Source organism: Lepidochelys olivacea (genome assembly GCF_965140295.1).
Source record: "Lepidochelys olivacea isolate rLepOli2 genome assembly, chromosome: 18".
NCBI classification, from domain to species: Eukaryota; Metazoa; Chordata; order Testudines; family Cheloniidae; genus Lepidochelys; species Lepidochelys olivacea.
The window spans coordinates 18,699,488-18,985,424 of NC_140428.1; the positions used below are offsets into that span (position 1 = coordinate 18,699,488).

The 285,937-nt window shown below is 46.0% G+C and overlaps 8 protein-coding genes across 11 annotated transcripts; 5 read left to right on the forward strand and 3 right to left on the reverse strand.

Annotated features, from left to right (window-relative positions):
• Positions 1–14,350: 14,350 nt before the first annotated feature.
• On the reverse strand, positions 14,351–22,723 carry UBIAD1 (UbiA prenyltransferase domain containing 1). Of its 2 annotated transcripts, none has more exons than XM_084651771.1 (3): positions 22,608–22,723; positions 20,842–21,407; positions 14,351–18,929 (listed from the first exon to the last, which is right to left on the reverse strand). In XM_084651771.1, the coding sequence occupies exons 2-3, from the start codon at positions 21,362–21,364 to the stop codon at positions 18,442–18,444; spliced, it is 1,011 nt and encodes a 336-aa protein (XP_084507897.1). In that variant the 5' UTR covers positions 21,365–21,407; positions 22,608–22,723; the 3' UTR covers positions 14,351–18,441. The 2 variants fall into 2 exon arrangements, with proteins under 2 accessions (XP_084507897.1, XP_084507896.1); XM_084651770.1 differs by lacking the exon at positions 22,608–22,723 and adding an exon at positions 21,792–21,886.
• Positions 22,724–23,098: 375 nt separating this feature from the next.
• On the forward strand, positions 23,099–128,898 carry MTOR (mechanistic target of rapamycin kinase). Of its 2 annotated transcripts, XM_084651695.1 has the most exons (59): positions 23,099–23,162; positions 24,675–24,837; positions 25,184–25,292; positions 26,610–26,842; positions 27,202–27,402; positions 28,204–28,338; positions 29,655–29,930; positions 30,275–30,383; positions 31,179–31,365; positions 31,543–31,671; positions 33,281–33,525; positions 34,032–34,247; positions 34,938–35,143; positions 35,794–35,916; positions 36,327–36,416; positions 36,510–36,602; positions 37,154–37,288; positions 37,668–37,797; positions 41,470–41,720; positions 42,518–42,559; positions 43,572–43,658; positions 44,259–44,426; positions 44,690–44,802; positions 45,229–45,391; positions 45,729–45,821; positions 46,641–46,787; positions 48,076–48,218; positions 50,929–51,091; positions 51,197–51,342; positions 86,282–86,357; positions 91,787–91,926; positions 96,651–96,751; positions 98,726–98,841; positions 100,864–100,941; positions 101,530–101,637; positions 104,508–104,633; positions 106,045–106,176; positions 109,619–109,734; positions 111,214–111,331; positions 111,997–112,203; positions 112,563–112,663; positions 112,901–112,997; positions 113,701–113,799; positions 114,579–114,701; positions 115,407–115,589; positions 116,603–116,737; positions 117,016–117,190; positions 118,271–118,406; positions 119,216–119,363; positions 120,102–120,224; positions 120,591–120,673; positions 122,277–122,349; positions 123,398–123,472; positions 124,012–124,147; positions 124,576–124,641; positions 126,066–126,146; positions 126,437–126,517; positions 127,231–127,336; positions 127,908–128,898. In XM_084651695.1, exons 2-59 carry the CDS (start codon positions 24,718–24,720, stop codon positions 127,921–127,923), a joined length of 7,608 nt encoding a protein of 2,535 aa, XP_084507821.1. In that variant the 5' UTR covers positions 23,099–23,162; positions 24,675–24,717; the 3' UTR covers positions 127,924–128,898. The 2 variants fall into 2 exon arrangements, with proteins under 2 accessions (XP_084507821.1, XP_084507822.1); XM_084651696.1 differs by lacking the exon at positions 42,518–42,559.
• Positions 59,017–64,996, reverse strand: ANGPTL7 (angiopoietin like 7; the record flags this gene model as incomplete). The annotated part of the gene is made up of 5 exons (XM_084651409.1): positions 59,017–59,186; positions 60,379–60,577; positions 61,537–61,731; positions 62,098–62,198; positions 64,618–64,996. The coding sequence occupies 5 exons, from the start codon at positions 64,994–64,996 to the stop codon at positions 59,017–59,019; spliced, it is 1,044 nt and encodes a 347-aa protein (XP_084507535.1).
• A 2,889-nt stretch (positions 128,899–131,787) lies between the features above and the next one.
• Positions 131,788–158,187, forward strand: EXOSC10 (exosome component 10). Of its 2 annotated transcripts, none has more exons than XM_084651958.1 (25): positions 131,788–131,963; positions 135,984–136,120; positions 136,639–136,762; positions 138,238–138,342; positions 138,705–138,867; positions 143,861–143,972; positions 144,295–144,370; positions 144,590–144,700; positions 145,212–145,355; positions 146,214–146,404; positions 147,291–147,447; positions 148,562–148,710; positions 149,153–149,203; positions 150,027–150,138; positions 150,949–150,999; positions 151,613–151,691; positions 151,898–152,019; positions 152,619–152,714; positions 153,431–153,505; positions 153,965–154,052; positions 155,296–155,369; positions 155,922–156,090; positions 156,595–156,656; positions 157,316–157,392; positions 158,007–158,187. In XM_084651958.1, exons 1-25 carry the CDS (start codon positions 131,805–131,807, stop codon positions 158,035–158,037), a joined length of 2,715 nt encoding a protein of 904 aa, XP_084508084.1. In that variant the 5' UTR covers positions 131,788–131,804; the 3' UTR covers positions 158,038–158,187. The 2 variants fall into 2 exon arrangements, with proteins under 2 accessions (XP_084508084.1, XP_084508085.1); XM_084651959.1 differs by lacking the exon at positions 131,788–131,963 and adding an exon at positions 132,204–132,686.
• A 4,425-nt stretch (positions 158,188–162,612) lies between these two features.
• SRM (spermidine synthase) lies at positions 162,613–171,021 on the forward strand. Its single transcript, XM_084651450.1, has 8 exons — positions 162,613–162,821; positions 163,449–163,569; positions 163,937–164,029; positions 165,236–165,389; positions 167,396–167,479; positions 168,096–168,241; positions 169,110–169,232; positions 170,061–171,021. The coding sequence occupies exons 1-8, from the start codon at positions 162,673–162,675 to the stop codon at positions 170,076–170,078; spliced, it is 888 nt and encodes a 295-aa protein (XP_084507576.1). The 5' UTR covers positions 162,613–162,672; the 3' UTR covers positions 170,079–171,021.
• A 9,905-nt stretch (positions 171,022–180,926) lies between these two features.
• CORT (cortistatin) lies at positions 180,927–184,960 on the forward strand. The gene is made up of 2 exons (XM_084652011.1): positions 180,927–181,116; positions 184,562–184,960. The coding sequence occupies exons 1-2, from the start codon at positions 181,015–181,017 to the stop codon at positions 184,772–184,774; spliced, it is 315 nt and encodes a 104-aa protein (XP_084508137.1). The 5' UTR covers positions 180,927–181,014; the 3' UTR covers positions 184,775–184,960.
• Positions 184,961–212,106: 27,146 nt separating this feature from the next.
• Positions 212,107–235,750, forward strand: MASP2 (MBL associated serine protease 2). The gene is made up of 11 exons (XM_084651854.1): positions 212,107–212,251; positions 212,515–212,734; positions 215,278–215,455; positions 216,434–216,565; positions 224,740–224,936; positions 225,503–225,650; positions 226,667–226,785; positions 228,022–228,100; positions 229,341–229,478; positions 230,215–230,289; positions 232,330–235,750. Exons 1-11 carry the CDS (start codon positions 212,247–212,249, stop codon positions 233,097–233,099), a joined length of 2,061 nt encoding a protein of 686 aa, XP_084507980.1. The 5' UTR covers positions 212,107–212,246; the 3' UTR covers positions 233,100–235,750.
• Positions 235,751–235,870: 120 nt separating this feature from the next.
• On the reverse strand, positions 235,871–242,521 carry TARDBP (TAR DNA binding protein). The gene is made up of 6 exons (XM_084651855.1): positions 242,436–242,521; positions 241,340–241,592; positions 240,391–240,554; positions 239,443–239,583; positions 238,236–238,406; positions 235,871–237,776 (listed from the first exon to the last, which is right to left on the reverse strand). The coding sequence occupies exons 2-6, from the start codon at positions 241,575–241,577 to the stop codon at positions 237,246–237,248; spliced, it is 1,245 nt and encodes a 414-aa protein (XP_084507981.1). The 5' UTR covers positions 241,578–241,592; positions 242,436–242,521; the 3' UTR covers positions 235,871–237,245.
• Positions 242,522–285,937: the final 43,416 nt, after the last annotated feature.

Below are 285,937 nucleotides of genomic sequence, written 5' to 3' on the forward strand. Positions count from 1 at the left end.
CTCTGTTATTGGGGCAGGAAGAATAAATTGTTATTACCCTGATTATGGGAACTGTGCTTGGAACTGTACGTGGCCTTTTGTTACGATGGAGGGATTCACCATCATCTAAGTAGCACTCGCTAGGCAAGGGTCATGGGTTCCAAAACTGTGTGAATGGAGAGAGGCTGGGGACAAGTATTAATACTTGGTGGCATGGGCCCCTTGGTGAGGGCCTTACATGCTGATTGCACTTCCTCCTCTCTCCACTGTAGAATATCAGAGCTAATTTTCATTTCATTAGAAGTCTAGTTATAGGCTGCTGAGCTCACTTTGGGCTGACAGTGCACCAGCACTGGGGCTCCCCTACTATAAGCTGAATTCACCTAAGAGCTGAAATCACTGAGTGTTGTGTTAAGTAGTGGGGGAGCCTGAAGATATATTGTGGAGCAGTTTGCGGGACGGCTGGTGAAGCAGTTCGACGCGGAGCAGTGTGTGGATGGCAGGAGCTGCTTGTGGGCCGTGGAGCTGAGTGAAGGAGTTCGTGGGGCGGCTGGCGGAGCGGAGGACAGCTGAGCGAAGGAGTTCGTGGGGCGGCTGGCGGAGCGGAGCGCAGCTGAGCGAAGGAGTTCGTGGGGCGGCTGGCGGAGCGGAGCGCAGCTGAGCGAAGGAGTTCGTGGGGCGGCTGGCGGAGCGGAGCGCAGCTGAGCGAAGGAGTTCGTGGGGCGGCTGGCGGAGCGGAGCGCAGCTGAGCGAAGGAGTTCGTGGGGCGGCTGGCGGAGCGGAGCGCAGCTGAGCGAAGGAGTTCGTGGGGCGGCTGGCGGAGCGGAGCGCAGCTGAGCGAAGGAGTTCGTGGGGCGGCTGGCGGAGCGGAGGACAGCTGAGCGAAGGAGTTCGTGGGGCGGCTGGCGGAGCGGAGTGCAGCTGCGCGAAGGAGTTTTGTGGGGCGGCTGGCGGAGCGGAGCGGAGCGCCGCTATGGAGCTATGGGGCGGTCAGCTTCAGATCACATAAGGTGCCTCTTACCCCCGTCCCATTTCCACCCAGGTTGGGAGGTAAAGCTCCGTCGATAAACTTTCGAACTCTGGGGCTGCCCTGACCAGGGACAGAGACTTTGGGGGCATTGGACTTTTGGGGTTGCTGGACTCAAGAACCAAAGGGAAAAGGGCATGCCCCAATTTGCCTGGGGTGGGGTTGTTTTTGCTCATGGGTTGTGTTATGAATCCGGTTGGTGGTGTTTCCCCAACATAATGCCACATTGTTTCTCTCGGTTATTAAAAGACTTTTGCTACACTCAGACTATGTGCTTGCGAGAGGGGAAGTATTGCCTCTTGGAGGCGCCCAGAGGGGGTGGTATATATTTGTCCCAGGTCACTGGGTGGGGGCTCGAGCCGGTTTGCATTGTGTTATTGGAATGGAACCCCTAGATATTGAACCCGGCCCTTGTTGCTGCCAACTCTGACGGGCAGAAGGGTTACATAAGCTCTAAATTGTAAAGTCGGTAGCTCTGTGAAACTTTAGGATGAATGCAAATGGAGCAACTGATTGTTACCCAGGCATACAGCCCTGCTGACTCCACATAAGCCATCCTGCAACACTGCTCCAGCCACATTGCTGATGAAGTCAGGATCAGAAATAGCCCCAGCTCTCCCTCAAAGTTCTTGGGCTCTCATTTATTTACTACAGGCTCCTTCACTCTTGGCAAAGAGGAGGATGGCAGTTTCCCTCCTAGCAATTTGCCAGCGGACAGCTCAGAAGCAGAGACCAGGTAGCCCCGTGGGCAAGTACAAAGAGCAGGTTAAGAGGGGGGTTCGATTCCTTTTGCTGGTGTACATCACTTCCCATCTCTGATCCAGAGATTTTTCACCTGTAAAATGGAGATAATATTGAGCCTCCTTTGTAGAGCACGCTGATATCTCTGGATGAGGCAGCTGTGTGAAATGCTGGCTGCTCCCCATGCCCATGGGAGTGGAGATATTCCTTGCAGAGGGAAAAGCACTCTTCTCTAAAACAGTAGGACTCAACCGCAGCTACCGCTTCTGGGTTTTTTTTTTGGTTGATACAGAGCCAAACCAACAGAGAAAGGCTAAGCTGGAACCTCCCCAAAATTTGGGGGGTAGTTTAGCTTTGGATCCAAGCTTCCCAAGTGTTCCCCTCTCTGCAGTGGAATGAGCCAAACCAAGACCCAATGACCCCTTAAATGGGGGCAATGTGGATATAGATTGATTCCAACTTTCCAGCTCAGGTCTGTTGCTGACGAAGAGAAAACTGAGCCATGGAGGTACAGCACTGATCCCTTTATTGCTGATGGAGCAACCTGAGATTCCTGCCTTGTCACTGCATGAAAAGAAACACGAGGACACATCTTCAGACAGAAAGAAATAAAACAGAATTCCAGCCTCTGAAGTTCAGTGGCACAGACCTCTCCTCCCCACCCCTCTTCTTCATCAATCACCATCATCATCATGATGATCTTTCCTCTTAATCCTCCTGATCTCCTCCCAGGCACCCACTTCTGGCCTCGGGGCAGCCCTGGACATGGTACATCACTTCAATTTCCCTTTCGGGTTCCCAGTAAATCCATATGAGCTTATTCTCCATTCCATCAACAGTTGATTAACAAAAGCACAGTGCAAACAACCCAGTGCAAAAATCCCCACAACATAGTTCACGTCAACCCCATGCAAGGAATCTTTAAAAGCCCAGCTCCATGCTTGCCATCCTGGACTTTCACCAACCTGGACCCTTTCAGTCCTCTGTCTTTCTACCAAGACGGCCACTCCAGACCTTCCTTCTAAGGTGCAACCTTGCTCTTCCCAGTGGGAGCTTCCAAAAACACTCTGCTGGTTCCTCTGGGAGCCAGTTAGACGCGAGTGGGCAAGCCCCTCCACTGCTTTCCTTCCTTCTGCCCTCTCTGGCCCTTGGCTCCGGCTCAAAACCAGCAGTCATCAGCCTCGGCAAACCCTTTGCTGCTCTGCTGCTTTCAGCCCCCTCCCAGGAACCATCTTTCCTGTGCGACAGCTCTCACCTCCCAGTCTTCCTGATTAAACCAGTCTGCTCTGACTCCCCAGCAGCCTCTTCTCACCAGGCCTGTGATAGCCCTCAGGTCCGGCCACACCCTCTTAATTAGCCCAACTGGCCACCCCTGGACTGGATCAGGAGAGCTGAGCCCTGGTTCATTAAATGGGCCAGCTGCCCTGTAACATCTCCTCCCACTGCTCCTGCCAGAATAGCTCCCCCTCTTCCTGTAACCCTGACCTGCAAAGTTCCAAAGGAGCAGGGCAAAGAAAACAGTCTAGGTAGGAGATTCTAGCACTGTGGGGTGATTAATCCTTTGGAGAGCCCAGGGCAGATCACATGGGGAGAAATCAACTCAGCCTTGCCTTAATTTTCATTGTGGGTAATTAACGGCTGAGTTAAAAACTAATTTAAGGGAGGAGAAAGGTCAGCTGGAGAAAAGTATGGCTTTTTTAGGGCTTTATTGAGCTCCATAACATAAAACAGCCAGTGAATCTATAGCAGGGTCATTCCCAGCCTCTGCTTTATTTATACTGAATAGAGCTGAAGTTTATCCAGTATTAGAAATCTACTGCCCATGGGTTGAAATATGACTTCACTGTGGCATAAAATGGCTAAAGTGCCATAGTGAGGGTAATTTATTATCCACTGGAAGTCACTACATCAGCCATAGGGACAATAGCTAACCGTGTTCAGGGACATGGTTTATTAGACCCTCTTCCTGATCAGCCTGAATTTGAAAAACCTCCTATTAGCGTCGAGCGCGACGGTGCCTCGTGGCCTTATTGGCAAACAGAGACCACCGAGCATGCAGTTAATTGGCTGTTTGCCTGCTCCACAAAATAGGCAGTAAGTTTGTCTGTTTTACAAATACGTTAACAAGTTTTTGGGCAAATATAGCTTGTACAAACCTAAATAAACACGTACAGTTTATTTCAGAAACAGGCCATTACCCATGGCACAGATCAAGCTGCTGGCAGGAAGATTTCTCCCTTTCTTGGGAGATGGCTTTGCAGATTTACCAGCATCAGGATTGCAAAACCGGCTGGGTTATTTGGCTTTTCCTGGCAAATGCACAAAGGACCAGATTTCCCAGTGCTCCACAGCAAGAGGTTTCCCCAAGAGCTCTGGATCCAGCATGAGGAGTGCTTTTGCACAGCTAGCCTCTTTTAGTGCCTAAAGAAGAACTGAGCTCTGGTATCTAAAGCAAGTAGCATTAGCAGATTTATGAATGGCAGCCAATCTTATGAGAGAGGCAAAAAGACTGAAATAGGGTAAAATTCTGCCTTCCCCCAAAAGCCTGAGCAAATGGGCTTTGTGCACGAATCAATCATTTGGGGTGACAGAGGAGAAAGAATTCTTCCCACTCCCCAAGCCCAGCCAAGAAGCAGGACACCTAAGCAGTCCCGAGCTGCCACTACTGCCTATAATATCAGCTATGGTCCACTACAAACTTCCCTGTCTCTTCTACATAGGGTTGTGGCCACTGGGTTTTCACTTGCACACTAGTTAACCCTCTCACTCCCCTTGGGCAGTTTGCTTTCAACTGTAACTGTTTAAGCCCCTTTGCCTAGAAGATTTGCAACCTTCCCCCTTCTGCCAGCCCTGCCAAAAACGTTTTCCTTAGTCATATGCCCTGGTCAATTCACATGCCGGGTGATAGCTTCTTTGCTATTTAAGCAGTGAATCACCATTTTGCTGTACAAAGCAGGCAATCAGTGCTGTTGGCTATAACCTATATGAAGTATTATTTCTCTTCTCCATTTTCTGCCACCAAAACAAAGGCACTGCTTGCTCATTTGCTTTCAGCCAGGGCCTGTGTTAGGAGAAATATGGATTCCTGTGTCAAGACAGAATAACTGATTTGTAAGTTCACATGAAAGGGACTAGTCACTTTCCTTTGCTTGTTCTCAGGCACCAGCACAATGGTGCAATATCAGGCTGCAAACACTGCAGGGAAAGATTTAAGTCAAACTGTTTTCACTGATTTTTTTTTCAGTCTCATGACAACATTCCCTCCATACTATCTGATTTTAGACCCTTTTTGTGATAAAAAGAACAAAACCAAACCCATAGCTTTTCAACCTAAACTACCTGACAAAGTCAGTTCCATTAAGTGTCTAAGGAAGCGAGGCTGGGAAAGTGTTTCAAGGAATGCTGGAGAGAAGGAATAGAAACACATTGACATGGGGAGGGAGAAAGAGCGAGCGCAGTATACAACTGCGTTTTTTTTTTTTTTGGGGTGGGGTGTTTGTCTTATAGACTCAGGTTAGGAGTTCTGCCTTATTGGGAAACTAGCATGCAGCAAATCCAAATGCAGCATGACCCGCAGTGAGAGCACTTCACCCTCACACACCAACTTCATGGCAAGCCAAGTTCCACTTCAATAGGAAAGAGGCCTCGTCTACACTGGCGCCTCTCAGCATTACTGTGCTGGCAGACCTGCACCAGCCCTACCCTGCCAATGGAAGAGTTCTCAGTGGAAATACAGACTTCATGACAGACCCTCCTCGTCGCTTCAAACCTGATGCTGCTCTGGCCAGTCGCTAGGCTCTTGTCACTTTCAAACCCATGCAGGGTACCCGGCTCTTTTTCAGTTCTCAAGTTAAAGAAAAGCCTCTGCATTTTGCGAGGGCTTCAGCATTCACTTTCCTACTTGACAAACTGCCTGCCCAATGCGTTGCTCCGTCAGGGCATTCATCTTTATTCATTATCAGCAAGTCCATCTGATTAACAAGCAACACAGGGGGAAGCAACACAATGGTGTTGTGGATTTTTAACTTTTCAAACCACTTTGGCCTCAGCAGGAAGGACAGCATGTCTGGACAGAGCAGATGGGTGCCAGGATGGGTTTGGGGTTTTTTTTTTAAAAGTGAAAACATTTGGGTCTGAGCAAAGGCTGCAAACTTCCCTTCGGAAACCTCAGCTGATTTTTTGCCCCAGGGGCCAAGGACAGCGTGGAATCCGGGACAGATTGCCACATGCAGGGCTGTTTCCAAGGGAACAGATGAACTTGGTTTGTAACTGGCTTTGTGTTTGCTGTTTAACAATCCTTCAGTGCTGGAGGCCAGCCATGCTTCCTCGGAGGATTCCAGGTTCAGATTCAGAAGCTCTCTGTATCCAAAGGCTCAGAAGCCTTCTCTAGCCCCCTCTCAAGACCTGATCCAATGCCTTTTGAAGACAATGGGACCTTTTCAACAGACTTCAGTGGGGTGCTGGATCGCACCCCAGACACTCCTCCATCAGGGAGCACCCTGTTGGTTGCTGAAATGTCCGGATTTGGACATGGACAGTCATAGGATTCAGAAGGGGCAAGTATACACAAAGGAGATGCAGTGCCAGTTTTTAGAGATTGCACTGGAAGATTGGAAAGAAAACCCAATAAACAGGTTCACTTTGGATCTTACTCAGTTACACACAGGAGCAAAAGGCTTATTTCAGACAGTAAAGCACGGCTGTTACTCTAGGCAGAGCTGATCTCTATTTTTCCTTCAGACATACAGCTGCAATAAGCCAGCTGTACTAGAGTTTTATTAAGCCTTATGAATTTTTTAGCAGTTCTGGGAGCTATAGATTTTAACCTGGGTGGATATTTAGCTCCACCTTAAAATGAAAAATCTCAAAAAGTTAGAGCAGCATTTCATCCCTTAAATATGTAATTCCAGCTGGAGCAAAACTCCAAGAACAAAGCAGCCAAAGGTGAGTGAATTAAAAGTGATCTGAAGGCAAACTACCAGGAGAGGGGATAGGGTAGTGATTAAAACAACGGACTGGAGAGTAGGATTCTTGTGTTTTGATCCCCTATTGCACACATGCTCCTACGATGAAGGGACAGCAGCTCAGTTTACCCAACCACGAAATGGGGACAACACAGACTAAGCTCCTAGGAGCACTGTCAGAGTTAACTGATATTTGGAAGGGTGCTTTGAGATTGGAGGGTTAAGGCAGCTCTATAAACACAAACATTTTACAGCATCTACACAAAACCTGTGCAGACACTGCACAATTTTCCCCACACAGGCAGATAGTGCACATGATACACTGCTTGCCCACACTCCTTTGTGAGCTTATTCCTCAGAGTCTGACTAGAATAAGCTTATTAAGCCATCAGTGGTGAAAGATTTAAGAATGCAGGGTGGGGCTGGATGGCTCTCTTCAAAGGTAAATTTCCACCATCACCTGCCAGGGCATGAAAAGTCTGTCAATACTTAATCCTTACATTAGAAATTAATCCGCAGCCATTTAGCTGTGTCAATTGTTTACCCCAGAGGAGACTCATGGCTTTCTGCATTGAGACAAGGCTCAAATCAGCAGCTGTTTTCTGACCCCTCACTTTCAGGGCCTGAATTTCTTTGAAGAAAAAAAGCACAGCCATGCTAAAGCGCATGCACGGGTCTCCATCCACCGGGGCCCTGCATCCTCTGCAATCTGTCAGCTGCAGAACTGTGCTCCAGAATTCAAGCTTTTATTTTCTAGCTGCAAAGAGAATCTTCCCACTCTGAAGGGAGAGCTAACGGAGGCACTGAGCCGAGTCTGCAGACAGCCTGGAACAATGGCTCTGAGAGGGGTGAACCACCTCATTCATCTGACAATGATGCAGACCAGCTTTGCAAAGCACTGAGATCTATCGATGAAAAGTGCTGTATAAGTTAAGTCTGAAGACTGATGTGTCAGAACTGATAACTACAACATTGTTGGTCATTGAACACCCAACTAATATCCCTGTCCCACAAGCCCAAACTTCCTTCCACCCCTTCCCAGGGTCCCACAACCCTAGCTGTCCCCTCCTCAAAGGCCAAAGCCTCCAGCTCTCTCCTGGACAGCCTCTGCGATACAGCCCTGCATTTCCAACACCAAGGTCTGCAGCACACTGAAAATTAAATGCTATGGGGCCAGTTAAGATAAACTGAATAGAATATCATAAACGGGGGGGGGCGGGGGGGAGGGTACACAGTGCTGACTATTATTCATTCTAATATTTAATTTCATTAAAAATCAGTTAATTCAGCCAACGCTGCAACAGGATATCCAGCCCTCCTGTGCTGGGGTTGCCTCCGGATGCAGGAGTCTTGTTGTAGAATTTGTCTTGCATTTGCGGTGGAGTACTTAAGGCCTTGCCTTTCATGAATCCTCCCAATGGCACAGTCCTTGGAATTACATCCTCCACAAGGTACAGTCCATGCGTGCATTCTCACCTATTGTCCCACACTCAATGACACCAGTGGGGCGCCACTCAAGGTCCTCCCCATATGGGCCAGGGCATCCTGTAGTAAACATCTCGGAGCCAAGACCTCACCTTGCAGGGGTTCGCAAAGTGCTGTAAATTGGGTGACAACACTGTGTGAATGATGCATTGGAGGATTCTACAGAGACCTGCTGCTGTCCATGAGCACCCCTTCAAGGTGCATGACCCAGGGAGTCCCTTTGCACTTGCAGATCCACATTGCTGATTTGAAAATGATCCTCCTGCCATGCACAAGTTCAGCCTGGGAGCCTTAGTTGTGGATTAGCTGCTCTGTCATGTTCTCTCCACCTCCGGATGAAAGCAACGAGGCCCAGCAAGCCTTACAGTCAGTGGCTTCTACATAAGCGGCTTCCCTGCATCCAGCGTTGGTTTCCCAAGCCCCATAGCTCTCATCTGGATCCAGATCTCACATACAGCAAAACTGTGCAAGGTGTTTGGAGCTGGTATTCTGGGTCGGCCTGGGAAAAAGATATAGGGGGATTCTGAACCTTCCCAGCCTTCCTATTTTGGTCTGGGTCATCTCATCCCCTATACGTAACACCAGGCTACACTCCATCCCAGCTCCCCTGATTGTACTGGTGCAGGAGCAGCTCAGCCTGGTCTTCCAGCTTTTAGACTAGGAGGCCTACGTTCTGGTAAACTGGGGATGCCCCACTGGTCTGTATCCACTTCCTTTTCCCAAAGGGAGCTTGAGCAGATGGAGGAGGGGGTGGGTTCTGCTCTTGGCACTCCTGAGCCAGCAGTTTTCCCTCAAGACACTAATGTCATTAAGGCTTTTCAGTTACAGGCAACTTTACTACCGCTATCCAAGAATGGAGATTCCAAAGTGCAATGTACGTCCGATCCACTGAGCATTCTCACCTCTCTCCAACCTACAGAGAAATTCTCGCAATTAAGGAGACAAAAGTAGGTTCAGTTGGGTTAGGAGTCCAGGATGCCCTCTCAAGTGACCCTATTCTAGGCAGTGATGAACTGGCATGGTCAGTCCCGATCAAAAATTGCAGCCATTCTGGTGCTGAACGGAACCAGTTCACTAGGGAGAAGAGCAGCTTCTCCAGACATCCCCCTCTCTGCCCACTGTAGAAAGAGCTGTGACGAGTAATTCAGAGGGAACTCTGTCCGGTTCATTTTGTGCACGGAGATCGCAGCTGGCAGGATAACACCGTATCGTCTAGATTTCTTAGATGCTTATATGGCCCCATTACCGTAGAACAGTGATACTCAGACTGAGGCTTGCAAGCTGCAAGTGGCTCTTTGCAACACATGATATTAAAACACTGCGTGATGTAATTATTAACTATTCTAAGTTATTAATCAATCAGCATGCTTTTACTTTATTATCTAATTGTAGTTGATAAAAATACTTGGTCAGTCATTTTGCTGTGAGAATTTTTATTATACACACACACAAAATATTTCCCCTGCCATGCTGCTTAAATATGAATATATAGTACTATAGTAAATGAAACCATGGATTCACATTACTGAGACTCTTTTAGGTAATGCTGATCGCCAATTTGGCTCCTGAAGCATTGAGGTCTGAGTATCACTGAATACAGACTAACAGGGCTGTTACTCCGAAACCTGCCACAGAATATAGTTATTCCACCCTACCCCAGTGATGACAGTACACCTCTGCCATCTTCAGGCAATTTGCAGAAATGCAGCCCCTACTCAGCTGAAAACCTGAACACAAATGGCACAATCTAGAAAGAGGCTGAAGGGTCCCAAGATACTGGAGAGGAGGGGAAAAAGCTGGACCATGTGTCTCTCTCTGTTCCAGCTGCCAGGGCAGAAGCTGGAGTGGACCAGGAGTTGCTGAGTACATTTTGGAGGACAACACAAACTAATCTCAAATGTCTAAGATGAGGGGTTTGACTTAAGATATGCATCACAGAAAGGGTGGCAGGTATTTCCTATGCTTCACTAGCTCAGTAGTTTCCTGTCCTGGAGACATGTTACCCGAAACACTGCTGCAAGGACACGAAGCATCAGCTTCAGATCCAAGAGCCTTGGAGTTAAGGCTTAAATTCCTCCCTAAATTCATTGGAATAAGCCTAGCTCGTGTAGCTCATACAATGTGCTAAAGCATCCCCACCATCTCAGTGCAGAGGTGCTAACAGGAGTCAGTGCTGGTAGAGCTGGCAGCTTGGGCAGTTAGCACAGAGTTTGGGCGCAGGCATCAGACCCTTCAAATGAATTGAGATTTCTGTGATCTGCTTAAAATAAAGGGGAAAACATCTGACACCTGTTCAAACACACAGAGATGCATCTCTTCAAACCACCAGCCACTAACAGCTCCCAAAGATTTAGACTTTGACTAGATCTATACTGCAAACATTTGCTGGCACAGCTATGTAACTCGGGTGTGATGAGGCATGATCTGCTGTATCGGCAAAAGGCACAGTGAGTGTAGATGAGGTTATACCAGCAAGGATGTCCTTCTGCTTGCTGGAATAAGCTATACTACCAAAAGCTTAACTGCGTCTGCACTCTGAGCTCTTGACCAGTATAGCACACCAGTACTGCTAGATCAGCAAAGCCCTCCTTGTGAAGAGCTGGTCTGCATTAGAGTTGACTTCTACTCAATGCTCCTAAAGTAGAGTCCATCCACACTTCATTTGAACCTTATGGACACAGCAAATTCTAAGTAAAGGGTTTATCTATGCTAGAGGTTTTTAGTGCAAGTTAACTGATAGCCAATGGGTTTGTACATGCTAATCTGGACTCCACAAATGCGTGTGTCTGGGAACAAATGTTTGTGGAGTGCACAGACCTAGCACATACAAACGTGTTAGCACACTTGAGTTCACCAGCAATCAGTGAACTCAATTTAAAAAAGACTTTAGTGTAAATGAACCCCTAGTGGCAAAAGTAGTGCAAACCCTATTCCTGAATTCCTGTTCTCTTCAGCCATCTCCTTACAGCCATTGCATGGTTAGCCTGCCCGGTGGCACATTTGATTTTTCTGGCCCCTCCCAATACTTAAGTCATGCCTTTATGGGGGCTGTTTCTCCAGATGCCCATGAAATTAATGAGAAGATTCAAGCCACTAATATTGTTTTTTAAAAAATGCTTCCTATCTCCATTCCTTTCGCTTTGTATAGTTTAGTTGGCATCCATATTCACTTCTTGCATTCTGTAGCTGACCTAGTCATAACAGCAATGACCGGTGCAGAATCCAGCTACTGTGGGGATGGTGGCCATATAGTTACCTAGACAGTTCAAGGAAAAAGAAACCAAATATGCTCTCTGCTTGCTTCCCATCAGTCTTGGGCCTAGTAAGGTTCTGTTTTATAAGTCATTTAAACCTCTCCCAATAGGAATTATTGTATTGCACATACAGTGATTAATACACAGTAAGAAGATGTTCTGTAAATGGTATTACAGCAGAAGTTCTATTAAACTTGGTCTTTCACCAACCCTTCTCTGGAAAAAAGCAAAGTCATTGGTGAGAGACAGGAGCAGAAAGGTCCCGATCCTGACCCCAATGAAAGGGCTCATCTGTATGATGCAGTTAGATTGGTTTAACTTAAGGTGTGATCTTAAACCCTGTGCAAGAGGCTGTGTAGACAGTCTTCAGTTTAAACTAGGATTTTTTCAGTTTATCTTAAATCCATTAGGAATGGGTTTAAGCCCACTGTAGTAGTAGAATTGTAGCAAGCCCCCAGTTTAACTAAACCCATGCAAGTCGAATGTAGATGAGGCCTTAGTCCGTGACAAAACTCCCAGTAACTTTCAAGACAGCAGTATCAGGCCCATATTCACAAGCAGGTGGATGGACAGATAAGTAAGCTTGGACAAGTTAGATTTTTATCAGTAAATGTTGGTAAAAGTCGATTTCACCATACACAGACAAACCGACAATACGTATTTCCATAGATGATCACCTAAATTTACAGATAGGCAAAGAACGAAAAATACTGTTTGAGAATTTCTTAGAGAGTTATTTGAGGGTATATGTTTTGTATATTTTACATGTGATGTTGATAATGTGTGTTTTACTGGTTTTTGAATTTCAATGGCTGCTATCATTAAATAATTATTGTGCGGCTCCCTACCATTGTCTTACCCCCCATAATTTCCTGCAACCATGAACATTTAAATCAGTAAAAATTAAAGAGTGCTTAAAACCCATAATGTTGCACAACTGGATATCAGTCAAAATTATTAAAAAAAAATAGAAATCTGCCAAGCCTAATAGATAAGGTACGCACACATTTTTTGCTGTCTTAGGAGCAACGTGGACAAAAATCTAGCCCCCCATGCTTAGAAGCGTGTAAAATGTCACGGGCTCAGACTTTGCTAAGTTCAACCTCAGGCACACAGTCACATCTGCCTGAGGAGCAAAGACCTTCTAACGAAAAGGATGACAAGCCACCACTGATGGAGGAAGGTGCCTGACAGCTCTTTATTACAGAGCAGAGCAGTCTCATTTCAAGGCCATTAGAGGATTAAATAACCTTGCAGGGAGGCGGGGGGAGGAACTCAGTCAGCAATCTAGCTATTAAAAACAAAAGAATTAGGAAGAAGAGCCTTCTTCTACCTGCTTAGTGACTCCATAGGTCAGGCCTACACTACAGACCTATATCAGTTAGCTAAGTTGCTTAGAGGTGTGAAAATCCACACCTCTGAGCGACAGTTATACCAACCTAACCCCCCCATATAGACAGTGCTCTGTCAACGGGAGAGCTTTTCCTGTCGACATAGCTACTGCCTTTTGGGGAGGTGGATTAACTACACCAACCCATCTCCCATCGGCATAGGAGCATCTTCACTTAAGCGTTACAATGGTGCGGCTGCACTGATGCAGCGTTTTAAGTGTAGACCTGCCCACAGGGAGTACTATTTCCTCCAAGACAGAGCTGAGCTGCAAGCCCCAGCATGGGCTGAGAAGGATATGATGCCACAACCTTCTTGTAAAAAAATTAGGTTTGCCCACACATGATCATTAAAGACCCAGAAAGGGGTGAATTCACAATTCAGAGGCAGATCAAATGGTGTCAGAGATAAGTCAGTGTATGTGGGTGAAACTTTAACCGAGCTAGCGAAAGTGAGTGTGATACCATGGGGCTGTCACCAGGCTAAGAGGGCTGGAGATCAGGGGTGAAGTAGAGACAGTAGCCAACAGGAGAAAAAACAGTCTCCACCCCAGCTACAAATCTGCCTTCTGCCCCAGGCAGGTAAATTACACCCTGATCCCCACTGTTTAGAAACACCTTTTCATTTGGCCCAGCATCCACAAAGCACTTCATGATCCCTCACAATGACAGAGGCAATAGTAAAGCTTAGCATTAATAGTGCTTTGCATCTTCCTAGTGCTGTACACAGAGCAAGCCTCCAAACAGCCCTTTGAAAGACATCAGGCAGATTAGCCCCTTTTCATATCTAAGGGAAGCAACTGCAAAGAGTTGTGCCTAGAATTACACAGCAAATCAGCACCAGTATGCAGTTCTTACTCTTCGTCCCAAACTCCTTCTACACCATGCTGTCTCTTGAGGCCTAAATAAGGGATCAGCCCGCGCCTTTTATAATCTGCTAAAACAGTTATTTATAGGCTGCGAAGTCAGACTGTGAATCACTCCAAAGCATTTAACAGTGGCATTATGCTGCAGGTAAAAACGTTAGTCCCTTGGGGCAGTTTTCCCTGCCACAAGGGTTTATAGCTCCTGGGCTCTGCTGCAGATACATGTAACAAAGGATGGAACTTGGAGGCACTTTAAACCAGAATCCACAAAAGGAAAAATATAAAATATAAATGAACAAATTCCCCCTATCCCACAGACCTCCCATTCTGGCCATAGCCCTGCATCCCAATAGCTTCAGCCCTGTGTAAATGAGAGAGCAAGGCAACCAGGCAGGAGAAATATGATTTGAGTGGCAAAATAAGACTGAAGAGGCTCAAACTTTCCTGTGCACTAGGCAGGCATTAGTGACCACAGCTACTCCAGAAAGCTTCCCAATAATCCTTTACCCTGGTTTATGGCCCAGATGAAACACCGGTGGGGGCAGCATGCTGCCAAGGACCTGCGGCGCAAATGCAACCATCTAAAAAGTTGCAAGGAAGTCAGGAGTCTGGACTCTGACACAGGAAAAGCAGGAGAACACCCATGTATTGATAATCAAGTTTATCTTTATTAAAAAGACAAAGTTCAATTGAAGTATGTCTCAGAATTACAAATGCTCAGGCTCAACAGTGCCCTGCATAGAAAGGTGTATTCCAAAGAAGACTCTGATAGATTAGATCACCAAAACCTATTAACGTCTGCCCTAAAACATACGTTTGCCCTTTCAATTGAACGGATTATCCCTCGACATACAAGGACAGGGCTGCCTGGTTCACAAGAGGGCTCTTACGGTCAAAGGAGCCTACCGCATGCATACCTAGGGTGTGTGCTTTCCAGTGCTTCCACTCCAAAGCTGTGCAGAGGAGTGTCCATAGGAAACATGTTCTCCCAGAAGACCACTCTGATCCAAGCCCAGAAACACAACACGGAGCCATATAAAATGATTAACCATGGCTTGTTAAAAATGGAACGTTTATAGACACTTCACTGAACCACTACCTGGGCAAGAGGAGAGGTCAGGAGGCCATTTAATATATAAGATGGCCAGATGTGCTACAGGTCTGCTCAGCTCCCAGCAGAGACTCAGCATGCAGCAATACAGCTTATTGCAAGTGGCCTGATCAAAACTGAAAAGGCCTATGATCAGAAGAGGTGCTGGACACCCAATATCCTCAGCGCAGACCCTGTAACACAAGACAGGTTGCCTTAGGGTTTGTCTATATGGAAAGTTTTACCAGTGATGCTAGTATAAATCCCCATCTGGACATACAAGCATGGCTTTTGTTTAGCTTAGATCCTGTCCCAAGCAACATAAATAAAACCAAGAAGGGGCCTCTCATACCAGAATAAGATCATACACATGGTGCAATACTGGTATAACTTTACTGGTTTAAATTCACAACTTGTATTATACCAAAAAGATCTTCCCATATAAGTAAGGCCTGAGAAGCAGAATGCCTGAGAAAATACCCAGCACAGCACTTCTTACTTTCAAAGCTCTTTATCAAATGACATTAACCCCACAACACCCAGTGAGGTAGGCAACAGTAAGCACCATTTTATAGGTGGAAAAACCAAGGCACAGAGAAATTAAGTGGCTTGCCCAAGGCCACTGGGGGCAAACAAAGGAGATGGTTATGATTATAATCCAGGCGTTTCCAGCTCCCTTACCATCCACAGAGCACCCCACACCCCCAAGACTTCCAAAGTCTGCTGTGTATGCTTCTGGTTATGAATGGAAGCAGTCTGGACACGTTTTCTTCTAATCCCTGCATCTGTAAATCACTTCGAGCGCCCAAGGAAATTGTGCTACGAACGCATGAAACGGGTCACCTCTCACTCCAGCTCTGTAGCAATAGCACTGGTCTTTCCCACTAGCAGGCAGACTTTCTAACCAGGAGTCTTTTCCCTTTTTGTAAGGAAGGGATCAACCGTAGTGTTATGTGTTGCTGTTCCACTGAGGGCCATTTCCTAGACTCTTCACCCTCCTTCACCATAAGAGCTACAGCTCTCGAATTTCTTATTCACATTCTGCCTGTCAGAAGCAACATGGCTTAGGATACATGCATAAAAAATTGCCACATCAACCCCCATTAAACTATAGCTATGCAAGAGCTAGACATATTATCATAACAAACAAGAATAGGGCACAGGATGTATCTGCTGAGAGACCAACAAACAATACAACCCTGGGATTAATTGGATCAACCCATTCCATCTTGCAGAATGGGCTCTGTTAGGAAATAGTTCTCTCTACCACTGGGGTTGATTTCGCCATCACTTCCACTCCTCAGTCTCTGAGACAGCATGTGCTTGGCAGAAGACAGAGTTGGTTCTTTGACAAATGCTCATCACTAGCCCGCTGGAGCTCTAAGCCAGCAACCGAAAACAAGAAGTGTACATTCACCCAGAAAATCATTGCCAAGTATTGCTAGATGCTGCTCTCCCTCCAGCAGAGATCAACCTGTTCTGACTGGGTTTCTATCCAAAGCCAAGTTCTCTACTGTACAAAGCAGCAGACTGGCTGCTTAAATCAGTCTTGCCTTGTAGTTTTCCCTGGGCAGCCTGGAAAGACAGTCTAATCCAGGCATCGCCTTATTTTAATAACTGAACCTGAGCCTGGTGAAAGCTGTCACCTGCCTGCTGAGATTGCTTCTGAGTAACCGAGTACAGCTGTGAAGCAATCACAACGGGCAGCTAAGTCACCAGAAACCATTTGAACACTTTGTTGCCACCTAAATAACATCTCTGTGCCAGTTCCATTTTATAGTTGTCATAATCCCTCCATTACATGCAGCACTGAACAGCAGCCACCAGTCTCAGGTGAATAACCTCTCATTGTCACAACACGCCCAAGGTGGATATGCAGCACTGCACACCCTGCTGGACTTTACTGATCGTAACTAAAAGGCTCGTTGTGCCCTGGTTAACATCCTCCCCTCTGGCTCAGGAACACTGTGCTCCTGGCAGTTGGAGTTCTAGAACAAGGTCCAGATCAATTCAATCTGGACATTTCAAGGGAGTCCTGCAAAGAGCTTTTACATCAACACTTGCCATTTCACGCAGGGAACAAAAATATTTCCCAATGAAGAACAGGGTTCAGTGACCATGGGAAAATATGAGAGAGCCAAATTCACCCTGTTGTGCCCTAATGGAGTCAATGGAGTATCCCCATAGCTGTGTTTGGCTCTGCGTGTTTCACACCACTATCTGTTGTGAGGAACAGCACTCATCCAGAAGGCTATATTAGTATCCTTACAGGAGAGCAGGAATTGGAGTGGAAGGATATGCAGGAAGAATATCCAGTATCAATGAGGATATCATCCTGAGGAGTGATCTAGAACATCAAAACTGACCATTGCATCACAGGAGTCATCAAAACCTTGGTCCCCACTGGAAATGGGAATAGGAACCTATCAGCGAGAAGAAGAATTCACTATCCTGATGTCTGTGCAAAGTCATGGCAGAAATTCAGACTCCTTTTTACAATGCCCCCATCTTTCTCCCTTGCTGCCACCAGCTTTCCTTACAATAGGGTGACAAGTGACTTTAAGTAGACAACAGATATGGAGGATGACAATTAGAAAATGCTTCGCTATTAGAGACTTGGCTACCACAGCGTCTGTTAGTCAATATCCATCTGTCTACAGAGCTTTGTCACCCTGCCTGACAGCTTCTTTTAACACCAAGAGCCTTTCGTCTCAGGTAGACGGGTCTGGGCATGAGAAAATTTTAACAAGAACAGAACTTTTCATCCTACCAAGTCTTGTGAGCTTCTTAGCTGTACAACTTGCAGTTCTGGCCCCCAGCTACTTAAAGAGGGAGGAGTGGAAGTTCACTGTTTTTGGCTTAAAGCTCAGTGCAATGGACCAGCTGTGTTCCATTTCAGCACCTATATACCACTGCAATGGGTGCTTTAGAAATGCCTAGGTAGAGAGGAACTAGCAGTGGGAGCATCAGAAGCTGCTGTCTTCCATAACTCAGCAGTTCTTAATGGACACCCCATGCCCCATTTCATATAGCCAGGACATCTGGAAGTGTATACTCAAGATTTGGCAAAGGGGTGGGAGGGGGAGGAACCAGACCAGGTGGTGAAGATGAAGTTGAACAGGAGAGGAGGGAAGTAGCAGCATCTGTTTTACTGTGCTGCTGACAAAAATAAAGCATTCAGTGGTAACTTGCACATGCTACAGCATAGGAGTGGAGCTGCTGAATCCCCTTCATGTTGCGTGGGGATGATTCACAGATCAGGGGAAGGGAGAGTTCAAATTTAAGGTTCAACCCTACTCCTATTGAAGTTAATAGCGAAAGTCCCTTTGAATTCAATGGCAGTAGCATCAAGTCCTTGAAATGTCTGTCTGCTCACATGATGAATTGCAATAAGCACCGAGAGAACACCAGAGCCACATGGTCAATTCAACCCTCTTCCCAGAGAAGAGCTTCCTAAGACACCATCGGAAGTCTCTAGTACAAGAGAAACCGCTTATCTCAACAAGACCAAAGCCCATAAAATTCACATGGGGTCACTGGCTCGAGTCAGCCTTCTTGCTTTGGCCACCATCCATAACAAACCTCCCACTTGCACCCTGAGCTCAGGCACTAACACTCAAGTCATGGGGCTACAGCAGCTCTCGCCATTACAGTTTGGGCAGCGTGCCTGCTGGTGCCAGTATAATACCAAAAACATAGAAGAGCCCCAGCAGGAGGTTGAGCTTGGCTGTCCGCTGGGGAATTTTGCTGAAGCTCTGGCTCCGGAACTGCCTCTCCAGTGAAAAGGCCATAGGAATGGTGAGTAGTGGCAGCGCCATGCTGATGGTGTAACGTGTGGCCAAGACGCAGAAAATCAGGTAGGGCAGGAAGAGCAGTGTGTTGTAGAGCATGTAGGAAAACGTGGGGCCGATGAGGATAGCCAGGGTGACAATGCCTGCCTGCCGGTCAGACTCCATGTCCCGTGTGTTGTTGCTGTGCAGGATGGCCTCAGTGCTGAGGGCTAGTGGGACAGCATAGAGCAGGGGTGAGACAGACAGATAGCCAACCTGCACTGCATGGGCAAACATGACAGCCAGGGGCCCAAACGTGATGAGGATCACCAAGTCGCCAAGTGCAACATATTTAAATCCAATTCCTGTGGCAAGAAACAAGAGGAAAACAAGTGTTACCAAGTGAAATTCACTTTATGGAGGACAATAGATGTTACTCAAACAGATCAGCAGCACCTAAAAAATGCTGTAAAACAGCCAACACAAAACACAGCTAGGGCAGGGCTACACACATGCTCTTTTATTGCCCCAGAACTGATTATTATTCTCCCTTTCCAAAGATAATAAAGCAAACATGTCTGCAATTCTCCAGTCTCAACCAGTGAGCAAAGATTAAGGGGCAGATTCATTACCCATCTGGAATACCTTATTCCACAAGCAGTCACACTGAAGTCCATGGGATTACACATGCAGTAAAGTGCTACCCAATGGCAAAAAACAGTGAGGTGGCAAAATTTGCAGATGATACAAAATTACTAAAGATAGTTAAGACCCAGGCAGACTGTGAAGAGCTACAAAAGGATCTCTCAAAACTGGGTGATTGGGCAACAAAATGGCAGATTTCAGAGTAGCAGCCATGTTAGTCTGTATCCGCAAAAAGAAAAGGTGTACTTGTGGCACCTTAAAGACTAACAAATTTGAAATTTAATGTTGATAAATACAAAGTAATGCACACTGGAAAGCATAATCCCAACTATACATATAAAATGATGGGGTCTAAATTAGCTGTTACCACTCAAGAGAGAGATCTTGGAATCATTGGATAGTTGTCGGAAAACATCCACTCAATATGCAGCGGCAGTCAAAAAAGTGAACAGAATGCTGGGAATAATTAAGAAACGGACAGATAATAGGAAGAAAATATCATGTTGTCTCTATATAAATCCATGGTATGCTCACATCTTGAATACTGCATGCAGATGTGGTTGCCCCATCTCAAAAAAAGATATATTGGAATTAGAAAAGGTTCAGAAAAGGGCAACAAAAATGATTAGGGGTATGGAATGGCTTCCGTCTGAGGAGAGATTAATAAAACTGGGACTTTTCAGCTTGGAAAAGAGACAGCTAAAGGGAGATATGATTGAGGTCTATAAAAATCATGACTGGTGTGGAGAAAGTAGGTATGAGAAGTAGTAAACAACACTTCCTTAACACAAAAAGTAGGGTTCACCAAATGAAATTAATAGGCAGCAGGTTTAAAACAAATAAAAGGAAGTATTTCTTCACACAATGCACAGTCAACCTGTGGAACTCCTTGCCAGAGGATGTTGTGAAGGCCAAGACCCCATAACAGGGTTCAAAAAAGAACTAGATGAATTCATGGAGGATAGGCCCATCAATGGCTATTAACCAGGATGGGCAGGAATGGTGTCCCTAGCCTCTGTTTGCCAAGAAGCTGGGAATGAGCGACAGGGGATGGATCACTTGATGATTACCTGTTCTGTTCATTCCCTCTGGGACACCTGGCATTGGCCACTGTCGGAAGACAGGATACTGGGCTAGATGGACCTTTGGTCTGACCCAGTAGGCCCATTCTTATGTTCCTATGAGTACAGATGTTAGAATCTGGCCCTGAACAGATGCAACCATCAGGTTAAACTATCAGCTGCTACATCTTTCAAATGATATCCTCCAAGCCCTAGAAATTGCTTAATCTTATCTATAGCAACACACTGGGTGTTTCTTGAACCACCCAGCAGCAGAACTGAAGAAGCAAAACACATTTTATCTTCATAAGTCCCATAAAAAAATTTCACGTTCCTACTCTACATCAGTGTTACTCATTAATTTTGGGTGCATTTCTTAAAACACCTCTTTAGTTTACTTTTCAGTTTAAACTAGATCTGGCTAATAACAAATGAGGAACTGTTCAGATAATACAAACTCAGCTCCATCCATGGAGAAGAGAACACAGATAATGAACCAAAGCAGCTGACATACACCAGATGTACATTTCACACACAATTCCTGCCTCAGAGTATGAAGTACAGTCCTTACCTCCAGTATAAAGGAAGGAGCTGGAAAGTCCCCCAAAGTAGATCAGGGCCAGGTGCTCCAGCTTGAGAGTGGAGAGACAGTAGAGGCAGGCAGCACAGATACAGCCCAGGGTATAGAGGAAGACCCCAAACCGGACCACATCCTGAGGCTCCAAGATCTGGTCCACCAATGTCCGGTCATCACTCTTCTTGTGGTCAATGCCCTTGGAGAAGTCATAGTAGGTATTAACCAAGTTACCTGCTCCATGCACAGCCAGCACAGCCACTGCACTGCCCACTAGCAGCCCTGGGTCTAGGGATCCATGGGACCGATAGGCTAGGGCACTGCCCAGGGCTACTGGGGTCAGAGAGGCGCTGAAGCTCCAGGGCCGCAGGGCCAGAACGTAGGCGGCACATTTCTGCCTCCAGGTGCCTGGGCGGCTCTTGGCAGAGCTGGGCAGCCCGATGCCCAGCTCCCCCACGTCACCGCCTCTGGGGCTCTCAGCGCTGATGCTGATCTTCTCACTCCGAGCCTCAGACTCCATGCTCCTCACGCGGCTGACTCAGGAGAAGGCGCCGGTGGCAGACCTGGGAAAGGAGGGGGAGTTTGCATCAGGAAAGGGAAAGCCCCGGGGGCCTCGCCAGGGACACACCCAGCCCCGGGGAGAGCCGCCGGCGACACCCGCGACGCGATCCGCGGCAGCGGCGACCCCCCAGCGAAGGGGCCCCACGGCGCGGAGAGCGAGGGGCGGGTCCCCTCCCATGCCGGGCACCGGCGGAGAAGCGGGGTCCTTCCCCGGCTTCCTCCTCCCCGTGCGGCGCCTCAGCCCCCGCGACCTCCGCATCCCCTGATGGAGGGAAAGGCCCCCGGGTAGGGGGAGCACCCCGGGCGGGGCGCGGCGGCGGCTCCCAGCCCCGGGCGGGGCGGACTCTGCTCTCCCGTCGCATGGGGCGGCTCCGGGGCCCCCTCACCTGCTGCGGAGCCGGGTCCCGGGGAGGCCTCTCCGGCTCCGCTCACGAGCGAGCCGGCTCTCGCGGGACCCCGGCCGCCAGCCCGCGTGGGCCCCAGCCAGGGCCGGCCCCTCCGGAAACAAGGGCGCTGCTCGCCAAGGTTCCGCTTGCTGAGGGGAGCCCTGGGCCGGGGCGGGGGAGCAGCCGGGTGGGGCCCAGGGGGAAGGATAGGGAAGAGCCCCAGAATACGAGTAATACCCGGAGGGGGGGGGGTGCCTTCCCGTAGGGTCACTCAGCCAGTCCGTGGCAGAGCTGTGGATTGAACCCAGGAGTCCTGAGCCCCATCCCCCTTCTTCAACCCCAGAGAATAGACTCCCCTGTCCCCAGCCCTGCGACCCTGGCGTTCGGGGTGCTGCATGCACACGCCGCCCCATAGACTCCTGCAAACGGACGAGCCTATCCCTGCCACGGCTTGCAAGGTCAGAGCCTGACCCGCTCTGAGCCTCCGTTTCCCCAATCTGCAAAATGGGGATAACAATCCACAGGGATTAATATGTGGGGGCGACTCAGATCATCTGGTAAGAAGTGCCACAGGGAAAGCCTGGAAAGTTAATCTGAGCCACTGTTATTAAATTATCAATTAATATTTAACTATTAGTGAATATTAACATCTAATCATTAGTATCAATAACAAGTCTGCTTATATGAACCCTTAACCATTCATATTACCGGTAAATCATAGACGTTGAATGTTTTGTGTCGATTATCATCGCTAATAGCTATTTTCCACTGTTAGGCAAAGTAGGGGTCACAGAAGTGGCTAGCTTCTATACGTACCATTACGGTAACAGAGCCTTTCTTCTGCCCTTGGTGCTCTTCAGGACAGGCTGCACCCAGAGCAGTCGAGAAGCTGGAGGGGATAGAAGGACCAAGCGTTCACGCGGCGAAAAATTCCTACCGTCTTAATAGTTTTTTTTAAAAAAAAAAAAAATCAATTTCCGCATGCGCACAACGCCGTGCAGCTTCAGAGAGGGCGGAAGCAATGTGGCTTTCCAAAGGCGGGGCAAGCTCTGAATTCTAAGCAATCGTGCAGCGCCCAACTTCTCATTGGCGCAGCTATGTGTCAGTAAATCACCATATGTCCTTTGATTGGTCAATACCGACCGCACCCGCCCCCGGCAGTTATTTGGGGGTGGGGACACGCTCCTCTAGGAACCCCTCCTCACTCCTAAAGCTATTGGCTGCCCCACCCGCTGGTCACATTCCCCTCAGCGCCGATTGGTTAGCGCGTCTTCGCCGGCCCGGCGACAGCAGTGGGGGAGGGGAAACGCGGGGGCCCAAGCTGGGGAGCCGGTCGTAAGGGGGCCGGCGCGGCTGGGCCGGCCGGAGGCGGTGAGTGCTGGGGCCCCGATCCGGCGCCGGGAGGGGATCCCCCCCTCCCCCTCAGTAGGGACACCCCGGCCTGGCTCCCCAGTGCGGGGCCTATGGAGGCTGCGTCCCCTTCCCCGCGCCTTCGCCGGCCGGGCTGGCTCAGGCCCCCCGGCAGCCTCAGCCCCGGCAGCGGGGATGGGGGCTGCCCTGGGGGCTTGCCCGGTGAGCCGAGCCGCGCTGGCAGGGGGCCTCCCGCGGGTCCCTCCCCCGGCCACCCCCCCGGCCGCAGCACGGGAGGTGCCCGACTCCCCTCGGGCTAGCGCCCGCCGCTGCCCCCTCCCTTCCCGTGCCCCAGGCGGAGCGGTGCCCGGAGCTGTCAGCCAGGCCGGCGGCCGCCGCTCCACCCCCGGGGCCTCCCCGCCCTGGGCCGGGCAGTGGGTGGCGGGGACCCTGGCCTTGGGTCTGCCCCGGCTTTCCCAGCGCGGCTCGTTGAATCTGTGCCCCCCACTGATGCAGGCAAGGCCTCTGCCCTGGGCGGTGCGCGCAGGCCCTGCTTGCCCTGGATAGACAGGCTGCGATCGCCCCTTTGCCCGGCTCCTTGCGAACGCGTTTCCCTCACCAGGGCAGAAGAGGCCTGTTTAGGCTACTCTTCCAGCCTGGGGAGCTGATCCTGGCTTCTCCGGGAGATGCTGGTAGCAGGAAAGATCCCACACTATCTCCTGATTCCTCAGGGGCATCCGCTGTACCCCTGGATTTTAATGAGGCGGAGTAGTGGCAAGTGAGGAATAGGAACCCAGGACTCCTCGGGTTCTAGGCCTAGTTCCGCCCCTCACCTGCTGTTTGCCTTGCAGCAACGTACTTGAAGACCCCTGCGTCGGTTTCCTCCTTTCTAAAATGGTTATTTTTAAACTTTAAAAAAAAAAAGTGCACCCATCAAGATGGTCTCTACACATGTACAACATTAAATATCCCATTACAATGGCTGTTGCTGGCACAAATACGCATTGGAGGTTATAGCGCTTACCAGCCCCTAGGAGCGTTGAGGCTTGTAAAGAACTTTGAGGTTCTTGGATGAAAGGGGTTGTAGAGGAGCAAACTGAAGTAACGACATCGACATGCACACCAAGCGGTCCTTACCCTCCTTGTCACTTTGCTTGACTGGGAACGCCTCTGAAGCACAAGCCCGTCTTGGTATTTGGGCATGGATTTGATTTGGGCATGTCACATGTGCCCATGAACGCTTTGTGCTGAGAGTGCAGGAGTCAGGAGGCTGAGCTGGGGCTGGTTTGTTTAGGGTGCGCTGAAGGACCGTGCGAGCCAGAACTCTTGAAAGCTGCCTAGGTCTGTGGAATCCAAGGAGCCTGTACCCCTGTCATATATCTGATGGGGTTCTGTAGCTATTATGCCATCTGAAAGCCCTCTGTTTCTCATGAGATGTATATTTGGGAGCAGTAAATTGGAGCCATGTGGTGGATGGAGCTGTGATTGGCTTCTGTACTAGCTAAAAGCCATAAACAGGTTTTCTGTCTAAAGGATCCACTGGACTTGATGCCCCAAGTCCTGACTCGCCGCCATCATGTCCAGCACCGTGTCCATCCTTCAGCAATTTGCCAGCGGGCTGAAGAGCCGCAATGAAGAAATCAGGGCAAAAGCCGCCAAGGACTTGCAGCATTATGTCACCATGGAGCTCCGTGAGGTGAGTGCTGCAGATATGGGAGCAGCAGCTTTTAGCTGGGGAGACACGTTTGTGCCATTTGGCTAGGGAGTGAGGTGTGTCGCTAGGATGCTTGGGGCGGTAGAGATTTGGGATGCTGAGGTAGGTACTAGAGTGGGATGGGCACAAGCAGGCACCAGAAAGGGGCTGGGTTAACCGGGCAGGGGCACAGGCAGCAGATGTAATTGCTTCCTCTGGGTTTGGATCCCACAGTTAATTTACTGCCTTTGAGTTTGGGAGCCCTGAAAAGTGGTGTTGCCCTTCTTTATCTGGGGCATATGTAGTGGAGGAGAGGTGGTAAATTGATCTGAATTTGTTACCTGTGCAGATGAGCCAGGAGGAATCTACCCGCTTCTACGATCAGCTGAATCACCACATATTTGAACTGGTCTCTAGCTCTGATGCAAATGAGAGGAAAGGAGGCATTCTGGCTATAGGTGAGTGAAGGACTTCAGCCCCTCTGGTGAACTTCCCCTTCACATTGCTGTTCTATCGGGACAGATTGGCAAGAGAACTCTGTGCTCACAAGAGATGCGCGGTATATTTAAGAGAGTTCAGTGCACTGAGTGTGTATGGAATATAGAGCTCTTTTGAAATTCTGACCGTAGGTGTCATAATGGGAGCTGCTGGATGCTGAGCACTTCTGAAAATCTGGCCCTTTTGGTGCCTCCTTGGAAACTGAGCACTTGAAAATCTGACCCCAATGTGTGTGCTGAGCACTTGAAAATCTGGCCCTGAGCTCTTCTGAAAATACTTCTCATCGTGTCCAGTTTTACTGGTGGTCACAAGAGGCAAAGCCTCTGGACTCCCTGTTGCCTGAGAACATTCATTCTTTTTTGTTTAAAGTCACCTGGCTCAAGGGCAGCAGCCCCCATCCCTGTGGAGGGATCTAAATGGCTTTTGCCTTCATTTTGTTTAGCGTCTCCCTCATTTGCCCTGTTGTGCTTTCATTCTTACATGGCAAAGCTTCCCAAATGCTGTGACGCACAAGGATGCAGGTAACTTGTATAAAAACACACCCTTCCAACAAAATACCCCGTATCCTTAGCATTTGCCTTTTGTTAACGACGCAGAAACTGCTTGTGGGTTGATTTCACCAGCCATAACCAAACCAACCCCAAGGTGTCTGGAGGTGGTGGAAGTAACTTAGGAAAAGAAATCTTTGTTGACCGCATCTGATTTCGAAGCCGACAGTATCACTTTAAAATTGTTTCTGTGAATTTAGTGCTGTTGAAAGGTGCCGGATTGACAACCCTGGACACTGATGGCCTCTTTATCTACAGAGCAGGCACAACCCAGGCACCAGCAGGGCAAACTTCAGCCACACTGCCCTCTGTCAGTGTGCCTCAACTTTGACCTGGAGGGACAATCGCGAGGGGTGAAGGAGCATTCAGTCTCTTTAGTCCGTTCAGTCCTTGGCGCCTCTACTGAGACTCTCAAGAAGGGGGCCAGTTGTAGTGGTTGCATGTGGATGCCTGTCGATTGGGAATGGGCCCACGATCCCAGGGTGGAAAAGCTGTGACCTGTGGAAAGGACTTGATAAACTTCCCTGTTTACTAAACAAATTCTGACTTTAAAAGGCTGGTGACCCTTTCCTACTGCTTGATTTCTCTGGTGGATTTTTGGTTTAGGAAGAGAGAATGGGAGTCTCTAAAGAATGGATAGGGAATGCTAACTCTTCTCCAGGGACTACCCTACTGTCGGGTAAGCTGACTCAGTGGCAGAGCTTTCACTCCTGTTCTCCCTCTCCCCAGCGAGCCTTATCGGCGTTGAGGGAGGCAATGCCACCCGCATCGGCAGGTTTGCCAATTACCTTCGGAACCTCCTCCCCTCCAATGACCCTGTTGTCATGGAGATGGCGTCCAAGGCCATCGGGCGCCTTGCTCTGGCAGGTGATACCTTCACGGCGGAATATGTGGAGTTCGAGGTGAAACGGGCTCTGGAGTGGCTGGGAGCTGATAGGAATGAAGGTCGAAGACACGCGGCTGTACGTACTCCTCTTCAGCCTTCCTGGGAAAGGGCTGGCTGCTCATGAGTAGTGGTGATGGGAGCGATGTATATAGATGGGCAGATGCAGTGAATGAGAGCTGCCAGGGACTGGAATGGCTACAATTGTATATCTGAGAAGCTGTGATGCTGGCTAGCTGGTCTGCCATAAACCGTGTTCATTATGAAAGTCTTTTGGGACCAACCAAGAATGAGGCCCCATTATGCTAGGCATTGTACAAATGCAGAGCAGATAGTCCTTGCCCCCCAAACGCTTACAGTCTAAACAGACACAGGGAAGGGGTCAGTCTCTGAATTCCAATCTGTGCCTAACGCCACCATCTCTCTCCCTCTCTCCAGGTTCTGGTCCTACGTGAGCTGGCGATCAGCGTGCCCACCTTCTTCTTCCAGCAGGTGCAGCCGTTCTTCGATAACATCTTTGTTGCTGTGTGGGATCCCAAGCAGGCCATCCGAGAGGGAGCCGTGTCTGCCTTACGAGCCTGCCTTATCCTCACCACCCAGCGGGAGCCAAAAGAGATGCAGAAGCCACAGTGGTACAGAGTAAGGAAATAATCCCTTAATCTTGGAACAGCTTTCCTCCAGAGTTCAGAAAAGCTTCAGCGTCCACGCCAAAAGCCAAGAGACTGATCCCCATATGTCAGTAGGTGTTGGCCTCTCTCAATCAGGATTGAAAATGGTTTGGCCTCTAGAGCATGCTGAACCAAACTGTTTACACTACCCTCTACAAAAGTGTGTGAGACACTCCATTCCACCAGGGATCTACTGTACTTTCTGTAACTTGTTGCCAAGAGTAGAACAGAATGCTCAGTAGTTAGGACACATGCAGATTTTCTAGGTTCTGCTACCTCAAAGTATCTTCAGCATCAGTGATCAAAGAGCCCGTCAGCAATGGCAAGGTTACAACACTGCAGCCAGGGGTTGTTCTTATTTGACAGTGTGGAGTTCTAAATCCACAGGTGAGGCTTGAACAATGCGATCAAACTACTTTGACACAGTGAGACCTGAGCACACGTTATACTGGCAACATGACCAGGGTGCTAAGTACTGAAAGGCCTCAACACACATTTCACATAATCCCCATGTGCACTGGGGTAATGGTGTGCTTTTAAGAGAGGATGGAAGATGCAGGTCTCCTTGTCCACTCCTTCTGTTGAAAACAGGTTGGTTGCCAGAGTAGACTGGGTCAGAACTATCCAGCGCTCCATTCTAGTGTCGATCAGCTGAGGTTTTAGCCGTTCCTGGGACTTATGGGCTCCCAGTAACTACTGACTTGCTGTATTCCCTTGTTCTACATTGGTGGGGGACTTGGTCTCTGTTAAGGCTGCTATTATCTATCTTCAGCACACATACGAAGAGGCAGAGAGAGGTTTTGATGAGACTTTGGCCAAGGAGAAGGGTATGAATCGTGACGACCGAATCCATGGTGCCTTACTGATCCTCAATGAATTAGTGAGAATCAGCAGCATGGAGGGCGAGGTGAGTAACTTATCAAGATGGCAACCAGTCTGGTGCTATGGTTGGCTGAACGGAGGTGTCTCCTCATTCAGTTTAATAAAGTGGGGCAGATGCGACTAATCCACTTGGGTTGGAAATGGGTTGATCGAGCTGGAGAAGTTCACAAGCAACTGGGGTCTAGGGCATTTCATTGTCACAAACACAGTGGCAAAGTGAAGGGAATTAGTCGAACAGTAACAAATGTTTAGGGACAGGAGGGTTCATTCATGATGGAAAGTGACATTAAATAGCTTTAAGAGACAACTGGATGTGTGGGGCAGCAAGTACAGATATTTGTGGGATATAAGCACAAAGGAAAGAGAGGAATTGTGCAGGGTGTTATAGGAGGGTATAGCCAGAGAAAGTGGGAACACTTCCTGGCAGTAAATTAAATGAGAGGTTGGGCAGTCTCCCAAGGGAAAAGAAAGGGTGAAAACCCAATTGCTTGGGACTTTTAAAATTAGATTAGAAAAAGCACTAGAGAATGTCCTTCAGGGAACAATTCTGCCTCCGTCCCTTGGGATGGACAAGGTGCGTGAATAGGTCTCTCTCCCTCTTTAGTTTCAATTACTCCTCCACAATCTTTTCCCAGTTGTAGCTTCAAACCTTTCTTGCGTTATGCTGTGCCCTGTGACCGTATGTTGTAGGACAGATACCTCACTATCTGTTCTATGTGTGTGCTATAGGATGGTCGCCTGATAGGTTCTAACCTTATATGGAGTGTTTAATTTAAGCAGTAACTTGGCACCAATTAAATTTGAAATGAAGGTGTTTTTGTAGGGACTGGTGGGTTCATAGGAAGTGGTTGAATGTGTTGGAAGTGAGGGTCAGGTTAGTGCCCAGTACTGTTTAATCGTGTGAAACTCAGCACACTCCTGCTAGACTGTGAATTCACAGAATTACAGAACTGTAGGGCTAGAAGGGACCTCGAGACATCATCTAGGCTATCCCCACCACTTCCAACCCTGCATCCACTGTCTTCTCAACCAAAGGGAACAGCATTTCCCACGAGAGTTAGGGCCACTGCCATACCTAGCCTGCCTTGTTCAGTGACTTTCACTGCGTGACCCTGATTCTTTCCCACTCTGAAGCCAAAAAGAGAATTCTTTGCCCATGCTGCGTCACTGCTGGCCACTTGGCAGGAAAATCTATTGCATGGAAGGTCCCTGGATGTCACGTCTGGTTTGCAGTTCAGTCCGTGCTAGACAGCCCCCTTGGTGTGGGGTCCATGAGTTTGTTTGTTGTGTGTGTCCTCTTCTGTTTAACTGCCTTTGAAAGTGTTTTTTTTCTGTGCCCAGCGCCTTAGAGAGGAGATGGAGGAGATCACGCAGCAGCAGATGGTGCATGACAAATACTGCAAAGACCTGCTGGGCTTCGGTACAAAGCCTCGGCACATCACCCCTTTCACCAGCTTCCAGTCTGTACAGCCCCCACAGTCGAACGCCTTGGTGGGGCTCCTGGGGTACAGCCCCCATCAAGGAATCATGGGGTTTGGAGCCTCGCCTGTCCCAGCAAAGTCAACGTTGGTTGAGAGTCGATGTTGTCGGGATCTGATGGAGGAGAAGTTTGATCAGGTGAGCTGTGGGCTTTTCTCTAGCGGCCTCCCCAAATCCCCTGCAGAGAGGCCAGACTCTTAGTGTGACTTCCTTCCATTCCCTTTGCTGGGAGGCAATATGGCCCAATAGTTGGTTCATGGTTACAACCCATTAACTATATTCCTGGCTCTGATGCTGGTTTCCTGTGTGTCCTGGAGTGATCTACTTAACTTCTCTGTGCCTCAGTGTAGTCCTCTGTGGCACAGGTATAATTATAACCCTTCCTGAGGAGTGATGCAGCAGAATGACAGTGGAAAACCTTGCGATCTCCACATGGCAAGGATGACAGGGCACCCTTTAAAGCCCAACCCCTCTGGTTTCAGGTGTGCCTCTGGGTTTTGAAGTGCAGAACCAGCAAGAACTCTTTGATCCAGATGACAATCCTCAATTTACTGCCACGGCTGGCTGCTTTCCGGCCTTCTGCCTTCACAGGTGAGGGGTCTTGCAGCTGGGCTTTAGCTGGGGGTGCAGCTGAAGGTGAGTTGGGGAGGTTCTAGCTCACGTGGTCCCGTTGACCTATGTACAGGTAATGCAGCAGCAGAAATCCTGGTGTTTGGCATTGTACAGACAGGCACTTTGATTCCTACTTTAAGTAGTGAGAGTTACTGTCCTCTGGATAGTAGTCCTTGGTATCCGGTGGGAGCTTGCTGCTTTGTAAAGCTGGCAGAGTGAAAGCCCTTGCCTGGACTCCATGTTGAGGGCCTTAATCAAAACAGTACCTCATTTTCATGCACCCTCAGCATGCCATGTTCCGTGCTGATCTGTACCCTCTTCCTCCCTTCACTTATATCCCAGTTACCAGCCACGTCCAATCTGGATTTCCCATCTGTGGATGACAGAAAATCCCAGCTGGCCTTTCAAAAGTTGAATCACTCAAAGTGCTGAGAACAACCAAAGTAGTTGGAGTTGGAGGAGCACTGTCAATATGGCTCTAACTGGACTTACCTTAAAGCTTTATTAGTGTCTCTCTTCACCTCCAAATCCTAGTCGGTCACTGCAGTAACAAGTAATAAACTCCTTGGAATCTTGCTTACGGGAAGCGTCTTTTAATGACTATTGCCAGGTTCTCTCTTACACTGTTTCTGTAGTGGGGACCGTATGAAAGGGACGACTGAGCTTTTAGCCACACAGGCCACTAGGAATTTGGTTTCTCATAATCTCAAAGTTTGCTTCCCTCTATGAGGCCAAATGAACTCATTGATTGTCTTGTTCTGCTCCTGTGATCAGCTGATCAATACCTTCCGGACACAATGAACCACATCCTGAGCTGTGTGAAGAAGGAGAAGGAACGAACAGCAGCCTTCCAAGCCTTGGGATTGCTTTCTGTGGCCGTGAGGTCTGAGTTCCAGGCCTACTTGTCCAAGGTCCTTGAAATCATCAAAGCAGCACTCCCACCAAAAGATTTTGCCCACAAGTGAGTGTGTGAAGGTTAGAGAGGATCTTGGATAGACACCTGCTGATCATGCAATTTTGGGTGTGACAGCTTATTAAACTGATAGGTGTTCCCATGAGACTTTGATAAGTGAGAGGGTTGAAGAGATACGCAGGATTGCACTCTGAGATAAATAGCTCTTATGGTGTCTGTTTTCAGGAGGCAGAAGTCCATGCAGGTGGATGCTACAGTCTTCACCTGCATCAGCATGCTGGCACGAGCTATGGGACCCTGCATCCAGCAGGACATCAAAGAGCTTCTGGAACCCATGTTGGCCGTGGGACTGAGGTAGATATAAGATATGTTAGGGAGTTTTTCCATTAGCCACTGGGTGGCATTGTTGGCCATGAGCAACAGTGATCACTGTATGTATAAAAGTGAGTTATGAAACTCCAGCAGGCAGATTTCTTAATCAGCCTCAGAGAAAAGCCTGTCAAATGCTTTCCCTTAGCAAACACTATATTGTTGTCTGCCTTCCTGAGTTGCAGGAAATAGTTCCCTGAGTGTCCTGCTTTAGGGAAATTCCTAAGACATTCCACCCATGCCATTGAGAAGCCAAATACCAGGATGAAAATAACACTGGGGTGTTACTAATTTAATTCTTTTTGAGATAAGGGGTGAGAACTAATCTTTAGATCCAAGGAGCCAAAAAACCAACTTCTTATGGAGTATAAATACGCCAGAAGCTATTCCCTTTTCTTGAGAAGGAATCCTTCAGCTCTTGGGATGGCAGCTGGGGTGAGGGTGTGCATTCGAGTCAGCTAATTCGCACACTCCCCTCAAAAGTGAAACATACCAGAAAAGACACGATTTTCAAACACGGGTAATTTTATCCCGTGACCAAATCCAGCCATGGTTACACTTAGGTGTGTAAAATGGATATATGTGTCTTTCTGCTGCTCTGGTTATTCAAGCTCAGCACTTACCCATGTCTGGAAGTCAGGGCCAGCATTTGAAATTCAGCATGTGCGTGCATTGCTGTGCTGAGCTTCCCATGCCATGCCTGGAGCTGCCAGCTCGACTCCTCCACCACTGTCAGTGCGTACACATTCTGCTGGGAGGAGGTTACTCCTCTGAGAAGGCAACAAGCCACAATTTGTCTTCAGTGTGAGATGTCTCTTGGGTTCTGAGAACGTGTCATCATGTAAAGAATTGCTCTATAAAATAACTAGTCCAAGCAAAGTCAAGAGCAGACTCCCCTGCTTCCCAGCACTCACACTCCTTTTAGGCAAAAACGTGGGCAAACAGGAAAACCTTGAAGGCCAACGCATTCCAGCTGTGTCAGACCCACAGGGGAAGTGAATTCGACGTCTGACTATCCTACCTCTAGCCTTCCCCCACCTTCAGAGTTCATATCTGGGGACTCCTAACACAAGTGTCCCAGCTTATCTCCCCTCAGCCAGGATGGCGGATACGGATAAAAGCAGTCTTTCAAACAGCTAGCTCCCAGGTTGCACAGTGCTTCATAGACTAAAGTGAACTCCTGGACGTGAATTGGTAGCCTTTGCCTACAGAGTATAGGAATGAGGCACCCAACACAGCAGGTGCTACTAAAATAAACCTGCAGCTGCATTCTGCTCTCTGTGAAACATCAGAGCAGTGTTCAAAGGTAGCCCAATGCAGAGTGCCTTGCACGACTCTCCTCTAGAGTTTCACCATGCAGATAATTCCTGGTACCGCCTAACACAACAGTGTGGGCTAGAATCCAAGCAGTTGGTTTGTTAGCTCTGGTGTTAGCACGAAGGCAGCTGTGCTGCGATAGTTGGTGTTGCTGTGACATTATAAACACCCCAGGTGATGCTTTCATGGGCAAAGTTACAGTCATGAATGAGAAGCCAAAACATGAAACTATTCTTGTTCCTGTCCTAATGAGTGTCTGCCTGCTTATCACCCTCAGCCCTGCTCTGACCGCTGTGCTCTATGACTTGAGTCGCCAGATCCCCCAGCTGAAGAAGGACATCCAGGACGGACTGCTGAAAATGCTCTCTCTCGTTCTAATGCACAAACCTCTCCGGCACCCAGGCATGCCCAAGGGCCTTGCCCATCAGCTGGCCTCTCCCAGCCTCACCAACATCCCTGAGGCCAGCGACGTGGGCAGCATCACCCTCGCCCTGCGCACACTGGGCAGCTTCGAGTTTGAAGGTAAGGTGTGAAGCAAGCAGCAGGGTGGATGTGAGAGGCGTTAGGGCTCTCCCAGAAAGCGTGCATGTCAGTATTGTCGCTGCAGGCTACGGACGCTGTAATTAAGGTTGCAGAACAATATCCATGGCCTGCGTATGTTCCCACACCTGAATTCACTGCAGAGTTTTGGGAGTCTTCTGGAAAGCGTCACCTGTTGAGGGTGTGCAGTAACAAAAATATGTATATACTGTAATTAGAATTACAATCCAGAAATGGATTTAAAAGCATCTAAGGAAGGACTTGCCTTTTCCCTAGCTGGCACAGAAGAGAAGAGCTGACCTAGCTCATGCTCTGGCTGACTCCATCTACACAGCTGCTTCTGTTACAGGAGGAGAGACTTTAAACCCAACAGTAACTGTGTCCCTCACACTCAGTCTGCAGCTCCATGTTTGTATCCCTGGAAAGTCCAATCTCTGAGGTGTAAACCTGTGTGAGAACCAATCTCTCTTTTCCCCACTCCCATCCAGGCCATTCTCTGACCCAGTTTGTCCGGCACTGTGCGGATCACTTCCTGAACAGTGAGCACAAGGAGATCCGGATGGAGGCGGCCCGCACCTGCTCTCGCCTTCTCACGCCCTCCATCCACTTGATCAGTGGTCATGCCCATGTGGTCAGCCAGACTGCAGTGCAGGTGGTGGCAGACGTTCTCAGCAAACTGCTCGTGGTTGGGATAACAGACCCAGGTAATGTGTTGGGTTAGCCACTATACAGCTGTCTGAGCCTGGACAGAGGGTTGTGGTAGTGTTCAGGCTTGTTTTCCGATAACCCAGGCAATCGCTTTTTCTAAATAAAATGGATTCCAGACCTCTGAATCCATCCCCAGATTTGGGAGTATTAGCAGAGAGCAAGTGCAGAGTGATGTAACCCCAGAGATTCTCTGTTCTAGGTGGAGGCCTCAGAATTTCACTCCCGCCTCTTGCCTTGTTGTATGAGCCTGTCCCACATCACAGTCTCAATTGTTATTACTCAGGAGGGACCAGCTCCTTTTGTTGAACCTCACTCTCTTTTTCCCCTTTTACTGGGTGGATTCTGTTAATGGCTGAATGGTCACCTGAGTGGTCACCTGGGGCTGCTTTGCCCTTTCTCCATGGTGCTTCCAGTCACACTAGCTTTAGGAGCAACAGACTGTCTTGGACATGAAACCTGGGTGTCTTGTTTGGCAGCACAGAGTAATAGTGAGACACCATTGGGTAGATTCTTCAGGGGTCTCGCTCATTGGGGTCCTTGTACACATGCTCCAAGGTTTTGGCAGGATTGTTCATTAACAGTAGCTCTCCGGTGAAAGAAGGTGGTATGTAATTTAGTGTGTCTGTCAAGATTGTGTCAGAACAGCAGTTGAACATGAGCGAAGACAAGTGATCATGCTCTTGCAGACCCCGATATCCGTTACTGTGTGTTGGCCTCCTTGGATGAGAGGTTTGATGCCCATCTTGCCCAGGCAGAAAATCTGCAGGCTCTCTTTGTGGCCCTGAACGATCAGGTGTTTGAAATCCGAGAGCTGGCTATCTGCACCGTGGGCCGGCTGAGCAGCATGAACCCTGCCTTTGTCATGCCTTTCCTGCGCAAGATGTTAATACAGGTAACAGAGACAGGGAGCTAAGGATGGGGATGGAGTCCTTATTAACTGAGGTGGGGATGGTGGCATTAAAGAATTCAGACTGTCCAGCTCTAGAACAGCTGCAGTGCAGTGTCGGTCTCCCTTTCTGGAAGGCCATTAATAACCCAGCTTGATACTTCTAAGACAATGCTTTCCTAGTGAGTGTTGACATCTTCATTTTATTTATTTGCACCAGCGGCCCTCAGAATTCTATGCGGTTTGCAGTCACCAACTTCCATGTTAGGGTGGAGAGGACAGTAGTAACTTCAGGTCCCAGCATGGGCAACGCTTTTTGCCTTGAGTGGAGGGGCCTTCTGTTCGGACTGAGGTGTAGTATCACATGCCCAAGAGTATAATCCCACAGGCTTTCCCTCCCCATTAGGGTTGGGTCTGGTTGCACTCCATTCCATTTTATGCAAATTAGCCATGGCCTCATTTGGGCACCTTTGGCTGATCCCGTGTATACAGCTTCTGAGATTGCTTTCTCATTTGACACTTGAGTTGTGAGTTGCGGAGGAGGATGGGATCAGTCTTGTTATTTTGCTCTCTTCCGTTGTTTGCTGCCTTATGTGGAAACGCTGGCTCTCCAGCCTTCGCTCTGCTTGAATGCATCTGGTTTGTCCTTTGTGCAGATCCTGACGGAGCTGGAACACAGTGGTGTTGGCAGAATAAAGGAGCAGAGCGCCAGGATGTTGGGTCACTTGGTTTCCAATGCCCCACGACTCATTCGTCCGTATATGGAGCCCATCCTTAAGGTAGGGCCTTCTTCAAATTCCTGCTGACTTTAGGTGGAGGAGATCTTTTGGCACACAGGTGTATCACACAATAACTGTGACCATGAGCAGCACCATTTTCATTGCTCTGTAATGGCATAATAACCAGACTGGAGTGTGGTCCCTACTACAACCCGGAGTGTGGTCCCTACTACAATCCTGAGTGTGTGCAGCTGCTTGATCTGGATAGACATTGGATGTGCAGAAACCCGAAAGGTGTAATAGAAATATGTTGTAAATCTTTGAAACATACGTTGGCACCGATGAGCATCTGTTAAGGGCTTTGTCTTACTGGCATTTCCAGTGCAGGAGTCAGGGAAGAGATTGCTCAGTGCAGGGCAGGGGGGAGAAGTTTCTCAGAGGAGTCTAACTTTTTGTATGTCATCAAACAGGCATTGATTGTGAAACTGAAAGATCCTGACCCAGATCCAAATCCAGGGGTGATTAATAATGTCTTGGCCACCATAGGGGAGCTGGCACAGGTAAGGGTATTGCAGCTTTATGTGGAGGCATTATCATTGCTGCCTAATCCTGTAACCGTTCTAGATGAGAGCCCTTCCTTCCTCTGTCTACAGGTCAGTGGGCTGGAGATGAGGAAGTGGGTGGATGAGCTCTTCATCATAATCATGGACATGCTCCAGGACTCCTCCTTGCTGGCGAAAAGACAGGTGCGTATATGACACCTGCCCTAAGCCATGCTGTCCTCTGTGACCAGAAGCATACAGTAAAATGTCAGTGCGCGCAATGAGAGCTACTAAAAACCGTTCGCTCAGAATGTCAGTCTCTCATGGAGCGCCGAGTCCGTTCTTGATGGAAATTGTAGTGCCACTCTGTCTCGTGACCAGGGTGTTCTGCCCCATGGCTGGAGAACCCAGCGTAGGTCAGTAGTTTTTGTGGAAGACACTGGCATCAGGCTCAGTGCTGCAGAGACGTTTCCAACACTGACTGAAGGAGATGGAGAAAAACGTCATATCTCCAAGTGGTGTGGTGTGTGTTGTATAAGCCTGAGGTTTGTAGGTTGCCAGGTGTTAATTGACTTTTCACCTTCCCTTAACAAAGAGACCCTGTTTGTGGAGGCTTCCAGTGTCAAGGCCTATGGAAGGCAATCAGAAGTTGAGATGTTTTAAAAGAAGAAAAATGACTCTGGTGTGACAGGACAACTAGTAACTTGCTGCTTGGCCTGGTCATAACTAACCATTTGGGGCTATATTTGTTCCAGGTGGCTCTGTGGACGCTGGGACAACTGGTGGCCAGCACGGGTTATGTGGTGGAGCCGTACAGGAAATACCCAACCTTGCTGGATGTGCTGCTGAATTTCTTGAAGACCGAGCAGAACCAGGGCACTCGGAGAGAGGTAGGAACTCAAAGCTCACTTCCCAGTGGCAGCTTCTTCTGCATACTTCCATGAGAAGGCGAGGTCAGTCATGCTAACCTTCTGAACGAACGACTGATTTGTTGTTGGGGTTGATTGAGGAATAGTTTGGCATAATGGGCAGGACTCTAAAGGGGCTGTGAATGGAAGCTAGTTAAGTTGCTCACTTCAGTGGATGGGAAGAATCAGTACACTCTATTTGGAATATGATGGGACTGTCTCTCCCACCACCTGATCTTCTTCCCCTTCCCTCCTCCAGCTACCCAGAGCCCTGGGTTCAGGCTTCATTTAATGTTTTGATCTTAGCATGGGTGATATGCCTTGACATGCCTTCTCTTTTTTGATTTTTCTCCCTTGCTAGGCTATCCGTGTACTGGGACTGTTGGGGGCTTTGGACCCTTACAAGCACAAAGTGAATATTGGCATGATTGACCAGTCACGAGACGCTTCGGCTGTCAGCCTGTCGGAGTCTAAATCCAGCCAGGATTCTTGTAAGCAGAGGGAGACTGGGGAAAGAGTGTGCACCCTGCACTGTTTAGTTTGAAAGGGGCCTTGGTTTTTACATCCCGCACAGGAACTAAAGATGAAAGTGACGTAATACAGCATCTTGGTGGTTTCCTCAGTACTGAGAGGTGGGCTAGATGGATACTAACCAATAGTGTTTCCCAAAAACTCCATGGGCTTTACACATAACCAGGATTTTCACTCAAAAATGAAATGACTTAAGCTACGAAAAGGCAGCATTATCTGTAGCCAGGGCATAGGACAGAGTGTCAAGAGACCTTAGTTTTTTCCACAGCTCTGCCTTTGAGACTTCAGGTGAGTCACATCTCAATACCTCTTTCATCATTTGTTAAAAAAGAGCTAATGATACTGACCTGCATTTGTGACATGCGTAGAGATCTATGGATGGAAAGCACACAGTATTAGCATTCGTATGCATGAAACAGAAAATACTTTGAGGGTTCCATGCCAAGCTCCTTTTTTTAACTGTTGTTGATACTAGAGGGTTCCTGTTGACTAGAATTAGAGGTGAAAGTCAAATTCACCTGTCACATATCTCCCTGCCAATTTTTGAGGTTTTACAATTGCACCTTCCTGTCTTATAAAATGTCTTTCTCTTCCCTGTTGCTGTGTGAAAGGCTAACGGAAATGGGAGACTGCCTATATAGGGGAAATCTGAATACACATGATGTGGTCAAATGTGCAATAAAATGACCAATAGAGAAAAATCTCCTCTAATTTTTTATCTGTAATGATCTTGGGTGCTACTTGCAGCAATAGTCTATAAATTTCAGGCAAATGTGTGGGGAATTGTTTAAGCTGATGGTGTCCCCTTAAAAATGTTACATTTAGTTGACAGGGTTTACCTAGGACTGCTTGTCTACAAGGTCACAGCACCACTCCCCAAGAACTGTTTGACTCCTTTGAAAGTTCTCCCCGTTCCCCTTCTCTCCTTTTCATGGGAATGCAGAATACAGTGGTTTTATTCTGAGAATGAAGATCAACCAGAAAGACTTTTTAAACAATGACCAGCTTAAACCTAGTTTTTCTCTCTCAAAGTACCTTCTAACCTGTTCCATTACGTATTCTTGCACTAGAATGAGCTTTGTTTCAGGAGCACAGGCTTTACTGTCCATTGCACAGTTCAGTGCTTTAGGCCTTTATTTCTGTAACTCCCTGGGGGTGCATGGTGTCTGACAGACAAATTACACAGCCCTCTGCCCTGCGGAGCTTGCAATCAAAATAAAACGCTGAAACCATCTAACCAAAACACTTTCCAAGTAGGTGTCCATGGAGGATGTCAAACTCCTACAACTGAGGATATCAGTAGTTTTACCCCCTTACTTTTATCATTGAATTTTGGTGCTAACGTAAGTAGAAGTTCATGTGGTTGCTTCAGCACAAAGTTCTGCCCACGTCCCTCGCTCCCTGTCTGCAGTTACCCATGTTGTGTACCCATTTCCTGAACAGAGAGCAATTATCCTGAATTGCCTGGCGATGGTGCGGGGACATAGACAGGCAGCTGTTTGCCAGGTGTTTGCTTAAATGAAACCATCAAACTGGCGTCACAGTACTTTGGTTTTAGTAGGAATTTTTATTGGCACTTTCAACTGTTACAATAAAAAATATAATACCAGATGGAGCGTGATAAACTGTCCCTGAATTCAAATAGATTTCTAAGCACTTTCAATATAGCATCTTGTAAGGCAGTAAAAAGCTCCCTGGGTTCAGCTGTGAAACTGATTTGTGTGTGTGTGCATGAATTTCACTATAAACAAAATAAGAGAACAGAACAAAAATAAGTAGCCAGATTATGAGCATCTCCAGATGTGAAATTCACTATAACTGACTTTACATTAAGTTACAGGTAAAAAATAAACACCCGGGATGGAAATAGTTCTATTGACATGTCCACTCAGCCATTGGCAAGGTTTTCTTTTATGAAATCCAAAGAATTCAGTGGCGCTCTGCTGGATTTCCACTAGTGTGAATGAAGTCTAGGTATGGAATAAAAAATACCATTTAAATTCGTTTCCAAATACTAATACAAACAGAGAGGGATGAGAGTGCAAACGGAATGTGGTTTCTTTGTAGTAGAGCGATATATGGTGATACAGACGTTTGAGTAAATTTTCAAAAGGCCCTTAGGGTTTGTCTACACTTGGAAATTTACCAAAGTACTTATTCCAGAGTAACTCTGTGTGGATACGCTCATATTCCAGAATAGTTCTCTTGGTAAATTTCCAAGTGTAGACAAGTCCCAAATGACTTATGAGCCTAAATCCCTCTGAATGTTAATGCCACATTTGAAAATGGGACTGAGGCACTTGAGAAAATTTTACCCGATAGCTACAAATTAGCATACTGCTTACCATATTTTAAATACCTGATTAGATGGGAAAAGAAGGAAGGGAATGTTTCATCTTTAAAGAGAGAGAGGAAGAGGCAATCAATCAAATGTAGCTTATTCCCAGGAGAGGTTTGTATTGCAGAATATTATATAAATGGGATGTGAGAGCCAGTGTCTGTCATGCTCCAGCTATTTAAAAGTGATTTACAAAGTCAGACGGTCAGTCACTGCAGTGCATCCAGCCATGGAGGCAAACGTCTTAGGTGACATGTGCTAGGCTCTGGCGCACTCACACCTTTGGGCATGAGTAAGTGTGTCCCTAGGAGAGGAACGTTGGCCAAAATGGCAGAGTTGTCCCTTCATTTTTTTACAAAAGCAGAGTGGGATCATGAATTTTCCTCTTAGGTGGCCACCAGGGACGAGCAGTGGTGTAACGAGCAATCAAAGGGCAGATCGTGTTATTGTTGAGACACTAGTCTTAGCTCTTGTTGTTGTGTTGAAGAACTGCAGCTGAGAAAGATGACCGGTAGCTAGGCCAGAACCACGAGTGTTAAAGCTGTATGGTTAGTGATAGCTTTTAGTTTTCTGGGGGCAGACTCCCCTCTCCTGCACAAAGAGCATGGGAGGGGAGCAGGAAAACTCTGCTCATTTCACCTGTTTCCCCCAAGCTCTTGTGACAGAAGAAATTTTGGAGAGAGGGGACTGTTAATCTTGGAGCTGTGCCTCTACCCAACCCCATAAATCCTGGTGACCTGACAGAATCCTGGGGATTTCTTCTGCAGTGAGCCAAGTCGGTGTTGCTATACCGTTCTGTCTTCCTCAGTAGCACGTCTGCAATACCATTGCCTGGGTTCCCCTCTGACTGTTTAGCAACATTACCCCATGCATGGAAGAAGTGTCCAGGCTCTGTAGGGGCCAATACTCTGGAGATCATACCTCTCCTCTTCCACCTGTTCCTACCCTGAAAGCTTCTGGGCTCTTTCTATAAACAGAGTCTCAGCAAAGAAGCAAGTGCAGTGGGCAGATTGGGGCGCAATGTCTTAAAGATGCCCCTCCCCTTCTCTTATTCTTTTGGTGCAAAAATTGAGATATCCATGCAGCCAAGTTTTTTTCTGTCCTCTAAATTTAGGAATACAACTTTCAGGGTCTCAGGGCTTTGGTTTAAGTTCCCACGGACTGGTCATCTCCTCTGAGCATGTTGTTAATGTAAATTCCTCTTTTCCCCCCCATTAGCCAGCTGTGTCTGAAGTGCAGCATTGGTGTGTATTGTGTGTACACATGTAAGTGACTCTTCCTTACCTTTTCCCAGCTGATTACAGCACCAGTGAGATGTTAGTGAACATGGGAAACCTCCCTCTGGATGAGTTCTACCCTGCTGTCTCCATGGTAGCCCTGATGAGAATCTTCCGAGACCAGTCCTTGTCCCACCATCACACTATGGTCGTCCAAGCCATCACCTTTATTTTCAAATCCCTCGGGCTGAAGTGTGTGCAGTTCCTGCCCCAGGTCATGCCAACGTTTCTCAATGTAATTCGGGTTTGTGATGGTGCCATCCGAGAGGTGAGTGCTAGGAATTTGCTCCCCCTTCCCAAAACAAGAATCCATTGTAAAGAGAATGTGACTGGCTTTGGGTGCTCCTGCACTGAGTGTTGCTGCCAAGCATGCTGCGAAAGTGAGCTACCAGCTTTGCTTTCTCTCTCCTCTGGGCATTGATCAGAACATTCTCCCTCTCCATTGAAACATCTGCTACCAAACATTCCACCACCCCCCCAAAAATGGCCAGCTCTCAGTTCTGCTTCTTTCTTAAGCCATCCTGTGCAAGTCCCACAGCTTTCAGTGGCCTCTGCAGTTTTATGCCCTGCTGCATAGTGTGTCTTTACATGTTGCATGTAGCGTCTTAAACCTCTAGCAAAGCGGTGTGCTTTCATCCTCCTGTGCAGGGAATTTGACTTGCTGCAGTCACTTGACATTCACAGCTGAGTGGACAGTGATTCCACAGCACCTCACTTCTTTCTCATTTAACTAGCAATTTTCACTTAAATGTAAAATTGAATCAGAAGAATGGGCCTCAGCTGCATCTGACCTAAAATGGCTGGCTCCTCCTCAAGAGTGTATGTAATGGGGAACTTGCATGAGATACTGGAACTGTGTTTTACATGTGGGATGGGAGCAACAGAATTACCCCCATTCCTGCTACAGAACCACAGTCACCACTGGCAGTCCTCTACCAGACTGAATTACTGCTCAGATTGGAATGAAAAACCCTAGCGCTCTGGGGTTGCCGAGTGCCTAGACATGACTGACCTAACTTGCTTGAAAGCTCTGCAGTTTTGCACACTCTCTTTAAAAATTTTCAGGTAAAAGAAGATGGTGAAAGTGTACTGGGGAGAAGAGCTGAGGTGGGTACAAAGCACAAACAAGGCAGTTCCCTGCACTGTATGTAAACATCCTCTTGCAACTCTACAAGACCTCTGGGTTATTTTTCAGTAAACATGTATGTGTTGCCCTAGCCAAAGAGGCTGGTTTTTATCCCTTGTCCACTTACCTGATTTTCATTAAACCCCATAATCTATTCTTCTGAGCTCCACTTGTGATTTGGAGCACATTGACCTGTATTTGCTACGAACACCAATTACAATCTACGCCACAAGTTTTACGTTGTGAAACGTAATAGAAAATGATACAAATGTTATTGGTTTTTTTGTTTTGGTTTTAAATAAGCATTTGTGGACCAGGGGTGCTCACCCAAATTGTTACGTTATTTCACACCAAACTCAAAAGTAAAATCGTTACAGTGGATAGTTGCGCATGATTTTGTTTTGCTTGATCAAAGTGAATCATGAACCAGACACAGCAAATGTACCATAGAATGGTCTAGGTCACAATACTCCCAGGATACAATTAGCCATCTTTCTAATGAACTGTTAACCTGGCAAGTGCAGCAATCTGTCCTGTAATATTCCACCAATATGCCTCTGAGGGGAGAGAGAGAGAATATAGAGCAAAGTATCTTAAAATGTGGGTGAGTTTGGCCAGTAGTCAGGGGCAAGAGATTGGGGCTACATTTTCGGAAGCAGCCTCCAGATCTGAATGTATGAAGCGATGTGATATTTCAGACTCTGGGTTCAGACTTGCGAGTCTGTTGTTTAAACACCTAATCAATTTGCATGCGTAGAATCCCTTTGGTGCATGCGTATCCAAAGTTTTAAATACTCACAGCAGTGGATAAAAATACCAACTCTGGGTTGAGGCTGAGAGAGAGAATTTGGCCCCAGACTTCCAGCATTCATAGATGTGCATGTTGTTTAGTTTTTAAAGGTGCTTGCGATTAGCCTTTGAAATCAGATTTGCCCTGATTTGTGAGGGCATTTGGACAGCAGCATTGAGCACTTATCTGTCTCTTCCTTTCAGTTCCTGTTCCAGCAGCTAGGAATGTTGGTGTCTTTTGTGAGGAGCCATATTCGACCCTATATGGATGAAATTGTCACCCTTATGAGAGTGAGTACAACCCTTAGCCTGAACCCCAGTATCCTGGAAGGTGGTTAATTCTGCTTTCCTTTATTGAGCAGGTGGGGTCATTCTTGAGGGAATATCACAGTCACAATGTACCTATCCACCTAGAAAGAGAGATCAGGGGAGATTAACGAACCTTTGCAGCTGTGAAAGGCAGGGAAATTATTAATGAATGGAGAAAAATATTGATTAATAAAATCTCACTTAATATTACAATAATAGTTTCTTCTTCTAATCCAGCCTCAGAGGTGTTACTCCAGTGGAGGGTACGTGCCATCCTCTTCTTTGGTAGGATTGAGCCTGGGCTTTGCCAACTACTGCTGAACAGCGTGGGATGGAAGCTGGAGCATTGTGATTGTAACCAATGATTCGCCTGTTGCCCTAAAGCTGGTGTAATAACCAGTGTTAAATAGGTGGCTTGGGTGTTTAGTTTTTTATTAAGTTGCTTAAATCAGGGGGTTGCCTAATGGAGGAGAAATTCTCTCTGCAAGTTTCACTGTATCTAGCATTAGCCTTATGCTGTCTCCTGGTCCCGTACTGCATGCAGCTCAGCTATAGAGAACCTTTTTTATCTTTCTCCTCCAGGACTTCTGGGTCATGAACAATTCTATACAGAGCACAATTATCCTACTTATTGAGCAAATTGTGGTGGCTCTTGGGGGCGAGTTCAAGCTCTATCTGCCTCAGCTCATTCCTCACATGTTACGGGTCTTCATGCATGACAGTAGCCCAGGACGCAACGTCTCTGTCAAGGTGAGTGATCCAGCCTGTGAGGTGACATGTTGGGTACTGCCTGTCCAGGAGCATAGTCCCATGGGCACCACGTCTGGCTACACTGAAGCAGGAGGGGTGGAATAGCCCTACTGCAGTAATAGCGTGGGATAAAGTGGTTCAGTCAATGCTCAGGTGAATGCTCTGTGCCAGAGCAGCTTCTAACTGGAGATAGGGTTACTTTAAAATGTTGCTGTTTCATGACTTTATTAAGCTGGGTGGTATTGGATCATCTTTCCCTCCAGCTGTTGAATGCGATCCAGCTGTTTGGAGCTAACTTGGATGACTACCTGCATTTGTTACTACCTCCCATTGTAAAGCTGTTTGATGCCCCAGACGTCCCACTGGTGGCTCGCAAGTAAGTATCTGCCAACTCTGTCCTCTCTCCTCCACTCTGCCTCCATTCGTCTGTGTTCCTCAGTAGCTGCTGTGGTCCTACATGGCACAGATTGCTGATTAGTCCCTCTACAGGCTAGGTTTTCGATAATCAGATGCACGTAGTACTTGTTACTTTATTTAGTTGACTGCCTCAGTGCTAGTGCTCTGTTTCTCAGATGCACTGATAAATCCTAGCTTTCACCTGCCATTGTCTAAGTCGTTGCCATATTCAAGCAGTCTTGCAAGTGTTGTCACCAAAAGCCCACTAAACTGCCATGTCTATTTCTATTGTTGCTGATGGCTGAGACATATGTACATAGATCAGTTGTATCTTTATAATCAGCCTTCTCCTCCTATCCTGTGCCATCAATGAAACAGTCCTCCCCTCTTTCTGCTCTGGTTTCAGAGCTGCTTTGGAGACTGTGGACCGCCTGACAGAATCCCTGGATTTCACTGATTATGCTTCACGGATTATTCACCCCATCGTGCGGACCCTAGATCTAAGCCCTGAGCTACGGCCAACTGCCATGGATACATTGTCCTCTCTGGTCTTCCAGCTAGGGAAGAAGGTAATTTCCTTTTTAAGTGTGACAGCTCCCAGAGAGGAGGGAATTTCTTTCATGGCTTTAAAATGGGAGAGTTTAACATGTAGTCAACCTCGATTTTAGAGAGACAATGCCCAGTTTTGCAGTCTTTCCAGTCAACAATTGTGTATTGCAGTGGGTTTGCCCCTTACAGTGTCTCCCCTTCCTGCCCCACCAATAGCTTTTGGTAGCATGTGTTTTTCAAATCAAGCTCTTTCAGATTCTGCTTCTAGCTGCTCAATGAATTGAAGATGAAATCAGTGGGTATATTTTAGTCTTGGTGAGACTGACTAACTGGCTTTTGACTCCTTCTCCCATATAGTACCAGATTTTTATCCCAATGGTGAACAAGGTCCTGGTGCGTCATCGAATAAATCACCAGCGGTATGATGTTCTCATCTGCAGGATTGTGAAGGTGAGCTGGCTTGTATGAATGCAGCCATGTGTGTAGAGTTGGATTCAGGTGGGTTCTGTACTGAAGCTACTGCAGCAGAAGACACCGTATAGGCTTCTCGCTGTTGCATGCAGAGTAACTGTTTCCATGTTCTGTATAGCAGACATAATACAGTTGGGTATTTTGAGACTGAAACTGGAAAACTTATCTGCCGTGTAAAACTTGGGCTCCCCATAGAAAAGTCTCTGAAATGTCTAGGAGGGATCTACCATAGTAGTTGGTGTCTTTCCTTCTCTCTCATGTATCTTCTTCATCATTTCCACCCTAGGACCAAGGAAGGATTCTCCCGCCCAATCCCAGTTTACTACAGTAGGTCCCATGGTTCATAAGTCAGGAACTGCTCCATATTTCTCAACATAATTCCATTATTATGCCCTCTTCTGTCACTAGCACAATGTCTTTCTGCAGCTCTCACTGAGACAACTGGAAGACAGTGGGAAAAGAGGCTGGGTTTGTGGTGTATTATTTCACAATGATATGACTGAGTTTAGCTTCTCCACCCTCGAGTGTTGGGAGCCAAGATTTCTTGGCAGCTAGTGCTTATGGGATTGGGATGACCTGAGCTCACAGATGCCGAAGATGTAATATATTATTCTGAAAGATCATCCCCCTACCCCAAATGTAGCTTAACAGTTGGGAACTTCTTGAGTTTCCTTTCACGCAGACTGGTAGCCTTGAGCAGAAAGTGGGAGGGGAGAGATGGAGAGGGAAGGACTGTGCACATTAAAGGAGGTCTTAATAGTGGTACACCTGGCCTTCATTCTGAGCCATTGATTGCAGGGCTACACCCTTGCTGATGAAGAGGAGGATCCCCTGATTTATCAGCACCGAATGCTGAGAAGCAGCCAGGGAGAGATGCTGACCAGTGGCCCTGTGGAAACAGGGCCTATGAAGAAATTACATGTCAGCACCATCAACCTGCAGAAGGTAAGTTATGGATTTCCCACAGTAGCTTGCTGCAGAAGGTTGGGGGCTGTCGGTTCCTTGATCAAAGAGTTATGTCTGGAACATCTGAACATTTTCAGGGCTCTCTTCCATTGCCAGCTGTCAGCCACAAGAGTAGACTTGTCTGGTGTCAGGGGGCTTCCTTTAGAATTGTGAGCTTATAAGCAACTTTGAGGTTCTCTCTTGGTTTTAGAGGATGTCTTGCGAGCAGTTCAGATGCTGGATTGAAAGGGGCCTTGTAGTAATACTAAGGGCTCTTTCCCTGTCTCTGAAGTGTTCACAAGACTCCTTGATTCTAAGGAGTGAGCCTTGGAATGGTCTACCATTTACTTCTGGATTTAACTACTTCAGCTCCATTGTAATGTTTTTTTCTACCCTCACTGTCCTTCGGAATAGCCCATTATTAAAGGCAACTGTGTAAAGTGCTCTCTGTTCCATGTTAGAGTTAGTCTTGTTCAAATGAACTCCCTGTGGTGCTTTCCAGTTCTGTGCATGGATGCGTGTGTAGGTATTTGTACATGTGAGACTATTTAGACCAAAGCTAAATAGTGACTGGTTCAGAGGGAAATAGCAGGAAAGTATTGGCCAAGAATGACCATAATGATTTTGATATGTAGCCCTTTGCTTAAAGCAGTAAGTGCAATGAAGGAACTGGGTTTTACTTACTACAAGTTCATGGCTACCGCTCCACTAATCATCGTGCTTATCCTTGGCACCTCTTCCCAACAGGAGGCATTGGAGCACTTTGGCCAGCCTCTGGGTGTTTGCACTGGGTGTTCTCCAGCTGCCCTTAGGAGGGCAATAGCACAATTATGATTGGTCACGTGAGCAGTGTTTGATCATGAGGCTAGATTCAAAAGGGTGTATTTGTGGCACTCCCTCTCCTCAGCAGGATGAGGGGCTAAGCTGACCCTGCTGTTCTAATTCTAGACACACGCTAGTAGGTATTTCAAAGCTGATGCTTCACATTGACATGTGACATTGGGTGTGTTTTGCAAAGGAGAGAGAATGGCTGCAGGTCTTGCTTGTTAAACATTTATCATGAGCGATGGGAACATGCTTTGGGTGGGTTGCTTAGAAGTGAGGCTGGATTGTTGCAAATGGCCCTGTGGAAGGAGAACCCCAGCAGGGAATGGAAGAACAGATCGTACCAGATGAGATGTAGAGCTATGGAGTAGAAACCTCTCTTGCTGAAGCCTCTTATCCTCTACTTCGGGCTCACGTCCTGGCACCGCACTCAGCAGCTGAGCTGTCTTGCTTTGTGTTTCAGGCCTGGGGAGCAGCAAGAAGAGTCTCCAAAGATGACTGGTTGGAATGGCTGCGGCGATTGAGCTTGGAGTTACTGAAAGATTCCTCGTCGCCATCCCTGCGCTCTTGCTGGGCCTTGGCTCAGGCCTATAACCCTATGGCCAGGTACAGTCATTCTGTATTTCCTGCCTCTCCTTAATATGCTTGCAGCAGCAGGCACAAGCCAAATAAATGGTGAGGGAATGGAAACTCATATAAAAGCGGCTGAATTTTACATAGAATTGCCTATTGCTGGGGGAAGGGGAATAAAATGGTTGGCATTCCTGACTGGCAGCTCCTCAAGGGGCGATCTTGAGTGGGAGGAGAATTTTCAATATGATTCTGCCTGCTGCTCTTTCCAGAATAATAGAAGGAAAATAAAAGTGAAGCTGGAAAAACAGGAAAGTAGAAAATAGTTTGTAGAGCCCAGCATCTCAGGTAAGGTGGAATAAACTGCTGTGATTTAATAGCATTGTAACCAGTCGGTCTAGGGCGACTTGGTTTTCGTGAGCAGCCGCCCGTTCGTCTCTTCCCTGTGGCACATAATTGTCACTTCACTGGGCGGGAACCTGATACTGTTGTCACAAGAGTGCCACTCGTTTCTAGTTTTGCTTTTGTGATAGAAGTGAATCGTAGCACGCATGTAATGGAAAGGCTGATAGCATGGCAAAAGTTTGGGGCTTGCTGTGTGGGCAAATGTTGTGCAGGTGTCCTTTACAGCTCTGCAAATGCATTTCAGGTCTGTCCTTTTGTATTTCCCTGCTATTCTAGCCCCACTCACAGAGTGCCCCCATCTTCCCTCCCACCCCATGTGCACACAGAGCTCTGCCCGTGCACTTAATCCTCCCTGCAGCAACCCCTGCTATGCCCCAGTTCCATTCTGTAGTGAGCACAGCCTATGGGATAACTTCATGATGTCAATACATGTCCAGTAAAAATACTAAGGGACATTCTCCCTGCCTCACTAGTTCAGGCTGGAGCCCAGATACAGTATTCAGAGCAGAAAGGATAGACACACCCCTGCTATTCCAGTCCACTATAATCATATTGCTTTAAAAGATTTTATTTTTTAAATTTAATCTTGTTGGGTATTTTGTGCTGAAGAAATAAACACAAGAATTTCTCATTCCTGTGCATACCAGCATGAATTGCAGGACTCTGCACAGAAGGAAAATAAAGTGTTTCAAAGCCAGTGCTTAAGCCATTAAGATCTCTTGTGGTTCTGAGGTCTAAGCATAGTGTTTGGAATAACAAGACTCCTTGCAACCGCATGTTTTAATCCTGTCTGCATTTATTCAGCCCTTTGTCCCACTCAGGTAGGTAAAGTAAATTCTCTGCAACTTGTGTGTGAGCCTCTTGAGTTAGATCTTCAAAGCAGAGGTTCTGTGTCAAACATCCTGTCATGCTTTTTCAAAGATCAGGAATCCCTCCGCTTGGCCAAAAACCTCCCACCCCTCACTGTTGTGCAGCAGGCTGCGTAGTAGCTGGCTGCCAGGTTACTGTCCTCCACCCCCAGTGATAACTGCAATGACTTTTCTACATGTGGTTCGTAAAGCAGGTTGGAAACCTTTGTGCTGAAAGGCACTGTGTAAATGTAAGGTAATATTTAATATAGATAATACCAGGAATTTCAAGATAAACTTATTTATATTCATTTTATATCCTATTTTCTCTGCATTAAAAATGAATAAAGCAGCTAATTGTGGGAAGGGTACTAAGACAGTGAAAGCCCGAGCCTCCCCAGTTATGCATTTTAGTCTTTTATTTAAGGTTTAATATGTTCTTGTAGTGTGTCCCCACATAACCGCACTTAGAATCAACTACAGAAAGAAGGCTGAGGTTGCATTTGTCAGTGCTTTAATCATCTGTTCTCTTGTGAGTCTGGTTTCTGATTTCTAGTACCTCAGCAAGATTCTTCTAGCTTTTAAGCTTCATAATGATCCAAGAAATACTTTGGTTCTCTACAGAACCTCTGATATAGTTTCAGCAGCAGGCAGAATGCTGAGGCAGCAAGTGATAAGCCTCATATTGGAGAGCCAGTTTTATGTGGAACTCTATCCTAGGATGGTGCAAAGGGTTGGTAAAACCTCTTGTTGGGCCATGGCCTGAGGCTCAATCTGCTGAACTAGAAAGGACTCCATCCTCATTTTCACTCCTCATCTAAAGACAAAAGTAAAATTACTTAAAATATTCTGGTCCACTCATAATAATAATTGTCTCCAAATATATCTCCAGAGCACATATGAGCATCCTAACTCCCTCCTGTGAAGGGAGACTGAGGAAGAGGTGACTTGTCCAAGGCCACAGAAAGAAACTGCCAGAGCTGGGATTTGAACTGAAGAGCTGTGTTCTAAGTGTTAGACTGAAATCCTGTTCCCAAATGACCTTATATTTGTACAGTATCTCTCACCCACATGGTTCTGAAGGTGCATTACAGACAGATCGCTCAGCCTATATACAGTATGGAAATCACTGAGTGTAGTACTGAAATGTCATTACATCTGGGGTGGAACAGAGTAGATATTTAGTGCCTGGAAGTACTACACAATGACTTAGGAAAGGCAGTGAAGAATTCCGTATCTATCAAACTTCAAAGGGAATCGAAAGAGGCATAGTGCAGTTATCTGTGTTTGGAATTTGGCCGGGTTAAAATCTCTTATTTAAAAAAAGCCAGGGCATCTTCAGTGACCACAAGTGGCCAGGACCTCAGTTTTGTTGTCATGTTGGCTTCCACATAGCAGAACACAGGAGCTCAGCCCACAGCAGGAGAACAGAAGTTGGTTTTACAGTTAATGGTTAATTCCTACCTCTAATCCTGTTTTCCCTCCATCCTCAGAGATCTCTTCAATGCTGCCTTCGTTTCCTGCTGGTCTGAGCTGAATGAAGACCAACAGGATGAGCTGATCCGAAGCATTGAGTTGGCCCTCACTTCTCAGGATATTGCAGAGGTGACTCAGACCCTGCTGAACCTGGCAGAATTCATGGAGCACAGTGACAAGGTAAAAGAGAGCCCCTTGTTGTGGGGCGGGGGTGGTTATCCTTACATGCTGTCCTCCTCTCCTGCACACCCACTTGATTTCTGATTCTGACCTGTTCCTCTCCAGGGTCCGTTGCCATTAAGAGATGATAATGGAATTGTCCTGTTGGGGGAACGAGCTGCCAAATGCCGTGCCTATGCTAAGGCCCTGCACTACAAAGAGCTGGAGTTTCAGAAGGGCCCTACCCCAGCTATTCTGGAGTCTCTTATCAGGTAGCGTGACTCTCATCAGTTCTGGTTGTGCCTGACTTCCATCAAATTTCCCCTGCCCGCTGTTGTCATTTACAGTAGACCCACTCCGTTCTCAGGCAGCAAAAAAAAAGCCCTTTGGTGATCCAGAGTGTCAGCTGTGGGGTCTGATGTGTAGATTCACAGATTGTTTGCTTTCAAGGGGGCATTTGTAGCTTGCAGACTGTGCACATTCACACCTGTCAAGTTCATTTCTCTTTCTGTGCAGTAAAAATTCTGGTGTGAGCCAGCATCCTGGAGTTGCTTATTTCCCTCTCTCAATGAGCTGTAATCTGCTGAAGTTTTGCAGGACACAGTTACAGAAGCAGATCAGTCAGAGTCCTTTGATGTTCCCTGGTTAGGTCGAGTCCCCAGGGAGTGGCTGAAACTTAGATGAAAAGTGTTTCTGTACCTTAAAGGAAACACAGTCAGTGAACCTGAAGCTCAGCAGCTGAGCAGAAAGCTTTTGGGAAATGAACTTGGCCTTTATTTGTATCTATTGTTGTAGCTGAGTATTTCAAATTGTGCTAAATTGGTGTTTATCAGTGAGATGGCAGGAATTACTGGGTTTAAGGAAAAGGCAGGAATTATGGTGTGTCTCCCCCACAACAAGGGATTTTCAACCCTTCTGATTCTGAAGGGTTTTGATCATGAAATCAAGTGCTGTTGTGCAAGTTTGCAGCCAGTCAAAGTGAAATATGCCACAGAAAAGTCTGAATTCCCACCAGTTCATCCAGCCATCACAATGGATGGTACCTTTTGTGGTCTTACTATTGTTACTTAAGTGCCAACATTAACAATTTCATTTGTGATTGTCCTACTGGAATAACCAAGCACTGCATTTTGCAGTGTGGCTGGAGTAATGTTGCTGCACCTTTGGTTTTACAGGATCGTGCCCTGCAAGCCTAGCTTGTGGAGTCCATGTGTGACATCCTGTTTTGTGATGATGTAAGGGTCACTCTGGGGGAACATGCCACGGCAGCGTCATCACGGTGGAAGCATCAAAATGCCGTGATGCAAAAGTTTCTCTCTAGACTAGATGTACCTGCTTTACTCAAACCTCCCATTCACTTGAAAGAAAGGCTCCACATAAATAATGTTGCTGTGTTTGCAAACAGTTAATAGAATATTCTTTATATGGGGACATGATACCTTTGCTCGTGTTTTTGAAAAGACATATTAGGAGGAAAGTAAATGGCCATATCCATTAATGAACTGCATGGACTCCAGTAGTGTTGTGTTTGGGATGAGCACATTTTCTGTATAACTTGGCCTGGTTGTAGCCGCAAAAGACAATTCAGTATAACAAGGTAATAAATATCTTTGTAATTGACCCTCCTTGCATCTTAAAATACCATCTGCTGTTGAAATGCCTGAGGTCAAGTACAATATAAATTCCACAGATCTTGCCAAAGTTTTCTGCAGACTTGCTGGTTTTGCTCATATCTCACCCAAAGCTGCTATTGTAACAGAACATGTAACACCCATACCCTGCTGAATTTTTCTTCTGCACTCTTAAGCTTGAATAATTAGAGGTACTGTTTAAACTGTTCGTTGGTGAGGAATTTTCCAGAGCACATGTTCGTTAGTGGAGGGCGGGGGGGGGGGAATCTGCCACGGCATGACTTATGACACTTGTTCTGCTGTTTTAGAGGCAGCCAATGAAAAGGGAATTTATCAGTCACCTTTACTCTGCTGTAGTACTTGACCTTCCTGTGGTATTTTGTGTCCTACATTTAGGAAATGCTGCGGTAAAGTTAACCGAATGCGAGGCCAACACAGATGGCCTATTAAAGAGATGCGTACTCTCATGGTGAGCAGAGGACTGGGAACCAGGAGCTTTTGTGTATAGCTGACTTGGGTTGGATTTGAACTGGGAAATTAGATTATATTGAGCAAAAATATTACTAAGGCTTTTGACTCTTTGGCTGCAAAGGGCAGTTTCAGGCTGCAGCCCCAGGGGATGTGCTCAGCTGTGCAGGACTGCATTTCTGTTCACTGTCTGGAAAGGTTCAGAGCTGGGCTTGGCTCAGCTTTTCAAAATTCTGCTTGTCCAGCACAAATAACTTCTGTTTTTTGGATGGGCAAATAAAATATCATATCACATGGGTGGCAGAAAAGATTTTGTGTCTAGGCTAGTAAAATTTCATGAGAGCTCTGGCTAAACTATGTTAGCTTGGCAGGGCCAGGCTACCTTTGAAGTGTTGTCTTGAGAATGCACAGCTCTAGGAAGCACCTCCCTGATTTTTCTCATTTCATATCCGCCCAGACAGCAATAATTTCTAGGTAATATTGTCAAATGCTTTTATTCCCCAAGGTCCTATTAGTGTCTCATGATTGACTTATTTTTCAGTAGATTTTAGCCATTATGCCTAGGATCGGTTGTCTAATTTATAACTACCTGGCTTGCTTTATGTGCTGGAATTGGGGTGGGGTGCAATCTTTTGGCCCTCTCTGTTCTGGTTCCAGCTTTGTACTGGCTGCAGTTCAGTCGTTGCCAGCTGGCAACAAATTGTCAGCTTGAAAACTGTCAGAAATGAAACGTCTAAAATGCTAGTGACAAAACCAGAGAGGCTGCAGCTTTTATTGCTGTAGTAGGAAGGCCCGGCAATGGGCAGCCTTGACTGTCTGTGATTTCCATTCTCATAGCACGGGCACATCTCTCTCCATTAGGACTCTAAAGGCTGACTCCGGAGGACTGGTACAGAGAGGGCAGATGAAGTGTTGTTCACTCTCAGGGCACACCCTCCAGAGCTGTCTGAAAGTCCTGACATGGTTAAACGTGGCTTTTTTTTTAAGATTGAAACTGAAGTTGCAGGGCCCTAGATAAATACAGAGGGGAGATGTCTGGAATTCCCCAAATAAGCACCACTTCTCCCCCTGTGTACCACCATGCCTGCTGTAGCACGTGTCCTGGCTCTATAACCAAAGAGGCTGGATCAGGGATCGACCTATCTTGCTTGAAATCGAAACTCCTTGAAATCACAGCTTCAGATCCTGGATGGGTTAGCTTGGTCCATCTACCTTGTGAGGGGGATAAGTTAATGTGGGTTGGGCAAAGGGAGAGTCTCTTAAACAGGATCTTGCAAGCAGACCTCTTGTCTGCACTGCAGGAATATTAAAAGTCCATGGCACTGGTTGTAAGAGGTATAACTTGGAGGCCAAAATCTGTCTGTTCTCACCTCCCAGAAAATTGCTGTGCCATGTGCTGTCCACTGGTTGGTGCCACCTTCCACAGATGGCTGTATTTCTGCAGCGCTGTTTGACTCTAGCTTGTGAAGTACTTTGGGAGCATTCAGGCTCAAAGGCACTGTAACTGTAGGGGGTTATAAAACACCTAGGGATTTATTTCAGGTTTCAGAGTAGCAGCCGTGTTCGTCTCTATTCACAAAAAGAAAAGGAGGACTTGTGGCACCGTAGAGACTAACCAATTTATTTGAGCATTTATGGCTCTTGAGCAGGGTTTGGTGAGGTGCCAATGGCAGGCCCTTTGTGATGAGGATGGAAGAAATAGCTGTACTATAGTGGTGAATATCTGGAGATGTCTCTATCAGGCTCTGGTAGAGGTGTAAGGGAAAAGAGGGACAGGTGAAAAGCTGGTGCAAATTCTTTCAAATGCAAATTGGTCGATGCCATTGCAACACCCGGTTTGCAGGCGTTGTGGCCATCTTGCTCTGCAGTGGTGATCATGGCACATCCAAGAGGAGGTCACCTAAAAACCCCAGCTTCTTTTTGCCTTTCAGAACCATTCCTGAAGCAGCAAAGAGTTCCCCTGGCATGTCCACTCAGTTTATCCCTCTCCACTCTTAGAGATGTTAGCGTGATCGGTGTCTTCTCCTGCATTCAGACCCCACTCCTTGTTTGTTTGTTAATGTGACTTTGCTTGGCCTTCTAATATGTCTGTTCTACATGTTCATTAGATTTGAACCCTCTGTCCAGTGCCTTGAGTGATGCTTTGGGAGTGGGAGGGTGAAGACTTCCTAAACATTTCAGGAGTCAAGGCTCTTTTGGTGAAGAAATAACCAGAGTTGGACAAGGCTTGGAGGTGCAGCTTTGGGGTGAACATCCTGGCTCTTGCCCTCCAGGTGGAAAATGCTGTTGTGGCAGATCGGGGTGGGCAGAGCGATGCAGCAACTCTCCGGGCTCGAGCTGCAAACTGAAGGTTTTGTTGCCTTGCTGCAAAATGGAAGGCAAAGTAGAATAAGAGCATAATGCAAAACCATTTGCACCAGCCTTCTGTTCCCAATTGTGAAGTAGTGGGACAGCGAGCCTTCCAGCCTCCCTACCTGCTGTGTACACCTGGCTGTGTGTTCTACTGTAAGTTACTTCCCAGAGAATGGCCAGGATTTGAGTCACAACTTAGCAGCACGTCCTTCTCTCTATTAGCTTCCATATTTTTCCTTCCTAGCTTGTGTAGAGCTTGATTCAGCTGTTGAGAGTTTCAGATTACTGAACTTGTCAAGTATACTGCTCCGAGCCAGCCAAACAATCATTTCAATGTGAGATGTGGACATTCCTGTGAAAGGATCTTTCCCTGGGGATACATAACTCTTTGTTAATCAGTGAATGCTAGTTCCTTCCCTGCCTGCCTCACTGAAATCGATAACTAATTTTATTCACTTGGTTCCTATTCTTTGTGCTGAGGCTGCGTCCTAACAACTAGAGTCTTGGGTTTAAAGGCTCCGGCACTCGTGAAGAGCAGTATCTGCCTTTGCAACCGTGTTCAGATCATTGTCGGAAACAAGGAGCTGAGCTCTTTTATTCCCTGGGGAGAATCAGAGACAAGGACACAAGCATGAGCAGGTTTCTTACTGAACTCTGTTAAATCTGCCTTCAAGAGATCACTCAAGGGTGGGGAGATGAGGGAAATGGATTGTTGTAGGGCTTTCAGTGGGACAGAAGGGTACAAGTCTGCAATATGCTATTAAACAATTATTCATTTAAAGGAACTTACTGTTTTCCTATATGGGCGAGCAATATATAGCACATTGTGAATGCTACTGTCATCACAAGGATAAAGGATAGCAAGGAATCTGTAGCTTTGAGTCGTGTATGTTAGAATTCCACATTGGCTTGGACTAGGAGGAATGTTTCCCATTGAATTGGTATATACCTCTCTCTCTCTCTCTCTCTCTCTCTTCAATCAATGTATGAAGTTCTCTGTGGTGTGAGGAAGGGCACAGCCTCTTGAACAAGTTGTTTTGGTCTTTATACGGTGGAATTTTAAGCTCTCTGAAGATGCTTGCTTTTAGATTTATGCTTTCACCTTTGTTTACCTTACAGATATTTGCTTCTATGCATCATGCTGGGCTATTTTTGCCCTCTCTGCAATCTGCTTTCATCCCTTCGCCTCTCTTGCATCCCCTAGGATGCTTCAGAACTTCAGTTCCCCTTTCCTGACCTTAATCCCTCTGTCTGTAAGAGTGTTTGTATCAAACAGCAAGTTAAAGAGCAAGACTTGAAGAAAACAGGTTTAAAAATGAGAGTCTATTACAGATATGGAAAATTTGGTATAAAAAAAATCCATTACACAGACTGCATATTTGTATACAATGCTGTTCCAATGTGCAGTATGAATAGTCAACATATATAAGGCATTTCCCAGGAAACCTTTATCTCCTGTTCCGCATAAAACAGAAAATTTTAAATTAGGCTCAAGCTCTGTTTTTTTAAAGTGAATAAAAATAGATATATTAACTATAACCATCTTTTTCTACATATTCAAGCAATGGTGTGGCTGCCCTTTTTTAACCATCTTTTTCAAGACACTCTTAGGTAAGCAAATGGAATGTGCTGATTTTCAATGTGGAACTTTTAGGCAGTGCTTACAAAAAAATAACCCTACAAAACACACCTGGAAATTCCCGGGTATGGCATCCCACCAGCAAGTGAGGGGTTTTGTACATTTCTAATTTCCCTTGGCACTTGAGGATTCTCTGGCTTCCCTTAGAGCTCTGCTCCCAGATGCATTCCTTTGAACTTTCATAGAATCATAGAATATCGGGGTTGGAAGGGACCTCAGGAGGTCATCTAGCCTAACCCCCTGCTGAAAGCAGGACCAATCCCCAATTTTTGCCCCAGTTCCCTAAATGGCCCCCTCAAGGATTGAACTCACAACCCTGGGTTTAGCAGGCCAATGCTCAAACCACTGAGCTATCCCTCCCCCGCACTGTAATTCAATACTGTAATGAAAGGAATAATGTGCTCCTTCTCTCCCACCCCACCCCTGACATGTGGGCAGCGCTGTAAATTTTACTAGGTGCCTCTTCTGGTGTATTTTGCCTTTCTCTAAAGCATCGAATACTGGTCAAAGCTAGTGGCAATACTGTGTTCTTCATGGACTAGCAGTCTGATCTAAGGTGAATAATCCTATGCTTGTAAACCATAAAGCAGAGTGTTAAATATTTCCCACATCTGGCTTCTCTTTAAGTAAAAACAGAAAGTTAAAAGCATCTGGAGGTGCAGGATCAAGCATCATAAAATAGAGATTCGATGGAGTAAAGCTTTTAAATACAACTTGAGTCCCAGTGACAACACAAACCACTCGAGATTGCTTCTCTTAGTGCATAATATTCTCCAGGATCCTTTGCTGTGTTAGAGCCACACATAATCTCTATTATTTGATCCCTTGTTTATTAGCACTTCCATTAACATGCCTTTTTCCAATTAAACATTAAAAGACCCTTCCCCTCCCCCCCACTTGTGTTTTGGACTACAGTGTCAATGTTAAAAAGCTTCTGGCTATGTTTGCTCCCTGTTCGCTCCTGGTCTTGCTGATAGTATGATGAGGTGGCACAAAATGGCCCTTCTGTGTTCCAAGAGGAACACTAGTAAAGTTGAAAATCAGTTCATTGCAACTCAGAGAGTTGCATCCCAGTCCCTCATGTGCTTTCTAGTATAGATCTCCTACCTCCACATAGCCTAGAGCAGATGGGACTTGAGGTCTCTCCCAGAAAGCACTCTTCCTGGGAGTATAGTCTTGCATGGGTGTTTTCCTGTGACTAGTGGCCAGAAGGTGGTGATGAGACTTGAGGAAAGGGCAGGAGCAACATGCAATTGCCTAAAGCTTCAACCTAGCTTTTCCTGTATGGGGAGAACGGGGCAATTAACATGCAGTGGAGGAACATCTCATTGTGGATATTTCTACGTTGTTTGAAGGGTCTGACATAAAAGCCCCTTTCCTCTGTTTCTTGGGTCTTAATGGAAACTATCTTCCTTGGCAAGATTTGTATTCACCCTCAATGAATCTAAACGCTACAGAGATGGCAAAAAGGAGGGTAAAAGCTGCATTTTTCCTAAACTCTAACTGGTCAATCAATAAGGCACGGTAAGTCCCGGTGCTAGTGTAACCACAACATCTCCTTCCTGAAGATGCTGCTACTGCAGGATGTGCCTATTCTAACATTGCGTGAATCCTGTTGAGGAGAGAGTGCCTCAAGAGAACAGAACTGGGCTGAGCCATGGTAATGTTGGTGCCTTTCCTCTCTCCCATGTCTGCCTCAGAACTAATGTGTGATGCATAGTCAGAGTATATAGCCCTTGCATTCGCACACTTTCTAGATGAAGTAAACCATTTCAGTGGCTGGTTTTGAGATTCCAGGCTGTTTCCCCTCAGGGCAGCAGTGTCACCGTAGCTTTACAATTGAGTGTTGGTTCCCCCTAGGGTTTGAAATCCTCTGGCCGGATCTTCATCTCGACTCTTTTCAGGGAGTAGGTTGAGCCGTGCCAGCCATACCAGGTGATTCCATCCGTGTTTTTGGTATTTTCCCCTTTGCGGTAGTAAACCCCATTCAGGTTGGAGTCTGTGCAGCAGTTGTACCAGTATCCACCTTGCAGGAAACAAACAGAGAAAGCCTTTGTCCACCATTTAGTTCATGCTGGTATTCTGTGTTCATGATGTGAACAATTGTCCCTCTGCAGGGAAGGAGTGGGAGAGGGGCCAGGTGCGGAATTCATTCTGGGAGCCTGTGCCCTTGGCAGCTCTCATTACATTGGGAAAGGAGCTAAATTCAAGACACACTGACTGGTGAGCACTTCTTTGAAGAATTCAGACATGCAGTGAACAGGGCAAATCACCAAGGTGATGTAGCCAAATAAGCCCAGTGTCTCTTTGTTAAAGTTCTTATCTGAGGCACTTGATGCACCTTTGAAAGTTTCCTCTCCATTTCTTCCCTCTCTCCCTTTTTGAAAACAAAAGGTCAGCAGAGGACACTGTTCAGTGTTCTTAGCTGGTTGGCTCTGGTATGCATCTGAATGCAATTTGTCTGAGGGTTTACTTTGCAACTGAAGCAACAGTAAAGTATAACAGCTGAATTCAGAAACGTTTCCCTTAGGGGCTATAATTGCTTCACCATACAGCCTACAGAGGTGAAGCTCATCCCTCTATATATTGGGGCTGTATTAAGACATTTAAAATAAAAGAGTGAGTTGCAGTGAGTTCAAAAGCACTCAGTTACCTTGGTGATGAGCACAATATAAAAAGCTGAATAGAATATTCCATCTAGAGACTCTCATTACAACATAAACGGAGTAGAGCTCAAGGTGCATGAACCTCCAGATAAAAATAATTCTACAAGTCACTGCAGCCATATTTTATATATAATCTTACATTTATTTAGTACCTTCCATCTGTAACTGAATATAAAAAATACACAGGGATAATTTCACCCACCTCTGGGATAGCCAAGCAGATAATTGATGCACAGTACACGTAACTGTGTAGGTAGATCAAATATTGGCCAAAAACACCAGGGCAAACCCTGATTCCTGTGGAAAGTGCAATGGGACCACTAATGTCTATAACACACATTGTGGCTCTGAGTAGATCCCATTTCAATTCTCCAATTGGCCAGGTAACTGACATATGCATATTCCAGAAACAGTCATCAGTTCACTGATCTGCCATCAGAATGTTAACAACTTAAAACAATTGATTAGTCTCACTCTGTAACCATGACGCCATCCATATGTTGCATAGCGTGGTTCATTCAAACACTTGTAGAGGAGGAATCTGCGCCTTACCTTTACGGAACTTGGCACAGTGATCCACGCACTTGTCGTTGTCCTTGTCCTTGGTGCTGAAGGCTGTGTTGTTGTGGTACCTTAGGGAGTCGTGCCCTGTGTTGCCGGTGTAGTTCCCCAGGAAAAGGCGGTAGCTATTCAACTCATTGCTCAGGGTGAAGTGGTTATATTGTGCGTAGCGGATGTTGCCTTCCCAGTCCTGCCACAGGGGATTAGAGGGGTGAAGAGGAAACAGATTGTTTTTTAAAAAAAGGGTGCTAGGCAGACTTTGGCAGCTGTGTTTACCTGGGATGCATGCCTCTTCTCTGGACAGGAATGTTAGCTGAGTTTTCAACGGTAATGTCTCTCTTAAAATAGAGACTACAGACTAGACTGCAGGAACTCGACTAAGGCAAACTGGAATAAACAAATTTTCACTTAGCATAGCAGGCTGGTGAATTACCAAGGCATCATGTTTGCTAGGTGGTCTGCATTGACATTAAGTTCTATATGCAGAAATCTGATACGCTTCCCTTCTATCCAACAGCCTTATCTTAAATGTGGGCTAACTCAAGTTGGTTTTTCCTCCCTCAGGAAGTGGAGTTTAGATTCTATGGAAGCCCCACAAACCACCGTTTTGTCGATTACCCCATGCCCATCTCCCAGGGCCCTATACTTACAGCTGCCATTCTTCCAGCCATGACCTGGCCTGATTACTAACTCACCAGCCATTAATAGACAGGAGAAGTTGCTGTTGGTTAATGCAAAGCACTCCTTCCTCCCCATGTGCCGTCTCAGGAGCACTCCTGCCCAAAGGAGTGAGCTTGAGTCCCTCCAATCTGTAGTTGGATATCCCTATAAAATGGTCAGCAGCATAATCCCTGTGCCCTGGGCTATGACCCTTGTTCACCTCAGTGATGGGCAAAATTCATCTGAGAATCCTTTACAGTCTGTGGCTCACCCAAGATCCAATCTGTAGCCCCATGAAGGTTCTATTACACCAATAGTAAACACTGGGGAATATGCTTCTGTTGTGTCGGGTCTCTCTCGCATTAGTCTCTCTAATCTAAATATGCGAATCCTATAGCCCTCCATTGCTGTTAGGAGATTGTACTTTCTATCAAAGAACCACTGTGCACTAGAAGCTTTTACTGCTGGAAGTGAGAACCTGTGAATTACCTCCAGCTCTACTCGCAGCATGGTCGGGCGTCTGGAGAGCCGATAGATATTTTCATTCCCTAGCCAGAAATCTCCCCGGATGTTGCCAAATCCTTCCTTGTATTGTTTCCAATCTCTGTTGAAAGAGATCAGGCCAACTTTGCGCCTCTGGATGATGGTCCAGCCACCACCGTCTGTCTCCATGTCGCAGTGCACCTGGAGCAAGAGAGGATGCAGTGCTAACCAGTCACAAGGGTTACAGGGTCCCACTTCCAATTTCACTGTATACAAGATCACGAAGCGGGGCAGGACACTCTCTGCACCAAACCCCATCTGTCAAGGGAGTTTGTTGGCCTGTGCAAAGAGTCCCGAAAAACTGATTTGCTCTGAACCTTTCTCTCTAATATACCCTCTCCATCCCTACAATATAAGATCCTGTAGGGACTTTAAATGTAATATGCCATCTCCCTCCCTCCGACACTATAAAAACTGGACTTCAGTATAAGTGTTTTCAGAATGTACAGTATTGAAGAAGCTCTGTTAGAACCAAAGGCGTCCACTTTGTATGCATGGCATCCTCACCTCTAGGTCGGGGCTCCCCAAGAATTCATCAGGTGGCAGCTTGTAAACCCCGGAGATTCTGTAATTCTTCTGGTAAAGAGATGAGCAGTCATAGACAGCATCTGCTTGAATCAAACACAGGAAGTAAGATGCTGAACAGGAGAAGGACCACCTACTGCGGATGTGTGTCCTCAAAGGCTTTAACGCAGTTCTTGAGATAAACATTCAAAGGGGCCATTTTGTTGCATCTCCAGTGAATTGCGAAAGAGTGGAGAAGAATCTGCCTGGGGTGTGATGTGTGCATGGAACAGCTCAGCTCACCTATCGATGAGCTGTATGGCCTCAGTATTGGTGCTGGTCAGGTTTGCATGTGAGACAGAGAGGTGGCAGCGTTGGGACGTGAGGTGTTTTCTGTGGGATTGCTAAGCCTTTTGTCTTCAGCCCCCAAACAGAAAATACTCCTCATAGGAACTCGAAAGCCCATGAAATGAGACTGCACTTGTTAAAAATGAGAGAGATGGTCAGGCTGGTGTTGGATGGGTGGTTATGAGGCCTTGAAGCAAATTGCAAAGCCCCGTGTATAGGGCTAGGTATGGTATTAATTCTAGCACACCGGAAAGAATGCTGAATGTAATTTAGTCATCTCTGTCTTGGTTATAAAATATACAAGGAAGTGGCTTTGTGCTTGGCTCTGGGGGGCAGCGGTCACACTTTACAGCTTGCAGTCTTGCCTTTTTCTTCTCCCAACCATCAGGCAGTGGGGGTACTTTGAAAGCAGCACTTCTGAGAGGGAGGAAGTGTCAGGCGCTCAATAGCGACCCCTCTGGCCTGCCCCAAAGTGAATCGGGGGGGGGGCTCCTTGTGCCTGAAGCCCTTGCGTGGAGGCCACAGCCTCGGGGCCCAGATGATGGTAGGGTGAGGGAGACTAAAATGGGGAGCTCTGAAAAGCTCTATTATGGATCTGGGGAGGAAAGAGCTAAGCGTAAAGGACAGAGATGCTGTGCTGTACAGGAAACTAATGGCTTGTATGTGTAACTAGCAGAATCAAAACAGTATCCATTGCCTGTTACCTTCATAGTCTCCTAACCTCTTACTGTAGTACACAAAGCTCCAGCCTTCACAGCCATTTCTATTTTCTATTAAAATTACCAGTGTGTGAATAAAAGTTCCATGCTGGGGAAGGAGCGTGTACATTCGTTGCCCCCTCATACACAGGTCCCTATCTGACAGAATGGCCAGGCCAGCTGCCTGCTCTGACCATGTGATGGGGCAGATTAGCTAAGTTTGTGAATAAAACACATTGCACAATAGTTTCTGTATCACGGTTTGCGATGGGGGCGGAGGGGTGGCATTTAGCTCAATTGAATCTCAGTCTTGCCAGCCCCCCTTCCTCTCTGGATAGGAGCTGATTGAGGGCAGGTGGTGTACACAGCTGCTTTTATGGGAGGGGAGAGAAGCTAGCCGGGGTAAGGATTTTTATCCCTCCTGACAGTTTTTTCAGTATATTGCAGGGTGAATGACTTTCACCTGGTGACATGAATTCCCTGCATCTGGCTGCTCAAGTCCCTGCTTGGCTGGCTTTCTCTGTGTGCTGCTTTATTTTACAGAATCACATTGCGGCGTTACTATACCCCTGATGAGACTCATTACGGTAAAACCTTTCCGTTTATTTAAGACAATATAAATAGTGAGCAGTGTTTCCAAACAAACGACGTTAAACCTTTTCCTTAAGCAGAACTTAGTAAACGCTGATGGTTTAAGATTTTTTTTTTTTTCCCGTTGCAAAACAGACCCAGAATGAAAGTGTTTAGTACATACGATCACCCCAGGCAATAGCCGTCTTTATAGGGAAGTTTAGCCTTGTTGGAATGGTCTCCCTTTGGAGTAGACTTTCCTCAGGATATCCAAAGCAAATGTGCTGTGAAACTTTCCTGCGTCGCTATACCAGGGAAGGAGGGAAAATTTTAAGCCATTGAAATGTGTTATATCGGGGATTTTGCATAATCTACAACCTTGGATTTCTGAGAATTATTATTCAAAAGATGTCTTTTTTTTTTTTATTTGCTTCCGGCTCAGACAGGCGTAAAGATGGTATTGCATCTGCAGGGGTGGTTAAAAGTGTCTCCAGTTGTTTAACTAACCCCTAATCCCCTACCAGTGTTCTGGATGACATGGGCATATTATTGCCAGAGGCTTTCCCACACAAACTGACTGCCTGCCTGTTCAGATTGGGACTGGCGGGAGAGATGTATTAAATGAGTCCATCCCGCTGCAATTGCAGGATCTGTTCTGCTCCCCCAACCCTTGACAGAGAGCAGATCTGATATCAAACTGATAACTGGATCTGTGGATTTCTGGCCAAATAAACCTGGCATCTTTTTGCGCTGCTGTGTCTGCAGAAGCGCACTGGGTAGATTGGCAGTCAGTAGGCACAGTCGCCAGCTGTGTTAATGGGACATGCTAACATAGGTTAAAAGTTGGTGGTTAGTTGGAGTTCTGCATTAAGAGGCGCATCTGGGAGCTTAGAAGCTCCATCCTTACCAGCTGAGGTTTGTGTGACCATCTGGGCTGCCTGCAGCTGCATGATGTCTATCTGGCTGTTAATTTCGGAGTATTTGCTCTCGGCATCAATAAGCCGGGTCTCCATCTGCTTGGTGCTCCCTTCCAGCTTCATTACCTGCATAACCATATTCACCCAGTCGTCTTCCTGCTTCTTGCTCAGCGCCCCCAGCATGGTGCTCAGATTGGCTATCTGCAGCTTGAGCTCTTTCATCTCATTGCAGCAGCCCATCATTTTGAGCTGGGTGTTCCCGTTGGTCGTTCTCCTCTTGGGAGGCTTCTGCAGCCACGCTGGGTAGATGGCCAAGGACAAGGTGATAACACAGAGCCATGCCAGTTGCATAGTGACTTTCACTGGCATTTTCCCTCTCTGCAGTGAGAATTCTGGAGTTCTCTGACTGAGTCCACTGCAGAGGCTGTGAGCGCAGCAGGGACACAGAAAGTGCTGCAGCACGCTGGTGCCCTAACTCTGTTTCTCTCCCCGTCTCTCTCAGTGAAGGTGGAGTCTAAAGGGGACTTCTGCAGCCCTTTCCTGTAGGAGTCTCTGCACTCTGGAAGTCTCTATCTCTCAGCATCTTAAATATCTTTTCTCCTGTGTACCTCCACCCCCCTGCAGCTGTACACAGCATTCTAGCCCCTCCCAGCTAATCTGTTCATATCAAGTGCCTACCGGCTGAAATCAACACAGACTTAGGCCAAAAAAGAGGTTGGGGGGAGACTTCCCTCCACTCACCTCTGCCCTGTGGGGTGAGAGGGCTAGGAATTCATGGGAGTTTCCATTTGGGTTTTAGCCCTTTCGGTGACTAAGTCTGGCATGTCAGAGAACATAACAGCCTTGGAGGTCCAGGACATGAGAGGGCTTTCTAGCAGGTATGATTTTGTAGCAGTTTGAACAAGGTGACTCTCGTGGGGAATGCTCCTAGTTTGACAGTCATATTTAAAGTATTCCACATGAGCTGTATCTCTTGGGTGCGTTTCCATTTTGGTTTGGTGCAGAGACCATTTTAGCCATTTTATCCCGTAAACAGCTAATCCTCCTCTCTCCAGAGGATCTGTCATTCCTGGAGTATGTGTCTTGTAGGATTTGGAACTGTTCACTTTAGAGAGGAGATGACTAAGAGGGTGTATAGAATGATAACTGTATAGAGCAGGAAAATCATGTGCCTCTTTTTACCCTTTCTCATAATACAAGAACATGGAACATTCTGAGACATTGAAAAGCAGCAAATATAACAATGACAAAAGGAATTCCCTTTTTACCCAACATATGATTAACCCAGTGAGCTGATATTGAGGCCAGAATTCGATCAGGTTTTTGAAAAAGAATTAGACATTTATGTGGAGAAGTAGAGCATCCAAAGTTTTATATATAATATAGGATTAAAAATAATCGTATTAAACCCTCATAGTTCAGGATGTAAACCACGCATTAGCTGTTGGGATTAGGAAGAAACTTTCCCTACGACAGATTATTCCATAATTGTCGTCCACAAGGATTGTTACTCCTTCCTCTGAAGCATCTGTCCTGGCTGCTGTCGGAGGCAGGATAACGGAATAGATGGAGCACGCGGTTGATTCAGTCTGGCTGCTCCAATGGATGCCTGTTTTTTAAAAATATCAATCAATCATACAATCATAGAATATCAGGGTTGGAAGGGACCTCAGGAGGTCATCTAGTCCAACCCCCTGCTCAAAAGCAGGACCCATCCCCAATTAAATCATCCCAGCCAGGGCTTTGTCAAGCCTGACCTTAAAAACTTCTAAGGAAGGAGATTCCACCACCTCCCTAGGCAACGCGTTCCAGTGTTTCACCACCCTCCTAGTGAAAAAGTTTTTCTTAATATCCAACCTAAACCTCCCCCACTGCAACTTGAGACCATTACTCCTTGTCCTGTCCTCTTCCACCACTGAGAATAGTCTAGAACCATCCTCTCTGGAACCACCTCTCAGGTAGTTGAAAGCAGCTATCAAATCCCCCCTCATTCTTCTCTTCCGCAGACTAAACAATCCCAGTTCCCTCAGCCTCTCCTCATAAATCATGTGTTCCAGACCCCTAATCATTTTTGTTGCCCTTTGCTGGACTCTTTCCAATTTATCCACATCCTTCTTGTAGTGTGGGGCCCAAAACTGGACACAGTACTCCAGATGAGGCCTCACCAATGTCGAATAGAGGGGGACGATCACGTCCCTCGATCTGCTCGCTATGCCCCTATTTATACATCCCAAAATGCCATTGGCCTTCTTGGCAACAAGGGCACACTGCTGACCCATATCCAGCCTCTCGTCCACTGTCACCCCTAGGTCCTCTTCCGCAGAACTGCTGCCTAGCCATTCGGTCCCTAGTCTGTAGCGGTGCATTGGGTTCTTCCGTCCTAAGTGCAGGACCCTGCACTTATCCTTATTGAACCTCATCAGATTTCTTTTGGCCCAATCCTCCAATTTGTCTAGGTCCCTCTGTATCCTATCCCTACCCTCCAGCGTATCTACCACTCCTCCCAGTTTAGTATCATCCGCAAATTTGCTGAGAGTGCAATCCACACCATCCTCCAGATCATTTATGAAGATATTGAACAAAACGAGCCCCAGGACCGACCCCTGGGGCACTCCACTTGACACCGGCTGCCAACTAGACATGGAGCCATTGATCACTACCCGTTGAGCCCGACAATCTAGCCAACTTTCTACCCACCTTATAGTGCATTCATCCAGCCCGTACTTCTTTAACTTGCTGACAAGAATACTGTGGGAGACAGTGTCAAAAGCTTTGCTAAAGTCAAGATACAATACATCCACTGCTTTCCCTTCATCCACAGAACCAGTAATCTCATCATAGAAGGCGATTAGATTAGTCTCGCTTTTGCTTGGTAGGAAGAAAGTGTGAAAGACACAATTGAGCCATCTTGTCCCACGTGGAAGACACTCACTGTTAGTCTCTAAGGTGCCACAAGTACTCCTTTTCTTTTTACGGAAACAGACTAACACAGCTGCTACTCTGAAACCTGTCGCTGGTCTAAGAAAGAGCTAGGATACATGGTGATAAAGCAATTATCCTAAGTAAAACCTTACTAGTCCCTGATGCATCTTGGACCTATGGAAACGTAACTTGCTCCAGCACTCAGCTTTTACTTCTCAGCCTTGTTAAACTTACTGCTAGAGGTTTTGTTTGTAGGGATGGATGAACGTCCCAGCCAGCTAGTAACTTTTCAGCAAAGCAGCAATGGTGTCCTGGCAGGGCTCAGAAAGTGGGAAGATGAAAGCATCAGAGCGTTTGCAGAGATGAAGCATGGTGACACATTGCTGCAGACGCCCGAGAGCAGGGGTAAAGATCTCTGAGCAAGTAGCATGGGTATCTTGGTGGCTGACCCCTCTTGTGTGCTGTGCTCAGGGCACACCCCTGCCATCTGAGGCATCAGCAGGCAAGGCTCCCACATGTTTCCAGTGACCTGAGATGACACCAGACTCTGTCAGTTGGGAGTGACAGGTATTTTTCTTTGAAAGTACAGCGGCTCCCTCTCCTCATGAGTGTGTTGGCTGTTGCTTGTTTTCTGTTGCTGGCATTTCAAGAGCCTTCCATAGCAAAATTGTGTTGTATACCACAAACGAGCATGTGCCCCACATGCAGACCAAAAGCCTGACTTTTTTGTTCTGTATGTAATCCTGTCTGAGCCCTCTTCTAGCCAGAGCTTCTGTCTTTCCCCGGGGGCAAATTCTTGTCAGGCTGTGTGTGATGAGAATCGTTTTTGTCAAAAGCAGAGACCAATAGTGGAGTAAGCTGAGTTCTTGTTTCTCTCTCTCTCCCTCCACACACACAAAAAAAAAGCACACTCCCACGTGTGTCCCTGCTGTGGTCAAACCCTTGGTGTTCTTTTGGAATTCTAACAGCCTTTTATTTTTTCTAAGCAGTTTTGAAAGCTGATCGGGGTGGTCAGTCCGAAAATAGAAGTGAGGCCTGTCAGTGATGTGCTACCCTCTGACAAAGGGACATGGCCCACCTTTGCTGCTGTTCTGCCTCCCTGAAGTTCATTTTCATTTTCAAATGCTCTTAGCTCCTGACTACATCTTTATGGCCACCACAGTATATGTATCTCAAAAACTGGGGACAGGGTATAGGCAGTGGAGGGGCACTTGCAGTCCCCAAGGGACACTGAAATACATCCTCCTGCTTTCAGCATTGAAGTAATAAAAGGACCCAATGTTCGGACAAATTCTTGCCTTCAGTCAGGAGTTCTAATACAGAGGAGAAACTGATCCAGTGTGAAGGCATTAGACTAGAAGACAGGAGACCTAGGTTTATTTCTGGTCCTGCCCCAGGGCTCTCCCCTCTGTGGCAAGTTACTTCATCACTCTTTTGATTCCGTTTCCCTGTCTTTAAATGGGGGTGATACTGCGTTTGCTAAAGCACTTTGGTGTCTATGCTGTACAGGAGCTAATAAGGAACAAGTCTTGGTAGACAAGAACAGAGAAGAGGGCAATCCTAGGAAAATTGCCTTCATTACATCTGAGGGAGATTTAGACAGGAGTTGTGAGCTTTTAGGGGAGAAGCTCAGTTCTTAACTTTACTTGGGCTTGCTTTCTTAGTAAATATTTGAAAGACGAGTTTGAAAAACTGAGTAGCAATCTCTAAAGCAGCGGCAGCTGCTGCTGCTCAGTGCCAAGGGGGTATCCTGTATATTAGAGGCTGGTACCACTATCACTTATTGGAGAATCCCATAAAGAGGAGACGGTCTGTATATTGGAAGTGTGGAGTGTACTGGGTACAACTCATGAGTGAGGGGAGCTCTTCTCCAAACTCCTGGGCGGTTTCCAGATTTATTTTCTTTGTTCTGTTGCATTCTTTTCTCTTTTCCAAAATGAAAAGATTTCACACTGGAATTGAGAATCTGTTTATCTAAAACTGGGTTTTTCCCCTTTTTTCCTCCTCTTAGCAGAACGGGTCATAAAAGAACACTCCTAGCAGGATTCCTTTTCACTGCAAATGTTGGTTTGTAGAGAAGCCCTTGTGTATGGCCCTTTAATTGGTTAGATTACGGAAGGAGATAATGCACAAGCCCCATAACAGAATCAGCCATTGATTGAATGTACTTTGAATGAAAGAAAAGCACAAGTCAGGCATGTAGATCTGTGTGCTTGAGAGGTGGGGGCTTTTGGCAAATGTCTGGAGATGCAGTGAGCCTACTATGAGAATAACCAGGGTCTTGAGAACTAAACTCCCAGCTGATGGCCCCATCTCAGGAGAGTTCTACCTGGCAGTGCTTTGTGGTTAGGAATAACAGGATCGCTGTGTATTTTTTTCTCCTAAAAATATTTAGCTTCCACTATGGGAAAGTGAGGTCTTGGGCATGTTTCACTGGTGCTGCAGTGCAGTTAATAATTAGAGCATGTGACACAGGCTCAGAGCTGAGAGAGGGATATATGGGTTCTTCTCAGACATACAACTTTTCTGAGGGCGGTCTTGATGCAAACTGTGTGTATTCATCCCCTTCTTGTGCAGAAATGTTAATTTTCCCATCACTGGCTTTTTCTGCTTTCTTGACTTTTCGTGTTCTTAGTGCCTTATCACCTGGAGATTAAAGAGCCATGAAAGGAAGAAAATTACTTCAGAATTTCTGCAGAGATCTGAACAGATGGGCAAAAAAGCATTTGGCTTTTAGCATGTCTCAGGCTTTGATCTTGCTTTCCCTGAATTCTTACCTAGGACCAGAACACCTGTGATCGCTGTGATCAGAAATGTTCTAGCTACAGCTGTGCTTAAACGTAGCTGTTGCTAGCATGGTTCTTGCATGATTTCCTTGACATGTATAGACCCTGCATTGCTTGCTTGCTTGTTTTAGGGATCTTTGCTAGCCAAACCATGTTGTAAATTAACCCATCCAGTCCCCTTTCCCTGGTATTCAATACCATGATGCTGTACCATGTGCCCAGCAGATGACCAATCCCTTTCCACACCAGATAGGGAAATAACACTGGAATCCTGTTAGCCACAATTGATTCTGAATATGGTTATATCTGGCCTGGTGCCATTCCCTATGCAAACAGGGCTTATATCACTAGCTAGTGTTACATAATTAGGAGTATATTAGGGTTTTCTAATTAGAAGTAGCTATCTCCTGTACCTGGTGGGATAGATTAAATCAGTGTTGGGCTTAAGCTACTCCTTCCTCTGGGGAGCTGTTCTAGCAGGTGTACAAGTTCAGAATGGGTGAAGCTAAGACTAGAAGGCAAACTCAGTGCCCCGGGGCTAATTGGTAGTCAGTCACTGCAGAGCACATAACATGCAGCTGGTAAATGCTTTTAGGGACCTAACCCACTGTTGTTGCCTACCGTGATTGACAAGGTGCTTATTAGATTCTTCACTGCTGGCAAATTCCAGGAAATCTATCCCTAGCAAAGGATCCTTAGGGATGTGTGTATTTCCTCCAGATGTATAATAAGTCTGTATGTAGTATGCTCATGTTCATTGTTTTTAACTCAGCAGCTCACAATTAGTAACTGATTTCTTATTAAAGTCAAATAGAATTGTTGACTGTCGGAGTGATTTGGTTACGTAACTCATAATAGAGAATGTATCCAATAGAGGAGAGAATAGACTACTGCAGACCTCCAGGCTGGAGTCACAAAACTGATGGAAGAATTATTTCAGGGAGATACAAATCTATTCCCATTACTGCATCCTGATTTTACTGATGATGAGTAAGGACAGATACCTCAACAGTCTTTGTTGCTTCAGCCAGTAAATATATTCCATTATTATGGTTGCAAAAACAAAGCAGCACAATAGAAATGCAGTTCCTAAGAATAAAAACTAAGATGTGGAAAGACTTACTGCCTTTATTAGCTTTAATTACTAAAGTATGTGAGGGGAGATCTGATTTTTAAAAGATCATTGGTATAACTCCTGGAATGGCATGTGATATATATACTACCTTGGCAGTGTTCTTTCCTTGCATATCTGATGCCTAAAAACTCTGTATCTCTGGTCTTGCCTTTTTCCCCTAGATGTTTCCCCTTGCTATTTTCCTTCTCTACCTTTATTAAATCTCACTTATTAAAGGGCAGGAGATAGCGAGATGGAGACTTTCTGCAGCATATCCAACAGGGTTGGCTGAGAATTCTGTTATGGTTTCCACGGCGTCTCCCTACATCAGCAGGAAGCTGTGTGCAGGCTTTTATATCAACACTGGGAATCCAGCCAACTTCAGGGCCTGTAAGCAATGCGGTGAGACTTCACTGGAAAGATGAAGGGGGATTGGCATGGGCTCTGAACAGTCAATCACTGCAATGATTATTGAAAACAACTCTTTGCTGACATTGGTTTCCACAAACATTTTTTCCCAAGCATGGGAATAATTTTTAGTGGCTTGGTGGAGATGTTTTGTGGTGGTTTTTTTTTCAAAAGTTTGTTGAATCAAGGATTCAGGGATGTTTGAACACAAATAAACCATAGAATTGGAGAAACTGGCCAGCAAAGGCAACTCCCTGTGTCAGAAGATTATGTGTTCCCCAAAGCTTCCACAAAGCCTCAGCCCTCAGCTTCTAATCCCAGAGGAGAGCTCCCCGCACTTCTGCACAGGGAAAAATAAATTTGATTTAGATGGGTGAAACTTTCAGAACAATGAGAAAGGGAGCCTTTCAATGGGTGGGGAGAGGAGAAGAGGGCTCTGACCTCAGTATGACTCCCTAATCTTGCATAGCCTCTGAGCATCCGCATTAATGCAGCAATGTGCCTTTCCTACCAAGCTTTTGAAACCTTTTCTGGCTGATGCAAGATGGCAAGTGTGTGTTCTCCACTCACTGAGGGAGATTAATTTTTGGGCCTTCTGAAAGATTTCTGTTAAAGCAAAGCTTATGTTTTTCTTGTGAGAAGGTAAGGGAGGGATCCTGTCTGCTTTCACTTAACCTTCTGAGTTCTCAAAGGTCTTATAAATTTTGAATGACAGACAATATTGTTGGTGACCTTCAGAGAACAGGAAGCACTTGAAAGCTACCAGGGGCATATGAGAGAGAATCTTTCTATTGAGTATTAGGTATGCAGGAGAACCTAAGAGGAGAAGAAAGCCCAGCATTTGAGTGCTTTTCCTTCTGGTGGAAGCAGCTTTGTTGATAGGTTTGTTTTTTTCACTCCCAATCCTTGTCTGATTTCTTTTTGAAAAGCCTTTACAATACAGAAGTTGCTTTCTTATACCGTGTCTGTTTGATGCATTCATAACCTAACATTAGTTGCATTATCTTTTAAGGAACACTAAAAACAATTTGCTGAAGACTTGAGTATTTAGTCCTTGCTCATTGGGACAGTGAATTTGTCATGGGCATCAGTTTTTGAGACTACTGATTCTGCCCCACTGCCTCCTCCCCATAACCTCTGTCTTGTTACATTAGCTGGTCAGTTCTTGTAATAACCACCCTGGCTACTATGCACAAGTGTGAAGAAAGGGAATTGCTTTCCGGGATGCCTGGTCAAACAGGACTGGGGTGGAAGGAAGGAGTCTGCACAGTCACAATCAAGGCCAAATCAGAAACATGAATTAAAACCTAGACTTTATCAAAATGTGCCATGACTAATCCATGATTTTCTTTGCCAAACTCATTGCTCTTACCTGGCTGCTAAGGATTATGTATGCAGACCGCATAGGGTGAAATCACCTTCTGATGACACTTAGCCTCAGTTTTCATTCTTTTCTGTGATTCTAGCCGGTGCCACAAATGGATCTAAATTGTTCTGAACCGTGGTGACCGAAACACTGTTCCAGTCTGTATTTTAAAAAGCCGTGGTTTTTACTGCTGCCTTAGATTGCCATATAAAATATGAAATCAGATTGTGGAAATTAGAGAAATCAGAGCATTATTTTAAAATAACATATATCAAATCCCTTCCATTGCTATGAATTGCCAAATTGTGTTCCTGCTGCGGGCTGCCATTTTAATGATATGTATCCAGACAGGAAGACAGCAACGCTACCAGAGAGAGAACAGTGGGAGATTTCCAGAGTTCTTTTAAAGTAAGAAATAGAAGAATTCCATAGATGTTCACACTAAAACAAAATACAGAACTTACCTTAAAAGAGCTGTAGAAATTTCCTGCTGCTCCCCATGTCTGACTGCAGCTTTGATCTCCCCTCATGATGCTTGTAATCAGCTGATAATGGAGCCAGCTCCTCCTTACTTTTAAAAAAAATTGTATAGGATTAAAAATATAATTAGGAATTATTTTGTCTTGCTTTTCACTTTGGATCAAGCTATTGAAACCCTCACATAAAAAAGATAATTTGGACCTTGGCAGCATCCTTTTTCAAAGAAAACCTCAAGAAAATGTAAATGGTGGCCATTCTTCTGAAAATAAAATAATTTAAATTTGGAAACTGGAAGTTGGTAAAATGCATTGCAGATGTTATTTATTAACTTAACTGATTAATCAGCACTTTGAAAACAAAACAAAACAACTCCTGCAATACAGAGGACGTTAAGGAGGAAGGAGAAGTAGGTTTCAGTTGAGTTCAACGGGCTGAAGATTAACACAATGTATACTAGAAACTTGGCCATTGCTAATGGAGTTTTCTCTGTAATTTGAGTGAACAACACAAGACTCTGGTGGAGTCTAATTTCAGAGATCTATTTGCAAACTGTTTTACCTTGACAAGCAGTGAGTATAAGGCACTAATCTTTTGCCGATATTGAATGCACCACTGAGTCTGTCTTTATAGGCAAAGTTAACATGGGCTTGGCGTTGTCTTCACTATGAAAAAAGATGGGTCTGCCTGCTCACTGGTGTGAAAACTAGACTGTCTTATCTACCTCATGCTGAAATCCTAGTGAAGACATCTTGCATTAAGAGCGTACCTTTTTTTTTTTTTTTCCCAGAGTGAAGACATAAGAACAGCCATACTGGGCCAGACGAATGATCCGTCTAGCCCATTATCCTGTCTTCTGACACTGGCCAGCGCCAGATGCTTCAGAAAGAATGAACAGAACAGGGCAATTGAGTGATCCATCTGCTATCATCCAGTCCCAGGTTCTGGCAGCCAGAGGTTTAGGGACACCCAGAGCATAGGGTTGCATCCCTGGGCATCTAGGCTAATAGCTATCCTCCACAAAGTTATTTAATTCTTTTTTTGAACCTAGGTATACTTTTGGCTTTCCCGGTGTCCCATGGCACAAAGTTCCGCAGGTTGTCTGCATTGTGTGAAGAAACATTTCCTTATGTTTGTTTTAAACCTGCTCCCTATGAATTTATCTGGGTGACCTAGTTCTTGTGTTATGTAGAGGGGGTAAACTACACTTTTTCTCCACACCGTTCATGATTTTAAATTTCTATCATAACCTCCCTCCCCCAATCATCTCTTCTGTAAACTGCATAGTCCTGCACTTTTTAATCTGTCCGTGGAAGCTATTCCATACCTCTAATCGTTTTTTTGAGATAGGGCAATCAGAATTGCACGCAGTATTTACGGTGTGGGCGTACCATGGATTTCTATAGTGGTATTATGTTTTCATTTGACCTGTTGAGAGGAGGGCTAAATAGGGGACTTGCTTTCTGCTGAGGTTGGTCAGCAAAGCCATTTCTGCCTTCGGGCATGTTTCCCCACCTTTTTATTCTGGAAGATTTGCAGATCATCTTTCTCTGGAAACTATGAGGAAAATATCCATCTGATTCTAGTCCAGTAAATTGCTATGAATCCCAGTCACAACACTGACTAAAAGCTACTGATGGCTCTGCCTGACTGGAACATTAGTCCCTCGGGATTCTGTGTGTGCCTGAATGCTTTAGCGCTGTTCGTTCTCTGTCCAGTCCCAGGCAGCGATAACTGGAAACCAGGCTTGTCATTCCTTAAGAATGTAATAGAATTTTAGAAGATTGTGTCTGAGCAATGAATTAATGGCAAGTGCCTCAGGCCCTCTGAACCTGCCTGAAGAGGGGTAAGAGCAGTAAGTCTTTGAAATCTGAGGGGAAAGAAAATACTCCATTGGTATTAATTTTAAAATTACATTTTGAAGGTGTTGACACTGCTGCTTTTAATGTTACTGTGTGGCTTCCAGGAAAAGCACAGTCTGTCCCCCCAGCCTCAAAAGAGCTAGTCTCCAAAGAGGCGTGAGTCTGTTTTTAAATGACTCGTTTCCCTTTGAAAACACATTCCAGTCAGCTATGGTAATGGTGGTTTCATGAGCTGTCAATATGCCTTCAATAATCGGTGAGTGAAAAGCTGAATCCAACGGAGGAGAGAAGGCAGAAATCCATCTAATAAACAAGAAACTCAGACTCAAACAGGATAGGGCCGAACCCCATTTATCCCCACACACACAAGAGCATTTTCCACTCACCTACGTAAGATTTAATAGCAGAGTGCTTAGAGTTCATTGCTCTTAAGAAATAGCATATTGAATGCTCTGCAGAATAATATGAACTATAACATGTATTACTCAAACTACACCTGTCAGTTTAACAAAGGGAACACGATGATTTATGGGGATTTGTTTTACTCTTTGTCATACATAATAGGGATGAAAAAGACCAATGGGAATCATCGACTCCATTTCTCTGCCAGTGCATATAATCCCCTATTGCATGCAAAAATGAGAACAGTATGCAAACTTACAGTGCTCAGAAACTCCCCCGTGGATCCCCCTGCTCCGCCCCCCACCATTAATGTGAGTTTTTCCTGCCTCGTTGGAGGTTTTTGTGGTTAAAAGCCTCTATTTATACTTAGGTAACGTTTAACAGAAAGTCAGTAACACAGTAAGTGTGTTGCATTTTTGGGAGCTGTCCACTGAAGAGAAATGGTGGAAGCATGCAGTGGGGAATGTCTGCTTGACCAGCTTCTCTCACAAATGCCTTTGCACCTTCTTCCATGCTGCCCACTAACTTGGTTCATCCTTCCTGCATTTATCCATAAACAGCTAGCCCTTCAGCTCTCTCCTCGAGACCCACCTTGGCCATATTATCTGCAAGAAATTGATGATGATGGGTTGGGAGGCGGGCAAGACCAGGCTGCACTCTTATTTATCTAACAATTAAAATTTTGCATCTCTATTTCTATAAAAATTGTATCCCTCTATCCTACCCTTCATGAGTCACTTGTCATCTTAAATTGTAGTCTCTCTGGGACAGTGGTCATTGTGTTCATATGTCTATATGGCATCTGCCACAATGGGGTCTTGATCCTGATCCTGGCTGGGCTTTCCGACACTATTGTGATAAAATAATCAGTACATTTATATAGCTAGCATATTTCTCCAACTCCTCTGGATGCCTCTTTTGTCCCTCACTTCTACTGCAAACCTGCCCCATCAATCCTGGCACAGCTGTTCCCCTCAAAATACAAAGATATTCTGCTTTCCCCAGTCGTCAGCAAACCTGCAATTAAACCCAACCAGCTACCCATCCCTTTTCCTTTGTGCCTTCACCTCTGAATCCATCAGACATACCATTTTCAACTGTTCTTCGAATTCCTATCCATCAACTTCATCTTGAAACCCCTCCAGCCTGGCTTCTGCCCCCTTTGCTCCATCGAAGCTGCTATCTCACTGAGCTCTCCCAGTTACCTTTTCCTGGGTAAGTCTCAGGACCTTTACTATATGCTCAACTTTCTTGAACCCTCTGCTCCTTTTGATGCTCAGTGACACCTGCTTTAAGATTCTGTCCTCCCTTAGGTTTTGTGACTCAGTCCTCTCCTGGTTCTCTTCCTGTTTTTCCTTGGTCATTCCTTCAGTGCAGCATTGTCCTCCCTTTGTGATACTGCCAGGCAGCAGTGCAGAGACCACTTTATTCCCAAGAGACGCTGTATCCAAAGAGCCAGACAGCAGCTCTGGGTGAAGCCCACATCACCAGCAATGCAGCCCAGCCTCCCCACTAAGCTATGGACATTTGTTCTGTCCAATGCCCTACCAATTTCACGGCTGTGAAAAACTCATCACGGACCATGAAATAAGCCCTTCCCCATGAAATCCAATGTCCCCTTGTCCCTAGGAGTCCCTCAGCAAAGGGGGCTCCTACCTCTAGCTGGGCTGGGGAGGTACAGGACTTGTCCATCCCCTGCACAGCCCCTGGGGGCGGGGGACCACACCCACCTCCGGGTGCCTCCCCCTGCTGCAGGATGCTCTGGGGCTGGGCAGCAGCGCCAGCGGTTCCTGCAGATGGGGGAGGCTTGTGGAGTTGGATCCGATCTTCCTTGTGCTGCTGGGAGCACCCCAGCAAAGGGAGCTCCTAGCTGCTAGTTGGGCAGGGCTGGGGCAGGACAAGACTTGCTCTTTACCTGCAGGGCTGCTCTTGGGTATCTCTCCTGGCTGCAGATAGATCCGCACCCCCTCTTCCCCACTCTGTCCAGCTCTGAGGGTGGCAATCCCATTACCTCACTACAACAGGTTTGCGACACCCCTCCGCCATCTCCTTTTGGGTCGGGACCCCCACAGTTACAACACTGTGAAATTTCAGATGAAAACATCTGAAAATGTGAAATTTACCAATTTTCAAATCCTATGGCTGTGAAATTGACCATAATGGACCACGAATTTGCTAGGGCCCTACCAATGCATGCTTGGCAAGTGGGTCCCTGCCAAAGACCCACTTCTGTTTTAATTCCTACAAGATATGAGCAAACCTATGCTGGCTAGGCCGAGAGTCCGATGGGGAAGTAGATATTTTGAGACAGGATGTAATTTCATACCGATCATATTTATTTATATATAAAAATTGTATATCTGACTGCCTCCCTTTCCCCTGCTCTTTTGTTGCTTGTCAGTATCTCTTTGGGGTAGGGACTGTATCTACGTCACCTAGCACTACAGAACTTTAATCCTGATTGGGTCTTCTGGGCATTACAGTCATATAAATGACATCTGAGCTAGGCTCCTCTTTTGGGATTATTCCAAGGACATGTTACAAAGTAATATTTGACTCTTTTATTTAATGCCCAGAATTGATTTGTACTTAGTACACCTCTGAGTTCCTGTTTTGTTCTCCTGTGAATCATTCAAATAAAAATAAAATTAAAAGATATTTTTGACTTTTTTTCCTTCCCAAATGGCTAATAGTTGAAGGTATTTTTGGAAACTGAACCATTCATTCCTCTGTCGTATTTTCCTGCTTGTTCATCCAAAATAATCAGAATTGGGTCTGTCTTTGTTTTTGAACAAATGTAAGATGGCCAGGTCCTGTGACAACAGGTGTCATTACAAATAATGAGAATATCGTCTGCTGCTCTAGTAAAGAAAACATTTTGGTTAGTAGCTTTTGCCAACTGAGCACACAGGTTGGATTTAAGGAATTCTCATCGCACTAATTCTTATAGGAGAAAATGCTTGATTAAAAAAAACAAACAAATAATGAAATATTTCCTTTTTTGGAGGATGAGGAGGAGAGGTCACCTCTTAAATTTAAGAAACCCCTCTCTTCTGCAATGGATAACAAAAAGAGAGAGCACATAGAAACTCTCCACGTATGAACCTCTAGTTTTAATAGGCTTTGTGTTTTTATTTCACTGCTAATGCTCCTGGGCTGCACATGCCAGTAATCTGGATTCTGCACTGAGAGTGTTCACTCTTAGAGCCCTTTCAGTTAGAACTTCATCCTGTACTAGTGTCCATAGGAAAGTCTCACCTGGGGGAGCGGGGGATCGTCTACGTCTGGGCAGTTGTGGGAGAAGGACCCGTGGGGTTGCCTCTCTATTTCTTCCTGCCAAGTGAACCTCCAATATAGACTCGCAGGCCTGAGCACCTTCCACAGTGCGTTCCAGAACCTCCCTGGAGGATGAATAGAAAGGAGTAATCTGGGTTGACTGACAGCTTTGTTTTTAAAGACCACCCATTTTAGCCCTTGTTTCGTACGTGGGCCAGAATTTTTATCACTTCTAAAACAAGGTCTTTCCTCCCTCCCTCCCTCCCCCACCTCTCAAGCTAAGAGCAAATTGTGCCTTGTTAAGGCTTGTCTGGAATGCAGAACATTTCATTCTACTCTGGACAGCAAAGGGGAAGCGTGCACAGAAAAAAAAAAAAAAAAAAAACGTACCAAGCGCTGTCAACGAAGGAGCTATGCTAATTGCTAAAGAATAAAAGATAATGGCCAATTTGTCAGCAAGCGTTGACAAGAAAGATAAAGTTGGAAGTAATTAACTGTCTTACGTGCTGGGAGTGATGTGTCTGCCAATGGCTCTCTAAATCATCAGGCTATGAAATGTGGCAGAAATTTATCACTTTTATGATGCAGCACTGACTAGCTCCTGCTTGGGAAGTGTGGAGGCGGTATGTTCTTTGATTGTCCCCACTGAGACGTGGGTGTATTCCTAACCTGGCCTGTCTTGATGACGAACTCTGGGAAGTGTGGTCAGCTGTGCATACGGAGCCCAATAGTGTCTGATTCAGCTCAGTGCATTTTGAGCTCATCTTCACTAGGCCGGCATACCTTTTACTCCATCTGGTGTGCTCCTTAGATATCTGAAATGCATTGCGGAAGCTTGGGCTAATTTAACCAGGCTGGAAAGAGTTCAGGGTGAGAGAACTAAATCAGGAGCCCATGACAACGTTACACTAATATTTCACACTTCTGCTGGTGTCTTTTTGCAAAGCACCCACAGCATATCACAGCCATTAATTCAATAATCTGCCACACTGTTGTGTCATCAGGCTTAAGTCTCAGGATCTCAATTTTTACAGATAGCTTAAATGACACATTCTGACTTGCCCTAGGCCATAGTGGAAGTCGATGACTGTCAAGAAAAGAACCCAGGAGTCCTTTCCCAGCTATTTGTGCGTCTCTGAATTAAGTATAGGATTATATCTCCCGTCCCTTGCCTTGCACTGACTTAAATTGATAAGGGACAAGTTGAGGGTGACAGTCTCATTCATGGTACCAAAATGTCTGTCTCAAGTGCTTTACGTTGCAATGTTTCCCTTTCAAATCACTGTAGCAGGAAGGGAGGGTCTTGGACCATTTGGGCATCCAGAAGCCCCACAGGAGACTGCTTTGTAGAGGATTTAAAAAAAAAAAACAAAACAGGAGCCAACCTGCTGGTTTTCTGGTTTTCTCCTGTGCTAGGGCAGGGGATAAAGCACCGCTATTTGTTATCTCTCTGACACAGAGCTGGGTCTCTGTAGAGCAGCATGAATTAAGCTTGCACCTATTTCTCTCTGGTGCCCATTAATGGTGTTTTGGAAATGTGGGGATTAGGAAAGGGGTTCTTCCTATCTCAAGTATGCAACGGCATGAAACATTCCAGGCCCTGTCTTTTTCACGGCTCTTGTAGTGTTCCTGAGTCAGCATTACAAGGCTAGACTGTGGCATGAACAGTCTGACCAGCCTGTAGAGAAGTCCAAGGTATCCTTGTAGATGGGCTTTATGTGCTCCATAGGGTGCACAGAGTTCTCATTGTGTAGGAAACATGATACACATGATGCAGATTAAGGGTTGTGGTGTAAGTAGGCTTCATGCATGGACCTTGAAACTCTAAATTGTACATAGACCCGGGAAGGCATGTGGATATTAACTACTGAAGAGCCATTGAGAACACCTGGACTTCAATAATATACAAGAAAGGAGCTCGTCAGATCTGACAGCAGGGGGACCTGTGTTTTGATTGTGGACTTCTCTGGCAGCATTTATCTACAAAATAGATGCACTGGTTTGATTTCAGTGGCAAAAAGACGAAGGCTAGATTATGTAGGGTCCAGGATTATAGATGAAGCCAGGAAAAGCAGAGCTGGAACCCAGACCTCCGGACTCTGAGCCTGGTGGCTTAGCCACAAAAGAGATTTCCCCACAAAAGAAATTTCAATAATAAAATTATTATACCACTAAGAAGGCTACTGAAACATTTCTTTGTCACCCCATGCCTCCTTAGCTCAGCTAGTGTGAACAATGCCACTTCAGCTGAAGGCTCTCTCGGTATTCTCATTATACATCTGTATTTCATGGGGTGTTGTAATTGAAGGGAAAAAAAACAATCCTTAGTGGGAGAGGCATGGAGCACTGAGAGAGGCTGGCGATGGCTTTGGTCTTTGAAATTAGTTCTTCTGCTGGTAAAAGAGACAAAAGAAAACGTAGCTTCCCACTTTCATTATGGTCGGGTAACTGTACAACTCGTGTCTTCTAAAATGCATATTTTATTTAGAAAGATGCATTTAAAAATGTGCTGTGTCTGTACCTCGTTTTCCTGATCTGTAAAATAGATATGCCACCTCGGTTCCTGATGGTACGTGGTAAGAATTAATGCTTCTAACGGGCTTGGACACTGACTTTAAAAGCACTGCATAAATGTGTATGACATTGTACTACTTGGAGCCATCTTTACTCTGAATTGGCAATTTTAGTCATTTCCAACCACCTCCATTATGGAAGTTCAGTGAACATGTTGGTGAGATGAGTGTTTGCTGGTAAAGGTTTAAGCATGAAGAATTCTAGCTGCCAGGATTAGCTGTCAGTTGAATGACCAGAATCTCCTACTCAGGTTGGTTTTTTTTCTTCCCCTTTAGTTAGTTTGATGTGATGATGTGCCATCGGTACAATTTATGATTTGTAGCAAGCCTAGGGCCCCAGTCCATCCTCAAGACAGATGTCAGTGGAGTTGCTTTTCCTTCTAATCCCACAGCCAGAGAAGGAAGGACTGCCCCTGAGTTGCAGACTGTGGATAATAGGGCTCCAGAAGAGAAGAGACTCCAAGTGGTCACTGGCTTGGCTTATTTAGGGCCAGTGCTGTTCTTGCCACACACAAGGAAGGTCTAAGGCAGTTTTGCATTAACTAGTTTGTTTACTGTAGCGTTTAAGTGAGAGGGCTGGAGGAAGCTTGAATGTAAATTATGCTCAATGTAGGTATTATGTTCTTCTCCCCAAGCCCGATCTCGCTGAATGCTGAGACTTTGCAACTTCCTTGGCTTGCAAGAGAACCACTGCTATGGGAACTAGTGTCTGGAAACAGACTATGGCTTTTCCACTTCTCTGTATGTAACACCCACCCATTGAAAAATGGATGTCCCTTTCCATTTCTTCTTGCCCTCGTCCCCCTGCATGGGACTATTTTTCTTTATCTTCCACAGACAGCGATTTTTTTTTTTTGTCTTGTACTAGGCTGTCCTATAAACGCCTGTTCTGCCCTGCAGTGCTGTTAAATCACATCCTTTTGGGGAATTTACTATTTCATGAAGGACAGAAATAGACATTTCCGTGGAAGAAAAATCCATTTAGTTGGAAACATGTCTCTTTTCTTCTGCAGGTGTCTTTGCTCCTGCACTGCTGGGCCTATTACCTGTCTCTTAGTTTCTCTGTCCCCTCGCTGATTCAGAAAGCCTTTTAAGTGGGAAGAGGTGCCTGGCTCTGTTTTGTGGGTAATGGGTGGTGGGTGCATTTCTGAATGCTGCCTGTTGCCCATGTGTCTGAACAGAGAAGAACGTGTAGAACCTTTTAGTAGGTCTGTCTTTCTTTTGCTCTTGGCTTCTATGGTTTTCTTACATTATGCGTCTGCCATTCCAACCATGGGCTGGAATTAATATTGGTCTGGGTTGTGTTCTGTAAAATGCTCAGCTGTTGAGCCTTTGCTTTGAACAATTTGCACTTTATAAGATCTCCCACATTAATAAGAAAAGAGTAGTGATCCAGAGACCATTCATAAAATGGGCTTCATAAAATCCCAGGAGTTCCATAAAACATGAATTCCTCCTGACGGGAGTTTAAGCAAAGGCGCACACAGTGTGAGCACCAAAAGCCCATGCGCTGACTGAGCCCTCTGTCTGCAAGCTTATAAAATCAACATAATAGAAACATTTCAAAGGGCACCATGCTAGGCTGGAGAGCCAGGCTCATGAGCAGCTTTGGTTGCCCTGGCCCAGTGGCCATCAGAATACAGACACGATGCTGCTCTGTTATATGGTGCGATCATACTGCTACTACAGTATCATTGCGCTCTGTAGTGGCAGCCTCCTTAGTGAAGGCTGGTTCATACTTTTGAAAGTCTGTGAATGAAAAGACAGACAAGGGCTTACAGAAGCGATGGAGTTGAAAATAGGGTGGGCATATTTGCAATGGCAAGAGCCTATTTGACAGGCTAGCACCAAAACCCATAAGGGTGCATACATGATAAAATTATTTCTCCTCTGTTCCTATGGAGCAGATTATTCTTTGGTACATATTGCTAATCCAGTTCTTCAAAGGGATCGGTGGTCCTGGGTTTTTTTGTTTTGTTTTGTTTTTTAAAGTCAGCAATCACTCGGGAGCTCTGAATGTCTGCAGCTGGTGCTTGATGGCAAAAGGGTCTTGCATATGTGGAGGAGGATCAGAGGAAAAAGGCCAGAGAGAAAGTCCTAGCTTAAGACAGAGTGAATCAGAGGAAATTAAAATGAAGAAATAGAATATGCAAGCAGAAACATGAGTTGTGCTTAAGTCTCTTGCTGGTCACTACGCTAAATCTAATTTGAATCCCTAAATCTAGTGGCAACAGAGGGAAAAACTGGTGGTCTGGGAACTAAATGAAGCAAAAAACCAGAAGTGTCCTTTCCAGCATTCACAGCACTGATTCTTTACAGATGGAGCAGGCTTTTCCTCCACAGATATATTTGTAATCACATGCACTCAGTGATATCCTAGCCTTGCAACACCAAGCCAAGGCCACATTGATTTGCAAATGTATTTGTTATATGAAAAATGCACACAACTATATTCCTTGTGCTTCTGTCTCCCCTTGCTCATTGAATAGGGGTTTGATTGAGTTTCGCCATTAGTGAAAACACTGCAGCTGAGTAGCTGTGTCTTCGTCCAGCATCCCACATGGAGGTGGCAGCTGTGAGCATTAGCACTGGGCTTTGGGTCTCTGCAGACTTTCCTTTTGTTTCCCGCTTCAGTCAACTTTCTCTACCATGGGAAATTGGGCAATTGGTAGCTTAAAAAGCTACCAGCACCAGAATTTAAAATGTGAGCAGTTATCTTGGACAATGTGGGAGAACAAGTCATTTTAAATACACTTCCCGATTCTGAATATAGGCAGCAACAGATATTGGAAAATATGTCTTCCCCACCCCTCCCTCCTTCCTGCGGTTGCTATAATCTGCTAACTCCAATTTTATTGCAATACATTTTATGGCACAGTCGCCATGTGGTTATAGTCAGTTACACTCTGGTATTACCAACACTGCTCGGGAACACACATGCTTCTAGGAGTCTCTAACTGTGATTTGAAAATGCAAGAAGGTATGCAGTAATGTGGGGTTCCTGTGATCTGGTTCTTTTCCTACACTGAATCCAGAAGGTTAGTTACAACCACAAACACACAGTTACAACTAAAAGAGCCCTCACTGAGATGTCCTCTGATAAACCCCTACAGTAAGCTCTTGTGCACACCAGCCATCCCACAGGTCATCAGCATGTTTTCAGGTTGTGCCATATGACTCTTTAGGTATTTCCTGTCCATTTGTTTTTAGCTAATTTTGCCTATTTTAGTCAGGCCTCATATCCATTACAGAGAAATTCATTAAAAATGTCAAAATAAAATTTTAAAACATTGCTCATTACAATCTCTTGACATTTAAAAGCCAAAACAGTGGCTCATTGTTAATTGTGTGACAGTTCCACAAATGGTTCTAGTGAAGGCAGCCATGAAGACTTAAACCTGCAAGTCACAATCTTATTCAATGGGGTTCATAGGTGCCATCTGGCCTGCTGAGAACTGCCAATACCTTAGAATCATAGAATATCAGGGTTGGAAGGGACCCCAGAAGGTCATCTAGTCCAACCCCCTGCTCGAAGCAGGGCCAATTCCCAGTTAAATCATCCCAGCCAGGGCTTTGTCAAGCCTGACCTTAAAAACCTCTAAGGAAGGAGCTTCTACCACCTCCCTAGGTAACGCATTCCAGTGTTTCACCACCCTCCTAGTGAAAAAGTTTTTCCTAATATCCAATCTAAACCTCCCCCCCTTGCATGTAATCAGTGCAATTCAGAGCTCTGCAATCCAGGACCAGTCTTAAGCTCCTAGGTGATGGGGAAGTACTAGGGTCATGAGTTGTTGATTCAGCTTCCATTCTCACTTGAGGAAGGGGAGCAGTTAGTCTCCTCTCCTCCAGGCCTGCTGCTGGAGTGGGAGATAGGGTCTCAGCCTACGAGTTGTGAGCTTGTGTGGGATTCCTCTTGCATGGAGAAGCGAAAGAATGGAACTTTTGCAGAGAAAGGAGGGAGTGATGGAATTATTGCAGCCATTCTCAGTCAGTGCAGCCCCATTGTGTGGTTTAGGCGCTGAGCAAAGAGTCTGAATTCTATGGAGCTATATGGATTTCTGAGTCTTGAGAGGATGTACTTTAAGAGGAGAGGAGAAAATGTTAGCTCATGAACAGTTGCCAACTGTCCTCCTCCCCTCTATGTAGGTTGCTTTTTAGAATCAGCAGTGTTATGCAATTGCCACTTGTGTAAGGGACCTTGAGACTGTGTATATTGTTTGTGCTGTACCTATTGTCTGGCTTGTGTATGTGGTGTTAATGTGTCTCTTACACAGTCCAATACCTGTTATTTTCAGCAACTCAAGAAGCTTTTGAATTAAAAAAAATTAAATTAAAAAAGGCGGGGAAAGTGTTCCATTAGCAGTTGTAACTGACACAATTTGTTCTCAAAGTTGGGGAGAATTTTGTGCTGGTCCCCAAACATCAGTGACTATGCTAAATGTCCTTTTTCTCTCCTTTTCCTTTCTAGCATTAACAATAAGCTGCAGCAGCCCGAGGCAGCTGCTGGGGTCCTTGAGTATGCCATGAAGCACTTTGGGGAGCTGGTGAGTCTGTCTAGATACTTGGATAGTCCTGTTCCAAAGCGTCTCAATGTTTTCAGTGTTTCCCCTGTGGGCATATACCCGTTCTGTCATATTTCTGCTCTTCACTGTGAAATACCTTTAGCTCATGTCCCTGTAAATGTGACTCCTTCAATGTGCAATTTCAGGTCACTCCCTGTCCTAAATACTCATCTAGTGTTGCCATACCTTGTTAATCAGCTGCTATGTTCCGCTCCAAAGGCGGCTATATTTCAGTGGCAGGTGAAGTGATACCGTTCTGTTAAAACCTTCTTATAATGTGCCAAGCACTTTGGAACTGTAGCAATATGTTTGTGACAATGATTGGGCTCAATACAAGAACACCTGGGTGAAACTGAATGGCCTGTATTATACAGGAAGTCAGACTAGATGATCGCTGGCCTTAAACTCTATGAATCTGTGAAATTCCTAGAGCAAGAGAAGCCATATGTAAGTCTCAAAGCTCCAGACCAAGGTAAAGAACACGATTGTAATATATTTATCAAAGGATAAGGCAAGCTCCAGAAAATTATAACAAACAGGAAGGTTAGGCAGGAAACCTACTTGTAGCTGGGAACTAGGGAATGTTTACAGGGAGAATTTCCTTGGCTGCTTCCCTGTAAGAAAATCACTGTTTGAATGAAGGGTGCTATTATAAAAGCATCACATTCACTTTTCACATGTTTTGTAACCAACATAGAGTTTCGCCTGTCGTGACTACTCTGAATGATGCCGCTCACTCTTTAGTTGCTGAGGAGGGTGTGTGGGCAGGAGAACAGTCCTTCAACTCTCATGGGTTTTGCATTAAAGCATAATAAGCCTCTGAAGAGTAGCCTGAGGTTCTCTCTCTCTCTGCTTGTCCTGACACGTTTTAATGAAATGCCAGAAGTGATGAAGTAGAAAACAGAGGATATCTGCCAGGTCTGTGGGTGACTGCAGACATGATTGTCCAGCACAGAGGGAAAGGAAAGGAGAGTCAACTGCTGTCTAGTGTACTGAATTAGTGCAGTACAATCTTACTGTGAAGCTCTTAGACAGAAATCCTGGCCTATTCTGGTTCGTTTGTTTGTTTGTTTTTAATGCTCCTCATAAAAAGGAGAACGGTGGGAGTATTGTTAGCCGACGGCCAAGGATGTTTGGTGAGGTGCCAGCTATGCCCGTTTATACCATCCGTGACTTTAACCGCTAGGACGCACTGTCCCTTCGCGGCGGGCAGCCCGGGCTAGGCTGACGGATGCCCCAAGGTCCTAACCACCCGTGACTTTAACTGCTAGAGCTCAGAGCTCCTTCGCAGCGGGCAGCCAGGATTGACTGACAGGTGCCCCAAGAGTTTGCCCCGTGGAGGCGGCACAACTCAACGCTAGGCTCTTAGTACTCTCACCTAATGGCCAGGCTTTAGAGCCAAAACGGCTGAGGTTCTTTAATTGTGTTGGCTGCTTTACAGTAAACCAGAGAAAACAAGTCAGGCTTATGCATAAATGGTTACCAAAATTTATTAAGCTAGATTCTAATCATGTGGTTGCAAAATTGCTAGTGCCTACTTATTTAAATGTAGAGATGTTACACACACAAACAAGTTACAAAACTGAAGCCACAATCCCAAAGAAAGAAAACAAAGTATAGAGCTCTATTTCAAAATATGTGTACACTAAAGATAGGAGATCAGGTGTGGGTGCTTCTTACCCTCCTTGCATCTCTCGATTCCAGCGGTGCCAAGCCAGGATCGGTCACTCAATTCCACGGAAAGACGAATAAGGGACAAGGCTTAGGGACCCTCTTAGCTGCAGAAGCCTTGGGAGGCTGTCACTTATCTGACCAGCAGATAGATAGTGAAAAGCACTCAAAAATCATGGTGCTGTAGGTCCCCGACTTATACCTCTGTACTCCTTTATTCTCTTTCTCCTTTCTTATGCCAAATTGAGGCTGGTCTGTCGGGGTGACGCCAGCTTTCGCAAGAGTAGTTTACACTTGCAAGGGAGAGAAACAATAAGTTTCGACTACTGGACATTTCTTTTATCAGGGTAAATATTTTCCCACCTAGGATGTTGGTGTGTGTGCATCACGCTATTTAGTAGGGGCTAAGAGCCATGTCTGTCACAGGGCCTCTGCCTGCTGTGAGCTTAATCGTTGTATCTGTTCCCAGAGGCACATTGTAGCAGCACACCTGTGCTTTCACAGCTTCAAAGGCTGTGCTGGAATATATGTTAAGTGCCCTGTTCCGGCTTCCTCCTGTGTTTCCAGCAATGCTGGTCTGAGGGGGGGGGGGCTGGCTGTCTGGCTACAAGTATGCACATCCCACAAAGAAGGGATTCACTCTCCTAGCTGCATTTACAGTATTCCAAGTTTTTTCACAGCTATGGAGGTATGGGTGATTCAGGTGATGCTTGTGGGTATAGGTGCTTTGGGCTCAGCTGCCTGACCAGGTACCAATGGAAGTACTTACCCAGGCAAAGGCAGCAGGGGAAGCCCCCATCTGAACTAATCCCCCAAGTTTCTGTAGGTGGGCTTGATCTAATGGCTAAATGGAAGACTGCTAACCTACAGGGTGGGGGCTAAAGCCAAAGTTGTCAAACTTGTGTGCCTAAAATTAGGCACTTAAATCCACACTTAGGCACCTACATAAGTGACCTGTCTTTTAGAAGAACCCACCTCCTGTAGCTGCCATTGACATCTGTGGGAACTGTAGGTGTTCAGGAACTCTGAATGACAAGCCATTTTATTTGGATGTCTGTTCCTTTGACAGAATGGAGATAGATATATTGTTGTTTTTCCTGTTACATTTTTGGTAGGCACTCGGCTACTGCAGTGACAGGGCAACATATGTACCTAGAGAGATTTTAATAAGGGTTGTACCTCTAACCTTCCCTTCACCCAAGTGAGCACAAGAGCTTACCCAATAGCTGGTGCATCTTGGTAATGGCCCTTCAAAATGGCAGCTCAATCAGTCAGTTAGTTTGACTGACACACACACACTCTCCTCTTCACTTGCATTCAGGAATCTCCCCTCCACCCATTCTAATCTGGTACAGAGGAAGAAGTCTGAAAGGCAACTTTCTTCACAAAAGGGGAGGCGGCAGCAGAAATGCAATGGACAATGTTCCCCTTTTAAATAGACTCCTCTAGTGGGGACCATTGGGAATGGGATACAGGTCAGGTGTAAGCACAGCAGTGATGGGATTGATTTAGGTCGAACTCTTTTGGAGGCGCTATGTAAAGTTTGGCCCTAGATAGGAAAAGGGGCCCAGTGTTGGAGGAGAACTGATTTTAGAATATCCCGACAGTTGTTGTTGCTTCCTGAAGTACCTGCTTTGTGGAGGGAGCAGAGCCCCAGGTTGCCTCATTCTGTTATGTCCTTGTAACTGAAATTTCTAGAAAGAATGGGTGGGCCTGAGTGCTCAAGATTAGGGGTGGGAAGGAGTGAAGAGGACATTTCAGATGAGATCTCTTTAAACATATAAATCTAGAGAAGAGGTTCCCTCTTGCTCTTTAATGGGTCTTGAAGCAGTTGGTTGTGAGCTGGAGACCCACAGCGAACTAGGGCAAGGCACAGGCCTTAGTGTCTCACGTGGAGGGCACTGAAGTGCAGTGTCTAGTTTATCCTACCCACAGCCCACATGGATGTAAAAAAAAAATCCATTTTTGGCGTATGCCAGAGCAAGAGCTGCCAAGGGCTGAGCAGAAAAGAACATTGGCAGGGAATCCGGTGTGGAAAAAATCTCAAGGAATTCAAAGCAGACTTTTATTTCCTGAAAATTAAAATCCATAAAGAAACAAGAGGTTGAAGAAAGGTTTGTGCAGTAGAAAACGCTCAGCAGTTGGTTTGTTTCTATAGCCTGTGTAGCAAACCACAATCTTTCTCCTTAAGGGTAGGGGTTAGACCAGACCATCGCTCAAGAATCTTCCCCTGCTGCGAAATGGCCCAGCACCAACCCAACTGCATTCTGCACAGTTGTAGATTTTGTGGTTAGCTGCTTCATTCTTGGTTACAGTACTTCTCCTCTTGCTTAAATTCATCCATGTGGAATTTCTGCTTCCCCTCTGCCCACTCCCCAAACTATTCATATTAGTATTTCAGTAGAAATCAGTGGGAAGAAAATCTGGAATTCATCCCACTGACATACCGAATGCATTTAGCTCCTGTCTTGCAGGTTTGTCAGGTATACAGGATTACAGCTTTCTCACTAGCACAAAGTGAGCTTCCATCTGTCATAGCAGAGTTTGTGCTGATATTCAATATGGACAAAAGGCTGGGTGTAACGAGCAGAGCTGGACAAACAACTAATTCAACTTCCATGAGAATTAGCAAGCTTGAATCTTTAAGGGCAGAGGAAACATTTTAGGTTGGAACTTGCAAACCAGAGACTGAATGTCTTTGGTGGTCTTGTTAGGAATTCTCTATAAGCACTTTAACCACCCATAGACATGCCTATTTAGATCCCTGTGGATAAATATCCTGTATCTGGTTTCTCCTGGAACTGGTAGCAAATCTGAACTAGCCATGCTGAGATGATGGATGTACAGACATCATAGTGAGTTCCTGTGATGCAAAATTCTTAGGTATCTGGTACTGCTGCTGATGTGTATATATTCAATACCTGCACTTCTTGCCTTTCCCCTTTGCCCAGCAAGTAAGAAATCTGATCTCAATTTACCAACCACAATAAACATAATGGCGTGTAATTTCAATAATTTATGTATGCAAAATAGGTTCAGTCCAACTACCTGGGACCTGGAAACTCTCCTGTATATCCATGCATCTAAGTCAGTGATACTCAGACCTCAGTGGTTCAGGAGCCAGATTAACGATCAACATTACCCAAAAGAGCCACAGTCATGTGAATTCATTGTCTCATTTACTATAGTACTATTCATATTTAAACAGTATGATGGCAATATTTAGTTCTCACAGCAAATAAGTTGTTAATTTAATGCAAGTTGATAACTTAATCGGGTAATAACATAGTAAAAGCATCCTGATTGGTTAGTAACTTAGATTCGTTAATAATTAAATGACACGGTATTCTAATATCATGTGCTGCAAAGAGCCACAGGAAACAAATTAAAGACTCACTTGCAGCTCACGAGCCACAGTCTGAGTATCACTGATCTAAGTCCTTGAATGCTATTAAACTAACAGCACAGGTAAAGAGAGTAAAGACTAACATACATCCAGAGTCGCATTAGTTGACCTAAAAACTGAAGACTGGTTAATATCTAACCTTCTGAACAGCCTGTGTGTTACTATCAACAAGAGCTAGTACTCTTTGGGAGACAGTGTGTAGATTTCTTCAATTTCAGGTGGATAGCATGTTCCAGGAAAAGCTACGGTAGCTGTCATGGGAGGGCAGGGGAGAGGTGAGAGAGAGAAAGAGAGAAAACACTGATGCGTCTTCTGATCTTTCGCCACCCTACAGGAAATCCAAGCAACCTGGTATGAGAAGCTCCATGAGTGGGAGGATGCCCTTGTGGCCTATGACAAGAAGATGGACACAAACAAGGATGATCCTGAGCTGATGCTGGGACGTATGCGTTGCCTGGAAGCACTTGGAGAATGGTAAGAAGAGAATTCAGAATGGATCATCCAGAAAAGTCTGTTGACCTCAAACAGCTTTTCCTATTTCAGTTGATATCAGACCCAGCCTTCTCCTGTTTTGCTATTTCTCTGTTTCATTTTGCTCCAGAAATATGGCAAGCTATTTCTGAAATCTGCTTCCTATTCACCTGGTGAATTATGCCATTCGTGCTACTTGTCAGATGAAAATGTCTTCCCTGAATTCCCATTTATTTGTACTTTCCTAACATTTAGAAGATATCAAGTTGCTGCTCACCCTGCACATCAAGGCAGCATGTTGTTGCAGGTGTTAGACAACCCTGTCTGAGTCTTTTCAGATGGAGCCATCTGATTAGCCAAGTTCCACCTGAAAGGGGACGTGCAGCTGATCAGTTCTGTTCCACCCGTAGTAGCGAGAGAGAATATTAATAGAGAGGAGTTCTGCGAACACATAACTAGGCAGCATGGTTCAAAACTACCACCAAAAAGTGAGACTCTTCCATGATGACTCATTTAGCTTTACTCGCCTATTCAGCGTTATTCACATGCCTGTCTGGAGCGTGTGGACCTTTTTATGCAGATGTCAACAAAGTTTCCTACTTCCCGGTAACAATCTGAATGAGATTATGCCAGATAAATCTTTCATTTTAAACCCACTTCATCAAGTCTGCTGCAGATGTCCGAGTTTCTCATCTTGACTGTTTTTAGCATTTATTAGTTTTTGTCTTTTTTGGCATTTGCTGATGGAAACCACATTACGTCCAGGTCTTTGGCACATACATCACAACATCGGAGTTTGTTTCCACCAGAGAGAGACCCATTAATGATCTGGAATTTTCAGATTATGGTGTTTCCCATGCTCACCTTGAATCAAGAGGCTAAGCAGAGAAGACAGGCCCTGTGCGCTGTAGTGTGCAGTTCTGCCTCCAGGCACAGCAAATCTGTGCACGTCCTGCCTCTCTGCTGAGCTTCTCCTGTCACTAGGCCTGTGTGCTGATGAGTCCTGACAGGAACCCATGTAACGGCACACAGGAAGAAGATTCCTCTCCATTGAGGTCATTGCACTGCTGCATAAACTGAGCTGCCTGGAAACTGTGCTGGGCTGCCGAGAAGTCCAAAATCCAAACAGCATTTTTCTCCTCCTACGTCCTCAGTTTTTGCAGCAGGAAGAATGGAGCCTCCTGGTGGACAGTCTCTTATTTGTCCTTGCAAGGAGTAGGCAGTTCCCACCAGGGGTTGATGGGATTTCTCCCTCCTGTAAAAATCATCCTTTCTGATTAATCATCTGCTTCCCTGCATTTGGGAGAGATTTCTTCTGAAATATTTTGTTTTTCTATAGAAGCTATAAACCCCTATATCTGTTGACATATTCTGCAGGAAGGGAGGGAATCCCAGTGTTCTGACTTGCATTCAACCCTTTCCTGATGTACAAGAGACCAACCCTCTATCCAGATAATGTTCGATATGTGTACTGGGTGTCCTGACAGCACAGGAAATGCCTTGCGGCCCATTGATATGCAGGCATCCCAGCCATTCTGTCCTATAGTTACATTTCACATGGCTGCTTAAGTAATTCTCCCCTTACTGTTGCTGTTTTGGCAGAGAGGTGCGGGAGGGAAGTGAGACCCAATATTTGAAGACTTTAGTGCTGGAGAGATATGGGAGGAAACAGTGTTCCTGCAGAAGATGTAATAGCAAGAGCCAGGTCATTCTATGATCTAGTTCTCCGGAATCAAAAATGATTCTCTTCTGTGTAATTGACTACACTGAAGCAAGATGCACAGAGATATGGCTGATGAATCTTGCCCATATGTTCAGGGTTTAGCTGATCGCCATATTTGGGGTCGGGAAGAAATTTTCCTCCAGGGCAGATTGGAAGAGGCCCTGGAGGTTTTTCGCCTTCCTCTATAGCATGGGGCACGGGTCACTTGCTTGAGGATTCTCTGCTCCTTGAAGTCTTTAAACCACAATTTGAGGACTTCAATAGCACAGACATAGGTGAGAGGTTTTTTGCAGGAGTGGTGGGTGAGATTCTGTGGCCTGCGTCGTGCAGGAGGTCGGACTAGATGATTATAATGGTCCCTTCTGACCTAAATATCTATGAATGGCAACACCTCCACAGTTGGTACTTTTTTAGCGTCCGATAAAAGTCTAGAGAAATTTCAGCATCATCATGTGGTTGCATTTGGCTGTGTGAGATCACTGCTTTGTTTTATTTCCTTACTAAAGAACAGTAAATAAAATCATAGTGTGTTCCTGTTCACAATTTAGAACAGCTCCTATTGCCCATCTTCTTTCCTGGCTATACACGTCTACTTCTGCTGAGTGAGATTTCTCCTAAACAATGCAGTTTGCAGCTACATTTCTTTTAACTTCGCAAGGTCTGCTGGGAAGGAAACAACAGGACACTATTTCTGCATCAGGGAGGGAGCTTTTATCCTTTTTGTCCTGATATAGCTTCCTTTAGAGAGACTTCAGCAGATGGAGCAGGGAAGAGACCAAGGAGTCTGGAGGGCTAGTCTTCCTATGGATACTATATATCGTGTCTTTCTGTAGTCCTCTTATCACCTACCTAGACATGGGATCGTAGCCGTCTGTCTGCGGGATACACGTCAAGGTGATCCGCAGGACAAGCTGGGGCCTAAGGACTTAGCAACAATCTGATTATTTTTTATTGTTGTTGAAATAAAATAAACACAGTAGGGAGCATTTTCCCACCTTTCTTGGTGTCTTATATTTGTGATAAATCAGCTGCTGCAGGATAGACACCCACTCCAGAGCTCAGATGGAATGTTGAAATTGAATGGACTCGCTCTGTGTACGATTTGAAATGTAAATATAGCTGTAGCTTGTACATTTATATCTTCGAAAGCAAAACCCTGCATCAGGACAGCACTGAGGTTCTGAATCTGAATGCAGTCACAGTGCAGAAGTTAATGATCTTATGGCAAAGAAAAAAGTAAACAGACTTTGTTCCTGTGGCAGAATATCCAGGAAGTTGGTTTCACAAGGTTGGCTGTGTATGCCACTGCAGAATTGCGCTCCTAGTTACCCAGAAGGAATGTTCCCGTATCCATGAGTGAAGTTAGCACGCTCTCTAGGTAAAACGCACCTAGGTCACTATCAAACAAAGTAAATATTTCATGTAACCCAATAGTGCCACAGTCATGTGACCACCTCCTTCCCACTGACCATAATATGTCAATCCCAAGGTTGAGAATTTAGTGCCTTAGTCAACTTGGCCTGCTGTCTGTCTTCTGCCGTAGTGTTGTACTATTTGTGTTGCTTGTTTGTGCTTGACAGTAACTGACATTTCCTCTGGAATTGGTGCTGCTGCACCATGCTGCTGTTCTCAGCATGCTGTGCAGTGGACGTTTGAAAGTGCAGCCAGGGCAGACCTAGCCACTTGTCTCCTGGTATAATTATGTCTGCGAGAGCCATGCTTCTGTGTTAGCTCATATTGGGTACTGATTCGCTGCTGCTGTTTTTTCCTGGACCATTAAGCTGTCAGTATGACTGTCCTGCCTGTGGCAGCTCATCCATTCTCGTGTTGACTAATTTATCTTCCTCACGGGGACTAGAGACTAGCAATGAGAAGGCAAGTTGGTCTCCCTCATAGTTAACAGCTGCTTTGCTGCTACAGACTTTCCAGGCTGAAAAATACTGAACTTGCAACACCCAGATTAATTGATGTGATCAACAACACATTCAAGTTTCAGAGTAGCAGCCGTGTTAGTCTGTATTCGCAAAAAGAAAAGAAGTACCTGTGGCACCTTAGAGACTAACCAATTTATTTATTGTGGGGGGAGAGAAAACCTTTTGTAGTGATAAACACCCATTTTTTCATGGTCTGTGTGTATAAAAACATCTTCTGTATTTTCCACAGTATGCATCCGATGAAGTGAGTTGTAGCTCACGAAAGCTTATGCTCAAATAAATTGGTTAGTCTCTAAGGTAACACATTCAAGGTTGATGAAAGCATCTTGGAGGTTCCTCTCTACTAGAGGTGAAGATTAGCGAATCCCCTTTAAGAACCTATTGAGACAAGTCCTCATCCTTATTTGTTGTAACTGTGACTGTGTAGCTTCATCTTTTTGAAGCATGCAGACCCCATAGTGTGTTTATCCAAAATGTTTGACAAAGCTGGGAGCCAGGAACTGTTCAGAACCCATTCATCATAGGTGTCCTTTTTACTGATGTTTCCAAAAAAGTGCTAAATGTCCCTCGCTTTAAGTATGCGGGTTATGAATTCTGGATTTAATGTAATACCCTGTTCTAGGCTGAAACTGACAGCTCCGTTTTTAAAATAATTTTTCACTGGTTTGGTTTAGATGTTCTTGAAATGTTCTGAGGCTAAATAACTCCTCATTGACCAAACCACATTATGTCTGTGGATTTGCCAAAAGGGAAGTGGTAAACCCACTTCTTCTCCTCTATGTAAAAGAGGATTGATGGGGCTAGGCCTGTAAAAAAAAAAAAATCTAGGTGTGAAATTGTTCTTATTCCCTAGAAACTATTAAACATTTAAAAAACTGAGCTGGCAGCGCCGTCCTAGAACAGGGTATTAGATTAAATCCAGAAAACACGACCCGCCTGCTTAACACAAGGGACATTTAGAACTTCTTTGATCCCTCAGTACAAGGGACACCTTGGAAGGTGGCTGTCACACACAGCGAACCCTTTGAGGAGGTTTTCACTAACCTGAAACTGTGAATTATTCCTCCCAGGGGGCAGCTTCATCAGCAATGCTGTGAAAAGTGGATGCTGGTAAATAACGAAACTCAAGCCAAGATGGCTAGGATGGCTGCTGCTGCTGCTTGGGGCTTAGGTAATGTATGTCTTCCAGCTGTGCTTGGGGGACGGTGTAAGACAGCAATTGAGGAGAGAGTTCAGGGGTGTAATTTACATCTTTTAAGAAGTCTGAATCACAAGATAAGAGAAAACACATAGAGCAAGCTTATTTATAGGGTTACATGAAATAATAAAGGTCATTTAATGTTCAAGCCCATAATGTGTAACCTTTTATGCAAAAGCTGCCAATGCACCCTTAGGTAATGAAAAGGTACCTTTTGAGGGTTGAATAATAATAAAGAGATGGATTAATATAGTACTGTTTGACCTCTGCTGACTATAACAGGGTTCAAAAAAGAACTAGATAAATTCATGGAGGATAGGTCCATCAATGGCTCTTAGCCAGGATGGGCAGGGATGGTGTCCCTAGCCTCTGTCTGCCAGAAGCTGGGAATGAGTGACAAGGAATGGATCACTTGATGATTATCTGTTCATTCCCTCTGGGGCACCTGGCATTGGCCACTGTCAGAAGACAGGATACTGGGTCTGACCCAGTATGGCCATTCTTATGTTCTTAAGTTTCAAATCTAATGTAATTTGTACATGAAATGAACTTGATGTGATTTTACTAGTTTTTCTGTTGTTCACAAACTGCAAAGCCATCCATCCCTTAACTATTTTGACAGGATGTTATCTCATGAGAAGCCCCTGAGTGGAACAGTTCTGTAAATAAGTCCTGTTTGAGATGCGTCAGTGGAAAGAGGTGGGGATAGTTTGCATAGCATATGCCTGCTGTCTGCCTAGCTCCATCCAATGAGAGTAATCTTCCCCTTTTGTGAAATACCAAAGTGCAGCCACACTTTCCAGAAAAAGTTTCCTCCACAAGAGCCCAATGTTAATGTTGCAGCTGTTTTATCACAAAGAATACGAGAACTTTGCCTACCAAAATGAAACCTTGCCTTGTAAAACCACCCACGTTACAGTTTGCTGAACCTGTAAATGAAGTTGGTTGTCCCTTCTGAAGACAGATTACCATAGTGCTTGCTTTGATGTCGGTATTTTCACTGGGGGAGAAGTGAAAAATTATCTCTGTGAAGCAACTGCACTACTTGATGCCTGTATAGAAAAACACCATGGAGCATTGTGCCACGAGTGGGTCCTCCATTTCATTAATGCTGAGCCCCTAAAGCAGTCACCTCTAGCTCTCAACAACAAATCTGCCTTCATGGAAGAGCCTGGTGGTCCATCTAATCCAGTGTCCTGTCTCTATTTGTAACCAGTGCCAGATGCTTCAGAGGAAGTCTTAGAACCCCTGTGATATCTCTATTTGTGTAATATTACACAATGGGAGAAATAGCTTCTGATCATTTCATTCCTTGAAGCAGAACTGATAGCTCTTGTAATTTTTCCTTGTTAGTCTAATATAGATGGTATTCTTATTCATATAGATGAATACATTAAAAAGTTTGCTAGGCTGATTAACAGTATCCTGGAGTAGCAGGTTCCTCGGGTTAATTGCACGATGCATTAAAAAAATCCTTTAAATCTTTTAGATTTTTTACCTTTTTAATTTCTTCAACTATTTTGTTCTTGTGTTATGGGATAGGGTAAATGACTGCCCACCTGGCCTGCTCTGTGCCACTCATTGGAATAGAATCCTCTTCATCTATATTAAAGGGGAACATCAAGTTGGTTCAAACTTTTCAATGCAAACGCTACATGGGGGCAGAGGAAATATAAGTGAGTTCTGGATAATAGGGGATTTCAGGTAATAGGGGATTTCAGGTAAGTGAGGTTTTTCTGTAGTTCCCTCAGCCATCTCAAGGCAGCTACTTTAAAGAACAGTAGATGAAACCTCACATGGTGCTTTTGGACTCCAAATTAGTCTCTTGGCCAGAATCCAATAGCACTGTGAATCTAACCACTGTACTCGTGCTTAACACTGGAGTCTAGTTCTAGCAGTGTTTCAGAGAGGGCTATGGCATCAGCAAGTGTGTCCATGTCTCTTCAGGTCAGTGGGATAGCATGGAGGAATATACTTGCATGATCCCAAGGGACACCCATGATGGTGCCTTCTACAGGGCCGTGCTGGCACTGCATCAAGACCTCTTCTCATTGGCTCAACAAGTAAGCATCTTCCTTCATGATTTTGCTTCTGTAAATCCCACGCTGAGATTGTGTGTCCTTCCTGGCAGCAATGGAGCCGATTTGAAAGCAGTTGGCCATAACTGCTAATAACTTCTCTCAAGTGGAAACTCTTATCCCTGACTGCTCAGTTTGTTGCGTGCTTCCAGGAATACTGCACTAGTTGTGTAGAGACACGTTAGCCCAAGAGTTGTCTTAGTCATACTCAGGTTTCTATTTTATTGTGTCCTCTTGGCAGCTGGAGGGAAGTCATGGGACACATCCCGTCTGGGAAATTGTTCTGCAAAAGACAGCATTCGGTGAAGGGCACTGATGGCTAGAGACGTGAACAACAGTATCTCCTTGTCAGTCTGTGCATTCTTGTGTTTGCCAAGCCTTTTCAGAGTAGTGTTAACGAATGCCAGATGCTGTAACGGACCCCATACTTTTTGGTTTAGGTGCATGGCCCATCTTTACCTTCTTGTGCATCTCCTGTACCTGATCTTCCTTGCAGCAGTGAGAAGTCTTTGTAATCCTGAGGGTACGTCTACACTGCAATTAGAGGTGTGACTGCAGCAAGTGGAGACGTACATAATCTAGTTTTGAACTAGCTAGCTCCAGTAACAATAGCAGTGAACCTGTGGGCTAGCCACTTGAGTACATAACTCTGGGTGGGGTTATACAACCCATTCTGCCACCGTGCTGCTGTGGCTTCCCTGCTATTGTTGTTTGAGCTAGCTAGATCAAAGCTAGCTTTGCTATGTCTGCACAGTCTGCAGCTGCAACTTTGATTGTCATGTACCTGTACCCTTAGATTGAGACTTGGCATAAGGGGAAGGAAAGAGTCTGCTGAACAGAGCCATGTTTGTCTGAGTGCATCTTTGACAGACATAATTCACGGGGAACGTCTTCCCTTTGCAGGTGTGAAGCATGTAGATTACTTTCCAAGGAAACTTGTGTAGTATTTCTCAGAATTCTGTGCTGACTTGCAGAATGAGATAAAGGAATGGTCCAATCTGCCTTGGCAGAACACGTACATATCTTGAGTGTTATGCACAAGAAAACGGGCCTAGTGTTTAATGGATGAAGGTTTGTAATTAACCTTTAACATTTTGAAAGGGAAAAGTTACAGATGAGAGATTATATAATTAATGGCACCAGAGCAGGGCCTTGTTTCATGCACTCAGAGTGTCTTCTTTGTACTGAGAGATTTGGGGTTTTCAGGGTCTAGAACATTCGTAAGACGTTACTGGGGCGTGTAGAGCTGTGAAGTCCATCTAAGTCCAGGTCTCCACTAGCACTTATGTCAACAAAACTTTTGTTGCTCAGGAGTGTGAAAAAAACACCTCCCTGAGTGAGACAAGTTTTGCCGGCATAAACCCTTGTGTGCACAGTGCTATGTCGGCGGGAGACGTTCTCCTGCCACTTGTCGAGCTGTTTTGTTATGTCAATGGGAGAGCTCTCTCCCGTCAGCATCATGCGGCTACACAAGTGTTCTTACAGTGGCACAGCTGTATCAGTACAGCTGTGCCGCTGGAAGCTTGTAAATGTAGACATGGCCTTAGATACCTGCACGCTATCAAAGAAACAAAGCTCCTGAGGCTTTTCTGTAACTGGTTCTTTCACACTTATTACCAAAATTCCAACTCCTCCTTCCCTTATAAATGTTATAGTTGGGCTTTGCAAGGACACTGGGGTCAAAAGCACGGCAAACACTGGTGACGCAGTCTATGTCTGAGGGGCTTTAGCAAATCCAAACTTCCATAGACAGGACACATGTTTAGATTATAAATGCAAGTCCCAATTTTTCCCCCATACTCGCCGTTGGATTCTCCAGTTTTCTGTTAGTTTCCATTTTAGAGCTAATTCTCCCTATAGGTGACACTCCTTTTCTGGTGCCTGATGGAGTTTGGGGTGGCTCCAACCTTCCTTGTGGGAAAATAGAGAGTGGACAGTTGAGCGTTAGTATGAACTGTTACTGTCTGTGGACAAGGCACACCCCTGAAGTCTCAGCTTCCGTTTCAGTGCATTGACAAGGCCAGAGACCTGCTAGATGCTGAGCTGACCGCCATGGCAGGAGAGAGTTACAGTCGGGCCTATGGGGTGAGTATCTGACCTGCAGCCTTCATGTTAGTTTAGGCTATTTATATAAGCTCAGAGCTTCCTGACTGTTTTTGTGTATCAAATACAAAGGCCTATGCAGGCCACGCGGACCCACAGACTAAATGGCTCTTGTATGTGGGGATTGTGGCTTTTTGGAAAAGGGTCTGAATCCACTGAGAAGTAGAGAGAGAAAAATGTGACTGAACACTGGGATTCAGCACCCCACTACCAACCCTTACCTCTGCCCTGGTCAAGTTTTGTGGTTAGTTCTGTCTCCGGGTGGAAAAGCTCAGCTTTCACACCCCAGTGGAAAGTCATCCTTAAGGTCAACGTTTAGAAGCATTGTGGGGGAGGCTCAGGCTCAAGTGAAGATGGAGATGAATCTTCACTTGAATCAGAATTGGGGGTTTTGTTGCAGCAGTTTGAGGAAACCTAGAAGACAGTGGATTATCAAGGTACCTGAATGGCAACTGCCTGTTCTTTCCCTCTTGGTCAGTAGATAACACCAAGGTTTTTAGGCCAAGTGCTGATCTTTAGTCCTGGATTCACTGTGCATTGATTGGGATGGAATGTGATTGTTTCGTTCAGGCTATGGTATCCTGCCAGATGCTATCAGAGCTGGAAGAGGTTATCCAGTATAAACTTGTACCAGAACGACGCGAGATCATCCGCCAGATATGGTGGGAGAGACTGCAGGTAAATCTACCAGAGACTGCTATAAACCTCTGTATACCTCCTGCCGATGGCACAGATGCTCAGGCAGTGCGCACCCACAGCTCCCATTGATGTCTGCTAGAGTTGTGAGTGCTCAGCACTTCTGACAATCAGACTCTGCGTCCCCCCACAGCATAACAATCTGCTCTCTCTCTTCTTTACAGACGTGTCCTCAGCATGTATTTAATGCCTCTGGCCACCGCCATGGTATATGTGCTCATTTTAAAGCCTGGCACAGGATCTTTCAAATTTGCCTGCTCCAAAGCAGGTTCTAAAGAGATCTGAGTGGAGTAGAGGTTTCAGTGAAACCTGCAGGGCTGCTTGTACAAACTTTCTGTCTAGCTTTCGGGTGCTAGAATATTACACTTGTCCACTCCTCTTCTTTCATTTTCATGTTTGCATGTTAAATATAAATGAATATTCTGTTTATGCCACATGATGGAATGATTGGGATGAGTAATACTGAGAAAAAAGATGCTGCATCAGTGTGCAAAGAGTCATAGAAATGTCCTGTATGCAGTGGTGTTGCAGCCGTGTTGGTCCCAGTATGTTAGATAGACAAGGTGAAGTGAGGTAATATCCGTTGCTGGGATATTACCTCACTCACCTTGTCTTGCTAATAGAAATTTCCTAGCATTTTAGGTCACCTTATCCACCCCACCTGGGCAGTGCAGGATTGTTCCTCTATTATTCTCCACTGATTTGTCCTGTCCACCTTTTTAAGTGCCCCAAGCAAGGGAACTTTCGCCAGTTCCACTGGAAAGCTAATGCGTCTTTTGCCTAGAGAGCATAAGCCCAAGACACGTGCTAGGATTTAAGACCACCTAAATATTTTGAGTGGGTATCCTTTCTGGAGGGAGCTTTTCTGTGAGAGGGTGGGCCTGTACATGAAGTAACACATACAGTACCTTCTAGCATGTCCAGAGAGATGTTCCTCTCAGGGGGGAAATTATAGTCAGAATGAAGTGTATAAACTGCATTGGACTTCAGTGTTCCTTCTGGAGGGAGAATTCTCACTGCTATATGGGCCCCCACACTGAAGGGTGTTTACCTGTTGCTACTGTGAACATTTCAACTATTTAGGGAGCTGTGACAATGCTTTTTGCTTCCAAACTGCATTCTTGTCTGGAAAAGCTGAGAACATTCCTCTGGAGAGGAGAGGCTGAGTGTGATGGGGAGAGTAATGTCTATGAGTAAAGCTGTTTATGGTCCTGAGAACAGTACATACAGTTCTTGTACATTTTATTGTGTCTTAGTAATAATTATAAAATGCCTGTTAGATGATTTGGTGGAAGGTTGATTTGGGCATTAGGGAGGGCTGCAAGGAACAGGCTTTTCTGTCTAATTTGTGTGCACCCAGTTTTGAAAAGTCAGTGGGGTACTTAGCTATTTAATCAGAGATGAGAAGACTTTCTTTTTTCCCTTGGTATGAGATTTTCCCTTCAAGATCACATGCTGATTGAGCATTTGACTTGCCTGCAAAGAAGCAGATTTGTGTTGCTGCTTCCAGATAGAATCCCTTGCTGTTACAAAATTTGTGCTTGTCTCCAGTGGGCACAGTCTACCGTAGATCTCTGGGATGGATTAAGTCTAAGTCAGTCCTGCATCCATCTAAACTTCAGAGGCTTCATAAAGACTTAGAGGCCTCTTAAAGCTTATCTATCCCACCCTTAAGAACTTGATCAACCCAGTCAGCCCAAGCCCCAGTGGGTGGCCAGTGCACTGCCACCCGCAGTTTTGCATCTGAGGCTTGGTCTACACTACAGAGTTAGGTCGGTGTAAGGCAGCTTACATCGGCCGAACTCTGTAAGTGTCTACAGTGCAACGTTGCTCCCACCGATGTAAGTCGCCCACGAGGCCAACCTAATAACTCCACCGCCACAAGAGGCATAGTGCGTAGGTCGATATAGTTAGTGCAACACAGTGCGTTACTTACGTCACCTGGTGGCTGTCAGCCTCGTGCAGGGCTCAGCTAGAGGTCCCCTTCTCACCACCCTGGGGCTCACAGCAAGAGCCTGGCAGCCCCAGGGCAAGAAGGCTCCAACTGTGAGCTGACAGAGGGAACAAAGTATGGACATGAACCACTGTGGTGGCTGTACTTGGACCTAATTTAGGTCGCCTTAATTTTGTAGTGTAGACAAGACTTAACTCTCTGGACGCATCCATGCACCCTTCAACTTCAGGGCCAGATCCTGTCTTATCTGCTCTGTTGGACTTGAAGCTATTGTGGCACTCAGCACAGGTAGACAGTAACCAGACAACGCCTGCTTTAGCAGTTGGCAATGCAATTTCTGGCAGAGTGTCGTCAAAATCACTTCAGCGTCTGTAAAAAAAAAAAAAAAAAAAAAAAAACCCAGCAGCAATTAGGGGAAGGAAAAGGTCAATAACAAAAATATCTCTTTGCAGCTTTCAGAACTTTTTTGTTTTTGTACCTTCTCATGTTGGAACTAGTCACTGTTGAAACCAAAAATAAAGTTTGAAGCTGGGTTCGGAAATGTTGTGAAATCCTTGCCTTGTTGTTTTGACAGTGCAGAAGTAACAGCTCTGCTTTTGGATCTGCTTCTACTGTAAAAGGTCTCTCCTTTTTCCATTAGAGAATGTCATTAGACTTGGAGCAACCAGCTGGCATCTAATGAGGTTGACTATTGAGTATGAGGCTCAGGGACTTATCCTCATTCACACATAGCCGTTAAGAATGCAGCCAGTTAGTGCCAGGTGTCTGTCTGCTGTGAAATATGGGTACAGCAGTCATTCTAATCTTGGGGACAGGCTCTTCAGATCTTTGGTTATGGAGGAATGGTCCCTGTGGAAAAGAGAACATTAATAGGTTCTGTCTGCACTTCTTTTCCCAGGGCTGCCAGCGGATTGTAGAGGACTGGCAGAGAATACTTATGGTCCGGTCTCTCGTTGTCAACCCTCACGAGGACATGAGAACTTGGCTCAAGTATGCCAGCCTCTGTGGCAAGAGTGGGAGACTGGTGAGTCGGAAGTCTGTGGGAAACCACTGTCATCAGGGGACAAATAGTCATCCTAAGAGAGACTTACAGCCAAGTTCTGTTCCCATGCTGGGTCTGAAAACTTTAATGTAATATAGTATTAGTATTAGTAACACGTGGCTCTTACATTGCACTTTCAGTCCTATGTAAATAGTTATGTTAGTATCCTTGTTACGCTCCTAGTTTGGGCAGTAACCTCAATACTATTTATTACCAAAAAGAAACATAAACCACAAAGAATTCCCGCTCTTTATTGGCTACTGACTTGAAAACATAACATCTAGGGCCAGGAGAAAATATATGGTCTGTTGTGGGGATGGGGCGGTTATCCTTGTAAATACAGGAAATAGTAATCCGGATGCTGGAGTGTGTATCTCTCCATAACCCTCAATACAGATAACAGCGGTACCATTTCTCTCTCATGTTTTACCAAACCACATCCCTCTCCCCTGTGTATTGATACAGTTGCTTACTACTTTCTGACAACTTGTTCCATGTCCCAGGTGGCCTTTGAGCACAGAAGCTTGTTCTAAATTGCTTCAGAGCCACTGTTCTCTGCCGCAATCCATAACCTCTAGTTTGACAGTTATTGTAAACTGGGTTCTGTACTGAGAATGTCGGTGTAAATCATGAAATACTAACACCAGGTACGGGGAGAGACTCTGTGACCTGGGGATACTTCTCCACAGTGACCATGCAGAATTGTTAAATCAGACGTTATATATTGTGACAGGGTTGGGCCAGATGGCTATAGGAGAATAACAGAAGGCAGATATATAATCCCCAGGCTAAGTAGGTCCCTTTTCCCTGGGTAAGGTAACAGGGAAGGTTCCAGAACAATCAGGAGCCTTCTGGAGACAATTAAGACAGGCTGATTAGAACACCTGCAGCCAATCAAGAACCTGCTAGAATCAATTAAGGCAGGCTAATCAGGGCACCTGGGTTTTGAAAAGGAGCTCACTTCAGTTTGTGGTGTGCGTGTGAGGAGCTGAGAGTGAGAACGTGGACTGTTGGAGGACTGAGGTGTACAAGCATCATCAGACACCAGGAGGAGTCGACCTGGACTGTGAATTCAGAAAAACAGCCAAGCTGAGGGCTGCCGTGAAGCTCCAAGGCAAGCAAATCCACCAATAAGCGCAAGACCCACGAAGGTAGAGCAGAAACTTTGTCACAATATATGAAACTCACATGGGCATACCGTGGAAGTGTAGCCTTGCACATGTTCCAGGGCACAGCTGCACTTTCTGCATGATGTGACCTGCCTATGTCTGCCTTAGTACAGAGAAGCAATGTCACTTTAAGTGGTTGTCATTAGAGACTGTTATGAACAAGGGCGTGTGGAGGTGAAAGCAAGTTTGTTGTAACCTGGTTTTTGATTTGTCATTCTTTCAAGGCTTTGGCCCACAAGACACTTGTACTGCTCCTGGGAGTAGACCCATCTCGACAGCTGGATCACCCGTTGCCAACTGTTCATCCCCAAGTGACGTATGCCTACATGAAACACATGTGGAAGAGTGCCCGCAAGGTACGTGTTCTTATTTACAGCCTCAGAATCCTTTCCACTCACCACAAGCGGCCCCGGACTCTTGGTCTGTCAGTCACACACATACCCCCATGGTGAGGGCCAGTAAAAAAAAACAAGAAAAATGGTTGCAGCCTCAATAAAGAAAAGGCAAAATAGATTTTTGTGATGGGTATGGATTAAAACATTCAACAGATGAAAACATCCAACCAAGAGACAGCTGGAAAGTACCGAGGGCTTTGTCAGGAGAATAACTTGGTTGTGAGGAGCCTGGGATGAATGTTCTAACGTTGCAACACAGAGAGTTTACATACTCAAATCCAGTAAGCTCTAGACTGGATGACTTATCTTATTTTAATATACATTAGAGCCTCTGTTTATTCTCAAATGTTCTACCACGTCTTTTTCATTTTTTCTGTCTTTGGGCTTGCCAGCTCTGGGACTGTGCCATTTGCAAGCACTTAGTCTCACCACCCTTCCGTTAAATGTAAAAAGCAGAAGGAGCTGCCTATGTATAGAACAGAGTGCAACTCACTTTTGCACCAGAGCGGTCTCCTACTCTATTCAATAAATGCCATGAGGTATTTCCATGGTATCATTCTCGGTCATACCTCCAGGTATGTCTCATGTCCACTGACTGCCTATGTAAGGGAAAGGGGACCTCTGATTAATGCTTTCAAGTCTTCTACTTGATCTGTGATGGCGAAAGAAGGTGCTTGGTAGGCACGGTGTGAGGGACAGTTGTAGAGAGCAGCATGAAAGAAGGTGTGCAGAGAGTAAAAGAAGCAGCTAGAGAAAGGATTGTGTGGCGTATGAAAGAGGGCATGAGCAGACAGGAAGAAGCTGAGACAAGATTACGCAGGGTTATGAGAGCAAGGTGCTTCAGTATGACACAATAGAAGAAGACAGTGAAGACTGAAGGAGAGGGAGGACAGGGTCAGAGATACCCCCTCCAATACCTGAACTGTTCTCTCTCTTTATTGCATTATATAGCCTCTTTGGTGCAGGGGCTATGCCTCTCTGTTTCTAGTTTGTAAAGCTCTGTGTATATTTATAGTGCTGTGTAAGCAATACCCCATCCCAAGAACAGTATTCGAACTGCATGTAAGTTTCAGCATTGGTTGTGAGCTCTGTTCTGTTTGGAGACATAGACCCATGACTATTAAATAGGCTCTTTGCACACCTTTAAATGTAAGTGCTTGATTTTTGAAATGCAGGCTACAGCTGCAGCACTGTCCTAGCAGAAGCCAGATTACAATGTGACAGGGACTGCAATCTAGAAAATTTGGATGCCTGTGTTTATCTGGACAAAACACTGAAAATGTGGGAACATTCTTGTATTGCTGGGGGATGGACTAACTGATCAAATGGTGGTGGTTGTTTTTTTGTTATGAATCTATGAAATAGAACACATGCAGACATATGGCTGTTTGTAGAATGTTATGTGGCCAGGCATGTAACCTCGATGTGGCTGTATGACTTTTAGTGCAGATCTGTAGTCGTAGACAGCTGAGTTTTCTCCTGCCACACTCAGGTTTGGAATAAGTCATAACTTGCCTGAAACTTGCTCTGTTGTTAGCTGTCTGCTTCTAACTTGACACTTCCCAAATCCACTGAAAGACAAAATGAGGTCTAGATGGTGACCTTCCACTCAGCACCTATAGACTAATATTAGCTTTTCTCTGAGAGGGGGTGTAGTGAGAGAATAAACCCCACAAAACCTCTCCTAGCAAAGACTTTTGCCAGCCACTGCAGGACAAAGAGATTCCTCCCACTACAAAACTGCACATTGATTTATAAATCCACGTGTTTAAATAAACTGCTCACTTTGATACTCTGGAGTACATTGCCTCAGAATTCATGTCAATTGAAACAGAAGAGTTTTATTCTATATGGTGACCAGGGGAAGCAGATTGCCAGGCATGGGTAGTAATGGGAGGTGGGAGCATCAGATTTTTAAAAGTATGTCTTCACCCATTTTAGATAAACCTTAATTACATTCAGCAGAAGAGTACTACCATTTTACTGGCAGATACTTGATGGGGATGGGTATCTTATTAGCCACATAAAGATCCCTCTGCTCTCCCTGTGTTCGGATTAGCAGCATGACAATTTTCCAGGTTCTGCCTCTCAGTTAAAACCCTTTTTCCTGATGGTTGATTGAATTCAGCATGCTGTAAAGTAAGGTTGACATTTGCACTGAGCTGATGAGTCATTCCAATTCAGGTGGCTCCTGTCTCATCCTCTTAAATAGCTCCGTTAATGAGAAAAATGCTCATTCCCATAGACAGAAGAGAAACAAATTGGCCTCTTAATAGCCCATTGTGCAGTTCCTGACCTGAAGAGACCTTTTAGATTTCAAGGGCTTTAGGTTTAATTGCTTCCAGTGGAGCGCAGATACCTCTTTTGACTTTTAACTTCAATTTTTCGTACTTTTAATTTTTTTTCATTGAGTTGAAAGTATTTTTTCCCAAATCTTGCTATCAGGAGTTGCTTCCGCACTAAACTCTCTCTAACCCTTCAGCAAAAGAGCCATATGCTGTTCTATGAGGCTTCCAAAACAACCTGCAGACAAGTCTGGACCTTTCAACTAGTTAAAGATCTACAATACTTCAGGACTGGCACTATGAGCCAGGCCTGGAGTCTAAGGGGAGAACAGGGAAGCCCAAAAAGATGTGAGTTTCCTTAGGCAGTTTTCCCTCAAACCAGTTTTCTCAAGCAAAGTGTGTTTTAGATGGGCTTCCCGTAATCTCTGGTACCATCAATCTGCTTGCCATTCTGACATATTTACAGATTACAAAATCCCTCCTAAATTTGGTGGGCCACCAGATTACGTAAGAATGTGTGCTCTGCATTAGCCACCTCTTTGCTTCCAAGTGAATTTCAAGGTGCTGGTTACATTCATTGACGTCCTGGATAATCTGGGATTTGCCCCAATGTCCTATGGTAAATCAGTAGAGAGGCTTTTGTTCAGTTCCTAAAATCAAATTTTCCAGGCCCAGCAGTAGACCTTCTCAGTTAAAGGTTCTCATTTGTAGAGTTGACTTTTTCAGGTCGCCAGAGTCAGGGTTTGTTGGCCTTAACAACATAGTGCTAGGGCATGTCTCTACAGCCAGGCTTTTGGCTGAATGTATGAGATGAAGGTGAGTCCCCTGAAGTTAAGTCCTGAGTAGCAGTTCAGTTGCCAAATTTGTGAGGTGGCGATTCAAGGTTCATACATGCTAAAGACTGATAGGTGCCATGAAAGAATATAGAATAAATCCATTTATACATCCATCATATAAAGCAAAGTTACTCCATATGGGTGTAAATGGTTAGAGGGCATTGAGGGGAAAATGAAGATCTGCTTTGGCTCCCATTAATACCTTTATTTCTAATGGATAGCCTTCTCCCTTGTGAAGCTGTATTTAACTCATACATTCATACTGTCGACATCCGATTGCAGATCGATGCCTTCCAGCATATGCAGCACTTTGTGCAGACAATGCAGCAACAAGCACAGCATGCCATCGCAACCGAAGACCAGCAGCACAAGCAGGAACTCCACAAACTCATGGCACGGTTAGTACCGTGTCCTTTGAGGTCCAGTTCCTGGTTATTGCCACCAGCACAGATTCTGAGGTTGCAGAATCCTTGCAGAAAATACAAGAACAGCAATTCCACTTAGAATGGGGAGGGCCAGAGTTGTCTTCATTTTGCCGATAGAGGCCAGTTGTGTTATGTCACATGCCTGTCCAGTGTGTAATTCCAGCAGCTAAACCTTCTGCGAATTCAGAGGCTCTGCTGAATGACAGAGGTTAATGACACTGAGACACCATTTAAGCAAGCTTGTGTTTGTCTCAGGCAGCTGGTTGTATATTTCCTGCAGTGTGGCTGATTGATTGAAGAAGCCAGAGGTCCCAGCATGACTAATTCTTTGTTTTTGGGGGGTTCCAGTCAGCAGTAAAGAAACACTTTCCACATGGCTGACTCAGCCTGGCCGCATCCAAGCTTTTGGCAGCTCAGGCACTCGGTGCAGCTGTGCTTCTGACTATTGGGTGCCCAGCTTGAGGTAGCCTCTTAAAAAATAGTGTTACGTTAAAAATACATCTAGTAAAAATGTCAGTTTCCCTTCTGAGTTCTTGGGGCCTGGAGATTCTATCATTTCCTGTCCGAGTAAGAAACTGAATGATCAAAAGATGATGATGTTTTACTGCTGAAGGGAACTTTAAAAAGGACCTGTATTTTTTCTTAACTGTATCTTTTTTCCAGAATGAGAGGTCTATAACAGCCATTCTCTTCCTAGACCACCTGTCATGATCTAGCTTGAAAGGCAAGTGCTGATGAGTTCAGCACTGAATTTTTCCTGTGTAACACTCACTGAAAATCGAAAGTGGTAGAAAGGACTCGGCTGCATTACTGTGACACTTAAAGCTTCCCAAGGGACCTAAGCATTAAACCTTTCAGAGCATCCCTCCTTTTGCAATGAATATATTTTAGTTCCTGTCCTCAGGGCAGGAGTGAACAGTGATTCTTGGCTCTGGCCAAGACCAGTCTCCATGCCCCCTAGTGACTGGTTTTCATAGTGCTTTCCTTCAGGGCCTGCTGGCAGTGGGTGGGTTATGTGATGCTTGTATCTGCGGCCATTCAGTACATTATGTCAGGCACCTCATATGGTGACAGTGTCCCCTGTACTGCGAGTTTCAGATGAGGCTTTCAGAACATTTTATGAACATTAATTAAGCCTCCTGATGCCCCTGTGGACACTTGCTAGCTTCATCGTATAACTGGGTATACTAAGGTGCAGAGAGTTCGTGACTTGGCCAGAATCAAAGCAAGTTAGTGGCAGAGTTTAGAAACGGAACCTTTGGAGTCTTGACCCTTGTGAGCTACTTAACTACAGTGTAGCTCTTCCCCATCTGTGTTTAACGGTGGCTTATCGAATGGGTTTCCAGATTATTCTTTTCAGAGCTTGGACTAGAATTCTGCATTTTAAACCGACAGTCTGATTTCTTAGTGCTTGTTCTGTTTTAGGGTTAATCATTTCCCTGGCTTTTTCAGGTGTTTCCTGAAACTGGGAGAGTGGCAGCTTAATCTGCAAGGCATCAATGAAAGCACTATCCCCAAAGTCCTGCAGTACTACAGTGCCTCAACTGAGCACGACCGCAACTGGTACAAGGTAGCCATGGAGAGAACTCATTACTAAACTGCGGAGGCAATATAACGAGCGCTGTATCCCAAAATACAGCGCAATGCAATACAACATTGTGCGGCCCATATAACCTTCTGCCCTCTTAAAATAGCTTAGACACTGGTATATCACTGACCCCAGTGTAAGTGACCCTGCAGCTCAGGTCAAAATGCAACTGCTGATGTTTGCAGACCAGTGGAACGGGACTGCAGTTCAACCCGTGCTGTCACATTTGGGATCTTCTCTCTTGTGGGTTAATTATGGCTCCTTAGGTAAATGACGGAAATTAATCTATGGGGAAGTGTTTAAACTTGCTCCACAAAGTGTTGTAATTCTATAGGATTTCCACTGTGAAGCCAGAAGCTCCTTTGAGGAGTTCCTATACATTTGAGACCAGATAGCCCCTTGGGCAGCCTGCTCCTCAGCACCTACCCTTCTGTCTCTCCCTCATTGTCCTCTCCTTATATTTCATTTCCTCATACTTCCCCTTGTCTTGAATTTTAGCTCTTCAGTTTGATCTTTGATGAGGTGGGGAATGGGGCATGATTTAATTCTGCTGCAGCAGGGATCCTTTAATCACTAGAAAGTGGGGCCTGCGTAGAGGCTTCATCGTTTTGGGGATTCCTATTGATATTCTGCTCTCCCATCGTCAGGCCTGGCACGCTTGGGCAGTGATGAACTTTGAGGCTGTGCTTCACTATAAGCATCAGAACCAGGCCAGAGATGAGAAGAAGAAGCTGCGTCATGTCAGTGGAACCAGCATCACCAGTGCCAACACGGAGGGCAGCAACAGCGACAGCGAGGCAGAGAGCACAGAGAACAGTCCCCTTCCATCTCCTGTGCAAAAGAAAGTCACGGAGGTACGGCCCTCCCTGCCTGCCTGCTGGGGATGAGTGGCACCACTTGATGGGTGCATTGTTTCAAAGGCATATCAAGCAACTTTCCTGTCTGGGAAGTCTCTAATGACACACATCATAGGAGGTATAATTTGAAGCACACATTATAGGACCTTTGACACACATTATAGGAAGTATAATTTGAAGCAGAAAGTTTTAGTTCTTCTTCGTGTTTTATAACTTTTGCCCATACATTCAAGTATAATAAGAACCCTAGCTGCTGTTGCACTGCAGGGGAGGTGGTGAGGAAAGAACATGGGGAACTCCATCCTTCACCCTCAGATGCTTTTGTAGAACTAAGGCAGCTATTTTCATTCCCACAGGATTTGTCCAAGACCCTCTTGCTGTATACAGTCCCTGCTGTCCAGGGTTTCTTCCGCTCTATCTCTCTGTCTCGAGGCAACAATCTACAGGATACTCTCAGGTACCTAGTAAAGCACATACCAAACAAAATCAAGCTGCTAGTGATATCCAGAACTCACTCGCTTTAGGACTCCCTGTAACATGTTCCTGCTCTTTTCACGTACAGCTAAACAAGTTGAAGACTGAACATTCAGTCCGAGCTTGTTTATAACTACATGCTCTTGGTTGGGGGGAAGAAGAGACTGCTGTGGGTTCTGAAAACAAGACACTGGAATGTCCTGTTTTTTTCTTTCTTCAGGGTTCTTACTCTATGGTTTGACTATGGTCACTGGCCTGATGTCAATGAAGCTCTGGTTGAAGGGGTCAAGGCAATCCAAATAGACACCTGGCTGCAGGTAAGGCGTGGGAGGGGTTGGGGTAGATTCCACTTCTGACCTAACTTTGTCTTACCTAGCCCTTTGGAATCTCAATGACTGTAATATCCCAAATGGCACCCTGCCGAAGGAACCTTTGTACGTGATCTGATGAGAGCAGGGTGCTCACAGCAGGAATTGTAACTCTTTTAATAAGCACCTTGGGCAGAAACTGGAGCAGCATTCCCAGGTGACTGTCTGAGCTGATTAGTGCCAGAGAGAGAGAAAGGATGAGGGATTTTAAAGTTAGAGATAACGTGCAGTGATGTGCTACTCTTCTGTGATCCAGACCCTCAGTCCATTTCAGGATGACTTTATAGACTGCACTTCATACAAGAGGCTCCACTTTTTATTTGCTTTACATTTACCCTTGTTCAAGGTGTGGGAGAAGCCTGCAACAGTTTGGAACGGGGGTATCACCCATCACTGTGTGCAAGAATTAACATCTACCACAAGGGACTGGTTGCACATGATAGTCGTCATCTCACATAGCTGTTCTGTCCCTCTGATATCACCATTTGGATCTTTGTATCTAGTTGGTAGAATGCGTGCTGGGATCTCTGGCTACTTTGCAGTGGACAAACAGAGCCTTAGAGATCTCTGAGGAGATTGGTTGGACTGAGCAGCTTGTGAACTATACATGCGAGTGTGACAGGGATTTTTATTTTCTCACCTTTGCTATCAGGTGATCCCTCAGCTCATTGCAAGAATCGATACCCCTCGGCCTTTAGTGGGGCGCCTTATTCACCAGCTCCTCACAGATATTGGAAGATATCACCCGCAGGTAAGCTGTGGCCTTGAGGAAGATTCTCAATAGAGTCTTGGTCAAGTAAAGCTTCCTTATTCTATTAGATGTTTATAATGAGAGTGACTAGGGAGTGAAGGTGTGAGGAGCAGATGCTGGCACAGGACTGGTTATAGTTTATATCAAAAGAGCTTTATTACTGCTTCCTCTCCTGAATAGCTTACTCATTCCCCGAAAGATTTATTCCCTCAGCCCCCTCACAGGAAAGATGGAAATGAGGGGCAGATGGGACATGCAGCATAGAGATCAGGCAGAATTTAAAGTCTTCTTCTCTGTCTGTTGGGACACCTGATGGTGAAAATTGCTTCCTTAAATCTAACTCCATTAAGTAATTATTACTGTTAATGAACAGTAGCTGCTGCTAACATACGAGCTGCATTTCCTACCTTGGTGTAGAGAATCTGTCCTAGCATGCTGGGGAGGAGAATTTTCTGTTCCTCTAGAAGTTTTTGGCACCAGTTCGTCACCACTGGAATTATCCTGCTACCTGATCGGTGAAAATCCAAGCGTTTCAGATAATGTTACTTTCTGTTGGAAAAACAAATATGTTTAATCCTTCAGTTATCCATTTCAATAAATGAGTTACTTTTTCTGCCGCAAAACTGTCATTTCTTAGTAGAATGATATTGAACCAGGCTTGTCACCTGGTTTCTATGTACTTGGACTTGTTTTGTTTTAGTCTTGTTAGTCTCTTGATCTATGCCGCCCCTGTTATGTGTGTGCAGTTATAAATTATTACTGTGTGATGTGTGTCATAGGCTTTGATCTATCCCTTGACTGTGGCCTCTAAATCCACCACAACTGCACGCCACAATGCTGCCAATAAGATTCTGAAAAACATGTGTGAGCACAGTAACACTCTGGTACAGCAGGCAATGATGGTGAGTGCTCTGTGTATGGTCAATAAAGAATCATTCCATGGACTGATGTACCAGCCATATTAAGGGGTTTTTTGGTCTGTTCTTGTAGCAGTATTTTCTCCCATTAAACCAAAGAAAAATGTTAGTTTTTAAAAATGTTAGATTAGTTGATTCTGAGTGTGATTAATTTGTTGGGAAGGAATGATAGTGTTAGAGTACACAGTCTCAAGGAGACTTTCTAGTGTGATGGGACCATAACCTTTAAATATTGGGGTTGTGATGTTTGTCACAGATGAACCTGAGGAGGTGAGGAGAATGGGGAAAGGGAATCATTGACCCCAAAAAGAGAAACTTTAATTTAATGAGAAAGGGAAACAGGACATCCCAAGTCTGACTTGTTTTGGGGGAAGGGGCCGGTTTATCTTGATTTGCTAAATTCTTAATGAATAACTGAAAGGCAGGAATATATTATGAGGCAAACTTCATGTGATTGCAAACATATTGGCAGGTGGGCAAATCAGTTTATAGTAGTCCAGTGGGGTACTCACAGGAGAAAGTTTATCAAGTAGACAATTGGGAAAAATTCGTGTGGCTTCCTCTAGCCACTAGCAGGGAGTAGGTGAAACCATTCTCAAGGTGAAAGTAGTCTAATACTTTTAAGCCTCTCTGCGTTCATGCAGTTTTTTTCCCCCATAGGAATTTATTATCTTCCCTATCCTAATCCAGGTGAGTGAAGAGCTGATCCGTGTAGCCATCCTCTGGCATGAGATGTGGCATGAAGGGCTGGAAGAGGCATCCCGTCTGTACTTTGGAGAGAGGAATGTGAAGGGAATGTTTGAGGTGCTGGAGCCACTTCATGCTATGATGGAGCGTGGGCCCCAGACTCTCAAGGAAACGTCTTTCAATCAGGTAGCTGCTAGTAGAGTGCAGTCTGAGCTTCCTGTAGCCCCAAAAAACAGAACACCCTGCCTCAAAACCATTCCCAGTACCTTTTATCAAGGTAGTAGAAAAGGCAATGGATTTTTTATTATTGGATGGAAGGCTGCTGTGGATGGCGCATGTGTCTCTCTCTCTCTCAAGCTTCCTTTAACTCCAGTTTTTCACTGTGGAAGCTTGACAGAGTGACTGCTCTGCTGTACAGTAAAGCCGACCTCCAAAGAGTCCCAATTCTAGGCCCCTGGGAGGAGTTTTGACAGTCTCACTGTTTGTTTGCATCCTTTCAATCAGATTGAGGAGCATGTTGAGAATGAAGAGTGCTTCAGGGAGTGAACATGCTTCAAACCCAGTTCTAGACTCTGAAACAGAGGTGGGGGGTTATCCCACCAATTGAGCTAAGGGTGAGGCTCTTGAGATAATTTATACTAGCTTCGTTCCACGACACTTATTTCTGCATTCTTGATCTTTGGGGACTCTAATTCTACCTGGGCGTAATCTGATCAAACAAATGGCACTTGGAGTCTAGTGTCTAACAGATGTTACGTGGGCTTTGTAAAATATACCCACCAAAGGCATCTATGAGAGTGAGTGCCTCCTCCTTTGAAGTGATTTCCTCTGTCTCAGTTACACTGCTTCACCGTCCGCGTCAATGCTGCCACCGGTCAGCATAGCAGCTTATTTGAATTTGTGACTGTTGCTTTAGCCCCACAGCTCCACCATTAAAGGGTATTTCTGCCTTTTCTGGTTTCTTTTGGGGGTGAAATCTGTGTGGGGCAGCATTGTCTAATAGAGTCAACACAGCCAGAAATACTTGCATTCTAATCTTGGTCCTGCCACTGATTTGCCTTGTAACCTTGGGAACGGTTAATGATTGTACAGGATTTTGAGATTAAATAAATGAAGCTCTTTGTAAGTGATAAGTATTTACTTTTCATTTGTTCCTCTGTAGACTGTAGTAAGGGTTCATTTTTCTTCTTCCTCCCCAGGCATATGGCAGAGACTTAATGGAGGCTCAGGAATGGTGCAGGAAGTACATGAAATCAGGAAATGTCAAGGACCTCACCCAGGCCTGGGATCTCTATTACCATGTGTTCAGGCGGATCTCTAAGCAGCTGCCTCAGGTGAGGGGGGAGGTACAGTTCAGGGTTTTACAGTGTAAGCTGTCAATACCCATATGTGTTTATCCAAAATACTCAACAAGGGTATTCCAGAAATACCTGCTGCTGGCTTACACCTTTATGCAGTGCTTTTTGCAAGTAACTGAAATATTGATGGTTGCCTGTGAACTGTTCTATGCCCTCCCTAACATCAGCTTTTTTCATATTTCAGTGGTATGAAATAGACAGACACATAGACGTATATAAAACTTTGGCTTTGTTTGTTTTTTTCTTGCTGGCAGCTCACTTCCTTAGAACTACAGTATGTGTCACCAAAACTCCTCATGTGCCGGGATTTGGAATTAGCGGTGCCAGGAACATATGATCCCAACCAGCCAATCATCCGCATTCAATCCATTGCACCATCACTGCAGGTCATCACGTCCAAGCAGAGGCCCAGGAAATTGACATTAATGGGTGAGAAATGCAAGTTGAGTTTAGCTCAGACTGTATACCTTTTCAGGAAAGTCTTCACTAAAGTCCCTTTAGAAAGTGGATTTTTCACTTTCTGTAAATGATTTTCAGGACAAGCCAGCTGCTCAGATTGCCCTACTTTCCTATTTCTGGAAATATCAATATGTGCTCTCTCCCTAGCTCCTCATCATCAAGAAGCAAGCATGGAACTGGAAGATAAGGGAAATACTTTTATAGAGTGTCTTTCATCCCAGAGTGCTTCAGTTACGTAGCTAAAGTAACACTGAGCCATAGCCATCTCTGGGATGGAGGCTGTCAGCCAACTGGCCCATGGCATGCTACGCAAAAGTGGAAAGGAAGGGAAATTATATAATGAGCATAATATCTTCGATTTTATGTTCCAAACAAACAGGCCCTTGGATTTTTATGTTCTCTCTGAAAAAACATTTAGTAAAATGCATTGTACTCAACTCCTTTAACCCAGCAGAGTGAAAGGCTCTATCGACCTTAACAGGAGTCAAACCCATGGCTGCAGGGAGTAATGTTGTTATAAGACTGATGTTTAAGCCACCAGTTTAGTTCCTTTGGCTACACAGTTTGGAAGAGCAAAAAGAACTTAAAGGAAGAGGGGTATACAGACCAAGAAAGCGGGTGGAGGACTGGATTAGGGTTTGATTTACAGTGTATATGAAGGGCTGAACACAGTGATGTGGAGCTTGTGTGTGTGAGTGTGGAGAGAGATGCAAAAGGTGACAGCAAAAATGCGCGAAAGCAGTAGAGTTTTTGTCATTTTGTCATGTCAGTGTCCTGTTGTCTTATTTATCTTAGCATTGCATCTCCTTCTAAAGAGTGGAGTCTTGGTGACCTTTCTTTAATGAATACCAAGAAATCAAGCCTTGTTTTGTTGCATAATTCCTTAACAAGCAAATTTCCACTTGCAGAAGGAAGTTTATAAAATATATCTACCCAACATTCTGAATCTTGCTGTCATTCTGTCCATTTAAATGTGATTCAGACTTCATCTGATTGTTCATGTAAGATACTGCACTCCACCTCACCACCCCCCTGTATCTTCTCTTGCAGGAAGCAATGGGCATGAGTTTGTATTCCTTTTGAAGGGCCATGAGGACCTTCGCCAGGATGAGAGAGTGATGCAGCTCTTTGGACTAGTCAACACTCTGCTGGCCAATGACCCGACATCTCTGCGTAAAAACCTCAGGTATTTGGTAGGATCTTCTTATTCATTAATGCCGATGCACCTAACACCACTACACTTTCTGCTAGCTGATGAAGAAATGGAAAATCCAGTAACACAACACAAAATGCAACATTTAGGTAACAAATAGCTGGAGATAATGTCTGTCGAAAGGAGGGTTTTTTTATGTTTGTTTTTGTTTTAAATAAACCCCTTTCGTTGGAGTTTCATCATCTTCAAGATGATTGCAATTCAAGGCATTTCTGTTATTGGCTCTGGAGCCTGAGAGCCTTAATAACCTTGCTCGCTTAGGAGAGTCCAGTGACTGTTCTGTTCATATTGTAATGTGGTTTATAATCCTACTTTGGGAGGTACATATAATCTTGTGAAATGGTGGATTCTGGGCAAGAAGATTTTAAAATACCCAGTGCATACTCTCACTGGTGCTCAATTTAAGTAGCCACTGACTGTAGTTCTGCACCCTTGTTTTTCACATGTTAACACACATCGAGCAGAATGCCTTCTGCAATTAATAGATTGTTGTGGGTCATTTACCACAAAGCTTCAGAAAGTGAGCTCTCAGTGAGCTTAACATAAACTGCTTAAAATTATTCTTAAGAATAAACAGTAGTACTCTATCAAGAAGTGTTCGCCAGTTAATTTGAAAAAAGACTGGGTGATAAAGTAATGAATTGGATACATCACATTCCCCAGATTTAGGTGGTGGGTTGCTCTAGATTGGTAGATTTTGAACATCATGAAAATACACCAATTCCTAATGTCCAGCAATTTGAGCCGTGATTTTTTTTTCCTCTCTCTCCCCCTCCCCCTAGCATCCAGAGATATGCCGTTATTCCACTGTCTACAAACTCTGGCCTGATAGGCTGGGTTCCCCACTGTGACACTCTGCACGCGCTCATCCGAGACTACAGGGAAAAGAAAAAGATCCTTCTCAATATCGAACATCGCATCATGCTGCGGGTAAAGGGCGCGACAGCACACAATTAGCTGCTCTGTTAGATCGCTAATATCCCTCTGAGTAGTGAAAGTAATGGGACAAGCTCTCTTGTTCCCATTTATTTACCTGTCTTTTGATCCCTTTTCATATTAAAATTACTCTAACTATGCACTAATATAAAATAAAAATGCTAGAATATTCAAAAGCACGCATAAATTAGTGACAGACTTTGGAGTTATTCGTCTCTCACTTCCCATGTTGATAGTGACCACAAGTTCTTGCAGCTAAAATGAGGTTGGTAGAGATTAGTCTGGCTCCCAGCAGATGTGTCCATATCACAAACAGTCCCACTGCAGCTGATATTTACGAGCATAGGCAGAGCCTGAAAATTGCACATTGGTGGGGGAGGTATAGGGAAGCTTGTACTGTTGGCTCTGTCAGTAAACAGAGTGGGTATCATAACCCAGAAGACTTAATCTTTTTCCAGAACTAAAATTCTCTCTCAGCTCTTTTCTTAACAATAAAAGTAGCTGTTGGAATGTTTGTGGCCACACCGTGGGGTATTGCATTTCAAATGACTTCTGGCTGAGTTTCCTGAAAATGAATTGGTTTGTGCTGCAGAGCAATTAATGGTCATTTAATCACTTTCTCATCGTTTTACTCTGTAAACTAGTAGAGATTGACACATTCCTCATACTGCGGTTGTTTCAGAATTGTTATGAAAAACTTGGTGGCTGCTGAATGACATTTCTCTATTTTAGATGGCTCCAGACTACGACCATCTGACTTTGATGCAGAAGGTGGAGGTGTTTGAACATGCTGTCAATAATACTGCTGGTGATGATCTGGCCAAACTGCTGTGGCTAAAAAGTCCCAGCTCTGAGGTATGTTCACCTTCAGTCACGACTAATGACTCTTGCAGACAGCTAAATATGTTGCCCTCTCTGTGAATGGAGTACCCACAGCATGTAAATGCATGTCTTTGTTTATAGGTATACAACTGAATGCATATTATTCCCTTGATCCCTAAGGGTTGCATCTGATATATTTTTTTGTATATGATGATAAAAAATTCATGGGTGAAAGACTAAGATTTAATTTACTGTTAGCGAAATTAAAATGGTGAAATGTAAACTGAATTAGCATAATTAACCAGCTCCAGTGCCTGTGCCCTTGTATGCATTTTCTGAATTTGTTTGAGGCACACCCAGTTCAATCAGAACTGTTTAATTTCATCTCTTATTTTTCAGGTGTGGTTTGACAGAAGAACTAATTACACCCGCTCGCTAGCTGTGATGTCAATGGTTGGGTACATTTTGGGCCTTGGGGACAGGTAAGTGAAATTGGAATAGTTTCTTTGAAATAAGTGCAGATTACAAGGATTTATAGATTCCATTCTGAAATAGTTGTCATGCTCCCATCAGCTCATTCTGGATATTCTCTTGTGATAACCACTTTCATTTTGGCTATTCCAAACTCCAAATTATATCACCTTTCAGGGCCTGCTGCTATTCCCATTTACTTCAGTGTTCCAGGATCAGGCCCTAGGGTTTGTACGTCTCTTGAGTGCATGACAGGAGTGTCTTCTCTTTCAAGAGGCAGTGTGGTTGAGAGGAATACGCACACAACTAAGGAGCTGAGTGTTCTAATTCCAGACCTACCACACGCTCACTGAGTGGCCTTGAATAAATCACTTAACCAGTTTACCCCATCTGTCAAAAAGAGGTAACCTCCCAGTGTTGTTACTCCGAGAGGATAAATGACTGTTTGTGCAGTGCTTGGTAGATTGTGAGCATTCATACTGACAGCACTCAATATTTCCTTTTTAAAGAGGAATACTTTTTAAACCTAAGTATATCTTGTATCACAGCTGCTACAGGAAGTGTAGCTCACTGCTGCCATCACAACTTTCACACAGCATCAATCTAGTGTGCCTCTTTCCCTTGAGGCATCGTATCTGGGGGGAAAACAGGTGCTTCATATTAATGGATTTTTAGCAAGGTCTTTAATACAGTTTCCTTTGTGTCACTTAATTCTGATTTTCTTGTCCATAAATACTACCTAGGAAGTATATGATTAAATATGTATGTAGATAATATTTAAAACATAAATTATTTTCCTCATACTAACTACTCCTAGTCTGTTGTTCAAACGTATATTGGGGTGTCACTTAAATATGTATGTCAACTGAAGACTACAATGAACCAGTCAAAGATAATCTAAACTTCCTCTTTAGTATGTGGATTACTGTCCCAGTAGGCCCGAATAACTCCTTTAAAAATCCATCTGAAACTGGTATTTTTATACTAGAGGTCTGTAACATAACAACTAAACCTTTCTGCAACATTTTTGTAATAAAATCAATTGCTCTTGCGCTTAGAACTTTTGATAATTAAATTATAAACCCGTGAAACGTGGGGGTTAAAATAAAAACTGGAATACAACAGCATAAAGGACAGTACTATAATACCCAGCATCTTCCTAGTCTAAGATTGCCTCTGATAACAGCCTGAGTTCCTCTCTTTACTTGCAATACGCTCATTAAATTTCCCTATGCTGTAAAAATGTAAAGTCGTTATAAAATGAGTGGAATATCAACCCTAAATATAAAAGGAATGTAACCAAAATGTGCATATCCAAAAATATAGTGATATAGTGTCTGGTCTAATAGGACATTTATCTTCAAAATCAAGAGGATTTCTGAAAACTCCTGAGTTGTAATTACAGAAGCTAATCACACCATGATGGAAGTGCTTCAGGAAAGCTATTTATCATGAGATAGCTTCCCTATCAGAAGTCTCCAATCACTGGCTGTCTTCTGACTTGCAAAGATAAATGTCGTCCTAGACCAAAGCCATGATTTATTTTTTGATACATTTTTCTGTAACTCTCTAATGATCTGTCACTCTGGCTTCTCTCCTGTTCCTTTCACAAAGACACCCTTCCAACCTGATGCTAGACAGGCTGAGTGGAAAGATCCTGCATATTGACTTTGGGGACTGTTTTGAGGTGAGCTTTTGTACTAAAAATGTGTTGTTTAAAAAAAATGTTTATTTTTATATTTCAGAAAGACCCTGTTATCTAGTACAGCAAAGGCAGAACTAGGATTCAGGAACTCCTGAGTTGTTATTTTAGCTCTGACACTGACTTTCAGCGTGGTCTTGTGGCACATCACATAACTACTCTGTGCCTCACTTTACCTGTCAGTAAAATGGAGAGAATGCACACCTACCTCACCAGAATGTTGAGATTAGTTATACAGTTGTTTTACAGACATTGAGTGCTAAGTATCAGTGGTGGTTTTCACACAAATCCTTACACCAATTTGTGATTGAAATATGGAGTACATTACTCTATACCAACAGCACAGACACAGACTCTTTGTTTGATTCTTACATTCTTTTATCTAGTAATGTTTACAGCTTCCCTCAAAAAAAATTCCAACAACTAGAGAATCTTAGAAAAGTAGGGCTGGAAGAGACCTTGAGAAGTCATCAAGTCCAGCCCTCTGTACAGAGACAGGACCAAATAAACCTAGACCATACCTGACCCGTATTTGTCCAACCTGTTCTTAGAAACCTCCGAAGATTGGGATTCCACAGACCTCCTTGAAAGCCTGTTCTAGTGCTAACTACCCTTATGGCTAGAAAGGTTTTCCTAATATCTAACCTAAATCTCCCTTGTGTCAGATTAAGCCCATTAACTTCTTGTCTTACATTCAGATGATATGGAGAACAATTGATCACAGTTATCTTTATAAGAATCCTTAACATATGTGAAGACTGTTATCAGGTCCCCCTCAGTTGTCTTTCCTCAAGACTAAACATAGCCAGTTTTTGTTTTTTTAACATTTCCTCATAGGTCAGGTTTTCTAAACCTTTTATCGTTTTGGTTCCTCCACACACTTTCTTTCCTTTTTATAACCACAACATTCAGAGTTATAGCAGGCAAGTTAGTCCCTTACTTATTAACAAACTGCTTTTTCAAGGAGGAGGAGAAGGAAATATCTGCAAAGTTAGTATATTAGTTAACTGATTCTCTTCTTTTGCATATTCAGGTTGCAATGACAAGAGAGAAGTTCCCTGAAAAGATTCCATTTAGACTTACAAGGATGTTGACAAATGCTATGGAGGTAGGTGGTAGTTAGCAGCCACCTTTCTAATAGGACAGAAAGGGGACTGTTCCGAAGAAGATGTCAGCGGTTTTCCAGCTATCCATGTGTGTGCTACTGTAGTTGAATCTCTCCAGTTCCATAAGGAGCCGAGGTGCTAATATTTCAGCTGCATTTTCCTTTAAATAGATTTCCCATGTGACCTTTACAATATGGAAACAACTCTTCATTGATTAAAAGGAAACACGGTCCTGCAATTTCCCAGGCCTCTCCATATTTCCTCATCCCAAATATTGGCCATGAACCAAACCACAGCCCAGTAGCACAGTGCTTCAAGATGAGTGTTACCTGGACCTCATTTCCATGTCACCAGCGGGCAGTAAATCAGAATAATGGGGCCTCTTAAACTTGTAATGAACCTGTATCTTCTTTTAATAAATGGAAAATGGTGTAAGGGGATTCTGGTCAAGATAAGGCATGTCCTGCCATGGGAGTGATTAGGGCTGGAGTCAGAAGGTAAAAGGAGCCCCACTGTTGATTCAGTTCTTTCTGTTCTGAAGGTGACGGGCCTAGATGGTAATTACAGAATCACTTGTCACACTGTGATGGAAGTCCTGCGAGAACATAAAGATAGTGTCATGGCTGTGCTAGAGGCTTTTGTGTATGACCCCTTACTGAACTGGAGGCTGATGGACAGTAAGTTATCTGGGGAAACAGAACTGGAGAGAGAAGTAAATCAGAGTAAACTGTATAAATGTAAGACATTCAGGAGCACAAAATCAAATGTCTGTTCAAACTCAGGCCTTGGTGGTTTAAATCTGCAGTCTATGCACACACAGTAATGTTAACAGGACTGTGTTCAAGAGCCCTAATATAAAGAAACACAGAGATGAAATCCCATTTGCCCTTAAAACTCAATTAAAAGCAAAATTATTGGAGTCCTTTTGAATTATTTTTCAACATCTTTATTTTGAAAAGCCACACACAGATGTTCATTTGCCTGAAGCAATTGGACACTTAACCCTGTGTCATTCAGAGAAAGACTGATTCACTTTGAGAAGCTGATCTTTCCAAAGTCTATAGTTCAAAGATAAAAACTCTTAAGCATTTTATTTTCTTTGCAGCAAATACAAAAGGCAATAAACGATCACGAACAAGGACAGACTCCTATTCAGCTAGTCAGTCAGTAGGTGTGTATAACGTTTTACTGTATTTCATTTAATTCATTTGGATCATTTTTAATTGGAGTTGTTTTTTTTTTGTTTTGTTTTTTTTTCCCCAAAAGCACAGTGGAAAAACTGCTTATTGAAACTAGGTTTCAAGGCACCAAGTATTAGTTTTGACTGGTGCCTCTTACTCTCATAATTACATATGTATATAATTTACCGCTGAGCTACCTCAGCTTGAATAGCAGCCACTGCTTTGTAGTCATATTCACATTGTAATGTGGCATCAGGATTTTTGTGGAATACCTAAAAGTTGATGCAACCCACAGAGTAATTATGACCTGTGATGTGTACTGTACTTGGTTTTGCATAGTAATGCTGCAGTAAGCTCAGTGACGTTTCACATAGCAACATAGTGGTACAAATGTTACACAAAATCCTAGCAGCTCATTGCTAATGGACCTGTAGGAGAAATGTTAAAGGAAAGCATCTACTATAATGTTTAAAATAGTAGGGTTTCAATAACTTAGTTACTTGGCTACTATTTTAAGTTAATTGTGCGTCTTTTTAAAATATCTTTCAACAAGCAAAATGTACGGAAGGGTACTTTAAGGTTAACTGCAGCTTTCAGCACATAAGATTGAAACATACTTTTCCTGTTTGAGTTATAATCCCTTTAATCAGAGCAATGGGGGCATTCAGCACACTTTGCCCCAATTTAGTAAGCTCTTCAAAAATAAGTCAGTTAATCCAAGTCACCAATAAGACTGTGAGGGAGGGAGGGTTATTGGTAAATGCTATATAGAGTATGATATTCTGAGTCTCGTGCAATACTGAAGTACAGTGGCCAATTTAATGCTCCATTTCCTTGTGTGTCAGTTTTAATGAAAACTTAAATATTTTAGCATAGTCCTAAAAAGGCATTTTGCTCAACATGTTATATTTAATCTCATGATGCTCCTAGCTCTCATTCAAACACACATACACCAACAAGTGCTTTAAATAAATTCACTTGCATGTTGGCAATTGAAGAATTTATTTTCTGTAATCTTAGAAGTTCTCCAATAGCATCTTTCTTTTGTACAGTCTAGACCAGTTGAAGTACTGTTTTCTGCAAATGTTGTAGCAGTGACCTGGCATAAAAAAAAGTTTAAAAGTGCAGTTGCCCATCACATAACTTCCTGGTGGTAAGAACTGCACGTAAACCAGAAGCTTTACACAACATACTTGAGCTTGAGTGTAAGGTTTTTTTGTGCTACAAACTGAACCTTAAAAAATGTTACTTTATCTGCCTTTGGGCTTCATATTTATACTGCCATAATTTTCCTTTAAAATCAACGTTTTTACACTGTTCAAAGTGCTGTGCAGGAGAATCTCCTGAAAAGCAAACAAATGTCAATCTTCTTTGTATTTGATGACTGTATTGATATTCTCCCCTCTCTCATTAGAAATGTTGGATAATGTGGAGCTGGGTGAGACAGCCCATAAGAAAACTGGGACCACAGTGCCTGAATCTATTCATTCCTTCAGTAAGTTCCTGTGCAAAGTTCATACATTTTACATTATGGGCAACTAGTTCCTCAATCAGCACGTTCAGTGTTCTACAGATGAGAGCTATGCCAGGTGGGGCAAAAAGGGTTCTCTGTCAGCATAGATAAGAACTTGTTAACTGTCTTTGCTCTCTTCTCTAATTAAACCCAGTAGCTAACAGCAGTTTGCGTGTCAACTATTCATGGCAAAAAAGTAACTGCATCACAAAGTGTTCTGATCATTGTTGTCTAAATAAAGTCTAAATGTTGTTTGCACTTCTGTCTTCTAGTAGGGGATGGGTTAGTGAAGCCAGAGGCTCTCAATAAGAAGGCTATTCAAATTATTAACAGGGTTCGAGATAAACTCACTGGTAAGTGTATACTTTCTAAAATAAAATATTGTAAAAGTAATACAGATATTAGAATTATGTTCAGGTTTAAGTGCTTGCCTGGCACTATCCTATTTCAGTTTTGTGCTAGTTCTTCATCAATTTTATTTCAAATTATCCTGTTTCTTAATTGGGCAGAGCCATTTAATATATTTGGGCTTTGTAAGTTGTATTCTGGAAGGCAATCTTATTTGGAAAATGTAGAGGTAATTTTAATTAATGTGGATCAGATTTGATCAGTTCATCTTTTAGGTGATGATTCTAAATCAAATCTCCAGCAACCGGATTCCTTTTTACTGGCTTCACAACTGGAAAAATTTAGATGTGACATTTTACACTCTTAATGATGTATATAAGAACCACTCAAATTAGGTACTTAATGTAGCTAGGCAGTGGATTCCTTCGACTAGGTACAGTACACTGGAGTACAGTACATTACTTTTGTCTGTTGTTTGAAGGAGGGGGTGGGGATAGAGAAGACGTTGATGGGTCATCGAAAACACTTGTGTCCTAAAGGATTCAAAATAGACTCAGTGTGGCTTTTGAGGTTTTCTCTTTGAACAGTTCTGTGTTAAATATATATTATAAGAGGAGAGAGAGTCATCTTCACATTGCTCCATAACTTGCCAACCAAACCAAGCTATGTAATTTGGCTTACGGCCTTGCTCATTGTTTCTTTCACTTGAATTGTAAAGGTCGAGACTTCTCTCATGATGAAACTTTGGATGTACCCACACAAGTAGAATTGCTTATTAAGCAAGCTACTTCCCATGAGAATCTCTGCCAGTGCTACATTGGATGGTGAGTTTGTCTTTAAACTAGCCTTCCAAATGGAGAACAGTCAAGTAAAATATCATTACTCTTACCTCAGGAAGCATGCTGAGGATGCCTGAGTAGACATTGTGTCTAAGCTTGTAATTTTGTGACCATTTTGTTTGCTTGCTTACAGGGCAGTGCCTAAGGTAACCTATCTGTTATAACTAGAAAAGGGGATTATTTAAATCAGGATCAACTCAGAGGTTTTACTCATTTGAAATAAGATGCTCCAATTGTATGTATATCAGTAATTGATAGTTATGATAGGGAAATTACATACTCTGTCAACAAGCACACTTTTATAATGCCTTCATCTTTTTAAGACTTCTTAACTGCAGATTGTATTCAAGGAACCAGAAGATTTGGGGGCGGGGTTCAGACATTAGGAGTGTTGATCAGGGATCAAGAAGTAGGCTCAGGCATGGGTCTTTCCCATCCTTGTGATTATAGAAAGGCTTCTGGACATTAGGGGACCTCAGTCCTTCTTAACATAGTCTGTTTTTATGAAGCGATGGGTAAGACTGCACTATTGAAGTATTGCTTTTGCCATCTTTAGGTGTCCTTTTTGGTAACGGAAGATTCCAGAGTATCCACAGCCTTTATTGGAGGCTTTTGCGCTCCAGATATATTCTTCTACAAACTGAAATCTTGGACTGAAATACAGCCTGTCAAATATTTTGAAATGTAAATTAAGAGTTATTGTATATTAAAAGTTGGTTTAAGCCAATTCATAGCTGCTGTTGAAAAACACAAGTTGTCTGAAACATAAGACTTGATTTGGGTTTCCAGAACAATGAAGACTGACTAGACCACAAATACATGGTTCACTTGGTCTTTGGGGAACTGGTGACCCATTACAAATAACAAAATACGGGTTTTGACATAACTTACAATGTAACTATACCAAACTATATGCAGATGAATCATTGCCCTGGTCAGTCCTGTTGGTGTGGGTGCAGTGAACGCAGTGCACTCATGCAAGAATCCTCATTTAAGTGTGGGGACAGAGCTGGAGGGTAGAGAGCAAGAAGAAAGAAGCAGAGTTTTTCTGCCTGTATCTCACCTGTCCCAAACCTCTGTACACTCACCCAAAATCAGAGGGAGGGGATTGTAGTTGAAAGGTTTGTGTCTGACTCCAGTGGAGATGTAACTAGCACATTTCAGACTAGATCTGGATATAGGCGTAGATCCAGGATCAAAGACTCTGAGCCAGTCAAAGCAGAGCCTCTCAAAGAGGGTTGATCTATGGCAAGGAGGATGCAGGGTAAACTCAGAATACCACTTGGAAGCTTCCCACACTGACGGACCGAAGAGCAGTATTGGGAAATAATTAGGGAAACCTGAATACTCAGCACAAAAAGCGGAAGGGAGGAGAACTGATTATACCTGGAAATGGAGAATAATGGATATTAAACATGAGGGTAAAGGTAAATAAAGTTATGATTTATTAATAAAAGAAAATGCACAAAATACGAAGTGTAGCCATGTTTAGATGCCATGTTGTATTTGAATATTTTTGTGCCAATAAATTACACCAAAATGTAAAACGATTTTGACTGGATTCTTATTTATTCCAAAGCATTCCTTATGGAGAGCAGAATTGAGGCACAGCAGCATTACACTAGCACAGTGGAAATATGGGTCAGGACCCCAAAGTGGGTCACGAACCCTTTTTAATGTGGTCGCCAGAGCTGGTGTTAGACTTGCTGGGGCCAAACCCCAAGCCTCACTGCCCGGGGCCAAAGCCTAAGGACTTCAGCCCTGAATGGCAGGGCTCAGGTTACAGGCATCCTGTCTGGGGCTGAAGCCCTTGAGCTTTGTCTTTAGCCTACCCACCTGGGGCGGTGGGGCTCTGGCTTTGGGGTTGTGTAGTAACTTTTGTTGTCAGAAGGAGGATCACATTGCAATGAAGTTTGAGAACCCCTAGCAGAAACCCACAGAAGGCACAAACACTGTTGGTAGTGGATTGGACATCTCTAAGAAACTTGTTTTTTTGTTATGGATTTGACTGTCTTCTATATCAGTCCAGATGGTTGGCTATAGCTCCTTCATGACAGCAAGAGGAGAAAAGCAGTCAAGATTGACTACCTATATCAAAGGAGTTTGCCTGTTCATAAACCTTTTTGTTTTAAGAAAAGGAGTACATGCGGCACCTTAGAGACTAACCAATTTATTTGAGCATAAGCTTTCGTGCGATGAAGTGAGCTGTAGCTCACAAAAGCTTATGCTCAAATAAATTGGTTAGTCTCTAAGGTGCCACAAGTCCTCCTTTTCTTTTTGCGAATACGGACTAACATGGCTGCCACTCTGAAACCTTTTTGTTTTAGTTTCCAGCAATTGCAATTATATCCTTAAGGGGACTGCAATTTGGTAAGAACATGAACTTTCTTTATTCCAGATTTTGGGGCATTTTTCTTCTCTTAGCACAAGAACTGATTCTGTGAGACCGAAGAAATAGAATTTTAATCTGATCGCTGTGGTGTGTACATGGAGGGATGATGGTTTAGATGATGTCTCTTCCTAGCAAATGTTTTGTATTGATATAGATTCAAAGATGTTAAGGTTAGAAGGGCCCATTATCATCATTTTGCCTCCTGTATAACCATAGGCCACAGAAACGTATTATCCTGATTATCACTACAAAAGTTTTTTTTCTTCTACTGATAATAGCCCACCTTAATTGATTGGTCTCGTTAAGAGTTGGTATGGCAAGCCCCATTTTTTCATGTTCTCTGTGTGTGTATGCATATATATATATATATAATATATATATTCCTACTGTATTTTCCACTGCATGCATCTGATGAAATGGGCTTTAGCCGACAAAAGCTTATGCTCAAACAAATTTGTTAGTCTCTAAGGTGCCACAAGTCCTCCTCGCTCTTTCTGCTGATACAGACTAACACAGCTGCCACTCAAACATATAGGAAATCCAAAGCATCTGGACAGGGATAGGAGAAAAAAGGTTTTACCTGTTTTGATTTTGATTATTCCTGCTTTGAAATAATCAACCCCCCACGATTGTATGCTGGTGGAGGCATAGCAGCAGAGAGACCTGTGGCACTTTGTAGACTAACAGACGTATTGGAGCAAAAGCTTTCATGGGTGAATACCCACTTCGTCGGATGCATGTAGTGGAAATTTCCAGAGGCAGGTATAAATATGCAAGCGAGAATCAGGCTATGGATAACGAGTTTAGTTCAATCAGGGAGGATGAGGCCCTCTTCTAGCAGCTGAGGTGTGAACACCAAGAGTGAAGAAACTGCTTTTGTAGTTGGCGAGCCATTCGCAGTCTTTGTTTAATCCTGAGCTGATGGTGTCAAATTTGCAAATGAACTGAAGCTCAGCAGTTTCTCTTTGAAGTCTGGTCCTGACGTTTTTTTGCTGCAGGATGGCTACCTTTAAATCTGCCGTTGTGTGTCCAGGAAGGTTGAAATGTTCTCCTACAGCAGGGGTCGGCAACCTTTCAGAAGTGGCGTGCCGAGGCTTAATTTATTCACTCTAATTTAAGATTGTGTGCCAATAATACATTAACGTTTTTAGAAGGTCTCTTTCTATAAGTCTTTAACATATAACTAAACTATTGTTGTAGGTGAAGTAAATAAGGTTTTTAAAATGTTTAAGAGGCTTCATTTAAAATTAAATTTAAAATGCAGAGTCCCCTGGACTGCTGGCCAGGACACGGGCAGTGTGAGGGCCCCTGGAAATGTGCCCTAGGTTGCCTACCCATCCTACAGGTTTGCGTATATAAACTTGAGCTGTCGTCTCCATCTGCTGGCAGATGGAAATTTAGGCCGCTAATCCCTGAACGGGTGTAGAACAAACTCCAAGCTAGCTATCAATGGTGACCCTTGTTACCTCGGGCTGTAGTCTAGTCAAAATTAGACGAGGCTTTCCAAGGAAATGTCCATTTAAAACGTGGCTTAATCTAATGCTACAGCAAGCACAAGGGCTAGCAGAGAGCGAATAACCTCTCCCCAGCTGCCCTCAAGCCCCTGGCTGGAGGGCTGAGGCGGGGGGGCTCAGGCCCCTTGCCCTACTGCAGCGAGGGCAGGGGGTTGGCGGGACAGCCCGTCGGCTGCAGCTAGGGGGCCGGGGACCTTGGCAGGAAGATTGCCCCGCTCCCAGGGACAGCGGCAGGCTGTGGCCCAGGGCGAGAGGGGGGCTGAGGTTGAAACGGGGGACGGGGGGCGGTCAGGGCTGGGATGAGCGCCCTCAGAGCACGCCGCCGGCAGCCGTGCGGGAAGCTCCGGGCCCGTAAGGCGGACACGCAAAGCCCCCCACTCCGCTCGCTCGGCCTCTCTGAGGTAAAAAGAAGGAAAGACCCAGAACGTTATCGGGCCCGCCGGCTCTCAACCCGTGCGCATGCGTCTTGCAGCACTTCCGCCTTCCCTGCGATTCCGTTATCGCGCGAGACTACGCTATTGTCGCGTCACGTGGGTGCGTGTCGAAGATGGCGGCTGCTGGCGGAGGGGGGAGTCGCAGTGCAGCAGTTAAGACGGGCCAGATAATGGAGACAGGGAGCGGCGGCAGCGGCGCCACGGAGGAGCCGCTGGGAGGCTGCTCAGACACTGTGCTGCCGGGGTTCAGGGATGCCGACTCCTTCGTCAAGGTACGTGAGGGAGCCGCCGCAGACTACGACTCCCAGCGTGCCCTGCGGCGCACCGCCCCTCCCCTCAGCGGGGCCTGCTGGGGACTGTAGTTCCGGCTCGCGGCCTCGGCTTCCGCTGGGAAGCTGTCGAGACTGCATTTCCCAGCATTCTCTGGGCCCGCCGCGGTGGCGTTTGGGCGGCCGAGAGCAAGGCGGAGTGTTGCATGCCGGGCGTTGTAGTGTGGGCCTCGCGCCCCTGTTGCCGCGGGGCCTGGGAGCAGTGACCCTGGGCCTATCTCCTCCTGCCCAGGGCTGGTCGCCATGGGATGTGTGGCGCTTGAGCGAGCCGGCGTGGGCACCGCGTGGGGGTGCGGCACAGCTGCTCCAGCGCCTGGAGCTGGGGGGAGGGGATGCTGCCCCCCCATGCGGCCTGCGCCCTCTCTGCCCCCCGCCCAGCACGAGACGCCAGAGCTCGCCACTGCAGCCTCCCAGCGCCAGGGCGCCCAGGCTTTCACGCCTCTCGCCCCGGGAGAGTCGGGGGACGAGCTGCATCTCGTTGGCATGAAGTGAGTCAGTCTTTTCAGCTCTGTTAAATGGAGAGGTGTAGGCTATGGGACCCGAAACTAGAGGTATAGAAGTAGCTTTGCCTCTCCTGGAATTGACACCTTCTCATCTATTGTTGGGAGTGGACCCCATCCACCCTGATCAAATTGGCCCTGTCAACACTGGCTCTCCACTTGTGCGGTAAGTCCCTTCTCTTCATGTGTCGTTATATAATGCCTGCATCTGTAATTTTTCACTCCATGCATCTGAAGAAGTGGCTTTTTTACCCACGAAAGCTTATGCCCAAATAAATCTGTTAGTCTTTAAGGTGTCACCGGACTCCTTGTTGTTTTTGTGGATACAGACTAACATGGCTACCCCCCTCCCTGCCCCCGAAACTAGGACCTGTTGTCTCCATGGGCACTGGAGGCATTCTCCTTTTTTCCTAATTTCATGCAGTCTTCCTATTCCTGGCAAGTTGTCAGCATAACCCCTCAAATGAGTTAGGGCATTCCCTGCAGTGGAGTCTGGAGAACTAGAATCATGGTGGTGAGATAAATTGAAGCTAAACAGCCGGTACTAGCTCATGCATGGGCCCTGGTAGCGAAAGCAGCCCTAAATTTAGTTATCTGTTATCTTAACAGGGAAAAAATTCAGAGGAAACCCACAGATTTGGCAACACTGAAGTGGTGAAAAGAAAAGGAGTACTTGTGGCACCTTAGAGACTAACCAATTTATTTGAGCATAAGCTTTCATGAGCTACAGCTCACTTCATCAGCTGCATACTGTGGAAAGTGTAGAAGATCTTTTTATACACACAAAGCATGAAAAGATACCTCCTCCCACCCCACTCTCCTGCTGGTAATAGCTTATCTAAAGTGATCACTCTCCTTACAATGTGTATGATGATCAAGTTGGGCCATTTCCAGCACAAATTCAGGTTTTCTCCCCCACACACACACAAACCCACTCTCCTGTTGGTAATAGCTTATCTAAAGTGACCCCTCTCCTTACAATGTGTATGATAATCAAGGTGGGCCATTTCCAGCACAAATCCAGGGTTTAACAAGAACGTCTGGGGGGTGGGAAAAAACAAGGGGAAATAGGTTACCTTGCATAATGACTTAGCCACTCCCAGTCTCTATTCAAGCCTGAGTTAATTGTATCCAATTTGCAAATGAATTCCAATTCAGCAGTCTCTCCCTGGAGTCTGGATTTGAAGTTTTTTTGTTGTAATATCGCAACTTTCATGTCTGTAATCACGTGACCAGAGAGATTGAAGTGTTCTCCGACTGGTTTATGAATGTTATAATTCTTGACATCTGATTTGTGTCCATTTATTCTTTTACGTAGAGACTGTCCAGTTTGACCAATGTAAATGGCAGAGGGGCATTGCTGGCACATATCACATTGGTGGATGTGCAGGTAAACGAGCCTCTGATAGTGTGGCTGATGTTATTAGGCCCTGTGATGGTGTCCCCTGAATAGATATGTGGGCAGAGCTGGCAACGGGCTTTGTTGCAAGGGTAGGTTCCTGGGTTAGTGGTTCTGTTTTGTGGTATGTGGTTGTTGGTGAGTATTTGCTTCAGGTTGGGGGGCTGTCTGTAGGCAAGGACTGGCCTGTCTCCCAAGATTTGTGAGAGTGTTGGGTCATCCTTCAGGATAGGTTGTAGATCCTTAAGAATGCGTTGGAGGGGTTTTAGTTGGGGGCTGAAGGTGACGGCTAGTGGCGTTCTGTTATTTTCTTTGTTAGGCCTGTCCTGTAGTAGGTGACTTCTGGGAACTCTTCTGGCTCTATCAGTCTGTTTCTTCACTTCCGCAGGTGGGTATTGTAGTTGTAAGAAAGCTTGATAGAGATCTTGTAGGTGTTTGTTTCTGTCCGAGGGGTTGGAGCAAATGCGGTTGTATCGCAGAGCTTGGCTGTAGACGATGGATCGTGTGGTGTGGTCAGGGTGAAAGCTGGAGGCATGTAGGTTGGAATAGCGGAAAGTAGGTTTCCGGTATAGGGTGGTGTTTATGTGACCATCGTTTATTAGCACTATAGTGTCCAGGAAGTAGATCTCTTGCGTGGACTGGACCAGGCTGAGGTTGATGGTGGGATGGAAATTGTTGAAATCATGGTGGAATTCCTCAAGGGCTTCTTTTCCATGGGTCCAGTTGATGATGTCATCAATATAGCGCAAGTAGAGTAGAGGCATTAGGGAACGAGAGCTGAGGAAGCGTTGTTCTAAGTCGGCCATAAAAATGTTGGCATACTGTGGGTCCATGCAGGTACCCATAGCAGTGCCGCTGATTTGAAGGTATACATTGTCCCCAAATGTAAAATAGTTATGGGTAAGGACAAAGTCACAAAGTTCAGCCACCAGGTTAGCCGTGACATTATCAGGGATAGTGTTCTTGACGGCTTGTAGTCCATCTTTTCTACACTTTCCACAGTATGCATCCGGTGAAGTGAGCTGTAGCTCAGGAAAGCTTATGCTCAAATAAATTGGTTAGTCTCTAAGGTGCCACAAGTACTCCTTTTCTTTTTGTGAATACAGACTAACATGGCTGTTACTCTGAAAACTGAAGTGGTGGGATTCTCTATTCTTAAATTTTCATCAGGGTAGGTGCAAGAGAAGCAGCCTCCTTTGTTATGCTCTCCCTACTGCAAGAAGAGTTTTCAATATGCGTTTAGCAGCTAGGTCTTGATTTTTGGGATATAGATGGACGTTTATATGGGACTGTTAATTCAAGCATGACAAAGCATTCTGCGGACTGATTTACAAACCACAGTATTGCCATCTCTACAAACTTAATTCCTACACATTCCCTCACCTAGGGACCTTTTCGTAGGCCTGGTCTACACTACAGAGTTAGGTTGATGTAAGCTGCCTTGCTTCGACCTAACGATGGAAGTGTCTACACTTAAAATTTCGCTCCTGCCAACTTAACAACTCCATCTCCATGAGCGGCATAGAATCAAAAATCAATGTAGTTAGGTCGACGCAGTGTCAGTCTAGACATGACGTTACTTGCATAGACGGTTACTGGCTTTCAGGAACCTTCCCACAATGCCCCACACTGACAGTAAAATCCATACAAGTGTTCCTGGTGAGGACACGCACCACTGATGCAAGGAGCAAAGTGTAGACACGCATAAACGATGCAATTACTGCTGTGGCTGTATGCGGATGTAAGTTAAGTGGACTTAATTTTATAGTGTGGACATGGCTCTAGAGAGACAGCATTTCCTAGTTCTGAAGTTGGAGCTAGTGTGCCCGTAATATTTCCATTAAACCAAAACATCTTCAGTTTAAGGTTTTTCTTTTTTTTTTAGTATTAGTTTCATTAACTCAGAATGAAATGGTTGTAAACTCTCGTTTAAAAAGGCCTAGTTGTGTCTTGGTTTAGGAATAGTAATGTAATGCAAAGAATGGGATTACTGTGTGCTCATCTGGCAGTGTCAGAAAAATAAATTGTGGAATTATATTTTAATGATCTGATGCTTTTTAACAGCATGCACTTGGCACTGTGGTGGCTGCTACTAAGGCATCTAATGGGCTCCCTCAGCCTGGAGATGAATATGACTTCTATCGCAGTTTTCCTGGATTTCGGGCATACTGTGAAACGCAAGGTGACAGGCTGCTTCACTGGTAAGGACATTCTGGCTTCCTTGTGTCAGTGGTGAAAACCTAGTGATAGGGTACAGAGTGAGGGGCAGAGAATTCTCTTCTTTGCAAATTTCAAAATAAAACAATATATGAACATTTTTTTATTTGGTATATTTCAGCTGTTTTTTAAAAATGTGTGTCAGCTGCTTTTCTGATACATGAAATTTAAATGGTAATGATAAAAATTGAGTCATTGAATTTACCACTGTAAAGTAGCTGTAACAATTTAGATGAAGAACTGAGCAGGTGAGGTCTGATGGAAAAGTGACTTCCTAACCAGATGGCACAATCTAAGTTCCATAGACCCAGTGGAAATGAATAGCACTTTCTCAGAGCTTCTCATGTTCAAGGCTCTTACAACAGTATCTAAAGGGTCTGTATTTGATTTTGCAAACCTTAAAGTAGCCAGAGCTCAGAAAGGATCTTAATACATAGGTCCAGTCTTTAGCATACCTGCTTTTGATGTCATTTAAAGAGTAACTGGACTATTCTCTTGTTAGTATGAGCAAGGTGATGCAGTATCATGGCTGTCGCAGTCACATCAAGGATCGCAGCAAAGCAACAGAGCTGGAAGATAAATTTGATTTGCTGGTTGACTCCAATGATGTAATTCTTGAAAGAGTGGTGAGTAAACTTTCCCTGTATTTTTTCGCTTGTAACCATTCAACGGATCACTCTTTCTACAGGAATTGCTACATATTTAGCAATTACACTTTGTTCCTCGCTCTCAGACCTCTTTCATTTTAAACATTTATTCCCTTATGGGCACTATTTCTTAGGTATCTCTTGTTTTTTAAAAAAAAAATTTACAGCCCATTGGGAGGCCATTTTTCTGAGGTGTCTGTCGCTTTTCTATATTTCAGGTCACAGCAGTCGGTTGGAACTGAGCCTGTAAAGACGAGAATGATTACTTGTATGACAGCAGCACCTAAAGACTTCAACTGAGATAGGGACCCATTGTATTAGGTGCTGTACATACACATAAGCTGTCCCTTGGCTGAAGAGCTTGCAGTCTAAACAGAATAGACAACAGGTGGAAGGGATAGCAGAGACACAGAAAGGTGACATGATTTCCCCTAGGTCACACAGCAGAAGGAATGGAAACCAGGGCTCCAACTGTTCCTGAAAACCAGAGACAGTCGATCAAACGTTTCCATTGCAAACAAGGAAGAGAAGGCTGCCTGTGTGGGTGCCAGAGCAGATGTATCATGTACTACCCCAGGAGAGCAAGGGAGATGGAATAATTACCCCAGCCATAAAGAAAACAGGCTGGCAACTGATTAAACTGACATGCAGCTGAGAGCAGAGATCTTAGTACCACTCACATTCAAAAGTAGTCTCTTAAACCGGTCATTTAAATCAGTCCTTCCAGGGCCCCAATAATGGCACATTGGGCTTTGGTGCTGTAGCCTCCAATAGCTTTATTCTCTACTGCCTGGAACCTCATACAGTCATTTACGATTGTGCAAAGTGAGTGTGAAACATGCCTAAGAAAGGCCATGTGATCTGGAGTTGAGAATCTGGAGCTCCAGGTTCTGTTCCTGGCTCTGCCATTGACCTGTGGTGTGACCTTGCTCAAGTCTCACCACCTCTCTGGGCTTCAGCTTTCCTTCCAAACCTTTCTCTATTTAGACTGTCAGCTCTTTGGGTCAGGGACTGTCTTACTATTTCCCTGTACTGTGCCTAGCATGATATGTCCCTGATCTCAGTTAGGGCCTCTAGATGGTGCCATAATGCTCTTATGGCCTTGGTTACTTATCATGCTGTGCCAAGCAAATTAGACGCAAGACTAACTCTGTATTGGCCCATCTCAAAACTGGGCAGAGTGGAGGATAAGATGTGAGAGGAGAGTGTAGGACTAGGATGATCTGCACATGAATATCTCTGAAGAAACTCTCCTTTGATTCCTTGGCAATTGTTTCTCCTAATCCTTAACATTAGAATTTCATACCTAGCCTTTGGCCACTCTTTCCCTTTACAAAATTCAGAGTTGATGAGCATGGAAGCAGCTGCATATTTCTCTCCTTTCAGTCAGGCTAGACTGCCAAGTACAGGATGTTTCATACAGTTTTGCTTAAGCTTCTTTTCCCGAATTTCAGGGTATTTTACTGGATGAAGCAGCAGGAGTGAACAAGAACCAGCAGCCTATCCTCCCTGCAGGGATGCAGCTCCCAAAGACCATAGTTTCCAGCTGGAACCGTAAGGTGAGACTTCTACAGTCAGCTGATTTTAATTATCTTGAGCTTTTTGCTTAGGCTTGAGTTGTAGTGATGGTGGTTGGGCGTTCAGTAACCCAAAATCCTTTTAGATTTCTGGTTGTGCTGCTTCTCCCTTTACTCCAGATTCAGGATCCCTGGGTTTCTGCTATAGATTTCATGCACACAGATCTCTCTCTAACCTGAATTCAGGGCACCTTATTTAGATGCTGTTGTATGGACCTTAGATATTGTGCTCTTAATTTCAGGGGAGTTTTTCGTTACTGTTTCTGGAGTTTAATATTCAAATGCATATAGGGAAAGTCTTAATAGTATATCTCAAAATCCATTCAAATGTGTTTTTTAAACAGAGTGGAGAATCCCACAGAACAAAGTCTGAAACCTTCCGATTGCTACATGCCAAGAATATCACTCGACCACAGCTCAAATTTCGAGAGAAGATTGACAATTCCAACACTCCCTTTGTACCTAAGCTTTTTGTCAAACCCAACGCTCTGAAACCACTGCCTGAAGGTAAGAAGGCCAGGGCGAGAGGGCTTCATTTGCTTTGGGTAGCATATAATAATAATAATCTGAGCTAGGTGGTGGTGGTATTAGGGCTGTCAAGTGATTTAAAAAATTAATCACGATTAATCGCGCAATTTAAAAAATTACGATTAATCGCCCTGCTAAACAATAATAGAATTCCATTTATTTACATATTTTTGGATGTTTTCTACATTTTCAAATGTATTGATTTCAATTACAACAGAATACAAAGTATACAGTGCTCACTTTACATTTATTTTTGATTACAAGTATTTGCACTGTAAAAAAAAAAAAAAAAGAAATATTGTTTTTCAATTCACCAATACAAGTATTATAGTGTAGTCTCTTTATCATGAAAGTTGAACATACAAATGTAGAATTATATATAAAAAAAACTGCATTCAAAAATAAAACAATCTAAAATTTTAGAGCCTGCAAGTGCATTCAGTCCTATTTCTTGTTCAAACGGGTTCTGCTCAATAACAGTACAAAGCAGTGCGGACCGACACATGTTCATTTTCATCCTCTGAGTCAGATGTCACCAGCAGAAGGTTGATTTTCTTTTTTGGTGGTTCGGGCTCTGTAGTTTCTGCATCGATGTATTGCTCTTTTAAATTTCTGAAAGCATGCTCCACACCTCATCCCTCTGATTTTGAAAGGCACTTAAGATTCTTAAACCTTGGGTCGAGTACAGTAGCTATCTTTAGAAATCTCACATTGGTACTTTCTTTGCGCTTTGTCAAATCTGTAGTGAAAGTGTTCTTAAAATGAACATGTGCTGGTTCACCATCGGAGACTGCTATAACACAAAATATATGGCAGAATGCAGGTAAAACAGAGCAGGGGACATACAATTCTCCCCTGTCACAAATTTAACTAACACTTTTTTTTTTAATGAGTGTCATCAGCATGGAAGCATGTCCTCTGGAATGGTGGCCGAAGCACGAAGGGGTATACGAATGTTTTTAGCATAACTGTCACATAAATACCTTGCAGTGTCGGCTACAGAAGTGCCATGCAAATGCCTGTTCTCGCTTTCTGGTGATGTAAATAAGAAGAGGGCTGCATTATCTCCTGTAAATGTAAACAAGCTTATTTGTCTTAGCGACTGGCTGAACAAGAAGTAGAACTGAGTGGACTTGTAGGCATTGAAGTGTTACATTGTTTTGGTTTTGAGTGCAGTTATGTACCAAAAAAATCTACCTTTGTAAGTTGCACTTTCACAACAAAAAGAAAAGGAGTACTTGTGGCACCTTAGAGACTAACCAATTTATTTGAGCATGAGCTTTCGTGAGCTACAGCTCACTTCATCGGATGCATACCGTGGAAACTGCAGTAGACATTATATACACACAGAGACCATGAAACAATACCCCCTCCCACCCCACTCTCCTGCTGGTAATAGCTTATCTAAAGTGATCATCAAGTTGGGCCATTTCCAGCACAAATCCAGGTTTTCTCACCCTCTGCCCCCGCACACACAAACTCACTCTCCTGCTGGTAATAGCCCATCCAAAGTGACCACTCTCTTCACAATGTGTATGATAATCAAGGTGGGCCATTTCCTGCACAAATCCAGGTTCTCTCACCCCCCTCCAAAAACCACACACACAAACTCAATCTCCTGCTGGTAATAGCTTATCCAAAGTGACCGCTCTCCCTACAATGTGCATGATAATCAAGGTGGGCCATTTCCAGCATAAATCCAGGTTTTCTCACCCCCCCACCCCCATACACACACAAACTCACTCTCCTGCTGGTAGTAGCTCATCCAAAGTGACCACTCTCCCTACAATGTGCATGGTAATCAAGGTGGGTCATTTCCAGCACAGATCCAGGCTCTCACCCCCCGCCCCCCAGGAACACACACACACACACACACACACACAAACTCACTCTCCTGCTGGCAATAGCTCATCCAAACTGACCACTCTCCAAGTTTAACCAGAACGTCTGGGGGAGTGGGGGGGGTAGGAAAAAGCAAGGGGAAATAGACTACCTTGCATAATGACTTAGCCACTCCCAGTCTCTATTTAAGCCTAAATTAATAGTATCCAATTTGCAAACTAATTCCAATTCAGCAGTTTCTCGCTGGAGTCTGGATTTGAAGTTTTTTTTGTTGTAAGATAGTGACCGATAATGTCAGTTAACCTGGTAACCAGCTAACCACAGCTAACCTGGTGGCTGAACTTTGTGACTTTGTCCTTACCCATAACTATTTTACATTTGGGGACAATGTATACCTTCAGATCAGCGGCACTGCTATGGGTACCCGCATGGCCCCACAGTATGCCAACATTTTTATGGCTGATTTAGAACAACGCTTCCTCAGCTCTCGTCCCCTAAAGCCCCTACTCTACTTGCGCTATATTGATGACATCATCATCTGGACCCATGGAAAAGAAGCCCTTGAGGAATTCCACCATGATTTCAACAATTTACATCCCACCATCAACCTCAGCCTGGTCCAGTCCACACAAGAGATCCACTTCCTGGACACTACAGTGCTAATAAACAATGGTCACATAAACACCACCCTATACTGGAAACCTACTGACCGCTATTCCTACCTGCATGCCTCCAGCTTTCACCCTGACCACACCACGCGATCCATCATCTACAGCCAAGCTCTGTGATACAACCGCATTTGCTCCAACCCCTCGGACAGAGATAAACACCTACAAGATCTCTATCAAGCTTTCTTACAACTACAATACCCACCTGCGGAAGTGAAGAAACAGATTGATAGAGCCAGAAGAGTTCCCAGAAGTCACCTACTACAGGACAGGCCTAACAAAGAAAATAACAGAACGCCACTAGCCGTCACCTTCAGCCCCCAACTAAAACCCCTCCAACGCATTCTTAAGGATCTACAACCTATCCTGAAGGATGACCCAACACTCTCACAAATCTTGGGAGACAGGCCAGTCCTTGCCTACAGACAGCCCCCCAACCTGAAGCAAATACTCACCAACAACCACATACCACAAAACAGAACCACTAGCCCAGGAACCAATCCTTGCAACAAAGCCTGTTGCCAACTGTGCCCACATATCTATCCGTGGGACACCATCACAGGGCCTAATAACATCAGCCACACTATCAGAGGCTCGTTCACCTGCACATCCACCAATGTGATATGTGCCAGCAATGCCCCTCTGCCATTTACATTGGTCAAACTGGACAGTCTCTACGTAAAAGAATAAATGGACACAAATCAGATGTCAAGAATTATAACATTCATAAACCAGTTGGAGAACACTTCAATCTCTCTGGTCACGCAATCACCGACATGAAGGTCACTATCTTACAATAAAAAAACTTCAAATCCAGACTCCAGCGAGAAACTGCTGAATTGGAATTCATTTACAAATTGGATACTATTAATATAGGCTTAAATAGAGACTGGGAGTGGCTAAGTCATTATGCAAGGTAGCCTATTTCCCCTTGCTTTTTCCTACCCTCCCCCAGACGTTCTGGTTAAACTTGGATTTAAACTTGGAGAGTGGTCAGTTTGGATGAGCTATTGCCAGCAGGAGAGTGAGTTTATATGTGTGTGTTTCCGGGGGGGGTGAGAAAGCAGTTTCCACGGTATGCATCCGATGAAATGAGCTGTAGCTCACGAAAGCTCATGCTCAAATAAATTGGTTAGTCTCTAAGGTGCCACAAGTACTCCTTTTCTTTTTGCAAAGACAGACTAACACAGCTGTTACTCTGAAACTTTTCACAACAAAGAGATTGTACTACAGTACTTGTATGTGGTGAATTGAAAAATACTATTTCTTTTGTTTACAAATATTTTCACAGTAAAAATTATAATAATAATATACACTTTGGTTTAAATTACAACACCAAATACAATATATATGAAAATGTAGAAAAACATCTAAAATATTTAATACATTTCAATTGGTATTCTATTGTTTAACAGTGCGATTAAAACTGCGATTCATCGGGATTAATTTTTTTGAGTTAATCGCATGAGTTAAATGCAATTAATCGACAGCCCTACTTATTATTTTTATAATGGAATTCAAACAGAAACCATCCCTCACAAGCCAAAAGAAATCATTGAATCTTAAAAATGTGTACCTCAGGAGGAGACTAAAACCCTTTGGAAGTAGTAGGCATGCCATTATGATGATGATGATCTTATTACAGTCAAGTCTATATAAAATGTCTTGCTGTGGATGCACATGTAACAATCTGTAACACAGACTGTATTTTGCAGCTAATCCTGCTCCCGCTAAAATCAGGGATCAGGCTCTTACTGATGTCAAGAAGTACCAGGTCCTGCATAAATGCAGTTGAGCTTAGAAGAAATAATGGGATTTTTTATTAGTATAGTGAAAAAAAGATTAGATGTGAGCTTCTTTTCTTTGGCTTCCTTAGCCAAATAGTTGACACAAGGCAACCAAAAGCTTCAGTAGTTCTCAGACCCCCACCCCCGATAACTTCCCAAGTCTTTGTGATCTGTCATTCTGTTGTAGTTGAATCAGCATTTTTCCATTAAAATGCAGTTGCAGTTCTAGCTACTAACAGTTGATTTGACTTTTGTTTTATTATATTTCATCACTTTCTAATAGCACATATAATGGAGGTAGAGCTGCTAGTTGCCTTTCCATTGCAGAGCAGTGTTTGGCAGCCAGAATTATTCATCTTTGGGATGCTCATGCCATGTGATTAAATTTTAAAAATTTCTTGTTCTATTACCACCTCTTCAGCAGAGGTCTGGCAAAGTATTTATTGCTCATCTTACTTAATCTTTGCGGGGTGACATTTGTCCTTGTTATACCTCCTACTGAGTCATAAAATGAGGCACAGATAGAAATCTTGTATTTAAAAGCAGCAGGCCAGGAGCATTCAGGATTTTATAGTACTTAATGGGTTTTAGGTTAGGCATTGGGGAGAGAAACTTGAGTTAGGAATACACATTATTTGTACAGCTTTGTCTAATTTTTCCATCTTGGTCATTCAGCACTTGCAAAAAGCAGGCAGGAGCGAAAGGAGCGTCCTGAGGACTTGGATGTACCAGCTGCTCTGGCAGATTTCCTCCATCAACAGAGAACTCAGCAGACTGAACAAGACATGTAAGAAATTAAATCGGCAACAGGGTGCTGGAAATACAATAGATTTATATGCATTTTGTATGCAGTCTCTTTATGTATGTACCTGTCACATACAGCACCTCATGTGGTTCTTCTCTGTGTCTATGCACATGCATGCTGCATCACTTGTAGCTGCTTCCATATATGTTCATAATTTTTTAAACCGAGGCATAACAAATCTGCCCTGTGCTAAGATTTCTGGTCAATACTAGGCAAATTGCGGTGCTATCTCTCGGTAACTACTTCCTTTGGCTCAGTGAAGTTGATTGGAATGATGCATATTTCTTTTTTGTTATTTGCGCAGGTTTGCTCACCCTTACCAATATGAACTGGAACACTTTGTTCCACCAGATGAAACTCTCAAGAAACCACAACTCCAGGTTAGTGCCCAGATTAAATTAGTAATCAAATCTAGAAAAAATGTTGAAGTAGATGATGATCAGTTTGTGGTAGGCCCTGCTTGTAGCCTAGTTACAATTGGGGGTGGGGGGGGAGCAGTTACAGCTGTGATAGCAGTGTTTAATTCAGAAATTTTTGGATATTGTGGGAGGAGAGCACTATGTCCCCACAAGGGGGTATCTAATAACTTGCTTTGTCAGATGTACAGGCCTGTTGAGGACGCACCCTGCCATTTTATCTCCACTTTGGATGAGTTGGTAGAACTGAATGAAAAGCTTGTAAGATGCAAAGAATTTGCTGTGGATTTGGAGGTGAGTATGTTGCTCTTTGTTTTAAATTACGTATGTTGAGTTAGCACTCAGCAGGTCATATTATAGTATTCTTCTTCTAGTTTTCATCATCTTTTGCTTTGTGTACCATATCCTTTTTATGTTGAGTTAGGTAATATGTCCCAGGTCTGATGTGGGAAGGCTGCTACATTTTATTATCCTGTATGGGATTTTGGCTGTCATTTTAATTTCTCAAACTTTATTCTATTGTAATAAGATTTATATTGAATTTAGACTGTTTTGAATTTTTCCTATGATCCTCTGGGTTATGTTGAGATCCCTGGAAAGGACCAATTTCAAAATTAATTTGGATGACGTATTAAGACAGCAGCAATGATTGCAAAGGCCTGAAATCTGTTCATGTCATTAACTTTTGCCTAGAGGAACCCTTCCTTCTTTTATTGTCATCTTTTCCTCTGCCTTTGGTTATTCTGTGTTTCATAGTACCACTCCTGCAGGGGCTCTGAGTTAACTTCTGTCCTTTGTCTGATAGCACCATTCCTACAGGAGTTTCCTGGGCTTGACATGTCTGATGCAGATTTCCACCCGGATGGAAGATTTCATTATTGACACCCTGGAGCTACGTAGTGACATGTACATTCTGAATGAGGCCTTCACGGACCCTGCTATTGTAAAGGTCAGTAGACGCTTCCAACCTATTCAGAATTACACCTGGTGAACTTAATTTTGGCTTAACTCTGTCTGTCTGAAAGCATGCTTTATCCTCCTGCCCTGGCCACTCCCTGCTTCCGGGGAAGGGTTGGGACAAGTGGGAGAGCCACGGTATGGGCCTGATCCAATACCCATTGAAATCATTGGAAAGATTCCCCTTGACTTCAGTGAGCACTGAATCAGCCTGTATGACCTCAGGCCATGATAAGATGCTAGTAACATCTAAGTCACTGTTGTGAGAGTGAGCACTGCTTAGTTGGCAATGGCCCAAAAATGAATCTGACCACCCATCAGGAGGTATTAGGCAGGACTGTATCCATCAGACTGTGCTGAACACAGACCAGGTACCATTTTGATTGTAGTTGATTGTAAGTGCTTTACTGACAAGTATGAAGACAAGGTCCCTGTCCCAAAGACCTTGCCCACTAGATAAAAATGTGTAAACACAGGAGGGAATGGATGGGGAGCACTATAAACAATGTGACTGAACAGTTAGCTGGCATCTTCTCAGCTCCAAAGCTCTTGAGTTTTACAATATATTTTGGGAGAGGGGAGAAATAAATTTTCAGTAGTCTACCAGTTGTCTTTTGAGAGGGCTGAGTGTGGAAACATGGTCTGGGTGAAACCAAGTACTTGCTGTTATGCCACTAGCAGCAAAAGGAGAAAGGCCAGGAAAGAGGTCTTGGTTTAGAAACATAACTTTCTAATTCTGGTTCTTCAACGCTTCAGGTCCCTAAAAGGAATTGGTTATCCTCTCGTCCCAAGTGCTATTCTACCATCTCACATTCTTGTTTCTGATGCATTTGATTGTGTTGCCTTGCAGGTCCTTCATGGTGCCGACTCAGATGTGGAGTGGCTACAGAAAGATTTTGGTCTGTACTTAGTGAACATGTTTGATACTCACCAGGCTGCCCGTCTCCTCAACCTTGGCAGGCACTCCCTGGACCACTTGCTAAAACTCTATTGCCATGTGGAAACTGACAAGCAGTATCAGCTGGCTGACTGGAGGATTCGGTAAAAGTTTTATCCTGACATTTTGGCGTTAGAGTTAAGAATCAAATTTGGGACTTGTTTGCATGTTAATGGGGGACCGTTTCACTTCTCAACCTACCCGCAACCACATAGCTCACTGGGATTTTTGGTTAATACGGTGGTGGTGGTGGTGAACTGGAATAAAAGGGACGGGCTTCAAAACAGAGCTGAAATGCATTAGCAGATTTGTGGAATTAGTATGCACAGCACCTGCCTACGGGTACGCTGTGCTTGGCTGTCTGTTTCAGCCCCTTACTTTGTTGAGCACTAAGCTCTCTCCAAATGCTGTAATATATCTGTTTTTTTAAAATCAGTGACACAAAAGACATTTGGAAGCTGACTTAACACAATAGGAACAGAGCATAACTACAGAGTAGTGTTACGACAAAAGCTGCCACCTTCTCTGCATTGCTCAGCCTAGCATTGTAAAGGTGTAGTTCTGTTGTAACAGATGCACCACTAAAAAATTCTAACTCCCAGACAAAAATGCTGTGTAAATGAGTACAGGGACTGAGTTTGAGAGCGATCTCTGCAGCGCCATCTCCCTGGCCCACGAAGAGCCCAGGTGTGGTACGTAGGCTGTGCAGGCACACAGTGGTAGCCACATTACTATACTAGGTACCCCCTGCCATCTGATTGAGTGGCTCCCCGGGGGATCCTGGTCTCCCAGATATAGACGAGGTCAGATGGAGAAAATCATCGTAATGGTGCCCACAAATGAGATTCTGGTGAGAGGAATCCTGGATTTGTTCTTGGGGGTGGACCTAGATGTAGCTTATCTTTACGTGCTGTGGCAGAGGGCACTGCAAGGATGATGGATGGGCTACTAAAACGCATTTGTGCAACAGTGATAGTTCTCTGCTTCCAGCCCTTTGCCAGAGGAAATGATCCAGTATGCCCGAGACGACACTCACTACCTGCTCTACATTTATGATAAAGTGAGAGAGGCACTGTGGGAAAGAGGAAACGGGCAGCCCACTCAGCTGCAGGTGGTCTGGCAGCGCAGCAGGGACATCTGCCTGAAGGTAAATCTTCACCTGGGGACCAATTATCTGAGTCAGAATACAGACTGTCTAGGATTGGAAGCACCCAAAGGTGTGCCTGGCCCATTCCCTACCTTCTGGCAGAATCCCTAATTTTCAGTATGTATATCTGGAAATAGGCTTACTCTCTCCCCATTCCCACCTAGTGTGGGCTTTTCCACTAGCTAAGGGACCTCTAGATCAGTGGTTCTCAACCAGGGCTCCAGGGCCCCCTGGGGGGCCACACGCAGGTTTCAGGGGGTCCGCCAATCAAGGCCAGTGTTAGACTTGCTAGGGTCCAGGGCAGAAAGCCGAAGCATGGGGCTGAAGCCTGGGACCCTGAGAACCAACATCCGGGGCTGGGGCTGAAGCCAAAGCCTGAGCAAAGTAGCTTCCCGGGGGGCCCAGGCAATTGCCCTGCTTGCTACCCCCTAATGCCAGCCCTGGCTTTTTTGTGCAGAAAACCAGTTATCGTGGACAAGTGGGCCATGGAGTTTATCTGGACAAGTGGGCCATATTGGGGGGGAGGGGAGGTGAGGTGTCTCAGAAAGAGAGGTTGAGAACCCCTGCTCTAGATATCCTAGACCTTTTGGTTGTCTTCAAAACCGGTGCTGCTGGTCCACATGAACCTGCAGGTGTTAAGGCTGAAACTTTTCAAGTGAGTCGATATTTACTCACATTTCTTTGGATATCCCTAATAAAAGCCTGAGATATTGGAGCACACTGTAACTTTAGTTTTCACTTGGCAGTGTATATTTGTCATAGTGAGACCAAGAGGTGGGTGGTTTTCTAATCTACCATGACTTAAAGATCTGGTATGTCTGTGGCTGCTCTTGGACTTGGAAACTTTCTTGCCTCGTGTATTCAAATTAAAATGAAAAAATGAGTGTGGCTGGAACTAAAACAGAAACAGTTGTCAGCCCCACATGCTTAAGGTAAAACCCTCAAGGGGTTCCTCAGTCCTGAATTCCTGAGCCGCTGTTGCAAACCATCCAGTCCTCTCTTGTGTGCTTAATTCTCTGTGCCAGAGAGAACACAGCCTGGGAAGTGCCCAAGGGAATCGGTACATGACTCTGTTTGATATCGATCCCCAATCTCTCTAATTCTTCCTGTTCAGAAATACATCAAACCCGTCTTCTCAGAGGACTCCTACCTTGAGCTCTACAGGAGGCAGAAAAAGCATCTCAACACACAGCAGCTAACAGCTTTTAAATTGCTATTTGCCTGGAGGGACAAGATGGCACGCCAAGAGGATGAGAGTACAGGGTAGGAAGTTGTTCATTAGACACAGTTTGAAATGGATCTCTGTGGAGCAATACAGCTCGTTGAATGGATCTCTGCAGAGCGGTACAGCTCGTTGAAAGAAACACTGGGTCTGCTGAGAGGGGTTGATTTGGGTGCTTCCTGTGTATCTAAGACACTGTCCAGTGAAAGGCGCAGTACTTCAGTGGCACCACTTCCTCCCATCTGTTCCTCTGACCCCCTACATCTCAGATCAGAAATCACATTGGTGGGGGGGTTGCCTCGATGGTTTTCTAGATCAGTCCTGATTTATTTCTCCTTAACTGACCCCAATGCTTAAAAACTTGGGTTCGGTGCAGAATGATACATGGGGTCGTCATCCCCCCATGAAATTTCTCTTTAAACAGGTTTGATTAACATTAACACAATTACCATGATATCAGTGCTCCTGCTCTTTATGTTGCAGGTACGTGCTACCAAATCATATGCTACTGAAGATAGCAGAGGAGCTGCCCAAGTATGTATTCGTGCCTTCTGTTTTTTGTCTGTTTTTGTACAACTCTGAATGTCATTTCCTTGTCCTCCAAGTTGATCCCAGGTCCATCAGCCAGATGGGCTATCCTCTTACGTGTGTGTTTGTTTTACTTACTGCTGCAGTTAGCTTGTTGCTCCCAGTAATTAGCATTGCTTTTACCTTTAGTTCTTCAGAGCAGAGAAATTCAGTGCACAGAAGAATTAAGATGCTAAGCTCTTCTAGCATAAGCCAGATATCTTTATACATGTGTCTTTATGTCAGGAATACACAGCCTACTAATGCAAAACTTGGGCTCACTGCTGCCAGTCATTGCATCTCCCTTCTTTTTGAGCTCTCCACCAGTACGCTAGGAGGAAATTAATTTCACTAACACCTAGGTATTGATTTAGTTTTCAAAGGAAAATGTATAGGTGCCAGACCACTCTCATGTCACCCACAACATTCTCCTGTAAACAAGATTTTTTTGGAGGACTTGGTATTTTCCATCCCACATAAAACTGCATCTGTGATTTCAAAACCCTTTATACTCCTGCTATAAGAAAAATATATATTGGATAAGGAGAGAAATTAAAGCTGGATGCAGAAAGAACACGGGGGTGCTGAGCTAATGGGCTTTCCTTATGTGCCCAAACGTAGTACGGACACATTTGTAGTTGTACTGGATAAACAGTGATGGCTAATCTGATTTGCCTTATTCAGTGAAGCGAGGGCCTCTGATTACATGTGGTTGACTCTTCTTTGCATGTGGATGTTTGATTTATCAGCTGAGAATACAGCAAACTGGTTTTTTTCGTTATGTCTTTAGAGAACCCCAGGGCATCATTGCTTGTTGCAACCCGATCCCACCACTAGTCCGCCAACAGATCAACGAAATGCATCTCCTCATCCAACAGGCCCGAGAGATGCCTCTGCTCAAGGTACAAAGATCTTCTACCAACACATAACAAAACCCAAAAGATGTGGACTTATTGTGGAATATCTCTTGCACCTTGTCCTCCAGAGGTTCCTGTTGATCTCATAAGTATTAAAATCTAGAAATAGTCTACATGCAAGGCTATAGTACAAGACTGCTGCCGGGGTTGCCGTTTGTGTGTGAGACAGTAACCTCACTTTGAAGCCTGAGTACTGCACAGTATGCTATAATACAGACAGAAGCACTGCCTGTAGGCATTTCTTCCTACCCCCGTAATGAAATCTCACTGCAGACTTCAAAGCAGTTCGGGCCCTTAAGGGAACTTGAGGAGTAACCAGGTAGAAATATTCACTATTGAGCAAAGCAATCAACTTCGAGGTTTCTGGGTATAACCCTATTCTGCCTTTATACACACATCACATTTACCTACAAAGGGAATAAGAGCTTGTTGGATGCACATAAGAAATCACCAGTGACAAATCCCACACAACTGGCAAAGCAGAAACATACACGCAACCTAGAGGCTTGGAATGAGGTTTAATATAGGTCAGCACACTTCTGCTGTTACTACAGTGGAGTGCATTCTCCTACAGTGAAATTAAGCCATTCGTGAGCACAAACACAGCCCTGCTATGTGAACAGCTTCGTAATTTTACCTATCCTCACACAGACACACACCCCTGGGAGGGAAATGTAGAACTGTTCTTCTGCTAGCTGCATTGAAAATATTGATAAGAGGAAGCTTGTGTCTGCTTAGCTAGATGCTTCAAAGTTAACCATTAGTAATTCTCTTATTTATTTTTTCTCCTCTTAGTCTGAAACTGCAACCACGGTGAAGAAGAAAGGGTCTCTGCCCAACCCAGAGGTACTATCTGTATCTGCTTGGCATGCTAATGTGTTAAACCCTAAACTCGTAGAAACTGCCATAGCAGAGGTCCATATCTTGAAGCATGAAGACTGTAATTTTATTCTAACTAGTCCACTAACTAGTTCTTTTTCCATTTGACAAACATGTCCCTGTGTTAACCCAGTTTTATCCTTGTGCTATAATGCTTGTAAAAGTACCAGTCATGAGTCAATATTTTAAAAGCTCCAAACAAGACTATAGTAAATAAGTCTTCCATCAGTAACCACTACAGTTGCTGGACAAAGTTTTGTGTATGTTTGTTATAATCTGTATTGACTGATTTTTAAGAAGGAACATTTCAGATGAATTACTACAGCTGTCCCAGTTATCTACCTTGTGTCTACGAAGTAAAGCATTCTTGCTAGCCAGTAGCCATTTGCACAGCCATCCCTTTGGAGTCAGATTCACTGTGCAATTGCAGATGAGCTATATTAGAAATACTTAGCCTTAGAATATCACCCATACATTTTAATTGTGATTAGCATGTCATTTTCCACTCTGTAAATTCCCCTAAAACATCTCGGAGCAAGGTTCTGTATTGATCACATATGTAATTTGAATTTGTTTGCAGAGGCTGGAGAATCATTTGTTTGGACCTCATGACAATTCTCGTGTTCCTCTGGATGATATTCAGAACCTCTCAGCCTTAGGTAATTTGGGAAGGATGGGAGCCAGCCTCTGACTTCTGCTAATATGGAAAAAATTCAAGTAGTTTTTTTTTTTTTTCTTTGACACCTTAAAATAAGCATATCGCCTTCAGTGGAAGCTCATTTGTGGAGCCAGGGAGATCACAGCAGAACACAAATCCAGTAGGAATGGAGTGTTCAAAACCAGAAACTTTTTCCTTTCTCTGCAGAACCGGCACCAGTTCTGGAATGTGGGAGCCTCTTTTCGGACAGCGATGGGGAGATGGACAGCACAAGGGTATTACCTAATTCCACATGTCTTGTTGCTACTGCAACCATCAGTATATTCAGTGTAAGCTCCAGTAATATGAAGGGGTTGGCCTTAGGGTAGCTGCAGAGGAATAGGATATTCATGGAGATACTGCTGTGCTCCCTGTCAGGTGTTCAGCAAGTAGGAAGCTGGCAAGTGGATTAGCTCTTCTTACAGTTCCAGAGTCACTGCCCTTACTGGGCCTTTAGGTGAATTAGGAAATGATATGGTGATAAGCCGAGGAGCCCAGAAATACAACTGAAAATTCACCTACTACTAAAACAAGCAGCAGGTGTGAAATGGGTACTGTTACAGAACAGAACTTTCTGGGCTTGTCAAGTAGAGAAGTAAAATTCAGCACTGCCTCAGTTCCCTATCTCACTTCCCTCCATCTCTCTCCTCCTCCCCCTCCCCCCCCCCTCCCCACACACACACAAGTAAGCAAAGCCTAGTTGATGATGTATCAGCTTTAGCACTAGGGGATGTCGTAAATGTCTTTTGGCTTTTACTAACCCTACTAGCCCTTAAAAGCCTCAGGTCACACATCATGTGTTCCAAACAATGCTGGAGCTATTCTCTATATACAGTCTGTATGTAACTTATGTATTTTATATGCTAATGGTTTTTCTGCATTCCTTAAGGAGCCTGATGTGGATGAAGGGAATGAGAAGAACTTAACAGTAGCACAGCAGAAGGCTCAACGCATAATGGAGTCCTTTGAAAATCCGTTCAGAATGGTAAAGGGCACTGTATATATTTTGTAATGGCAGCTGGTAAACTGAGCAATGTAGTAGGTCCCATAAGAGCAGGAATTTTCACAAGGCAGGGTTAGTAGAGCCTAGCATGACAGCTACTGCTCATTTATTGGAATCACAGGGTTATATGCTAGATGTATTTTGCAAGGAAAATCATGGGATTTGGTTTTGAAACTTGTACAGAAATGGATGTTAGGGAGGCACTTCAACAGGTTAAAAAAATCATGTTTTTTAAAACTTAACTTTTGTTAGATACCTTCAATTAAAACCATTTTTTAAATCTAGTTTTTCATCTTTGACTGTATTTTACATCTCTCAGCTTGAAGATGAAAATAAACTAGTTGGTTCGCTCTTGGTTTTGAATCTTTCATTTCTGGTTTGCCATGTCTTAAAATGTATTTTATCAGTGTGTTTGGACTTGCAAACTGGAGGATAATGTTATCAAAAAGTGTTCCCATTGGATTTACTTTTAATAGAAATATTTCTATTGGCCTCAAGTTTTGTAATTTTGGACGGGGTAAGCTGACGTTCTTTTGAACCATTAACTTTCCGTAGGATTGATGTTAAATTTGACCTTTTTTTCAGTTAGCACCTACTAAGTGTGCATCTCAGCTGTCTGTGACTTCCACTGTAATTTATGCTGTCTGCACCCTGTAGCATGCTGTATTTTAAAGACATTTTTCTTTTCCTTTTTCTAGTATCTGCCTTCAGAACAGAACCCTGCCCACATCTCACAATCAGCAAAGTTTGACCCATCATCAAAAATTTATGAAGTGAGTGTCTACTGGCCAAATTTTCTGAAAACTGCTCAGCTCCTTGTGAAAGAACCAGGTGACAACAAATGAATTCCGGGTTTCTTTTGGAAGTTTCTGAGGGGCATGAGATTACTTGGATTTATTTTTTTCCGTTTTGCTTCCCTTTCATCTCAGAAAAGGGGAGACATTTTCAGACTTCTATAGCATTCCTCTTCTCCAAAGAACAAGGGAAATGCCCACTCATATCTCCCACATTGCAAAACATTGAATTAAAAGGAGACACCATACCTGGCCTGGATCCTTTGGTGCTAATTCATGTGGCTCAAGACTCTCTACAAAATAAAAAAAGTCATCTCCAGTGTAGTCAAATTTGGTGTTCTGTAGTCCAAAATGAATGCTGGTGCAGGTCTGTAAACTCCTCCCCCATTCTGTCTGACTTCACAGTGAGTGATCCTGACTAATTTTCTTTTGATGTAGATCAGCAATCGGTGGAAGTTGGTGAGTCAGGCACAACTGCAGAAGGAGGCAAAAGAAGAAGCCAAAAAGAAAGCAGTACAGCAGAGAGGTAACACCCACTTTTTTTGGACTGAGACTGAGGAGAGGGCTGGGGGAGGAAGGTGGATCTTCCAAACCCCTGATTGTCCCTTTCCCTGTAACACCACTATCCAGGCCCTGCATCTTAACTACAGCCTTTTCAACCAAGACACTCTGAGCAAGAGTCCTTTCAGAGCCAGTCAAACAAATTTTAGCTGATTTGAGTGGTTTGCAGTGAATGACATGAGGTCTTCCTCTCTCTTCCTTCCTTACCAGCAGTACACCCATAGGACTCCTTACCTTTACAGGGAGCAAAAGATCAGGACTGGAAGTCAGGTGCAGATCTGATTGCTTGGTAGTTCAGAGTACTTCCATTAAAACTACCATCATCATAACCCATAGGTTTTAACTAGAAAGTCTCCTTTCAGCATGGCAGGCCACCACTTTCCTCTGTCTGATCCTTGTATATTTGTAATGGGCTAAAACATACTGCTGTTTGAAACTGAGGGACTGATATAGTCAGTAGAACAAGGCCCACTGTAGACTAGTGCTTTGAAACTTCCACACGCAGAGCTCTCCCAGTGTGTTTCTGTGCTAACATGCAGTATCCCTTTTGTTTGTGTATTAGCCATTCACTGACCAGAGACTGCAAATAGTGCTTAACTGAATGTATTCCAGGCTGAATTCTCTAAATTCACTTCCTCTGTAACCCCTGCCACAAAGAATGCAGGTATCCAGTTTTTAAAGGCTGGCACGTTAATCTGCACAGCTATTACCAAAAAACCCTTAACTCTTCACATTTTTGTTAAGCACCTTCTCTACCTGAGGAATAAGACTTTGTCAGAACAGTGATTAGTCAGTCGTCTTGGGGTTACCCAAAACCTTTTCTAGGGAGTCAACCCTGCAGGATGCCTTAGTTTGCTGATTGATGACCTCAATTATTCAGCAGGTGGGAGTGTTTCAGGAAGAGGTGGCTAGAGAGAGCTAGGGTGGAGTGAGAGTTGAAATAAACCATTCCCCACCACCCAACAGACTACTGAGGAATTGGCCAGATGGCTTCCCCATAATCTAGATATGGTATGGTCCTGTCCTATCATGACCCCTTTTTAGGTCAAGAGTTTTCTGATGAATGAGGTTCACATCATGAAGATTGTCTATATGTGGCATCTGGGGTAAGAGGATTGCCATTGCAAAGCAAGCTCCTCATTCTTTCTTGAGAGCGATTTTGCATGTCTCTTGGGTGAATCTCATGCGCTGTTTTGTTCTTTTCACAGCCGCTCGTGAACAGGTGCAGAAGGAGTGCAAAGCAACAGCAGAAAATATTGTCTCAGTCCGTCAGCAAGCTGTGGTATGTAAAAATGTTTGAGTGTGAAGGACAAAACAGGTTTTAGAGTAGGACAAAACAAGTATCTCTAAAGCTACCCCTTTAGCCTTCACAAATATAAACTCTCTGCCCTCAATCCAGGGCACTTAACATCTCTCGGGCCCTCTGAATCTATGGATGGAATCTTTCCTGTGCTTCTGACCATGTACACAGCAACAGGCCTTGTTTCAGACCTCAACGAATCTGTGCTGGGCCTTGCCCTACTCCAGTTTCAACTCTCCTCTATCCTGGAGAATACTTGCCATTGCCTTATCTCTGTCTTCCTCTTTCTCGGTTCCCCCTGAAATGTGTACATAGAGCAACAACAGCTTCAGGCCTCTAGTCTTGTGATTGTCAGATTTCTAATCTGAGAAGTCTCTGCTATGGGAGCAAGGCAGCTTAGACCTTGGATCCCAGAACAGAAACAACGTTTCCCTCAACCCCCATTATGATATCCATGGCAGCTGCCTTCTGAGCCCAGTGTGACCAGGCAGAGAGGTTATTGCATTTCCTTCCTGGGGTGTGTTGCTTTTACAGCAGGAACAGGCCAGCAAGAAGAGGGAGAGAATCACCAGTGAACCAGGAACAGAGACACCAAAACAAGAGAAGAAACGGCCAAAAGCCTCCCAGCAGCCAGAGGAGCAGGAAATGCCAAAGCAGTTCACCCCCTTTGATTACAGCAAGTCTAACTTCAAAGTGTTCTCTGGTAAGAACTGGACTCCCCACCTACGAGGCTGCAGGCTGTGGAGACTATTGCCTGGCTGAGCCATAGAAAGGCTGTGTGGGTTCGTAGAGCTCTGTGATGTCCAAACAGTAATGTCTTTGCCCTGTACTAATGGAAGAATTGGGAACGATTTAAAGGAATCAGCCTGGTGAAGTGGATTGCTCACCATCCATCCATGTAATTAGAAAACCAGTTGAAATGTTCTTGGAATTACCAAAGGCAGTGGCTCCTTTTCCTGCACAATAGAGTAATGTATTTCATTAAACCCTGCAGCAGTAGAAAATAGGAGAGACTTGAATCAGGTGTAATGAGGATCCATTTAAAAGCTTATTCTCTCCTCAGCAGTACACTCTGTTTCATAGTGAGGGAAAGACAGCGCTGTATATTTCATTACAGCCAAAGAGCACTTGCTATTGGTGTGAATTTACTGTTCATTTAAAAGAACCTTTCTAATAGCAATTATTCTCCACTCCGTGTCTGTCTCAGGAAACGGCAAATCCAAGCAGTCATCCCAGTTTGATCCAGCCAAGCAGGCCCACACAGGCAAGGTAAGGGAACACTCGGAAATGAGGAACAGAAATAAAGGTGATACGAGGTGGCCCTAGACATGCCAAACCTCCCCTAATAGCCACTTGATGCTGAGATGAGACTTTCAATCAATAATCCATAAGGCTTGTTACAAGCCCTCTTCCAATGTGCATCCTCTTCCTGCCACTCTGACTGATGTGCAGATGGTACCCACAAGCTTCTCTTTCAGATCATTAAAACTATGTGTAGAGTTTAACAGGTAATCAGTTTACATGTGACACTGTGGGAAATGCAGCTTCCTGTGCAGCTACTTCAATGCCAGTCCAGACTTGTTCTACAGAGAGAGAGAGAGAGATGAGATGCAGAATAAAGTGAAGCACAGTGGTGGGGATGAATCAGAGAAGAAAAGGGGATAGGTCCTGTTCAGGATCCCTCTCTACTAACCTCTCAAATTGTAGAAATTTAATCTCAATGGAATCTGTAGACAGAAATGTCAAGCAGAAGCTCCTAGTCAGGAATGCTCATTTCAGGTGAATGAGAGAATATGTTGTACTCCAAAACTCACAACTTAAATGAGCAAAAAGTGTTCCTTGAAGGTATGGTAGACAAGACAGGGTTGGAGACAAGTAGAAGTATCACGTGAAATATATTTTGTTGGGTCATTTTTCCTTTCATATAGAAATTCTCTGGAGCCAACAAACTTCAACACCCAGCTGGAAATAAAAGCATGTCCTACCTGGCTGGGAAAAGTGATCGGTATGTAGTTGAACGGTTCTCTGCAAAGTGATGGAGTGTTCCCCACTCAAGTCCCCTGGAGTCATAGGCAAAGCCATTATTATACTAGTCCACACAGCAGTATCTGGACACGCTTAGCATGAGAGCTGCACAACACCTACAGGTGTCCATTGACATCAGCCTCAGAGAAATCTAGTCCAAGATTAATGTGAATAAAGACAACCATAGCAGAGGGTCTGAAATCCTGAGCTCACAGTGGTGCTAGCCTTATAGGAGATGCAGCCCTGGACCAAAGGTCAGGCTGTGTGGAGGGAGCACACGTCTAACCAGCAAGTTAGAAAGGAAAGCAATGGTGTCGGCTCATGTGAGAATTCCGTAGAGGCTAATTCCCAAGATACTTAGTTTGCCGTTCCCAGGCATAACTCTTCTGGGAGAGGGGGGCAGCATTGTGGCCCATAAATCCCCTGTAGCTGCAGAAGAGCAACATTACTTTGATTCTCTGTTGAGGTGGGGATAGCGCGAGAGGTTGTTTCACCACCTCTCAATACAGCCTTGCACACATTTCATAGGCTTTAAATCGTGAGTGAACTTCGAACCAAAGCTATTTTAAATTCTTTCTGTAACTGTTTTTGCAGGGGCTCCAGGCACAGCTGGCCAAAAAGATAGTGTTTGTAAGAGATCCTGTGGGAACTGCCAATGAACAAAGTCTCTGTCAAGCTGTGGAAGGGCAAATATCAATCACTGCTGCAGTTTTTTGTACAGAAATCTTTTAAAAATAATTAAAACGCTTTTTCCAAAGGGGAAAACCAATTTTAATTGTTTTGTCTTTGGCCTTTATTATATTTACACTTTCAAAAATGGTTGGAAAATGTATTTGGTGTCCTCAAATGCTGAGTTAGGCTGAACCTGGAAGAGCAGAATTCGACATGTCAGTTGGATGTAGGATTAACCTGGTTCGTATTTCCAAAGCCAGCACAGAAATCAAGAGATTCAACAAATGTGCAAATATTTGTGACTTGAACTAGGTATAGGGGAATAAATCCGAAACAAATGTAACAGCAAAGGAACTAGAGCCAGACTGTCCCTATGAGGCCAAACTGCCTGTTTGTTTTGCAAGCAACGGTAATGTAGAAAATGCATTTGCTTCCCAAGCAGTAATAAGCACTGAAATTATAAGAGAAGAGCGCAGGTACTTCTGAACTGAATGAAAACCAACAGTTACTGCTTTGCTTGACTGTTACAGAAATGAACAGAAGGACTGAAAGCCATGTAAATAGGTTGAAGGTTAAAACACAACTGGAGAAGACTGAAGGGATCTATTTGACATTGCTCACTTCTGGGATACTCTGTACTTTAATGTCTGAGAATCTCAAAGCTTGTTCCACGTGTTGGCAAATGAAGGCTTGTTAGTGCCACTGTGAGACAGGTAAGCGGTATCCCCATTTTGCAGATGAAGAAGCACCAAATTGAAATGACTTGGCAAAGTCCATACACTGAGTGAGTGGCAGAGCAAATACTAGAACTCTGGACTCCTGGTTATCTGCGCTGACCCCTGGGTGCTGCTCCCTCTCCTATTGTCCTTGTCCTTTCTTTCCTCAGACCTGCATCACTGCATAATGCTGCTCTGTTTTTTAATCCTCCTGTTTGAGCCTAATCTGTTAAAATAGGCCTGGTGACAAGCAGCAGGTGGGAGAATGCCAAAAGGTCCTTTCTGTTTTCGGAGGCTACCAATCTGAGAACTTTATTTCACAGAAAAAATTAGCGACGTGTAAGGTGGGTTTTGTTCATTTGGGAGTCTTTTGCCATGAATAGTGTCAGGCAAATTACATCTGAGAGTGGCAGAGCTGGGTCCATTCCTGCTCAGGAAAGCCATTTGCACGGCTGCATATTACACCTGCAGAATGTCTTTGAAGAGAGGCAATTGAACAGCAGTGTTCTTTGTGAACATGTGCCATTCCACAGCCCACTCCACATTTGCTGCCAGTTGCAATTCCCTTTCAGCTTTGCCACCTCTGCTACTTTTTTAATTGATGTATCTGTGAAAGACCCTTTGACTGTGGGGATTAAATAATCTTCTGGTTTCTATGGGCTCCTTTTCCTCATTTTAGAAGTATGTGCAGTGTAACATTTTCAAAGGTTGGCTTAATTTTCATCTTGATTTTTTTCCCCCCATTTTGAATTAAGGTTTTTCATAGGTTTTAAAAATGCCCTTAATGAATATGACTGGCAAAGGTATGCATGTTTTGTCCACCTAAGTGAGATTATAGCTATAATTCAGATGCAGTCCTCATGCTACACTTTTATGTTGCGGGGATTTTTTTTTTCTACCAATAGCCGAGGAAACCTTTTTGCTTAAAAACCAGTTTTGATAACTTCTTAGTATAATTCTTGTGGGGGTTTTTCCTAAGGTCTGCTCTTGAAAATATGTGCCATGTGTCTTGTACTATTTCTGGATGTATCCCTAGGCACAATAATATACTCTCATAGCATCTAATCAGTTTTTAAAAATCCAGCTAAGATTTTTCAAAAGTGACCAGTGATTTTGGTTTGGCTCAGTTCTTGGGGGTCACAGGTGCACAGGACCTAATTGTCAGAGGATAGGTGCTGAGCACTTTCTGAAACTCAGGCCCCTTTCAGATGTTTGTAGATGGGCACCCAAAATCAGTTGTCATTTATTAGTATCTTAACCCATATGTTACTTACTGTACAGTAATCAACTAACATAAAAGTGTAATGCTTGGCTGCTTAGAAGTCACTTGGTACTTTAGTAAAAAGAACGGACATCCTTTAATGCCCCTTGTATAAATCGGCACCTCAGATCCGTAATATGCCCATCATTTTTCATATTGAATTATGATTGAAAGTTGCTTTACTAAAATATCTAATTGCTTTACAGAAAGCACTAGAAAATAAACATACACCAGTAACTTTAAATATTATTGTATGGAAGTGGTGTTTGCATTGTCCCTTAGGGGTTCTGCCCTCAGGTACAGTATTCTTGATAAAGAATCTGATTTTGCAGTCCTTCTAATGTTGAATAGCACTTACATGAGTAGACTTTTTTTTATAGGACTGCTCACATGAATAAGTACTACTCACTGTAAGTAACACTTTAAAATAGAGGGCTCAGTTTTGCAACTATTTGTGGGGGGAGGCATTCTGGATATCCTGTATACATTAAAAGCTCTTCCAATATCTATTCTAGTCATAGAGCGTGGATTGTACCGTTGAACGTAACAGTGCCCTGAGATCTCAAACTAAGCACATAGCAAGATGTTAAACACCTTGGAGTTATTCTTACCTTGCAGTTAGTTAAATATTTTATTCAGCAATATTGTAGTGTCAGTCCTGTGTTCACACATGCCTTAGAGAAAGTAGAGAGATCAGTGATGTGTTAGTGGATATGAACAGAGAGCCATTTAAGTAGCCAGATTGTATGGTGGAGCTTTCATGTTCATTGTATGGCTCTAATCAGTGGGGAATATAGAGTGGGTTATACTCAACTTTTGCAGTTGATTGTATTTAACCATTCTTCTAAAGATGTGTATATCTCATTTCATCTTGACTCTTAAGTAATACATCCCTATGCCTCTGAAAGGCCAGAGGCCAAAGATGAATAATAGGCCTGAGCAAGTAGTAACTTCTCCAGATCTAAAACTGTCTTAGGTTTAAGTTCCACTCTATTCCAGTATCCTGCAGGGCAATGACAGGAACTCTACACCATTAGGAAAGAGAGAATGCTTATTCCCAGTGGAACCTAGTAAAAGCTTCTATTCCTGCCAACAGATGCTGGCTTTTAAAAACATGACATTTTAGGTCTAGAAGATTATTAGAAAGGGAATATTTTTTCCTCCTGTCTGCTACATACATGCACTCCTGTAGAACCAGGTGCCTTCTTTCACAGATGCTAGGAGAAAGAAGATGTCCCACTAATCTTTTTAAAACTACTACAACGTTGCTAAAATAGTATATCTGGGCCATGTACAGAACACGCAAAGGTGTGCAGGGATAGGATTTTATCTGCTCTTATTTTGGGTTACTTTGTATAAATCTCTTGTCTTCACTAATGCAGCCACACCAGACTCACTGATATTTCTGTTGTACACCTAAATATGTTAATCCCTGTGTATACAATAGTGTAAAACAGTATTTGTGAATATTTCACACTTTTGATAAACCGTGCTAAAAATCAATAAAAATGAAAGAAAAATGACTTGCAATTTCTCTCATTCAGGAGTGGCATCATACAGGGAGCTACTATCCATATGTCCTTTCCCTGGGCTCATGTCTTTCTCCCTCCTCCCTTATTATTTTGTTTGAATTAGAAAATAGAAAGAGGCTATGCACTCAGCTCCAAGGAGCTCCCCTGTGGTGCAGGGAGAAAGGATGGAATCAGCTGCTCAGTGGTTTGAGCATTGGCCTGCTAAACCCAGGGTTGTGAGTTCAATCCTTGAGGGGGCCATTTAGGGATCTGGGGGCAAAAATTGGGGACTGGTCCTGCTTTGAGCAGGCGGTTGGACTAGATGACCTCCTGAGGTCCCTTCTAACCCTGATATTCTATGACTTTACTAGCTGGGGGAGAGAAGGTTGTATGTTCAAAAGTCAGTTTCCTCTTCTGCAGGGAGGGGTCTTGCACCCCCATCCCTCTAGGCACATATGCCCCATTGATCCATCTGTCACAAGCCCGCCTGCCCCGTAGTCGCACATGGAGCAGACTGGGTCACCTCCCCATCTACCTCCTAGCCATAGCCCTACACTGAAATGGGAGGATCGCACATCCGTCCACCCAGAGCTGGTCAAACCCCACACACTGGGCAGGGGGACACATCCCCATCCACTGCCCCCACCCACACCCTGGGGGGGTGGGGGGAGAGATCACTTTCCCCACCCATCCACACCCTGGGGGGAGGAGCAATGCCCCCCTCACCCGGGGGGTCGCTGCTCCCCCCCGATACACACGCGGCGGAGGGGGGGGCACATCCCCTCCCCCGTTTTCTGCTGTGCAGGGTCAGGGTCTCTTTCCCGTCCGTAACCCCCACGTGGCCCCCGTGGAGCCGGCCACACTAACCTGCTAGCTCTATTCGCTGTACCGCCAGACTCACCCGCCGGAGCCGCCAATAGAGGCTGCGCGCTGAGAAAGCGAACCAATAGCAACCTTCAAGGTCACGAAAGGGGCGGGCGCTGGGTCCCGACTGGCGGCCGGTCCCCGCCCCGTCCCCACCCCCCCGCGCGCTATCAGGTTAGGCTGCGGCGGGCGGGCGGGCGGCAGGTGGCTGGCGCGGCCTGTGGGGCCCGGCCGGGATGGAGCCCGGGGCGGCGGCCGGGGCCATCCGCGAGGGCTGGTTCCGGGAGACCTGCAGCCTCTGGCCCGGCCAGGCCCTGTCCCTGCAGGTGGAGGAGCTGCTGCATCAGCAGCGCTCCCGCTACCAGGAGATCCTGGTCTTCCGGAGGTGCCGGGCGGGGAGCGGGGGCCGGGCGGGGAGCGGGCTGGACGGGGTGACCCGCCTCCCCACCACCTCTCCCGGGACGGGGGCCGGGCCGACCGGCTGTCACCGCAGTGGAGCAGCCGCTGCCGCTCGGGGACCCGGCTCCGCTTCCTCGCCGCCGGCGCGGCGCGGGGGGGGATCCGCGATCCCGGGGCCCGGCGCGGCGCGGGGGGGGATCCGCGATCCCGGGGCCCGGCGCGGCGCGGGGGGGGATCCGCGATCCCGGGGCCCGGCGCGGCGCGGGGGGGGATCCGCGATCCCGGGGCCCGGCGCGGCGCGGGGGGGGATCCGCGATCCCGGGGCCCGGCGGGAAGCCTGCACCCCCCCTCCCCGGGGGTCTGGACCGCGGCCGCCTTCCCCGCGGGGTGCCGGCAGGTGGATCCCAGCCCTGCCCCTGGGGCCGCACGGGACCTGGGCACCGGCGGGCAGGGAGTCGGGGAGGGGGCGATTCTTTGCACCTGCCCCAGGCGCCGGGGAGGGGGGCCGGCCCCACGCTTCGTGGGGGGCGGAGGCAGCGTGGCGCCGGAGAGGGACCGGCTGCCGCTCCGAGGGCGCTGCCCTGAGGCCCCTTCGTTTCTCTTGCCTTGGCAGCAAGACCTACGGCAACGTGCTGGTGCTGGACGGGGTGATCCAGTGCACGGAGAGAGATGAGTTCTCCTACCAGGAGATGATCGCCAACCTACCTCTCTGCAGCCACCCAGATCCCCGCAAGGTAGTCCATGGCCCGTGGCCGGGTCGCTTGTGCCAACGGTTTTAGGAGTCGGGCTTAAAGGACAATTTGTCCTAATTCGCGTTTTTACAGATTGAACCCAAGGGCCAAGCATGTGGCCTATGGATGCCAATACAGCGCTTTACGCTTCTGTAGCGCTTTCGCCTGGGGCCTGCAAAGCACATCGCAAGCAGCCCTTGTAACTTGGGAGATAGGTTAATATCCCTGCCTTACAGGAGGGGCATGCATCCCTGGCAAAGCTGTAGAGGTATCCTGACTGGATTTTCAGGGCTGACTTTCTTGGTATGACCCTTCCAGCCTGGCTGGACCAAGCTGACTCTTCTGGTTTTTGGCCTCTCTCCTGTCTCAGGTGCTAATTATTGGTGGTGGCGATGGGGGAGTGTTACGAGAAGTGGTCAAGCACCCCTCTGTGGACTCTGTGGTGCAGTGTGAAATTGACGAGGTAGGTAATGCGGGAGGTGATGCTGCTGTGTCCTTGGTTTCAATGGGCTGTGAGGCTGCAGAGTGAGTGGGAGAGCAGCTTCAAAATATCAGCTTAGTGCTGCAACTTCGTCCGCTGCTGCTGGCCCTGAAGACGGCGCTTTCGTTCCTTGCCCTGTTGACATGGCAGTGACCGCCCCAGCTCTCCAAGCAACAGCCTGATTCTTTCTTGCGGCTTCTTCCACGTGCACAGCTGGGGCTAATCCAGTCCGGGTGCAGGATCTGAAGGCTGAGCTCCAGAAAAGAGAAGTTCTTCTGACTTTGTGAAGCACCCTTTTGCTTCCCCTGACGGGGACAGCACTCATCCTCCAACGAAAGGGACCTTGTCCCTCTGTTAGGTCATTGCTGAGTTGGTGTCCTGCTGCTGAATGCAGGAACGGGGTCTCTTTCTACAGGGCCTTCTGCTGGTAGGTGGGTCTGTCCTTCCTCCACTGGTCGGTTCATATTGGCGTTAGTTTCAGAAACTGTCACCATTGTGCTGGGACATAGGAGCTGTGTGAGGAATGAGAACTAAGACCAGAGTCTATTCCTAATCTCTCTACTAAATCAAAGATGCTGCTGGTTGGTTTGAATAGGGAGGCTCAGAACAACTGACACTAGTGTCTTGTCACATCTCTGCCAGCCATAAGGATTCTAGTGTTTAGGGAATACACCGTGATTTCTCACCCGAAAGAAAGTGCTCCTCTACTAGGGATGAGGTGTTCTCCTCAGCCTGGGGCAGAGAGGCCTACACAAGGAAGTTTGCACAGGGAAAGGAGGGCTCAGGGCAGGGATGGGAATGTCTTTCCTTGAAAACCACATTGTCAATTTTCAGGGTTTAAAAGAAAATCGCCATGTTGGTTGGGATCTGCCTCTGCAGATGGTGTATCCCCAAGGGAGAGGGGAGCAGGCAGGTCTGTGTAATCAGATCCTTTCAGTTCTTCAGGGCACCTTTGAAAATTGCAAGCTCTTTGGGTTTGGCACTTACTGTGCAAGAGTGTTGCTGAACTCAGGGGCCATAGGACAGGGCTGAGCGTTGTGTGCTCACTTAAGATGCTGGAAACAGACTGCTCTCAAACTGCTGGTGAAGTGGGTCTGAGCTGAGAGTATGGAAGGAAATGACTCAACCACTGATCAGCTTGGCTGCATGGCACTCTATGTACTCACCTGCTTGTGCTGTCTGTTACAGGATGTGATTCAGGTATCAAAGAAATACCTCCCAGGGATGGCGGTGGGCTATTCCAGCCCCAAGCTGACCCTGCACGTCGGGGACGGCTTTGAGTTCATGAAACAGAACCAAGAAGCCTTTGATGTGATTATCACAGACTCCTCCGACCCCATGGGTGAGAACCCAAAGGAAAGGGGAGGGTGGGGTGGGTCCCATCCACCCACGCTCTCCCTGCCTCCAGACTGCCCATCCTCTCCATTCTAAACACCTCACTGAGGCAGTGCAGAGCTGGGCAGGGCTCCTTTGAAGAATAAAGAGAGAATCTTCTCTCCCAGCCCAGAGAACTCACTCCCTTCCTTTCACTTCAGTTCCTTTGATGGGGAGTGATCTGGGTGGGGCTCCAGATGCAAATCATGGCGCTGCTGGAACATCTCTTTCCTTGCCTCTCTGGCCCCTGAGGGGTGAAAATGCATCTGAAAATTGTTTCTTTGCCAGCATAGGAGCAAGGCTGCCAGCCAGCCATCTTGCTTCCCTTTTCAGGGCTCTGTGCCCCAGTCCTGTGAGGTGATCTAATTACTCCTTCTAGTAACTAGTTAATCCTGGAGTCTGAAAAGAACTCCTAATTGCCAACCCTCCCTGCCTACTCACCCTATGTCTACACATAAATCATTACAGATGCAGGGCCGCAGCTGCACAGCTGTAGCCATTTAAGGGCATGTCTACACTACAAAATCATGTTGACCTAAGTTATGTCAGCATCCAGCCGCTGCAGTCATTAAATCGCTTTTGCTTGTCCACTTTTCGCTCTTTGTGTCAACCTAACTCCATTGACAGTGACTCTGCACCTCTTGTGGAGGTGGAGGTAAGTCGGCAGAGCCGGGAAATTACGTTGGAGGGAGCAAAATTTTAGTGTAGATGCTTCCATAGTTAGGGCAACGTAAGCTGCCTGGCATCAACATCACTCTGTCGTGTAGACACTACCTATGCCAGCGGGAGGGGTTCTCCTGTCAGTATAGGTAATCCACCTCCCCAAGATGTGGCAGCCAACTCGATGAAAGAGTTCTTCCATCAGCCTAGTGCTGTGTGCACCTGGGTTAGGTCGGAATAGCCACTTCTCTCAGGAGTGTGGATTTGTCACGCTCCATGGAGACAGCTATAGTGATGTAAGATTCCACAGTCTTCTCTCTTCCTACCTGTAGTGAGCTGCTGTCCGCGCCTCGCCACCCCCTCGAGATCCTAAGGGAGCTAGCTACCTTCCTAACTTACTCCCAGGCCCCATTACAATATTAGCTGAGAGCCACGTGGTCTTTAAAAATCTGGCCTGTCGTGGCTGGGTCTTGGTTACCCATCTGTAAAACGGGGATAACAGCGCTTCCCTGCCTCTCACAGTTGCTGGGCAGAGAATACATTAAAGGTATTTGGGCATCTAGCTGCCATGGAAATCAATGGGAATTAGGCACTGAAATCATTCTAAAAATCTGGCCCCAGAGTGACTCGCTGAAGGCGCACCAGGAGTTTGTGGCAGAATTGAATTGGATTGAACCTGGGTCCCAAGCTAGCACCCTAGCTCCTTGACCACCTTTCCTCTCTTCAACAGAGTATACAATGTTGCCTTGGGTTTTACCATTTAATTGTTTTCTGCTCCCGTTTGCAACACTATTACACTTTTGTGGGGGTGGAGAGGTGGAGGACACATGCTTCAGGGGATGTTCCCCTCTCCTGATTCCCTTAGCAAGAGGTTCCTTCAGCTATTACTGTCAGATTTTGATAGACAAACTAGCCTAACCTCAGTGCCCTTTGCTGATATCTTCTTCCTTTTAATCTGCCACGCAGTGGGGTGAGATCATGCGATTTTTATTTTTGTGAGGAGTATTATGTTTGCTGATTAGCAAAGAGAAAATTGGGTTGGTTCTACTGTGCTGGAGGTGGGCCAAACCAGAACCCCAGATCCAAACTGCCCACCCCCAGCTCACCTTCAGTCGTTGTGTGCAATACATTAAAAAGCGATTCAGAACCTTCTTTTCTAAAACAATTGAGTTTTGCCTGGTATCAAACCTGAGTATCTAGACCCCCAGGTGGAGCAAAGCTCTGGTCTCTTCTGGAGCCCAGCAAAGGCATGCCTTAGATGCACAAAGGGATTTTCATGGACCCTGAGCCATCTCTGTGACATCCGACCCCCAGGTCCTGCGGAGAGCTTGTTCAAAGAATCCTACTACCAGCTGATGAAGACGGCTCTGCGAGAGGATGGGATTCTCTGCTGCCAAGGTGAGACCAGACAGGGTACAGTTGGCCAACTGAGGCACAGAAAGGCGAAGTGACTTGCCCAAGGTCACAGGAAGTCTGATGAAGCAGGGAATTGAGCCCAGGTGTCCCAAGTCCCAGACTAGAGTTGAAGGTAACTATGTAAATAGGGAAGTTCAGGTGAGGCTGGGTGTACCAGGATCCTATTGTAACAGAGGGTTGTAACAAACAGGTAATGTGGGTCTGAGGGTCTTTTCCCCTCGTGCCTGCTGTTCTGGATCTCGTGTAAATGGGCACAGATGACAGAGGCAGCAAAAAGCCAAAGTTGGGATCTGTGGTACGGTATCTAATGTTTAAAAATCTCGCTTCCCAGAGCTGTGTCTGAGTCTGGCCTTAGTCTTCCTGTGCATTTCCAGTAATCTTTGCACTGTGTCTACACTGGGGCTCTTACCAGCAAAGGTATCCCAGTGTTAAAAAATCCCAGCCCATCCCCATGTAGCTATGCCAGTAAGACTTGGATGTAGACCAGGCCTTAGTCTTCAGATTTAAAATCAGCCTTTACCTGAAACCTCTCTGCTCAGAGTGCTAAAGGTGGCCATTGTCTATTCTAACCTCCCTTCTGTCCTTGTTACCTGCACAGGTGAATGCCAGTGGCTGCACCTGGATCTCATTAAGGAGATGCGTCAGTTCTGCAAGTCTCTGTTCCCTGTGGTGGAATACGCTTACTGCACCATCCCTACCTATCCCAGCGGGCAGATCGGCTTCATGCTGTGCAGTAAGAACCCAGTGAGTGTCGGGTGTCCCGCTGGCTGCAGGGAGCTGGGGTCGTGGGGGGGAGGGCGACACGGAACAGACTCGTCTCCATTAGCAGCGTCCGCCACTTCTTAGTGTCTGAAAGACCAGGAAGCCTGCTCGCGTGCGGTATCTGCCTCTGGCTGACGCCGAAGGATCTCCATGCGGCACCTAGACCCATCTTCCCAGGAACCAGGGCCCCCTCTGGGTCCGTGCTGTGCTCGGCCGTTGCTAGTCAGGGGCTAGCAGCCACGGTCCGGCTTGCCCAGCCCGTGTGTCGTTGGGACAGAACTGACTGGCTGCTGTGCACGTGTGAGAGGTCGGGAGATAGAGGGCGGCTCCCACTGAGCAGGTGCTGCGGCAGTGCAGGCTCCCCCTCAAAGAGCCCCAGGCCCGGCCTGGAGGGGTCCCGCCAAGGAATGAGGGAGGAGGTCAGTTTCGACAGCCTCTGGCGGTTCTGTTTTTGAGATGAGGGCAGCTATCCGCTGGGAACCGGGTGGAGACCCACCAAACGCAGGGCCGCACTGAATACCAGTGCGGATTCTGCCCTGCAGAGTGAAGGGTTTGATCTTCAGTCATGGTGTGAAAGCTTTGGTTGGCACAGGGCTCAAACAGTCGTTCCCTAGTTGTGCGAGTTAATCTCGCTGACTTCGGCCTGTGGAAAAGGGCTAGTCACGTGAGCCGGGGTTTGCAGATTCCAGAGGCTGTTGCCATGCAGGGCTTGTGATCCCAGGGTGGAAAAATGCCATAAAAAAAAATCCCCATTTCTGTGCGTTCTCACTGTCTGCTTCCAGCAGCCAGGTACAGGGCCCCTCTAGACGATTCTATACACTCACTCGGTGTTTGTGTTTCCTCTTTGCAGAGCACAAAGTTCCGGGAGCCTGTGCAGCAGCTATCGCAGCAGCAAGTGGAAACGATGAACCTGAAATACTACAACTCTGACATCCATCAGGCAGCTTTCATCCTGCCTGAGTTTGCACGGAAGGTAAGTGAGGCTGCAGCCCCTCGCTCCCCCCAAAGGCTGGTGAGACCCCACCAGTCTGTGGAGTGGAACCGCTGATCTGGGACCGAGGGTTCCCACTCGGAGCTCTGCTGCTGTTGCCATGACTTCCTTAGAAGTACGCGGCTCCTTCTTGGGTCAGGCTCCTGCTTGACCTCGAGCTAAGGACGGTCCCTGATTAATTCCCGGGAGCATGGGAGTTGGTGTGGGACTTCAAGGTCTGCAGAGCTAGCAGCATGGAGATCTGTGTGCTGGCTGCTCTGGGTGAGGTATGGTGAAGCCAGGGCACGCCAGTATCAGGAGGTGACTGAACACACAGCTGGTCAGTACACACATGGATAGGAGTAGACTACTACAGAGGACTAACCTGAATCAAACCCCGAAGAGGCTTTAGATCCACCAGTGGGCCCTGAGAGTCACTAGAATAGACCAGTCTTCATTAGAGAAGCCACACAAAGGGCCTGGGTAATGCAGGCATGGGCTGTGGATCCTGCTGCAAACCAGAGGACTAGAGAACAGCAGTGGTGATGGTCTACGATGGGCATGCAGTTCATTGTGCATTGCTGAAGGATTTGTCCAGGTTTTACATCACCCTCTTTGAACCATCCCTGTTCCAGTCAGGCCTAAGCCCAGGCTGTGAAAGGTGCACCAGCAGAAGGGAGACTTCCTCAGCATGTTGGAGGAATTGCCTGAGCTAGTGGCATTGTAATGTGAAAGGAGCATGCCCAGAAATACACTTCCCAGCCCCTGTCTAAGCAGGTTTGTCATTTCTCTGGACGATTAACTGAATTCCTCTCTCTTGGGTGTCTCCAGGCCTTGAGTGACGTGTGAGAGCCTGTGAAGCTGCTTTCCCCCCCACCCTGAGTTGGACCCTGAGATCTTCAGCGCTGCAGCATGGGGGGACTCTCAGCAGGCTGCCAACTCTTCCTCCTGGCTGGGGATTTGACCCTTTGCCAGCCAACATTCCGTCTGATAACACTTTAAAGATGGCAGGGCATAAGCCAGATGAGACTTTCTGAGCTCCTCGTTGCTTGGGGTCAAAACTGTTCTTTCCAGTATTGGGAATGTAAGATATTTCTCCTTTTCTCCCCCCTCCTGCCCCCAACTCACTTGGTGTATTTATAACTGACATGTGTCTGCGTAGCAATCTTCTGGAATTTGGGAAGAGTCCAGAAGGTTCATTAACTCAGTCTTAAGCACAGGGAAGGGAGTAGTATGCAGGGAGGTAGCCTGCTCTCCTCCGCAGAGAGCTCCCTGCTGCTGAGCTATTGTAACTGGTAACAGGCTTGAACTCCAGCTCCACTGTGTCCTTGGAGAGGTCACAATTCATATCCTCTGTTGTTATTCACAGTAGGTTTCTAGTCCTGCTGGAGCAGCTGTGTTACAGGCTCATCGGCTGGCAGCAAAGTCTAGTAGCTCTTTTTTTTTAAATTGGTTGGAAACGAAGTGCTGAGGCACTAACAGGGCGGCTCCTGTTTTTTTTAATCCTCGCTTTCGGATCGGTTCCAAGGCATGCTCCTCAGTACAGAGGTCGGTGCTTTATATCCATCCGTTGCCTGGTGGATAGGAGCAAGTATGGATCTCCAGGGAGCTAGTCTCTCCTGAAGGCTTCCGCAGAAGGCTCAGGCCGGGTATTGGCTGGCCCATGGGAGGCGGATCATGATTTGTATTCTTGCTCCCGAGTTCAATGGATGTGTAATCTGTTCTCTGCGTGTACTGGGCCCTGAGGCTCAGACTCCACCTCTCCATTACTCATTAAAAGAACTCCATGCTGCCTCTGGGCTGTTGGTGTCCTCTCGGTGTAGCCCCCAGGCAGCTGTCACTCCCTTGTGACCAAGAAAACAATCCCTTCTGGTGGTTAAGGTGACGCTGGAGTTGGTGCATTTCCTTGATAGCAAGGGAAGCTCTCAAACTCCTGTGCTCGTGCTAATGCCTCTTACCAGAGGATCTCAGGGAACCATCCGATCATCCAGGCTTCTCCTCCCCCTGCCCTGCAGGATGTATAAAAGGCACATGTTGTAAACCGTGACCTGGTGCATGTTCTCCATTGCAGCCCCTCCGCCGTCCCATGTGTGCTGCACAAGTCAGCACCCCTTGGCCTCAGCTACTCTCTAGTCTAAACAGGAGGCTCCCAGCTGCTCCCCCCTGCTTGCTTGTCAAACTAAGGAAGCTTCCCATTTCCCTCAAGTGTGGCTCAATCCCTGACTCCTCCCAGCTAGTCGCTGTTTCTTATTGCCCTCTGCAAAACTGCTGCAGGTCCCTAAGGCTGACAGCTCTTCAGTCCTGCAGTGGGCTGTAGCTGTACAAACCATGAATGTCCGCTAGGGGACATCTCGAGAACCCCAATCAAAGGGCTCATGCTGCCAAGGAAGAGCGTCCCCCGGCGGGCTCTGTCATGGTAACAGTGGAGGAGCAATGTTCTGCTCATGTTGGGACTAGGCTGTGTCCCAGCCGCTGCCCAGCAGGGCCTGCAGCTCATGTAGCCAGCCACTGTCTGTCACGTCTGCCTCCTCTGTTGGAGTCTCCCCTCCTGCTTTATCTATAGTTATTGGCTCAGCGTGTGGCCCCACTCCTCAGATTCCCATCAGCACAGTTCCTTCACGGGCCTGAGGCATTGCCAAGCTCCAGTGCAGGAGTGGAGCCTGGCTCCCCTTCAGTGTGTCAGGGGCAGGCTGGCCAGATTTCACCCTGGGGTCTGGGCTTGAACTAGCTTGTTTAAGTGGGTGTGACAGCTTTTTGTCCTTCCCTTCGCTTGGGGCCCCTGGGCCTTGTTCGATCTACCCCTCCAAGGAGTTTGGCCTATTGCCCTATATACACGTTCTTCCAGCCCCAGCTATTGTGTCTCACAGTGTGGTGCCCAGAACAGAGCCTGTTCTTATCCACTAGGGGTCGCCCTAGTGCCCTACACTCTGGTTTGAACCCCCCAAGCTACCCGCACGTGATCTGATCCCAACTCATCCCTTCCTTCTGCTGGGGCAGCTGACCGGAGTTCCATGCAGTTCGCTGCACGTGGTTCTCTTGGTGGAAATGGAGTTGCTGGTGGGAGATCAGGCCCCTGGCGTTCTGGATTGATTTTGGCCAAACGCCATCTCTCCATCCCTCACACGGCTGGGTTGTTCCCTTCCCTCATGGTGTTTCAGTAAGGCTGCCAAAGCACTTTGGGCCCAGTGTCTCTAGGAGGGTCAGCAGTCGTCTTCTGATGAGTTACAAGTATGAAAACAGCGTGATGGGTGAGTGAGGAAAGAAGTAATCCTGGGTCAAAGCCTCTAGGGGAGGCTGGGGAGATGATCACTCAAAGGGAATGGATAAGGATTGGGGGAGGGGAGAGCTATAAAGATGTTTTGTACCTGCCAAGCCTGGGGCTATGGGATCTGTTCCTCTGGCCTCTGTTGATAACATCCTCCTAAAGCCCAGCAGGGAGCTGCATTCCATCCAGGGCACGAGGTGTCCCTGGCGTCAGCAGAACCCCGGGCCCTTGCACGAAGGTGCTGTGCTAAGTACAGGGGGAGGTGATTTCCAGCGCTGCAATTTCGCCTCCTGCTCACTCTTGTGGTTCTTGTTGAATTTGTTGAATTTTCTCTTATTTTAGAAGCTTTTCTGTTCACCTTGAAGCTTTGCCCCTCCGCTCTGTTATAGGGCTCCAGGGCACAACCCTTCATGCTTCCCAACTGTTGATTATTTGTATTGCTGTAGGACCCAGGAGCCCTACTCAGGGACCCTGGGTGCTGTACAAACAGAACACACAGCCAGGCCCTGCCCTTAGGAGCTTACAGTCTAAATTGGTGCTGTGGAAAGGTGCTGGATTGCCACCTCTTCAAATCCCTTTGTCCATAGATCAGGTACAGACTGGGCTGGGGCAATGCAAGCTTCCCCCATGCTGTCCTGTTAACATGCCTCACACCCATCCAGTGAGGTGAGCTTTAGCTCCCAAAAGCTTATGCTCAAATAAATTGGTTAGTCTCTAAGGTGCCATGAGTACTCCTTTTCTTTTTGCGAATACAGACTACCACGGCTGCTACTCTGAAACCCCCCTTGGAGTTACCCCACACACCCCATGGCAGAGAGGATGGTTCAGTCCCTATAACCTATTCAATCCTTCACATCTCTGCCCAGAATGCCAATGATGAGGCTTTTCCTATATATGGGGGAAGGGGACTGAGTCTGACAGTTCAGTCAAGAAAGGCTCTTGATCAGCCACCATTTGGTGATGTGTAAGATTACTGCCCCATGCTGGATATGCATAGTGCCCTAGAGCTGAAAGCCTCCAGGCACCTCCCTGCAGCTGGTCCCAATTGCCTTTTTCCTTAGCTCTTTGCAGAGATTTAATCTCACTAGGTTTCAGAGTAGCAGCCGTGTTAGTCTGTATCCGTAAAAAGAAAAGGAATGCTTGTGGCACCTTAGAGACTAACAAATTTATTAGAGTATAAGCTTTCGTGAGCTGCAGCCCACTTCATGGGGTGGCCTAATTTACAAGTCAGTTACCGTAGTGGCAGGATAGGGCCATCTGCAATCCAAGCTGCCCATGATTTACTGGTAGAGCCCTACATATAACTCCACAGTAATGGCCAGACCTTTGGGGGGTTTTGGGTTTTTTGTTTTTTTTAAATTCTTGAACTTTTTATTAAAGAATTTCAAATAATAAGTATTAAGAGATGGATTGTCACTTTTTGTAACTAATGGGTTAAGCACTTTTATACATATCAAAAAAACCATCATATTTGCAAGTCTGCCATAGAGTTCAGAGCATGGCTATTTTCTGTGCTTTGGCGTGGTAGCCTACTCCAGTTTATGGAAACTCCACCAGAAACCTTTTATAGGCAGTTTCAAATGCTTCAGTACTCTGCAATGAGAGCTACAGCTTCCTGCCTGAAGCTGGCATTCATTAACAATGCAGCCAGGGAATGGAAGGATAGTTTGCACAGTAGCTAGTGCCATCTGAGCAGCTCCAAGCACTTTGACTGTTCGGGTGCAAGTCGCCCCAGCGTAGACAGCTGACAAGAGTTCTGTGCACTACTCAAACCCTTACAATGGGACTTGCATGGTATATAGAGTTTCAGCAAGGCAGATGAAATCCATGTGCAGCAATGATTATCCCTTCCACACCTGGGGCTGCAGCTGTTAACCCTGATCTACAGATTGGGAAACACGGGTACAAGAGAAGAAGGTTTTCAAAAGTGACAAGGGATCTCGGGTGCTAAACTTGAGAAGCCTTAAAGGGCTGAGTGTCTGCTGTCATTTGAAAACTGGGCTGGCTTAAGGTGTCTCCAGCTGGGCCCTGAAAATCACTAGTCACTTGGGATAATCTTGGCCAGCCAAACTCAGTGATTTGCACAAGGCTAAGAAAATTGGCAGAGTCAAGAATTGAGTCTATTGGTCTTCTCCATTTGTACTGCGGTACCATCCAGGCCCACCACAGTCATGGAACAGGACCCCCGTTGTGCGAGGCGCTGTATGAGCACAGGCCCTGCCCCAAAGGGCTCACAGTGTAAGAATATGACCGGAAACAACAGGTGGAGATGGACAGAGGAACACAATGAGAGGGTCTTGGTAGGCAGCAGCCTCAGTGCGCCAGAGGCCTGTTGTCAAGTCTGCTGGCCCGGGGCTGACTCCTAGCCCTGTACTTTGCCACTGGAACTTCTTCAGTTCCCAAAAAGTTTCAGAAGTTTTTCTGGGGGGAAAAAACTCATTATGAAAAATATCTTGCCCGTGTCCTTTCAGCCACTTAATTGGTATGAGTACCTCATTCAGCCTGTGCTGATGTTCTCAGGACCTGGCTGGATCATTGATGGAGTCCAGACAGAGCGTGAGACTGCCAAACTGAGGACAATTTGACTTTCCTAAGGGAACACGAGCCTCCACAGGCAAACAATCTACAAGTGATAACAACTGCCCCCAAGGTGCTGGGCGAAGCAGTTTCCTTTGCAAGGGTGCGAGAGAGGAGGGGAAAGTCTGAGCAACCAGCCAGGCCCAGACAAAGAGACTCAGGCAAAATGTCATTAAAAAGTAAAATGAGAAAATTTCCCGGAGTTAAATGCTGGGCACTTTGGGCGAAGCTCTTTTCTGACTGTCTGCATAGGAGGGAGTTAAATGCTTTTAAAATATGCAAAAGGTGGGGAATTAGAAACTGGGATCTCAATTATAGGACAGTGATGTGTGAAGCAGATAAACAGGGCGGGGGTGGGGGGAGAGAAATGATCACAAATGCTGTGAAAGTAGGTGGCCCATCTTTCAAGGCTGCCAGCTGCACGGTGAATAGAACTTTAGTAGCCTCTTGCTGCTGCAAATGATAAGCGCTCGCTTCCCTCCAGCAGGAGACTTCCTTGGCAAGAGCGAGGCTGCCCTCTCCATGGTACTGAAAGGCTCTGTGTGACGTGTACACAGCCGCCGAAGACTCATCTTCTTGGGGACTCCTTTATGTGGGATTTGCTGATCTATCTGTAGACACTGGGGTACAGTACCACCGCACGTGTCCCTGTTCTTAACTCCCTTCAACTCCAAGAGAGCAGCCAGGGGAGTAAGTTGGACTCTCCCTGGGAGCAGACGGTGTGAACTCATTAGGGAAAGGCCTTGGGCTGGTGGGCTCTTGTGCTGATACAACTAGTCTGATCTCTGGGATTAAACTTTAACTAAGGGGTTGTGGGTACCATGATCTGCTGTGTGAAGGAGCCACTCGCAAATCTCACAGCACAAGAGGTCATTCCCCAGTGTCTCTGGCCATCTCTGAGATGAGTCTGGCAGTCTCAGCCCCAGCGAGAGTCAGTTCATATTGCCAAGCTGCCTCCTAATTAGAACTCACCCGTGAGTTTCCAAAGGCAGATGCTGTGTAGTTTAAATTGAAATTGTTTCATGGGAACATGTCAATTTTGGTGACATTTTCTATGGAAAAGTGTTTGAAATGTTTTGTCTTCTCTTGGACTTTTATCTCATATAACTGAACAAAAGACTTGGAACTGAACACGTCATTACTCTGAACTGGTAAAGCTGACACAGCCCCAGCGGTGGGTGGGCGCCCGCTCCCCCACAACGCACCATATGGATATCGCTGAGGTTATGACACTGTTGAAATTAAATGTTGCGATGTTTTCAAACGTTCCTTTGCAAGCAGCCCCCACACCTACCTCCCCATTCAGCCTCTCTCAGTCCCAGCTGGGTTTTTGGAGCAGCGGCCCGAGGATGTAGGACCTGTCTCCCAGCTCAGCCTCCCTGGAGAACTACAAAAGACTCAATCATTCATCCCCTGACATCCACGTTCTGGTGATATTCCTTCTGCTCTGTGCACCTGCTCTGAGACTTGACTCAGACATGAGCAGGGACTTCAGGCTCCAACCCACACTCAGATACCGTCTCTTCCTGGGCTTGTTGTATTAGTGCTAATGAAAGCTGTGACTGAACCATCCATCTGGTGTGTGGCCATGCTGCACCGAGGTGCCTCAGGGACGGGGGCTGCTCATGTTAGGGGACCAGTCTGAAACTGCCTTGATCAATGAGTTACAATTTCAGGCCTGAGAGCAAATTACCAGTTGGTTTCCCCTCTCAAGGAGAATTGCTGCCATCAGCTGACTGTTGCTTTGTTTATTGTGTTGCTCTTTGGCACTCAGGCCCTGCGGAGATGTCGGGGAGGCATCTGGCTACCAAGGAAAGCTAAGGCCTCTGAACCCTTTCCTTTAGATGCAACTGAGTTTCTTTGGGAGCCAAATCCAATTCCATTTTGTGCAGCAAGAAAATCCTGTGATCTGGTCTAAGGCCAGGCAAGAAATAGGCCGGAGACCATGAGCATCCAACCAACAGAGTAAAGCAGCTGGGAGAGACACATCACCCCTCAACGTGACAATCTGCCCCCATGATGCTCTATTACTGTTCTTATAGCAGCACGGGGGGGAGGGGCTCTGCTGTGCAAGGTGCTGCACATACCCATAGGAAGAGAGGGTCCCTGCCTCAAAGAGCTTACAGGCTAAATAGACAAAGGAAGGCTCATTATCCCCTTTTTACAGAATGGGAAACTGAGGTACAGAGCCATGAAATGACTTGCCCAAGGCCACACAGAGAGCCTCTGGCACAGGCAGTAACCCAAAGCCAGTCTCCTGAGTCCCCTTCCAGAGCGGGGCCATCTGTACTAGTCCCATGTCCAACAGCACTTGCAGTCCTAATTGATTATGTACTTTTAACCTCAAACAAGAAGTGGAAGGAACGCATTCTCCAGCGAGGCCTGTCATTGCCACAGGATGAGCACCAGTGCCTGCGAGCGACATGCCAGCCAAGGAACAGCCCCTGCCTTGAGGCGGTCAGTCGAGAGGCACCAGCAAGGCAGATAGCAGTGTTATGGAGGTGCTACCATCGCCAGGCTTCCAAGAGGAGTTGAGTCCTGGGGAGACAGCGAGAGGAGCACAAGGAGATGGAGCCTCACTGGGAGGCTGAGCAGTAGCACCAGATAGGGAATAGGAGGAGGAGATGGTGGAAGCAGAAAGGAGAAGACCCCAACAGGGGATGGGGTGGTGCTGGGGACTGGAGCCATGCAGGACTCAGAAGCTGGGGAGAAGCACGACCTTGATGTGACCCCAGTGGGGAAGCCCAGGCAGGGATTTGAGAAGCCAGTGGGTAGGGTCAGGGCTGTGGGAGATGAAGTGATGCGGCAAAATGGAGGGGCCATGTTAATCCCTCACAGAGAAGTTCTTGACTTCCCCTGTACAGGTGCTTAGGGGGTTAGGAGGAGGGGGGTGCCTCAGAGGTCAGCTGGGGCTGGGGTCAGCAAGATCACAGAGCAAAGGTCTGAGCTGGCACCTGGCCTGGGCTCGTATGGGCAAATCCCCACCTCAGAGTTGATGAGACTGAAGCCACACAGAGTTATTTCGTGGGGAGGGCAGTGGAGGAGTTGGCTGGGGAGTCTGTGGTGGAGAAGGGAAGGACACTGATCAGTAATGTGGGAGAGGGGCATTTCTGCAGGCAAAGGAAGCTATAGTGTGGCCCATCAGCACCTCTCAGGCAGCTGGCTTGGATCCCGCTGCCCAGCCAGGCTCACTGCCTCTCATGCACAGGGAGCCCGAGACAAAAGGCCAGCAGCTTTAGTACCAGCAGCTAATTCCATCACTTCCTGCATGGCCCATAGCAGCTGCCTGTATGAGCCATTCAGAGCCAGGGCCCAGTGGGTTTGGACCCATCCTGTGGGTGTGAGCAATAGGAGGTGCCCGCTGGCCATGTCCCCTCAGGTCACACAGCAGCAGGGACACCAAGCTGAGCTCTTGGGAGAAACATCGTAGAATGTTCCAGCTGGAGCCTGCCTGGCAGCTGGGAGTGGGGACAGGGACTCTGCCGTCACGTCTGGGCAGACGCTGTCTCCCAGACCTGCTCCCTGAGGCGTGTGCTAATCCCGCCTGGCGTTCCTGCCCTTTAAGCCTCTCTTGCTGCAGCCTGAGCCAACCCTACAGACCTGCTCAACGTCTGCACCTTTCAGGCTGCTCTCCATGCTGGTCATTGTCCCAGCATGTCTGGCCCTTGGTGGTGGAAAAGCCATCTCCACAGCTCCTGCCATCTGGAACTGCCTCCCTGGACATCCCCCTGCCTCGCCAGCTCTTTTCTGACATCGCCGTTTATCCCCCTCACCTCCCGCTTTGCTGCCGGCTTGTGACTCCATTCACTCTGCCGTGGTGCCTCAGGGAACAGCCCATACGTAAGACACAGCCCCACACAGAGCTGTATCCATGCGAACAAACAGCCTGGTTTGCCTAGATAGCCCCCAGAGTGCTGGCTGTCTGCCTCCACTGCTGTCTGAAGAGCCTTTGGGCTAATGTGCCCTTTGGGTTAGTCCCGTCTCGTAAGTGACTGTCTTGGGTTCACCTCCTGCCTGTCTGTTACCTCAGCCCCATCTCAGACTGCAATGGGATGAGGCCCCCAGTTCCTCTTGAGGCCCCATGTGCAATCCCCTAGTTTTGCTCCCACCACCAAGCAGTTCAGTCATGGGTCAGCTGGCAGGTCCCCATGCCATGCTCAGGTCAGTGCCCTCTGCATCCTGCACCCCAGCAGCTCTCACCAGGCTGGAGGAGTTTGATGGACTGCATTAGGGAGGGCAGCAGGGCGGGTTCGAGTAAATTGGCCCCATCGTTCCTGAAGGGAGCAGGTGACGTTTCATCCTGGATCAGGGCACACAAGCTGGCAATGACCTTAACTCCCCAGCTATCCCAGGGCATGGTGGGAAAGGCACTCAGGGCACATAGGTGCTGGAACTAGGAGGACAGGGGGTGCTGCAGCAGCCCCCTGGCTTGAAGTGTTTTCCACTCTATACAGGGTTTACAGTTTGGTTTCATGGCGCTCAGATGCCCACTATACAAATTGCTCCAGCCCCCCTGTTCGGGTGCTGTATTTCCTGATTAGAATTCAGGCCTTGGAATCTCCCAGGGGGAATCCGTTAGGCACAGAATAGTTCCTTTCCTTTGTGTCTTTTAGCGAGGGGATCAGAGGTTTCTTCTAGCCCCCTTGTGTGGATATTTAGGCATCAGGTACTCGGGGCAGGCCCCACTGCCAAGTGATCTGGGTCTCTGTGCATTCAAAGGACAGTGGAGGGGCTTGGAATGTCAGCAGCTGGAGAGGGTGGGGTGGGAACAGACTTCTGGGTTCTATCCTGAGCTCTGCCATTCACTCACTGTTTCCCCTTGGCCACATCCCCGCTCTGTCCCTCCACATCTGAAAAGTGAGAACTTACCTGCTCTACAGGGGTGCTGGCAGGAGAGAGACCGGAGCTGCAGAAGCTGGGCCTCCCCTTAGGAGTGTGCCCAGGGGAGAAGGGTGGTGGGTTCAAGGGTGAGAAGAGATGTGAACTTTGGGTCCTCGGATCCCAGGAGGCAGATGACACCATGGTGACAGGGGAGTGGGAGGTAGGCTGCAATGTCCTTACAGAATCTTCTGCTGGGCCACAGCCTCTTGCTACAAGGACATCAGTCTGGGCAGGAGGAACCTTCTGAACGGCTGCTTGAAAAGGGGCTGTGCAGGGCAGAGCCGGGGAGAAAGGGGGACACAGAAGGAACCTAAAGCAGGGGTCATTGTGCCATGAGCTAGGCACAGCTGCTCCAAGTCTGCCCAACCCAGCTAAGCCTCTGCTTTTCTCTTTAGCACTGTGAAACCCAAGTCCAGTGGGGCTGGGATCCATTCTGCCAGGCTACAGTCTGGAACTGGGGGACTTCTCCAGACACCTGGAACCCACAGGTGCTAGAATGGGGGTGGGGAGCAGCTCAGCATCACCCAGTGAGCGGCACTGTGGGGAGACACAGGGCTGAGCTGCAGAGATCCAAACCCCAATATCTCGAGGTTGTTTGGATTCAGGTCCAGGCCCATCTGTAACTATGGGAGAGGGGGCTTTGACCCCTTCCTCTGCAGCATCCCACATTGGCCACAGGCTACAGGACTGGAGGGGCCATTGGCCTGCAGGGTCTAGGACACCAGGAGTAGCCCACCTAGACAGGGCAGCTGCAGACCTGAGGGTGGGTTACTTTGGTCCCAGCCCCCTGCTCCCTCCCCTTCCCCCCACACAAGTCTTTGCAGCAGGGGCACCTGGAGAGCCCCGGGGCGCTGAAGGGCCCCGCTCCAGCAGCCAAGTGTTGACACCCCTCCAAAGTCTAATTCGCCTTGGATAGGGACTGGATTGTTTGCGTCACCTGCAGGGCTCCAGAGCGGGCTATAAAAGGGGCTGCAGCCATTGCCTGTGGCAGAGCCGAGCCCAGAGACAGCTCCCCCCGCCCAGCCGTGCCCGATCCACCGCTGCAGCCCCCGCGGATCCATCATGCAGCTGGTGGCCAGCCTGGTGTCCGTGCTGCTGGTGGTGTGGAGCGTGAGAGCCAGCGCCTTGCCCGGAGAGGAGAGAGCCGCCGTGGCGAGCAGCAGGGTGAGTATCGCGCACCCCGGGGCGGGAGGCAGGGCAGAGGGGACCGCGGGGGCCACCCCGGTGGCGCTCTGTGCTCCTGGACCCTCCGGAGCTGCGGCGCGTGGGGCTGGGCGCCTGATTAGCGGGGAGTGGGGCAGGGCTGAGGGCAGACCGCAGAGGGGTCGGTGAAAGCAGAGTCCGTGCTAGCCGCAAACTAGAACGGGAGAGAGGGAAAGGAGGGGAGGGGAAACGCGGCTGGCTGGGGGAGTCCGGCGAGAAGGAGTCGGGCAGGAGAAGAAGGGGCGTGTAGGAGAACAGAAGGCTAGAGTGGGCTCCTGTCCCTGCTCCAGAAAGGCCCCCCGGGGGGGGAGAATGCTGGAAGGACCCGGTGCAATAGGAAAGAAGGAGGGTAACCGAGAAATAAGAAGCGGAGTAATCACGCCAGAATAAAGTCGCTTTGATCCGGAATAGAGTGTCCACATGGGAGATACGCCAGCATAGCTGGAGCAGTGTAATGGTACCGCTAGTCCCTCCCCCGGTCAGTTCCCGCGGTAGACAACCACCGCGACACAGCCTCTGCCCTGTGCTCCCAGCCTGTGTCCACGGCTCTGCCCCCGCCCTGCGCTCCGCCAGCCTGCACCTGTGAGTGCCGGAGTGGGAGCTGCGCAGCTCTCACTCCGGTGCGCGTCCATCCCCGCAGCGCGGCTCGCAGGTTCGCCTCCCAGCCTGGGAACTGGGGAGCAGCCCAAAAGAGGAAGGAAGGGACCCAGAGAACCCCGTAAAGGCACCAACTCCTCTTGCGCCTGTGTCTAGTTCCCGGTGGCGCTTTTTCAGCCTCAGAGGTGGTTCCCCATCAGTGTCCGATGTTAATGCTTCGGAGAGGGGCTCTGGGGCGCTTTGGAGAGGGGCGCGCGTTCCAGGAGTAAGCGAACGAGGAGACCGAAGAAGAGACAGACGCACACAGTGAGATGCTGGGGACAGCATCCCATCAGGGAGCGGCCCTTAGATCGGCCTTAACCCTTTGTGTGTGTGTGGGGGGGGAGACACAGTCTCTTTCCTCTGCGGATTCTCACCACAACGACAGGTTAACCCTCTCTGTGACCGACACGTTTTTATCCGAAGTCTAAGCCGCAGGGAGAAGGGAAAAGCGCGGCGTTAGGCGGCTAAGCCCACTCACCAGCCGCTCAGTGGAAATGAGTGCGAGGAAGGGTTCTCCGCGGCAGGTCCAATGCCGCTGCTGGAAGGGAGCTGAAGACTTATTAACTTTCCAAAGTCCCTTCGAGAGTAGATCGCGGTAGGAGGGACGGGTTGGTGGCTGGAGGAGAGAGATGGGGATCCCTTTCTCAGGCTAAACACCTCCGGGTTTGAGGCATGAGCTGTTATGAAATACACCCCCAAATGCACAGGAAGACACCGACCGGGGTATCTCCATGTCCCGGTGGAAGCGGTGCAGAGAAGCCAGCAGCCGCAGGGGCGCGAACAATAACCAGCTCTAGCGGCCCGGAGCTCTCCAGCGGGACATCGGTGGGAACAAGGGGCGAGCGCACCGGGCTGGAGAAGGTGGCTTTGAGGACCCTTCCCCCTGGCACCGGAGCCTCGCTGGGGCCAGTGGCCACCGGCTTCCAGCGCAGTCTGGTTCCGCTAGTACCCAGGGAGCCAGGGCTTTGTCTCGCCCGGCTCCCGGATAAGGCGGGCACCCCGTGCCCAGGTAACAGGGACACCCAGCAGGCGGCTGGAGCGCTGGCTTCCCAACTCAGGGCTGGAGGGAGCGGCGACCCAGGTGTTGCCAGATGGGCAGGGTTTGGGAAATCGGCCTCCCCCACACCTCTGTGGCTGGGGCTAAGTCAGGACACCCGGCTTCTGGCCTTGCTACGACTGCAGGCAGTTATGTGCCTCAGTTTCCCGGACTGTCTAAAGGGCAAATAATTAGAACCCTGTCAATACCCACAAAGGTTTCTTTCAAGAATCAGGGGGATTAATGTGGCCGCTCCTTGGGAACAGCCTTGCCCAGGGGTCCGGAGCATCAGTGGGGAGCAACCGCTGAGATTCTTCTGGGGGTAAAGAAACCGAGCTGGGTTACTCCAGATCAAGGCTGGTGTAACTGAGATCAGAATCTGGCCCTAAGCTATTTGAAAGCAGGCAATGTGGGTTGTTTCATGTCTCCATGGTCCAAGTAGCTTTTCCAGCCATTTGGGGCTACAGCCCCCACCCACTGCTGCCTTCTTCCTTCACCCTTAATTCTGGCCTCCTGGAAATGGTTGGCTAGAGAAGTCTCAGCATGAAGTTTCCCCATGTTAATAATACTTCTCAGCACTGTGTATCCCTCCATAGCCCTTCCCAAGTAGGTGCTGGGACTGCCAGGCAATGGAGACAGTAACCCGGGAGGGGGGGGGGGGGATTTATAGCTAGCTGGGTTTTGGGCGGGTGGGAGGAGCAGGGGATATTGTAACTGGGTGAACCAGTTTGTTCACTGGTATAATGACACACACCTGCTGCTGTCTCCACCCAGCTGGCCAAGTTGATCAGGCGGGGTCTGGGAGCCAGAAATTCCTGAGCTCTAATCTCAGCTCTGTCACTGACTTGCTGGGTGACCTTGAGCAAGTCATTCCCCCTTGTGCCTCGGTTTCCTCTCCTGTGTGGTGGTGGTAATGACTGTTTCCTGTTACCCTGGGAACAGGGTGGGGATTAACTAGCGCCTGTCTGCAGATCAAGTGCTGTACAGGTGCTGAGAGCCCTCAGGCCAGGAGCCTCTGGTGAGGGAGAGGGAACCGGGATCCTGGCTCTATCCCTCTCTTCCACCTCCCCTGTCTCTGATGAGACCCTGGCTTTCTGACCACTGAGCAGAGAACCAGAGGCATATTAGGGATTTGTGGGGCCCTGGGCCAGAGCAAATGGGGAGCCCCTCCCCACCCCTTTCACTTGCAGTCCCGTACTCCCCCCGTCGTGTTCTTGCTGAGGAAATGGGGTCAGGGTACAGGGGCAGAAGCAGCGCTGGGTGGGTGGAACGGATTGGGGCACGGGGTTGCCCATTTTTCCAGGGCTCCCCAGTTGGCCAGAGCCCCTGGGCTTGGGCCCCATTGGCCCAGTGGCTAATCTGCCACTTCAATGAACCATCCAGGGCTCCATGCCAGAGTCTCTGTGCTAGGCTTCCCTCCTGTGTATGCTGTCCCCCTCCCTTCTGCTGGCTCACAGGCCAAGAGATGTGAACCAGGGAAGAGGAGGAGGCCAACTGGGGCTGGCAAATGTCCCCACCTTTCTGCCTCAACCCACCCCTATCATGATGACCCCAGTGACTCCCATTCAGCACTATGAAATTGGCCAGTCTGAGGTGATTAGCACTGCAGGATGGCCTCGTGTCCTAAGGGTTAGAGCTGGGGTCTGTGATGAGGAATGGAGAGCATTAGGCCAGTACCTGCAGAGGGACTTAAGGAGATGGCATTATCTCTCTTGTGCTTTCCACTTGCAGGAGCAGACCAAGGCCCGGAAGGACATGATCCTGAAGATGCTGGTGGGTCTCCTGGATGGGATGGACACGGGGCGTGAGGCAGCTTCCACTGACTTTGAAGAGCCCCTGGAGAGCAAATTGGAAGAGGAGCGGCTGGCTTTGGGGCGGCTATCACAGCGAGACCGCAAAGCCCCCTGTAAAAACTTCTTCTGGAAAACCTTCACTTCCTGCTAACCCCCAAGCCTCACTATCAGCCCTGGATTCAGGCCCCCTCAGATTTTCCCTGGCCCCTTTAGAATACAAGAACTGTACTTGCATTGTAAATAACATCCACATGTCAATGGTTTCTGTTTTCCTCAAATGATTTGAGCTCTATTTGTTTGTTACTCCATTCACAAATAAAGCATGGCTGAGAGGCACCTTGGGAACATGTGTCTGCTTCTTTGTGCCTGCTGCAGCTAAATGCACACACGCACATCTGGACCTTCTGACAAACTCGGTGGGTGGTGAGCAAAGGTAAAGGGCTGGCCCAAAAGGTGTTGGGGGAAAAGGAAATGCTGACTAATATACACAGGCTAGCATACACATATATTATGCTGATAATACTACCCATAATACATATTTCAAGCATTTAAGTATACATTTTATTAAGCATTAATATAGCAATTATATAGCCCATATTGGCCTATACTTTTGTTATAATCCTGTTGACTTGTGCTAAGTATCCCATAACACCTTGCATTAGCAGAAGAAAATTTTGGCTTAAGTAGATAGGAAAACTGGCAGTATCAGGAGAGATAAATGTTTTCTAACAGCAACAGAAAGGGGTTTACCCTCCTCACAAACCTATTTACCCTGGTACAAGCCCAGGGGATGGCTCCATGCCTTTGGTACCTGGAGTGCTCAGAACAAAGATAAGGTTGCATCATGACCTGGGTTCAGCACAGAAGATAAAGGGGCGCATCAGGGTACCAGCAACCAACAAGGTAAAAACCTGATGTCTTGAATCCAGTTTCAGACACCATATATAGTATCTTTTACTGATACAAAAAGGGATGTAACTTCAGAGAGCATGCCTTCTGTGTAAGGTGAATGTCACAGGACGGCTCTTTGGAGACGAGGATCGTATAGTGCATCATAGTAATAAACCAGACTGACGCTGGTTAGTTGATCTCTTGAGTATATTTCATAACAAACCAAAGTGTGCTCAAGCAACTGACTATACAGTTTATCAACAGGCATAAAAGAGAACAGGTGTCTCACACATGAGGAAGCCCAGAGCTCAGCCTGCTGGAGCCTTGGCTGGGGGGAAAGTTCATACCACTGGAGGCCAGTTCAGGCAAGACAGTGTGCTGAGGTATAATGGTCTAGGGAAATCCCCCTCTATACTCCTAACCATGATTTTGGAGCAACCAGAGACAGGCTTCTCCCCAGACACTCCATGCGAAGTTTTACATTAAGTCCAGTGGACGCTGGAGCAGGGTTACTATGCTGGCCATGTGCCCTGCAGAGGCACAAGTGGTCTGGGAGCTTCTGGTTGCTGGAAGGGAGTGCGGGGAAGCACACAGTGCCTCTGCCCTAACGAGGCACTAATGGGACACAGCTGTGACCAGACTCAGCCAGGCCCTGCCCAGGTGGGCATTTACCCTGCCCAGTCTGGCTGCCTTTCCAAGAGCAAGAGAAAGAGCGGAAATACCAAGGTAGGAGGCATGACTCTTAATTGCCCCATCAGTGAGACTCAGTAGATCTGGCCCTGCTGGAGAGGGGAAGCTGGCGGTGGGAGGGAGAGCTGGGCCGAGCCGGGCCCCTGACCTGTGTGGGACCTGACCTTGGCTGGCCCAGAAAAGGGAAAATTCCCTCTGCAACCCAGGTGCCTGCAAGAAACACCAGCAGTCCCTCTTGAGGGCACCACAATAGCCCTGTTACCCACTAAAGCATCAGGTGGGGTCGCTTGGGGTTTGTCCTGGAGGAGGCCAGTGAGTCTAGCTATTCCTCCCCCAGGCAGGAATGGTGGGGTGAGGCGAGGCTTAGGCTCCATGATTCTCTTCCCCTGGCCTTTTGCCATGCCCTTGGGGCATAATGGGTGTTATGCCACAGTATCGAGAGCGTCCCCATTATAATTGGGGACGGGTCTGTTGATGTTAGAGATTCATGCACCCCAGCTATGGGCTAGGGGGCAGCAACCAGTGTATGGCTTTAGAAGGATATCCTGCTCCTCCCTCCCTTGTGTGCTCGGTGAAGACGATACCTCCAGGGGTCAGGGCAGGACCTGCAGGTAGCCCATGCTGTCTCCAGTCGCCTTGATCCAGGAGGAAAGTGACCAGCTTAGCAGAGTGATTTTTTTACCTTTCATCCTCCCCACTCTGTGCTCTGACACCTGGGCAGAACTGCCTACCCCTCATACTCTCATCATGAGCCCAGAGTTCCTTTGGCGGGGAGGGGGGGAGAGAAATGGCTGTAACCCCGCAGGAGGAATGTCCGAGGAGAGAGCTATGTGCAGTGTGGTTGTAGCCCTGTGAGTCCCAGGATATTAGGTGAGAGGTAAGACCTTTACTGGATCAACTTCTGTTGGTGAGAGACAAGCCACTCAGAGCTCTTCTTCAGGTCTGGGAAAGGTACCATAGAGGTGGAACTGATTGTTTAGCATAAGTAGTTAGCACATATTGTAAGGTGGGGTAATCAATTATTTTTTTGTCAAGGTCCAAATTTCTTGGTCAAGGTACAGTCCAGGTCCAGACTCCAGAGAAAATAATTAAAGACAACATAACAATGATGATAAGATTTTGGGGTCTGTTCAAAGCATATGGGGATCTAGATTTGGACCGTGCTCTGCCTGTTGACTACCCCTCTTGTAAGGGACCATTCAAGGTAGAGTGACCTGTTAACACCAGCAGCCATAGGACAAAAAGAGGGGGTGAGTGGGTGACAGATTGTTGTAATAGGCCATAAAGGGAGCCTCTTTGCGCTCTGTGATCCGCCCATCTGCTGGCTAACCAGACAGGCTCCTGCTCCTGTTCTGAGCAACTGTGCTAATTCACCAGGCTGAGACCGTGAGGCCTGCTGCCTGGGCTCATGCTCGCCTGCCGAGGAGCTGGGTTAGCTTTGATCCTCCCTCTTGTGATTGGAAGGTGGGTTAGAGAATGCATGCAGCTGAATGGTGGGTAGGCCCTAGTGGCGGAGGTAAGTCCAGCATGGATGCTGGTCCCTAAAGCAGACAGTGGGGACCTGATTCTCCCCTGCCTTCTACCTGGGCAGTAACTGACACAGGTGCAGAATGGCTATAAAATGCTGTTGTTCAGATTTGCGGTTATTCTCAGTAGTAGCATTAAGCGAAAGCTTAGAGGATCCAACTGAGAGCAGGGATGCCCTGTGCTAGGTGCTGCATGAGCACCCAGTGACAGTCCCAGCCACAAAGAACTAACAGGCTAAATAGATGAGATGCACAATGTTTGGGAAAGGGAATAGAGACTGAAAGAGGGGAAGTGACTTGCCCAAGGTCCCATAGCAAGTCAGTGGCAGAGACATAAATAGAGCCCAGGTCTCCTGACTCCCAGTTCACTAGGCCACACTGCCTGTCCGGTGGTAGAACTTCACACCCTCTTTGCACAGGTCTGAATGATGGGACCAAGAAAACCAAGCACTGGGAGGTGACAGCACCCAAGTCAGAGAGGCCATCATCGGAAGCCAGGAAGCACTGAATTAGATGGGTTGTTTCAATAAGAATCTTTGCTTTGGTTTTTGAACATGAGTGGCACTGAGGATTCTGCTCTCAGCAGCATTTCAGTCAAATCAGCCCCCGGCCTGTTTTCTTCTTCCAGACGTGGTAATGCTTCCAACTCCCCCGCTCTCCTGGAGTAATGAGTGATACAGCCACTCTGGCATCCAGATGGGCAGGCTCATCTCTGCCTTTTCACTCTCTGTCAGGCTGAATTTTCCACCTCGTTTGCCATGGAAGTTTCTGGCTGTGTTTGTCTGGCTTCTGGGAGCGGTTGGAGTCTTGGAGCTTGTTTTATTCTTCATGCCCTAAAGAAAAAAATCAAATCCGTAGTAGGAAACTCAGCAATGGGATCTGGAGCCTTCCTACCCTTGCTTACCGGTATGAGTCCAGCCCAACTTAGTAGGGGTCACAAGGTGTAACCATCGAATCTTCTTTCTGGCAGTGGTCAGCACTAGGTGCTTTAAAGGATGGTGCAAGAAGCCGGCTGGCAGATGTGGGAGAATCTGTCTCATTCTAACCCCTAAGAGAGATTGTCTCAAGCCCTGCAACATACTACTGTTCAGTGGCCTATAGGTTAATATGTTTACAGGTCACAGCCTAATCCTGTAGTGGAGCTGAGGACAGGAGGCTGAGCTCCCTCCCTCTCTGCTGCTGATGGGCCTTTCTGGGCAGGGTTGAGGCACTCCGGCTGAGTGCTGAGGAGGGAGCTTGCACTGCCTCTGCTGTGGCTAGAAAAGTGGTTCTCGACTATTGTGGGCCACATATGCAGCTCTCTGTGTGTTATGTGGGCCACATCCACACAGTACGTATACTACCTGTATGGCCCTGAGGCTGTCGCCTCACCCGGGCTGCAGCTGTGTGCTGATTGGGCCACGGGTTGAGAACCACTGGGCTACAGGCTACCAGTCTCCAGGATTGTGAAGCCAGAACCGAAATCTGAGCTTGCAGTGTGGATGTAGTGTTTGTTCTTGCATTTTCCTCAGGGTAGGTCAAGAGATCCGGGAGGGGCAGTGTCCTTGGGTCCCGGGTGGAGATGGTAGGGGTGGTATGAGCTAGTTATCGATGAATGGGGAGGTCTGTGAGTGGTTCTAAGTGGGTTTTTACTTTACATGTTGTCTATGTGGCTGATTGGCTTTTGTTTGTTGGGTTTTTTTAAGTGAAAAGTGCCCAGACTCCTAGATGGGCGCTGGGAGCCTTCTGTGGGTATGTCAACCCCTAGGAAAAAAGTGCCTTGAAAACACGATAGCGACCACATTTATAGCCACAGATCTTGTCTTCACTGCTAAAGATAGGTTTCAGAGTAACAGCTGTGTTAGTCTGTATTCGCAAAAAAGAAAAGGAGTACTTGTGGCACCTTAGAGACTAACCAATTTATTTGAGCATAAGCTTTCGTGAGCTACAGCCGATGAAGTGAGCAGTAGCTCACGAAAGCTTATGCTCAAATAAATTGGTTAGTCTCTAAGGTGCCACAAGTACTCCTTTTCTTTACTGCTAAAGATGTATTTTTACCTCTGGGTAACTGAAGTGCATGAGCTACTGTGAGGTAAAAACCCCAGTGAAGACAAGGCACTGTTGTTTTACCTTGAGGCGAACTAGGCAGCTCTATGTTATACCAATAAAATAAAAACCAGCAGGATCTTATTAAAGGGGAAAAGGCAAAATGCCACATTTATTGTGAATACAGAAAGAATCATAGTAAGCAGTTAGTTATAGCTATAACATTCCATTCAATCTCATATTTATTCACACACACACACACACACACACAGGTTCTGCAAGGTTGTGATCATAGTTACCAGCCTTAGAGTTGCTCATGCCAAGCCACTGGCCAGGTGGCCTGGACATGAGGAGGGAGCAGGGCCTTGTCAGATGCTCATCTGACGCTCCTGGAAGTTGGTTTGCGGAATCAGACCCCAAAGTTCTCACTTTCTAGAGTCTATTTTTATAGGAATTTCTTCCTATGCCAGTCTATGGGAATTGCTTCATCATGCTGTTGCTGAATCAATCGGCAGATGACACATTCCTGATGTGTCCGTGCTGCCAGATGTTATCTTGTTCTTTGGTTCTCCCATTCTTGAGGCTGTTGGGTAGATTCCAGTCTGCCCTCAGGGGGTCCTCTGGTTATTTCCACTTGACGCCTTCTTCAGCCGATGGACACTGGATTCTTAGGCTGGCACCTCCCTGATCATTCAGTTATTATCCACACCAAGCATCCATCCACATACATCCTCTATCTCTATTTTAATCACAATTGTTAACAAAGCGAGATGAATACAACAAAAGGGTGGGGAGTCTCTGGGTGCTGTTTCTATTGTTACAGAGTATTGCTTTGAGTCTCTCTCTATGTGAGTAGTAGTTGTTACAAAGAATTGCTTTGAGAACAGACTACGAGGTGCCGATGGATGTCCTGATCGTCGGAGCCCTGGGCACTTGGGACCCCTGCAACGAGTGTGTGCTGCAGACCTGTGGGATCGGTCGACGCTACGCACGGCTCATGCAGTGCCACATGGTCTCGGACACCATCCGATGGTCCAGGGACATCTACATCGAACACATCACCGGCCACCGACAGCACCAGGAGGGGTGAGCCGTCACGACATCATGCATCCACTATGGGAAAGGGACTGAGAGACTTTTTCCATTGGACCATATGAACTGGAACCATAACATTAAATCCCTCACTGAACATTAAATCCCACCAAATGCGGGTAGATCCATCCTCATCATCATATCCTCTCATTATACTCCACACGTGAACATAGCCATTATATGGACAACATACCCCCATAGCTCAATGTCTGTACTTTGACCCATTAAACTTTTACCCCCAATGGGGGAGATTGCAGATTATGTATTCCTTACGCCACCCGCTCCTAAACCGAATTTCGCACCCCTCAATAATCTGTACCTTATTCCCTGATAACCAGAAATTTCTATGCCTAAACTCTGTACCGTTTTCTTTTTACTTCAATATCATCTTACTAAAATTATTAAATCTGTACTAATTAGCAGCTTGCAAGTTTCACACACAGAGAGGGAGAAACAGTACCAAAAACCAAGAGACCTCTTAATTAGTAATACCCTGGAATTTAAACTATGGGGAATCAAACTCATTTGTGATTTTAATACAGAACTTCTTTAATATGATCCAACATCTATACCCCTGCCTGGGGTTGACCGTGTCTCGTTTACTGTGAGGTAAAACAAGAGAGCCTTGTCTCACCAGGGTTTTTATCTCAGGCTAGCTCATGCACATTAGTTTCTCTGAGGTGAAAAAAATACCATCGTTTAGCAGTGAAGATAAGGCCCTAGTATCGGAAGGATAAGTCATTGTTTTTACATGTGGTGGATGCTAGCAGGGAGTCTATGCTAAGCTACACACAACTGTACCTGGGCACCATGGTTTGAGGCCTGTCTAGACTAACCTTTGCCAACTAACTAAGGTTTAAAAAAAAAAGTCTAGTGGAGACCAGCGAGTGCTTTCTAGTCCAATGCCTTAACTATAGGTCAGAGTTCTGGGATCTGCTGCTGAATCTGCTACAGATTTGTGCATTTGACCTTGGGCAAGTCACTTAGGGTCAGCTTTTCAGAAGTGGCCACTGTGTATTTTTCCCCATCCTCCTACCCCCATCACCAAAGGCACTGGGCACCTGCAGCTCTCAGTGATTCCAATGGGAGCTGTGGGTGCTCATTCCCTCTGAAAAGCAAGCCCAAAAGTTTCTTGAGCTGCTCACCAAAATCAATGGCCACTCTTGAAACCTGAGGCTTTTACAGGGGGCTGTAGATCTAAATTCATCAGTGGTGGCAAAGCCCCTTGAGAATCATGGATAGAAAGTGCCATAGAAGTGCCAAGTATATTGATGAGTCCATCTCCCCTGGGCAATGCAGAACTGATACTCACTCTGTTCTCTAGTCCTAGATGGCTCAGGTGACTGGGCTTCTAGCACTTCCTTTGCTACATCTGCAGGTGAGCTTTGGTATTGTGTGGAGCGGCTCACCTGCGTACTAAGGACATGGCTTTCAGAACTGCCATACCATGAATAAATAACTTCCCACTCCCCTAGGATATTAGAATGACCATGTGGTAGAGAGAGCCCTGGCTGGCTGGTAGTGAATAGGAACAAGAGTGAGGGGATATGTTCAGCCAGAGAGAAGTGGGCGAGGACCTGGCGTGAACAAGGACAGCCAGCTATACAACACCCATGGATTCCATTTTTGAACTCCGTGAGCGGTGTCACTTCCCAAGGGTACCCACGGCTTTGAGGCACCTCACCACCACCTGCTCTTAGCGTGAGGAAGTCATGTCTGTGCCTGCCGTTGGTAAGTTCCCTGACTGCACCAACCTCTGGCCACAAAAGCCCTGCCTTCCAGGCCTCCTCAGGCCTCACTCTTCTGCACAGGTTGGTGATAGCCAACCCCCTGACACCCGAGTCCTTGGAGCGTTCCCTGTTGTGTCCAGCCCTTTATCCCCTGAGCACTCACAGAATTACTGGGCCTGCTGTTCCCAAAGACACAGTACGCCACAGTTTACTAGTAATTCTGTAGAATGCAGCTTCCGTGAACACATGGCACTTAGGTATATGTACAGCAAAAACAAGAATACATTTATTATCAAAGAACAGGGAGTCAAGTGATAGTGAGTGAGAATATTGGAGACAACTGGTTACATAGAAAACAAAATTAGAACATGGTTTTTAGAGACTAAACTTAACTAACCAAGTATTCCTGTCTCCGACAGGATGCTTCCCCCCACCCTTCGGTCTTTCCTCAGCCTTTTCAGCCAGTTTGATTGCGACCCTTCTCATAAGAGCAAGCCTGCTGACAGCGTCTCATCACAGATTGAAGGAATACCTACGGGTTCATCTTTACTCCAGATAGAAAAGGAGTACTTGTGGCACCTTAGAGACTAACAAATTTATTTGAGCATAAGCTTTCGTGAGCTACAGCTCACTTCATCGGATGTAGTTTCAAGAGTTCATTGTCTTACCCCTACCCAAGATAACTCCTGCTGTTTACTTCTTCCTGTTAATTTCCTCTCTCTGAAGATTTCACAATCCTTCATTAGCATTTGGCTCAGACTTGTGAGTGGATGCCCATTGTGAGCCATAGAATACTTCATTTACATGTAATCAGATATTTAAACTGGTTTCAGAGTAGCAGCCGTGTTAGTCAGCATCCGCAAAAAGAACAGGAGTACTTATGGCACCTTAGAGACTAACAAATTTATTAGAGCATAAGCTTTTGTGGGCTATAGCCCACTTCATCGGATGCATAGAATGGAACATATAGTAAGATATAGATAAAAACATTTCTTCCTTTGTGGCTTTTCACCTTTGCTGCTGACACACACCTGAAGAAGATATTTTTTGTAGAGATACATAACTCCTTAAATATCATCTGTACATACATCTCACAATGATCAAGAGGATCAGCATGACACAGTCTTTTATTAGAGACTTTGCAATGACCCCTGGGATACCTGTGCCCTCTGTCAGTTGGCATCAAGAGGTCTTTGGGTCACACTCACCAACTGGATTTATAAATGAGACACCTGCATCTGGCACCCTTCATCTGAGGATTTCAAGGCACTTTACAGGCAATAATGAATTTAGCTTCACAACATCCCGTGGTTCATTCATACCATTGTCCCTTACAGATGATCTTACAGATGGAGTTGAAGTGACTTGCCTAAAGTCACAAGGCTTGTTACTGGCAGAGCTGGGAATAGATCCCTCAAGTCCTCACGCCCAGTCTCCTGCTCTAACCACGAGGCTGTGTTTGCTTCTTCTCATGACCTTAGTGAATTTTCTGCCTCACTCAGTCTCATTTAAGTGGAAATGTAACACGGTCAAATAACCCATTTGTTCACTCACTTTATTACTCACTCTCTAGCTAGGTAGATATGTGTTGAGTTTCTCAGTTTTCTGACCTCATATCTGAGCTGTGAAGGCTTTCATTTGGGAAGTGGGCTCCTCAGCTGTGTCTTCACTTACTCCTTGGAGCAACTTTATTCACCAGACCCCCAGCAACAGCAGACTGTGAATACATCCTTATACCCGACAGAGGGCTTTAAATGAAAGAAAGATATTGTCTTGACTATAAAGGTAGCATAGCAGATTCAGGTAAGAAGCATACAGCACAGGAGACTCCTGAAAGCAAATGACCCTTTGGCAACTTCAAAGAACATCTGAAACAATAGCTTCTCCACAGCCTTGCCTAGCCCTGATAAAATTCTCAGGGATGTAAGTGGGCCGGGCAGATTGTGCCTTGTACTGTGCTTTCAGTTAAACTGCAGTGCGAAATACTATACACTGCAAGCACTTGAGAGAGGAGGAACGATAATGGGACTCTGCATGGCTCTAGCATCTCAAAGAACCTTACAGAGGTGGACATGGCTTATTCTCCATTCCATGCTTGGGGAAGCTAGAGTGCATGAGAATGGCCATACTGGGTCAGACCAAAGATCCATCTAGCCCAGTATCCCATCTTCCGACACTGGCCCAATGCCAGGTGCCCCAGAGGGAATGAACAGAACAGGTCATCATTAAGTGATCCATTCCTTGTTGCCCATTTCCAGCTTCTGGCAAACAGAGACTAGGGACACCATCCCTGCCCGTCCTGGCTAATAGCCATTGATGGACCTATCCTCCATGAATTTATCTAGTTCTTTTTTGAACCCTGTTAAAGTCTTGCCTTCACAACATCCTCTGGTAAGGAGTTCCACAGGTTGGCTGTGCTTTGTGTGAAAAAAATACTTCATTTTGTTTGTTTTAAACCTGCTTTCCATTAATTTCATTTGGTGATCCCTAGTTCTTGTATTATGAGAAGGAGTAAATAACACTTCCTTATTTACTTTCTCCACACCAGTCATGATTTTTATGGACCTCAATCATATCCCCCCTTAATAGTCTCTTTTCCAAGCTGAAAAGTCCCAGTCTTATTAATTTCTCCTCATATGGCAGCCGTTCCATACCCCTGATCATTTTTGTTGCCCTTTTCTGAACCTTTTCCAATTCCAATATATATTTTTTTAAGATGGGGCAACCACATCTGCATGCAGTATTCCAGATGTGGGCGTACCATGGATTTATATAGAGGCAATATGATATTTTCTTTTTTGACAGAAAGTTGGGAATCATAAAGAAAGGGATAGATAATAAGAGCACAGAGAGGTGAAATGACTCGCCCAGGGTCACACAGCAAGTTAGGGCTTGTCTGCATGGGGAAATTGACTGGAATAGCTTTTCTAGAATAACTCCCCATGTGGATATGCTATTTCAGAAAAATTCCAGAAAAAGTCACTTGTATTCCAGAATGGCATGCTTCCAAAGTGGAGTAATTATTCCAGAATAAAGTGTCCACTTGGGGAGCTCTCCGGCATTAGCTGTTCCAGTCAGTTCTCCTAGGTAGACACACCCTTTGTGACAGAGATGGAAATAGAACCCAGGTCTCTGGGCAGTCAGCCCACTAAATCATGCATCTCTTTAGAGGGCAGACCCGTGCATTCCTAAAGAGTTGGTTTTGCTACCTGTGCAGATCTTTCCTTGCTTGGGTCACCTGAAGCTTAGCTAGAGGCAAGTCCTGTTTGCCAGCTGCACGTTATTTCTGCTTTCCTCTCTGCAGGCTCCCACAGCACTGGAGCTGCCTCGGGTCTTGTTTCCCTGTTCATATCTCCTTTCATAGCCTTGAAAGGGTGCTGGCTTGTCCCAGGATGGGAGCTCTGCAGAGACCTATGCGGACCAGATGAATATCTTCAAACGTGTCCTCCTCCTGCCTCTTAAAACTGTGTTGGAGGCTGACAGAACATTTCAGACTCACATGGCCTGACCCAAGGAGACAAAGCCACTTAGGAACTGACAGAAATACAGACAATTCTCATCGTATTTATTTACTTAGATAATCCCCGAACCTTGCACGCAAACACATGAAATATTGGATTGCAAACTTCCACAGTGTGGGGTGGCTGAGTTATTGGACCCAAACTTGGTACGAATTGTTCATCGTTCTTCCTGTGATAAAGGACTTTGGCTCTGAAAGTGGCAAGTTCAGGAAAGAGGATCGAAGGGGTCAATGCCTTCTTGCTTCTAGTTCCGGTACAGTGGCTGATTACAACATGATGGTGGCAGGGAGAGGCCAGATGGACTCGATGGCTCAGGGACTTGGTATTGAAATAGGACGCACTTCACTTTGAGATGACTAGTTCCAACCTTGCTCAGGGTGGTCATGGCATAAAAGTTGGCCATTGTGTAGAATGAATTTGTTGGTCTCAATCCAGCTCAATAAATGGATACCTGAATCACAAAGTCCTCTCAGCTGGTACTAATAAGCAGGCCTGACCGAGAGAGAGGCCAAGGATGAGTGGCCATGAAAGCTGACTGCTCCTGGCACGTAATATCTAGATATGGTCCGCGAACTTCTTGGTTGCCTGAAGGAGGGGTTTAGAACTTGTTTTTCTGGGCACTGGTCCCCTCTGTTTTGGCAGGCTGCGGCCCCTAGGTTACATGAGGATAGCAGGGTTGGTAGGTTTAGCTGTGGCTGAGATTTTAAACTTTAATGGGAGCTGAAGGTCCAAATTCCCTAGGTGGCTTTGAACACCTCAGTCTGCACTTGTCGGTGGGCCTGGCAGAGGCTAAGGGCATCCGCTGGGGTGATGGAATGCAAAGGGGAGGAAGAGGGGCTAGCATGTTGTTTCCTTCTCCTGCAGGTTGCGCTGCCCCGCCCCCTTTTAGGACAAGTTTCTGCACAGGGAGTCCCTGCGGAAACCACCAGGGCAAAGAAACACTCACAAACAAGCCTGCGGTGCTAAGAAAACTTTCCCTCTTCCCTGTTCTGCTGCTGCTAATCTATTCACTGAAGTAAATCAGCTCCCGGGGGAAAGCTAGCCAGCCAGAAGCTTACATGCAGGTGTGCGTGCGGGAAGCTGCAGCTGCCTAAAGGGCATGGGGACACGGAATTAGTGGCCCAACACTGCAGGGAGTGAGTGTCTATCTCTTGGTTTGAAATCACTGCTTCCAGGTGGTATTTGGCTCAGTCTGTGAAATGAAGAATTCACCCACGGCTGGGAGCCAGCAGGCTGGAAAGTGCCTCCTGATTGCTCTTCCGAGAAGGATAACACAAATCTGTTCAGTGCCAGTGAGCGGCCTAGCATGCTGTAGGGTGAGGGTGTGTGGGGCGGTGGGAGAAAACAAGTGAGCAGAAAGGCCAGCAGTAGCATGGAGAGGAGAGGGGACTGTCACTTTATTGCCAAGTTTCAGAGTAGCAGCTGTGTTAGTCTGTATTCGCAAAAAGAAAAGGAGGACTTGTGGTACCTTCGAGACTAACCAATTTATTTGAGCATAAGCTTTCGTGAGCTACAGCTCACTTCATCGGAAATGAAGGTGGAAATGGCCCACCTTGATTATCATGCACATTGTAAGGAGAGTGGTTAGTTTGGATGAGCTATTGCCAGCAGAAGAGTGAGTTTGTGTGTGTATGGGGGTGGGGGGGGTGAGAAAACCTGTATTTGTGCTGGAAATGGCCCCCCTTGATTATCATGCACATTGTAGGGGGAGTGGTCGCTTTGGATGAGCTATTACCAGCAGGAGAGTGAGTTTGTGTGGGGGGGGGGGGGGAGAGGGTGAGAAAACCTGGATTTGTGTTGGAAATGGCCCAACTTGATGATCACTTTAGATAAGCTATTACCAGCAGGAGAGTGGGGTGGGAGGAGGTATTGTTTCATGGTCTCTGTGTATATAATGTCTTCTGTAGTTTCCACAGTATGCATCCGATGAAGTGAGCTGTAGCTCACGAAAGCTCATGCTCAAATAAATTGGTTAGTCTCTAAGGTGGCACAAGTACTCCTTTTCTTTTTGCGAATACAGACTAACACGGCTGTTACTCTGAAACCTGTTACTTTGTGTAATGACACATCCACTCCCAGTCTTTATTCAAGCCTAAGTTAACTGTACCCAGTTTGCAAATTAATTCCAATTCAGCAGTCTCTCGTTGGAGTCTGTTTTTGAAGTTTTTTTGTTGAAGAATTGCCACTTTTAGGTCAAAAGAAAAGGAGGACTTGTGGCACTTTAGAGACTAACAAATTTATTTGAGCATAAACTTTCATGAGCTACAGCTCATTTCATTGGATGCATTCAGTGGAAAATACAGTGGGGAGATTGATATACATAGAGAACATGAAACAATGGGTGTTACCATACACACTGTAACCGAGAGTGATCAGTGGATAGTGTATTTGGCAAAGGTTTCCAGGAGGCGTCCTTAAGACAGGGATTTCAATGGAAGTTAGGAGCTTAAATGCCCCAGTGAGGAGCCGGCCCTAAATGCTTCTTAAATACCAAGAAGACTGCGAGTTAGCCACAAGAGTCAGTGGCACCTAAGTGATCACTTAAGGTGAGCTATTACCAGCAGGAGAGGGGGGCGGGTGTGGGGGGGAAACTTTTGTAGTGATAATCAAGGTGGGCCGTTTCCAGCAGTTGACAAGAACGTCTGAGGAACAGTGGGGGGGTAATCGAGTGACCAAAGAGATTGAAGTGTTCTCCGACTGGTTTTTGAATGTTATAATTCCTGACGTCTGATTTGTGTCCATTTATTCTTTTACGTAGAGACTGTCCGGTTTGGCCAATATACATGGCAGAGGGGCATTGCTGGCACATGATGGCATATATCACATTGGTAGATGCGCAGGTGAACGAGCCTCTGATAGTGTGGCTGATGTGATTAGGCCCTATGATGGTGTCCCCTGAATAGATATGTGGACACAGTTGGCAACCGGCTTTGTTGCGAGGACAGGTTCCTGGGTTAGTGTTTTTGTTGTGTGGTTGCTGGTGAGTATTTGCTTCAGGCTGGGGGGCTGTCTGTAAGCGAGGACTGGTCTGTCTCCCAAGATCTGTGAGAAAGTGATGGGTCGTCCTTCAGGATAGGTTGTAGATCCTTGATGATGCGCTGGAGAGGTTTTAGTTGGGGGCTGAAGGTGATGGCTAGTGGCGTTCTGTTATTTTCTTTGTTGGGCCTGTCCTGTAGTAGGTGACTTCTGGGTACTCTTCTGGCTCTGTCAATCTGTTTCTTCACTTCAGCAGGTGGGTATTGTAGTTGTAAGAGGTAACACCCATTGTTTCATGTTCTCTGTGTATATAAAATCTCCCCACTATATTTTCCACTGTATGTATCCAATGAAGTGAGCTGTAGCTCACGAAAGCTCATGCTCTAATAAATTTGTTAGTCTCTAAGGTGCCACAAGTATTCCTTTTATTGCCAAGGAATCTGAATGGGGAGTGACCCATAGATGTGTGCTGCAATGCATGAGGATCTGTCTACACTGCAACTGAGAGGTGTGATTGCAGCACCTCTAGGCATACACAAGCTAGTTTTGCTGCAGATCAAGCCAGCTCTGTCTGTTTGGGACCCTGGGTACATACTCAAACAGCCCATCCCCCATGCCATTGCAGCTTCATTGCAATTGGTACTTGAGCTAGCTTTGATCTTTGATTGTTACACAGCCGGCTAGGGTACGTCTACATGGGCTGCAATCACATCTCTGATTGCAGTGTAGACATCCACAGAGCGTGGCACACTCTGAGATTACCCTGCGTGTGTGTGTTGTCGCATGTGACTGCTTGGGGGGGCCTGGGGATTACCAGATGCGTGTCTGTCTTGTTTTATAGCATAGGAATTTATAACAATATTTTTTTCACTTCTGTCATATGAATAGCACCTTTCATGCAGTGATCTTGGGGGAGCGCTATAGACTTTGATTAATTCAGCCTTGCAGTGCCCCTTTGTGACAGGCAAGTTTGATTATCCCCATTTTATAGCTGGCTAAACAACATGAGAGAGATGAAGTGACTTATCCAAGTTCACGCAGCCATGGAGTGGTTACGTTCAGGAATAGGCCCTGAGAAGTCTTGGTGCCTAGTCCCCTGCTCTGAACACAAGGCAAGACTGCCTGCAAGTTAATGCCCCTTTGCAGTCTTCAGACAGAGACAGGGCAGCTCAGGTTTAAACACCTGCACCACCCGCAAGTGGCTACAGCACAATTGTCTGCTCATGTGTGGAGCAGCCCAGCCCTGGGATCTCTTTCAATGCCCAGGATCTGGAAAGATTGAAGTGTGGGTTAATAAGTTTCATGCTTCTGTCAGTCCTGCTTTGGCAGCTGGTGAGATCTGACTGCAGGCCATCGTGGGCTGTAAATCAGAGCTGGCGTTTTTAAGGAGAACTGTAATGAAAGATGAAAGATTTGAGAGGAATTGTTTTCCCGAGTCCCTTACCTCCATTGTTCAGAGACATATAATTACCACTGAACACCTTCAGGAAGGGAGACTTCCTAGTAAATGAGATCTCACAGACAGAAACAAGGCAACCCTGATTCTGGCCCCTAATGACACCCTTAACTCCATACCCTTTTTGAGGCCTCTAGTGGGCCCCATTGGTGAACAGCGAAATTATGGTTTCCATATTTTAAGGTTTAATGCAAAGCTGGATTCCATAAATACAAAGGAGCTGCCAGCCCTTTGAAGAGACGGGAGCATCTTCCAAGACATGTCTGGTACATCCTTCTTTCAAATGAAGCAGTAAGATTGTGGTAACACCCAAGAGCTGCAGGCATGGACCAGAAAGAACCCTATTGTGCCAGGCACTGAACAAACTCAGAACAAAAAGTCCCTTCCTGGAAGAGCTTACACCAGGTTTGGGCAAACTTTTTGGCTTGAGGGCCCCATTTGGGTATAGAAATTGTATGGCGGGCCATGAATGCTCATGAAATTGGGGGTTGGGGTGTGGCGGGGGGTGAGGGCTCCAGCTAGAGGAGCGGGCTCTAGGGTGGGGCTGGGGATGAGGGATTTGGGGTGCAGAAGGGTGCTCCGGGCTGAGACTGAGCGGTTTGGAGGGCAGGAGGAGGATCAGGGTTGGGGCTGGGGCGCAGAGGGGGTTGAGGGCTCCGGCTGGGGGTGCAGGCTCTGGGGTGGGGCTGGGGATGAGGGGTTTGGGGTGTAGGAGTGTGCTCCAGGCTGGGACTGAGGGGTTTGGAGGGCGGGAGGGGGATCAGCACTGGGGCAGGGGGTTGGAGCGTGGGGGTGGGCTCATGGGTGCAGGCTTTGGGCAGCGCTTACCTCAAGCAGCTCTCGGAAGCTGTGGCATGTGCCCCCTCAGGCTTTTGCGCAGCCAGGCAGCTCTGTGCACTGCCCTTTCCACAGGCGCCACTCCCGAAAGCAGCAGCATGCCCCCCTCCAGCTCCTATGCGGTGGTGCAGGGCCGGCCAGGCACTACCCTATCCATAGGCGCTGCCCCTGCAGCTCCCATTGGCCGTGGTTCCTGCCCAATAGGAGCTGTGGGGGCAGCGCTTGGGGCGGGGGCAGCGTGTGAAACCCCCTGGCTGCCCTTACGCGTAGGAGCCAGAGAGGGGACATGCTGCTGCTTCCGGGCTCCCTGGCTGGAGCCCCGGAGCGGGGCAAGCCCCTGACCCTGCTACCCGGCGGAAGCTCAAGGGCCAGATTAAAAGTTCCGACAGGCCGGACACGGCCCATGGGCCGTAGTTTGCCCACCCCAGCTTACACTCTAATGATAAGACACGTGGATACAGACAGATGAACAAACGGAGCACAAGGAAGCAATGAGAAAAACCCCATGCCCTTAGGTTTCTGTGGCAGAGGATGGTTACATACATCTCCCTTTTAAGCCAAACTCCCTCCTGTGCTGCTGTCAGTTCTGGGGTGGCACAAGAAGTATGCCAGGAACTCTCTTCTACCCAAAGAGGCTATATGCATTTGGGTGATGCAGGATATGTATGAGGCTCCAATCTATCTGGTCAGCATGGTAAGCATATGAGATGCCTCTTCCCCTCCCATTTGAACCTGCCCGCTTGCGCAGAAACCAGCTGCCTGTGTGTCAGAGTTTTGAATAAGGGAGAGGAGAGGATGAGCCGCGATACAAGTGCACTGGAAAAGCAGCCTGGACAAGCATAGGACTGAGTGCACGTGGAAAATGCAATGAGAAGGCCAGGCAGGGAGTTCCTGGCTTTTGGCAGGGTTGAGAGCTAAGGTTTAAAAAGACAGAAAACAGTCAAACTTTGGATCATGCCCTGGTTTAGCTGAAAATGCTGGACTCATTCCAGAGTGCCAGGCTAGGGCTTGCTCTCCCTCCATAGGCGTCAATGGGGGCTCGGTCCAAATGAGCACTTGAGATGAGACCATTATAAAAGACATCCCCAGCCCTCCCTGTAAATTACAGGGAAGGAGATGCATCTCCCTCTTCCTGTGTGTTTGGACAGTGCCTAGTGCATTTATGGCTCCTCTTGGAATACAAATAATTCCTAGGATAAAGAGCCTGTGTTAACCTTGCTGGGGTTTGAACCTGTAATGCTGCAGAGCCTCGCTATGCCAAACCTGCTGCTTAGACCCCTCAGTTACTGGCTACTGCATGCAGCTGCGAGGTTGTCTTCTTCTTTCAGGGCTCCCCTTTTGTCCTACCCACACCAGACTTTAACTCCAGTGATCCATTTGTTTAATTCATTATTATTTGTATTCTGGCAGTGTCTAGAGACCACAGTGGAGATCGGGGGATCATTGTGTTTGTACAGCACCTAGCACAATGGGGTTCTGGGCTCTGACTAAGGCTACAGAACTATAAGTAACACTAGTAATTGGACTAGAGGCTGTACAAACCCATAGTAAATGACAGCCTCTGCCCTGAAGAGTTTACAGTAGGCAAGACTGGCGAAGAGTGGGAAGGAAAACAGAAGCACAGAAAAGGGGAGTGACTTGCCCAAAGCCACCCAGTGGCAGAGCTGGAACTAGACCCCCAGGTCTCCTGACTCTTAGTTCAGTGCCCAATCCATTCTAATAAAAAGTCTGCAGCCCTCTCAAAGATTTTGCCTATCCGACGAGTCCATTATCAATTTAGAAAACAAAAAATTACAGCACCAAAGATTAGGAGGGTTTATTTTTGTATGAGAATTTCTAAGATGGAAAATATGTTTCAAAGTAGAAAAGTGAAAAGCCATTTGGACCATCTGTGTCCCATTACTGAGCTGGGGCTGTCATCCATCCTCATTAGGCAGGGCCTGAGAGCGTGGGTGGGGGAAGAGACCTGGGCAGCTGCCCTGGGCACCAGGCTAAAAAGCACCATATGGAAAAGCCTAATGTATGTTAACAGGCATCAGAGACCTAAATTGAAAGAATAATGGCCCATCCTCGCGTGGCAGCCGTGATGAGACAAACCCTCAGCACCGATTTATCAGTTGCAATTTCAGGTCATTACAATGCTGTTAAGCAGAGGGTAACAGACAAGTGCGAAAGATTAATCTGACTTCAGCAAGAGTGATTTTTCCAGCCCCTCTATCACTCTGGCTCCCTCTCATCCTCGCTAATGTAGAGCCAGTGAAATAGCCTCCTCTTTTCCCCGCCCTCCAGAAAAAAAAAAAGATTCTTCTTGTTGGCCCTTGCCTTGGAGATCCCATCAAAACAGTAAGATCTTGTCATTTACTAGCTTCTGGGGGCCTGTCTTGTCCGTGCTACTCCAAATGACCTCGTGCAATATAAGGACCTGAATAGTGTAAGTATTCCCCTTCCTGCCAATCCCGTGGTGGTGCACCTACACCATGAGTTATCTGCGCACAGCCTGGAGCTAGAACCAGCTCTTTGGGGGAGGTTTGAATTGTTCCATCTCCGCAGCCTTCCTCAAGGAAGGGAAGAAACAGAATTCTGATGCCCTCTGTTTTGCTTTTTGCATAGCCAATTGATTTTGACTGCACTTGCAGTTCCGTTAAAAATGTTTGAAACAGTATACTACAGGAGAGAGAGAGAGTTAATACATCGCCAGTCCCCCCGGGGGGGGGGGCGGGTTCTCGCAGTGTGTTCAGGTCGCCTGACGCAGTAGGCGCACTCCCCCCAAACTACCTGTATTTATAATAACGTTGTACACAAGCTAAGACCTGCTATACGTCATCTAAGATTCCACTCACCAATTTCAACTTGTTTTTCTGGTACCACGGTGTACCCCCTCTTACCTTTTGCTTTGGACACAGCATTCCAGGTACTAACAGGTGTGAAGGCACCTCCTGAGCTTGTACCCAGGGCACAATATTAACACAACTTGTCTTTGACAGGTTTCCTATTTTCTAATGCCAAAACTGACTTCAGCTTTGCAGCGTGTTGTGGGATCCTTGATGTGGGTGAACTGAACTGGGGAAAAATCATAATACATTCAGTTAACATAACTCCCCAATACCTATATAGATAGCGAGATATGCACATAATCCCTATTAGTGTATACCACACCTAACATATGAGTATTGGCTAACATAGTATTGGCACCACGCTTTGCATTTTGACCTACCAGATGTTCCAATGTCCTGCCTGTAGCCAGGAGTCCCCCAAGACTTGGATGAATCAGTTTGGCAGGAAGCCCTTCCAGTGCCCTGGCATCCAGGACCAGAGCTTGGGAGCAGTTTGGTACTATGCATTCTGTTTTGCATTGCTGGAGACAGAGCCCCGATCTGAACTCTGGGTTGGGAGCCAAGTTCACTTCTCCAATCTCTCTCTCTAATAGGCCAAATTGTTCTCTCTTCCAGAAAGGTCTGGCTTTGTTGCAGCAGACTAGGCTGATGTGACTGTCTGACACTGCCAGCACCAGTCCTTGGAAGAGAGTTTCACCAGGAGCACTTTGGGACAGAGTCTAACAGACTCCAGGCCTAATTCAGAATTAAATGGCTTGAATGCCTGTATTACATCCACCAGACCTCTCTGCGTGTGCCGAGGGACATAAAGACTCCAGGAGAAGTCAACAATCTGTAGTAGCGTTTTGTCGATAAGGGTCCTAGCAGTTTCAGACGTAGCCTTGACAAATTGTCAGCCAGATTTCAAATGAGGCCACGCCAACTGCACTAGCAGAATGTGTGTGTGAATGCACCAACTGCATATGCCAATCCCACATGCAGATCTGCTTTTGTCCATGTAAACCTAATGAGCACATAAGCAGAAGGGTACCCACATGTGAAAATGTGGTCTTATTTGGCAGGATTACTTCTCCCACCCCTGAGATGCAGCCATCTCTCAGAAGGAATGCATCAGCTATGTAATGTTACTGTGTGTGGTTAAACAATTTAGGGCAAGTAGTGAAGAATACCTGAATACAGAAGAAAAGGAGGACTTGTGGCACCTTAGAGACTAACAAATTTATTTGAGCATAAGCTTTCGTGAGCTACAGCATCCGATGAAGTGAGCTGTAGCTCACGAAAGCTTATGCTCAAATAAATTTGTTAGTCTCTAAGGTGCCACAAGTCCTCCTTTTCTTTTTGCAGATACAGACTAACAGGGCTGCTACTCTGAAACCTGAATACAGAAGTTCACTCCTCATTCAAGATGCTTCTGATTAAGTCACATTCTACTGAGCCCCATTATGGGGCTGTTGTTTTTTATTTGCTGCATCTCTCTACTGCTAAGGCAGTATGTTTGGATTTGCCAAGAAAAGTAATATATCCCACACTGGGTATGGGTTGGAGATGTACTTTCTCTCCATTATTCTTTCCACGGCTGGCTGGCTGGCTGCCTGGCTGCCTGGTAGATAAATTCTTTCTGGAATGCTGCAGATTTTGGTTCATGCTGCCAGTGGTTATGGTGCCGTCTTCAATCCACTTTCTCTGCAGCCGGAACTGAACTACACATATTCAGTAAGGGTTTCAGCCATAGGAAGGTCTGTCCATTCCAGTGTCTCTGTCCCCACCCTTTGGACTTTTCTGTAGCTCCCATTATTACAGTATCTGAGTAAAAAGAAAAGGAGGACTTGTGGCACCTTAGAGACTAACCAATTTATTTGAGCATATCTGAGTAATAGTTTTTTGGAAGCACTTTAGGCTGGATCTGCTGGTTATTCTGGATCAATGGGCTAACAACTCCTCTTTTCCACAACACAGAGACAATCATGGCCAGTTCTGGAAGAAGAGGAGTGTTGAGGAGGGCCTTTTGGTGTTGAGCCAAGGTGTGGGAGCAATGCATTTGGCTGCATAAGGTTATAAGGAAGTCCAGTGCAGGCTGGAGGTCACTAGGTTACTGGGACATGGTAGCTCTTCAGCAAGAGTCGCAGCTCACTGAATAGTGGAGAGGATCCAGTTAATTCTGCATTTTCTCTGATCTGTAGCTAGCCAGCGATTCATTTGGAAGGGGAAGAAGGTACTTTGCAGAGTGTTTACTTTTCCATGGAGGGAGAGAAGTGATGAAGTTTATAAGATCTGGAAGAAAGGGTGGAATTGGAAGGAGATGGAGATCTGCAGCCATATTCCCAGGCTGACCCACAATCTCGGCAGGTTCCAGGTCCCTTTGCTGCGTTTTCAAATTGGAAGATGCGACAGAGATCAGTAATGCAGGCGTTTCCACCCAAGGACAATTCGAACCTGTAAGCTAGAGGGTGCTGTAGCTTCACTCTGCAGAGCTTTGGATGGGAAGGGGAGGGGGCTGAAGACGGGTAAGAACTATGGCTCATATGGATGGTAATAGAGCCTTATCTAAGGAGGCCTGGAGCAGGGGCAGAGAAATGAAACCTTGGATGGGAGAGGGATTTGAGCCCTGTTGCAAAGCTGTTCATCTGTTATCCCCCAGACACCAGCCTCCATGGGGAGAGATGCTTCTGCACAGGAGATGGGGGTCTTTCACTGGAGGCTTAACCATGCTGCAGGGGGCCACCTCCTAGCAGGTAAGCCACCATCCAGCCCACCCAGTCACCATGGAAAGTGTACAAACCCGAACCACTATTGCAGCGGGAGTTGCTCCCGGTTCCTGGGGGCTGTTCCAGGAGTGGCAGATGCTAAGAATGACTTGGCTTGTTCAGGTTGCTTGTTAAACAAGACTGCAGTGACCTTATAACAGCACCAGAGTGCTGATCCAAATGAGGCTGGCATGGTGAGGAATCACTGTTGCATCCCCTTTTCTGGGGTCTTTGTTTGCTAGTCTCCAGTTCTTCTGCTGTGGAGCTGTGTCCTGCCCTGGTCACTCCCCCGTATCGTTAACCACGTGTTCCCTTCACTGTTCTAGGATTTTGTCCTGGGAGTATGAATAACATGAACTTTTCCTTAGTTCCTATCCATTGCTTTGAGCCATAATTATCTAGGAAACAGGCTGTTTGTGCCTGTAACGTGCATATCTCCTCTGATCTGAGAGAGGAAGGCAGAGGACAGCATTACAACACAGGCCTGGCTCCAACTTTATCTGAATTTGAACCAAACTCTCTCTGCAGAGAGAAACAGCTGTTCCACTGCAGCGGCAGACTCCGAGCCAACGTGGCAGACACAGCGTAGCTGCCTATGGCCTGGGGCCCTGTCAGTGATTTCCTTCTTTGAGAGACAGGAGATGGGAAGACAGGCGGACAGGCAAGAGGAAAGAGAGATTCTGTTCTCTATGGGTTCTTACTGCGATGCGAGCGGGACATCTGAGTGTCTTCCAGCAGTGCTTTCAGCAACGTGACTGCCATCTGTCATGTTTGTCCTCTCCTCTGCGGGAGGGAGAAGTGTGTGCAGTGGAGTGTTCTGTTCTAGTGAGTGCATGTGTGTAGGGTTATGTTAGAGAAGGCAGGTCAAAGAAATGTGCCTGGCACCTGGAGTGAAGGTGATGGTCCTTGGTTCTTGGGGGTAGTTCATTCCATGGTCTCGGACCAGCCCCCAAGGAACGTTCTGTCTCCTTCACAGAAGAGCTTTACACTTATTACAGAGAGCTCCACTGCGGTGGAGTGGTTGACCATGGTCTTCATCCCTGGGCCCAGGCCACAGAGTGCCTTGAAGATCAAGCTGAGACCTTGAACTTGGCTTACTTTTCTATCTACGGAAGCCAGTGTAGGGAGCAGACAATAGGTGTGACATGTTCTCGTGGCAGGAAGTGTTGCTGCAGAGACACACTGCAGCATCCTGCATTAGTTGGAAGGAGAGACCATTGCCACGGAAAATAGTGACTGGACGGTGACGGGGAGGGCAAATGCTAATTGAAGGGAGAAACCGTCTTGAAGCATGACATCAATTTACCCTGTTTGCTCACCTCCCCTTGGAGCAAGGAGAGGCTTGGGGCTTGTGGAAATGGGTGGAGAGGTTTATATTTGGGGAAAGCGGGTGCCCCCCAAATCAGCAGGGGGCAGAGCTTAGGGAACAAACAGACCTCAGCAAGTCAAACCTACAGCCTGTGTCTCCCATGCATCCCCCACTCGCTTCCCTCCAGTACAGCCTTGGTCTCTGCTCTCCAGCACCACCTTCCTCCCACGCCCTGCTTCCTGGCCTTCCCGGGATACTCCAGATGGGGCCTGTGGCTGGTAGACGTCCCAGCTGGCAAGCCATGTTAGCTGGGCCCCCACTGAACAGCTCTGCTCGCACTGACTTATTGATGGGCATGGCTCAGCTGCCTCTATCCAAGCTGCTGGAGACCTTTTCTTGACAGGCCACGCTGCAGTGGGAGGTAGGGGGAGCAGGAAAACAAGCACTGGAGGGATCTGGGGAAGGTGATGGACTGCTGCAGTCCCCACATGGGGTCTCCCAGGCATTCTCACATCACACCATGTCTCTGCTGCTGTGCAAATGGATTTGAAGGCAGAGCCCCTTCCCTGAACCTTGGCTTTCACACACACTTTCCTCTTGAAAGTGACTTCTTCCGTCTGGGCTACCTCAGTCCCTCAAGCGTGGATGGGGCTGGGAGTGGGGAGACAGCTGTGCAGAATTCACAATGGGCTCCTGTCACGTAGAATAACCCAAACCTTCCTAAAGTGGGTCAGTAATTAGGCAACTAGCAAATAGCTGCTTCTCACAGGGACAGGGGGTGGGTGCGCCCAGCCTTCAGGCTTGCTTGGGACTGGGTGGAGAAGGAGGATGGGTGTTAGGAGACATTTTGTAGGGCCTGCAGTTACTCAGCATGATGCTGTTAAGCTAGGGCTGCAAATGGCTGGCTGATGCCACAAGACATGCTGAAATGAGAAGGGCTCTTTGCAAGAAAACAGGCAAAACAGTGGGTCAGGATTTCATCCCAGGCACTTAGTTCTAAAAGGTTTTCCCCAGCTCTGGCTAGCAGCCTGACTTCTCCAAAGGCCATGGAGGTGGGAGCCTAGTATTTGCACCAAGAATTCAACACCTTCCCTGGTCTCTTGCCAGGTCAGCTTCCATGTTCTGATGCACAGCCATTCTGAGGGCCCTGTGACTGGTTAGAATCCAAGCATCAGACAGGAGGACCTGGGGCTGACAGGGATGGAAGAGCTTGGTCAGACTCTCAATACACTGGAGACATTTCAGAACCATCTTAGAGCTGATACTTTCATTCTGGGACTGACCCCTGCAGCTTGGGACCCAATGCCGCTAAAACGCGCGAGAGCAGGGACTGTTGTGTTTTGTGTTTGTGCAGTGCCTCGCACAATGGGGTTTCGGTCTGTGACCGAGGCTCTAAGGCGCTCTGGTCATGCGAAGGAAAAGAGCAGCCTGCTGTTGCAGGGAGACAGTTTGGAGTTGGATGACGATAGAAGAATTCATGTCCAATCACAGAGAGGGCACACTGCAGGATAGGAGAAATATTGGCCGTGGGACATGGAAGTTAACCAAAACAGATTTGCACTCTGGGATCCGATTGCTTAATTCAGACATGTACAAACAATTGCCTGATCACTGTATGTGTATGTAGATGCACACACTCACTCTCACTGCATGGACAGTAGCCTGACGACTGTAGGTATACGCACACACTCAGCACCCATGTATGTACCTAGACACAAACATAGCTGAAATCACAAGTGGTGACATTGCCGAGCAAACAGCCAGCATTCAGCTTGACACTTACTGATTTCCCAAAGTTTTCTGTCTGTGGCCTGTGTAAAGTCCATGACCTGTGAGGGCTCAGTGGGGGCTGTTTACCAATCAGAGAGCCCAGAAAGCATCTAGTCCTCTCTAGCACCTGTGTGGTCTTGCCATTAACCTCATTTACTGCTGCTGTTGCACGGACTGCCCCTTCCCCTCTGTGAAATGGTGTTTTCTGGTTGTGGTTTGGTAGGGGTCCCTCCCTGGCTTTGGTTTTATTTGGTGGAAAATGCCCACGTAGGCTGCAGGTGACTGGCAGCTTTGATGGCTGGAGGAGCAGACCCCTGGGAGAAGGAGCACGGGGTGTGGTAAAAGGGTAGCAGGATGTCCTGACACAACTCCTCTTCACACACCACACAGGAGCCTGTGGTTCTCATTGCAAGTCGGCTTCCCTTGTCTCCTTCCCTTCTGGGTGATGGGTGCGGGAGAGAGACGGCACCTATGCAATCTATATGGAGCTCGCTTGCTCCTCTTTGATGCTTGTCTGCTGTGGCCTGTATGCAGGGGAGCTGGGGTAGGGATGTTTCTAGAAAATCTTTAACTTAAAAAAAAAATCTAACAAAATATAAGGAGGGCCCCAATTCTGATCTCCAGTACAGCCTGAATAGCTCCAGAATCTGGCCCTGTGTTGGGAGTTAATGGCCCAAATCCTTGTCCCGGGGACTTCAGTATGAGTCTTTCAGAGTAGCAGCCGTGTTAGTCTGTATCCGCAAAAAGAAAAGGAGGACTTGTGGCACCTTAGAGAGAAATAAATTTGTTAGTCTCTATGGTGCCACAAGTCCTCCTTTTCTTTTTTTAGTATGAGTCTTGCCATTGACTTCAAGGGGAATGAGGATCTGACCTATGAGCCAGATCCTCAGCTGGCGAGACACTGACAGAGCCACGCTGACTTGCACCATAGCAGACAGACATCACCCGTTTGGTTCAGTGGAGACCGTGTTATACATGGACTGGGATTTCTCCCCAGCATCAGCAGGCTGTTGTGTAGCTGAATGCGTAGTGCTTGTAAAGTGTGTGGGAATCTGTGCCTTGGCTGGTGCTACGGGTGAGCAGGAACTGGCCCTGCCTGTGCCATCTGTGGTCTGAAAAGAGAGGATCCCAAGCTGCTGGTCACTGCAGGGTCCCATTTGGAGCTCTCTCCTCTACGCTATTTCCCAGGACGCTGGTGATAAATGCTGGACAAAGAGAAACTCCCTCTACTCTCCTGCTATGCCCCTTCCCCACCACACCACTTCCCTCAGCCTGGCTTTCTGCATCTGTGTGCTGGTGGGAGGGAGCTTCTCTCATGCAGCTCCTGCCTCCCTGCATCGCTCTTCATGGCCAACTCTCCATCTTTCCTCTTACTCCCCCTCTCCCTTTGCTGCTTGGTATGGCACGCTGCATGGGGCAGCTGGATTCTTAACCCAGCTCCAGCATGGAGGTAAAATGGCAAAGGCTGGATGTGCACATAAGGCACAGAACAACAGATTTGGGCTGGATTAGAACCAGCAGCTGGGAGCTTAAAGGCTCTGTGCCCCATTAACAAATCCCCAGCCATAGGTGTGTGTACCCCCAGTACTCTCATAGCCCTCATCACCGTAGTACCTCAGCGCCTCCTGTCTGGTTGCAGCGTTCTGTACGGCTAGTGCCCTAAAGTGTTCTGTGATCGTCCTCTGTCAGAGATGTTGGTAAAATGGATCAGCAAAGAGACCTGGGTTCCCATGCGGTTCCTTCTTGGCTCTGTGGGCTCAGGCTGTGAAAGAGACCAGGGTTCGAGTAATGTACTTATTGGGTAATAGTAACTGAAGAGCTGGCAACAGGGGGATGATGTTCCCAAACACCCTGACCACGCCCTAGCACACACAATCTTGAACTACCCTATACCTGCCCCCATGCATCCTCTCCCCTTCCCCGGCTTCTCAGCACAAATGCCAGGCCCATTGCTCATCCCTCCAGAGAGGTGGGGGCTGAAATATTTGGAATCCAGGTGCACTTTCAGCTCCTCTTTGTACTTTGAGCCAGGGTTGACTCGGGTCCTGTACATTGAGCTCGGGCCCGCTCTGCTGTAACCACTGTTCCCAGAACTCAGCCAGTTGAGGGGGGAAAGGGAGATAAACATCAGAGTTCAAGAGCCAGACAAACATAGCAAAGCAAACTTGCCCTCAGAGGCAAGCGCACCAGGAGAAGCTGCTGCGGGCTCCGACAGTGGAAGGATGAGGTGAGTCCGGTCAAGGAGGCTCTTCTCAGGTAGCCTGGGTTCTCTAGCTCTTTGTCCTGTTTTTATGTAAGGAGATGCAGCCCATCTCCTCTCCTGGGTCTTATGTCAGCAGCACTCATTTGACTCCCAGGGCATTTACAGAGGAGAGGAGCATCAGGTGCAGAGATCTTGACTAATGTCCTAGTGCCCTCGGTGTGTAGCGAACGTGATCTCTGAGCTAACGTTCACCCCCCTGGTTACTGTCTGTGTTCCATTTGGGGCAGGCTGTACCTCCTCTTGGCAGCCCTTTGCCATGGAGTGGGTAGCAACATCCAGCTGCAGAAAATGTATGGGAGGATCACATCCCCAGACTTCCCAAACGTCTACCCCAACAACAAGCAGAGAAGCTGGAATATCAGCGTCCCCAAGGGATACGCCATCCGGATCTACTTCACCCACTTTAACATGGAGCTGTCCTACCTGTGTGAATACGATTATGTGAAGGTACGCTGAGCCTCGGGGCAAAGAGGGTGTCCATGGTTATGCATGAGGCGTATGTATTAATATAGAACTTTGCGTCTGTGCACGTTGATGGCAGGCTGTATATGAGACCTATGAGAGGTGTCTGTTTGTACTTACAATATGGCATGGCATGTGCACTTCTGTAGAGACACATGTATTACTCTGGGTAATTTGCTTTATACTGTCTGTGTCTCCTGGAGCTGCATATCCCCTTCCGCACTCAGAATGAAATGTGTATACCGATATATGGCACAACCAGCTCCGGCTGGGGTCGCAGGTTTCAAGGAACCAGTTTCTCTTATGGTCAGATTTCCTTGTAATGTTTGGGTCAGCTGATTTGCAAGTGATGCATTCACATCGGCCCACAGGATCAGGAAGCATCGTTGGAAGAAAACTAGAGCTGGTGGAAATGCTGAAGTTCTGTTCCCTGGACAGATCGGACTTGTTGAAATTTTCTTTCATCCCACATGGAAACAAGAGGTCAGAATTTCTCACAAAATAATAGTGCTCCAATTCCATTTTGGAAATACTGAAACGAGCTTACAGAAGTGCGTCACTTCTCCTATTATATTATAAATTATAATCTCAGACTTTTATCTATCATCATACAATATCCTAGAAGCAAAACACTTCAATCTTATTAAAATGAAGCCATTCAGTAATTTTTCACCAAAAACTGTGACAAAGTGATACAGTCCCAGGAAACGTTTCAATTTTCTTGAATCAACATTTTCTGTCCTGTCTGAAATTTTTTGACCGGCTCTACAAAATACTTGTATCTCATGAGAGCTGTGCTGATGGGACATGGGTCAAAAGTGAGACACAGCCCAAGCAGCAGCATCAGGATGTTCATATATAGTGGTGAAGAGCTTGCGAAAAGAAAGTGGCCAATGGACTATTTGGGGGAAGTGTGAAAAAGCCTGAAAGGAGACGCTGCTGATATCCGGATCAGGGCCTGTTGTGCTAGGCGCTGTACATACATCTAATAAAAAGATAGGCCTTGCCCCAGAGAATTTACAAGCTTAGTGTATGATGAGTGGCCAGAGGAATGGGGGAAGAGGGCAGCAAACTCAGCACACCAGCTGTCCAGCCATGTGTTCATACTGATATCGGTAGGGGCATACTTGAAGGTCAGTTTGTGGTTGGGGGAGCCGTATCCACAGGAGACATGCAGGAGGCAGGTGGTGTGCTCACACTGGCAATCGTTGTTTTAACCTCAGTAGAACCAGATCAAGCATTTTAAGTAAAATCTTAATCCCTGAGTTACTCGGGCGAGATGTTCATGTTCCTCTAAGGCCATAGTGCTTTTCACCACGTCTTCCTCTGAGGCTGTACCCTGTTGGTCAGACTGCTTAGCCTCTTACCTGCTGCTAGAACTTGTGTGCATGAGCTCTCATCCCCCTCCATCCCCAGGGGCAGCACAAATCCTGTTTATCAAAAATGGCCTAGTAATGACCTCCAAAACTTTCGGGGACATGGGGCTAGGGGACTGGGATACTTGGGGAATCCAGTGGATGTTTCCCACCAAGGAACATTGCATCTGAGAGAATGTGGAAATGGAGAGACCCAGCTTCGCGGGCTTTACTGTAAATTCAAAGCTGTGTGTGTTTTAACCTGCGTTTAACACTAATACCTCCTTTCGCCTGTGACTGGCCATAGCCCAGTGGATTGCTCCCTCATAGGATCAAAGGGGAAAGCAAACAGGAACAAAACCCACAGCAAACAAAACCCTGGGCTGGTGGCCCAAGCTGGCCTTGGGGCTTTGTGTGTGTTGGGGGGAAGGGAGGGTTCAGGAAATGAGCTTTACAGCCAAGGATTTAGGGAAGGGGAGGAGAATGGGGGGCAAGTCAAAGCATGGGGAAATTGCTGTCCACTGTGTAAAATGACAGCCGCGATTGTATAACCGAATCCAGAAGGATGGTCTTCGTCACAAATGTACCCCTGAGAATGCTGTAATCTCTAAACCCCCTGATTGTCCCACTGGGGGACAAACTTCCTGGTGGTGGAAAGTCTGCCAGGAGCAGGGGACCTTCAGACTCAGCTCTGCCAGCAGAGCGGAGAGCACGTGGCTAGGGCACATGACAGATGCGCTGATTCATTCAGGGTTCTGTGGAACCCTGGCTACAAGTTAAAGCTGCTCTTGCTAGTGCCTGTCTTGGTTCTTCCTTCCTTTTCTTGCCTCTCCAGCTATCTCCAGTCCCTCTATTCCTGCTTGGTCATGCTCCAGAGGGGTGTCCAGAGGCTGCAGAGGGGGAGATGCCACAGCTGAAAGGTGGCGGGGGGGGGGTGGGGGAGAATCAAGGAAAGCTGGAAGCAGGCAGGGTGGTGATAGTTATATGGAGCTGGCAATGTGGCATACCATGGTTAGGGAGGGAACTGGGTGTGGCCCTGCACAAGGACCTACTCCTGGTCCCCCTGATTTCAGGGTTGCAGGATTGGGCTCCATATACTGGGTGGGGGGCAGGCGTGGAAATAGAAGCTGCAGCTGAGTGTAGACGTGACTAACTCCTCCATCCCCTATACAGATCAGCTCCAATGGGAAGCCGGTGGCCACACTGTGTGGACATGAGAGCACAGACACCGAGGAGGCTCCAGGCAACAGGACGTACCACTCCATCGACAACACCCTCACTGTGATTTTCCGATCCGACTACTCCAACGAGAACCAGTTCACTGGCTTCGAGGCCTTCTACTCAGCTGAAGGTGAGAGATGGGCCCCTCACTGAGGAGGAAGGGGTAGAGAAACCAACCCAGCTACGCTAGAGCCAGCTCCCCTCCTGGCCTCACGCAGACTCTGGCTGCTAGCACCAGGGGCTGGCCGAAGGAGACAGCTGTGCTTCTCAGGTGGCTGGAGACTGCCTGCTGCTACTAGTGAATGGATTAGGATCAGCTGTATTCATTACGGGTAGTGACTCGAGTAGGTGACTACAACTCAGAACATCTATCCCCAACTCTGCCACTGTCTCATTGTGTGACCTTGGGCAAGTCACTTCCTGTCTCTGAACCTGCTCTTCCCCCATGGACAAAATGGGGCGACTCCCATTTACCATCCAGGGCTTCTGCGATGGTTAATTAACGTCTGTAAAAGATTGGACAGTGCTGGAGGAGAGCAAAGCGTTAGGAGGTAGATTCCTCCTAGGACAATGGAGTACGACAGGAATCTGTGTGAGAACAGAATACAAAGCCAGCGTTAGTAATCGCTGTGCAAGACGGCACTGTCACAGCAGGCCAGGCAGAGCTGGTGTCTGGGGAAGGGGGAATCCCCTGTATGCTCCTTCACCAGCTGTCAGATTGTGCTGGGTGTTTGGCTTTGAGTTTCATATGGTGCCTAGAGCAGGGGATCTTCCAACTGTACAAGCTAAGGGGAGGCAGTGGGGGGAGAAGTGTGTTTGAAAAGCTCCAGAGTGATTCAGAAGCACCAGGCCCGTTCGCTTCCTGGGGGAACTGTACCTCTGCCTAGCTTAGGTTCCTCTGAAAGCCCCACCTTTATGTTTTACAAAGAATACTAAGGAAAACCAGCCTGGCACAGACACATGTTAAAGGGTACAGAGTCAATTTACTAAAACATGTCCCTGCTCTGTTCCCACCTCCCCGCCAGTTCCCATTACATTCCTGCACAGAGCTCCGAGAGCCCACCAACCAGTGCAGTCAAGTTAATGCTGCTGTGTTTCAACCCGCTAGATGTTGACGAGTGTGAGCAGCTGATTGACGACGAACCACTTTGTGACCATCACTGTCATAATTACTTGGGCGGCTTCTACTGCAGCTGCAGGGTTGGCTACGTCCTCCATGAAAACAAGAGGACCTGCGTAGGTGAGTCTGCCCCTCTACCCATGCGCAGGGTCAGCTGCCCCCACCCCGTTAGAACAGGAGTTCCTCTCCCCCTCTAGGCGACCAGGTCAGTAAGCAATCCATGCTGCAGCCAAGTTCAGAGCTGGCCTATGGCCCCTGCAGGCCAGCTGAAGTCACCCTGATGGGGCAGGGCATGAGTCAGTGCATGCACTCCTCAGCTGATGGCAGAGTGTCTAGCTCCTGCAGGTCAGGCATCCGACCCCTGGCATTCACCAGCCCTGGTGTCAGCAGTCTCAGAAGAGAGGCCACTGCTTGGCTAGGCATGGAGGTTAGAACATTCCAGTCGCTGCCAGAAATCATCCCTCCAGGCCAGGTTTTCAGCATGTTGGCTAGAGGAAGGAAGCCTGCCCCGTGGCTGCTCATATCGGAGATCTTCAGTCTGCAGGGCTCCCAGCCCAGCCCCTCCGGCCAGCACTCCTGCCTTCCGAGTGCTGCGATGGATAATACTTTTGAGTCTTCTGGCGCTTCAGGATCTGAGCTCGGGGCTGCTTTGAGGAGGAACAATCTGCTGCCGAGTGACAGTGGATACCCAGTTCAGACAGAGAACAGCCCTGCTATTACCTGACGGCTAGGAGAGTCCTCATGCTATTGACACCGGCCATAATAACCCACCCTGAAATAGGTGAGGGGGCCAGCCAGAGCTCTCCCTCCCCTAGCCGGCACACAGCCGGGCTGCTGGCTGTCTCTGCTGCTCTGCACATGCTGCTGAAGGAAGGTTTATGATCTGACAATAAGGAGTGAATGTCTGTCTGAATCAGTGCAACGATCAACACCTCGGGCTTGGTTCTGCCTGCTGCAAAACATGTGTAGATTCCTGGCGCCAGATTCCTCCCTGCCACATGCAGCTTCGCTGACCAGGAGCTGGCTCCTGTGCCTGGGGAGAACCAGGGCCATTTTGTACTTGGCCGAGGCTGGTGTGGAATGACATGGCAAGCCCAGCTTTTCCACCACTTTGCTATGGATTTAGATCTAAACTCTGAAGTTCGAGCCTGTCTCTGGATCTAGCATTTCAGTGCAGCCCATTGCAAACACACACAAATTGGGGGGATGTTTGGGTCCGATTTGGGAGCCAGACTCCAAGACTCGGGCATATCTCTAGTGCCTTGGGAACTTCTGCCAGCTGCCCCAGTTCCTTTTCCTCTTCCCATCACTGGGGCTTGTAACAACAGGGGGGCTGGGTTTGTTGTTTTAAAGCAAATCTCCCATCTTGATTTAAGATGGCAAGCGCTGAGCTCATTCCATCCTTCAGACTCCAAAGATCTGTTTGGAAAGATGCTGACTTCTGAAGCTGCCCCTTTGAGTTTTTGGCCCCGCTCTGGGAAGGCTGCGACTGGCTGCCCTCTTACTTATTTACTCTCTTTCTCCTTTATTTTCCAGTGTGAGATCATTAAGCTTCTCCTTGCATAGGCAGAGATCAAGACAGATGTGCTGGGAAGAGCTGGCTCATCCTTCTTCCTGACCTGCCCATAGCTGCATGTCACAGGGCCACCAGCTCCGCTTGTTTGTTTGATTAGTGACTTGCGCATGTCTCAGTTTCCTTCCTTCCAGACCTGCCTCCTGCAGACAATAAAATGGCCTTTCCTGTTCCTAAAGTCAACTGCAGCCTCCTCCTTATTTCTTTGCATTGCCATGTGCTGCTGAGGAAAGGAGAAGGCAGATAAGGCAGAGGCTGATAAGAGAGAGCCCTGCTGTTGGCAGTAAAGCTACCTAGAGATAGGACTGCCTCTGGTCTTAAGCCCATTGCTTTTCTTGCTTGACTGATCAAAGTGCTTAAACTAGAACAGGACCTGAATCCCTCCAACCCTTTGAACACTCGGTAAGTTCGATCTATTCAGACTCCAAGAGAGAACCTCGTGTCTGTGTTCAGACAAGCCAGAAGCCCCAGTTCTGAGCATGCTGACACTGTGGAAAAATCGGGATCTGGACCCAAACTTTATGACTTTAGCCACATCTCCCACTGGAAACCCAACCCTGTTCTAATGGTGCGATCTGGTGAACCCTCTGCAAAGTCTCTGGGCTCCAGGTGCTTTGCTAAAGAAAATAATGAAGATAGGCCCTGGCCCAGCGAATTTACGAGCTTAGCGTATGATGAGTGGCCAAAGGAATGGGGGAAGAGGGCAGGACAAGGCAATTAGTGTAAGCAAAGCAGCCAGCTTTTGGGGGAGCGGTGTCTTTCCGCTGAGTGTAGAAAGGAAGTCCCATCTCTTGCCTGATAGATCCAGAGCGCCCATTGTAGCCACAAGGCAGCTCAGCTGAGCTCATATGCTGCCATGTGTCCTCTGTCTGCCACTGACAAAGATAGTATCCTGGAAACAGAGGTGGATTTAAATAAGTGGCTCCATCCAGTGCCTGGTTCCTTCTTTATAAGTGGCACTGTAGCTGGCCAGGTTAACTCCTGTGGTGCAGTCTCCACTAATGTCCCCATAGCATTGATCCATGCCTCCCTCTTCTATTTCAAAGTAACACAGGAGCTGGCTAGGTAACCTCAATGGGGTGTTCACTAGCCATGTTCCAGGACCTGTTTTCTGGCTGCAAGTGGGATATTCACTAGTGGAACTGAGAAGCTCCAGGAAAATCCCCCTGAAGATAAAGCCAGGTTTTATATTAAAAAAACTAAGCAAGTTCATGAGGCCGTGGAGCCTCTTCATTGCTGAAGTTAAAAAAAGGGCAGGGGGCACTTAAAACAAGCCTCAGAAGCTCAGTCTCTCTACTCCAATCTCTGCTTTTCTATGCTCAGTTCATGCATACCCCAAATCCCTGTTCCAAGGGAAGACTGGGAGGAAGGATGGTCTAATAGGTAGAGCATCAGATGCAGGCTTGGAAGACCTGGGCTCAGTCCTGGCTTAATGACAGACTTCATGTATGACATTGGGCAAGTCATTTAATCTACGCTGTGCCTCAGTCTCCCATCTGTAAAATGGGGACAACACCACTTCCCTACCTCACAAGGATGTTGTGAGGGTAACTCCCCTCCCCTCCCCCCCCCCCCCACACACACCATGAGTGTGAAGCACTTAGATACTCTGGTGATGAAGGCTGTAGTCAAACCTAGACACCTAGAGATCACAGTGCCAATCTCAGCCTGACTAGCTCTTTCATGGGTAGGAAGGCTCTGTCCTGATGTACTTGATCTTGTCGTGAAGGCTGCTTCATGCTCGCAGTACTTCTGTTGGCTTCCATGCTTATAGCAGCTTGAGATTTTTCTGGTGGCTCAATGGCACAAATTTACGATCCACTTTTTGTTAGAAACCTAATGAGCCAGTGGCACTGAGCTCACAAGTTTAGAGGGGCTCATTTTTCAGAGTTCAAGTCTCTGGTGAACAGCTCACTGTGATTCGAATAAAAATATGGGCTAAGTATAATTGAGCACTCTCTGGGCAGCTGTAAAGGTTGGTTTGAGAAACCCAGGCTCTGCATTCCTGCTGAGAGCTGTTTGAAGATTTGATTCTTTTTTTGCTGGCTAGTTTATGAGTTTCTCACTTGCAGATCTGCGAAGTAAAAATATAGCCCTTTCAAAGGCAGCTCCCGATGGCCACATCCCGGAGATATTGAATGGAAAAGTAGAACAGGTCCTAAAGTGTTTCATCTTCAAGCTGCAAATCCCTTGGTCTGGCATGAGGTGTCTGCTCCTGTCTGGTCAGCTGGTTTTAGCTGCTGCTTGTGGCTACATATCAAGAGGGTTTATTGGTGTCTGCTCACATGTCCCCAGACTGTCTTGTTGCAAAACCACCAACCACAATGAGTCTCAATGGGCACTCTTGGCTCAAAGGAGCCAGGTTTAAGTTACGATGAAGAATGAATTAGCCTCCATCTTTGCCCTTCCTTAGTCCTCCAGAACAAGGTTAAGATTGAGGACCCATTTTCTGAATAGTGAGATGTCTGCACTTTCCTCTTCTTATTAGTATTGTGGCAGCACTGAGGGATTCCAGTCACAAACCAGGAGCCAGGTGTGCTAGGCGCTGTACGAACAGTACAAATAGACTGTTCCTGCCCCAAAGAGCTTCTCCACAAACATCTTGTTTGTGCTATGTTAGGAGATTAACACTTTTGGGGCAATTCTGGAACACAGGAATTTCCTTAATGGATCAGACCCATGGTTCATGTATTTCAGTGCCTGGTCTCTGACAGTGGTCAGTTCCAGATGCTTCAGAGAATGGTATAAATCCCTCATAATCAACAGTTCTGAAATACACCTCTGTGAGCTGTTCCTTCCTAACTCTAATTGGTGGCTGCCTTATGTCCTGTGTTGATTCCCCTTGGACATTTTGATCCTAGTTAGGGTAACTGTAATTGTCTAGTCTGCTTTTATTCCACTAAACTCTTAGTTTTATTAACATCATGTATCAGCAAGTTCCACAGGGAACATAAGAACGGCCATACTGGGTCAGACAAATGGTCCATCTAGCCCAGGATCCTGTCTTCCAACAAAAAGAAAAGGAGGACTTGTGGCACCTTAGAGACTAACCAATTTATTTGAGCATGAGCTTTCGTGAGCTACAGCTCACTTCATCGGATGCATGCCATGGAAACTGCAGCAGACTTTATATATACACAGAGAATATGAAAAAATACCTCCTCCCACCCCATTGTCCAGCTGGTAATAGCTTATCTAAAGTGATCATCAGGTGGGCCATTTCCAGCACAAATCCAGGTTTTCTCACCCTCCACCCCCCCACACAAATTCACTCTCCTGCTGGTGATAGCCCATCCAAAGTGACAACTCTTTACACAATGTGCATGATAATAAAGTTGGGCCATTTCCTGCACAAATCCAGGTTCTCTCACCCCCTCACCCCCCTCCCAAAAACCACACACACAAACTCACTATCCTGCTGGTAATAGCTCATCCAAAGTGACCAACTTTATTATCATGCACATTGTGTAAAGAGTTGTCACTTTGGATGGGCTATCACCAGCAGGAGAGTGAATTTGTGTGGGGGGGTGGAGGGTGAGAAAACCTGGATTTGTGCTGGAAATGGCCCACCTGATGATCACTTTAGATAAGCTATTACCAGCTGGACAATGGGGTGGGAGGAGGTATTTTTTCATATTCTCTGTGTATATATAAAATCTGCTGCAGTTTCCACGGCATGCATCTGATGAAGTGAGCTGTAGCTCACGAAAGCTCATGCTCAAATAAATTGGTTAGTCGCTAAGGTGCCACAAGTACTCCTTTTCTTTTTGCGAATACAGACTAACACGGCTGTTACTCTGAAACCTGTCTTCCGACAGTGGTCAATGCCAGGTGCCTCAGAGGGAATGAACAGAACAGGTCATCATCAAGTGATCCACCCCATTACCCATTCTGTAATTATATGCAACATTTTAAAAGTATTTCCTTATATCAAACTTTAAATTTCTTGGCCTTTAATTTCATGTAAGCGTCCCATTGTTCTTGTATTGTCAGAGAAAGTAAATAGTCTTTGGATACCATGGATATGCACAAAATATGGGAACCCACCTGACCACTTCTGGAACATTCATTATCTTAGATTCCTCTATCATGTTGCCCTTTACTCTCTTCTCTAACTAATCCCAGTATTTTAAATATAAATATATATGATGATTACAATTAATATAGTATATAATTTCCCATGTATAATAAATGGAAACTAAGATCAGGTAGCCTAGCACAGAGGTCATTTAACAGAGATGGCCCTGTCCCACACTTTTGCCTCCACGGGGGTATTCCTAATTCATACAGTAGATGCAAGGCATGGGTGAAGGCTTGTGTAGGTAAGGTATTGGATCTTTGGAATGAGAACATGCACTATCTCTTTCTTTAGGCTAGAAGGGTATTGCTCCTTGGCTCCCACCTGTTTTATGACCACTCATAAGGGTGATAGGATTAGCTTAGCCTCTTGTGATACAAGGGAAATGAAGTTTCTGGAGAGCAAGCAATTTTCCACTACCTTGTTTGTGACCAGGAAGGAGTTAACGTTTTGTATTGAATTGGACTTCCTTCTTGTTCTGGCCCTGTGATGGATGAAAGTGAGGATGTGGTCATGCTACTTTCCACCAAGCTCTTAAGGGCAAAACAAAGAACTCAAAGTCTCCGAATCAATACTGTAAGCAACACCATCAATGGCTCAGGAAGGCATATCACAGAAGATTAATAGCACAATGGGGCCCTAGTTTTCTGTCTAATACTCACCAAAGGCTTCAGTACATTGAGGCACAGACCATAGAATTACAGGGCCATCCATTTAGTGGGAAAAAAATGTGGCAGTGACTTAAAGAAGAAAGCAATTTCCAATTATTCTCCTGGCGTGTGGAGTAGGAGGAAGAGATGGGTGTCAACATCTAACATAGCTCAGCTGATTCCTTTACACCAGCTACAGGAAACAAAGTGAGCAGCAGCCTGGAAGAGCAGAGTCAAAATCAGCTGCCAAACTCCTGGCACTTTAGTGCACCAAAAAACTTTCTCACTCCTGCAGGGCAAAAGCAAATGCACTCTGCAGGTGGGACGGGCACTTCGACCAGGACTTTAAAATTGAGTGTGTGTTCAGATTCCATGACAGAGGGGCCTGGTATTAAAGCGAAAAGCCTAACCATCTGTATGTTGTTCTCTGATGTTTGGGTGACAAGGTCGCTGCTTCAGGGGTTTGAAATACAATGCACTCTGATGCTTAGGTACCATGGCAATGGATAGGTTCATGTAGTTGCTCAGAGCTGCTCCAGAAGAGCCGGTCAGAGTTATGGTTCTGAAACTTCAGCTTGCTCTGGAAGGATACTACCGCTCTGCTTATGTTTCTATCAAGAAACATAAGCAGAGCCCAAAGTGCGTTACTGTTTGTATTGTGATAGCGAAAGTATGCTAGGCACTGTTCAAACACATAACAAACATATGATCTCTGCCTCAAAAAGCTTACAATGTAAATCTGAGCATCAGCACACAGGCTTGTTGTATAATTGAGGGTCAGGTGAGAATAGGTTTCATTCTCCAAAATAAGAGGAGCCCACAATTTTACCATAGGAAACCTGAGAATTATTTAAGTGGCACGAACATGCTTGGTGCCATACAATAGACAGTCCCTACCCTGAGAAGCTTTCCCTCTAACTAGACAACACAAAACATGACAGGGAACCCATAGGAAAGTTCTGTTTTAGATTGTTGAGTGTGTTTAGTAATGGGGGGTGGGGGTTGTGATGGCATTTTTGTTGTCAGGGATTAGGATTGTGGGCCTAAGGATATGTTTAAAAAGCTAAACAGTTTTCCCTTTTATAATTAATTTAGCTTTACCAATGCTGCTATAGACTGGACAATATGCCAAATTTAGCAACTGGTCCATCATTCCCTATTAATTAAAGGAAGCTGCTCATCTGACTCTTGGCAGCACATCATAAACCCTTGGTACCCAGCTAATCAAAGCACCACTTTGCAGCAATCAACAAGCAGAGAGCCTTGTGGTTGTTCCTCCCTGTCTCTCTTCAGCAGGAAGCATTGGGGCTCCAAGTTCAAGGGGCACAGCTGGTTTTGCCCAGAGAATAAAGTATCTTAAATCTCTGGCAAAGGAAGAAGGATGAGATGTATCGTGAGGTTTCTGGAAGTGAGGGACTGATAGCTTTGACTAGAACCATGCAGTGTCTGGCTACAGTAGGAAAGCCACGTGTTTAGCAGCTTACAGTGTTGCTGGGGCATCACAGACCTGACATACAGATTCTCTATTTCACTCCTGCCTGCATCCCAGCTCTGTCACATTCTAATATTTCCCAGCCAACCACTGCTGGACCGACAGAGCCCTACCATTGCCTCTTAATTCTGACCTGCAACACCCTGGCTATTAAGGTTCTGGCTCCTCCTCTTCTTCCCACTCAATCCCTGCCCTTGTCAAGGTACCATTCCTGAGACAGCACTGCTTTATGGTGCTAGGCCTCTAACTATGCCCCAAAGTCACTGATAGATCTAGTGACTTTTGCAACAGGGACAAATCCAGACTAGGGACACCTGTAAGGCTCCCCTCTGTCCCCACCCCCATACACAATTTGCTTCCCTTGTGCCCTAAGCAACTATTAGAAAGTTATTCTCCAGAAGAGAGACTAGTGTAGAAGAGGCTCTGCAATCCCTACTATGCGAGGAGATGCAGCTCTAGGGGAAATTATCACTGTTACCATTTTTGTTTTTCTTCTTCTAGCTCAGTGTCAGAACAATGCTTTTACTAAGAGATCTGGAGTGATCATCAGTCCCAATTATCCCAAGCCTTATCCCAAACTCTCCACCTGCAGCTACACTATCCGGGTGGAAGATGGCTTCATGATCATCCTGGAATTTGTGGAAACCTTTAACGTGGAAAGTCACATGGAAACAGTGTGTCCCTATGATGCCCTTAAGGTCTGTTGAGTCTCATTGTTTTTTCATCACAGTCTTGGTGGCTGAGCCTACTTTCTTGCTGCACCTTCCTCAAATCGTACCCTTTATCCCTTGCCCTTTAAGGTTTTCTTGTTTGGGAATGTCACCAAGAACAACACACTTTCATAAGATGATTGGGAAGCAAGATTCCCGGCTTCTATCCTAAGCTCTGCCCTTAACTCACTGTGTGATTTTGGGCAAGTGACTTAACCTCTTGTAGTGACAGCTTGCCTACCTGTGAAATAGACATAATATCTACCTCATGAGGATGTTGTAAGGCTTAATAATATTTCTAAAGCCCTTTGAGATGCTTTGATGAAAGATGCTCGATATGCAATTATTGATGACTTGCTATCAATCAAAATAACTATAGCTTTGTTTCTATTGAACATTTAACAAAATTTATCATCCCCTAAGAGAGCCATAGCTAGAGGTTTGCACAGTCCCTACCTGCGTGTCCTATTGAAGTCAAGTTGTATGCTCCTTAGATGATCTGAGTATCCTGGAATGGGCAAAGCACGGTTGTCTGACTCTTCTCACTGTTTCAGATTAAAACACCCAAAAAGGAATATGGCCCATTCTGTGGACAGAACATACCTCCAAAAATTGAGACAGGCAGCAATGTTGTGGATATTACTTTCACCACCGATATCTCCGGAGACCACACTGGTTGGAAGATCTCATACACTACAACAGGTGGGTAGCTCTGTTCTTGCCATTTGTAAATCTAGCTCTTCTGAAGGAGGCAGGGCTGCTGATGCTGATTCCAGAGCCAAATTTCTTTATGCTCATATTAATTCTTGCTACATTCTCAGTCTATCACCTTTTTGACTAGGATCAGTAGTAAGGGTATTTCTGTGAGATCCATTTCACTGGCAATATTGCCACGCTACTCATTTCAAATTAACCTGCACTTCCTGCCGCATCAGGAGCTTGATCATGTAATGAACCTGGTTATTGTGTAAGTGTACCACTTCTCTATACTGGATGGAATCAACTGCACTTCATAGGCTCGATGCTACTCAGCAGTGATTCTCCTTCAGCTCAAGTAGTAAGGGCTTGCGCTTTTGGAGCAGGAGAATTTCTATCCGTGTGAAGTTCCAAAAGGCCAAGGTGTACAGCATAGTAGTAACCGATGCACTGCTGTTTGCTACTGTTCTGTTACACTACCACACAGTGCATCTCTGACACTTCTCCCTACTTAATTTTCAGCTGCAGAGCACTCCCAGGACTTCATTCCAGGGACGCATACACAGCAAGCAAACCCTTCTAAACTGCTTTCATACTTAGTTTTCACTTGCTTCATTAACCAATGTAAAACCCCTTGAGGAGAGCCAGAACAACAACGCAGGGTGAGATTCTCCTTGGGTCTAGCGTCAGAATTGTCTGGCCTGGCTCTGGCTTTAAGAAACAAGCACCCAGCTTGGTAGAACTATGAACTGGTGTCTAGGCTACAGAGACGCCCTTCACTCCCAGCTTGGGGAAGACTAGTCAGTCCTGTGTGACCCAGAATCGGCGTTGCTAACTGCAGCCATTGGTCATGAGTACAACACAGCAAATTTACGCATTTCTCTATGAAATGTTTCCTTTTGGTCTTAGTTACGCTGTGAGGGGAAAACATGGTATTTGGTTTCCTAATAGCAGATTTAGAAACAAAGATTAGAATCTGCCTTAGGAGGAAGGATAATGTTTTGTTTTCCATCCCGCTACAGCTTTGCCATGCCCCAGTCCTAAAGCACCACCCCATGGTCACATCAATCCAGTGCAAGCAAAATACATCCTGAAAGACTACTATACTCTGTCCTGTGATACTGGATATGTACTGTTGGAAGTAGGTAAACCAAGGCTTCTCCTTCTCTGGTTTCCCTAGGGAGGTTAATTTGTGGAATTAAATGTGTTTCTCTCCAGTTAGCCACTGTACAAAGTAATTTAACGTCTGTACTATTCCTAGTGTAATTGTGGGTGCATCAACTATACACACACAGTTTGCATTAGTTATTTTTGCAGTTGTGGTCCTTCCGAAATTGTCCTTTCCCAAACAAGTTTTAGTGTCCAGATTTAGAAGCTTTCTGGACATCACTTACAGTTTTGTCTGTAATTGAGTTGGGAGCTAGAGAATAACTTTAAAAATGTTTACCATGTTGACTTAATGGAACAGAATGATTTTTTAAAAAATTCTTTAAATTGTTACTACATCTCTGTAGAGGGAGTTTTTAAAACTAGATGTTTGCTCTCTATTGCTGCACTAGAAGACATTTTACATTCAGTCCCATAGCATTTCAACTTCAGTGTTTATGAGGTAATTTCTGAAGATATTCCAAATACAGCACCCACTCAGAGCAAGCTTTTGAGATCACAATTTGGCTCTTATTATTTAGTTTCACACAGGCTTATCTTCATGATCAATACAAAAAGTGTACTAGCTCCACATTAATGGTCTTTCCATTTTCTACACATTCACTAAGATTCTAGAATCTATCCTGCTTTTGACAGTTTGAGGACATTGCTGTTCATGTACATACCTAGGATAACTAAATGCATCTGAGTTGTGTGAATTTAAATGAATAATCAAAATGAGATGCAATAAAGGGTCCGTTCATGTAGCGAAACAGATAAAATCCAGAAGATACACCATGCTCTTACTTGAATATTTTTATATTACTTTAGCCGTCTCCATTGTTAACCATTAGGAGCACACAGCAGGCATAAATGGGTAGAACTGCTACTCCAAAACAAATATCCAGAACTGTTAAGTTACCCTCACTTATTCCACCAAATAGTGTTAAGAAAGGTTATGTTTGTGTCCAAGATGAGTGCAGTATAGGAAATACCTTTTCCCCTCACTAAAATGATATATCTACTGTTTAAGAACAAAGTAGGACATCTGAGAATCGCATCACAAACCTGTATAAATCTGTTTTATGCATATTTTTCATTCCATATCAGTGAGCTAAAACCCTATACATTATATTTAACTGACGCATTCTCCCAGTGAGCAACATCATGATTATTAATGAAGCCGAGTAATTTTAGAGAAATAAATACATTTCCTATTTTCCTCTTGCAGAATGAACTGGTTTTAAAGTCTTTTAAAGCAGAATGTCAAAAGAGTGGTTCCTGGAACAAACCAATTGCAAAGTGCATCAGTAAGTCAACACTAATTGTTTTCAACTTTGCAGTATACCAATGTCTCAATTCTTCTGTCAAACACAGAATATAAAATTACCTTCATAAGTGCCAAGATGTAGGAGGCAATATAGGTTTGATGGGTTTTTTTTTAGTTGCGTAAAAGTCACCCCTTTTATTATTTCAAATGTATTTCATATTCAAAAATTGGAAGCTGCCTTGATTTTTTCCACCATTCTTTAAAAGCATGTTTTAAAAAGCAATGATGGTGGCAACACGAAGTTAATTTACTTGGAAACTATACTACAGGTATCCAGAAACTGATCAGAGCTATTAGCATAGAGGGAAAACTATTCCAATTGTTCAATACCTCCCCTCACAAATTACAACTACTTTGTGTTAAGTAAGTTCAAATCCTCACAACACCTAGGTGGTACTGCAGGTAGCGACATACCCATTTTGTAGGTGGGTAAATGGAGACACAGTGAGGTAAAAGGACTTGGTATAGATCAGCAAGCAAGTCACTAGCAGGTGGGAACAGAATCCTGAAGTCCTACTTCCCAGTGTCTTGCTCTAAGAACTATTAGGCATAGTCTCTTCCCTTATAAGAAATGTAGAATTCTAGATTTATCCATACTTCCTTCTGGGCTGTGTCATAACAATTACCAATATGAACGACATACTGTAGATAGTAGACTGGTCTAGATTAGAATGCAGGTTTGTTTCCTTGTAAGGCCCTGGGTGTAACTGCTTCCAGAACCCAAAAGTGCTACCTTTAACTTTAATTTTACAAAAATGTGTGTGTCTGGTTGCATTATAATTTATTCTTCAGAAGATAGTCCAATAATTCCACTTGACCCAGACTTTCCCTCATATTCACCATCCAACCTCCTCCCCCACCCCCAGGAAAAAACTTGGGTAAAACAAGTCTTGCACTGTTCCCTCCCTGTAGAGCGGCACTCAAGAGTCGATGCACAAACACTGAAAAGGGCCATTCTTTTTAAATGTCTTCTCTAGTTTTAAAAAGTTCCCTTTAAGCAGCTTTCAAAGTGCATCCTAAAGAGCTACAGAGATTATCTCCTGTCTCCGATGGCCACTATATAGTAGGACATGAAGACAGCAAACTTCCTTCCATGACACACTCTCAACAGGGGTAGGAGCGAATCAGCTCCTGCCCTCCTGGCTTGACTGTTGCAGCCCATTTTTACGTTGGTAATTAGAAGAACCTTTCACAATTCTGTCTTTCGGAACTGTTTTCAGTTGTTAACTGTGGTCGACCTGAAGACATAGACAACGGCACGATTACTTACATCACAGGACCAGAGGTGACCACCTACAAAGCTGAGATTCAGTACAAATGCGAGAGCACCTTCTACACTATGAAAGCAAGTAATAATGGTAAGGGGAGACCTTATACCTTACAGCCTGATCCTCAGACGCTGAGAACAAGCAACTCCTGACATCAGTGCTCAGCACCTCCCAGGTCCCGGCCCTGCATTAGGCAAGAACATTTAGAAATCAGGCATGGGGCACAACAAATTCAGCCAGTCACTGTGACTGAGAGGTTCAAGACAGTATTTTTCTCTGCAGCTGGTGAATGCGTGATGGTGCTGTAGCATGTACTGGCAATACTTCATTCAGATCAGTAGAACGTGGCCCTAAAAGATTATATAAAAGATTAGTTTAATGTTGATCTCTTTGATTTAAGAAACGATCCTTGGGTGAGGGCTGGCTCTGGAATGCTACAAAAGATCCGTTTCAGAGGATTTAATTAATATACCTAACACTTCATACATGTCCCTTACCCTGCAGGGTGTGGAATTTACATTCAAGTCACATCTGAGGGTGCCACTTTACAACTGGCAGTGGTGGCTTTAGGCTTAGGTAGGATACTTATGCTGCATAAGACCCTGACCACCCACATCTCACAGCCCAGTTAGAGAGAGGGATGATGCACAGAGCCACCTTCCCATAGGAATTCACAAAATCTAAGAGGGTAGTAGGACCTGAACTCTGAGAATTGAAAAACCTCTGTACTTATATAGTCAGATACAGCCACGTTCTGTAGATGCAGAGCTTTAAAAACATGCTGGCCACTTAACATGTGCAATCTTGCCTTTTCTATAACATGCAGGTAGATACCAGTGTGGTGCTGATGGATACTGGAAGAACTCCAAGAGAGAAAAAGCTCTGCCAATCTGTGAGCCAGGTAATGTATGAATTTATACAAGGAGTTTATAATTGATGTAGATTAGCAAGAACTTGATATCAGGATAAGAAGTGCAGCTTTGTTTAGTATAATTTGTCTTATGAGTGGTCTTTAAATAGTGTCGTTGCCAAAAATTACACTAGTACCTGGTCCTTACTCATTACGTTCTATACAAGGATCTGGCAGCATGTTGGGTACCCTTCAGGCATGCCTGGATTCTCTCACCTAACCCATGCCTCATCGTCTATATTGCTATTTATAATCATGCTGGTGGAGCTACCCATGTAGGTACTCCACATGCAGCTGACATATGACATATCCAGCATAGACATACCTGTAGAAGTGGTGTCATCCAAGACTCAACAGGATGGGGAACATGATATAATTACAGTAAAAGATAAAAGAAAGACACATTGATGGGTCTAAATTTTCACAATATCCAGAGTTCAGCTAGGGTTCCTTTAGTCACTAATTCTTTTACAGTGGTCCCCATTTTTAAGAATCCCTCTTTTGTCCTTCTCCTGCATTTTCCACCATTGTTAACATGGAGGCTTGAAGCTGAGCACCTCTCACGTCCCATCAGGACAGTGGAAACTGTGGATTCTCAGGACCTCTTAAGCTCATACCTGATTCTGTCTGACCCAATTTACAGTAGAGCAGATGCCTCTTTGAGCCTGGTACCAGAGGCAGGAAAAAGTTTCACAATAAAATTAGAATTTCTTAGTTTGTATAGTCAACATAGGTACAGTTTGCATGAGTATCAGGCTAAAGCAGAAAGACTTGAGTGAAAACAAGCCCATTGTCAGGTAGTTTTACTGCAGAATGTCATGATTTTGAATGTTTGGGCAATTAAATTACTGACTTTGCAACATTGCCTAATTAGCTGGTATTTAGAGAGCATTGTATGCCAGTGTGGATTATACACGTGTACCATGCACCCATAGTCAGAGAATTTGTAAGTAGCATTTACTGCTCTGTGCACGCACCCTGGCTCGCCTCCCACTTCCAACCAAGGTAATAGATTGTGGGGCAGACGTACTACCTCTTCAGTTCCTTCTCACTGCTGCACGGCCCAGGTTGAAGCCTTTAGCGACCTCCTAGATATCGGTAAAGCAGCCACATAGCGCTCCATCCACATTTGCAAGGCATTACACCCTGCTACAGGACTCGGCTGCGGATGCATCCTTTGGGATGGAGGTTCTCCATTCAACCCTACTGCCCTTATCCTCACACCTACCTCCTCCTTAGGTACTACTTGTCAATCACCCACAGTGGAATACAACAGGGACCATCACTTGAAGAGGAGGAACTTACTTACCTGTAACTGGAGTTCTTAGAGATGTGAGATCCCCCTATCCACTACCCACACTCCTTCCCCTCTGCTTCAGATCTTATCTGATTTGCAGTGGAGAAGGAACTAAAGAGGTGGTTGGCCCACTCTGTCCTTTATTACCTCAGTCAGAAGCACAAGATGAGCCAGAGCACATGCACAGACCAAACCAACACTACTTTCAAATTCTCTGACTCTGGGCACATGCATAACCCACAGTGGAATACAGATAGGGACCACACATCTCAAAGAACTTCCAGTTACAGGTAAGTAACTTTCTCATCTTCTCCTTGTGCCCAAACTTTATATGTAGCCTCTTTCTTTATTCTTAAAGTAGGATTCTTCAAGTCATGGTCCCTACATGTATTCTGCTCACAGTGCAAGAAATTAAAGGTGGGATTTTCAGAAGTGCTTAAGTGCGCTAGGAGCCCAAGTCCCCCTGAAAATCTCACCCTAAATCAATATTATCTGACAGCATCAACCCATTTGCGAACTTAAATTTGCAACTGTGCTCTTGTCTAGGTTTTCAGGCTGGTCACAGATGAGAACTAAAAATCATTTGCAAATGATTTCACTGTTCCAAAATTGATTAACTAGTTAGAAGCAATGTCTACACATGGTGACTTCAGCTGAGCCAGACTTAGTAACCAGTTGTCATACTCCAAATCTTTACTAAATATTTGTCACTTCATGTGCTTCTCTCCCATCAGTTTGTGGAATACAAACGAGGACAACCCTGGAACGTATAATTGGAGGGAAAAGGGCAAAGCCTGGACAGTTCCCCTGGCAAGTTATGCTAATTAATGAAGACGGAAGCCTAGGCGGTGGCGCCCTCTTGTATGACAATTGGGTTTTAACTGCTGCTCATGCAGTCGTCAATCAAATGGACCCATCAACTTTGACAATCAAAATGGGATTTCTGGACAAAAATTCAGCTCACTACCAACAAGCCTGGGCAGAAGGAATTTTTGTACACGAAGGTTACAGTGATGGCATGAGTTTTAACAATGACATTGCCCTGATTAAACTGAAACATAAAGTCCCAATTAATGCAAATATTACACCCATTTGCTTGCCAAGAAAAGAAGAAAGATTCCATGTGAAAACAGATGATATGGGAACTGTAGCTGGCTGGGGAAGAACTGAAAAAAGGAGGCTTTCCCCTCATCTACTGTATGTTGAATTAGTAGTTATTGACAACAGAAAGTGTAAAGATGCATTTGCAAAGCTGCCAAGTGGAAAATCTCTGCTAATAACAGAAAACATGTTGTGTGCTGGGGAGGAAGAAGGGGGAAAAGATTCTTGTCAGGGTGACAGTGGGGGACCATTAACTTTCGTAGACAGCCTGACTAAGAAATGGTTTGTTGGTGGTATTGTGTCCTGGGGCGTAGACTGTGGGGTTGCTGGCCAATATGGGGTGTACACGAAACTGATTAACTACATTTCGTGGATTGAAAACACCATTTTGAAAAATTCTTAAATAGTCTCTTATGTGCAGTGACAATGAAAAGTGAGTAAAAATAACACTCTCCCTTTTGGTACATTAAGACATTTAACAGATCAGATTCCAGTTTTGTAATATTTTTAAAGTTGATTTAATAGATTTCAGTTTGTGTCAATTAATACTTTCAGGTGTTATATCTGCCCAACTAACCTAATCAATTAGTTTTACACTCAAATCTTATTTTAAAGTTGCTTTCCATACCTGTTGATAGGTGGAAGGCTCAAAAGATCAAGGGAAACTGTGCATGTAGCAGCACCTTGTTTAGTTCATGTAAATAAACTAAAAAAAAGCAGATTACAGAAAACTCAAAATCTTAGGTGTTAAATACTTTCCATCTGAAAGTTAGTGTTAAGTCTGCAAAAAGAAAAGGAGGACTTGTGGCACCTTAGAGACTAACCAATTTATTTGAGCATGAGCTTTCGTGAGCTACAGCTCACTTCATCGTCCACTTAATGTCATGGATCCCATTCCTTTTAAAAAATACACATGTAATGAAACTATAGTAATGCCAATCTAGTTAATAGAAGAACATACTTGTTGACAGTGCGAAAGTTTAGCACTTGTTATATTAGCACAGCCATAAATATTCCCCCTCAAGTTAGAATACAAATGTCAAAATCAAAAATGTTGACTAGTTCGAGACACTTGCTGCCTCTGATAAAATGCCAACAGCTTCAGCTGGACAGCTCTGCAAGATGATGGCAGAGTATGGACCGAACGTTTCTGCTCTATTCTTAAGAGCCAGTTTAGACGTAACTAAGAACAGAGTAAACACCCTTAATAATAATTGCAGGGATCTTATTATAATAATCTGCCTCTACAAAAACAGACAGAGTAGAGAGTTAGTACAACCAAGATTCCTAAGGTGTTTTATCATTTACAGTCATCACTGAAATATAATTAATAAATTAATAAGTCATGTAGTGGTCCAGTCTCAGTACTCACTCATATTTAAAGCAGTACTGCCCAGGAAACTGTCAACATCCCATCAGTTTTAGCAGTACATTCCCACTAGTCAGATTAAAAAAGATTTAGCAGGTTACCCTAAAAAGTTTGCTCAGAACCTTTTATACTAAAATGTAATTTTTTTTATTTTTTATTGCTAAATGAGCCTGAAGAGTATACCCTAATTATATTAAAAACTGGTTGTTTCTACGATCATCTTTTGTCTATTTAATCATGTTATTGTAATACATACTTGAAATGAAAATTGTTAAAAGAACAAGACAACGCTCACAGGTGGTGACAAAAATACCTTTTATTAACTCACTTAAAACATTAGAATATAAAAAGCATTTAGAGAAAATGACCAATAAAGTCTGAAAATGGCTACAAAACTTTCAGGAATTTCTTTGAGGGTCAGGGGAGAATAAAATTCATAGTAAAGATTACCCAGTGCTGCCAACCTGTTAATACCAGATCCTCAATTTAAACAAGTTTAAACAAATTAAAGCCATGCTAATGACAAACTTACCATCAGGTTCCTTGCAGGGATGCCACCGTTTTAAGTCTTTGGAGGTCCCAGAATACCATTTTTAACTGTTACTCAGCAGCAGTAGCTGGTAATAGTGCAAGTGCTAAAATGCAAAATTCACAGATGGTACAGAGTTTGGAAATAGTATCTGATTTAGGTGCAGAAAAATTAAACTTTTTGCAAAGGGATTTGAATAGTGAAAAGATTTGGGATTACAACTTATTTCTGGAGAGATCACAACCCCCTTTGCCTTTTTTTTCCAAGTATGTAGATTGAGACTTAGTTTCCAGTTATCCCCTTGGACTGGAGTTAAAGTAATACCAGTGCAAACAGCTAACAAAAATTAGATGGTCTCCGCTTCATGAGAAACCACATTGAGATGCAAATAAATAGGATACATCCTAATTAAGATCCACTTTATGAACTTAAATATCCAAGTCAAAGCAGAAACTAAGGTAAATTGCCCTAAATCTCTGTATTCAGAAGCTGCAGAATATAAAATAACGTAATAAAAGGATCAGTGTGGTGTTGGATTTCAAGCACACACTAATCAATTTCTGAAGATCTAATACTTATGGAAATAACCTTGCTGGATGTGTTACTACTGGATACATTTCTCTTTTGGAGATAAGAAGCCTCTTATAAATTCATCAATACTTTCTTCAGGTGGACATTCTTCATCATGAGCTAATATTTTATTTTAGCCACAAGTTTACAGTTTCTTCTGTGCTGAAATTAGAGCGGGAATATTTTCCCTTTGGTTCCCAATCAGCAGGCTGATTGTAAAGCAGCCTACAATATTTATTTTGCTTTACATTCTCATCCTCAAAGGAGCTGCTTTGGAAAATACATTTAAGAGCAGCAAGTCTACTGACAGGTATAAGTGTTATCTACTTCCCCCATCACCTGTTCTCCCCAATTCCAAAAAAAATCCACCCCACTTCCTAAAAACAAGTAGGAGTTTCCTTGGTGAGGATGCAAGCTGGAGGGAATGTCTTACCATTTTAGGTGAGGGTACCCAACCTTGTGAGAACTGGATTTTAGATATGTATCACAGAACAATGCAAAAATAGACAAAGGATTACAAGTTGGGTGTCAGGTATCAATGCATGATGAGTGATGGATCCATTTGACTTGTCAACTTTTAAAGCATGCTTATCTGAAACAAACTGAATTACTGCAAAAACAACTTTACGGAAGTTCATCTCAAAGGACAAAATAAATTAACTGCTATGAATTCTTTGCATTCAGGGCTGCAAAACAAAGACACATATTACTTAAATCAGTTTTATTTAAGAATTTCCTACATTGACAAATCTTATAAAAAGCATCCAAACACAGAACTGCAGCAAACAGCATTCTTATGGATATCTTACAGACAGTGGAACTTCCACCCTTAAGAGGCACACTGAGCTCGCTAGTGAACTCTGCTACAACTACCGCAAAGCACACCACAAACTCAATGTTCTCGTCACAAACCCCATCATCTTCAATTCACATTACCACACTTACATATCATTAACAGAAAAGAACACACACCATACAACATTCACAGCAGTTGACATAAGGGAAAAAAAAAATACAGATATTCATTTCACTTAACACATTCAACTAATTGGTTAACTAGGTATAACACCCATTTAGTCTTCCAGATATGGATGTCCTTTGAATGCAAGAAACACTCGTACTTTATTTGCTATCATTGCTCTCTGCACACTCTCTCACCAAAGCCACAGGATTGAGAGACATCTCGCCAAGTAAAATAAAATCCCATAATGCACCACCAGGTCTCTGCATGCGCTCTCTCCTTTTTCTCGCACATACCAGCCCTCTCATGCCTCGGCAACACCATCAATCCCACACAAGGTTTCAAAAGTTCAAACAGCCTTCTGGTTCCATCTCACAGCCTTGCGTTCATAGCGTTGATACGACTCCATGAAATAAAGAGTAGCGGATAAAAATGGAACACCCACCGTCTAAGACGTAGCATGCGCAGTGTGATGAAGTATTCTTGGATGAGAAAGCATGTAGACAGAAGTATTCCTAAAGCAGAATATTTACAGCACTGCTTTCAATTAAGTGCTTCTTCCATACACATTGAAATGAGATGAACTGCAGAGGTTAAATGAAGCCTTCATATTGTACTTAGTATATGAGGGGAGACAGTGTTAAAAGGAAAACAAAAACAAAAACCAACAACACTGACACTGTGTTCTCCAACTGGGGCATTTGGAGAGATTCTTATGGTGGGGATCAAATTAAAACAAACAAGAGGAAAAGAAAGAATGTAGTTTCTGACCAATGGTTTCCTTTTTGAACATGCAAAGAATTCAGCTGACAAGGAAACAAGGAATAAAATATTACAGGAAAAACCCTTCCTCTCAATTGTAGTGTGTTAGTTTACCCATCAGGCAAACAGCAGTTCACTTTCAACCATTCAATATTCCAACAAATTATGTAACAAAACTTATAAAATTCCTTTAACCTTTCTTTTTACAAAAGAAAAATGTCAAAAATACTGTTGAATATACTGCACATTGAACAAATTGATCAGGAAAATTTTAGTATATATGCAATTTACAATATACTTACCATGAGTTTAGAAAAATTTGATTTCCCACCATAGAGTCAATATCAGAGCCCACCGTCTACATTCCCCAGCCTGACGATTTGGAATCCATACTTGAACCAAAGCCTCCATTAAACCCACTGCTTGATCCTGCATTTGATGCTGACCCCCAACCTATTGCTGCTCCAGAGTTAGATCCTCCGTAAGAATTACTTCCTGAACTAAAACCCTGGTTCTGCTCCCTTTGCATGTTGCCTTGAGGCTGGTTGTTTCCTGATGGCCCAGACTGGTTCTGTTGACTAGCTAACATGCCCATCATTCCCCAACTGCTCTGCAACGCTGCCTGGGCTGCCGCCATCATAGCAGGATTGATACTAAATGCTCCAAAATTCATCCCTCCACCCATATTACTGCCCTGGTTGTTTCCCAAACCACCTCCTCCCCCCCTGCTATTACCAAATCCACCCTGATTCCCAAAGCCTCCTGGATTACCACCAAATCTTCCACCTCTTTCTAACTGTCTATTGCTATTGTGCTTAGGTTCAGCATTGGATATATGTACGCTGATTCCTTTAATGATCAAGTCCTCTCCACAAAGAGACTGGGCAACCTATAAGAAATAAGGGATGTAAATAAATATACAATTAGACCATTTTTTAAAGTACTTGTTACAGCATAACAAGACAAACCACATGATTCTGAATATATTTGTAAACTGTAAAGGAAGGGTGTGTGAAGATTTGACACAAACTAAAAACAAGATCCTTTAACTTTACTGAATAAACTTAAGTTAGTCTAGTGTGAAGATCCATATACACAGTACCAGCTGAAAAGTGTGAATCTGTAGACATGAACTGTAAGCATACTAATGTAATTCAATAGAAATTCAAAGTACAACTGAAATTCTCAAATTGCAATGACAAAAACAAGCACTGTATATTCAATTCCAATAATTACATGCTAAGTGACAGTGTTTGTCAACATTTATGGTCAGAATGGTAAAGAGAGATATTTAAGACTTAGGAAACGGTTCCTAAATGTCAGGAGCTAAAATATTTTAAATAAATACCTGATCATCTGCAAATGTAACAAAGGCAAAAGCTCTGAAGGGTTTGGGGATGAAGACATCTACCACCTCTCCATACTGAGAAAAGAACTGCCGGAGCTCATCTGCAGTCATATCCTCAGTGCAGCGCCCAACGAACACCTTTCTGCTGCGCAAAGGTTCATCAGGACTTTGCTGGGTAGAATCGCAGGAAAAGAAATAATGACCAAAACACTGCAATCATCCCTCTGAATACTAAATACAACTTAGTTTCTTTTGTGATAGAGAACTTCATAAACTATTAACCGGGGTACGGGGGTGTATCACAGTTATAGGAAGATCGAAAGAAAAGCAACCCTCCAGTTGCTCTCCACTCTACCCGAGATAATGTAATTAAAAACTGTACCACCTGAGAGGAAGACTGCAGGGATGAACTTGGAATTCCTGAGTAGATGGAAGCAATCTTACCCCCTAGGGCCTTTACACTAGACATTTTAGGGAAATCTTCTATCTTTGCTCTTGTAGTGGTGCAGTATTGCTGACAATGGTGGAAACACCAGTATATACTGACCACAGCCATATCTACCACCACATAATCTAGAGCTCTTCTGATGACTGGATATTTGTTTACAACGTCTTGCTGAAGGAGCATCTCCGAGGGGTGGTGCCAGGGGCATATATGTGAAAAATAGAAAGTGGAAAGGAAATGAGACTTGAAAAGTGATGGCAAATGAGGATTGGTTAGGTAGGCAGCAGACCATTCCTTGCGCTGTAAATCCTTCAGTTGAATACGTATAGAGCGAGGAAATATGCATAGTCCAAAGTGTTGGGTTCTGTTCCCTGCTCTGCCACTGACTCAGTCTGGCCTTAGGCAAGTTATCTACCTATCCTCTGTGCCTCACTTTCCTCCCTTCCGCAAAATGAGGACAGTATCTGAAGCAGGGGCTGCTAGACATTTATGATGTCGTCAGGCTGGTTTTTGTAGTTTTCAGACTGGACATCTTCTCCCCTGTGCTTAGTTGTTTTCTCAATCCCCCATCCCACTGTTCCTTTATCTAACCTCCAGGCTCCACTCCTTCCTTTTGTTTTCTCAACCACCTCGAGGATCCCTTTAAAGTCCCCCTCTCCCTTTGTTTGTCCATATATCTAATCCCCTCTTCACTCTACAGGATTCTTTAAAGGAGTGCATGTTTTGTTTCTACAAACGCTAAAATAATTTAAGGAACGATACCTTAGAATTAGGTAGTTTACAGTCACACCATCTTCCATCTATCATGTGCCGTTGAGACATCACTTTCACCTGGGTTTCATACTCCGTAAATCGAACAAAACCAAATCCCTTTGAGTGACCAGTCTTAATGTCTTTCTTAACCTAAGGCGGAGGGGAGGGGGAGAAAGAAAAAGATGATCTAGATAGCTGAAATACTGAAGCAGTAATATGCACTGGTATTCTTAGCCTAGCTGCAACTCATGCTAATCAGCAGTCTTTTCCAAGATCAAAAGGAATGCTAGGATTACCAAAGCATGGTTAAAAGAGTGTAATGTGAAAAGTTTTGATCCTATCTTAATGAGGCTTCTATATCCCCCATGAAAAGGCCCCTGGTACTAGCAACGACAGTACACAAAAGCTTTTGACAGTTTCATACTTACGAAATCAGGCTGTGGATTACCATTACACAAACAATGTTCAAAAGAGTGTGGGTTTGATGCATCGTGGCAAAGTGCTAATCCAATATCCATATAAAACAAACCCTTAAACCTAAACTCAAACTTATTGTTAAAGTTAAGTTTCAAATTCAAACAAGAACTGCAAAAAGTAAGTCTTCACAAATGCTACAACTACCATACCAATAAACTAATATGCAAGCACAAAAACCAAACACCACACAATGGGCCATATCATGTCTCGTTTACACTAGTGTAACATCAGAATCATCCCCTTTTGAGAAATCGGTCTCGACAGGGGTCAACGACCTGAACACATACCAAGATACCTCCAAGAAAAAATATCATACTGCAAAGCAAATAGAGTAAAGCAAATTTTAATGTTACAACAGTTAAAGATGTGCTTTTAAATTTAATTGCCCTTTTTGCCTTGTACTGGCTCATGCAGGAAAAACTTCCATCTGAATTCACAGCTTTTGACTCAAGTAGAGAGTCAAATACAACAGAAATTTACCTGCACCATGAGAACTTCTCCAAATGTACTGAAATATTCCTTTAGATCTTGTTCAGTGGTTTTCCAGGGAAGACCCAAAACTATTAAATCAGATGTCTTTTGTACTGCTCGTTTTACTTTTACAGCTGATGAGGCATCTGTTTCATCCATTTTCCTCTTGTTATCTGAATGTAAAGATGTACATCAGAAACTATCATCTCCACATTACATCAAAGGAAAGGAAAGCTACTTCCATTAGTCGGAAGCAGCACAGCACAAGGATTAGATCCTTTTTTGCAGGATGTATTGCGAAAGCTAAGAACTGGGAAGACATACATACTATTTGCTGCATATATGTTATAATCTGCATCCAACTGCCCTACAGTATCGGGGAGAGGAGTGCAGAAGACGAGCAGACTCAAACTCTCATCTAAAACACACTTTAAGCTTGTTTTCCACTGAAGTACTGCCAAATAACATTCACATGCCTGACCAGAGGTTGTGTGTATTATACATAGTTTGAGACAACAGCTACTCAGTGAAAAAGGAAAAGTGCTCTCCTTACTTTTCCCTTTCCTTTTCTTCCCTCACCTTTCCCACACCCTCCCCTACAACACTGATGTCTTTGGCCTTGATCATATAATTAGCGTCACATGGGCAAACCTCAGCCCTGCACGGTACTCACTGTGGTATCGGACCTTTGGAAGTTATCTATATAAGATTGTTAAATGCCTTACAAACAGGAGGACAAAGTCCTATTTGTAAAGTACCTTGTACAATTATGGCTAAATAATAGCGAACTCTCTGAAATTCATTCTGTGGGCCAGGCACACACTTTAAGTTGCTGCTATGGTTTGACAGTAAGATAAGAGGAAAACATAAAAACTAAGGAACCCATAGATCTTGATATAAAATTCCTTGTAAATAAGAAAGTATGGTTGTACCAAAAATGCATGGAACAAAGACAAACCTTTGGGATAATTAACAACATAGACCAGATTTCCCCAGCCAGCATCTGGAGCATGCAGAATTCCTTCTACTAGCCGGACTCCTCTCATACACTGAGACACTGGGTTCCTGTAACGCAGGCCACATGCTCCCGGGAACTGGGCAGTTACTGTGGATAGCAGCACAGTGCCATCATCCTCTGAAGGGATCTCAATGGGCTCATCATTCTCATCCTCTGTAACACGGATGTATTCAGACATCTTTGCTGGATTTTACTAATGGATTAAAAAAAGAGGGCCTCAGCAATTTTTTATTCTCTTATTTTGTTCATTTTTAATCTCATAATAAATCAGTTTGTTTCTCTGTAAAACACAGACAATGCTTTTCTTCCTAGGCACTAGGAACCTACCAAAAGATGTTGCATTTTATCTTCTCTAAGCTTTAAGTTTGTTATGTTCTAACAACATACATATAAAGTGACATTTATGGGCAATGCCTGGAGAGGAGGGATCATGAACAAAGTTATTTAAAACTATGAAAGAAAGAGAATTTGTTCACAATCTGCAATGATCTCACCAATCACCCCAACTGAGGGGATGGGGCAAGAGCCAAGTTTGTGTGGGACGGGGTGCAGGGAAAGAACCCAACCAACTGGCATTGCTGGGAGAAGAAAAAAGGGGGGAAGCCAAGGACCAGACCACGCTGGAGCGGGCGGTGGAAGGCAAAGAGGGAGAAGGGCTCAGACCATTTCCAAGGGGGTGGAGGGGTGAATGTCCAGATCATCCTGGGGAGAGGGAGTCTGGGATCGGGGGAGCAGAGAGGTCAGACCATAGGGAAAGGGAAGAAGGGAGTCAGGACCAAACCATTTCCGGGAGACGGGCATGAGACCACATGCCTAGCCGATAGGCTGCGCCCAAATGAGGCCTAGCTTATAAATCACACCCCCGGCTAGGCCTCACTAGCGAGCCCAGCCTCTCTCGAGCTCCAGGCTGGGCCTAGCTCCCTGCGCCCCCCGGCCCGCTCAGGCAGAGCCCAGCCGCGGTTAAGGCCCGAAACGCCAGAGCCTCTAGCTCTCCGCCGCGGTCTGCTCACGGGGGCGGGGGCGGGGGGAAGCTTACATGGGGCGAGGGGGCTCCGGGTGCCTCCACCTTCCTCTCCTGCAGCCGCTGCTGACAAAATGGCGGCCCCCGGCGGCAGAGCCCTGCCTCGGGTTGAACCATTCCTCCCGCGGGGGGGCCCAGCTGGAAATAGACTGGAAACAGCCAACGCCAGGAACTTGGCCTGTTTGGAATCACGTAGAGCAGAGCTCACATAGGCCTTCGTGTCCTTCGCTCGAGATGTGCGGAACCGTGCCTCCGGGCAGGGACGGTAGCAAATCTGGGATCCCCCCCACATACTGCAGAGTAATGGTACGATCCGATCCGCCGGCAACGCGCATGCGTACGGCGGGGAGGGCGCAGAGATGGGAAATTGGCGGGAGGGCGTGTGAGGGAGGGCTTAGCCTTGGCCGGGGCGTTACTCCCCTTTAAGGTAGGCGAAGCTTATGGGAGCCTTAGCACTGACCCCCACCAGCAGTAGGCCTGGAGCCTTCCTCTGTAATGTTAACGCAGCTTTCTTGCATTTAATTCCCTTGGGTTTTTGCCCTTAAAGACAAAAGGACCTTTAAGGTTAAGGGAGTTGGGGAGCAGCAGGGCAGCAGCTGATGTTTTGCATTGTTTGCCTGCTGCTCAATGCAGTGGCTCCTGCATGCACCGAAAAGCCCAGTGAGCTCTGGATGGCATTGTGCATGGTTTGTGCAGCCTCTCGCATGGCACGGACAATGATGCTACTGATAATTTAAGGGGGGGGGGGTTGGCTGTACATGTGTGAAACTTGTTTCAAGTACTGATCAAAAGCTCAAACTCCCATATTATTTTACATTGCTGTGGAGTGAAGTGTGAAGGCCAGCTATTTTTTTGTTCCTTGGGCACAGAGAAATGTTTCATTTTTTAAAAATGAGGTAAGTATTTGTGTACATATGTGCGCACACGTTCTCAGACCAAAAAAAAACAAACAACCCAACAAACCCTCTTAACATGAAGTTGAGACTGAGAAATGTAAGGGTAAAAACATTAGAGATGGTGTAACAAAACAAGCATTACAACACATGAAATTCAGACTTGATATGGAAAAGCACATTTAAGGCACCCAAACCACTTTAACTCTTCCCTATAGTTAAGCCCCTTCGTTTTCAGTTTAAACCAATTTTTACCAAAATATTCCCAGGTTTTTCAAAAAATATTATTCAGGTTTTTCTGATTTTCACCCTACTTTTTTATCATTCAAACATAAAAATAACTTGTTTTATTAGGAAAATACAATACCTTGCATGAGATATATGTATTATGATAATACGTTAGTCTGTGTGTATATGCAAAGCTGCCTGTTGAAGTAAGGCTATGTATTAGTCTAGAAGATGCAGGCACACATGCAAGCTCTGAACTGTGTGCGCATCTGAACGTACTGATGAATCTCATGTACGCATTCAAGCTGTTAGATAACGGTTTAAAGATCTGACACACTAAAATGGGAAGAAAACAAAAATCTGTATCAGAATATGTTTCAGAACACTAGGAAGTATTCAAAAGTTGAAAGAAAAAACAAAAACAGGAGAAAAGGATGAAGTTGCGTGTATGCGCTACAAACGGTGTGGCCCAATTATTAAATGTAAATATTTATAGGCTAATAGTTCTAAGTCTACAACAGTAAATTGTTTATTCAAATAAAAAGTTTTATTTGATTAGAGAGATATTGTTTTCTTGAACTCAAAGGTGGCGTGTTTTGATTTCTGTTTTGGTTCTGCAGCAAACCACACTGATGAATGGAATTCAAAGCACTAATCAACTGAATACTTTTCCCCCCATCTGTCCATCTACCAAAATAAACGTCTATTTTACCCAGAAAAAATAAGTTTTTGGACTGATTTTCACCTGTTTTTGTTGCTGTGGTAATAAACACTGATAAATTCCCAGGAAAAATTAAATAAAATAAAAACTGAAAATGAAGGGCCCTACCTATAGTGATGCAATTCACACTAATATTTGTAGTCCCAGATTAAATTAAACTGACTTCTAAAGACACTTTTTTTTTTCATACTAAATCTGAGGTAAGACAAACAAATGTGACTCTTCCCTGTAATGACAAAAAATCAGTTTACTTCAATGTTGGATTGTAAGCCCAGATGCTCAGTGGTATTTAGGAGCCTAACTCCCATTGATTTCAGTAGGATTTAGGTGCCTAAATACCATTGAGGATGAGAGCCACAAACACTGAAATACATCAGTTGTAACTGCAGGGTTATTTCATGGGGATATGATGACGGAATTAAGGATGCCTTAACTGTGGATTTCTGTGCCTTAACATGTTTTCTTTTGTATTTGCTCAGTACTGTTATATTTCCCCTATGCTGATTATATTTAAAATAATGAAAACACTTCTCTTGGTATTATTACAGAGTTAAAGTTGATTACAAGGTAAAACCCAATTCTCTGAAAGTGTAAGGGGACAATCTGAAGTCCAGCTAATTGGGATCTTCAGTCATGCAGAGCTTTCCATTCAGGGCTTAACTAAGCTCCTGTGATGCTCCTAAGGGGACAAACCTGGAGTTTGTTAATCAGAGTGTGGGAAATCAATATTGTCCCTTTAATCCTTGTGGGATGTTGGCTAGTGCTAGAGCAGGGGACTTGTAGCTGGGACTCCTGAGGTCTGTTCCTATCTCTGCTACAGACTTGCTTTATGACCTTAGTCAAATTCTTTAACTTCCCAATGCTGTGCCTGCCTGTAAAATGGGAATAATAATACATAACACTAAGAGGTATTTTTTTAGCCTTAATTCATTAATATTTGTAAAGTTCTTTGACCAAGAAAGGTGCTAGAGATCTGCAGGGTTTTATTCTTATTGCCACCAAAAGATGGTCTTCCCCAGCCATTCATTTGGTTACAATACATCTTTCTCATTCACTGCTCTTCTGCTTAGGCTGTTACCACCACACCCCAACCTACCCTTGTGCTTAGACAGCCTTGCTGCATTCACCCTGCTCATGCAAGCTAATCCTTCATTTTGTAATTTAATTGAAGAAATGTTTTTTCCCTGCGCATTGTCTCTGACAATGTTGGCAGGACCTCAAAGCATGAGAGGGGGAGGGAAAGGCAAGTTAAATGCACCAAAGGAGACAAGGCTAATGAGGCCTTTTTCTGTGAATGCAATGAAGTGGACAAGTTATGCAGCTTTCAGAACGTAACAGGCTCCTTTGCTGAGTGCTCAAAAAGTTTCTGGAGATGGTTTTTTTGGATGAATGAAATGTGAGATAACTGTGCAAAACTATTAGACAAAGCGTCAGTGTATGTGACAAGTGTTATGTCAGTTTCCTGCTTAATGACAGGTTGTACTTTATGCAATGAGACAGGAGCTCAGAATTTGGTCTGAGTCTTTCTAGAGAGCCAAAGCTACTCACATGGACCCTGTCTAAATGCATGTTTCCATATGTCATCTCATTGCAGCCCAGAGAAAGAAAGATCCCACATGTTAGATTGACAATCTGCTTAAACCATAATAATTCTTACACAACGGTTGACGGATTTGAGTCTGGGGTTGATAAATGTGCTGCACAAAGCTGCATTCATAGAATAAATATTGGTTTCCTTATAGCACCTTTCATTCCCAAAGTGAATGCAGTAGTTACTGGTATTGTGGTGATTGCATAAGCAAACTGGGCAACCCCTGTTTTCTCAGCAATGACTTGCAGACAGATATGAAACAGTATCTAATGTGTATGAGAAAGGAAATGTAGATAGGAAATGTGTCGTCTTTCTTTAGATAAAATGCTGTGGGGTCTTCAGTATCACCTTAGTTTCATGTCTTATCCAAAGCCTGGTACATCTAATAGCCTAGTCATGCAGTCAGATCCCAAGCAAGAACTCCCATTGTTTTACCCTGAGCAAGATCTATTTCTCTTAGGCTTTGAGATACACGTAGTGCTGCTGTATGTAGGCATTTAACTGGGGAGCACCTTCTGTAAGGTTGTACTGTAACGTTAGCAGCACTGGTTTTGAACCTCAGGCACTTTGTCACTCATGTGGCCTCCTTCTGTATCTTGTGAGGAAGGTTCCTCTAGTCTGTTCTCTACCTGTGTTTTTACCATGGCCTTCCCTCTTAATTTTAAAAAGAATTGGCTAAACCAAACTGATTGAAATCTGGACAGGTTAATGTGCAGGTGAGTTCTTCGTGGAACCAGCAGCATGTGATTCCCCGGAGCTTTGCCAAGGTTGGGAGGTAAACTATTCTATTACTGAGTAAGAAGGAATCTCATTTGAGAACTGAATTCCCATGCACCTGTCTTCCTCATTCCCCTTTTTCGTTACTGCTATGTTGTGGGATAAGTGGTAGGGAGAGGCTAGAACTGTAGCTGCTGGTGGAGTACAACCCCTTCAGATATTGTGGTCTTTTCTACAAAAGATTGTGAGGTTCTGCTTCATGAATTTCTCTTTGTGGCAAAGGATGTTTGTAGTGACCCTTGTAGAGAAGAGACAGGACTCACTAGGAGTGAACATAGAAAGGATTTGATATTTAGGCTACTGGATGTGTATGGTCAGATTACAGGACAGGCTGCATCTCTGTCCCTCCTCCGGTCTCCCTCAGAGTGGACTCCCTCCCATGTAAGGCCTTTACCTATGCTGAGGTGGATTTTTGCAATTCACCCACTCTTAGACTGGACCCGTCCCTAGGCTAGAGTATCCTGTGTACCCACTGTGCTTACCCTACAGGTCCAACAGAGTTGGGGAACTTGTGGTTCTTCCCTTTTGGAGTCTGTGACTGGTGGTATCCAGCAACCAGGCAGCCTTCCTAAACTAATGTAATGCATTTTAGCAAGAGGAACAAAGCTTCCAGAAAAAAAAAGGATTTTAAAACAACAAACAGTCTACACTGTTTTACCATTTCCTGATGGTTTTCTAGATAGGCCTATCTTCCTCAGACCTGTGAGGTCCTGAGCCTCAATCTGGTTCTTCTTGGACAACTACACCCTCTCTTTTTAGAGAGGGTCCCCTTTAATTCTGACAGAGTTATTTTATTCTCCTGTGTTCGTGAGTCTTACCCTGTCCTGGTCAGAACCATTTGGATGGGTAGGCTGGAGAGGAGGCAAAATCATCAAAGCTAACAGTTCTGGCATTGTCCCGTAACAGCTCTTCAGTGTTTGCTGAGAGGTGGCTATCTTGAGACATTCTTTTCCTTCTGGCATGTTTTTCCAGACAGCCTCCTGTTGAGTTAAACCAATAGAATCATACAGAAAATACCCCACTACCCAGACCAATGTAGAGTATTCATAAACTATGACTAAGGCTACATTTTAGTCACGGGTATTTTTAGTAAAAGTCACGGACAGATCATGGGCAGTAAAGAAAAAGTCGCGGCCCGTGACCTGTCCATGATTTTTACTAAAAATATGCATAACTAAAACTTGCGGGGGTTGTGGGGCTGCCCAGGGGCCCTGCGGGTGCTGGGGGAGGGCAATGCATGGCCTGTGACCCCCACTGGTGCTGGGGGGGGGCAGGCGGTAGGGCCAACGGGCTCCCTACCTGGCTCTGCACCTCCCTGCCAGCAGCAGCAGAGTTTGGGTGTGGGAGGAGGCAGGGGGTTGAGGGCATGGGACAGGGTGAGGCGGGCTCCCCGGAAGCGGCAACATCCCCCTTGCTCAGCTTGTAGGTGGAGGCGTGGCCAGGCAGCTCTGTGCACTGCCTCTGCCTGCAGGCACCGCCCCTGCAACTCCCATTGGCCGCGGTTCCTAGCCAATGGGAGCTGTGAAGCAAGTGCTCTGGGCGGAGGCAGCACACAGAGCTGCCTTGTCATGCCTCTGCCTAGGAGCTGAGCGAGGGGGATGTCGCTGCTTCCAGGGAGCCCCCCAGGGCTGCATCGCATTGTTGACTCGTATTCAATTTGTGATCCCAAACCGTTTTCGGCAGTACTACCACCTAGCCAGTTATTCCCCATTTTGTAGTTGTGCATTTTCCTTCCTAAGTGAAGTGCTTTGCACTTGTCTTTTTTGAATTTTAGCTTGTTGAATTCAGACCAGTTCTCCAATTTATTAAGATCATTTTGAATTCTAATCCTGGCCTCCAAAGTGCTTGCAACCCCTCTCAGGTTGATGTCATCTGCAAAGGTGATAAGCATACTCTCCACTCCATTATCCAAGTCATTAGTGAAAATAATGAAAAGTACCTGACCCAGGACTGACACTTGCAGGACCCCACTAGATACACCTTCCTAGTTTGACAGTGAAAAATTCATAACTGCTCTTTGAGTATGGTCTTTCAACCAGTTTTGCACCTGCCTTACAATAATCTAGACCATACATTTCCCTAGTTTGTTTATAAGAATGTCATGTTGGACTGTGTCAAATGCCTTGCTAAAATCAAAGGTTCCTTACACTATTCCACCCAAGCCAGCCTCACTTGCAGGGAGAGGGTGATTCAGTTTCTAACGGCAGTCAGACTGATGCTAAACCAACACTAGATCTCCGTTCTAGAGGGATCAGTTCCTTGGAATAGTGGATTCAGTCTCTTGGCCTGATTTTTTCAGAGGTTCTAAGCACTCATGGCTCCCATTGAAATCAATAGGAGCAATAGGTGCTCAGCACCTCTAAAAACCCCAAGCAATCTATGTTAATTTAACATTAGGCTTGGCCACATCAGTTAATTGGCATATCCTGACAGTGATGTGAAAGGACCATGTTTTGTATAGTTAGGTTAAAGAACTGAATTCGCCTTCCAGGTAGCCATTATCCTGAGATTCCCACATTTTCTACCCATGCTCAACATGCATCCTAAATCCTATTTTGATGGCTCCAAGCTGGCAATGAGTCAATCAGTGTTGTTTGTACATGCTGTAAGTACTGAGCTGTGATTCCAGGCTGTCAGCATTACCAGACTGCACCATGTCAAGTGAAATGTATAGGTTAGCAGTCAGACTATTTCAAGAGGTTTCTGTGGCATTTGGCCAAAGTGACCTCTTGCTAACAAAGCATCTGGTGGTAACTTCACTAATGAGCAGAGTAAGCATCAACTGTGGACTAGATTTCACACAGGTAAGCAGCTTGGAGAGAGTGGTGAGTGAACTGTCTGATTCAGAGTCTTGCAGCTGTAAAATAGTCAGAAAAAGGGCAATTATTTGCAATAAAGACTTTTTCCCAAAGCTGGTTCCTCAGTTCTGGCAACAGACAGGCTCAGAATTAAGCAACTTCAAATCTATCTGTTAATTCTCAGTGACAGTTGTGATTTTTGCTGCACTTTCCTTGCTGTACTTTGAACTTATATTAAGTTTCAAGTAATACAATTAGCAGTAGCACTTGCTAAGTACACCGGTGGGCATGCAGATATTTAATTCACTGACTCCTCCACACCAGCAGTTCAGCATGCCCATGGGTGTAGACAAAGGCAATGCAGTCATAGTAGCCATCATGTGTGTTCAGTTAAGTGTGCCCACGGGCACAGAACATAATCCAATATAATAACTATTTGTTGCCCTAGGCTAAGTGTGCCCAGGGGTACAAGCAAACTCAGTATAATGATTAGCCACTGATCCTCATAAAGAGTGCCCACAGGTGCAAAGGAACATCTATGGGCATCTAAATATAACCTTGTGCTAAAGAATTTAGCTATGGGTACTTCAAAAACATGGAGCGTTTCAGCCTGTTTCTGATCTCAGTTGGGCCAGTATAAAGCAGGAGGATTCAGTGGAATGTTGTAGTTGGGATCAGAAGCAGGCCTGTTGTCTGTAAATATTTCATAAACTTGGCTCTTCAACGCACATCCCCACTTACCTTCTTTTAATCCTGCATTAGTCATCCTCTCACACTAAATAGCCACTGAGTCAACCTGCCACCTCATTTTAGCTCTATGGAGGGTAGCCATATTTTGGTCTCTGCAGAGCAGCCTGTAGGGGGCATTCTAGAAGCATCAGGGTCACTATGCTGCTGCCCATTATAAATAATTGTAAGAGTAATAATAGGGCATTCATTGCTGTAGGGCCATTGGGACTGCATTCGGAAGCAGCCTGCATCGCAAGTGAAATTGCCAAGCCCATGCCTGCTCTTGTATATGTCAGCACAATCTTCCTTTGCCCCATGCCTTGAGTACAGCACATGCCGAGTGTCACTAGTTAAGGGGACAAGCAGCTGCCTGGAGGCAGTTCAGTTATTCATTTCTGTTGTTTATAGATTAAAGCTGTTGGAGCTGTTATGTGCAGAGATTAGAGCCCCAGGAGCCATGTCGTTGAGAGGAAGGTGCTATTCCTTGGGGAGATGAGATCATCAGAGCTTGTTGGCTGAAGTTGAAAAACACACGTTCCAAAAATTAAGGTCAATTTTTTTTGTTATCCGTTTTCTTACCTTCCCCTTAGCAGAGCTTCCCATATCCACAGAAAGGAGAAGAGCTCAAGGTTCCGTGAAGCCCAATAGGGGCTCACTGCTGAGGTTCCCTGCACAGATCACCCACATGGCCAAACCCTGCTACTACTCCCCGTCCCAGGCAGGTGGCCAAGGAACTGTCAGGCAGGAAGGGGGCAGAGCTTTGGCTCACAGTCACAATCCAGCACAGTCCTGGTTCTGGGGTCAGTTCTGCTCTGTGATGTCCCTTCTTTAGCCTGGATAGCAAGGCACTAATCCAGCCCAAGGCTAAAGTAATTAATCAGGGAGGCCCTCAGATACCACGAGGATGGGAGCTACTATGAAACTATACAATAGATACAATTAAGGGTGTTTTTTTGCCTGAATTTTTATTTTAATTTCTGGGGAGCCCGATCTCTCATCAGCACTGGCATAATACCACTGAAGTAAGTAGGATAACCTGGGTCATTCAGTGCAGTTTGGCTTGGGGCACTTATTCTGTAAATTAATGATAGAGCAGTGTAGCAACACTTTGCTTCCTGGGAATAAATGGTACAGGAAATTTCCCTAGTTGAAATATGTTGGTCAAACTCTACACATACAAAGTACCTGACAGCAAAATTTGTCTCATTGCCCCTATATTTACATCCCTCTCAATGCCCTCATTTGGGATAGCTTCCAGTACTTGGTTAGGGACAAAATTTCAGTGGCCACTGAGGGCTTGTCTGCACTTAAAGCTAAGCCACTGTAGTGCTTCAGTAAAGACACTACCTGCCGATGGGAGGGATTCACCTTCCAGAGAGGCAGTAGCTCGGTTGATGGGAGAATTGTAGTGCTGTCTACCCTGGGGGTTAAATCAGTTTAACTGTGTTGCTCATGGATATTGTTTTCCTGGTATAGACCAGACCTGATTTTTAGGTATCTCAGGGCTGGCCTATACTGGAAACTTATATAGGCATAGCTACATCTTTCAGGGGCGTGAAAAATCCACACCACTGAGCAGCATAGTTATACTGACCGTAACCAACTGTGCAGACAGCGTTATGTTAGTGGGAGAGCTTCTCCTGGTGACATAGGGCATGGCTACACTGGAAACTTCAAAGTGCTGTCGCGGGAGTGCTCCCATAGCAGCACTTTGAAATGCAAGTGTGGTTGCGTGCGAGCGCCAGGAGACAGCTCTCCCGGCGCTCCTGGAAATCCACCTCCACAAGGGGTGCGAGCGCCAGGAGACAGCTCTCCCAGCGCTCCTGGAAATCCACCTCCACAAGGGGATTAACTCCGAGCGCTGGGAGCACGGCTCCCAGTGCTTGGAGCCTGTTTACACTAGTGCTTTAAAGCACTTTGACTTGCTGCGCTCAGGGGGGTGATTTTTCACACCCCTGAGCCAGCAAGTTAAAGCACTATAAAATATAAGTGTAGCCAAGCACATAGCTACTGCCTCTCGCAGAGGTGGAGTAACTAAACCAGCAGGAGAGCTCTCTCCCATTGGCTTAAAGCATCTTCATCAAAATGCTAGAGTGGCACAACTGCATCAGTGCAACTGCACCAATGCAGCATTTGTAGTGTAGACCGGTCCCTAACCCCTGATGTAGACTGTGCTAGATTGATGGAGGAATTCTTCCATCGACCTAGCTACCGCCTGTTGGGGAGGTAGGTTAGCTTTTGGGGAGAGGGTTAACTGGCCACTTCACCTCGAATATCCCCTTGATATTTGTGTTAACTACTTAATGTGAAACAATCTGTTCTATCTTGTATTTAGCTGTGATACTCTGAGTACCTTTCCCAGGCCTGAAGAAGAGCTCTGTGTAAGCTTGAAAACTTCTCTCTCACAAGCAGAATTTGTTCTGATAAAAGATATTACCTCACCCACTTTTTCTGTCTAGTGTCACAGAGAAACAAACAAGGGAGCCAGTGGAATTATCTGAGGGCAGGGCTGATGTGGCTGCATTTCTTTGTATGAGTGGGTTCAACCACCCATAGATCTGATGTGCTTCCAACAGCCATCCATCTGTCCAGAACCTTGCCACAATCTGCAGGGCTATTGGGCAGGGAGCTCAGTCAGGGAAGAAAACACCACAATTGGAAAATCAACACAAAATGCAGGGTCCCTTCTGATCCAGAGGAGACGACCTGAGCCCCAGGAACTCCTGACATCCACAGCTGCTGCCTGAAGTTGGACCTCACAACCTCCATCTTTGTTTGTGTGATGTGCATAAGCCTTGGAGAACAGGAGAGATCTACGAAAGCAGAGTGAGAGACATTTCCTGGTGTGTCTGTTGACACTGCAAGTCCCCAAGTGCAAATTACTTTCTTGTTTTAATGAGCAGAGAGCTGCACTGAAACAATTCTGTTATAGTCTCCTGCTGGAGTAACTGCCAGCTCTAGAACACTTAGGCAAAAATGTTTACCTGCTCTTCTTTGTGCAATTGGCTAAGGAAATGTTTCCCCCACAGCTAGTGGCCCATGCCCTGGCAAAATGCCAGCAAATGGGTGGGTGCGGCATTAACATTTAGCAGGGCTGGATATCATGTAATATCTCCGACTCCCTGTGGCCTACAGTCCTAGCAGCAGGCAAGTAGCACATTTGGAGGATTTAAACTGGTAAGTTTGTCTTTCTGTGTCTCTCTTCATACATTAGCCTTACTCATAGGAGCTGGCAATCAGGAGGCAAAGCATAGCGGGATGTAGGCTCTGAGATCTCCACCCGTTTGTTTGAGAGAGCGCCAAGTGACTGTCCAATGCTGGTGTCTTACAAGGAGAGCACATGGATCACATTCATCCCATTTTGTTTTGCAGGGTCAGCTGGAATTGCTCACAAGCCACCTCCACAGAACTGCAGGGCCATCCACAGCAGGGTGTGGGAAGAACCATCGCTGTGGTTATGTTCATCAGGGACTCATTCTGTCCGTTCCCAGAGTCGAATTCTTGGTTGGAGGGTGACATGGAGTTCCCGGTGGAATTTGCTGCCTTTCACAGTCCATTGGAGCTGGGAGTCAGAGATCTTCTTGTGTACTGCAACCCTCACCACGGACTGATAACAGGGTGTGAACCTTCACCAGAGACCTCTGTGACACAGGGTATGTCTACACTACGGAATAAGGTCGAATTTATAGAAGTCGTTTTTTTAGAAATCGGTTTTATATATTCGAGTGTGTGTGTCCCCACAGAAAATGCTCTAAGTGCATTAAGTGCATTAACTCGGCGGAGCGCTTCCACAGTACCGAGGCTAGAGTCGACTTCTGGAGCGTTGCACTGTGGGTAGCTATCCCACAGTTCCCGCAGTCTCCGCTGCCCATTGGAATTCTGGGTTGAGATCCCAATGCCTGATGGGGCTAAAACATTGTTGCGGGTGGTTCTGGGTATATATCGTCAGGCCCCCGTTCCCTCCCTCCCTCCGTGAAAGCAAGGGCAGACAATCGTTTCGCGCCTTTTTTCCTGAGTTACCTGTGCAGACGTCATACCACGGCAAGCATGGAGCCCGCTCAGGTAACCATCACCCTATGTCTCCTGGGTGCTGGCAGACGCGGTACGGCATTGCTACACAGTAGCAGCAACCCCTTGCCTTGTGGTAGCAGACGGTACAGTACGACTGGTAGCCGTCATCGTCATGTCCGAGGTGCTCCTGGTCGCCTGTGTGAGGTCGATCAGGAGCACCTGGGCAGACATGGGCGCAGGGACTAAATTTGGAGTGACTTGACCAGGTCATTCTCTTTAGTCCTGCAGTCAGTCCTATTGAACCGTCTTATGGTGAGCGGGCAGGCGATACGGACTGCTAGCAGTCGTACTGTACCATCTTCTGCTGAGCAGCCATGAGATGTGGATGGCATGCAGTCCTTCTGCACCGTCTGCTGCCAGCCAAAGATGTAAAAGATAGACGGAGTGGATCAAAACAAGAAATAGACCAGATTTGTTTTGTACTCATTTGCTTCCCCCCCTCCCCTGTCTAGGGGACTCATTCTTCTAGGTCACACTGCAGTCACTCACAGAGAAGGTGCAGCGAGGTAAATCTAGCCATGTATCAATCAGAGGCCAGGCTAACCTTCTTGTTCCAATAAGAACGATAACTTAGGTGCACCATTTCTTATTGGAACCCTCCGTGAAGTCCTGCCTGAAATACTCCTTGATGTAAAGACACCCCCTTTGTTGATTTTAGCTCCCTGAAGCCAACCCTGTAAGCCGTGTCCTCAGTCGCCCCTCCTGGCGTCAGAGCAACGGCAAACAATCGGGCATCTGAGAGTGCTGTCCAGAGCAGTCACAATGGAGCACTCTGATGGAGCTAAAACATTGTCGCGGGTGGTTCTGGGTACGTATCGTCAGGCCCCCGTTCCCTCCCTCCCTCAGTGAAAGCAAGGGCAGACAATCATTTCGCGCCTTTTTTCCTGAGTTACCTGTGCAGACGCCATACCACGGCAAGCATGGAGCCCGCTCAGGTAACCGTCACCCTATGTCTCCTGGGTGCTGGCAGACGCGGTACGGCTTTGCTACACAGAAGCAGCAACCCATTGCCTTCTGGCAGCAGACGGTGCAATACGACTGGTAGTCGTCCTCGTCGTGTCCGAGGTGCTCCTGGCCACGTCGGCTGGGAGCGCCTGGGCAGACATGGGCGCAGGGACTAAATTTGGAGTGACTTGACCAGGTCATTCTCTTTAGTCCTGCAGTCAGTCCTATTGAACCATCTTATGGTGAGCGGGCAGGCGATACGGACTGCTAGCAGTCGTACTGTACCATCTTCTGCCAGGCAGGCAAGAGATGAGGATTGCTAGTAGTCGTATTGTACCATCTTCTGCCAGGCAGGCAAGAGATGAGGATGGCTAGCAGTCGTACTGTACCATCTTCTGCCGAGCAGCCATGAGATGTGGATGGCATGCAGTCCTTCTGCACCATCTGCTGCCAGCCAAAGATGTAAAAGATAGATGGAGTGGGTCAAAACAAGAAATAGACCAGATTTGTTTTGTACTCATTTGCTTCCCCCCCTCCCCTGCCTAGGGGACCTCTAGGTCACACTGCAGTCACTCACAGAGAAGGTGCAGCGAGGTAAATCTAGCCATGTATCAATCAGAGGCCAGGCTAACCTCCTTGTTCCAATAAGAACGATAACTTAGGTGCACCATTTCTTATTGGAACCCTCCGTGAAGTCCTGCCTGAAATACTCCTTGATGTAAAGACATCCCCTTTGTTGATTTTAGCTCCCTGAAGCCAACCCTGTAAGCCGTGTCGTCAATCGCCCCTCCCTCCGTCAGAGCAACGGCAGACAATCGTTCCACGCCTTTTTTCTGTGCGGACGCCATACCAAGGCAAGCATGGAGGCCGCTCAGCTCACTTTGGCAATTAGGAGCACATTAAACACCACACGCATTATCCAGCAGTATATGCAGCACCAGAACCTGGCAAAGCGATACCGGGTGAGGAGGCGACGTCAGCGCGGTCACGTGAGTGATCAGGACATGGACACAGATTTCTCTGAAAGCATGGGCCCTGCCAATGCATGCATCATGGTGCTAATGGGGCAAGTTCATGCTGTGGAACGCCGATTCTGGGCTCGGGAAACAAGCACAGACTGGTGGGACCGCATAGTGTTGCAGGTCTGGGACGATTCCCAGTGGCTGCGAAACTTTCGCATGCGTAAGGGCACTTTCATGGAACTTTGTGACTTGCTTTCCCCTGCCCTGAGGCGCATGAATACCAAGATGAGAGCAGCCCTCACAGTTGAGAAGCGAGTGGCGATAGCCCTGTGGAAGCTTGCAACGCCAGACAGCTACTGGTCAGTTGGGAATCAATTTGGAGTGGGCAAATCTACTGTGGGGGCTGCTGTGATGCAAGTAGCCCACGCAATCAAAGATCTGCTGATATCAAGGGTAGTGACCCTGGGAAATGTGCAGGTCATAGTGGATGGCTTTGCTGCAATGGGATTCCCTAACTGTGGTGGGGCTATAGACGGAACCCATATCCCTGTCTTGGCACCGGAGCACCAAGCCGCCGAGTACATAAACCGCAAGGGGTACTTTTCGATAGTGCTGCAAGCTCTGGTGGATCACAAGGGACGTTTCACCAACATCAACGTGGGATGGCCGGGAAAGGTGCATGATGCTCGCATCTTCAGGAACTCTGGTCTGTTTCAAAGGAAGGGACTTTATTCCCAGACCAGAAAATAACTGTTGGGGATGTTGAAATGCCTATATGTATCCTTGGGGACCCAGCCTACCCCTTAATGCCATGGCTCATGAAGCCGTACACAGGCAGCCTGGACAGTAGTCAGGAGCTGTTCAACTACAGGCTGAGCAAGTGCAGAATGGTGGTAGAATGTGCATTTGGACGTTTAAAGGCGCGCTGGCGCAGTTTACTGACTCGCTTAGACCTCAGCGAAACCAATATTCCCACTGTTATTACTGCTTGCTGTGTGCTCCACAATATCTGTGAGAGTAAGGGGGAGACGTTTATGGCGGGGTGGGAGGTTGAGGCAAATCGCCTGGCTGCTGGTTACGCACAGCCAGACACCAGGGCGGTTAGAAGAGCACAGGAGGGCGCGGTACGCATCAGAGAAGCTTTGAAAACCAGTTTCATGACTGGCCAGGCTACGGTGTGAAAGTTCTGTTTGTTTCTCCTTGATGAAACCCCCCGCCCCTTGGTTCACTCTACTTCCCTGTAAGCTAACCACCCGCCCCTCCTCCCTTCAATCACCGCTTGCAGAGGCAATAAAGTCATTGTTGCTTCACATTCATGCATTCTTTATTCATTCATCACACAAATAGGGGGATGACTACCAAGGTAGCCCAGGAGGGGTGGTGGAGGAGGGAAGGAAAATGCCACACAGCACTTTAAGCACAGCACTTTAAAAGTTTACGACTTTAAAATTTATTGAATGACAGCCTTCTTTTTTTGGGGCAATCCTCTGTGGCGGAGTGGCTGGTTGGCCGGAGGCCCCCCCCACCGCGTTCTTGGGCGTCTGGGTGTGGAGGCTATGGAACTTGGGGAGGAGGGCGGTTGGTTACAGAGGGGCTGCAGTGGCAGTCTGTGCTCTAGCTGCCTTTGCTGCAGCTCAACCATACACTGGAGCATACTGGTTTGGTCCTGCAGCAGCCTCAGCATTGAATCCTGCCTCCTCTCATCACGCTGCCGCCACATTTGAGCTTCAGCCCTGTCTTCAGCCCACCACTTACTCTCTTCAGCCCGCCACTTACTCTCTTCAGCCCGCCACCTCTCCTCCCGGTCATTTTGTGCTTTCCTGCACTCTGACATTATTTGCCTCCACGCATTCGTCTGTGCTCTGTCAGTGTGGGAGGACAGCATGAGCTCGGAGAACATTTCATCGCAAGTGCGTTTTTTTTTCTTTCTAAGCTTCACTAGCTTCTGGGAAGGAGAAGATCCTGTGATCATTGAAACACATGCAGCTGGTGGAGAAAAAAAAAGGGACAGCGGTATTTAAAAAGACACATTTTATAAAACAATGGCTACACTCTTTCAGGGTAAATCTTGCTGTTAACATTACATACATAGCACATGTGCTTTCGTTACAAGGTCGCATTTTGCCTCCTCTCACCGCGTGACTACCCCCTCAACCTTCCCCCCTCCCTGTGGCTAACAGCGGGGAACATTTCTGTTTAGCCACAGGCAAACAGCCCAGCAGGAATGGGCTCCTCTGAGTGTCCCCTGAAGAAAAGCACTCTATTTCAACCAGGTGACCATGAATTATATCTCACTCTCCTGAGGATAACACAGAGAGATAAAGAACGGATGTTGTTTGAATGCCAGCAAACATACACTGCAATGCTTTGTTCTACAATGATTCCCGAGTACGTGTTACTGGCCTGGAGTGGTAAAGTGTCCTACCATGAAGGACGCAATAAGGCTGCCCTCCCCAGAAACCTTTTGCAAAGGCTTTAGGACTACATCTAGGAGAACCGCAAATGCCAGGGCAAAGTAATCCTTTCACATGCTTGCTTTTAAACCATGTATGGTATTTTAAAAGGTACACTCACCAGAGGTCCCTTCTCCGCCTGCTGGGTCCAGGAGGCAGCCTTGGGTGGGTTCGGGGGGTACTGGCTCCAGGTCTAGGGTGAGAAACAGTTCCTGGCTGTCGGGAAAACCGGTTTCTCCGCTTGCTTGCTGTGAGCTATCTACAACCTCCTCCTCCTCCTCATCTTCTTCGTCCCCAAAACCTGCTTCCGTATTGCCTCCATCTCCATTGAAGGAGTCAAACAACACGGCTGGGGTAGTGGTGGCTGAACCCCCTAAAATGGCATGCAGCTCATCATAGAAGCGGCATGTTTGGGGCTCTGACCCAGAGCGGCTGTTCGCCTCTCTGGTTTTCTGGTAGGCTTGCCTCAGCTCCTTCAGTTTCACGCGGCACTGCTTCGGGTCCCTGTTATGGCCTCTGTCCTTCATGCCCTGGGAGATTTTGACAAAGGTTTTGGCATTTCGAAAACTGGAACGGAGTTCTGATAGCACGGATTCCTCTCCCCAAACAGCGATCAGATCCCGTACCTCCCGTTCGGTCCATGCTGGAGCTCTTTTGCGATTCTGGGACTCCATCATGGTCACCTGTGCTGATGAGCTCTGCATGGTCACCTGCAGCTTGCCACGCTGGCCAAACAGGAAATGAGATTCAAAAGTTCGCGGTTCTTTTCCTGTCTACCTGGCCAGTGCATCTGAGTTGAGAGTGCTGTCCAGAGCGGTCATAATGGAGCACTCTGGGATAGCTCCCGGAGGCCAATACCATCGAATTGTGTCCACGGTACCCCAAATTCGAGCCGGCAACGTCGATTTAAGCGCTAATCCACTTGTCAGGGGTGGAGTAAGGAAATCGATTTTAAGAGCCCTTTAAGTCGAAATAAAGGGCTTCATTGTGTGGACGGGTGCAGGTTTACATCGATTTAACGCTGCTAAATTCGACCTAAAGTCCTAGTGTAGACCAGGGCTAAAGAACTAAATTCAGGAACTGGGATGAGTAGCAGGAAGTTATTCTCAGACCTCTCAATCTATCAAGGCCCAAGTATGGGACACAATATGTGACAAAGATCCCAGATGAGGAACACACACACAAATTATTAGTGCTGGAGACTTTAAATGCTGTGGGTTCCCTTCTCCTAGTGTGAATAACCCCCCTTCTGTACCCTCTGTTTCATGAGTCTTTATTTCTCATGTGAATAATGTTCTACAATGAAAGTGAGGTGCCACCATTTGGTATGGAATATAGGTCACTTTAGAACTAGAAGCAGGCATGGAAAAGCGAGACAGTGGATCAGCCCCAGAGAGAGGGCACATAACACACATTGTACAGTGGGGTCCAGCTGTAAGACATACCAATGAGTATTTAGATTGAGGGGAGCAAGCAGTCAGCTGCATAGGATGCGATGGACTCCTTATTCAGGAAAACTCATGAAAAGTGTAAGAGCTCCACCTGTCTCCTCCTGACTCTTCTCAGCACCCTTGTGTTTATATTGCATTTACTCACTCTGGCGCTGTTCAGTTAGCATTAAAGCCAACCAATGGGGAAACTGAGGCACAGAGTGGCAAAGTGATTTGCCCAGTGTCACACAGGAAGTCTCTAGCGGAGACCCATGCCTCCTGACACCCAGTCCTTAGCCTGAAGTATTGTTATTATTTATTTGTATTACCATAGTGCTTGGGAGCTCCAGTCATGGACGAATGCCCCATTGGATTAGGTGGTGTATAAGCTTCCTCCCAACAGCTATAAAAATCTTGGCCTGTGAGTGATCTCGTGGGAAACAGGATAAGCCCTCATCACAGTGATGAAGTTTACACTGTATCAAGGTGGAAGACAGGAGGAATGGATGACTCAGGGTATTGCTAATGGGCAGTTGCCTCGACATCCTGACCTGACCTCTAACAGACATGCCAGTCCAGCTCTGGCAAAGTCCTCGATCCTGACCTCAGAGCAGGTGACACATATGACCTCAATGCAGTGATAAAAACACCTGAGCCTGCATGTGCCTTGTCTCCATTCCAGCATCCAATGAAGCTGCATTGGTTGAGAAATCCAGCTGAGAAGACTACTAATGCAGTCTAGAGTTATGTACAAAAATGCAGAGGAAGAGAGTGGAGGCTTTTAGCGGTTGGGAAATAAGGCCAAAGAAAGAAGAACAGGCACATCAATTACATCCTAAATAAAGAAAACTTAAATGAAAGTCCTGGCTTCTAAATTGTTTCTGGCCTGGCAGCTCTGTTCTCTTGGCAGATGTAGCCTGAAGAAGGCTAATGGGCCCATTTAGGTTTTCCCTTTACACAATGGCATTGAGACATTTCTGCCGTGGCAAAGGGGGTGTGTGCTATTTCAGTTTCTTTCTTGAAATCAGATTGCAGAATCTATGTAATATTTTAAGGGCTCTGATGATCTCTGCTTGAGGAGGATCTGCACTTCTCTGAGCATTGAGCCAGGCGCCTCCCTCCAGTGTTGGCTGAGGGAAGAAAATTGCATGTGAAGTGCAAGGCTGACACCTGGAGGGGAACTGCTGAGATGTAGCTAGCTAGGTCTTAATGAGAAAGCCAGAAACTCCATGCAAGATGCAAACTCAGCTTCGGGAATGTTGCAAGGGGAAGGAAAAGACCAGCTTCTTGGATCCTGCCTCCTTTCCTAATAAAGGTTTCAGTAGCACTAATTATTTCCCCTCTTTTCCATCATTAAGGAAACAAACCTTTTCACTCCAGATTTCCCACCTCTGTTTCTCAGGAGTGGAGATGAGTCTGAGATGAGGCAAACTCTCCATCCAATCTGGATCTGCGCTCCCTCACAGTTCAGGTGTGTTTGGATCCAGGACCCATCCCTACCTACCAGTTGTTTTACACCATCTAAGGTTAGTTTCTCTTTTTTTGTGTTTTTTGTTTTTTTAGTCTGATGCTTTCGAATAGCTGGATCTCAGATTTCTCCCTATGTGCCAGCTTCATACAGCTGCTTCTTTATTACATGGGTAATCTTGGCCTGTGACTTTCTGGGATAATGGCTTGCTGGGGGTTGCCTTTTGGAGAACCAGCACCCAGCAGGGGCAGCATTAGGTAGAACTTGTCCTGCTCGTTCCGGCTCTCCCAGGAGCCACAGAGAGGCTGCTCCTGAAGTCGTTCATGACTGGGGGCACAGGGCAGCTTCAGGGACATGGTCTGCATAGTTTTGCATGTTCAACCCCTAACCTGGTAATCACCCCATGCATTATTCCCACCAATCACTCAAGCTTTTGGGATCATTTTTACATCAAGCCAGGAATTGTCCCTATGATTATGAATGTTATTTGTGTTGGGAGTGTGTTAATAACTGAGTTATTTACTGTGCCGGTGTTACAGTATACACAGTATCTCAGGAACCCAAAGATTATATTGATATTATATGTCCTTTAATTCCATTCTATGCATTACATGCAACCTGATACTGCTACTGTGATTCATGTCTCTATAAACTCTGCTTAGCTGTAAAGTGTCATTTTTATGACACAGAGAAAATGTTAGAATTGGCTAAAGCAGGGTTCTCATACACAGCTCTACCAATGCACCTATGGTACACTACTATTACTTACTATTCCTGTCCTAGGCCTCCATACCACTCTTCTGATATACCTCAATCTTGACCCAAAGCACCCCCTGATTTTCCAGCCCTTCCAAAGCTCTGCCAATACTCCTCAGTCCTCATCAACAGCACCCCCGCTATTCCACCCTTACTCTACTCTACCCCACCCTACCCAGTTCTGCTAATGTCCCATTACCTTGACTTGCTGTAGCCCCCTGCTGGTGATGACCATGCGTCTTTATTATGGATTATCTATTGTATTGAATTATGCTGGATCATGTGGTCGTTTAGTGTTGTGGACAAATATCCACCAAGGACTAAGGTGAGCCCCTGGCCACTAAACTTTCTTCACTTGTGACTCACTCCAGATTTGAAATCTGGCTTTGTGGTGGTGCTTTGCTAAGCCAATTTGTCAACTCCTAACCCCCATTATTCCAGCCCTGGCAGATTGTTTTCCTTGAAAATGGTGCCATAGATTCTTTCCATGTGAATCCTAAATAGATTCCAGGTGCCCCAGATTCCAGAGGGAGCTGTACACATCAGATGCCTGCACTGCCCAAGTAACTTCTGTCCTGGGTTTCTTTCCTGTCATTGACAGTATCCCTGAGTAGATATTTTCTAAGGCCCAATCCTACAAGGTACTGAGCAATCTGGCCCTCATTTAGCAAAGCACTGAAGCACATATGTAACTTTAAGCATGTGAGTGGTCCCCTGGAGATCCACGAGACTATTCACATGCTTTCAGTTAAGCATGAGCTTGTGTGTTTTGCTGGTTGGGATCAGAGTTCTGAGCACCTTGGAAGACTGAGCCCATAGAACTAAATTCTTGCCCCCGAATCTTTGCATTTATCCCCCAAAACAAAGCTCCCAAGGTGAGACCCAGCCTACTACTTTATGGAGCATTCGTCATTTCCAGCTGCAGACTCAAGGAGAGAAATCCAGGAAGCATCAATAAATCCACTTTGACAGTGGATAAAGAGCTGTGAAAGAAGTAACATGTCAGGCTGATGATGTGGCTTTATTTCTCAGAGAAAGATCCATTTTATGGGGTGGAATAAAAATGCCAGCCAAGTCAAATGCCAGGAAGTATCATACTCAATTGACTGCCAGTAGGAATTAAAAAAAAAAAAAATCAGAGAAGGGGGAGACATGTGACATATAGGAAAAGCAAATACTAACATACACTGAAGCCCTGCACACCTGCTACCTGAATGTGACAAAGGTATGTGTTCTTACATTAGCGTTAATTTGTCTTGCGTGTCCCTGTTTGCTCAGACAAAGCCAGGGTTACTTGTGAGGGGCTTTAAAGACCTGGTGGGATTCACACTTTGGACATGAGGGGGCAGTGTTATCTGCTGTTTGTTGTCAGCAAAATTCATTTTGCTGTGTAATATAGAGGATGGTTCATTACAGTCAGTTCACTCCTACCTCCCAAGTTGCAGTGGCAAAATCTGGAGCGCTGCCCCTTTCCAACCAAGGGATGCAGGCTTTTTAAACTGCCTTGGTCAAAGTGGGGACACTGGCCCTTTAAAAGATCACAGCCCGCTCAGCCCAAATGGGGAACAAAGCCCAGCCTAACAATTATGAAACGCTCTCTCTCTTTTTTTTTGTTTTGAACATGCAGGTTTTAGGGGCCGCTGCCACACTCTGAGGTTAATAATCAGTTTTAATATTCACTTAGGGGGCTGTAAAAAATGAATGAAAATTTCCTAATTTGAAAATGGACTTGATTGGCAGCTTTATTATCTCTGTAAGGTGCATGGCATTCCACACAATCAAGTCGTTTTTAAAAATAATCTTGCTGCTTAAGTCGTACGCGCCACTAATTGCATTTTAATAAGTCTCTTTAAAATCTTTCCATATTTTTTAATATCCTAATATTAGATAAGTGATTGCTGGGGACACTGGAGGGCACTGAAGTTTATAGAAAGAGGAACACCGTAATGAAGCTTTATTGGGATGGCATCACCAAACAATTGCTGTGATAGCAACACTCCCAAGCTTGGAGAAGTGCCAGATATCCCCCCTGGAACTGACTCAGACACTAGGCTTTGTGGCTCAGGAGTGACTTGGAAAATGGATGCTTTTGGCTCATAAATTGCTTCTTTCTGTGGTGGAAATGATTCAGAAACTGGCCTCTTTTGGCTTTGGACACTGGCTTCTATGGGTATGTCTACAAGATTTTGAGCCTTTGTGGGTCATTTTTTCCAAATTTTCTCAGCAACCATGAAACTGAGAGAGAGCCTTACAGTAGCAGATGTGGGATGATCTGCCACCCTCGTAGGTCTCATCCTACTCTTTAGTATTGATTGGCTTACACCATGGCTTGTAAGAGGCTAGACAATGGGCTTCTTTTTGGCTAAGAAATTGACCTGTTTCTGGCTCACAAACTGGCTCTTCTCTCCTTCTCTGTGTGTGTTTTCTAAGTTGTAGCAAATCAAAAACCATCTCATTCATGAAAGAGCTTTATTTCCCTGTGACCTGCCTGGTCTAGACCTTGACAGATGTAATTAAAAGTTTGCCAGAGTGGCTCTCGCAGATGCCAGGGGTTATGAAGTGATTCAGTGAGAATGAGAGAATGATAACTTCTGAATGAGGATGGACAGATGGAGTAGATATGCTTTTACTCCTCAAAATCAGGCCATATATAGGGTGCGATTGTCTCTGGGATTACGTACCAAAGTGTGTGTGAGGGGAAATGTATGAGTGCGCACAACCCAGCATTATTACTAGCCTCCCCAAAAGGAGAAGGGCGCATAGAATGGCAACATATTGGAAATTAATCATAATGAAAAAGAGCAAATACATTTGAACTGGTGACAGAAGCTGAACCAAAACCCCGGATCCAAATCCAAACTGTGAGCTGGATCCTGCACCTGGATCCACATGGGCGAACTCCTTCACTGGTGCAGAATCAGTGGGGATCTGCATATAGACATGAGGATGCAGGGGGTGGGGGCAGCCCACAGTGTTCCAGTTGTAGGATTTGGTGCTTTGTATCTGAAGCCTATCTGCCGCTGAAACAGAGTGTTCCCCTAGTGTGTGGTTTCCAAGTAGACTCCAGGGCAGTCATGTAATTTTCAGTGCCGTGCTGTGGCATTATTATCTAAGTAAAAATCAATGAAAAAAATGTCTTTCCATTTTTTCCCCCCCTTAAAAGCAAGTTACAGTAGAATTGGCTCATAGAGAATTTGGCTATGATGAAGCAACACTTGTGTCACAGAAGAATGAACTCTGCAATTCCAGTTATATTGCAGATCATTTATATGGGACCCTCAGCACAGAATAACATTGTTCTGTGGGGAAAAAATGACTCCATAGTGTTGCCAAATCTTGCAATAATTGTTGTTTTTCTTAATGCCCCAGCTCCTGGAGTCATGGTATAGTATAGTAGACTCTCAGCTTTCATTTAAAAAAACCCCCATGTTTCTAGCAGTTTCATGGTTGCTGAGAAAATTTGGAAAAAATGACCCACAAAGGCTCAAAATCTTGAAGGCAAGTAAAAAGAATCTATAATAATTAATATGTTTTAAAAATGTTATTTTTAAGCCAATTTCATGATTTTCTGGGGGGCTTGACTAATGATTTAGCATTTTTATAATTGACTTGGAAGAAAGCATAAAATTATCACTGATAAAGTTTGCAGATGACACAAAAATTGTTAGAGTGATAAATAGTGAAGAGGACAGGTCATTGATTCAGAGTGAGCTGAATCTCTTGGTAAACTGGGTGCAAGCAATCAATATGTGTTTTAATACATCTAGGAACAAAGAATGTAGGTCAGATTTACATCAAGAAAGATGTTGATAAATTGGAGAGGGTTCAGAGAAAAGCCACAAGAATGATTAAAAGATTAGAAAACATGCCCTGTACTAATAGGCTCAAAGAGCTCAATCTATTTAGCTTAACAAAGAGAAGTCTAAGGGGTTACTTGATTATAGTCTATTAAGTATCTACAGATCACTGACAATTTTTAAATCAAGATGGGATGTTTTTCTAAATGATCTGCTCTAGGAATTATTTTGGGGAAGTTGTATGGCCTGTGTTACACAAGGGGTCAGACTAGAAGATCACAACATTCCCTCCTGGCCTTAGAATCTTATGAATCTATGAACTTTTGAATATGTGGAGTTGATGCTATTGCTATTAAAAGGTTCCTTTGAACTGGTGTGTTGAAAAAGAGCTGCTTTCTGACTGCTTGAAGAAAAAGATATCTATCTATCCATCCATCCTCATGTGCATCATCATAGAATCTTTCAACCTGCTCCTGCCCCTCAATAATATTATCTCTAGGCCTAATCCTGTTCCCACTGAAATCAATGGAAGTTTTGCCGCTGCCTCTAAAAAAAGCAGGATCAGGGTTTTTGTTTGGTACAGTGCTCATAGGGACAATATATCCATTAGTAGCCAAATGGTTATTCCTAGCTGTGTAACTTCATTGGGCCTCCAAGAATGTGAGATGCTACTGAACAGAAAGCAAAACCCTTAAAATTAGCCAAGAGCTAAAAAGGAGTTAGCAGCTTCCAAACTTCCTTTCTTCCTTCCTTCCTTTCTTTCTTGAAACAAAAGAGGAGAAGTTCCTGAAAGTCTCACTTCTTACTGAAAGGCTGGGAGGCACATGTTCAGCGAACTTATGAACAGGAAGTAAATATCCAGGTCATATTTAGCCCTTTTCATGTGGTTCTTTTAATCCCCCAGATTGGGTTTCAGAGAAGTTTTACAGTTTCAGTTTTACAAAGCAAACCTTCCTTTAATGTTGGTGTTTTAAAGAAAAAGCTTCAGTCAAAACATGTGTGTTTTACATCAGCCAGATGTGACGTGCAGAGGAATGGGCCACAATGTGGCAGCCAGCTCTGCCGTGGGAGTTGGATGTGTTGGTGCAGTTGGAATAACTGGACTGAGGGTGGGGGCTGGAGGTCCCAGTGGAAGGATCAGTATATGGACTCTCTCCTCGTGTGGTTTTCTCTCCCATCTCCTTGAACTTATACCTGCAGTCCCAAGACAGGGCTATTATTGTTTTACAGTAGCAGCTAGAGGCCTCAACTGAGATCATAGCTCTATTGTACAGGTGCTGTACATATGGACAGCAAGAGACCGTTCCTCCCCTGAAAATCTTTAAGTCTACGTAGACAAGAAACACAAAGGATGTGATGGGAAACAGTGAGGAAGTGAGTTGCCCAGGGTCACCCAAAAAGCCAGTGGCAGAGTCAGGAATAGAAGTGAGGTCTCTTGAGTCCCAGGCCAGTGCTCTATCCACTAGACTATACTGCCTCTCATATGCTGCTTTTCTATTCGATCATCCTTGACCCTTTAAAATATCTTCTATATTAATAATAATACTTTGCCCTTCTACACAACTTTTTCTCGAGGCCTTTTTCAAATCTAAATGAATTCAGCTTCAGAGCACCCCACCTCCCCCGAGGTAGGCGAGATTTGATTTTTAACTTTCTTCTCTCTCCAGCAGTTGGGATGGATGACACTGACTTCATCAAGGATCTTTGCTGTGCATGACAAGAGCAATGAGGAAAGGGCTGAGGTGGGTTTATAACATTAGTAAATATCCCAAGCTATTGTTTTTAAAGTTCACCTCATTGGTGTGAATGACCTTCATCTCCATCCCTGAGATGAGCCATTTCTGTAGCACATTCGCCTCACCAGCCTACTTGCTGCCATCTGACTCAGGAGGTTAACCCACGTTCAAGTGGAGAACAACCTTGTAGGAGGGCCTTTCAGAGGGCTTTGAAGAAACCCCTCCATGTTCCTCACCTGGAATTTGGAGCAACCAAAGAAGGGACTCTTTCCAGAAGATCCATCCCAGGTTTTATGCTAAGCCCAGTGCATGATGGGACAGGACTTTGGGAGGCTGGTCAGTGCAATGAGTATGGTCATGGTATGTAGACTTGCTCCACAAAGTGGCTAGTGCTGTATCTCACTATGGAGTCTGTGTGCCTTCATTTCTGAATCACCTGCGGCAGAAAGGAGAGAGTGCTTAGAATGATTCTCTTCCCCTTTTCCTAATTATGTGTCCACACTTATGCTCCCTTACCTAGGTCATTAAATGGTAGGGTTGGTCATGGAAACCTGTGTACAAATAACAGCCCTTGAATTAACACCATTAGTTTTTCCTTTAATAACTTTTTATTTTTATTGTGTTTTATTTTTGCCAGTATAAGGTTTTTGGCATTTGGGTCTGGGCTCTCTGGTGATCTCCTTGAAGTGACTGCACTGGATTGCCCCACTTCCCTGACTGACATTGGGTATAGGATTCCTCTTTGCTCTGGCTGGACATATTGATCAGATGGGGTATAGTGGGTTTGTGGTGCTTTTATTGGGGGTCTGTGGAAGTGGGTGGCCTCTCTGGAGAGGAGCTGATTGATTACCTCTTTAGAGAGGGTTGGTTTGGATGGGAAGTGGGTAGTAGGCCAGAACTGACTTTGGATTGTTTGGGATGGATGGTTAGTGGAGCTGGTTCAGCTGATTGTCTCTTTGCACTGGAGCTAATGAGGGGAGATAAGGGTGAGAGGTTGAGGAATGGGCTGCATGAGATGGAGAAAGACTGGGAAAGTTGTTTCTTTGGATTTTCTGAGATAGGGCTGGATTAGATCAAATTGGGCTGGGGTTGCCCTTTTGGTGGGTATTTTATTTGGTGGAATTAGATCCTCTTTTCAGGATGGAGTGGATTTGAAATTTCATGGTGTGATCATACCCTCTCCCCCAGACCTTTCTCTTTGGCTTGCGAATGTCTTGGGAAATTGTTCATAAGAATACCAGGAAAGTGGTATTTATTTTAATAGATGGGCATTGTGATCCTGACCATGACTCATCCGTACAGACCTTTCCTCTCATCCACTTTCTCTGTGGTGCCACAGCTCATCAACTGCCACCCTCAGCAAAGGGTCCTTGTCCTAGTTGTCTTTTTGTGTGCAGTGGTAGAAGTTGGGTGTGCACTGAGAAGGGAGTGGGAGCTTCTCGAAGGACTATGGGACTCTGTCAAAGAGGCTGAGCACCTGAAGCTTTCATTGACATCAGCTGGACTCACAGCTGGTCATCACATCTGAAAATCAGTCCCAATATAGGGAGCAGGTGACTAAGTTGATTTCTGGTGTCATGCCACTGAAGTCAGTGGAGTCATATCAAGGATAATTTTGGCCTATCATCTGATCAGACGCCTGGCTGAAAATTACTCTGTCAGGTCTTCAGAAGAAAAAACAGAGACTTTGGTCCAGGGTATAACCAGATTTTGGATTCTAGTGGACACCAAAAAACAGTTCCCTTTTTCAGACCTGCTCAGTCAGTGCTCTTCCCTCTGTAGCAGGAAGAATGGGACAACCTGAGTGTTTGTGTTAGACTGACCGAAACATGGAAAAGGCAGGACAACTTCCTGGGGCACCTCTTGTCTGCAAACCCAATCAGTGGGGAAGGAGAGATGGTCCAGTGGATAGGGTACCAGACTGGAACTGAAGAGCTATGGGAGCAGTAACTGGCTCTGCCACTGACTCCCTGTGTAACCTTGACCAAATCACTTAATCTACCCTGTTCCCTAGTTTCCTGCGAATCCCCCTATGAGATAGGGAAATAGTAAGAATAAAATACATATGTAGCTGTGAGACCCTCAGTTGCTGCTGTGATGAAGGCCATATAAGTACCTAGATAGCAGAAAGTCTGCTGAATATCTATTGATGACAGTACTTTACAAGGCTGTTGCACCATCTGTCAAAGCTCATGAAGTACTTCACTGATGCTGCTTACGCTATCCCTTGCCTCCAGGAGGCAGCACTTTACAATCCCCATTTACAGATGGGCAAACTGACTTTTCCGCAAGTGCCAGGGTGGCAGATCTGGGGATAGAATTTTGGATTTCCAGACCCCTGCTCTAACCATTAGACATTTGCCTCTCCATGACAGCTCTGTGCAATCCCAGGACTCATTTATTTTCTCTATTAAAACAGAAGTAAACAAATATTTTCTTTCCAAGGCCCATTGGGGCTGGGGAAAAAATGGAAGTAAAATTAAAAATAAAATGACATAAGTCCCTCTTGGCCCAGGGTTGTCCAGTCTCCTTTATATTCACACTTCTCTTTGTTATGTTTCCTTGAAGTCAAACCTCCCCGGAGAAGGGAACCTCAGAGTTTCTGGTGCTGTGGCAGAAATGCTTCAAGAAAAAGAAAAATAATCGCAGCTGCAATGTTTAAAATAAGAAGCTAATCAAAGGCAGCCCATGTGGGCGCCACTTTCATCTCTCATCTTCAAAGAGGTGCAAACAAACATTGTCGGCTTGCCAAACAGCAGCCTCAGCGGCTGACAATCCCATTACTCCTCCAGCGTCCACCCTCCCCTTCCATGCTGCCGAGCCCGTAGGCACGGGAGCCCAGGGTTGGTTCCAAAGTGAGAACCTCTAGCCAGTGGGGGGAAGCCACATATGGAATTCCTCTGTGGATCCAAATAGTTTCATAACAAACATACTTGTGCCCCGTAGGGGAAGGTCCACCTCTTGTTCTGTTGCATCCTGTCTAATAATAATAGTAATAATAATAATAATAATACCACCACTCATTCCCTGCACTACTAAAAAGCCTCTGGATCAGAGGGTTTTTCTTCCCCAAAGGGTTAGTTATTTTTTTAATAATATTCAGACCTTGATGAAATCCAGATGTAGCTAGTGCAGTTTGAGAGTGTGGACTAGCAGTCAGAGCAGCGGACCTGGAAATTTGAACTTTTGGGTTCTACTCCCAGTTCTGCTATGGACTAACTGTGGGCAAGTAATGCAACTACCCTCTCTTGTGCCTCTGTTTATGCACTGAGGTGTTGCTGATTGTTGCAAAAGTGTTTTGAATTCCTCAAAGATACAGTTTAAGAGCAAAGTGTTAATAGTGGGACTATTAGTCTGTATTTTGAGAATACAGACTAACACGGCTGTTACTCTGAAACCTGTCAATAGTGGGACTGAATCCTGACTTTTTTCTCTAGCTATGAAATAGCTAAGAGTCTCTATGGGGAAATCCAAAGGGACTAGTGCTGGAAATACCACAAAATAATGTAATTAGCCACGGTCTTACATTTATAGGAAGCAGAACTTGGGACGGGTTTCCCCTTATAGGGGATACAAACTGGGGAACAACCTAAGCAACTGCTGTGTGACACCACTTCCTGCAGACACGATGAGAAAGGAGATTTATCTGAAACTATTGTCAGGAAGGGGCAGAGCTGAGACATTGAATAGTTCTGTGTGAAGTCTGGATGCTAGCACCTGGCTGTAAAGCACCGAGCTGTATGAAATGCAGTAGCCTCTCCCATGGGTGGGGTCTGGGTATGACCTCCAAGACAAATTGCTCTATATTTCTTCCACTAGAGACTCTCCTGGAAGCACAGTTTTAGGTCTTTGATATTTGGGGAAGGGGTATTATGCTTTGGTGGATATTTCCTACCAGTGGCTTTTGATGGATATATTGATGGTTAACATTTCCACAGCAGTTTGTAAACAAAACAACCCCCAGTATCCCCCCCAAAGAGTCCTGGCAGAGAGAGCCCATGCATGAGACCTGATGCCGAATCTGGCCGGAATTCTCGACGTTGGCAGCTGCAAATATCCATCAATGTAAATATCCAAGTATCCATGGTCTTTTGGAAATCTCCAGTGGAGCTGAGGTGAGATGTCTGTGAGTGGGCTGCAGCTCTGAGTAACAGCTGTCAGCTCTGCCCCAATCCTGACCCAGCTTCACCCCTGGAGCTCTGTCTTTAATTCCAAAGACATTCCCAAGGAATCTCTCCCTGTAAAGAAGGGGAAAGACAACATGGCAACAATACCCCTGCCAGAATGATCTGTCGCAAATGGTGGCTGTTGACTGGCCCGTGTGAGGTTGCTCGGTCTCAGGTGTGCCCCAAGTGTGGCACTAATGAGAGACCAAAGGTGGAATGGACGCCTTTCGGGTCTAGAGCGGGTCAGAGTGTGAGGCTGGGCTGGAGTGAAAGAGCTTGCAGTGCTCATGCTATCCTGTACAGAATGGAAGCTGGCTTTTAGGACAATCAGTGCAGGGAATCACTGGACTGGGTTCTATTCCTGGCTATGCCACTGGTCTGCTGGGTGACCTTGGGCAAGTCACTTCACCACTCTGTGCCTCAGTTTCCCCACCTGTAAAATGGGGATAGTGGTATTGACCTCCTTTCTGAAGTGCAGTAAGGTCTGTAGATTAAAGGTGTTGGGTATTGTAATTCAGAATTGAATTGTATCTTGGTGCTTGCCAGAATTTTGACTGAGAACTCTCTCCTGCTGCCCTGTACCTGTCTGGGGCCACACTGCTCTTTGACCTCATTAGCAGCATTACAGTAGCTGTGGGAGCAGTTCACTGGTGAGGTCACCCACCCGCAGGAGCCTCCTGGGGTCTGCACTGAGTTCATAATGGGAGGGGAAGGGGGAAGCAGGATTGGATCCTTGTGCCAGCTCCTCAGTAATGAGGAAAACCTGTCCCAGCCAGGGAAGGATTCAATTAAGAGGCCAGAGGAACTCCGGTGAAGGGGGGGAGGGCACTGGGATGTCTAGGGCTGCTTGTTGGCAGGAATAAAGGTGCATGGCATAAGCACAGGCTGCAGCCATAAAGGAAGAGAAACTGACTCCCGAGTAGCCCTGATTTTCCCCTCCCCCATACAGCATACAACAAGGTAGAGATTAGACCATTACACCCATGGGAAGCCACAGAGCTGTGCTCTCTTTTTATGGACAGTAGCAGGAAATCAGCAGATTGGAACTAAATGGGAGCTCCAATTTGAACCAGATGTGACCCCAGGGTGATGAGAAACTCAGGGATGCTTTCACTCTGACATATCCACTGGTGTTGGGGGGAAGGTGGCCATAGCAGCCTGTCAGACACTGCTGGATTGTGTCATCCCAGTGGTAACAGAGTGGCTGGATGTCATAGCTGGGCTGTAGTGAGGCAACGGTAGGGTTTCCCATTGGAAATAATAGGCTGCCTCCCAAGGTTTTGGGTGTGCATCATGGGTCATCAGCATGGGACCTACACCACCCCAGCACATACCTCTCTGTTTTGAGCTAAAAGAGTGGCTCCACTAGCTAGTTGCAGTAGTAGGCTGTTATCCCTTGTGCGGACTGGCCTCTGTAGTCACTACTGATGCACAATGCCCTGTACTTCCACCCGGCCTGCCCCACAGAATATCTTGGGGCTCAATTTTTTCCCCACCTTCCCTTTGGATTAACACAAAATCTAAAAATATAATAAAATGGCTCCTATTGTGAACCAAATCCCCCTGCCCAAGCCTTGGGCTCTTTGGATCTGGGGTTTTGGTTCGAGCCTACCAACCTTTGCCTAGTAATAATTCAGTTTCAGACTCTCGGGAAAGGGTGAGGACAGTTCAGTTAAAATGTGATGTTGACAACTCATGCAATATTTAGTATTTTTCTTAAAGCCTCAACTCTTGGAGTCAAGTGATTAGGTGACAGTCTTGGCTTTCATTTTAAAAAAGTCAGTTTCTAGACCTGCAGGTTGCAGAGAAAAGCTTAAAAATGTGACCCCTAAAGGGCTAAGAATCAGAAGGTCAGTATAACAACTCAGCATTTATTCATGTTTAAATGTCATGATTTTTAAGCCAATCTCATGATTATTTGGGGCCTGATTCATGAATTTTGCCCGCTTAGGGTTGACCATGCTGAAATGAAGTGGCTAGAGGCCAATTCCTCCTCTCTTTCTCTACCCCTTTGCCCCCTTTCTAATCTAACCAATGATTTCAGAACCAGTTAAACTCTTTCAGAGTCTATTTAAGCATTCAACACACTCTGCCCTGTCTGTGCCCTTGGCCCTGAGCCAGGCCCAGGGTGATGCTGTAATGTATGATGGAGAGGCACAGACCCACCCAACTCTTGATATCCTTGGTGCTGTCTCAGGTAGGACGGTTTGCTAATGAATTATTCCAAATGAGGAGCAGCTTGTGGGGTCTCTCTACCCACTAGAAGAGAATCTCATCAGCGAATGACTAAGGACTTTCATGGCTGGAGCTGGTGCTTTTTCACTAATCTCACAGAGCCTGATCCTTAAGCCCACTGACGCTGACTGTCTTTCCATTGAGTTAGATAGGCTTTGGATCAGACCAGTAACTCAAATGGTGGCAGACTAGCAATAAACCAGTCAGCAGGGTATTGTCTAGCCTGGGAAAACATTCCCACCCTCCTGTACCTGTGCAATCAGCTAAGCAGGCTGATATTTCAGGAACAGCCTAAGGGAAGCAGCACAAAAGAGATCTGATTCTTCCCTGCCTTGTGCCATTTACAATCTATGCACCGGCGAGCGTGAAAACTGCACCATTCTGATTAAGTAGCATTTTATGCTTTCCTAGGATGGGTGTAAATGACACTCGAGTGCAAAGCAGGGGAGAATCGGGCCCAGTGGTTAATAGTGGTAACGCACGGATGGGGAAGAAGGCTGGGTCTGGATTGAGAATAAAGTAAGATGCCATAAGGGATAAGAATGGAATGTGATGAATATGGGCCTAATGATACAACTGGAGCCCATTGCCTGAGACCCTGTCAGCACGCTAACATTTTACAACCCTTATCTGAACCCTCCTGGGGGAGGTGAGGAGTGGTTAGTCTCCAACATGTTTTTGATTAAACCAGTTGAAATGTGGTGTTGACAGGGCTCTCCAAGGTTTGCTGAACAACTCTGTTAGCTGGCCCTCCCAGGCGGTCCCACAACAATGCGTGAGAGGTGGTTGCCAAATGGCTACCTTGCAAGGCAGGTCAGGGTTTGGACTGGACCAGCTGATGCTGCCAAAGCTGCAGCCTGAGGGGGCTCCTGGGTTCTTTACTGATACAGGCGTAGACCGATGAGCTGGAATCTATTCTGCCCCATGCATCTTTGTTCAGTGCTGTGAGTGCAGAATCTTTATTTCCTGGTGGTGATGAAAGAGGCAGAAAGAACCTAGCAAGGTGTTCAGATCCCAGGTGGGGTTTGTGGTGGCGACAATCAGAGGAAATATCCCATGAATTTGCAACTGGAACGACTGTCCTGCTGAGTGAGTGAGAGAATAAACAGGGAATCCCACCACGTCTCTTATGCAGAGTCACCCAGACCACAACCCCGCTGAGAGATGGGTCGGGGAGGGAAAGCAGCTCTCTGAAAACACATGAAAGCCTGAACATTGGTGCTGCATTCTGGCCTCGCACTAGCAGATTTCCAGATAAGTTCCCTGAAGTCAGCAGAGCTTCTCAGGATTGTCAGTGAAACCAGAATCTGGCCCCTAGGCTGACATTAATGGAGTGACAGGTGGGAGGAGTCTGACTTCTGAACCCCCCCACCTCCCCCCCGGCCCTTATTGCCCCTGTTACCCTGGCAGAGTTAAAGGAGTTTAAGCTGCATGGGCAGCCTACTAGTTTCTAAAGGGAGCTGGGGCTGCACGGGCAGTGCTAGACCTGGGAACAACCTCTCAGCGTGAGGCAGAGCAAGGTGCAAGGCTAAAAGGACGTTGGTTTGGAGCTTCTGGCTATTCTCCTCCAGAGCCTGCATCAGATAGCCCATTAAATGGAGCGAAACCGCACTCCTTTCCTGGAGAAAATGCAAGTGGGCTTGTCAACAAGGCACTTTCCGACCACCGTACCAAACTCCTTCATGGAAACTAAACAGAATTGACCAAGTAGTGATTTACGGCCATTTCCCTCGGTGTTTGCTTCAGTCTCTTTGCACCATTGCCATGGCAGCAAAGGAACTATTTACTCACCTCGCTACCTTGCCACATCCTGGTCTTCTGTCTGAGACAAAGCCCGGCTTGATATGAAATGGCAAGCAGAGCCACTTAGCGTTGGCAGGCTTTAGAGTCACTGGTGGCTTTGTCTCTGGCTCTCCTCCCTTCCAGAGATTATCTAGTCAGACTGCGGGGGGGGACGCCTCACCAAATAATCCTTCGCGCTTATACAGCTGCTTCATCCAAGGGCTTTGGAGTGCTTTATAACCATCAGCCTCTACCTGAGACAGAAAGGAGCTACACCAGCACTAGATTTGGTCATGTATCCCCAGGAAATAAGCTTTGTCACTTCCATTTTACAGGTGGAGAAACTGAGGCACAGAGCTGTGTAAGTGAGTTCCTCAGAAAGTCAATGGCAAAACTGGAAACAGAACCTAGCTTTCCTGACACCCAGACCCCAGCTCTAATCACTATTACCAAGTATAGTGCTTTGTGGGCCAGATTCACCATTGTCCTGCTATTCACGCGAATATTGGCACCAGTGCAGTAGTAATGTTTCACTCTGACTTTGCACCTTTTGCACAAAGTGCATGGCAATAGTGAATTGGTCAAACTCCATTGCAAAGTTAACTAATTAATCCTAAAAGCACGCCTGAGAGATAGTTTAATAAATTCATAGAGTTTAAGACCAGATGGGACCATTGGATCATCTAGTATGACATCGTGTATCACAGGCCATTAATTTTCACCCGAATATCCCTATATTGAGGCCAGACAGACTAAAGCATTTAATTCCCTAGGAAACAAAACTGTATGCCATAGGGAGAGACTGAGGTGCACCAATGCTTGAGGCCCTTGCAATTGCAGGGAATTGATTAGATGAGAGATGCCCAAATGATCTCAGTGGACAAATCATGGCCTATGCTGCAGAGGAAGGTGAAAAACCTCAAGGTCCCTGCCAATCTGCCTGTTCCTTCCTGACTGCCAATCTGGCGACCAATATATGTCCGTGAGCACGTGGGCAAGACACTAGCCAGGCACTGAAGAAGAGGATTCTAGTCTCTACCACCTCAGAGTTCTGGGCCACCCCATCTGGTGTCCCTTCTCCAGCTGTGGCCAATCTCTGATGCTTCAGAGGAAGGCAAAAAAACTACCTCAGACTACATCTAAACAGTTGTGCATCAGAGGAAAAAAATCCTTCCTGAGCTCTGCAGATAACTAGATAGGTGGGCAGTACTATTACCTGTTTATAGATTGGGCAATGGAGACAAGGGAGCTACATGGTTAAAAATCACATAGCAGATCAGTTTTCAGAGTAACAGCCGTGTTAGTCTGTATTCGCAAAAAGAAAAGGAGTACTTGTGCCACCTTAGAGACTAACCAATTTATTTGAGCATGAGCTTTCGTGAGCTACAGCTCACTTCATCGGATGCATACCGTGGAAACTGCAGCAGACATTATATACACACAGAGATCATGAAACAATACCTCCTCCCACCCCACTGTCCTGCTGGTAATAGCTTATCTAAAGTGATCATCAAGTTGGGCCATTTCCAGCACAAATCCAGGTTTTGTTTGGTTTGCAGGAAATGGCCCACCTTGATTATCATGCACATTGTGAAGAGAGTTGTCACTTTGGATGGGCTATTACCAGCAGGAGAGTGAGTTTGTGTGTGGCGGGGTGGAGGGTGAGAAAACCTGGATTTGTGCTGGAAATGGCCCAACTTGATGATCACTTTAGATAAGCTATTACCAGCAGGACAGTGGGGTGGGAGGAGGTATTGTTTCATGATCTCTGTGTGTATATAATGTCTGCTGCAGTTTCCACGGTATGCATCCGATGAAGTGAGCTGTAGCTCACGAAAGCTCATGCTCAAATAAATTGGTTAGTCTCTAAGGTGCCACAAGTACTCCTTTTCTTATAGCAGATCAGTGACAGCCTTGACTAGAATCCAGGTCCCCTGGCTGCAAATGGTCTGTGCTAGTCAGTTGGCCATACTGGTGGCATTTTAATGCAAGGTGGACAAGCAGTGGCGTGAGACAAACCTTTTCCCTCTGTATGCCATTGATGTAGGTAAAATGGATCCTTAGCCCCAGCCACCAGGGTCCAGATCTTCATAAGAGTTCAGTATGCTGAGTGCTGGGCACTGGTGAAAATTTGGTCCCATATCATTGCATAAAAGCCCTCTCTTCCCCCTCCCCTCCCTGAGACCCCCATATACAAGAGAGTATTTTTCTGATTAGTTGGTTGATTTCCCCAATTGGGATTTGGAAAGGAGGTATCAAAAGTGTTTGGGACCTCAAGCTTGTGGAATAAACTTACAGGGCGAGAGCAGTGGGTGATCCAGCACATGCTTATTTAGTTAGTGTCTTTAATGTGCTTTGAAATCCTTACCTGAAAATATCCAGTGTAAGTTGCTATATGCGCAGCTTGTGAGATTTGTGTCACATGGGGCTCCCCTGCCTGGTTATGTGTACTGAGCGAAGCAATGACTGTACCCACGAGTCCTTTTTTTAAGACTGTGGGTGCCAGAGAACTGTTGTGGGTCAAATTTTCAAATGCAGGCAACAACATTTTACCTGTGAAATGAATGAAACATTCATTTGTGCCTGTAAATAGGCTTTTGCTTGTGCATCTGAGTAACTGTGTGCATATGTGCCCGTTTGCTCGCACAATTACCTGTTTAGTGTATGTGCAAATGCAGGTTCTAAGGTATGCTTAGGACAGTAGAAGTTTGTTTAGATGTACTTTGCACAGTGTTATATTGCAGTGCAGCCACTGAAAGGTACATTGTTGCGACTAATGTTACAGCCTGAACCCTGTGTCTAATTAAGTCAGGGCACAGATTTGTGCTTAGTGTGAAGGCTTCTCAGCTGTGAGGCTTTGGAATCTCTTCTCTGTTTAATGCAAGCTAAGCATCTTGGTAAAGGACTCCACGAGGGTGCTTTGCAATGCTTCAGTACACAAAAAAACCAGGCTCCTGGAAGTCAACAGAGATGTGAGTGGATCTACAAGAGCCCATGATGACACTTGTAGGGTAAGTCAGTTTGTCAATGAGCCCAGCGGGAGTGGCAGAAAATCTCTCTCAGTCCTATTCCCCACTTCCCTTTGCTGCTACACGTTTAGGTGGGTTGTTGCAAGTTCCAGTAGTGGATGATATTGTTATGTTCTCCATTGTGTACTGGTTGGGGGACAAGAAGCAATAGCTGGATCTTCTGTATTCCCCTTTGCCCTGACTGAAGCCCAGACTGCTCTTTAGCAGGACTGTGGACCTGCCTTTCAGAGCCAGAGATTTTTCACCCCCGTCTCTCTCCGAGCTGAACAGAGTCCCTTCTTTTTCATCTCTCGCCACAAAGCTGTGGTGAAAGTTCCTAGGGTTTCTTTGGCCCGTGTGGTTGCAGTGTGATGGATTTTCTGTTTATGCACAGCCAGTAACTGTTAACTGAGCAGCACAAACCAAAGAGAGTGTAAGGGCTTGAGAAGGGGGAGTTAGTTTTGAGGAGGTGGAAGGGAGGATCTGTGTGAGGGTGGAGAAGGATCACTCTCTAAAGAGCCTGCTTTCTCTTTTTTTCTGAGCTGGGCTCTAGGGAAGACATTGGAGGGCAGGAAATGCTAAAGCATAGTAGGTCTGATATGCCTAGGTGATCTGCTTTGCACAGGCAAAATGTGAGGTAAATGAAGGGTTTACATATGCCATGAAGGGTGCAGGCATATTTTGGGGATGCACCTATGTTTGAAAACGTATCCCTCTAAAATGTGAACTCTCTTAATGGGTGGGTCTTGCTCCCTAATCATTTAGGGCCAGATTCTTACCTCGATGCGGTAGAGTTACACGTGTGTCAGGTTATGGCCAGTGACGTTCCTGGTGGTGATTGTGAAGGTCTTGTGGTCAGATTACAGCAGGATTCACTGGTAGTGAAGCTAGAGGACAGATCCTGAGTTGCTCTGGTGCGTTGCCATTGGGGTTCTAAAAAAAAAACGGAGTACTTGTGGCACCTTAGAGACTAACAGATTTATTTGAGCATGAGCTTTCGTGAGCTACAGCTCACTTCATCTCGTAAATCTCCATTCAGTGTGGTGATGGTCTGTGAAAGCAGTCGCTTTGCTATAAGAGGATTCTGCTGGCTGTGACATGCATGTTCCCTATGGCGCTGATAGACTCTTAGGCACAGCTGTGGGTCACGTCTCATACCTGTCTAGGTGCACTGTTTATTTAAGAAGTAGCAATAGGACTGGGACCAGTCATACAAGTGATGGGGAACACTCTGCATTTCAATAACGCCTTCCGTCCAAAGTGCCGTACTAACAGTCATTGAATCCTCTGAGTAAGTTTCATTATCCCAGTTTTCCAGACGAAGAATCTCCAGCACAGATTGGTTAAGGAATGGATCCAGGGTCACACAGTGTCAGTGGCTGAACCCTGAATTGAACCCAGGTATTCTGACCCCCCTCCCCCCCCAGTTCTTCACTTTAACCTCAAGGCTGCTCTAATGGTTGTGTGATAGTCTGCAAAATTTGGCTCTGCTGTTGACTGATGCTGGAGGCACTACAGAGGTCTCAGTGCCCGGGGGAAGAAGGCCGTTATATTGCTTACGAGCAGCACCTTCTGGCTGACCCATGAGCCCCTTTGTTGGGCTGCTAAGGAGGTGGTGGCCGGGAGATTGAGGTGACAATACCATGGCTGACCACACCCCTCCTTCCCTAAGGAACTTTACAAACGCTGTGCTGAGTTCTCACTTGTGTGAGGCAAAAGGCAGAAACGTCTCAATGTGCCTGAGTTCTGCTCGTCTCCTCCAAAATCCCCGGGGCAGTGGTTTCCATGGGCTTAACCCTTCAGTCCTTAGCAGCCTAAGCAACGGGCGCCCATTTCAGAATGGCCCGGATTAACTCAGAGGGTTCTACACCTTCCCGGACAGGCTGCTCTGTGGGTCAGTGATGTCAGAAAGCAAGGAAGGCTGATATACTATGTGAAACTGGCAGGCCCAGCATCCTTGGGGAAGAGCTGCTGGTGGGGGAAGGGGTGTCAGATAATTCACTATCCACGTTAATTCTTCTCTTTGGGCCAAGTACCAAGTCTGTTCAAACGTTTGTTCAATACGTTTGAGCCAGAGGTAAAACTCCATTTATTCTACTGCCTAATTTTACTGCATGACTCATTGATGCAAATACGTTTGGCTCTCTCCAAAGGGGCTGTACAGGAAAGGGAAGTGTGTGTGTGGGGTCTAGACTCCAGGTTATCAGCCAAGAATGAGATTCTTCTGTTGGTTACACCCTCATGATCCTGCTGGACTTCAGAAGGGGACCCAGATGTTGTCTCTGGTGCAGCCACGGCTTTTTAGCAGACCTGACCCAAGTTCTCACCAAGACAACGTAATTGGGACATAAGTGAATTCTAGTCAGTTCGGGAAACACATCTTTTCAGTTCCTGAAAACATGCTATTATTAATTAAAGAGCACAAATACTAAGGGGGCCGCACGCCTTTCGTTGGCTGGTCTCAGACTTGTGCCTCTCCATTTGTCTCTTCTTGCTAAATTTTTCAGTGTTTTTAACATCAGACTGATGTTACGTATAATTACCAACTTTGCACCAAAATTATATTTGACATGGCTTGTGTGGGAAATTAGAGCATTTCAGAGACTACAAATTCACCTGGGAAGATGAGCCAGGCAAGACAAGGCAGTGTGGAGTGGAAGTAATTTGAATATTACATGTGCCCTCCTGAAAATGCCAAAATCATTTAAATTGCTAGAAAGGATATTTTCTCTAATTAACTGTGTGTGCTGGAGGGTTCATAACTGCGCTTTGGAGATAGAGGCCAGGCCAGGAGAACAGAGGCTGCTTTTGCACCACAGGGGGCAGTAAAGAATGGGCAGTGGGAGGGAAAAGGCCCTCCCCCCGCAAAATCATAGCCCGTTAATTACTATCCCTGCAGCTATTTGCTCTTAAAAAGAGATGCCTGGTTCTGTCCAGGACATGCCACATCCCTCCCCCATACCTCCAGTGATACCCGTGGGGGGGGGGGGGGACAGCGATAGCCCTTGCTCCCAATCCACATCCTGCCCTAACTCCTTGTTCAGGATGCTGGAACTGCATCAATTTGGAGCTTCTTCAAGGCCATCTCTCCTTCAGCTTCTGGCCTCGCCACTCTGCCCTCGGACGCTTCCCAAACGCTCTCCTTCCAGGCTCCCCCTTTAGCCGTCTTCCAGATATCCCTGGGCCCAGCTGACGCACACTCTTACTTCCCTTCACGTGTAGAACTAGAAGCCAAGTCTGGCTTTTTTTCCTCTAAATTACCCTGATTGTTGTTGACATTTGCTCCTCGTTGTATATGAGGAGACTGAGGGAGAGATGGACACGGACAAACACACAGATGCGCACACACACGGATCCTCTCTCTTCCTGCACATCGATTGTTTAAGCACTAAACCATCCGCTGACTCTTGTGACTCTAAATGACATAGTGGTTTTTTGAGGTTTTCCTCCCTACGGCTGTGGAAACCGCACTGGCTCTTTAGTCCCTCTGATGTGAGGGCTTCCCCCTGCGACTGGGGAGTGAGGACTGGCACACACTCCATCTCTCTCTCTACCATCACCGCGCCTGTGGTTTCTGCTTCGTTACGTATTCATTTTTATAATGCAATTATTATCTTGTGGGGAGAAAAGAAAAAAAGATGCCCTAATTAGCTGCTTAAAACTCTTGAAAGGCTGTTGGTAACTAGGTTCAGCAAGACTCTTTTGGACAAGCAAGATTGAGGAGAGCTGTGTGCACTCATGTCTTCATAGGAAAGATATAGGACCAGGATTGGCCTGATCCTGTGGGGCTGAGCACTGCCTGCACCAAGCACTTTGCTTTCTCAGAACTGTCAAGGTCACACCCTTATAGATGGATCCCCTGTCAGTGACAGCCATGAGCAGTGATCATCCACACAGCAGTCCCAGGGCCTGATTCCCCACTGCTATCTTGCACCATGCAAAGGGTGTATCAAACACTCTCCCAGTGTGAGTGGAGAGTTCAGACTTCCCCCACCCCCCTGTTTTGCACAGGTGTAAATGATGGTGCAAGTTGCGAGGCAGGGGAGAACCAGGCCCACAATCTCTCCCATAGCAACCCTGGCCCTGGAAAATGGCACCCCACTGGCTCACAGCACACTTCACATCAGCAATCATCATCATCTTCATGGCACATCCCAAAGGGACATAGCCTCCTTGCAGATCGAACACCAGTCAGATCGATCCCTAGCTAGGTCCTCACCACAGCAAGGAGAGTAAATGCTGGCTAAGGACACTGAGGCACATGCCTGCTCTTCGGAGAATTGCCATGGCATCTTCAATGTCCACAGCATGGCCAATGCCTGTTGTGGTCTCCTACACAAGTCCCTCCGCTTGCCACAGCAAACAGATCCTTGGCTTACTTTCCTTGCAAAGGTGAAGGACTTGGTTGATTTGAATGTTACTCTCCAAAGGGCTAAATTGATCCCTTATGGGTTCTCCATTGGTTTCAGTAGGGTCCAGCTGGGGATGACTTGGCTCAGAAGGTCGACGTGTTTCAAACCTCCAGCCAACAGCCTGTCCCAGGTGACGAATGTCTGGGAGCTGTTTATATCAGGGTTCGGCAATGTCATGATTCAGTGTAACTTGTTGTAATTGTCCATTCCACGTTCTGGCCTGAGGGAAGGACATTGCACCTGAGCAGGAAGAGGAGGAGCTTAAGGGAAATCTGAAAATCCAGAAGGGTTATTTACATGCTGTTTGCATCAGGTAGCTTGGGCAGCTGCTCACTAATCCATGCTATACAGGAGAGGAAGGGAGTGGATGAATAATGCGCTCTGCTGTATGACTTTTCCCTTGCTCTTGAGGTGATAATTACCCCCTCTGGCATGCCTGTGCCCACCCACCTGCACAATACACATTTTTGCTATTCCCTCAGTTATTCCCTGTCCCCTTAGTGCAGCACCTGTGTTGGGGATGCACGTGCAGATTGCTGGACAGATGCAGTTTACTCAATTTACCCGACTCCTTGTCCAATCAACCATTTTATTTCCATGCCACTTGCATGGACAGCCTGTGTCACTTTCTCAGACTGTAGTCAGTGACAGCAGGTAGGATTTGAACTCCATGGTGATAAGAACACTGAAGATGAGATCTGGATGGTGAATGGATAGATGGGCAACTGTTGAATAAGGCAGTCAATTGGTCTTTGCTAGTGCCTGTTGCCAAAAATGTGGGAGAGCATGCCATACCCCAATCTTCCTAATATCGCAGCATGATACTACCCTGTCACCTCCACCAGTCTCCCTGCCACCTAGCCTCGCAACCATGGAGTCCTCTTCAGTCACTCTCAATCCTTTGTACACTGAGGCTCTGGTCAAATCCTGCCTCTTCTTCCTTTAGTGTCCCTAATGCCCACCCTTCCTCTCTTCCCCCTACTGGTTTCTGCTTTGGTTCTCTTGCCCTGCAGTGATTGTCCATACCCTCACTCCCCATTGGCCTTCCCAAAACAATATGGCTAAAATACTCTTCCTCTCCCCCTGTTCTTACCATGTCGCCCTCCTTGACCCGTTCACTGCCTTTCTGTCACTGCTCCGCCTCCATGTCTCTACACTGTCTCTACACTCATTTCATCCCACTCCCCCAATCCAGCTGCCTTGGTCTCCCTCTCCCACCAGTGATGTTACCTTCTTTGTTTTTCCTTCATGCTGCCATTATGCCTGAAAGAACTTTCCTTGTCCTATGGGCCAGACGGCCTCTCTTGCAGCCAAGGAGCATGACAGCCGCAAGGCTGTCGGTATAAGCCATGGAAGCTGTCAGCGGAGACTCCCTCCTTGCGCTGGATGGAACTGAGAACTGTGGGAGGATTCTGCAGCAAAGGAAGTAGCTTGCGCAGCCCCCCAGGAGCTGACTGCACCACCAGTGAGAGCATGGCAGGAGCCAGTACTCTCTGCTCAGGTGCCATTTTCCTTCCCCAGTGGGATGCCCCTAACCAGTGAGACCATTACGGGGGAGTATCCATCCTGTGAGTGCAATGGGGAAAGCCACCCACCTACTGCACGTCCTCCCTGCTGTTCTAGAGGAGCTGCCGGTTCCACCTGAGCAGAGGATTTGTCTAATTTCTCTCTCAGCTCTCTCCACGCTGGCAGGGATGCCGCAGTCTCCTTTCTTGGCACTAGATGGTGCCAAGAACCCTCGTGCAGTTGCAGTGAGCATTAGGCCCCTGCTCACTTTGTACCATGATGAGAAGATACCTCTGGCTTCACATGGAGGCTTTTCAGGAACTGTTCTTCGCTGGGTCCCTAAGGGGCCGTTTCCCAGATCTGCCTCTCAGTGACTGGGCTTGCAGGCCCCTGTGTATCCAGCAATCAAGGTGGAGATTTATGAAGTGGAAAGATGTCACATATACTAGTTGCTGTGTGGGAAAGGGAGGTTTATCTTCTGGGCCGTGGCTTGAGGACAGGATTTTCACAGGGTATTTGGTTCATCTGTCTCTTTCTGATTTTTTTTGTTCTTTAAATTTGGGCTGAATGTAGTACAAATGAAAGCGACAGGCTCTGAGGGCTATCCAGAGCCAGGCACACCATGGACAGGGGCAAGCGCCCCATGCTCCGCCCAGCCAGTGCCCCTCACTCCTGGTCTGCAGTAGATCTTGCCGTTCCAGTTCTGCCCCCAATAGTGCCATTTATCCAGCTCTAGCAGTGCATCTCAGCTCCGACTTGCCATCCCTGATCCTCTCCTGAACGGAGGCTTCTAACACGTAGTTGTTTCATGGCATGGACAAAGCACATCCAAAAGCAAGGTTGAGACCAGCGAACTAGTTCCACTTATGTCACCACTTGGATTTGAACAGACTCCCACAGAGCCCCCAGTAACTCTACCTCCTAACAATGAGCATCTGTAGAGCTTATCTCCTTCAGAGCTCCCGGCACCTGCTATCCGCAGAGCCCTGAAGGTTGACACTGGTGACACCCTCCCCCCAATATCTAACAACACTGTAATAACACCAGTGCTTT

Bases quoted from the DNA above. Each gene is read 5' to 3' on its own strand.
- UBIAD1 (XM_084651771.1), bottom strand. From the start codon at position 21,364: ATGGAGTCTGAGGCTCGGAGTGAGAAGATCAGCATCAGCGCTGAGAGC. The intron at 18,930-20,841 runs GTAAGGACTGTA...TTCTTGCCACAG, and splicing joins CTCCTTCCTTTATACTGGAG to GAATTGGATTTAAATATGTT.
- MTOR (XM_084651695.1), top strand. From the start codon at position 24,718: ATGTCCAGCACCGTGTCCATCCTTCAGCAATTTGCCAGCGGGCTGAAG. The intron at 29,931-30,274 runs GTGAGCTGTGGG...CTCTGGTTTCAG, and splicing joins TGGAGGAGAAGTTTGATCAG to GTGTGCCTCTGGGTTTTGAA. The intron at 96,752-98,725 runs GTAATGTATGTC...ATGTCTCTTCAG, and splicing joins TGCTGCTGCTTGGGGCTTAG to GTCAGTGGGATAGCATGGAG.
- EXOSC10 (XM_084651958.1), top strand. From the start codon at position 131,805: ATGGCGGCTGCTGGCGGAGGGGGGAGTCGCAGTGCAGCAGTTAAGACG. The intron at 152,715-153,430 runs GTAAAGGGCACT...TCCTTTTTCTAG, and splicing joins TTGAAAATCCGTTCAGAATG to TATCTGCCTTCAGAACAGAA. The intron at 156,091-156,594 runs GTAAGAACTGGA...TGTCTGTCTCAG, and splicing joins TAACTTCAAAGTGTTCTCTG to GAAACGGCAAATCCAAGCAG.
- SRM (XM_084651450.1), top strand. From the start codon at position 162,673: ATGGAGCCCGGGGCGGCGGCCGGGGCCATCCGCGAGGGCTGGTTCCGG. The intron at 162,822-163,448 runs GTGCCGGGCGGG...TTGCCTTGGCAG, and splicing joins GAGATCCTGGTCTTCCGGAG to CAAGACCTACGGCAACGTGC. The intron at 165,390-167,395 runs GTGAGAACCCAA...TCCGACCCCCAG, and splicing joins AGACTCCTCCGACCCCATGG to GTCCTGCGGAGAGCTTGTTC.
- CORT (XM_084652011.1), top strand. From the start codon at position 181,015: ATGCAGCTGGTGGCCAGCCTGGTGTCCGTGCTGCTGGTGGTGTGGAGC. The intron at 181,117-184,561 runs GTGAGTATCGCG...TTCCACTTGCAG, and splicing joins CCGCCGTGGCGAGCAGCAGG to GAGCAGACCAAGGCCCGGAA.
- MASP2 (XM_084651854.1), top strand. The intron at 212,735-215,277 runs GTACGCTGAGCC...TCCCCTATACAG, and splicing joins GTGAATACGATTATGTGAAG to ATCAGCTCCAATGGGAAGCC. The intron at 230,290-232,329 runs GTAATGTATGAA...CTCTCCCATCAG, and splicing joins TCTGCCAATCTGTGAGCCAG to TTTGTGGAATACAAACGAGG.
- TARDBP (XM_084651855.1), bottom strand. From the start codon at position 241,577: ATGTCTGAATACATCCGTGTTACAGAGGATGAGAATGATGAGCCCATT. The intron at 240,555-241,339 runs GTTTGTCTTTGT...CTTTACATTCAG, and splicing joins TGTTGTTAATTATCCCAAAG to ATAACAAGAGGAAAATGGAT. The intron at 237,777-238,235 runs GTATTTATTTAA...TATTTCTTATAG, and splicing joins TTACATTTGCAGATGATCAG to GTTGCCCAGTCTCTTTGTGG.